We start from the raw sequence: 285,891 nt of genomic DNA, 5'->3' as shown, positions 1-285,891 counted from the left end.
CTGCCACTACCTGCTTGAAGTTGGGCGGCTCCAGGACCACCCCGAGCTGGCCGTGCTCCGTCCTCACCACCCAGGCTGGCCCCCTGGGTAGCAGCCGCCGTCTTGATTGCGCCTGGGTTTCCTCTGCGCTTTGCACTTCGGCGATGTGGGCTGTGAACCTCTCCACGGAAGACCCCAGTGCTACTCTGGAGCTGGGCCTCTTTTCCCAACCCTGTCCACCCTAGCCAACCATGGCTCAGCCCATTTGTTTGCTTTTGTTGTTAATGAGAGTGGAAAATTGGAAACCAACCAAATGCCCCCAAATAAGGGATGGTTATGGAAATGCAGAAATGGTGACCACTATGAAAGGGTATGCAGCCATGGCAATTCTTTTTACGAAGAGTCTTCTGCTTAGCATGGCATTGAGACCGCCATGTTGAACTGAGCACCTCTCATGGCGTTCAAGGTGTGTGGAAGTCCTGAGCCCTTATGGTTGTTCATAAGGCCTTTACCAACACTGTGTAGCTCGTGTGGGAGATCACAGTGCATAGGTCTTGTGAGTCCATGGACAGTCCCTCGATACACTCCCTGGTATGGGGGTCTCACTCTTGGCTTTTCCCATGAGGCACCAGGCCTCACTGTCTTCACTCTCCTCCCCTCTAGATGTCCTCAGGGAACCTCAAAAGCCCTTCCCTTCTGTCCTGAAGAGCAATCCAGTTCTTTCCCAGCTCCTCCCTCCCAGTTCATCCTGGGACCCCCCTGACTAGAGCCATACAGGTAACCAGAACCTTCCTCTTTTTTTTTTTTTAAAGACTCTTGTTAAAAAATGTTTATTATTTATTTTTGAGAGACAGAGCGTGAGTGGGGGAGGGGCAGAGAGAGGGAGGGAGACACAGAATGCGAAGCAGGCTCCAGGCTCTGAGCTGTCAGCACAGAACCCGCCAGGCTCTGAGCTGTCAGCACAGAACCCGCCAATGGTGAGATCATGACCTGAGCTGAAGTCAGATGCTTAACTGACTGAGCCACCCCGGGCACTCCCAGACCCTTCCTCTTAATAAGGTGGTTGAGCCCTGGTTTTTGCCACTGGATCACGTCCCTCCGCTTCCATACCACAACCACAAATGGCTTCCCAGATCTTAACTGTGCCTGGATCTCCTGGAAGGCCCCATCCTAGCATTTCTTGTTCAGCGGGGTGGGGGAGGAAGGAGGGAACCTGACAATCCACATCTCTAACAAGGTCTCAGGTGATTTCCAGATGATGGTGACGTCACTGGTCCGGGACCACACTCAGAAACACTAGACCGTTTCTTCTGAACATGCGGAAGATGCTCCCCGAGAGGAATTTTGGTGAACAGTGTTTCCTCCATCTTGTCATATATTATTATATCATTATTGGAGGTAGAAAACATTACATAAAACGGTTTATGCCTGGGGCGTCTGCTTCCTGGTTTCTCCAGCGAAGCAGAGAGGGGGATCCCAGCCCACCCATCGGCTTAACCAAAGATGGGGGCCTGTGGCTTGCAAAGATGATTTCCAGTAACTGATCAGGGCAACTCCCATGGTTTCTGGACCAGAGAGGGTGGCAGCCTTGGGAGCAACACTGGGGGCAGGGTTGAGCCAGCGGGGGCTGGAGACCCAGGGCCCCAGAAGCCAGGTGGAGGATCAGCCAATACCCTGGCAGCTGTAATTGGGTACCACTGTGCCAAGGGCATGTCAGAGATGGCCAAGGGCACAGTCGACCTAGCTGTTCCCGCTGCCAGGGCCCTTGCTCTCTGTTGGGTGAGGAGAGGGGACGCATGCAAATACGAAGACCTTAGGCTATGGTAGTGACTGGGGAGAAGCTTCAGAGGACCTGGTTCGAGTCCCAGCTCTAGTATCCACTGATGAGGCTTTGATCTTGAGCACATGAAGGCACCTTCCTGAGTGCTCTGGTGTCTCCTTGGTAGAACAAGGGGCCTGTACCAGATGTCCTCTGCTCCATGAGATTCCCTGGGCAAACGGGTCCTTAGGGCTGGCATTTCACTTCTCCATTAGACTCCTTTTCTTTTTTTTTTTTTTTTTTTAATTTTTTTTTTTCCAACGTTTTTATTTATTTTTGGGACAGAGAGAAACAGAGCATGAACGGGGGAGGGGCAGAGAGAGAGGGAGACACAGAATCGGAAACAGGCTCCGGGCTCTGAGCCATCAGCCCAGAGCCTGACGTGGGGCTCGAACTCCCGGACCGCGAGATCGCGACCCGGCTGAAGTCGGACGCTCAACCGACTGCGCCACCCAGGCGCCCCGATCGTTTTCTTTTTTGAAGTAGGGACAGAGGGCCAGCTCAGATGTTGCGAGTACTTGGACCAGCCAGGACACCTTGGTTTTTGCAGCCTCCTTGGTCACGAAGGGTGATCAGCCTGTGGGAGACCCAACACCCTGTCTTGGCCCCTGGGGTGCTCCTTTTACTCTGACAGGTGGAGGCAGGATGTTGGGGAGCACAGGCGTGGAGGGGGGTGGCATACCCAGAAGTTGGGGGCGCCCTGCCCAGCTGGGCCTCATTCGGCCCCAGCGGCTGCACGTCGTGGATCTGAAGACACAGGGATCAAAGCACCAACGGTTCTGGCTCGGCCTCTCTGGACGCAGCCATGACTGCTTAGCACGGCTGTGGGGGCGCCTGGGGGGCTCAGTCGGTTGAGCGTCTGACTTGGACTCAGGCCATGATCTCACAGTTCGTGAGTTCGAGCCCCGCTTCGGGCTCTCTGCTCTCCGCGTAGAGGCTGCTTTGGATCCCCTGCCCCGCTCATGCTATCTCTCTCAAAAATAAACACACACTGAAAAATAAAACAAAATGGGTGTGGATTGTGAAAGGAAGGGAGGCTCTTGACTGGGAGGGCATGGAGGGCAGTGTGGGTGTATGACTCCTGGAATCAGCCCGGGGACCTGGCTTTGCCTGCTCTGGTATAAGGGGCTTGGGGGCCATTCCTGTGGTTGCCCCACATTCTATAATCAGACTGGTCCCAGGACTTAGGTCTCATCTGCCAACAGGCCGGTTGTGCCAACCTCAGGCTGGTCCCCTTCTCTGGCCATATAGGGCCACCCCTGTGACGTTGGGGCAGCCCCAGACTCAGGATTTGTTTCCCTCTCTCCCCTGCTCCGTCTTCCTTCCCGGGGCCTTGGGATTCTCCGGGCCACAGCTAACTGAGCACTCCACACCCTATTGAAAAGTCACCACAATAATTACCAGATCATTAACAGGGGATTTTGAAAAGGCACTTCAAAGCATCTTTCCCCGGAATTGCTAAGACAGGTGTAAAAGTCTATCTGGGCAGAGAACAGTCAGTTTAAAAGGATGTTGGGGACCAAAGGGCAGGTGTTAATTAAACTGGGCTGAGCAGCCGCAAGGCTAGGTAACTTCGGATCTGAGCACGGTGACAACCAGGCTGTGGGGGCAGGGGGGAGGGGCCTGAAAGTTTTAGACAAAACACAAAACGTACAGACTTTTTCCTCCATCCCTACTTTACTAAGGAATTTGGCCTTAAATCTGAGGTCTTCTTTCGAATGCCTGGTGCCTGCTTTGGCAAGGTTCGTATACAATAAATATAAATAAACCTGCCTGTGATGCAGCCTTCGTTGTTAATTTTCCTAATTAAAATTAATGAAAATCAAACGCCTAAATGGCTGGGAATACGGTGCACAGATCAGTTCTCCTTATGGTAAAAACCCTATAGGGGCACCTGGGTGGCTCAGTCGGCTGAGCATCCGACTTGGGCTCAGGTCTTGATCTCTCGGGTTCGTGAGTTCAAGCCCCACATTGGGCTCTGTGCTGTCAGCATGGAGCCCACTGCAGATCCTCTGTCCCTTCCCTCCTTCTTAAAAAAATGTTTTTTTTTTAAACATTTTATTTTTGAGAAAGAGAGAGAGACAGACTGCAGGCAGGGGAGCAACAGAGAGAGAGGGAGACACAGAATCCGAAGCAGGCTCCGAGCTGTCTCGAACTCACGAACCGTGAGATCTTGACCTGAGCCCAAGTCAGACCCTAACCAACTGAACCACTCAGGCGCCCCTGTCCCCCTCTCTCTTTATCCCTCTCCCTCTCTCACTTGCATGCTCTCTCTCACTCTCTCAAAGAGAAATACACATTAAAAAAAAAAAAAAAAAAAAAAAACCAACCCTAAAGGAAGGAAGAGAACAAATGTTTGTGTCTCAAACGGGCGGGCTCTTAGAAATACCCACCTTAGCCACCCACTTTCCTGAAAGATTAACACGAGCTCCTGCCTCATGACAAGCCTGAAGATTGTTCGGGTGGATATAGAACCCTTCCTTCCCCGGGATCTTTGTTATCAGAGACCCTTGCCCACTTCCCACCGATCTGTAATCTGTACCGCAGTGGCCTCAAGGGCAGGACTTCATGGTCTGAGTCAGCGAGCTTTGTTTCTGGCTGCCCATCTGAATCCTACTCACGCTGACGTTGGAACTCGCCCAAGACATATGGAACCAGAATCTCTGGGGCTCCATATTTTCAAACGGCTCTCAAGGTAATTGTTGCACAACCTTTAAAGTCCCGGTGTTTGGGAACTTCAGGAGTCAAAAGTACTTTCCGTGGATTTTTTTTTTTCTTTTTTGTATAGTCAAAGCTACTTCCCAGCGCAGCCGCCTCAAACCGTTGCCTTTGGGTCTTCAGCAACACGAGCTCCTTGAGAGGGCTGGTTTGCGAGACGCTATTTCCTAGACACCAGACAGAAAAATGTAAGCCAAGCACGGGAACGTCTGGGCTCGTGGTGACCATCTTCGGCGCCACGCGAGAGCGTCTGTCTGGCACCTCGTAGGCTGGGGAAACAGGCGTGAGGCAGCCAGCGCTTCTGGGGGTTTCGTATCTGGAGTGTAGCAAATGCTACCTAGGACATCATGCTATCCGGGTGCGACTGGCTAAGGGGCAATTGTGTCCGTTTGTCCACAAGACCACTCGTGCTGTGTGGTCCTAAGTGTGCTGGTCGACCACACGCCCACCCCAGATTCTCTGTCTGACTCCTGGACCTTTGGCTACAACCACAGTGGGAAAGGGAGGTACTGGGTGGCCCTGGAAGGGATGAATGAATGAAAGGGTAGAGCTAGGGAGGAGAGTATCACCAGCTACATGAGAATCAACAGCTTGGAGACCTTCTATAACTCCCAGATCACCCTGGGCCCGCCACCCCTACCCCCCCAAATCCTTCAATGTGCTGTCATCAGTTTGTCATTTTGGATTTTATTAAAGTCACCTGGAAAAACCTGGTCTTTTATCTGAGGCAAGCTGACGTCTCTGACGCGTCTCTGGGCGTTCTGGGGGCACTCGATTTTCCTGCCTGCCAGTGGCCCTGATTCCTGTTGGATACCCAGGTCTCTGTTCTGTGCTATTGTTCTTCCTGTAGGATGTCACCCCGCCTCGTTTAGTCACCCGATCTCTTCTCACTCCAAAGTCCCGTCTTGGGCTCAAAGCTTGGATGTCGCTGACTCCCAGACCCAGTTCAGCAGAGGCCAGAGACATCGAAAGGTCGCCACTGCCTTCAGCTTGGTTGGGATCCTTTATACGCACGCTGCTTCCCGTGCTATAAAAGCAAAGCATGCATCCTTTTCCTGGCCCTTTGCCTCTCATCTAGCTTCTTCTCACCCCCCCCAGCGGCCTCTGATGCCCCATTTGCCGGGGGCACCGCTGCCGGCCTGGGAGGGAGAGTGGAGAGATCATCTGAGAGAGAGGGGACAATTCTCCTGCGAATCAACACGATCTGGCTTCAGCATCAAATTCAAATGGCCAGAGATTAGATTCTGCAGGCATAAGCCAATTACATGCAAATTTTGGCAAATCATATGCAAACAACACACGTTGATTCTGCCCGGATTGCATCCGCCTAGAGGCCTAGAGCCGGCAAGTAGGGCTTGTTGGTGAAGTGCCTTCAAGATGCGGGGCCACAGGAGCCGGAGAGGAGAATGGTGGATTCTTCGACCCCACCTGCCTGCCGGGAAATCTTATGTGTGTCATCTGCTCAACTAACACTTCTGGAGTGGCTGCTGTGTGCCTGGCATGGTGATGGAGACAGTGAGATCAACGAGGAAGAGTGCACCCCTACCCCCAGAACTTCTAGATAAGCCAGGACACAAATAAGGACGCTGAGGGGTTTTGCAATGGAAAGGCAAAGCTTTGGAAAGGCAATGATGGTGACGTAGACAGGATGCTTGGCGGGGACACAGAGCTGGCTGGCTTATCAGCCCGGGGGCATCAGAAAGCCTCCCGGAAGCAGTGATGCCCGAGCGGAGCTTTGATGGATGAATAGGAGATACTGAGGGAACCAGGGGATTGCACCGGGCCACCCACAGCAGTGGGCGGATGATGTGGCACCGGACGGGGTGGGGGTGGGGGGTGTCGCGCATGAGGTGGGGTTGGGGAGCGAAGGGAGGAGGCTGGTGAGATTCGGGAGCTGGATCATCAAGGGTGTCAGCACTGAGAAGGTGGAGGTCTAGCCCGAAAAGTGAGGGTTGAAGCAGGAGAAAAATGAGAAAAAGAGATGTTTCAAGAAGCTGTCAGACTGCAGTGTGGGGTGTGGACTGCAGCCAGACCAGATGGGGCACAGAGGCCGGGTGCGAGAGCTCAGACTGAGCCGTGGTTGGGAGACACAAGGAGATGGAAATAATCAGGTACATTATATAGGGGTCCAAAGTGGTAGGATTCTGTGACCAGTCCGTTGTGGAGGGTGGGGATAGGGGAGCGAGCCTGTATGATTAGCAGGTCCGGGGCTTGGGTGATGGACCCAGACCGTGGCGGAAGACAATTCTGTCTCAGACATGCCCTGTGTGAGGAGCTGTAGGGGACTCCAGAGACCACATCCAAGATGCAGGATGCCTCTCGCCATCTTGGGTCAGGCTTTCCAGAAGCAAGTGTTTCATCTGAGTGCAAGTCATTGCATCACAGAAGAGCTCCCAGGAGCAACTGTAGAGGCGCGGGGAAGGGTATGGGAGGGGACAAGGACTAACGGGACACCAGCCACACCCACGCGACAACTGCTTTGCCTCCACCAATCCCATGACCTATTTCCATTCCCAGTTTGCAGGTGAGAGAGCACAGATGCCGAGAGAGACACCTGGCCAGGGCCGCAGTGCTCATTTATTAGCCAAGGAACTCGGATTACCAGGCCCTTCTGACCCCAAACCCCCCTCCCTGGACATCCACAACCACTGCCCCAGGCCTTCTAAATTTTTTTTTTTTTTTCAACGTTTATTTTTTTTTGGGGGGACAGAGAGAGACAGAGCATGAACGGGGGAGGGGCAGAGAGAGAGGGAGACACAGAATCGGAAACAGGCTCCAGGCTCTGAGCCATCAGCCCAGAGCCTGACGCGGGGCTCGAACTCACGGACCGCGAGATCGTGACCTGGCTGAAGTCGGACGCTTAACCAACTGCGCCACCCAGGCGCCCCAACCCCAGGCCTTCTAAAGGAGGCGCCACCCCAGCAAATGCCACCACTGTCTTGGAAAATTTGCCGGGGCGAAGTCAGGGGGAGTATTTTAGGCTTGTTAGGGGGCCACCTAATTTCCTTTGGCAAGAAGGTGAAAAGAGCCTGAACCCAGACTGTGCAGGACAGACTGTCCTGGCCTCCAAGCTACCCCAGTCAGCGGGAGAGAGGGCTGGGTTCTGGCAGTTCCCGTTGCTAGTGGTTCCTGAAAGGGTAATTTTGCAAACAATGCTGAGAAGCTGATTGTGGCAATAAATTACCATGCTAAAAGGAATTATTTTTATCGCAGTGTTCCGGGGCCCTGAAGAATGCAGCAAACAAAGATAGGTTGAATAGAATATTCTGTTGGTGTGGGCCTAGAGTGGAGGCACAGATGTGGGAGTGTGTGCGTGTCTGTGCGTGTGTGCGTACGTGTGCGTGTTCACATTCCTGCCTGCTTCCTAGCTTGAAATGCGTTAGGCACATACCTGTTCAACTTGTAAACTTTTGACGAAAGCAAACGTACCCAGGGGCGCCCGGCTGGCTCAGTCGGTTAAGCGTCCAACTTCATGCTCAGGTCATGATCTCACGGCTTAAGAGTTCGAGCCCCGCGTCGGGCTCTGCGCTGACAGCTCGGAGCCTGCTTGGGATTCTCTTGCTCCCTCTCTCTCTCTGCCCCTCCCCCCTCCAAAATAAGTAAATAAAAATAAATTCAAAGGGAACATACTCAGAGCTGAGCAGGCCCATGCAAGGTGAAGACACGCAGGTGAAGACAAGAGAATGTGACCAGGTCCCCCAAGAGGGCCCTTCTGCCTCCTTCCCATCACTGCTCAGCTGGAGTAGCCTTCTCCAGACCTGTAACAGCATAGATCTGCTTTGCCTTGTTTTTGTGCCTGATAGAAAGGAATCCCACAGGTACATTCTGAAAGGAAGATGATAATCTTGAGTCCCGTAAAGCAAATGATAGGCTTACTGTTGGGGATGCTTGTAATTTTGGGAAATCTTCCAGTGAAGTCTTTTGTAATTGGATTAATTGTCCTTGGCCCTTAGCCTTGTGCATGCTAAGGTTTCTTAATGCTGTAGGGTCCTGGAAAATGGCCCATGTTACAGACAAAGCATTAGGAAGGAATCACTAACTAGGTTTTGATGAAACAGGACCATCTTGCCTTTCCTTTTGTCTTAGATTACAGGTTCTCAACCCTGGCTGCACATTGGGACCACCTGGAGAGCTTTAAAAAATATTGACGCTGGAGTCCCACCCCAGAGGTTCTGATGGTTCCGTTTAGATCATTTTGGCCTTTTCTGCCCTCAGAGTTGACCTGGAGGGTGCGACAGAAAAAATTATTCTGACACTTGTTGAAGATGGTAAGGCAGACTTTATTCAGAGGGAGCAGTGCCAGGGGCTCTGGCAGTCGGGGAGAGAGAGACTGGGCTCCACTCTGAATCCAACCAGGAGGAGTGGGGACTTACAGCCGAGGAGCAAGCTGGAGGGGGTCGGTGGGTGGAAAAATACTAAAAGTGTAGGGTAATTCCTTGCTACACTGGCCTAATATGATCCTTGCTGAAGGCAGGTCAGGACGATCAGCTAACCCCTTATCAGACCAGGAATTTGCTCAAGGATCAAGGGCGGTTAGGAGTTGAGGATGGGGGGAGTCTGGCTAAAAGGACTTGATTGCATTCTTGCTAAAATTGGGTCATGCAATGATGGACACAAGAAGTCCAAAGTCAAGGTCTTGTTAGGAAGCGGATTCACAGGAGCCTGACTAAAATTTGGTCAAGGGTTATGATCTTAGTCGTGGGTTATGGATCTGGGTAGAGAAGGTCCTGGCTGACTCCACGTAGGAAACACATGATGCATTTGCTACAAGATGTTGAGTTAAGCCCAGATCCAGGGCAGAGGTCACTTCTCTAATCTCCTCCGGAGACATCCCAGGCCCCTCTTGACCAATATTGTTGTGATGACAGGGGGTGGGGGTGAGGAGGGGAAGGAGGGCAAACAGGTGGCCTGGGGAAAGTTGCTTAGTATCTCTGACCCTCTTTTTGGATCTATAAAATGGGAGATAATATTAATAATACCAAACCCACCAGTTTCCTGGGAGCCGTAAACAACATAAGGCAGTTAAGCCATTTAGCATCGCAATGGGCACATGGCGATGGGTCAATGAAATGTCATCATTGTTAAAAATGAAAAACAAAAAGCGATCCAACCAAGTACATTTGATGAGCCAACTGGCTTTATTAAATGAGTCATGAACGGGGCAGCAGCCCATCTAGCAAGTAGAGGGGAGCTCCAGGAGAGGAAAAACTTTCGAAGGCAGAGAGAAACCATTAAAACAACAACAACACAGGATGCATTGTTTTGGCAACGTTGACCTCCTAAGGGAGTAGGGGTCTCTCAGAAGATTGCCTGCAAGAAATTCCAGGGTGTCTGGTAAAGGGTTGCATTCCTGAGGGCACGGAAATTGCAGTTAGGCTAGGTGGTAATTCTTGGTTTAGTGACACTGGGCTTTAACTTAAGTGGCTCCATCATGGCCCCACGGTTTTCTCTTTAACATCATCTTCAACACCATGATTGAAAGCTGCCACGGAAAGAGTATATGTGACTTTCACAAGTCAAAATGCGCCCATCTGAGCTTGGCCAGAGAAAAACAGTGACATCATCTAATATTCTATGGGCCAGCTGGGCCTCTCTTTTCTGGAAACTAGTCCGGGACCTTCAGAGGCCACAACCATGAAGATGAACCGCTGGGACCGATTGTCTAGAAGGTGCGACCACCCCCTGCAAGCGAGGGCTAGGCCGGCTTTAAAACATGGAGTGAGAGAAGAGACGCGTCTGATGGCTCATTCTGGCCTGCGTGAGGCTTGCAAACTGGAGGCAGAGAAATGTTTCTCAAGAAAAATTAGTAATTCCCTTCTGAGAACACTGGGAAAGGTAATGGATTCAAGCCAGAACCCAGAATTTTGTGAAATCTCAAGAAGAAGAAAAACTTTCCAACGGCTGAAAATTGAAATAGCCACAGCCTCCAAGGCTCTATATTCTTGGATTTCAATGAAATCAGGGCAAGGTGGACCCAAAGTGGAGACAGTTTAATAGGGAGCTCGAGGTCACCTACTCACATTCCATTCCAGTGATGCAAAGGGGACATTTAAATCCAACCAAAAGGCAGGCTTTGGGCCAATGTCCAATCTTAGCGGGGTGACGTCTCCAGAGGGTCTCCTCTGGGCCTGTCGTTGTTCATTCTCTAGCTTTTACGTTCTACAGAGCTTTAAAAGAATAGTTAATCCTTTCGTTTGCTATTTATAAGTACCCTGTTTGTGATATCCTGGGCAATATTATTTCCATTTATTAGATGTGTTGTAGAAGATACATTCATTTTTACCTTCTTTTTTATTTTATTTTATTTTTTTATTTTTAGAGAGAGAGAGAAGGTGAGCAGGGGAGAGGGGCAGAAGGAGAGAGAGAAAAAGAGAGAGAGGGAGAGAATCTTTTTTTTTTTTTTATATTTTAAAAAATCTTTATTTTTGACAGAGACAGAGCATGAATGGGGGAGGGTCAGAGAGAGAGGGAGACACAGAATCTGAAACAGGCTCCAGGCTCCGAGCTGTCAGCACAGAGCCTGACACAGGGCTCGAACTCACGGACCGCGAGATCATGACCTGAGATGAAGTTGGATGCTTAACCAACTGAGCCACCCAGGCGCCCCCTACCTTCTTCCTTTTTTTTTTTTTTTTAATGAAATTTATTGTCAAATTGGTTTCCATACAACACCCAGTGCTCATCCCGACAGGTGCCCTCCTCAATGCCCATCGCCCACTTTCCCCTCCCTCCCACCCCCATCAACCCTCAGTCTATTCTCAGTTTTTAAGAGTCTCTTATGGCTTGGCTCCCTCCCTCTCTAACTTTGTTTTTTTTTCCCCTTCCCCTCCCCCATGGGTTCCTGTTAAGTTTCTCAGGATCCACATAAAAGTGAAAACATATGGTATCTGTCTTTCTCTGTATGACTTATTTCACTTAGCACAACACTCTCCAGTTCCATCCACGTTGCTACATGAAGATACCGTCTTCCCTTTCAACAAAACTTTATTTTTTTCTTAGTATCTACCTCTGCCTCACGTGACTCTGAAGAAGATGATCCTGTCTCCAGCTTCCAGGATAGATCCTCATTTGATAACCTGCATCCTTCCCAATGAGTGCTTAGTTAAAGACACATGACCCCCTTTTGGCCATTGGGAAGCGAGAGGAAGTTTGCTGGGTGTCTCCAGGAAAGTTGTCTTTGCTCCTAAGAAAGTGTCAGGCAATGGCGAGTTACGGTCCCTGCCCTGTAGCAGACAGAGCCGTCCTGTCCTCGCCGAAACCAAGCATGAGCTCACCTGGACTCCTGCCTGTCTCTCTGGTTTCCGTCCCTCTGTCATCTTTGCTGAGAGATGCCGTACCGTTCTCCAGCTCCACTGAAATATTCTGGTTTCCAGCTGCTCTAACCCAGCTGGAATTGACCCGCCTTTGCCTTGGACATCACGGTGGCATCTACATGCTCTTATCTTACCCCCAAGGTGCCTCATTGCACAGTGATTTTACACATCTGTTGTAGCACGTGCTTTCGTCTGCAAGAGTTGTGACTTAAATAATGAAGGAATCTGTTGCCCTGCTTAATGAGACGCTTCATGGTTGGCAACTCCAGGGCCAGTCCAACCATTCCGTCCTGCATCAAGGACCCTGACCCTTTCTTCCCTTGTGTGTTCCTTACCATGCTTTGCATATTGGGCACGTTTCTTCCCATTGTCAAAAATGGCTGCCATCGCCCCAGACGCTGTGTCCTCGCACAGTGAGGTACAGAAACAGGAGAAGAAAGGGGACAGAAATCCTCACACCTTTCTCTCTCAGTGTTCAGAGAAGACAATCTCTTCTCACTCAAAGCTACCCAAGAATTTGCCTAAGGCCACAGAACTGGTGATATAGTGGGGCAGGGATTTAAATGTGATCCTAGACTGCCCAGTAGAAGTATAATACAAGCCACATATGCAGTTTTAATGTTTTAGTCGCTGCAGTTAAAAAGTAAAAAGCAGGTGAAATTAGTATATTTTATTTAACCCAATGTATCCAAAGATTATCTCAACATGCCATCAATCTACGAATTACTTTTTTTTTTTTTTAAAGATTTTGTATTTTTAAGCAGTCTCTGCATCGAACGTGGGGCTTGAACTTAAAACCCCGAGATCAAGAACCAGGCGCCCCTCAGTCTATGAATTACTAATGAGGTCTTTTACATTCTTTAATACTAAGTCTTTGAAAGCCAAGGTGACCTTTATACTTACAGCACGTCTCAATTCAATCACTATGATTTCCTTGGAAATACTTCATCTGCATTTATATTTCGTAAAATTTACATTGAAAAACTTAGATATAGATACCCAGGTTGTTCCAAATAGACCGAAAGTTTCCCAGTAGCAGAATCAAACAGCAGTTTTGACATTTATGATTAAATGGATCAAGTTCAGTAAAATTCAAAACCCAGTTCCTTAATCACACTAGCCACGATTCAAGCACATACGTATGGGCAGCACATTTCTAGAGCCTGTATACTTAAGCTCATGTTTATCAAATTCCCTGTGCCCTCGTACATGGCAATGTGTTAGTGGGTGTCCACTTATATTTAGGGGTGCGCAAGTTCTGTCACTAGAAGACTGGACACCTGCCTTGTAGTTGTTGCTCTGTTTCTAATTAGCTGTGTGACCTCAGGTGAGTCCCTGTACTTCTCTGGGCTTCTATTAGCTCCCTTGTTAATGAGGGACTGTGATCTTAAGCATCTCTTCAGCTCTCAAATGATGCGTTGTTTCTCTCTTCTAGCAGGGAAGGAATGGGGACGTTCTGAAAGCCGTGGGCACCGAGGCTTACACACATTCTCTGCAACGAAATATATGGAAATTGGTGTGGCCAGTCTCTGACATCTGAAATGCTGTGGGCAGGCAGGACTCACATAGCAGCTCCTCCTCTCATCCAGGACCGAGAGTCCGCTAATTGTGTCTTTCTCCAGAATGCCCGGGATAAAAAACACTGACGCATTGTCTGGGCTCCAAATTCCAGGAAATATTGCTAGTTTGTTCCTTTTTATCCACCACCCTTTAAGGAAGAAAAATCCTATACGTGGACAGAACCCCCTGCATCGGTTTGTGCCATGGCTCTGAGTCACTGGGGTTCCTGGACCAGGCTCTGTCCTTTTATATATGAAAGAAGGCGCTTCCAGACTCACCTCCTGTTAGCCTGTTTATACTGTGTGCTCCTGGCTTGTTATCAGCAAGAGGCTTGAAGTGTATCAGATGGCACGAAACCCCGATTATCTTTTAACCCCAGAGCTACAAAAGGATGGTCAGGGGATTCAGGTCAAACCAAAGAGCAGCTATTGAAGCCTGAGGCTCCGCGCTCCACATCATAATTGGATTTAACCCGGCCCTTGCCTTTCGAATGGGGGATGTGGAGCTGTCAGTGGGATAAAACTTTAGGGCTCCGTGGGAAGCGTCCCAGCTCTCAAAAACAATTCCCTTGGACTGGTGACTTTTTACTACTATTGGCTCATTTCTGGGGGGCCCGTAATGTGGGCGTGTTGGAAATAGCCTCCTCGCGCACAAATGAGGGAGCCTAGCCTCAAGTTTGGGTAATAAACTGAGTGGGAGAAGAGGGCAGGAGGGGCCGGCAGGAACCCAGAGGGCCCTAGAGGGAGATGCTACAGGGGGTCAGCCGTTTTACGTTAAGCTAATGCCACACGGGAGTTTATACGGACCGGGAAATACATAAAGATCCTGTCTCAGGTTATGCTCTGCTTACGGGAGACAGGAGTGCGGGGTTCAGTTCCCTCCTTGCCTTAATGGGATGGATATGGGAAGGGACGGCTCATTTTCTCGTTCATCTTTCATCCATGTTAATTGTGGCAGATCACTTTCAAAGATGGACAGCACCAGTTGCCGCTGAGGGGTTCTGAAATCTCAACGTGTGGGAAAGGGGGCGATCCCCACACCCACAAGCAATTCCCCCGCACCCGCGAGGAGTCCCACAGTTCAAGTCTGGTCTGACACTATGTAGGCAGAGATTCCACAGGTGAGGGTTTGGTCCTCCCAGGCTGCCTCCACTGCAGGTGCCGACAGAAAGTCCAGGTTGGAGTTTCCCATGGCCCCTTCCTCGCTCGACTTGGGTTAATTTGCTAGGGCAGCTCATAGAACTCAGGAGACCCGTCTGCTCACTAAATTACTGCCTTATTATAAAGGGCATTAAAGGATACGAATCAACAGGCAGATGAAGAGATAATCAGAGTGAGGTCCCAGACTAAGCGGTTTCTGCCCTTGTGGAGTTTGGGGCCCGGCAGGACGGCAAGTGCAATCTTTCCGGTTCGCCGGCCTGGAAGCTCCCTGAACCCTGTCCTTTGGGGGGTTTTATGGAGGCTTCACTGCATAGGCATGATTGATTAAGTTACTGGCCATTGATTCAGCCTCCAGCGTCTCTCCCCTCCCTGGAGGTCAGGGTGGGGGTGGGGGCTGAAAGTGTCAACCTTCTAATCCTGCGGTTGTTTCTCCTGGCAACCAGCCCCCATTCTTAGGTGCGGTCCTAAAGTCACCTCATTAATATAACAAAAGACACCTTTGTAGCTCTCAGCACTTAGGAAATTCCAAGAGTTTTTGGTCTCTGGGTCAGCAACAAGGACAAAGACCAAATCTATCTTTTTCTTTCTTTCTTTCTTTCTTTCTTTCTTTCTTTCTTTCTTTCTTTCTTTCTTTCTTTCTTTCTTTCTTTTTCTTTCTTTCTTTCTTTCTTTTTTTCTTTCTTTCTTTCTTTCTTTCTTTCTTTCTTTCTTTCTTCTTTCTTTCTTTCTTTCTTTCTCTTTCTTTCCTTTCCTTCCTTCTTTCTTTCTTTTTCTTTCTTTTAATGCTTATTTATTTTGAAAAGGAGAGAGTGAACAGGGGAGGGGCAGAAAGAGAGAGAGGGAGAGAGAATCCTAAGCAGACTCCGTGCTGTCATCGCAGAGCTCCAAGCAGGGCTCAATCTCATGAACTGTGAGAACAGGACCTGAGCCGAAATCACGAGTTTGGATGCTTAACGGACTGAGCCGCCCCGGCGCCCCCCACATGTATATTTCTTATTATAAATCACAATATCGCATCTGCGCGCCCCATACATACGTCCACCCTTTCCATCAAGCGCTAGGTTTATTTTCCCCTCCGCTTGACGCCGTGGAGAGGCTGGGACTTGCTTTGACCAAGGAAATGTAGCAGAAGTGACATTGTGTGGGCTCCGGGCCCCGTATTTAGGAGGCTGCGTCATGCTGTAAAGACGCTCCAGATAGATGACTGAATGAGAAGCCACATGGGGAAGGACAAGCATGCAGAGGAGCCCAAGGTACCAGACTCCTTCAGAGTGAAGCCTTCTGGGAACTTCCTGCCCCAACGAGCTACCATCTGGATGCGGGTGTGTGAGCGACCCCAGCTAGTGCAGAGCAGAAGAACAACAGATCGGCTTTGAACACTGCACATATTCACAGAACCCAGAGAATCATGAAAAGTCTACCCTCTTTGTGGTTGTAAGCCATGATGCTTTGGGGGAGTTTATCATCCAGCAGTACGTAACTGAACGTTTACTGTATGTTTTTGGCAGCTATATGTAAGGGGCTTCCCTTTTACCCCAATTTTCTAAAATAGATTTTTTTAAATAATTTTTTTAAGTTCATTTATTTCTTTTGAGAGAGAGAGAGAGAGCGGAGGAGGGGCAGAGAGAGAGGGAGACACGGAATCCAAAGCAGGGGCCAGGCTCCGAGCTGTCAGCACAGAGCCCGATGTGGGGCTTGAACCCACGAACTGCAAGATCATGACCTGAGCTGAAGTCAGATGCTTAACTGACTGAGCCACCCAGGCACCCCTAAAATAGATTTTTGATCATAAATAGGAGTTGAAATTTATTTATTAAGTGATTTGTTTCTTTCTTTATTGAAATGAGCATGTGATTCCTTTTCTCCTTTAGTCCAGTCGTCTTTCATTTGCTAGGAATTTTTTTTTGTAGTTTTTTGGCAGAGGTCTCTCACATCTTTCATTAAATTTATTCCTAAATATTTTATGTGTTTTTGATACTATTATAAATGGTGTCCTAAAATTATTTACCTTCCAGTTATTTGTGACAGCATATATAAGTACAATTTTTTTTAATGCCTATTTTTGAGAGAGAGAGAGAGAGAGAGAGAGAGGTGGGCGCATAAGCACAGGAGAGGCAGACAGAGGACCCGAGGTAGGGTCTGTGCTGACAAGCAGAGAGACTGATGTGGGGCTCAAACTCACATATTGTGAGATGACGATCAGAGCCAAAGTTGGATGTTTCAACCTACTGAGCCACCCAGCCGCCTCCAAATAAAATTGATTCTTATATATTGACCTTGCATTCTGTGGCTTTGCTAAACTCACTTATACATTTTAGTAATTTTTCAAAGATCCCTCAGGATTTTCTATATATGCAATCATATTATTTACACCTAGAGGTGGATTTACTTCTTCCTGTCCAGTGTTTATGCCTTTTGACTTTTCTTGCTTTATTGAAGTTGCTCTGACTTCTAAAACAGTGGTGAATAGAACTGGTAAAAGTTAATGTCCTTGCCTCGTTCTTGCTCCTAGGGGGGAAAGTATTTCTTTTTCATCACTAAATACCACGTAAACTTTAGGTTTTGCATGGATGCCCGTTATCAAGTTGAGCAAGTTGCCTTCTAGTCATCATTTGCTGAAAGTCTTTATTATGAGTGGGCATTGAATTTTGTCAAATAGTTTTTCTTCATTAATGAGCCGATCACGTATTTCCTCTCTTTTATTCTGTTAATGGGGTGAATTACAATGTGATTGGTAGCTTCTAAGATGGCCCCCGGAAGCCCCCTCCTCTTGGTACTCATGCCTTTGTGTAATTCCCTCTCCAAGACTGGGGCTTCTATCTTGGGTGACCTCTCTCACGTATCGCTCTGAGGAAAGCCAGCTGCCATATCGTGAGCTAACTGTGGAGATGTCCACACGGCATGGAACGGAGGGAGGCCTTAGGCCAATAACTGGAGAAGAACTGAGGGCTTGAGTCCAACAGCCCATAAGGAATGGAATCTTGCTAATAACCACATGGGTGATTTTGGAAGCAAATCCTTTCCCAGATCTTCAGATGAGACTACCATCGTGGCTAATCCCTTGACTGTAGCCTCGTCAGAGACCCGGTGCCAGAGAACCCGGTTAAAGAGCACCTGGATTCTGCACCCACAGACATAATGAGAAAATAAAGGTTCATTGCCAAATTTTGGGGGTGATCTCTTTATGCAGCAGTAGATAACTAATATATGCATTGATTACTTCTTATTTTTTTGATTTTTTTTTCAATGTTTATTTATTTTTGAGAGACAGAGTCAGAGCATGAGCAGGGGAGGGGCAGAGTGAGAGGGAGACACAGAATCCGAAGCAGGCGCCAGGCTCTGAGCTGTCAGCACAGAGCCCGACGCGGGGCTCGAACTCATGAGCCATGAGATCACGACCTGAGCCGAAGTCGGATGCCTAACCAACGGAGCCACCCAGGTGCCCCTGCATTGATTTCTTTTTGAATGTGAAATAAATCTTGCATTCCTGGGCTAAACTCCACATGGCCGTGATATCTTTTCCTTTTATATTTTGTTGGATTTCATTTAGCAATATTTTATTAAGGATTTTTGTGTCTAGGCTCATGAGGGATATTGGTCTGTATTTCTTTCATAATGTCTTTGGTCAGCTTTTGATATTAGAACCACGTTAGCCTCATGAAATGAAATCTCTCCTCCTCTATTTTTTGAAAGGCTTTATGTAAGGTTAATATTTCTTCCTTAAATGTTTGCTAGAATTCACCAGTAAGCCTGCAGTTTTCTCCTAATAAGGCATTTTTTGCCCCTTTAATTACAAGTTCAATGACCTTATAGATAGAGGACTCTACAGATTCCATTTTTTCTTAGGTTGTTTTTTCCCTTCTCCAGCTTTAAAGATCGAAAGCAAAAATATATGGGCTAGGGGCACCTGGGTGGCTCAGTCGGTTAACATCTGACTTCGGCTCAGGTCATGATCTCATGATTCGTGAGTTCAAGCCCCTCGTCGGGCTCTGTGCTGACAGCTCGGAGCCTGGCGCCTGCTTCGGATTCTGTGTCTCCCTCTCTCTCTGCTCCTCCCCCACTCGCCCTCTATCTCTCTCTCTCTCCCAAAAATAAATAAACATTAAAAAAATAAAAAATACAGGGGCCGATTATCAACAGAAAAGGAACCATGGCATCATAAGAATTCCTAAAGCTGCTGTGGCACCACGGGACTACACAATGTAAAAGTAGCATGTTGGGTGGAAATGCATTCGTAGAGAGGAATTCAGGAGACCAAGATGGCGGGAGAGGGTAGCCTGGAGGAGAGAGTTCTGTTGGAGCAGAAGAGTGAGAAAGTTGCAGGAGTTTTAGGGTACTAGAGAGTGGAGAGCAGAGACTTTGATGAGTTGTCAGGGCCTACGTTGAATTCTCTGGTATCTGTGAGAGAAACATCATGAAAATTAGACTTCGTGTCTGTACCAAGCTGAAGTTTGCTGGCCCTTTGGGACACCACCGTGAATGCTTGGGACATAGGGCAGGCGGGATGAATGCTTTGTGAGCATTACAAGTCCTTTGCTCTCTTTAACTTCCTGAACTTCGTTAGAATAACTTGTTCTCCTCTGAACTTCTTCTTTTTTTTTTTTTTTTAATTTTTTTTTTTCAACGTTTATTTATTTTTGGGACAGAGAGAGACAGAGCATGAACGGGCGAGGGGCAGAGAGAGAGGGAGACACAGAATCGGAAACAGGCTCCAGGCTCTGAGCCATCAGCCCAGAGCCCGACGCGGGGCTCGAACTCACGGACCGCGAGATCGTGACCTGGCTGAAGTCGGACGCTTAACCGACTGCGCCACCCAGGCGCCCCTGAACTTCTTTAAAATAACCTACATACTTTGCTCCCCTTGCTTCATAATATATTGCTCCAAAGCTTGGTGACACGCAAGAAGCACTTATTATTATGCTCACGGGGTCTCTGGGTCAGGAATTTGAACAGGATGTAGTAAGGGCAATGGCCTCTGCTCCATTGGTCTCAAAGTCTCAGTTCTCTCCAGCACCCCCTTTTCCTCTGCCCTCTGTGCCTTCCAGGCTCAGTCGGTTGAAAGTCTTTTAACTTCTTTTTTTTTTTTTTTTTAATTTTTTTTTTTCAACGTTTATTTATTTTTGGGACAGAGAGAGACAGAGCATGAACGGGGGAGGGGCAGAGAGAGAGGGAGACACAGAATCGGAAACAGGCTCCAGGCTCTGAGCCATCAGCCCAGAGCCTGACGCAGGGCTCGAACTCACAGACCGCGAGATCGTGACCTGGCTGACGTCGGACGCTTAACCGACTGCGCCACCCAGGCGCCCCTCTTTTAACTTCTTTAACACACTCTGCACTTCTCTTGCCGAGGTCCTTCCTCCACACACGTGCTTCCCAGCCCCGAATGTTCTTCTCATAGCTCCTTGGCTGATCAGTTCCCACTTTCTTTCGGGGGCTGCTTAGATGGGGTCCTCCCTGACCTTCTGCACCTGTTCTGTGTGCCCATCCTCTGGGCTCCCGTCGTTCTCTGTACTTCTCCATCAGAGAACACATCACGTGTAACTTCCTGAGTCTAATGTCTGACTCCCCAACCAGGGTGCCAGCTCCGTGAAGCCAGAGATGGCCTCTGTCTGTTCAAGTGCTGTCCCCAGCACCTGGCACAGGGCTCAGTTATTTGTTGAATGCTTAATAGACAAGGCAGGCATTGTTACCTCCATTTTACAGAGGTGAACATTGGGTGGAAGAGACCAAGAGCCAGCCCAAGTCACGGCCAGTTTCTTGACAAAGCTGAGTCTAAGCCACACCACATCACACCCAACCTCACGCATCCTAGAAACAGATCAACAAGCAGGTTTGTGGAGACCCGCCCGCAGCTTGGGGGCTTGGTACTCTGCCAGCTGTGTCCATTGTCTTTCCAGCCTGGATGTGCCAGGCAGCTGGGGCCAACGTAGGAGAAGCCCTGGTTATTAACTTACTTTTATTCATTTGCCCATGAACCACCCAGCAGGAGATTGTGCCATGAACTTGACCTGGTAAACGCAGCCAGAGAGATGCAAGTTCTATTCCCATGATTAAGGCTCCTTTACAACTAAGATATTGATTGTAATTAGGAAATAATGCATAGGGAGGGTGTTGGGAAAAGTGACAGGATGTAGAGACAATAGGCTTTTGTGAGAAGAGGAGAGGGTGGCAATTCTGTCTACTCACCGTTGCCAGCATTCTTTTTTTCCCCACAGAGAGCAGTGACAAATTGTTTTCTTTTTCTTTTTTTTCAGTTTGGACGAAAGTACCCACAAAGTACTTAAATCAGGGGTAAAACAAGCCTGACAGCCAGACAACTGGGTCACCCTGTCTCTTTAGCAGCTGCCACTCATGGGTGTTGAATCGATACCATTGAACCCCCGGACTTCCCAGACTGGACACGTCCAGATGCCCAGCTCTGAGACAGGGGATGCTGGGAGGGGGGGGCAGGGCTGGACCAGCCACGGCTGGACCTGTGAGACGGTAACCAAGCCATAGGGCACCCAGGGCCATGTGGCAGGATGGCAGGCAGAATTCAAAACGGCAGCCCCTCAAGGCAGAGTAAGAGCAAGGTCCTGAGGCAGAGAGCTCAGTGGGCCAGATAAATAGGAAGAAAAAAAGCACTGGGTTACTAGAGGTGAGAAATCCACATGGGCATGGGAATTTCTGAATTCCATAGCAACCAAACAACGAACGATCCTCGATACAGAAGCCAGATAGATCCGAGCCCACAGAGGAGCTTCCCATACACTTCCTTTTAAGGATGAAACCGTTTTAATACTTGGTAAATGACACACAGGAGCCCTTAACAAACGAAGCTGTACAAGTGGCCATTAAGCATACGAAACGGGTCTCAAGTTTTTGAGTCATCAGGGAAATGAAACTGAAACCACCCAGAGAAACCATTTCATGCCACCAGCTGGCTCACCTCAGAATGGTACCACCTGCTGGGGGGGGGGGGGGGGAAGGCAAAATGGTAGAACCACTTTGGAAAATGGTTTGACAGGTTCTTATAAAGGTAAACGTATCTACAACTACCCTGTGATCCAACGGTTCCATTCTCAGACATTTACCAATCCTCCCCCAAAAAGAAAACATGTCCACAAAACGATCTGCATATGAATGTTTGTAAACAATTTTATTTATAAAGCCCCAGTCTGAAAACAACTCAAATGTCCATCAACGTGAGACTCTATAGAGAAAGAAATTTGCCGTGTCATGAAATACATTCAGCAAGTTACAAGAGACAACTAATGGTGTATGCGATAGGGAGAATGAACCTCCCAGGCGTTACGCTAAGCAAAAGAATCCACGGTCGTCACTGTGTAATTCAAGGACAGTCCAAAACTAATCTGTGGGGGTGGAAATCGACATGTGGCTGGGGGTGGAGAAAGTTACTCAGGGGACATGAGGGAACTTGCCGGGCTGATGAAAATGTTCTGTACCTTGTTTTGGGTGCCGGTTCCAAGAGTCAACTGTCAAAATCTATCGAGCCGAACACCTAAGATCATTGCACCTTGCTGTGTGCCGATTACATCTCAGTTAAAACAAAGTCATCGGCAAATTGGAGTCTCCAGGTCGAGGATGACAGATACAGAGCCTACCTACTGCTACTTCTGCTTCTGCTCCCATGGCAGACATTATTAATCGATTTCAGCATTCTGTGCCTGGGGCGTCAGTGGCGCTTCAACATACGTCACAGCGCTGTGACGTGGCTGTGCGAGCGCCACCATCAGTCCACCCACCTGGTAGGAGCCAAAGCCAAGGGAACGATATTGCTGCTCCTGTGACCCTTGACTTGTTTCTCTGGTTTGGGGACGCCTGGGGACATGAAAAAAAATTTTTTTTAATAAAAATGTAAATCCCGTTACAGAGAAGGGTTACAGTAGTTCATATCCCACTTTCCTACTCCCACCGCTAGGGCCAAGGGATGTATTTCCTTCTCTTCTGTTGTCCCAGGTACAAATCTAACATACAAGTGTGGATCCTGTTTCTCACTCTTCCGCGCATTTTTCTCGGTTACTAACGGCTTTCATCGCTTCCTATTTTTTTAAATGGTGGCCTCGTTCTCTGAGGTGCTGCACTGTCATTTGCTGACCCTTTCCTGTGGTAGCAACCACCCCTCTTCCTTTTTCATTCGGACGTTTTTGGGGGTAGGTTTTGGGTTATGGGCTATAGCAAACCTTCACCGAGTGCCTGCTATGTGTATCTTTATAACCACTGTTTGGGACAGGCACTAACTATGCTTTACAGATAGGGAAACTGAGGCACAGGGACATCAGGGTCACACAAGGCTACATCACCAGTATGTGGCAGAGTTTGGACTGAACGAGGTACCTACTCTTTGAGAGTAGCAAGCAGGAAAGCCAATGCACTCCTCTCTGGAGAGCAGGGGGCCGCGGGGGGTGGGGGGTGGGTTTGTCTGGAGGAAGCTGCTTCTCTTGGCCTACTGTCACCAGCCAGAGCAGCCCGTGCCCCCCTATCTGCTCCCAGCTGGCCCTCCTCAGCACCCAGAGGATGGCTTGATTTGTTATCGGGATGCATTCTATGCGAATTCACTCCAATGATTCCTATGGGCCACTGGGTGGCTCGAGGTTAACTCAACAATCCAGAAGCTTCCATCAAAGAAGTAGATGCCAGGAACATCCTGCCCTCAACGTCTTCCAGTCCATGGTTCTCCTCTGCTCAAGTCTTAGGGACAGAACTGTGGATGCTGTAAAGTATTATTTAATTATTGGGAGAGATTCAGGCTTGTTTTTTTGTTTGTTTGTTTTTAACTAAGCCTGGGCATTGGTTGCTCATGGGTTCTCTTGTGGCCTCTTTCTTAGCAAAGAAAGCACTGTGAGTAGCCGGGTGGCTTATTCTGAGCCCTTCTCACCATATATGAAATGGGCTAATAATGCCCATCTCATGTGCCTGGCATGCGGGGAAATGACTTAGCCTATGCTAAGCCCTGAGCTGGTAACTGGCTGTTTCCTTGTTCTGCCCAGAGGAAAGGGCTGCTGCCCGACAAGCAGGCTCTTTTCTTTTCAGCAAAACTTCAACTTTTCCATCAAAATGCTTGCTGGGGCACCTGGGTGGCTCAGTCGGTTGAGCATCCGACTTTGGCTCGGGTCGTGATCTCACGGTGGTTTGTGGGCTCGAGCCCCGCGTCGGGCTCTGTGCTCAGAGCCTGGAGCCTGCTTCAGATTCTGTGTGTGTGTGTGTCTCTCTCTCTCTGCCCCTCTCCCTGCTTGCATGCGCACGCTCTCTCTCTCTCTCTAATATAAACAAACAGTAAAGAAAATGCTTGCTGATTACAGCTTCTAGATCACCTTTCCAGTTAGCAGTGGAAGATATTGGCCCACCAGACGCTTACAGTCAAACAATTTTCAGGGTATGGTGGAATTATTTAGGGGTATTTGCCCTACCTCTCCCCCTCCTCTAAAACCTGCCCCCAGCTCTCCTCCCGTGGGCTGGGCACCGTGGACTCAGGTGTCCACACTCTGCCCCTGTCCCCTCTGGCCAGGGCTGCTGGGCCACCAGGGTTACCCATATAACCAAACGCTGTGAAATCGAGTGGCTTAAAATGACGATTTCTTATCACTCGCTAGTCTGTGGGTTGAATTGGGCTCAGTTGAGCAGTTCCTACTTGGAGTCTCTCAAACCATTGCTGTCAGATGGTGACTGGGGTCTTCAAGATGGCTCATGCTCACGGCTGGTGGTTGGTTCAGGCTGCTGGCTGGGAGCTCGGCTGCGGCTGTCAATCTGCGTGCCCACACATGGCCTCTCCACGTGACTCGGGGGCTTCTTGTGGCCAGGTTCTGGGGGCAACTGTCTCCGAGGTAGACTTTCCAAGAGACTCAGTCATGGATGCTTCAAGGCTTCTTCCTCTGATCTAAGGGGATGTACACCGAGAGGCATGGCCATTGGTGGCAGGAGGGACATTTTGGGGAAACCAGCTACCTCATTTAAAGGTTCAATATTCCCCAACGACATTGTCATAAATGGTTCTCTGTGCCTGATCATGTACCACCTACTTATCTGTTTTCTCATTTCATCCTTATAACGATCTTTGGAACTCCCACTTTCGAGATGAAGAAAGCAGTCGCAGACAGGTTAAGTAACCTGGCCAGGGTCCCTTTAACTCCCCGGCCAGTTCTCGCTGCCTCGTGGTTTGTGACTAAGAACCGGAGAGCTACCTATTGAAACCCTGCCCGCGTCCCTAGCATGAGGCCGGGTCCCCGGAGGAGGCTACACGTGAAACCCAGGTCTCTGAGAGCTCACCGAAAGAAAGGATTGCTTTGGGTCCACCTCCCCGGCGTGATTCACAGGACTTGAGAAATGCAAACACCTTCTCACTGATGGTGCGCAAGACGGGCGAAATTCTCTCCTCCAGCAGCCAGCTTCGAGAAGGGAAGTGTGAGACCAGAGCACCCGGGAGCAGCTCCCCGGCGCCCCCCCCTCCTGCTGCCGAAGGCGGTCGGCGTCCACGCTTTGCTGGCAGGCAGCGTGTTTGAGACTGTGCGGTCACAGAGTGGGATCTCGACAGCGGAACAGGCCCGGAATTCATCTTTTCCACCATCAGCACGTAGATCGACTCCAGCCCATCTGAGCATGCAGCTGCCCACACCGAAACAGCATCAAACACCCCTAAACATCCCCTTCACGGGGGAGCTCGTGAGAACCAATTGCCATGACAAAAGTCCTTCCTCCCCCCCCCCCCCCCCCCAGGGTCTTCCTCTCCCAGGGCAGCGTGGAGGGAGTTTTCCCTGGCCTGCTGGTCATCCAGCCCTGCCTCGGTGGGGGAGGGAATCCTGCAGCCCGCCAGCTGCCTCTTTTAGTCACTCCCCTCACAGCTGCTGTTCCGCCCAGCACTTTACAGTTTATAAAGCCCCTTTCGCCTACTCCCCCCCCTCCCGTGACACTCTCCAGAGACCCTGGGGGGCGGGCATTATTTTTATTTTACGGGAAAGGAAAAGCAAGTGGGAAGAGGAAGGGTAAGTGGCTCGAGGAAATGTAATGAGTAAAGGTCAAAGCTAGGACCTGAATGATGGTCTTCAGACCCCCAGATGCCAGCCCTTTCTGCTCTCCTACGCATTTACTCTGGAGACGTTCCCTGCACTTTGAGCGCCCACGGTGGCCCCCCTGCCTCCCCTGCCCCCCCCCCCCCAGAACTGCATGGAGCCACCTGTTTTTGTCCTCCACCTGCCCCGGGGTCTGCTGGTCTTCGACAGCAGGAGCCACCCCAGCCAGGGCGCTCTGGCCCCCGGGGTTCCTGGCTCTGAGTTGCACAGCACACGCTGTAACCATGAAACTGAATTTTTTTTTCTGCCCACCTTAATATTAAAAAAAAAAAAAAAGTCCCAGCTAAATATAACGATGATGCCCTTTGGCACATCTCGCCTATGCTGCAGGTGACTCATAGACCTCACTCAAGGTACCCAGGGAGACGGTAGGTGCCATGTAGTTAAAAATACTCACTGGAAGGTGCTGAAAGGTGTCGCAGATGGACCTAATGAGCTCACCCGGCTTCTCCAGACTTGCGGGAGAGTGGTCTGAGCGAGGTTGACAGCGGGCGGGTTTACGCTGGATTTTCTCTGGGCCTTCGGCCTGGTTATCAAACCAGGTTACCAGTCTTCCCAAACACCCACAGAGCTGACCAGACAGAAACGTTGACAAGAGGTCAGGGCGGCAGCCTATTTCCAGCCACAAGTTCTGTTCTGCAGAGCCCCCTGCATCTGACAGCCACAGAGACATTGCCTTGGACAGGGGTTTACTGGAGGCCATGAGGGGGCAGGAGAATCAGGATGGGACAGGGAGGAAGCCGGGCAAACGTGAGGGTTCAGCTGAAGTCTTGTCTCAGTAGAACTTGGAGGCATGAATTTCTCCACCTTAAGGCCTTTGGCCTCTACACACGCATATTAGTCCCCGCTAGCTGTGGGCTGCCTCTGGGAGGGCAGAGCCTCCCAGGCTTTCCTGGGGGAGGTGGCTCCCCAGGTCGGAGATGACTCTCTGGAGAAGGGAACGGCTGTGAGCCATCAGGCGCCCCCCACTCACAGCGCTGGGGGACAGGTGCACTGGCCAGGTAAGGAGCAGCTCGGTGGGACACCGGCTGCCTCTAACCGAGGCACCATTTCTCATCTGTCTTGAAAATCAAATTTGATCAAAGCATTTGAAGTCAAGCCCTTGGCTCCTAGCAAAGCATTATTTTCTATCTGCCCCAAGGGCAGGGGGAAGCCAGTTAATGGCGTCAACTCGTTTCTCTTAATCTGGCTTTGCATCTGGCTTTGCGTCTGATTTTCCGTGCATGGGGCCATCCCTACGACAGGGGAAGAAGTAAAAGCATAAACGTAAGTGACTGCCCTACCCCCTTACCTGCTCAGCTGCCACTATCCACTCCCCGTCTCTCAGGGCTGGTGCCCAAGATGGCTCACTTGGTCCACACTGCAGGTTGACCTTGGCTGCCCCAGAGGTCTGCCCCGCAGCATGAGTCTTCCCCGTGACCAGGCTACACATCCACCCCTGGCCGTCGCCACTGGGAAGCCCCTCTTTGCACTGCAGCCCCCGCCGACCCCGTCCATGGCAGAGCTGACAGCAGTGACCACAACCCACCTTGTATTAGGGTCCCCGGTGGAAGTTTGGGAGTGGGGAGGGCACACTGCCAAGCACTGTGCTAAGTAGAACGTGTACAAGAACACTCCTTTCGCAGAGCACACGTGTATCAGCCGAAATGGGTTTGGTCTTCAGCAACGTTCTGAGCTTCAAGTAGCTTAAAGAGGAAGGGAGCGTTAGGGGCGCCTGGGTGGCTCAGTGGGTTAAGCGTCCCCCTTTGGCTCAGGTCATGATCTCGGGGCTCGTGAGTTCAATCCCCGGGTAGGGCTCTGGGCTGACAGCTCAGAGCCTGGAGGCTGCTTCAGATTCCGTGTCTCCCTCTTTCTCTGCCCCATGCCTGCTCTTTTCTCTCTCTCAAGCATAAATAAACATTAAAAAAAAGAATAAGGAAGAATCATTCTCTATAGAACGAGAAATCTAGAGGTCAGGCAGTCAGTTCAAACCGACGTCAGCCACTGCATCCGGTTCCGAAGCCATATTCCTTCCGGGTAATACCTCTTCCTCCTCTGAGTCCCCTGAGAGTGCCCTTCTGATCCTCCGTTACCCATGGGATAAGTGACAGAAACAGTAGCGGAATAGGTAAAGGGAAAAAAAAAAAAAAAGAAGTGAGACACATGCAGGGAAGGAAACGTGGGTGGCCGCTGCAGCCTTTGTTGTCGCCGACCACGTTCAGGCGCCTTCGTTGGTGTCTTTGCCGTCCTCCCTCTAGTGCCGATTCCACGTCGATGCCCTATCTCTTTAGCGGCATCTCAACCGGACAGAGTTCTTGACCCCAGCGAGTGAGGTGCCCCAAACCGCGACTTTTGAGGAAGCGGAGTCCTTGTGGTCTTCCTTGGGTGGGGGTGTCGAAGCCTTCCATTACCTTTTTTTGTTTTAAATACTGGGCCTGACTTCACCAGGTGTTCCCCTCCCTGTCATGTAGGCAGTATTGCTCCCAGGCCTGTTATTTATATAACAGCACCTGTCACTGCAGCCTACTGCCAACCCTCTTTATGCCTGTTCACCAAGTGGCACGAAGGCATTGACATGGACAGGTGGCAGCCGCGGTCCTCAATACAATGGCACCATTCTTTCGTCTTCCTTCTTGGGCGTAAGCCCTCAACGCCAACAGAGAGCAGTGGCAGAAATAATATATCCATCAGGACTCCAGCAGGAAACTGAGTTCAACTCCCTTAATTTAGAAAGGGAAGAGACTTTGGTGGGGAACCAGTTGTAGAAGGAAGGTAGGGTTAGGGGGCCTGATGCAGGATGTCGAGGTGCACAGAGACTAACACAGAGCAGAAAGCAGGTACCACCCCTTGGCTTGAAGGGGTGAGGGGAGGAAAGGGTATACCTGAGCCCAGGGAGCGTGGAGCGGAGGTGGGATCACCAGGCAACAGCCATATTGTGGGGAAAAGTAGCCCTGAGCAGATACAACACCAAAGCTTGGAGACAGTGGGGAAGAAGTACTCTGCTCTCTCTTTCCTCTGGCTTCCACTGAGCTGCTTGTGCTGTCCCTTGGCTGATCCAGAGACTATCTAGTGTGGGAGGCCCAGAGAGACAGTCTGAAGGGCTATAGCAGGGCAGGAAGTGGGAGGGTGGTCTGGGAAAATAAATACAGAACCAATACGTAGGAAATAAAAGCATTTGCAAGTGGGTGATTAGGTGTCGTAACAAGAGATGCCATCCGACTACCCACCTGGTTGCGTAGAGCCATGTGTTCTGCTTGTGCAACACCCAGCCCCGTATGCTGGTTTCTAGCGCAAAGCCTAGACTCAATCAATAGCTCAGCAGCCCAACCTTGCAAGGGGATTTCTCCAGCCAACACTGTCACTGAGTCTTTATTAAACGTTTTAACCTGTAAGACCAGCGAATGCCGTATTTTCCATCTTGCATCCTTATTTCTTTCACTCTAAAATAAATTCCTTGCTGGGATGCGGTGTGGTGTGGAACACCTCGTTGTGGGGGCATTCAGTAAGTCTACTGATGATGTCGCTGGAAGAAACATGGAAGGCAGATTCAAATCCAGAGTGGGCTTTTGTTACCTGAGGGCAAATCGTTGTCCCCTTCAAGATGAAAGGGGGCCAGCGCAAACAACCTACCACGGGGCACCTGGCTATTCTGGTCGAGTAGGTGCCATATCAGGTGCCCAGCAATGGTCTTTGCTGCTGGCAAGTAGGGAAACAGTAGTGGCAGTAGCCAGGTTAGCTTGGTGAGAAGGAGTCTCTGTTGTCGAGCTCACGTATGATCTGTGTCGGCACCAATACGGTCCCTTTGTCTGAGAGCCCAGTAGGGTGGCAGAGGTGATTGATAGCCATAGTCAGACTAGCCGTCTTGCTTTTGAAAACCTCCTCCCCAGAAGAGCCTTTTTCAACTATTCACATGAGACACAACATCACCACACACCTCACCCATTCTAAGAGGCCCATTCCAACACCTCCCCCCAACGAATTTGCTTGACACTGATCCTCTACTGTTGTCCCTTCTGAATTTCTGGCCAATTAGCCAAACCATTAGCCATAGACCAGGGATCGAGATGGATGCATTCCCCTGGCCGTCTTTCCTTCCAGGAAAAGTAGATAACTTGAAGTTCTTTCCTCTGGGCGTTTTTCGTTCTTATTGTCCTTCAAAAGCCACCACATCCACTGTGCCTGCTTTTACAGCTTGGTATAACAGATAATATCCAATTATTCATGGGAAGTTCAGACATAATGATACTTGGTGCCATTCAGTCACGCGTTCGGTCTCTACTAAAGCTCAGAAGCAAGACAAGTATTGTTTCTCAAAAGGCAAATGGTTGTCTGGGAAGACGACTTGGTTCTTCTCTTAAGCTCTTGGGCTTGCACTAGAATTATCCTATTGGTTGATGCTTTACGTGGCATCGCGGTCCACCACACCCAGGGTGACAAGGTTGGATCTCCTGGGCCATTAGCTCTAAGAGACACTGAGCTTCTTACACACAGCTGGCATTAGCTGGAGAGCTGATTCTTGCGCTGGGCCTCACTCAAAGCTGGTAGCCTTTCGGGTCACTTGGTTAATAAGTTGGAGAAACGCATCCCATCGTAGCATATTTCCTCCTAAACAAAATGAAGCCCAATGAATATTATGCCTTGTTCTTAGTGTTGGGTACAACTACTTGCCTTTCACCTCAAAGGAGCTGTCGCATCATTTCCCAGATTACCGTATCCCCAGAAACTTCACCCAGGTGTCAGGATCTAGTACTCTCATGAGATTTCTCTCTCACCTTCTGGCATGCATGTGTCAACAAAGCCTCTGGAACACTATCTACCTCCTGCTTTTTTAGATTCTAGAAGCATGATATTATTAGTGGAGCATATGATGTCTTGCAGGATGGCAAAACAAGCAAGATCCCTGTAGACTAAATTATGTTCCAGAGCGAGAAAGTTGACACAGCCCTGAGGCAAATGATGAAGGTAGACTGCTGTCCCTGCCAAGTGAAAACAAACCACTTCTGGTTTTTCTCTATTAGGATAGGGAACATTTTCCCCCCACTAGATGAACAGCTACAGTTCCAGAAACTATGTTTATTGGCTGATTAAAGATCTATGTTTGAACAGTAGTTACAGTTGGGGTCCTCTCCTAACTAAGCATATGATAACCTGTCTTTATCCAAGACCCATTTTTATTTTTTATTTATTTAAAAAAATTTTTTTTTCAACGTTTATTTATTTTTGGGACAGAGAGAGACAGAGCATGAACGGGGGAGGGGCAGAGAGAGAGAGGGAGACACAGAATCGGAAGCAGGCTCCAGGCTCTGAGCCATCAGCCCAGAGCCCGATGCGGGGCTCGAACTCCCGGACCGCAAGATCGTGACCTGGCTGAAGTCGGACGCTTAACCGACTGCGCCACCCAGGCGCCCCATCCAAGACCCATTTTTAAATCTGTAAATTCATTGTTAAGTTGGTGAGTTAAATGGGGGATACAATAGAATCAATACCCCTACATCTTCCACATATTTGAATTTTTTAATATTAATTTTTAATTCATATTAACTGATTTTGTTAATCCTCTCATAGATGTAGACTTGTTTTTTGGTTCATAATTTTGGAAGGCAGGAGAAGCTCTGGGACCTCCCTCATGGCCCTTCTTACTACAATTACCTTGCATCGAAGGTCGGAGAGTCAGTGTGGGGATTCTTCTTCTTGATAAATATGTGTATTCCAACTATATACTCAGGAACTGGGAAATTAACCATTATGTGCCAAGATAGAAGTGTGTAAGATATCAGCAGGCTGACTGGGACGGACTGGTTCTTTCTGGTTCTGAAAAACCATCGTGGAGTCCTGGGTCCCTCAGAGTAGGTGTCCAATTCTCCTCAAATGGTCTGATGATTTCCCTTTTCCCAGAACATAGTTATTCTGGGGAATGACCACAGGTCCCTCTGGGAAGTGGTGATTGCAAAGCACGTGGGGGACTTGAGGTTTGGATTTTGGCATGAAAGTAACCTCTTTAGGTGAGGTACTTTCTGGCAAGAGGGCATTAATGGAGCTTAGTACCTTTCTCACTAAACTGTCCAGTGCAACCGGAAGAAGACAGTAATAAGGTATAAAACATAATGTACATGCCTTTCTTTTATTTTTTAATGTTTATTTACATTTGAGAGAGAGAGAGAGAGTCAGAGTGTGAGCGGGGTAGAGAGAGAGAGAGACACACACACAGAAACTGAAGCAGGCTCCAGGCTCTGAGCTGTCAACAGAGAGCCTGACATGGGGCTCGAACCCACGAATCGTGAGATCATGACCTGAGCTGAAGTTGGTGCTTAACCGACTAAGCCACCAGGCGCCCCATATAATGCACATGCTTTTGATATTATCACATTATCAAGGGGCCCTGAGTCTTCTAAATAACTCAGACCTGGGAACTTCTCCGGTGGCTCAAGTTAAGCTCCAGTTGGCCAAGCTAAAAGTTTGGGGTTATAATGTCAAATAGGATCGTAGCTGCCAGCCTATTTGAATCCATAGACCCCACGATGGCTTGGCTACTCCAAAAATCTCTTTGGTCACACTACCCTGAGTGGTACCCCAGCCTCTCTGCTGACTGCTGTAACCCTGAAGCATCTTCTAGTAGCTGGTGCCAGCTCTGTATCCTTTCAACCCCCCTGACATTAGGGAGCCCATTTTAATGCAGTCTCTCCCACTAGCACATCCAATCTTACTCAGGTAAGAGCGACAGTGGCACCTTCCAAAGTCTCTGATTCTTTCCTTACGAATGTAATTCTCAATACCTTGGCAAGGAGAGTATCTTCAGGGTCCTTTCAAGGTGCATAATTAGGGAATAAGTAAGCAGATCTTGTAGAATTAATCCAGTCCAACATTTATAGCTCTTTCCTCTACATCAGAGCTTCACAACCTTGGGTATACATTTTAATCAGCTGAGGAGCTCTGAAAAAATACTGATGGCTGGGCCGGATCCACGGGGATTCCGATTTAATTGGTCTGGGCGGCAACCATGGCATCACTATTTTGAAAAGCACCTTGGGTGCTTCTAATGTGCAACCAGGCTTAGGAGTTGTCTGACATTATGCCATGGGATTTCTGGAACTCCGTCTTATGTTGGCTGTCAACGAATCCAGGATTAAGTCAATCGATTAATTACAAAGAGTGATTAGAACTGCAACCCATTGCTCAAGACAGCCCGTCAAACACAAAATCTCTGGTCAGAGCACTCCTATTGACAAATGCAGCCTATTCACATGATGGTCCTCCCTCCCTGGTCTTCTGAGTTAATTTCCACACACGCCTCCCTGCTTCTTTCTGGCATAAGTTAGCAACTTCTTGCAATTCTTTTAATGTGGATGACTTTTCTTCCCAGGTTTGACTTTGTGGTTGGCCTTCTGTGACTGTTGGGGTCTGATTCTCCTTATAGGTCTTAAGACAATCTTCGGGGGTGGCAGAGGGTGAAGGGGACTTGGAGAGATTTGGAGTTCCCCAACAGAGTAACTTCGGTGGGTGGGCATTCCAGGGCCTCAAAAGTAGGGCAGGGAGAGCGTCTCCATACGAGGAAGGAAGAGAACACTGTTCTAATAAGGGCAGGGTAGTAGGGTTTGGTGCTCCTCTTGTCAAGCTGTCCAGTGTAGCGAGAAGCAGACGGGTTATCCCCACTGGCCCCGAATTCCTCACACTTTTCATACCATTTAATGGCAGCACAGTCAGATCCCTGTGAACTTTGTCTTCAGTGTGTTCTTCAGGGCGACCCCAGGAAATGACTGAGGTCACCGTTTTTAAGACTCGTGGCTTGGACCGCCAGGTCTCATTCCTTCACGCTGGCTGGCTCTCCAGTGCCATTCCTGGGTCAGATAGTCAAAGTCACTTTCCTCCCCAAGGTTCTGTAGCTGGCAACAACTTCTGGTCCCAATGTCTAGATAAGTCAGGTGTCTGATGGTGAAAAGCTGACCCTGACTAAGTCGAAAAGGTGTTTATTAAAAACACATTACTGTAGCTCCCAACAGTGTCAGGAAGGCTAGAGAATCACGCTCAAGGTTAAACTTCCAGAATCACAATGCAGAATTGACCTGCTAAGGACATCACCGCCTCTGGCATTCAAGGAATCCCCACCCACCACCGAGGCAACTTCTTGGTGTACCCATGTACCCATGGCTCCCATGGTTACTGACCCTGAAAGCCAGATGCCCCCGCCACCATCCTGTGGATGGTTCTGGATGTAGCCTCCTTCTTCCTATGGCTCATTTCTGAAATCAAATCTCAGACGGATGAGTCCAAGAGTTGGCATAGAGGTTGTGTGCCTGTTCCTCAGCAGCAAAGGAGGCTGGGGAACTGAGATTTCTGAGTTTTACCCTCTATGGGCAGAATTCAGAAGGCTGGAATATGAGATTTATCTGAAAGCATTGGCTTATGTGATTGTGGGGGCTGGCAAGTCTGAAATCCTTGGGGCGGTCTAGCAGGCTGGAAACTTCCAGGCCTGTGCTGGTACAGCAGTCTTGACGTAGAAGTTTTTCCTCCTCAGCGAAACTTCAGTTTTGCTTTTAAGGACTTTCCGTTGACTAGGTGAGGATCACTCATTCTATCAAAGATAATCTCCTTTACTTAAGGTCAACTGATTCTAGATGTTAAGCACGTCTGTAAACTACCTCCACAGTGATGCCTCGATAAGCGTTCGATTGAATAACTGAGTACCAGAGCCTAGCCAAGGTGACACGTAAAACTAACTGTCACCGCTGGTTATTTCCCCAAATTAGCAGTGGAGTTCAAAAGATACTGGGAAAAAATTAAAAGAAGTAAGATATAATAAAATCATGCCCCCCCCACCCCAAATGTGCCGGGTAGCCCAAAGACATAGCAAGTGTTTAAAACATACCCCACACTCAGCACTACAGGGGAGATGGTGATGATGAGGATTTACCACCACGATAAGCATCTGTTGGGCTCCTAGCATCTCACTGTCTCCTTTAATGCTTACAATAATTCTGTAAAGTGGTTATGATCATCTCCATGTTATCAATAAGGAGTCCGAGGCTCTGTAAGATCAGTTCACGGTCACAGTCAGACAGATAGAGGGAGAGAGGAGTGAGGTCCTCTCTGCTGGATTCCAGGGTCCACTGCTGTCCGCCCTACAAGCTGCCTCTCTGACTGTCATATGGAGCCATGTGGGCAATTTAACCAATCCTCAGTATTTGTACTCAGGAGGGGGAAGAGGGAAATTGGTGAAAGCAGTGATTTTCCCACTTTAACGCACATGAGAGTCCCCTGGAGTGGCTATGAAAACACAGATTCCTGGACCCCCCCAGCAGAGATTGTGGTCTAGTGGGTCGGAAGTAAGACCTGAGATTCTGCATTTTTAACAAATTCCCAGATGCCGCTAATGCTGCTGGTCTGGGACCAAACTCCCGAGTAGCAGTGGGATAAAGAAATTCACACATAAGGCAAGCATCTCTCTCCTGTGAGAACTTTAACAGCAACATCTATAAATAGCAAACTGGTGTGGCGTCTCTCCTCTCTTGCCTAGAGCTGACAGTGAAATGATCAGAAGTCAATGGGGTACCAAGGAAGAGAAGAGGCAACAAAGGACAGCCTGCTAATCTCTTGTCAAAAAAGAGCGGGCTGTGAGAGAGAGAAAACTGGATTTCAGTTTTGTGAGCCCTTCCATAAGCCTGCAAACACTCTGGGTTCTTGCTCTGACAGACCCCTGGGAAGAGTTGACGTGGCGCCATTTTTCCCATGGAGGACATTCAAGGCTGAGATTCAGATCTTGGAGCAGAAGAGAGGAAGGGCTCAGCACAGGTGGGGCCTGCGGCCATCTCACTTGTACCAAATTCTGCCCAAGTACATGCTGGCCACAGGCAAGGAGACCCCCTTGCTCTCTCCCGGCAGCTTTCACTCGGTAGGGGATTTAAGACCTGGTCCCGAGAGGTACCAGAAGTGAATGAGAATTTCAGAAAATGAGAAATGAGTTCCAGTTCCATCCCTTAAGTTCTGAAACATCTCTGAGTCTCAGTTTTGTCACCTGCGAAATGGGGTGATAATACTGCCTTACAGAGAAAGGTTTCAGTGAGTAGCTATAAGATTTTACATTGCTTTGCTGCCTCATTTCCTTTTTTTTTAGTTTTTTTAATTGTTTATCTATTTTTGAGAGAGAGAGAGACAGACAGACAGAGTGCGAGCAGGCAAGGGGCAGAGAGAGAGAGGGAGACACAGAAGCCAAAGCAAGTTCCAGGCTCTGAGCTGTCAGCACAGAACCCGATGCGGGGCTAGAACTCAGGAACCGCGAGACCATGACCTGAGCTGAAGTCGAACACTTAACCTACTGAGCCACCCAGGCGCCCCTACCTCGTTTCCTTTTTTAAAAATTTTGTGTGACTGATAACGAAAATTGAGTACACGTTGTGGTCCTCCTTCCTCTGGGAAGAGGAAGAGGGATCACTTCCAGATCCCTTAAGGATTTGGAAAGCCGGGACTTGATCAAACACCTGGCTAAATACCAAACGAGGTAATGAAGAGGGTTTCCGGGTTCTCTGGAAAGCAAGGCTGGAGCAAAGATGAAATCATGGATGTTATTTGAGAAATGCCGAGGCCGGAGTGGAGAGAGCGACGAGGAAGGGGGCGGTGGGGAAGAAAAGAGAGAAAACAACATGGCGCAACTCATCACACCGGATACGACCTCGAGAGGCTGAGAAGGGACAGAGCAGATAACCTAGTAGGCGCGTTTGTTCAGCACATGGGACTTCTCCAAAGAATTGCAGGGAAGAGCTACCATTTGCAGTCACCCATGGAAGACAGGAAGGAGTGCAGGTTAGTCTGTTTGGCTCTCTCAATTACTTGTTCCCTTGGTCAGAGTTCACCTCACAGGGACTTGTTCCCCCTGCCCCCCACCCCTGCCGTTCTGCAGTTCATCATCTGGCCCCATGGTGGCCACCCCGGGGGACTCTGCAGTTCTAAGCCTGAAAGTGGAAGGTGACCCTGAATCAGTTAAGTGGCCGAGGGATGCAGGGCTCTCGTGGGCCAGACTTGGGTCACATGGCCAACCCAGGATGAGTCCCACTTAAGCCAATGGTTAATAAGTATACGGGATGAGATTCCATAGGAAATGTGGAGTGAGGATTCCAGAAGGAGGGCAATGGGATCAGGGCAACCTAAACAACAGGTTCATGTTTCAGTGGAGCTCAGAGCCATCCCCGGTGCTCTGACAAGGGTGGGTCACAACACACTGCGGGGAACCCAGACGTGCTGCACATAGATCCCGACCTGGAGAGTTCCAGTTCCGTCATGTGACCCCTACGATGTTTTACTCTCCTTGGTGATATATCTACCAAGCTATTCCTTCAGGATGCTTTCCATTCTCTATGTGCCCTGTTCCTGATCTTCTCATGTTAAAGGTGAGGTCCAGGACTCCCCTGCTCCCAAAGTTCCTGATCGTCGATTCCCGTCCACTTCTCCAGTTTATCCCAGAACCTTAGTCATAACGTAAAACGAACACCCTAAACCCTAGAACCGGAGTTCCCATCAAGACCAGGTTTGGTGTTGGGATGCCTGGGTGACACAGTTGGTTAAGTGTCTGACTCTGTATTTAGGCTCAGGTCATGATCTCATGGTTTGTGGGATCGAGTCCTGCGTTGGGCTCGCGCTGACAGCCCGGGGCCTGCTTGGGATTCTCTCTCTCCCTCTCTCTCTGCCCCTCCCTTGCTCACACTCCGTCTCTCTCAAAATAAGTAAACATTAAAAAAAGACTACATTTGGTGTCTAACTGGACTCTTTGCTGAGATCATCTAGAGACTACAAAATAATAATAATGCACCTGCCAAACCAGTGGAAGACAAGGAGCTTAAACTCATTAACTTCTCAAAATAGACAGTTTCAATGTGGTTAGACTTACTGTTGTTGGTCTGTGAGAACACTCAAGGACTCAGAGAGAAGTCTCTTTAGATCTGAAAATTACAGGTGTTGCAGTATAAACATGGCAGAAAGAACGCAAATCAGCATGTAGCACAATTGCATGCTTTTGCTCTAAATACATATAAGGCCTAAGCTGCCTACTAGATATTTTGCAACAAACTCTGAATAATCCACCCACCTCCCTCATTCAAGAACCTCAGATACGTGCCGCTGCAGCTCTTGAAACTCATGTTTCATTGTCCTGGGGAAGAATCCAGGCAGGTTTTCCTGAGCCACATAATTCAACGCAGCTTACTAAACATACAAGTTCCTATGATGTGAGAAGCCCTGTGTTTGGCGCTCTAGGAGACAAAAAGAAGTGAGTTCCTGCTGTCTCTGCTCTCTGCATGTACACTCTAGCTCATCCATTGTCGCCAGCATTCTCTGGAGCTTAAGATGGGTTTTAGAAGCAGACACACTTGAGTGAAAATCCTTGAACAGGTTAATCATTACGCACTAGTTTCTTGGTTTGTGCGACGGGATAGAAATATCCCATTGAGTTTTGAGATTATTGTGAAAATGGAATATGTGGAAGTTATTTAGTAGCACATGGGGCGTTCTTATTAGTCGTTGTGATTGTTACTGCCATAATCACCATCCCAGTCTCTGTGTAGTTCGAAGAACGATGAGGGGATAGGACTGGGGTTTATGAGGGTTTTTTTTTTTTGTGGAGGAGGTGGGAAACTGGTGCAGGAGTCTATCAGAGAGCTGCTGGGTTCACAGCATCTAATAAGCATTAGAGCAAAAAGTCCTTCTGAAGGTGTGGTGAGGAATCCATGAACTTCAATGATTGCCTCCAGTAGACATCTACTGTTTGCATCCTGTCTGCAAAGGCAGCAGGTTGTACAGGATAGATTATGGATTTGAAGATTAAAAAATGAAACAAACCAAAGAGACGCCTTGCATGGATCCATGACTAAAGCTGGCATATTGAACTTGATCAACTGAACTCTGAGTGCATGAGGTCCTAAAGAAACTAATGAGTAAGAGGTACATTTCCCACGTGGAATCTCTCTCTCCTCTTTTTTTCCTCTAAACCCTTCTTCACTTCATCCCCAAAGGCTTTCTTTCAAGCGTCCAGAGCCCCACCATACACCTCAAACAGTTCACTCCTCTCACTGAGCTCTAGAACGCCGACAGTAGGAGATCAGAATGCAGCCAGGTCCATGGAAGGTAGGGAAACGGGGGTGAGGATGACGTGCTTGTTTCACAAGTGTGTGGTTAGGACTGTATTCAGGGTGGTGTGGGCTGGTGTGTCAGTTACTTCCAGGCATGGCTCTTCTCCCTTGGTGCTGCCCCTGCATGCCAATGGGGAAAGGCTCCCTCCATCTCTTGTGTAAACGTGGGCACCTAGGGTTTGGCCAGGAGCTCACTGATGTTCTCTGGCCCCTTTGCTGAGGATGATGGTGGGGACTCTGATTCCATTCAACTTCCTACCCATGATAGCCACAGCTGATCCTCCCCCTGGGTTATCCAAGGAGCAAGCAACGTCACCAAGGCGAGCGTTGACCTTGTTCCCCCCAGAGGCAAGTCCCATCTCAATATGAGGAAAGTCTGTTCCCACCACAAGCATGATGACTGTACCCTGGCATAATTGTGACAAGGAGAATGTGACATTTTCCGTCCCTACAAGAGTTGCCAATGTGGCTGCAAATGGCCTCTCTCTCAGCCACCTGCGTGGGTGGTATTAGCTTGGGTCAGTGTCTCCTTGATTGCAGTTCGTGGTGACCCAGTGGCTGATGCACAGGCCATGCACAACATGCATGCTTGCTCCCTTCAACCCTCCTCTTATTTAGGAGGACATTGGCATTGATCCCATCCCACAGCTATTTTTCCCATAAGCTTTTCCTCCCTCCCCTCTTCTTCTATTTCTGGCCTCAGCTTTGTAGTTTGAGCTCTTCTTTGTGATATTTGTATATCCCGTATAATTATGAAGTGGATGGGCTCTTTGGTGATAGATTCTTGAGAAATTCCTACCAGAGAAGAACAAGAAATTTCAAGTCTCCTCTCATCTTGACAAAGAGCTGTGGTTCTGTTTACATCAGTAGAGTCAGAAAGTACTAAACAGCCCAGATTAATGCTCCAAAGAGCTTCTGTGTGGGTGGGAAAGGCAATTAAAAGCTAGGCATGTTCAAGTTTTTTAGAGGATGTCTAGGTGATAAAAATGCTGTCAACACATCCAAGGAGGATTCTGCCAGCTTTTGTCGGAACAAAATTCTCATGTCCACAAAGGAGACTCTCATCTTTTCATCAAGCCTTGTGTCAAACCGGAGAGGAGCATCAGTGGGGGTGGGGACACGGGGGCGAGAGCAGAGACAGCAGGTGGCTTTGTGTGTAGAGGACAGCCAGAGAGATGCTCAGGAGAATCAGGATTATGCTGCAGAGCTTTTGAAGACCGATCTCTGAATTTCTAGACGGAAAAAGAGATGAGTTGCTTTAGGATGTCTCTAAAGGCCCCCTTCAAAAAGTTTGAAGGATCCTCCAGCACTGTCTGGGTCTGCAGCTTGGAACTGCTTGTTGCCATTGCCCTCAATTTTTGTTGATCCTCTTTTAGGTACCAGGAATGTTGCCACGGGCTTCATGCATACCATCTCACGGTTCCCAAGAGTAAGCATCATTATCCCTAAGTTTTAGGTAAAAAGACTGGGTCTCACATAAGCGAAGAAGCATAACAAAAGTTATTCAGTTTCCAGAGGCAGGATTTAAATCTTAGGACTGAATACTACCTCTGAAGCCCACTGTGTTCCCACCCTACCACCTGTGGGTGTCTATTCTCTGAGAAAGCACTTTAGATTTAAAGATACAAGTAGATGAAAAGTAAAAGAATGGAAAAGGCTATAGCATGCAAATGGCAACCATAAGAGAGCTGGAGTGGTCCTACAAGTATCAGACTCAAACACACATGTTACTAGGGTTAAATATGGATATTTTACAATGATAAAAGGGTCAATCCATCAGGAAGACATAACAATTATCATTATATATGCACCTAACAACAGAGCCCTAAAATACTTGAAGGAAGAACCAACTAAATTGAAGGGAGAAATACAACACTCAACAGTAATGCTTACAAATTTCAATACTCCACTTTCTTTCTTTTCTTTTCTTTCTTTCTTTTTCAGGTAGGCTCCACACCCAACATGGGGCTCAAATCCATGATTCTGAGATCGAGAGTCACGTGTTCTACCAACTGAGCCAGCCAGGCGCCGCTCGATGCTCCACTTTCAATAATGGATGCAACAACTAGGCAGAAGACCAGCAAGGATAAAAAGACTTGAGCAGCATCAGAAACCACCAGATCTAACAGGCATCTCCAGAATGCTCCACTCAGGATGTACGTTGTTCTCAAGCACAAATGGAACATCCCCCAGGATAGACCACATGCTGATTTATAAAGCAAGTCTTGATCAATTTAATTTTTTTAATGTTTCTTTATTTTTTTTTTTTAAATTTTTTTTTTCAACGTTTATTTATTTTATTTTTGGGACAGAGAGAGACAGAGCATGAACGGGGGAGGGGCAGAGAGAGAGGGAGACACAGAATCGGAAACAGGCTCCAGGCTCTGAGCCATCAGCCCAGAGCCCGACGCGGGGCTCGAACTCCCGGACCGCGAGATCGTGACCTGGCTGAAGTCGGCCGCTTAACCGACTGCGCCACCCAGGCGCCCCTAATGTTTCTTTATTTTTGAGAGAGAGAGAGAGAGAGAGACAGACAAAGCGTGAGCAGGGGAGGGGCAGACGGAGGGGGAGACCCAGAATCCGAAGCAGGTTCCAGGCTCTGAGCTGTCAGCACAGAGCCCGATGCGGGGCTCAAACTCATGAACCATGAGATCATGACCTGAGCTGAAGTCAGATAGATGCTTAACCAACTGAGCCACCCAGGTGCCCCAAGTCTTGATCAATTTAAAAAAAGCATGAAACCATACAAAGTACATTCTCCAGCCACAATGCAGTCAAATTCAAAGTCAGTAAGAATGAAATCAACAGAAAGCAAGTTGAGAAGTTCCCAAACACAGGGAAATTAAACTTCCACATCGGTTTCCGAAGTAACCAATGGGGGAAAAAGAAGAACTCACAGGGGAAATGAGAAAATACTTTGAGTTGAATGAAAACAAAAACATGACATCCCCAGACTGATGAGATAAGCTAAAACAGTGCTCACAGGGATATTTACAGCTATAAATGCCCACATTAAAAAGAAGAAGAAGAAGAAGAAGAAATCGCAAATCAATAGCTTAACCTTCAATCTTAGGAAATTAGAAAAACTAAAGCAACCTGTATCAGAAGCAAGCCAAAGGAAGAAAACAAGGATTAGAACACAAATCAATACAATGGAAGGTAGAAAAACAAAACTCGCGTTTTATAAGTAATGAAGTATTTTAATGTTTATCAATTCTAGTTTTATTTTTCAACATTTATTTATTTTTGGGACAGAGAGAGACAGAGCATGAACGGGGGAGGGGCAGAGAGAGAGAGGGAGACACAGAATCGGAAACAGGCTCCAGGCTCCGAGCCATCAGCTCAGAGCCCGACGCAGGGCTCGAACTCGCGGACCGCGAGATTGTGACCTGGCTGAAGTCGGACGCTTAACCGACTGCGCCACCCAGGCGCCCCTAATTCTAGTTTTAGAAAGACAGTATGAGCCAGGGAGAGGGGCAGAACATGAGAGAGAGAATCTCAAGCAGGCTCTACGCTCAGTGTGGAGCCCGATGCGGGGCTCGATCCCACGACCCTGGGACCATGACGAGCCGAAATCAAGAGTCAGATGCTGTAAACCGACTGAGCCACCCAGGCGCCCTGTGATAAAACATTTTGAAAGAAAAAACTTCATATGCCAGTACTTTTAATAACACTTGTCTCCTGCTTTTTGAACAAGGGGCTTCACATTTTCACTTGTACTGCGACCTGCCCATGAAACAGGAATTGTTCTCAAATGCAAGTCATACCCTGAGCTTCAGCTACTGAAGACCCTTTACTGTTCCCTGCTTCTTCAGTGCCGTAGTGTAGCTTTTTTAAGGCTCCTCGCCATCCTTGCTAACCCTGTTTTCTGCCGTTCCTTGTATGTCCGAAACATAGATCTCCTGGTCATTGCCTGGACACCCCATGCTGCTTTTCCTGCCTCGGTGCCTTTGCACATACTGCCCTCTCTGGGTGGTATGTTTTTTCCTCCTGTTCTGCTTTCTGCCCCAACTTTAGCGTTTGTAAACCTCCCCTGCCCCCAGCTTTCACCTCCTCCCTGAAGCCCTAGTTAATCTAGGGTTCTTTTGTATTATTTCTGTACCTTGTTCGCACTCCCCATTGCATGGATCATGCTTTAACTGTCTGTCTATAGGTCTCCCTGATTGACCGCAGGCTCCTGTAGGGCAAGGACCTTTTCTTACTTGCTGCTGCACTCCGTGAATCAGAGAACAGGACTGAACTACAAGGAGAGCCCAGCTCTGCTCCACCTGAACGAGGGAAAGCATAAAAAGGAAGGGAGGTATGTTACAGCCATGAGCAGGGGGCTGGCTTTCAGTAGTAAATCTGACACTAACAACTGACCTTGGGCAATTCATTTAATATCCCTGAACCTCAGCTTCCTAATTTTTAAACTCAGGTGACAATACCGATCTCCAAAGCGATGTTGTTGTGATAACAAACACAGTGCAACAAATACAGCAACTCATGGATGCCCCGGCTGTGACTATTTATTATCACCAGCTCTTTTTTGGTGCATAAGTTTATTTATTTCGAGAGAGACAGAGACAGCGTGAGTGGGCGAAGGGGCAGACAGAGAGGGAGACAGAGAATCCCACGCAGGCTCCGCGCTGCCAGCACAGAGCCCGATATGGGGCTTGAACTCACCAAACCGGGAGATCGTGACCTGAGCCAAAACCGAGAGGCGGACGCTCCACCGACTGAGCCACCCAGGCGCCCCTATCATCAGGCTCTTTGGCTCAGTAGCATTTGAGGAAAGGAAGGAGATGTTCAAGTGAGAGGTGAAGTCTGGAAAGTTTGGATGCCCACGTGGTGTCACTCTAGCAAATGCAATTACTCTTTGCATTTGAGTCATGAAGACCAGGACAGAGAGCGGGCTGGTGGTGCCTCGTGAACCAGATACTTGGAAGCAATTACGCAGTCATCTAACATCCACAACGAGCCTGTAAGGTGCATGACCTATTGTAATTAGCCTAACCGTGTAAGCTGAGACACAGAGAGGGGAAGTAACTTGACACAGTAATAGTGGGGGAGAAGGGATTTGAACCCAGACTGCGTGGCTACAGAGTTTTGGCCTTTAACTATGCTATCTCTCGTTAAAATGTGTCGAGCGGTGCCAGAGGCTGCATTAATAAACGTTTTCCACGGAGGTATTGGCTCACTCAACACTTTTTCTGGCCTCCTTCTCAAGTAACTTCTTATACTATAAAGACTAGAAAGCTAGACGTTTTCCAGACCACTGAACAGCTAGTTTCCAGACGTGATGTAAGTCCCGTGCACCAGATGATCTCGCGTGAGGCTTTGATCTGCAACTGAGTCACTTGAGCAGAGAGAGGGGCAGGGTACAAGGCATCTGTTTTCCTGGCACGGGCTGGGCTAGAGGTGGCATGCTTCTTGAGTCAGCTGCTTCTGGATCCTGCAGCTTCCCGATGGGGCAAAGGAACAGCCCTCTTGGTAGACCAGTTCGTTCAGCGGCGTGGTCCTGGTAGTTGTTGAAGGAAGCCTGGCTCAGAGCCAATTTCCTCAGCCCTCGTAATAAATAGTTCTGTAGATTTTCCAGTCTCCTTAATAAATTCCTTAGTTAGAACAGATTCTGTTGCCTGCAGCCAAAAGTCCTCATTACTGTACTCGGACTTCCTCCCCATACGGTCAGTCGGTTGGTATCTTCACGGGCAAACCGAAGCTCGAAGAACTGAAAAGACTGGTCACAGACACGCAACTTGCAAGTGGTAAAGTGGGAACTCAGATTTAGTCCTGTCCCACTCCAAAGCCTGACATTCTACTACGGTGTTTTTCTTTTTCTTTCAATTTCTCTACCAGGCTCTGATGCAATCACCACCCATTACATCCGAGAGATCGTTATTACAGAGGCAACTGTGTTTCTCTCTTGCTCACTGTTATCCCGAAATGTGGTTCTGAATCTCTGACACCTCCACCTTCTTATGCCTGAGCTCCACTGTCACGGAGCTAGCCCCACGCTGGGAGTTTCACACCGTCCTCTGTCCTCTAATGACCCCAGAGGTGGGTAATGTAATCCTCATCTTCAGAAGCAGAAAAGAGACTCTTGAGAGCTGTTGATCGAATACCCTGGTTGGCCAGTTAAGGTCATGTCAGCTGTAGGAACAAACGATCCGAACAACGTAGTGCAGGCTCGAACATGTTAGGAACTAATTTCCATCCATCAGAAGTCTAAAGGAAATGGTCCTGATTGGCAGGTGGTTCTCCTCCAAGTGGTGAAGGAAGACGAGGAGGCTGGCACGCCCAAGGACGGGGACAGGAAAGTCAGCTGGAGGGGTGGGGACGGGGCAGAAAGGATGTACAGACCCTCACCGTCCCCAGCCGGGCAAAGTCTTTACTCAACAGGCGGTGGGTCGCACAGGCAAGTGATGTGTTTAAGCAGAGGAGGGACACAGAGACGGGGGTGGGGTGGGGGGCTCACAGCTGGCCTCTGGCTGCCGAGTGGGGAGCCAGCCGGAGGGGGAGCAGGGGAAGCAGGGCTCAGAGGCCACACTTCACACCCGCACCGCATCCCCCGGTGTCCGTGACCTCTCTCTGCCATTTGTTTTCCCCCAAGTTTTGAGGTCCTTGGGCAAACTCTTCTGACGTTTGCCAGTCAAGTTCTAGGGCTTGATCTTGAAACTGCACGTCCTTCTAACCACTGGTGAAAGATCTCATCGCGATGAAAAAAAAAAAAGTGACCTCCTTCCTTGCAGCTGTAGAAAAGCGGATGCTCTTTTCCATCTTATCACCGTCTTCGCGGGGCCGCCTGGGTGGCGCCCAACTCTTGATTTTGGCTCAGGTCATGATCTTGGCGTTGATGAGTTCGAGCCCCGCATCCGACTCTGTGTTGACGAAGCCTGCTTGGGGTTCTCTCTCTCTCTCACTTCGTCTGCATAAATAAGTTAAATAAACTTCAAAAAAAACAAACAAACCTTAAAAAGCGCTCTTCGCAAATGCTCTTTCTGACAAGGTCTTCTCTAAGCGGCCTGGGTTTTAGAGATGGAGTTGCAGCTTCAACCGTGACCTCCAACCTCTAACGCATCTCTGATTCTAACCGGTTGCCCCGGTAATAAGATTTAAAATGGCATCCTTCTCACCGCCAGCGTCGCGTAACGTATGGAATTGCCAGAACGCTATGTTGTACACCCGAAGCAAATATCTCACTGTAGGTCAACTCTAAAGAAAGCAGAGACAAAACAAGACAAAAGTAAAATGGCATCTTCGTTTTCTAAAAATAAGCACTTGTGGGGTGTCTTTCCAAAGCCCTGAGGCGAACCATTAATCATGCCCTCTTATCTCTTTGCAAGAAAAATATACTCCTGTGTAATTCTTTCTCAAACAGAGTTTGGTAGCTTGGGCTCACTTCCATTAACCCGGGAGCCTCGTAGGGACGTGCTGGCGTTAGGGTGGGGGCAGCGGGGGATGGGAGCGTTGGGATCTGGACAGAACTGAGGAAGATCCTGGAGGTTGCATTGAAAGGACTTGGGGAAGAGTTTGCACCGAGCATGGGCGGCGAGCAGGGAGTCACAAGGATGACTCCCAGCCTCTTTGCATGAGCAGCACGGAAGATGAAAAGGAAGCCGTGAAAAGGAGCCGGAAGGTAGGATGTCCCTTGGAAGTCTGTTTACTCCACAATTAGTGGCGTCAAGAGGGGTCCTTCGTGCAAAATCACCCTCCTCAGAGCCCCCAGAATGAACATGTAAAGCTCATTGACTGTATCTGGAAGAAATGGGGGTGACAGGGGTTCCAGGTGACTCAGAGGGTGGATTTTCCTCCAACAGACATCTCGGATGACGGGTGGGGACACGAAGGGGAGCAGAGCTCTTTTCTGGGGCCCCCCAAAGAGGCGGCAGTTTTTGCTCGAGCTCCGCTCAGCTGTGTCCTCTGGCTGCCGAGAGACTGGGGGAGGTGGGGGGAAGGCATATGTCACACGCCGTGGAGACTGTGACATTGTTCTGTGGGACTGCGACCGTGGATTGTTCTGCGGGAAGTGAGGACAGGGCCGAACGGCAGGGAGAAATATGCTGGGACTTGAATTCTGTGTGTCACTAAATATACAAATGGATATGAGTGGACCATAGGTAAAAATAGAGACCCTGACCCCAACATGCAGCCAGTACTAATCCAGGAAACGAACACACACCCCTGTGTAATCAGTATCTGCCAGCTTCCCTATGTGTGTCCCCCTTCCAATGGAGGACCGAGGACAGGAGGCCAAATACGCTCCCCTAACCAATCACCTGGGATGTCTCTGCTTCCGGTTAGCCCGCCTCCAGCTCCCCGGGGCCCACGGCCTCCACTCGGGACACACCTGGATCCTTCTCGTTCTCCCTACAAAGCTTCCCGTTCTGCCGCCTGCCCGTGGGTCTGTGCCAAAGGCAGGTGGTGGTGGCCGACCCCCTTGCTACAGAAAACTCTGCATAAATAGCCTCTGCTTGTCCTCATTTGGGTGGTTGTCCGTTACTTCCACCCCTGGCTCCTGCTGAGACCTCATCCAAGCCATCTCGCCGGGGACACGGGGAAGAGGAAGGCAGACTCGGAACTTGAGCTCTCCGTACGGCTCAGTGTCTGGGCAGGAGGCGATGCTTCACCGGGGCTGAGGCCGGTGACATCTGCGAGTTAGTCCAACATCTTCCCGATGCAGCACGGGAGTGGCGCTGAGTAGGAGAGGGCCGTCCGTTGGCAGCGATTCCTCGAGCAACAGCTGTTTAATGTTTACTTATTTTGTGTGTGTGAGAGAGAAAGAGAGATGCGAGTGGGGGAGGCGCAGAGAGAGAGGGAGACGCAGAATCCGAAGCAGGCTCCGGGCTCCGAGCTGTCAGTACAGAGCCCCAACGCGGGGCTCGAACCCACGAACCGTGAGATCATGACCTGAGCTGAAGTCTGAGGCTTAACCGACCACCCAGGTGTCCCGTGAAACAGCTGTTTAAACGTGCCTGTGCGCATGTGCTTGTGCGTGTTCGCATGTTTTCCCAAAATCATTGATCTTTACGGGAAGAAAGCCCACAGTGGCTAACGTCAGAGTTAGTAACACGTCAGAGTTTGGGGTTGTACAAGTGACCGGTATGGTGGGTTCTCCTTCCCAGAGAATATGTACGGAGTATGTGCACAGTTTTCTGGAACGGGGTCTGAATCCTGGCTTTATCACTCTCCCTCCTTGTGACCTTGGGCAAGTCACTCGGCCCCACTTTCAGGGTCGGAAAGTCCCTCCTGCGTTTGGTGCGTGGACATGTCCAAGCTATCCGATTGGTCTCAGCACCGTCCACACCCTCCCTACATCTGAATACCCTGGGGTATTTGTTAAGCATACAGATTTCCGGGCCCCACCCCAGACCTGATGAATCACAGTCTCAGACAGTGGGCGCGGTCTGCAGGTGACCTCTGTGCTGTTGAATTTGGGAACCTCAAGGTCACTGCATCTCCGGTACTGGGGAAGTTACAGTGACCATCAAGGCCCGGTATTCTTCCTCACGGAGGGCTGGTGTGCAGATACATCCAAGGTGAAGGAAATTGCCATAACCAGAGAAGCTGAGGAGCCAAGAGCTGTGGGAACAGAAAATGAATTCCAACCTGAGAAATCGGGGGGGGGGGGGGGGGGGGGGGAGCGGTTTGTAGGAAAGAAGTGCCTCGAGGGACAGATAGAATTTCTTTCTTTTTTTTTTCTTTTTAATGTTTATTCATTTGTTTTGAGAGAGCTAGAGAGCACGAGCAGGGGAGGGGCAGAGAGAGGGAGGAGAGAGAGAATCCCAGGCAGGCTTCGCCCTGTCAGTGGAGAGCCCGATGTGGGGCCCGAGCTCACGCCCCGTGAGATCATGACCAGAGCTGAAATCAAGAGTCGGACGCTCAGTCGACTGAGCCACCCAGGCGCCCCTGGAGAGGCAGAATTTCTTCATGCAGCCATGGCGAAAGGCATGGAGGTGACCAGCACGAGCAAAGACACTGCGTCCGTGGCTGCATAAAAAACCCACCCCAACGCTTAGGAGCTTCAAACACCAACGTTTATTATGGTGTCTGAATCCTCTGATCGGCCGGACGGTCGTAAGCATCAGGACCAGGCGTGGCCGATCTCGGCCGGGCTGGCTCATGGGTCTGCAGTCCACTGGCAGGTGCTCTGGGGAGTGGCTGGTCTAGGATGGCCTCATTCCTGGCCCTGGCATTGGCTGGCGGGGCTGGGGTGATGCGGGTGACAGAAACTTGCGCGTTGTCACCCCCGCCCCAGACTAGCCTGGGCTTTGGGCGGCACCGGGGCCCCGCGAGGGAGAGCGGAAGCTTGCCGGGACTCTCGACACCTAGTGGGAGCTTGCACACCGTCACTCCCGCTGCGTTCTATTGGCCAAAGCAAGTCCCGCCCCAGCCCAGATTGAAGAAGAAATTAATGACTCCGTGACTTGACGGGCCAGGCTGCAAAAGTTGAAAATCTACCACAGATCCCAAGGCAGGAAAATGCTACGGATTTTCCCAGAACACCAGAGAGCAGGTGTCTGTCGGGGGCAGCGAGAGACCCGAGGGGCCGTGATTGTGAGTGTCCAAAGCCTCCCTGTAACCAGGTCCCTCCCTTAACTGTTGAACACCCACAGTGGCCGGCTGCCAGCAGAGGCCTGCCAGAGGGGAGGGGCGGTGGGAGCGTTTCCCCCATTTGAGAGGGGAGGAGTCTTTTATCACCGATGTTTCTTGGAATAATTGGCACAGGGTGATTTTTAAAAACAGACCGACTTGCAGTCGGTCTTCGCGTTCTTTTAAAATTCTCTCTTTTTAAAACACGTTCACTTATTTTTGAGAAAGGGAGAGAGTGAGGGGGAGGAGGGGCAAAGAGAGGGGTTGGGGAACAGAGGATCCCAAGCAGGCTCTATGCTGACAGCAGAGAGCCCGATGTGGGGTTTGAACTCACGGACGGTGAGATCGTGACGTGAGTTGAAGTCGGACACTTAACCGACTGAGTCACCCAGTTGCCCTGTGGTTTTTTGTTTGTGTGTTTGTTTTTTAATTCTCTACAGATAATGCACTCCCTTGCTGCGTGCTCCCAGGGCAGACCTCTCCCCCTGTCCCTCCCTTGATGGACTGCTCCCATAGACCCAGCGTCCACAGGGCAGAGCCCCACCTGAGGAGCCGGTGGTGAGGGAGGGGAAGACCTTTGCCCTCCACTGGAGAGAGGCAGAGAATCCACATGGTCCACGGGTCACTTATTATAGAGGCACAGGCCCATCCTAAAGCCCAGTGAGATGCCACTTGCCTAAGGGATGCATAGTACTGTCCCTGTTTCACGGGTGAGCGACCAGAGGGCCGCAGAAGCCCAGAGATTTGCCCGAAGACACACAGCTGCGAAGGACACCGGAGACTTTGACTCTGGACGTAGTAGATCTGTAGAAGGAAGGGGGTTTCTGTGGAGCATTTCGGGGCAGGGCAGCCCCCACTGATCTGGATTTTTGGAGAAGAGCCGTGGTGCCAGGGAAACCTGGCCTCAAGGCAGAGTGTGTTTAGCCACCAGCTCTGGGGAGAGGAGCCCTGGGCCATAGGGCTTGCCGAATGCTCTGGGATAATCACTCCCATCATGGCCAAGCTATGGATACGCTGTCCTGAGTGGAGTCTCGGGGAAGAGATGGTCTCGGGCGCCCGCAGAAGAGGCTCCCTCACACCGTGGCTGAGGGCGTGAATGAAGGAGAAGTGGGAGCCGGACTTCATCGCGGGAGTCAAGTGACGCTGTGGACTGGTCCGTGGGTCTCCGGCTGATTCTGAATGCCCCGTGCTGTCTTGGACGGGCTGTGGCATCCTTGTGGCTTCTTGGTCATGCCTTGTCCGAAGCATCTGAGCTTCAGAAATCTTCAGCGAAGGACCCCCCGGCTGTGGGGGGGGTTGAACACTAGCTCTTCTGTTCTCAAGGAGGGAAAGTGTTCAAGACCTTCCCGAGAGCGGGGATTGCAAAACAACTCGTCTCAATGGTCGAAGAGGCTCTGTGGGCCCGGTGGATGAGCTAGAGGAGGATGAGGGCTTCCTGACCTCGAGGACACCAGAGGAGAGGAGCTGGGGAGGCAGTGAGAAATGAAGGGACCCCCCCCCCCCATCACCCCAACTAAGCCTGTCTTCACGGTGGGGAGGCGAAGCCGAAGGAAGGGGGAAATTTTATTATCGACAAACCTATGCAGAACAATGGCAACCAGATAAATGAGACGTTACTGTAATTTCAACATACGTAGACATGTTGTGCTTTGTGATTTTTATTTGGAGTTACTTATAGGGAGGAGGCATGGCAGGCACGCCCAGGGCATTAAAGGGATTTATCCAGTCCCCCCCCCCCCCCCCCCCCCCCCCCCCCCGCCTCCTGAGCCGCGTCCACCTCCTCCAGCTACGCAATCATTCACACCCAGCACCCGATTGAATCTCACGTTTGTAGTTGGGGTGGGGGGATGGTGTGTGTGCTGCGACTTCCCTCTGGATCGGAAGCCCAGCTGTCCCTCTCTGAGGGCATCTCAGTAACAAGAGGCCAAGTTGAGGCAGAACACACATCATGAGGGCCCACACATGCCATCCGTGCAGAGAACGCCCACCAGCAAAGGGCGGGAACCAGAGAGAGACCAACCTGATCGTGGAAGACCTTCTGCGTTCCTGATTGTCTTCCCTGCTCCGGGACCCAAGGGCCCAGGGGAAGTTACTTGATATCGTTATTCCTATTCTCCAGTGGCATCTTATGGACCTCAGGACTAGGACGATGCCCGGCACGTGGCATCCACTCAGGCGTCTTACGGTCAGGTGGGCACCTAAGCAGGTGGGTACTTTTTGTGATGCGCTCTGTGGAGGACAGACTGGGCCAGACCTTCAGCGGGAAGGGAGGCCAGGAGAATGTGGCAGCAAAACAAAGACCAAGATGTAATGATGGGGGGCGGAGGCGCCTTCCCCCCATGCCCTTCCTCCCGGAAACTTATAGCCCCATCTGCGCACGAGGAGACAACGTCCCACAATCCCAAGCCAAGGGACTTTCTTCAAGACTCCTGACTAGGGGCGCTTCGGTGGCTCCGTCGGTTAAGTGTCCGATTTCGGCTCAAGTCGTGATCTCACGGTTCGCGGGTTTGAGTTCCACATCGGGCTCTCTGCTGTCAACAAGGAGCCTGCTTGGGATTCTGGGTCCCCCTCTCTCTCTGCACCTCCCCCACTCATACTGTCTGTCTCCCTCGCTCTCTCTCTTGCTCTCAAAAAAGCCCCAAAACCGAAAAGACAATTACTGAATTGACCAAACTGTCGAGATCATCAAAAACAAGGAACTGTTTTTGAGGAACTGTCGTTTATCAGAGGAGCCTAAGACAACTGAATGTAATATGGCACCCGGGAGGGGGTCCTGAGACAGAAAAAGGACATTCAAGAAAAACTAATGAAAGCTGAATGAGGACTGAAGTTTACTGTACCCATGTTGGCTTCTTAGTGTTGACAAATGTACCACGGCAACATAAGATGTCAACGTAGGGGACCCGGGTGTGGCATGTTATGGGAGCTCTCATCTACCGTCTTTGAACTTCCCTATGAATCTAAAATGGTTCTAGAATGAGAAGGCTATTTAAGGGGTGCCTGGGTGGCTGAGGTGGCGAAGCATCCGATTTCAGCTCGGGTCACGATCTCACGGTTTGAGTTCGAGCCCCGCATTGCTGACAGCTCGGAGCCTGGAGGCTGCTTCGGATGTTGTGTCTCCCTCTCTCTTGGCTCCTCCCCCGCTTGCTCTCTGTCTCTCTCAAAAATAAATAAAAGATTAAAAATGTATAAAAAAGAAGGCTATTTGCAAGGGAGTGAGGAGAAGAGACATTGCTTCCCAGTGGGGCGCTCAGGGACAGCTTTGTGGACAAGGTGTCATCTGCGCTGTTGAAGGGCATGCAGGTTTCGGTGGGACTGGGTTTGCAGTGGGTGGGGGAGCCCCAGCAGGGACTCAAGAGAGGGGGGAGGGGACCTCGTTGTCACCAGAGCGCTGCTTGTCTCCCTGGGAGCTGTGGACAAATAGCACAATGATCTCAGCCAGTGTTGTTTGCTTTCGACTCCAGGATTCTCTGAATCGGGAGGCGATTCGGCAGCCCCAGGCCTAATGAGAGCACCTTCAGATTTCGTCTGCAGGGAGGGTGGTTCGGGGGGCTGTAATGCCCAGGAGCTCTGGGCCTGGGGCCAGGGCTGGGGGAGAGGGTCTCCGTCTCCCCGCTCTAGGGAAAAAAGAGTATGTTGGTCCCACACAAAAACCTGCACACAGATGTTTACAGCAGCTCTATTCATAACTGCTAAAAGTTGAAAGCCCCCGAGATATCCTTTGGGAGGTGAATGGATAAGTAAACTGTGGTCCGTCCAGACCGTGGAAGGTCAGTGCTAAAAGCTATCAAGCTATGAAAAGACACCGGGGAAACTTACATGCATTTTACTCAGTGAAAGAAGCTGATCTGAAAAGCCGACACACCGTATGAGTCCAACTACGTGACATTCAGGAAAACACAAAGCCGTGGAGACAGTAAGATCCGTGGTCGCCAGGAGTTGGGGGGAGGAGGGACAAGCGCAGGGGTTTTTAGGGCAGCGAGACTACTCTGGGTGATGCTGTGATGATGGACACGTGTCATCGTACATTTGTCCAAACCCGCAGTGAGCAGAACAGCAAGGGCGAGCCCTGATGTGATCCGTGGCCTGCGGGGGACTGCGACGTGTCACTCTTGGGTCATCGGTTACTGCAACAAGTGTCGCATTCTGGTGGGGGATGTTGATAAGGAGGCTGCGTGTGTACGGGGGGACGGGGGCAAGAGGGGAACCCCTGTACTTGCCTCTTGAGTTTACTGTGAACCCGGAGCTGCCCTGGAAACAGAGGGTGGCCTACAAGCCAACCTTCACAGAAAACGAAATCCGAGTCTGTTGAGGGGGGAGCAGGGGTCCGGACGAACCGTCTCCACTGCGGCCTCGGCCGCGGAGCCCCCCTTTGAAGACGCCCAGCCCCGGGCCGTCTGGGAGGCTCTGCCTTTACTGGAGTCGTTCCAGGGCCCGGGGGGAGCACAGCAGACGTTGGGCATTTACGGGACTGCTTCCTGGAGGAGGCTCCGCGTGAGTGGGCATTTCATCGACTTCACCCTGCGGCCTGAGCCCCACCCTGGCCCTCCCCACTTTCTCAAAGATCCTCCCTAACGGGAACATTTTGTTAACTGTCACGTCCACACACGCAGTGCTCCCTGTTTATGGAAGATTCTTATTCTTCTCATTCCATCCTGATTCCCAGATAATTGACCCGGAGGCAGAGACGAGAGCCCCAGACTACAGGACAGTCTGCCTTTTGAAAGGGGCCAGGCAATCGCTGAAGGACTGTGTGGCTGTTCCCCAGAGCGGACGACCGTGTGTCCTACGAGGAAGCCCGGTCCGGATTGTCCCCGGTGCAGATGGCAGCTGGCAGGACGGGACCCTAATTGGGAGAGGATCCTGCGACCTCCGCACCAATTAAATGTTTTCTCGGCAGCCGGGGACAGCTGCGTGAGGAACGCACTTGTAATCGCTCTGGGCAGCCGGTGAATGTTTTTCCGCCACCAGAAGTGGCCCTAGCGATCGTAGGAGGTATCGACTGTGCCTGCTGTACAGGCCTGGAAAATTGGACTCCGAAGCCAGAAGAGCGACATTAGCAACCTGGCTTTTTCAACAGAAGCTCTAACGAGGCAGAGCCGGGCCCTTGGGGAATAATTACTTCCAACCATCGGGAAAGTCGCCTGGGCCAGAAATAGGTGCTCGCAGACTCACAACTTTCAGAGGGGCAGAGAGTTTGGGGGTGAGGGTTTGGAACCTCTATCCCCAATCAGGCCCCTGGAACTGCATTCAAAATGTCTCTCGAGACTGTTTCCTGGGGATAGAGGTTTTTTTTTTTTTTAATTTTTAATATTTTTATTTAATTTTTTAAATGTTTTATGTATTTATTTTTGAGAGAGAGAGAGAGAGAGAGAGCAGGGGAAGGGCAGAGAGAGAGGCCCCCAAGCCTCTCCATGCAGGCTCCAGTCTGTCAACACACAGCCTGATGTGGAGCTCGATCCCATGACCTTGGGATCATAACCTAGGCTGAAATCAAGAGTCAGATGCTCAACCGACTGAGCCACCAAGGCGCCCCAGGGATAGAGCTTTCTATGTCTTTCTTTTTTATTAAATTTTTTTAAATGTTTATTTACTTTTGAGAGAGAGAGAGACAGCGTGAGGGAGGGAGGAGCAGAGAGAGAGAGAGAGAGAGGGAGACACAGAATCTGAAGCGGGCTCCAGGCTCTGAGCTGTCAGCACAGACCCGGATGCAGAACTCGAACTCACGATCCGTGAGACCATAACTTGAGCCGAAGCTGGATGCTTAACCAACTGAGCCACCCAGGCGCCCTAGAACTTTCTATTTCTTGATTGTGGTTGATGGTCACAGGATTATAGGCATCTGTCAAAACGGTCATAAAGCTGTCAACTTCAAAGGGTCAATTCTACGATATGTAAATTATTCCCAAATTGAAGCACACACAAAACACATCTGCCCCGTGTCCCTTGAGTCTGCTGCCGTCATCCAGACCTGGGTGGGCCTCTGCAGGGTCCGATGCTAACAGCATGTCCTGCCTACAAATCCCCAGGTTCCTTGTATGGCTCTTCAAAGGAGGGGAAATACCAGTACAGGATTTTTGAAAACTTGGACATCTCTAAAGCAGGGGCCTCCCATAGTGGTCACCCTCAGAACTCCCTGGGAGCTCTGACACCCCAGACCCAGGCCCCACCTGGCCAGCGGTGACAGAATCTCTAGGGTTGGGACCCAGCCTCAGGGCTTTTGAAGCCCTACCCTTGACCCCCCCATAACCCCTCCCCCCGACCCCATGATAGTTCTGTGGTAACAGATTAGAACTACAGCTCTCAAGTCATGAGGAATGGATCGTGTTTTCAATCTGTCACTATTACATCTTTGGAGATAGTGTCAGAAGACTGCTTGTGAGGTCCTGTGCTCTCCCACCCCACACGCACCCCACAGGTGCTTGGAGCCCTCAGATTTCCATCTTGCTGCTTACGGTGGGGCCTCCACAGTCTCCTCCCTCCACCAGCCAAGGCTCAACTGGGAACGTTGACCCCTGGGTTCCCGCTGCCTTCCCCACCACCTGCCGCCCCCACCTCTGCCCCTGGAGACAAACCGTTGCCCCAGAGGAAGGAGCCCGGATCCTGGAACTGAACTCTGGTTCCTGTCAATGGTGAGATTCCCCCAGAGCCTCTCCCCCGGGTCGGGGCAAACCACCCTCCCCGGATTTCAGGTTTCCCATCAGCAAGATGAGGGAAAGGGGTATGTAAGGACCCATTTGGGAAACTCAAGCGTTCAAAGCCTAGCTATTTTTTTTTTTTTTTGAGACAGCGTGAGGGGGGGAGGGGCAGAGAGAGGGAGACAGGATCTGAACAGGATTCTCCCCTGACAGCAGGGAGCCTGATGTGGGGCCTGAACTCACGAACTGTGAGATCATGACCTGAGCTGAAGTGGGAGGCTCAACCGACCGAGACACCCAGGCGCCCTTCAAAGCCCAGCTATTTCTCACCTACGGTTCCCTGGAGGGCAGGACCCCACGTCCTTTGTCTCTTGGTTCCCAGCAGGTGTCACTGCAGCGGACACCAAATTCATTATTTGCCAGATCCGTGATTGCTAAACCTTGTGTCTCACGGGGAAAAGGACCAAGCTATTTTCAGGCTGGCGGGTGCAGGTCTCTGAAACAGCTGCCGGCTCCTGTGGGGAGGCTTCTGACGTGACCCAGATTTCTAAGTGCGCCTGTCCTCGCAGACAGGCTGTCGCTGTGGCCATGCCCACCCGCCCGACCAGGAGGAGGACCCTGGGCTCTGCCCTTTCACGTGTTCTGTCCCTTTCCTGTGCAGCCCTGACCGGGCATGAGGCTGTCCCCTCTGGAGGGGAGAATGGCGGGGAGGGGGCCACTGTGGGGAGTGGTGTTGCGTTTTGAATTCTCCAGAATTTTTTTTAAAGGGTCCTTCATTGGGGCGCCTGGGTGGCGCAGTCGGTTAAGCGTCCGACTTCAGCCAGGTCACGATCTCGCGGTCCGTGAGTTCGAGCCCCGCGTCAGGCTCTGGGCTGATGGCTTGGAGCCTGGAGCCTGTTTCCGATTCTGTGTCTCCCTCTCTCTCTGCCCCTCCCCCGTTCATGCTCTGTCTCTCTCTGTCCCAAAAAAATAAATAAAAACGTAAAGGGTCCTTCGTTGAATGTTGGCCAAGTGGCCAGATTGCCAGAAAAGCGATGACCTGGGCAGCGGCCCTCAGCCCTCACTTCCCCACCCCCTCAGAGCCCTAGGGAGGCCGCGCATCCCACCCGAGGGCCCCAGTTTCCCATTCAGAGGGTGTGTGCTGTACTTGGCAGAGTAGGGGGAGGGAGGCTGGATGCCCAAAATCAAGGTGTCCCAAACTCCCTCTGATGGTCCCAGGGAAGAATCCTCCCTTGCCTCTTCATAGCTTCTGGTGAGACACCAGATCACTGTAATCGCTGTCCCTATCATCACAGGGACTTCTTCCTTTCTTCACATAAGCCTTTCAGAAGGACATTAGTCACTGGATTTAGGGCCCACCCTAATCCCGTATGACCTCATTTTAACTAATTGTATCCATAAAGACCCTATTTCCAAGTAAGGTCTAAGTTGACCTGAATTTTCGGGGGATGCTATATAAGCCAGTACGGTATCCCTGCGGCTGGCCCACTCCAGGGCCAGGAGCCCCCTCCCCTGCCACTCTGCCCTGTGCCGTCACCCCAATACCTGTCCTGGGGCCGCCATAGTCCTGAGAGGGCATTTGTGCAGAGCCTGCGTGGACTCCGTTGGGAGGGCTTTTCAGGCAAAGTCTGGGCAAGGTGAGCTCAGCCTGAATCCCCACCCAGGATGATACAGTTACAAATAGTTTTATTATTTGCCTCCTGGCAATAATTTTGATTATTCTGAAGATGCCTGCCTCTGAACTTTTATTTATCTGGCTACTAGCCTTCGCTAGGGTCAGGAGCCCCTCCCTCAGAGAAGTAATTGCTCAGTGGGGCTTATCACACAGCCATTTACTCTTAAACTCCATTCGAAACCTTCCTTGCTCTGTATCCCCCAATCCTCAAGTATTACATCAAAAACTCGGGGCGCCTGGGTGGCTCAGTCGGTTGAGTGTCCGACTTTGTCTCAGGTCATGATCTTGTGGTTGATGAGGTCGAGCCCCGCATCGGGCTCTGTGCTGACAGCTCGGAGCCTGGAGCCTGCTTTGGATTCTGTGTCTCCCTCTCTCTCTGCCCCTCCCTCGCTCATGCTCTGTCTCAAAAATAAACATTAAAAACAAAAACAAACAAAAAAAAAAACCTCAGCTCAATCTCAATCTGTTCCTCACAGTTGAAGACCTACCTTAAACCGGACCCCCCAGATCCCATGAACATGGCACCCTTGGCCTTGATGCTCTGGGACAGGGGCCTCCCTTGAAGCAGATAGCAGCAAGTTGAGCCTCGAGGGCTCTGAGGGCTCTGTAGGTGGTATTTTACCAGGAGTCTCAGTCTCCTATATTTTATATTTATATTTTATAAATATGTAAGTGCATGTTATTATGTATAAATACATATTTGCATATTTTACATTATATATTTGTATGCTTATATATATATATTTTAGAGGGATGTTTCTTTTTTTTAATTTTTTTTAACGTTTTATTTATTTTTGAGACAGGGAGAGACAGAGCATGAACAGGGGAGGGTCAGAGAGAGGGAGACACAGATTCTGAAACAGGCTCCAGGCTCTGAGCTGTCAGCACAGAGCCCGATGCGGGGCTCGAACTCACGGACCGCGAGATCATGACCTGAGCCGAAGTCGGCCGCTCAACCGACTGAGCCACTCAGGCGCCCCGGGATGTTTCCTTTTTTAAAAAATTCATTTATTTACTTTGAGAGAGAGTGTGTGAGCAGAGGGAGGGGCAGACAGAGAGGAGAGAGAGAATCTCAAGCAGGTGCCTCACTTTCTGTGCAGGGCCCGACACGGGGCTCGATCCCACGAACTGTGACATCATGACCTGAGCCAAAATCAAGAGTCAGACGCTTAACTGACTGAGCCACCCAGGCGCCCCCTGTATACTTCTATTTTATAAAGTCTGTAAAATGGGGTAACAATTCCCTACTTCACCCACCATATAGACTTGTGGGTTCCCCACTCACCCCCACTCCTGCACCAAAGAGGAAAACAGAAACCAGCAAAAATTCTCGCCAGCAGAACATACTCCAGGATTGAAGGGAACGGCTACCCACTTGGAAGATTCAGAGTCTTTTAACGGTGATATGTCTGCAAAAGAATCCTGTAAATTGTTGGCTGCTGTATACACTTCAGGGATAATTATTAACAGATATTTTTGTCCCTTTGCCCTTACCTGGAAGCTTTTGAACCAAATAACAAAATCTACTGAGGCGAAACTGGCCATTTGTTGAGAAATTCTGGGCTCTTGACCAAGAGAGTCTTACCTTTTATGATTTAGAAACCCCCACCTCCCTGGGGGCTCAGGATGGACCTGGGTGATGTTGGGTGCCAGGGAGCGGGGGACGGTGCTGGGCATCTGTTTGGTCCCCCTTCAGGCCATCTTCAGCATTTTACCTTGTCCCATTGGATGGGAGCCACAGGAGAAATTACTGCGCAAAGCCAAGAACCTACCGTTTCATAAGTGGTACCTACTGAAAGTTTAGTTATCAGAACTGACTTCAGATAGTTTGCTTTATTTTTCATACATTAAAAAAAATTATTTATTTTGAGAGAGAGCGAGAAAGAGAGAGAGCAAGAGTGGGGGAGGGGGAGAGAGAGAATCTCAAGCAGGCTCTGCACTGACAGTGCAGAGCCCGACACGGGGCTCCATGCCACGAACCTCGAGATCATGACCTGACCTGAAATCCAGAGTCCGATGCTTAACCGGCTGAGCCCTCCAGGCCCCCCAGATAGTTTTTGGATAGGTATTTCATGTAAAATGGAGAAGAATGTGCTATTTCGGAGTTGTGCAGAATTCCTCTTAGGTTTAGGAGCATGCCGTGATGGCTTCTGGGAGCACCCGATGGGATTCTCGGGGTGGCGCTCTTGCAGATCCCACAGTGGCCAACCCGGCAGCACGTCTGTGGTTTGGCCAAGGGAAAATCAAAACACAAACTCCTATATCACTTCCCCCAAGTGCTCCTACCACGTCTCGTAGACCTCGTTCTGAGTCAGCACCCAGTCAATTTGAGCATGGCATTCGGTCGCTATGCCTGTTTAGTTTTTGATGATGTAGAATGATTCCCCTAGTTTTTTGGTCTCTGAGTATATTGATTTTTGGAGACGACTGGTCCTAGAATGTTCCACCTTCTGGAATTTGTCAAACTGTTTCTTCGGGATGTCATTTTACTCGTTTCTCTCTCTTTTCTGCCAAGCGGGAGTTGGGGCTCAAGTCTTGATTAGATTCATTTTAGGCAAGAATACTTCACGCGTGTTTTTCAAATAATTTTTTTTTCGGATGATAAAACCGATTCGGCATCATTGTAGAGAAAAAACGTTTTTAAAGAAGTACAGGGGCACCTGGGTGGCTCAGTCGGTTAAGCGTCTTGACTCTTGGTTTCGGCTCAGGTCATGATCTCGCGGTTCGTGAGCTCGAGCCTCGCGTCGGGCTCCATGCTAACAGCACGGAGCCTGCTTGGGATTCTGCCTCCCTCTCTCTCTGCCCCTCCCCTGCTCGCTCTCTATCTCTCTCTCTCTCAAAAATAAATAAACATGTGGGGCGCCTGGGTGGCGCAGTCGGTTGAGCGTCCGACTTCAGCCAGGTCACGATCCCGCGGTCCGTGAGTTCGAGCCCCGCGTCGGGCTCTGGGCTGATGGCTCGGAGCCTGGAGCCTGTTTCCGATTCTGTGTCTCCCTCTCTCTCTGCCCCTCCCCCGTTCATGCTCTGTCTCTCTCTGTCTCAAAAATAAATAAACATTGAAAAAAAAATTAAGAAATAAATAAATAAATAAATAAATAAACATGAAAAAAATTAAAACAAAAAGAAATAGAGATAGCCCATAATGCTACCATCCCCCAAATAAATGTTTTGGTACATATCTTGCCATTCTTCTGTCCTCTGGATATACAGAAAGAGGGAACAAGAGTGAAAAGACGTAAGTATTATATTTAAAAACAAAATTAAGCTCACAGTCACTCTGTGTGGTGATGTGTGTACGTGTGGTGTACGTGTGTGTGGGTGTGTGTGTATGTGTGTGTGGGTGTATGTGGGGGGGTGTGGGGAGGGAGGTGGGTATGTGTGTGTGGGTGAAAGAGAGAGAGAGATTCATTATTTTATCAGTTTTCTTGTTGGGCATTTGGGGACTTTCCAACTTGCATCCTCTACGTATGGGATAAACATCCTCGTTCACAAATCCTCATGTGTCCTCCTCCGAAACGGAATTTACTAGACCAGTATTATCACAAGATTTTTGACACACATCGACAGGGTGCCGCAGTTGAATAGGTTTTACATCTGCTAGTCAGGTACGAGCCTGCCCATTTTGCCAAAGCAGCACCAAACCAGAATTTTCTTTTTTTTTTTTTTTAATTTTTTTTTTCAACATTTATTTATTTTTGGGACAGAGAGAGACAGAGCATGAACGGGGGAGGGGCAGAGAGAGAGGGAGACACGGAATCGGAAACAGGCTCCAGGCTCCGAGCCATCAGCCCAGAGCCTGACGCGGGGCTCGAACTCACGGACCGCGAGATAGTGACCTGGCTGAAGTCGGACGCTCAACCGACTGCGCCACCCAGGCGCCCCCAGAATTTTCTTTAAAAGATATTTTGAGAGGGGAAAACACAAGGGTAACTCATTTTAGGTTTCATACCTGATTATTTCAGGAAGCCGAGCATACGTCCTCGTGCTCATTAGCCCGTTGGGTTTCTCTTTAGTAGAATTTTACCCGTCACTTCTTGTCTGAAGGGTTTTAAAAAAATCTATCTTAAGAAGAATAAGCCTGTGTCATGTCTGTTGTTCTCATCTGGTTGTAAAATGAAAAGCCATCTCAGGGCTCACTCCCAGCCGCTCTCTCCGTGGGACGGAGCCCACGACCTGCTGGGCAGAGCAGGGTCTGTGGTGCGGACACAGAGCCTGACACAGTACCTGGCACCCAGGAGGCCCGCAGCAGAGGCTGGGTGCGTGCTGTCTTGGCAGATGTGCACCCCCCAGGTGATCCCTGTAAGCCCTCAGGACGCATCGCCTTCCTACGACCACAGGGGACCCTGTACGAAGCCACGAGGATGACGCTCAGCGCTCCTCCTGACCTTGCTTCCCCGCCTCCCACTTATCCTTCTCTCTCCATCTGCTCCTGGTGAGTCCAGACCTGTTTGGATTTGCCTTTCGATTTTTCCCTTGGCCGAACTACAGACGCGCTCCCCAGTTTGCTGCGGCCTGATCTGCAAAAGCCCCACCCCCAGAATCACCGTCAGTCCCGGATGCCTGGCTTAGAGGGTTGCATCTCTGAAAGCTGCTGAGGGTGGGAGCTGCGATGCGTGCAGAGGCAGAGGCAGGCCTCCGAAGAAGGCTCAGTCCAGGCTGATCTGGGGCATGAGGACACCCCGGGCAGACCAATAACTTGGTGTTCTATCAGGTTGATTTTAAGATTTTATTTTATTTTATTTTATTTTATTTTATTTTATTTTATTTTATTTTATTATTTCATTTCATTTTATTTTATGCTTATTTATTTATTTTGAGAGAGAGACAGAGAAAGTAAATGGGGGGTGGGGCAGAGAGAGAGAGAGAAAGAGAGAGAATCCCATGCAGGGCTGGATCTCATGAACTGTGAGATCATGACCTAAGCCAAAACCAAGAGTCGGACACTTACCGGCTGAGCCACCCAGGTGCCCCAAGCTTTTATTTTTAAGCAATCTCTACACGCAACATGGGGCTCAAACTCACAGCCCTGAGATCAACAGTCGCACGCTTTACCGACTGACCCAGTCAGGCTCCCCCAGGTGGATATTTTTAAAAAACTTCTTTAATGGGAAGGAAAGAGAAGGTAATTTTCTGTTTTAAAAAATAGCGTGCAGGGGCGCCTGGGTGGCGCAGTCGGTTAAGCGTCCAACTTCAGCCAGGTCACGATCTCGAGGTCCGTGAGTTCAAGCCCCGCGTCAGGCTCTGGGCTGATGGCTCAGAGCCTGGAGCCTGTTTCCGATTCTGTGTCTCCCTCTCTCTCTGCCCCTCCCCCGTTCATGCTCTGTCTCTCTCTGTCCCAAAAATAAATAAACGTTGGAAAAAAAAAAAAAAAAAAAGCGTGCAGAGAGAGCTCTTTTCCTCTATCTTCCCGGAGTAGCTTCTCTACACCTTGGTCCTGAGTTTTCTGTGTTGCGATCACCAGCGACTTGTCTCTCGCCTTCAGCGGGACTGTGAATACCGGGGAGGTGCGGGCTTGCCCCATTTGTCTGGGGTCCCCAGCACCTGCGGCCGTGTCTGCCCCATAGAAGGTACTGGAATGAATTGCTGACTCTCTTTCTATAAAAGGCTGTGGCAGACACATGGGCTCAAAGGGAGGGGCAAGAAACCCACACATTGCTGGTCTCGGGACCCTTTGGATACCGAGGCCCAGCCCTCGATGGCTCGGAGCCACTATGGCTGGGCTGTGGAGGGAGGCTCAGAGGGGTGTCCCTTGCCCCCCCCCCCCAGCTGTTCCTGGATTTTCCCGTCTCTGCATCCCAGCTCACATTCAGCTCACCTTGTCCTGGATTAACTTTAAAACGCAGCAGTTCGGCTTGGGAGAAGAGAGGCGGGCAAGCTGGAGGGGATCAGAATGAGGCCTAGGGGCTGGGAGGGTCACCGCCCTTCGTGAACCCGAACAGCAGAAGCAGGGATTTTGATTAGAAACAGAGCAGCCGGAGGCAGAAGGGGCTCCAGAGGCCACCTTGAACGATTTACTGTTACTGTTCTTTCCCACTCACCTGCATGCTTTAAATCACTTAAGCTCTCTTTAAACATTTTTAACAGAAAACAGCTCTGTTAGAAACCTGCTGTGGACAAAGTGAAAAAGAGGGAACACGGTCGTTTATTCTCCAGTTTTCTCCCTCCTGGTCCCAAAGTGGCAAGATGCTCTCTCTGAGCCATCCCCAGGACAGATGCAGCTTCTGGGAATAGGATTCGGGGACCAACACACACACACACACACACACACACACACACACACACACACACCCTTCCTGGTCCCAGGCTAAGAGACCATCCCTCTAGGGCCCCTACACCCTGCCCTCACCTTTGCAAATAGCATCTGTACTGAACTCTCCACCAAGGATCTTATTTGCTTTTGCTGCCTTTTATTGTCTGGAACCCTGACTGATACTGTTTTGTTTGGAACTTTTCCAAGTGCCGGTCACCATCTGGGAAAACCATGTCACCAACAGCAATGTCATCGGTGGCATTTGAGTTGCCCATTCAACTCCCCTTGCTCAGTCTGCATTTCAGAACAGCCGCATTCACTTCTGGGTCAATGGTGTTTTCTAGAATAATCACGCTCAAGCAGTTACGCGTTGAAATGAACGCCCTGTGTTTCTTCTTTTCCTTCTCCTTCCCTTCCTCCTCCTCCTCCTCCTCCTCCTCGTGCTTCTTTTGCAATTGGGGCATTGTGTTTATTAAAAAAAAAAAAAAATCATGTGTCTGGGTAGATTACTAAATTCAGGAGAGCCTCCTAAAATACCTGTTACAAATGGAAGTCACTGGGGCTGAAAGGCTGGGGAACCACTGCTGTAATCCTGTTCCCAGCGATTTCTGCTTGTTTCTCCCACGCCAGAAGCCTGGACTCACACCACTTTGCTGACCACAACCACAACAGGCACGTACAAATACAGCCAGTGCCGTTTGTCCGCGTCTTCTGTGAACTCTCTGCTTCACATACGCTTTCTCCTTTTAGCTTTGTCCTGCTTCTGAGTTGCTGCTTGATATATAATACCTGTCCTCACTTCCCTTTGCAGCTGTGATAAAAAAACCAACAGGACAATAAAAAGCACTAAACTCGTATAATGAAAAAACCACTATGGATATGATATTAACAGCCCCTCTTGGAACAGGGCGCGGCTGTCCTCGCTTCCGGGTTGTCACCGATGGGTTGGCCGCGAAGGAGAAGCCACTGGATTCTGGCATCACATGGACGAGCCTTTCCCACTCCCTCGTCCCACCCCTGTTCGTCAGAAGCAGTCCTGTCTCTCCAACGGCTCGTCTCCCCACGGCTGTCCCATCAGGACTCAACGCTTACTTTTGCATTCGTGTGTTATTTGCGTAATGTTCCCCCAGTTAAAGATACAGTTTGGTGAGTCTGAGTGAGTGTATACGATCGCGTAATCACCATCACGAGCCAGACCAGAACCACCCTTCACCCTAAGAAATCCCTGTGCCCCTGTGCACGAGCTCCCACCCCGCCACCAGCGTCGAGCCACTGCTGGGCTGCTCTCTGTCACAGTTTTGCCGTTTCTAGAATTTCACGTAAATGCTCTCACCTACAGTCTTCTGTGTTTGACTTTGGTTTCCCTTTCGCATGGTGGAGGGTGTTGTTGGTTTGTTTTTTAAGTTTATTTACTTATGTTGAGAGAGAGAGAGAGAAAGCATGAGTGGAGGGGGGCCAGAGAGAGGGGGGGAGAGAGAGAGAATCCCGAGCAGGCTCCCCACACTGTCAATGCAGAGCCGGATGCAGGGCTTGAACTCACAAACCGTGAAAGTGTGCCCTGAGCCGAAGTCAGCCGCGTAACCAACTGAGCCACCCAGGTGCCCTCCCCCCGCATAGTGTTTTTGAGATCCACCTGTGTTGTTCCATGTGTTGCTATCTTGTTCCTTTTCATTGCTGACCAGCATTCCATTATACGCACCCTCTACAGTTCATTCCTCCAGTCACCAGCTGATGAACACTTGGCTGCTTCCCGTTTGGGGTGGTCATGAATAAAGCTGTTGTACGCGTTCAGGCACACATCTCTGTGCGGACATGTATTTTTTATTTCCCAGGTAGATATCTAGGAGTGGGATGGCTGGGTCATAAGGTCAATTTATGTTTACCTTAAAAAGACGCAGCCATGGGGCGCCTGGGTGGCTCAGTCGGTTAAGCGGCCGACTTCGGCTCAGGTCACGATCTTGCGGTCCGTGGGTTCGAGCCCCGCGTCGGGCTCTGTGCTGACAGCTCAGAGCCTGGAGCCTGTTTCAGATTCTATGTCTCCCTCTTCCTCTGACCCTCCCCTGTTCATGCTCTCTCTCTCTCTCTGTCTCAAAAATAAATAAATGTTAAAAAAAAAAAAAAAAGACGCAGCCATACAGTTTCCCAGAGCGGCCATGCTGGTCTGCGTTCCCGCCAGCAACGTGCAGGGGTTCAAATTGCTCCACATCCTTGTCAGCACTTGGCGCTCTCAGTGTCTGCTGTTGTTGTGTGCTTTACCCATTCTAACAGCCAGGTTGCCGTGTGTGGTTGTGGTTCTGCTTTGCGTTTTCCTGATGACTAATGACGAGTATCTTGTCATGTGCTTATTGGCCATTTGCTTATATATCTTCACTGGTGAAAAGTCTGTCCAAATATTTTGCCTATTCTTGTATTGGATTGTGTGCTTTTTTTTTTTTTTTTATCATTGAGTTGTACAATGTTATTTTTAATAGGTCAATTTTCCCTATGGCCCAGTCTGTGGAACGAAAGTCTGATTTCTGTCTCAGTGGCTGTATCTCATTTGGACAGATTGAATAATAGTGGAATTCAGAACCTGTCTCCATCCAAGTCATGCTGACCATCACAAAGTTCCTTTCATCCATTGTGCATTTTATTTTATTTTATTTTTTTAACGTCTATTTAATTTTGAGAGAGAGGGAGAGGGAGACACAGAGCTCGAAGCAGGCTCCAGGCTCTGAGCTGTCAGCACAGAGCCTGATGCGGGGCTCAAACCCAGGAACCATGGGATCATTGCCCGAGGCAAAGTCGAGCCCTTAACTGACTGAGCCGCCCAGGCCCCCCCCAATCCTTTGTGCCTTTAAAAAAATTTTTTTTGAATGTTTTTATTTTGTTTTTGAGACACAGAGAGACAGAGCATGAACAGGGGAGGGTCAGAGAGAGGGAGACACAGAATCTGAAACGGGCTCCAGGCTCTGAGCTGTCAGCACAGAGCCCGACGCGGGGCTCGAACCCACGGACCGTGAGATCATGACCTGAGCCGAAGTCGGACGCTTAACCGACTGAGCCACCCAGGCGCCCCTCCTTTGTGCCTTTTAAAACTAAAAACGTGGGGCGCCTGGGTGGCGCAGTCGGTTAAGCGTCCGACTTCAGCCAGGTCACGATCTCACGGTCCGTGAGTTCGAGCCCCGCGTCGGGCTCTGGGCTGACGGCTCGGAGCCTGGAGCCTGTTTCCGATTCTGTGTCTCCCTCTCTCTCTGCCCCTCCCCTGTTCATGCTCTGTCTCTCTCTGTCCCAAAAATAAATAAACGTTGAAAAAAAAAAAAATTTAAAAAAAAAAAACTAAAAACGTGGGGCGCCTGGGTGGCGCAGTCGGTTAAGCGTCCGACTTCAGCCAGGTCACGATCTCGCGGTCCGTGAGTTCGAGCCCCGCGTCGGGCTCTGGGCTGATGGCTCGGAGCCTGGAGCCTGTTTCCGATTCTGTGTCTCCCTCTCTCTCTGCCCCTCCCCCGTTCATGCTCTGTCTCTCTCTGTCCCAAAAATAAATAAACGTTGAAAAAAAAAATTAAAAAAAAAAAATAAATAAAACTAAAAACGTATTTGGAATCTGAACCCTAAACATGGTTGACATGACTTTTACTTCTCTTTCTCAGGACTATAAACAGGCAACAGTACTCGTGTAAGTCAACACCCACACATAAGCTGACACTTGCCTTTTCTTTTTCTGTGTCAACTGAAGTTCGGTAATCACAAACAGGACTTGTAGAAATCTGCTCTAGAGATATATTCCTTAGCTTCTTGATTCTCTGATGGGCCATTGCTCTGAGTAAGAAAACCCTTACATCAGGAAATTTATACTTTGGCTCAAATCCCTGGAGTTTCTGATTTTTCATAAAATGCCAAACATGCCAGGGACCCTTACACACAGTTCATCCCCGCTTCTGTGTTTCACCCGATTCCCTACCACGACGGACACAGAATGAAACTAATAATTTAGATAATTTAATAATACTTACCATCTGTAGACTGCTCGCTGTGTGCCTGGCCCTAGGGACTTTGAATCCATTGTCTGACTTAATCCTCACATAAACCCTGAGAAATGGTGACTGTCATTATCCCCCCTTACAGATGTGGAAGCCAAGGGTTACAGCGGAGGGGTAATTAACCAGCCCAAGGCCTCCGCACCAGCAGGGGCACGGCCAGGTTCAAGCCTGTTCCATTCTGTTCCAGCCAGAACCCCGTGGCGCGTGCACAGAGGCCCATGTTGGCCACTTAGGTGGGCCCCCTTCTACGCCCTTCACTCTATTTGGAGAAGTTGGAGGCTCTGTTTCCTAGACTCCTCGGCTAGAGGTCTGAATGCAAACGAGGTTCTGCTAACGGGCTGCCCCCACGCACGCTTGGGGGGCTTTACAGGTCACATGGTGCTCCTGCAAAAGACGCTGAAGGCCTAACCTCCAGCACCCGGCGAACGTGCCATTATTGGGAAATAGGGTCTTTGCAGATGTAATCGGGTGAAGATGACGTCACTGGGGTGGGCCCCGATCCAACGTGACAGGTGTCCTTGCCAGAAGAGGAAAATGCCGTGTGAAGACAAAGACACACGGGGAGACTCCGTGAGACAACAGAGGCAGAGATTGGAGCCATGCAGCTGGGAGCCAAGAAACACCAAGGGTCCGCAGCCACCACGGGGAGCTAGGGAGAGGCGGAGAGCTTCAGAGGGAGCAGGGCCCCACCAACATCCTGATTTCAGACTTGAAGCCTCCATCACTGGGGGAGAATGAACGTCTGTTTTTAGGCCACTAGCTTGAGGCGCTTTGTTAGGGGAGCACAGGCAAACTGACACAGCGAGGTGGACACAGGGCAGAGGCCGCTGGCGGCTGACCCCGCGCTCACGGTGGCGGCATCTTCGTGGCTGCGGGCAGTCCCAGCAGTGTCCTGACTCCGGGTCTCATCCGTGAGGCTGGACTCGAAGCCTATGGTTCAGGGGCGGCCCCGGGTCCCCACTTCCCCAGCCCTTCTTCGCTTTGTAGGTGCTCAGTTTCCTGTCTGACATCCTCTTCTGCCCTATTTCCTGTACTGCCTTAAAAGAGGGGAAGGTTCTCATGAGGCGATCAGGGCAGGCTCTGCTAGACTGATGGAGGGGCGCAGGGCTTCCAGCCCGCCTTGGCCTCCTTCTTTTCTCCCCCTGACCTCCAGATCGGGCGTTTTCCGGTCCTCCATCAGCCCACATCTATTTTGCAGAGCCCACATCCTACGGGTCACCCCCGCAACCTGGGCCAGATTGTGACAACTCGTTGACTCTGAGAACTACATTTCCCTGCCCCCCCCCCCCCTTCCCTGTACGGTTCTGAGTTTGATTGGGGCCAGAACTGAGGCTCTGCCAGACCCGAAGGCAGATGTGAAAGCCACGGCTCAGAAGGAAGGTTGTCTATTAGAGGCGCGGAGCGGGGGCAGGGCCGCGGACGCTCGAGCGTGTCCACACCTTCCTTGCTCGAAATTCTCCCTCCTCCACCGGGGATCACTGCCAGATGCTTCACCGTGACCCCGTAGAGCGGTGAGCCACCGCACTCTGGTTAGCACTTAGGATGGCCAATCCCTTCTCTGAACGTGCCGTTTCCCTCGTCCCAGGACCAGGGGCGTCGTGTTTCGGGGCTCTCTGTTCCTGTCCTCTGGGGATTACGGTGCGATCGGGTAGATTTAGTTCCAAGTCTTCCTCTCTCTCCTGTTTGCTTCCCTGATTAACGTAACTTTGACGCTCATTCTATCTTGAGGTCGGGTGCTGGGTCAGGACAAGCAGGGATTTAAGGATCGTCGCTGGCAGTGGGATCCACTGGGGACTGTTAGGGGCTAACTGATGCCTATTGTACATTTCAAAACGCCAAACACCAAGGCGGATTGGAGGCTTGAGAAAACCCCCACCGAGAAATATCAAGCCTCTCATTCTGTCTTGATAGCTTCCCTTTTTCTTAGGGGATGAGGGTTGTTATGGGGGATGGACTGAATAGAGAACGGTTTGATTTTTATGTGATTATTTATAGGCGGGGCCATAGCTCGTGGGAACCCCTGTGAAAGTTTTCTTCCCTCAACTGTGCTGGAGTCATGTTCCCTTAACACCACGGACGCCACCAGCCAGGAGGAGGTGGTTTTCTATGATTCCCAGAGCCGGCTTGGTTTCGTCTTCTCGGCATTGCCCAAAGGCCCGCAGGGAGCCCACAGCTACTCAAGAAGCCGGGAACAGCCAGGGCAGATGACCCAGCGGCTGGGAATGGAAATGTTTTCTTGGTCATTTTTCCATCCGCTTATTTGGGCTTTAGAATGTGTACATCTTTTTTTTTTTTTAAGTTTTTAAATTTATTTAGAGAGAGTGTGTGTGTGTGTGTGTGTGTGTGTGTGTGTGTTTGGGGGAGGGGGAGGGAGAGAGGGGGAGAGAGAGAGAATCCCAAGCAGACTTGTCACTGTCAGCGCGGAACCCGACTCGGGGCTCCAACTCGTGGACCGTGAGATCATGACCTGACCCAAAGTCAGACGCTCAACCGACGGAGCCACCCAGGCGCCCCGCGAATTTGCACATTTTGGAGTGAAGTGCGTGGCAACGCTCCGGAACCAGTCACAACTCTTTGATGGGTACAAACTGCTTTTGCTTGTCAAAAGGATGCAGAACCTGGCTGGAAAAACCACTTGTCACACTTGAATGATCTGTCCCTAAGGACATTCCTGGACCCTAGGGATCCTTGTCACGTACCCCAGGTGACACTGCCTTTGCCCACAGACTGGAGAGTCCTAGGGAAACCCTCTCAGGAGCCATCCCAACCCTTCCGTCTCCACCTGAGGTCTCCGGGCCACACAGACCTTCCCTCACCTTTGGCTTCCGTGGCGCAGGGACGCAATCACATCTCTACAAGCCCCGGGAAGACTCAGGCTTGCTTCGCACACGCTGTTCTTGACTGCTGGCATTATCCTTGCAGACGGAGGCTGTAATTATACCAATCACTTTGCCGGATAGACCTGGAGTATCCCCGGTGATTAATGGAAGAGATTCACTCAAAACACAAGATGTCTCATTTTCTAGCTGGGTGTACAAGCACAATGCTGGGGAAATGTAGCCTGAGCTACACCAGATGAAATGTCTCCCCAGGTTCCTTTGAGTCCTGGGCAATTGGAAACAGCAGGGGTGTCTCCTTGTTTCCTTAGAATCCAAAATCATATGCAGGATGGGGGGTGGGGGGAGGTGTTAGAGGTCCCAGGTGATTTTAAAGCAAGTTTTTAGGGGCGCCTGGGTGGCGCAGTCGGTTAAGCGTCCGACTTCAGCCAGGTCACGATCTCGCGGTCCGTGAGTTCGAGCCCCGCGTCGGGCTCTGGGCTGATGGCTCAGAGCCTGGAGCCTGTTTCCGATTCTGTGTCTCCCTCTCTCTCTGCCTCTCCCCCGTTCATGCTCTGTCTCTCTCTGTCCCAAAAATAAATAAACATTGAAAAAAAAAATTTAAAAAAAAAAATAAATAAAGCAAGTTTTTAGAATATCTAATTTCAAAAGCGATTCTCTGTAAGGTCATTATAAAAAAAAGAGTTGAAAAAGGGGCGCCTGGGTGGCTCAGTTGGTTAAGCACCCACCTTTGGCTCAGGTCATGATCTCAGGGTTTGTGAGCTCAAGCCACGCATTGGGCTCTGTGCTGACAGTACGAGGCCTGCTTGGGATTCTCTCTCTCTCCCTCTCTCTCTGTTCCTCCCCCACTTGTGCTCTCTCTCTCTCTCTCTCTCCCTCAAAATAAATAAATAGGGGCGCCTGGGTGGCTCAGTCGGTTAAGCGTCCGACTTCAGCTCAGGTCACGATCTCGAGGTTTGTGAGTTCGAGCCCCGCGTTGGGCTCTGTGCTGACATCTCGGAGCCTGGAGCCTGTTTCAGATTCTGTGTCTCCCTCTCTCTGACCCTCCCCCACTTGTGCTCTGTCTCCCTCTCTCGCAAGAATAAGAGTAAATACACATTTAAAAGTAAGTAAATAAACTTTTAAAAAGTTGAACATTATAGGAAAAAAATGTGAAAGAAACCAAAAGGCATCCATAATCCCACCAGCCACAGGGAACCCTTCGTGGCATTTTAAAACATCTACTTCCATCCTTTTTCAGGGCATTCATATGATAATAGCTCTTATGAAATATTCTTTTTTTTTTTTTAACTTTTTTTTCTGCAGCATACCCAGATTATTAACTATCCCCAGTCAACACATATGGAGCACCAGCTCTGTACCGGGATGGTTTGGTCACTCTATTGGTATTATCTCATTTAATTCTCTCAAGTACCAGAAGGAAAGATAGTTTGATCTCTCCCATGTTACAGATGAGGAAATCGAGGCACAGAAGCATTAAAACACTCGCGACCCCGGGGCGCGCCTGGGTGGCTCGGTTGCTTAAACGTCTGACTTAGACTCAGGTCATGGTCTCATGGTCTCACGGTTGGTGGGTTTGAGCCCCGCGTCGGGCTCTGTGCCGACAGCTCGGAGCCTGGAGCCTGCTTCGGATTCTGTGTCTCCCTCTCTCTCTGCCCCTCCCCCACTCATGTTCTCTCTCTCTCTCTCTCTCTCTCTCTCTCTCTCTCTCAAAAATAAATAAATAAAAAACAAGAACAGCAACAACACTTGCTCCGGGTCACGCAGCCGAGGCAGGATGCAAACCCACTAGGGGCGCCCCCCACCAGCGAGCTGTCCACTTGTGGGAAGTGCCTGGCACGAGGCGCGCTGTGCAAACCCTTCCTGAGCACCTGTTACGTGTAAGGTGCTGTGGCTACGGCGTTAACAAACACAGGGTCCTGTCCTCAAGGACCAAAAGCGTGGCAGGGCCGGAGGGGACTCGGGGAAGGGCCTCCGGGGGGCCTCCGGCAGGCCACAGTGAGGGCAAGGACCCGCGGTTGGGGTGGCGCGGGTCCGCAGACCAGCTTGATCACTTGTAAGGGGGACGGGGCTTGCTCTGTGGATCCTGGTGAGGCCAACCCGGCCAGGGCAGTGCTCCCAGTCGGGTGGTGGGAGAGCCCTGGCCGCGGGAGGCGCCTTTGTTGCTGCAGTGCTGATAACAGGAGGGGACCTGTGAGAGAGTAGCCTCCGTGCAGGTGCCTTCTGCCGCTCAGCAGGGAGACGTTCGTGGTGGGAGGATAAGCCCAGGCAGGAAGCAGAGCCAGGACCAGCCCCAGGGGGCCGGGAGGACATCCCCGCCCACGGCCAGCTCTCACACTGCTGGGCTCTGGGAAGGCTGCGTTCGTCGCGGCGGGGAGGCTCAGGTCCGCCAATGCCACGCTGCCGGCCTTGGCCACTCATCCTCGGAGCTTACAACTGAGGGACACCGGGGGCAGGCTGGGCTGACACTCCTGCGTCCCTCCCTCCCTCGTCTGTCCTCCGGTGCCGAGGACAGGAAAGCGGAGGTGTGGAAGCACTTTGAACAGCCCGAAGCAGCCAGCCGTGAGGTCTAGAGGGGCGCTTTCGCTCACCAAAAAAGTAGGTTACCGTCATTAAAGCACATCTCTTGAAATGGAGCCTGTCCCCTCTGGATTGGTGACTGGACTGTGCCCCTCTGCTGTTAGAGACGGTGTCAGCGTCTGGGAAGCACGCCCTGGCAACCTTCCCCCCCCCCCCCCCCGTTATAATAGCCACGACCACGGCCCCAGACATTTCCTCCCGGAGGTGCTGGGCCCAGAGTTCCTGATGGGCTCTTTCAGCAAATGCACAGCATCAGGCAGTTTTGAGGATTTCCCTCTTGCTGAACAGATGAGGACATGACCTTTGGAGAGGCCAGGGCCATGCCCAGACGCAGCCACTGAGAGGCAGAGTCCAATTTTAAGCCCAGAGTCACGTAATCACACATGGCCCGCTCGGCCACGTGGTGACTGCGTCCCTTTGTGACACTTGGAGTTCCCATCGGCCTGGGAACCATACATTTGAATCCTCTAGGCTCATTTAGAGTAGTTTAAAAAAATCTTTTAAATGTTTATTTAATTTTGAGAGAGAGACAGAGACAGAGCATGAGCAGGGGAAGGGCAGAGAGAGAGGAAGACAGAATCCAAAAGGCTCTGAGCTGTCAGCACAGAGCCCGAGGTGGGGCTCGAACCCATGAGCTGTGGGATCATGACCTGAGCCAAAGTCGAAGGCTCAACCTCAACGGACTGAGCCATCCAGGAGCCCGTAGGGTCATTTGGTTCAGGCAAAGCCTTCCTGGGCGGGGGGGGGGGGGGGGGGGGGGGGGGGGAGCAGCCACCAGAGAGGGTCATGGGCTGTTCTGTCTTTATCGTCACCTACTCCAGGCGCCTGGGTTCTGTCCCCGCTCCATCCCCAACGGGCGCTCCAAGGACAGCTCCAGGAGTGGGGGGGAGGGTTGGGCAGCACCTGCCAGCACCCAGCGCTGCACCCTGAGCCTGAGGGAGGCGGGGAGGCTCAGGACACTGAGGCTGGAGGCAGAACTCCTGAGCCAGGTGTCCCGCTCCTGCTTCTCCAGCTGCCCCCACCCCCCCCCCCCCCCGCCACCTGCTATTCTGATGGGCATCATCTACACCCCACCCAGTCCTACCTCTTGCTTTTGCTCCTGACATCCTTCTTTCCAGGGACACACTACTCTCAGGTGCAAGGCCCAGCCCGTCTTCCTCCCTCCCGCACAAAACACCCCACTAGCCAGTGCTCCCTCCTCTCCACTCCTGGCTCACGTGTCTCACCGGTGAACATGGGGGGGGACCCTCCAGAGAGTACCCCTCCTGCTCTGCTGCCCACCCCTCTCCTGTTCCCGCTTGCCCTTTCGTGGTCACCTTTTCTTTTTGGTAAGGGACTGTTGCATCAAAGCTATCATATTGTCACAGGAGGCAGGAAACGATAAAGATATAACATTTGTGGAAGGACGCTTGTAGAATAATATTAGCATTAGGCCTATTTCAGCTTTTTTTTTTTTTTTTTTTTTTTTTTTTTGCTTATAAGACTATGCATAGCTTTTAAATTTTTTTTTTAATGTTTATTTTTGAGAGACAGAGAGAGACAGAGCATGAGCGGGGGAGGAGCGGAGAGAGAGAGGGAGACAAAGAATCCGAAGCAGGCTCCAGGCTCTGAGCTCTCAGCACAGAACCCAACATGGGGCTCGAACCCATAAGCCATGAGATCATGACCTGAGCCGAAGTCGGACGCCCACCTGACGGAGCCACCCAGGTGCCCCGACTATGCATAGTTTTAAATGCCCATTGAACGCCCGCATTGGCCGGTGGTCCTTACCACCACTGTCCCCACTTTCATTAAGAGCTCCAGCTCCTGCCACAGGGGTTTGTTCAGAGGACACACTGCCTTGTGGGGATCCGAACACAGGAACCCACCCCAGGCCCCCAAGAGTGGAGGTGCAGTGGTCGTGAGGGAAGGCCTCGCTGCAAAGGTGACCTTGGAGCAGCGGGCTGAAGGGGTGGATGGAACCAGTGGTGGGGCTCCAGGTAGAGGCATCAGCGAGAGCAAAGGCCCTGAGGGGGCCTGCCTGGCGCGGCAGAGGTGCCAGAGGGCAGCATAAGTGGCCCGTGCGAGTGGATGGGGGGAGAGTCAGAGCCGAGGTCAGGGGCGGCACTGATCACTGAGGCCTCGCGGAAGGCTTTGAAGGGCTCTGGGTTTTGCCCGGGTGGGCCGGAGAGCCTTCGGAGGGTATTGACCTGTTTTGGACTCACGATTGGAAGCATTTCTCTGGCTGCTGGGTAGAGCACAGACTTGGGGGACAGGACAAAAGCGGATGCAGGGAAACCGGTGTGGAGGTGGTGAGTGGTCTAGTGGCCGGATTCTAGGTACCTTCTGAAGGACGGGCTGGCGGGATTTCCTGACGTCTTGGATGTGGGATGCCAGTGGGAGAAGAGATCAATGATGCCACAGCTGATGCTATAGAGAAACAATTTCCAAAGTGCTCTTGTGCATAGTATTCGAGTCTCCGCTGGCCCCTGGGAGGTGGGCAGGACTTCTCTTTATAGATGGGGCCTCTTGAGGTCCGGAAGGAGAAGAAGCTGTCACTGATCACAGGACCGTTTCTCAGGCCCACGTCACTGCTGCTCATGAGGCATTTTATCTCATTTCTTGTTTTATGTTATGAGAAAGCCCCAGAAGGGGAGCTGTGAAGGGCAGGAGGGGGGCAGCTGGGCTGAGGTCTGAGGGGGGAGCTGCACCAAGGCCAGCATGACAGGAGTGAGGGCACCGGAGGCAGGGCAGGGGGGCTGTGGTCAGAGTCTGTCCCTGCGGCTCCCACCCTGCACTGTGAATGTCCTTCACCATCAACAGAACGACCATGTAATTCAGCCAGATGATGCCAGGCTGCATCGCCTACCCTGTCAGCTCCCCTCTGGCGCTGGACCGCAGACTAGACTATTCATTCTCCCACTCCAGCACTTTCTCGTGGTGGGCACGGCATGATTTGTCCTTGACACCAGAAGCCCCACTGGCTTCAGAACAACTGGGAACCCAGATCCTTTGAGGTAAACTCGGGAGGAAATGGTAGAAATGCGATACCTGATCGAGTGCTCACTCCTCTGAGCAGCTGTGAGCTCTAAAGAGGCATAAAACACCTTGTCACCCAGTTCATCAGGCAGGGTCCTGGCTGGAACAGAATCCAGCCCTTGTGGTGCCAGAGACTTCAGTGATGGGGCTATTATGGAGTTCGCGCAGGTGAAGGAAACATGAAGAACAGCCACAAAGGGGGGCTGTTGCTCCCTCTGGACCTGAAGGGGCGAGAAGGAAGAAAAGGTGTTCTGGAGCACGGAGAGAGCTGGAGCTGTAAAGGAAGGGCCACCCCATAGAAGCTGTGGTCATGGGGCCATGGGCTTGGCCAAGGCAAAAGCAGGGGCCATCAGAGAAGACCTTCTCTGCCTCTCCTCCCCCCAGTGGAGATCTCTACCAGTGCCTTGCATTGGCCAACCCAACCAGAATTTGGAAGGTGAGGGAAACTCTGGTGACATAGTCCTCAGGACCCGCCTCGTGGTACACAGGGCAGGGCAGAGAACAGACGAGGGGAGAGGCAAAGAGAATAACCAACACACCCAGAGATGCCTTAACCCTGGGGGAGATGTGCGTCGATTGTTCATTACTGCTCTCCATAGACCGGGGCTTAAGTTGCAGCTGGAGAAAATCAAGTTCTTGGGAAAGAACATCCTGGTAGGAATAGTGATGAGGTACTAAAAACCAGAGACTGAAATCCTGGCTCTTGAGGGTGTTCCAAAACAGACTGAAACAATCACTGACTTCAGATGTCAGAGATCTTCCAGAAGGCAGAGGGATAGACACAAGACCCTGGAAGTCATTCCTAGCTCTAGTGTTAATCTATTTTCCAAAATGGCGTAGGTAGCTTTCATATAATGGAAACAGAAGTCATTTGCAGGCTAACTATATACTAGCATCTAAACTCAGACTACTATTATGTAACTATTTTCAGGGCAGACACATCATGGTAATTGGAATGGTGTAGATGGTTCTTAAAGTCCTCATAAATTCTAAATAATTAGAATACTTTGGAACCGAAAGGAATTCATTGTAAACGATGACTAAACACGTTGCCGTCTTAATGTGAAATATTTTTTTGAGAATGACTGCTTTTTTACCTTTCTCTTTTCCTCCAACAAAAATCTAAGTTTCCGCGGGAGAGCAGCTGGCCTTTTTGAATTGAGCAGAACTTGCAACTAATTATAAAGCCAAAGATCAATGCCTATCAAAAATCAAGTCAGCCTGGGAATCTATTTATTTTCCTGAGCTGTGTAGGCGGCTTTTTCTGATAACCTACACACACTGTGGTGTCTGCATTTTGGAGACATTGTATGTCTGAAAAGCACCCTACAATCCACCTTGCTTCCCAACACCCAGGTGAAGTCGGTGGCATTTTCCTATCAGTCCTCTCTAGTTGCCCCGCGGGACAAAGGCTGGGCCACAAAGCCCTGGATTCATTACATCTATCCAGACGTGGGAGCCTAGACCTGCAGTGGGGCCTGAAGGCTTTGCTGGGTGGTGCCATCTTTACCCCCGTGTCTTCCCCTGTGACTCTGTGGCTGCCTCGTGGTGTCTTTTGCCCATTTTGTTTCCCTTTCTCCTCTGGTGGGGATTTTTTTTTAAGAGAGGACTTCAACTCAGAAGGGGTTGCATTCCGCTCCTTCTAAGGGAGGGGGTATTTGGGGCTGCTGGGCCAGCACCCTTCGTTTTGTAGAATCCAGGAAGCGGGTAAAGAAGAAAGAGTAACAATGAGGTTTGGATGAATAGATATTAAAAGCTAAGGCAGTCAGAGCGGCAGATTGATCTATATACGAGAGTCTGAGAGGAGAGGGAGGGAGGAAAGAAGAGAAGGTTGGGAAGGGAGATGGAGGAAAGACGAAGGAACAAGAACGAGACCCGATCCCAATGGTGTCTGTCTCAAAGAGGTCTGGGGATCTGAGAGGGAGGCATTGAAAGGTCTGGGGAAAGATCTGAAGGAATTTAGCAGGATGTTTTTCAATTATTTTCAACTGTTGGCTTGTCGTTTATTGGAATGCAACCCCACCCATGCCAGGGTCACGTGTGGCTCTTCTGGGTTTATTCGGGGTTGTTTCTTTTCTGTGGGTGGAGGTGGAAGTCGTCCAGCCTTGCAGACTCTTCTCCTCCCCACTTCCTCCAACACTTGGCTCTGTCAGCCTCCCGTGGCTGCCCTTCTCTCTCCCACTCCATTGACCCCTTCCCTTCTGCCCATAAACAAGCTCAGATCTCCGCGCTCGGAGACGGCTTCCTGCCCAGTCTTCTGCCCTACAACCTTCTTCCCTCTTCCTGGTTTCCTCTTCCTCCCACCCTAAATTAGGCTGCAGCGTCGGCTCTCAGGATCCCTTCCCACCACGGCCACGCGCATCAGGACCTTAAGAACGATGGCAGCGGGCCTCTGACCTGCTCCTCTCCCCCACACTTCTGCTTCCGGGGCAACGCCTCCTCTGCCCTGCCTAACCCCTCAGCCTTTCCGGTTCCGGTTGGTACCCGCTCGTGGCCGCTCCTTCTGCTGGGTCCTCCCCACACCCCCCCCAAACAGGTTACAGTCAAACCGCTGGGGCCCAGCCCGTGCCCCCCACTTCGTGCACAGCTGCTCCTAAACCTCGTTCGTGTCGCTCAGCCTCCGCCGTCAGCCTGTCCGCCTTTCTCAGTCCTCCTCTGGGTCCTCCTCAACCCTTTCCACCCCACTTGCTGCCATTCCCTTCTCCCCGGCCTCCTCGATTCCGCGTCTCTGCGGTCTCCAGCTGCGTTTCTCTCCCCGGAAGCCCCTCTTATAGTCTTTTCCCCCCGATTATAAATACATCCCGAGTCTCAGCAACCGTCTCTCCGTTCTCGCTCCACATTGCCACCCAGTAGGGTCCCCTTTCTAGGGCTCCCGTGAAGGTTAAATAAGGGTGTGGGGAACAGCCTTAGCACGCGGCTAGTCCTTAAAAACTGGTGTGATTCTTCTGAAGACGAGAAGGCAGTGTCCCCTGATGGTGGATTCGTGCCTCCCGCTGATGGGTGGCGCCTCCTTCGGTCACTCTCAGGCCCCTGGAAACTTCAAAGGAAAAAGCCATTGGGTAGTTGCCTACAGTCGACCGGCTGTGATTTCCACCCTTTTCCCTCCTTTCCTTTTATCATGCCTTTTCTTTTAGTTCCGACGGCAAGAAAGAGGACGCGAAAGGAATTCCAAGCGTATGAAAAGGCTTGTGCTGATGAATGAAACCAAAGCCTGTCATTCATGCGTTCAGTAATGTGAACAAGGTGGGGCGCCTGGGTGGCTCAGTCACCCCGGTGTCACACTCGTGATTTCAGGTCACGATCTCAGGGTTTGTGGGATGGGGGACGGAGCGCCGTTTCCCAGGGCTCTGTGCTGATGGCTCAGAGCCTCCTCGGGATTCTCTCCCTCCCTCTCTGCCCTTCCCCCACTTGTGCACTCGCACGTGTTGGCCCTCTGTCAAAAATACATAAATCAACTTAAAAAGAACATTAACAAGGGACACTCCTTGACTATTTCCTCTGTGCCAAACTGTGCTAAGAAGTTTAGATGATTATCTCATTCAATTACTATGAAATTACTATAAAATTACTCCGTGGGATAACCGCTAATATGGTCACTCTTCCGCAAGTAGGACTTTTCTTCAGGAAATATTTGTTGTTCCAGGGCCCCCGCGAAATGAGGAGGGACGGGAAAAAATTAATATATTGTCCTGGAATCAATAGGCAGAGGACTGTGGAGGCAGAGACAGATGCATAAACAGAAACATGCGGTAAAATATTAGGCCAAAAGCAACTGGTTAGGGTCCAAGTGGGCACAAAGGAGGGAATGGCCCCTTCTGGGTGTCATTCAGCTGGACAGAAGTCCTGGGGATTTCCAAAGGTTGGGAGAAAAATGGACCTAGGACCACCATCTCAACCAACACACGTTGTTGTTGTTGCTGTTGTTGTCACTAAACCAAGGCTCTCAGCTACCCTCCTTTCTCCCAGTCACCTCCCCTTGCAGGTTCCTCCCTGCACCCTCATTACCGCGTTATCCCCCCAGGCTCTTGGGTGTGCTCACTCCCACCTTAGAAAGAAAAGCCCAGGCCAGTTGTAAGTCATAAACCCTTTCTTCGCATCGCCAGCACATGCTCACACACGCTTACTTGAGAGAAGGCTATCACACTCAGTAACACCTTGACATCTTTCGGGGGGGGACACAAAAGGCTGACCTTTGTGTGGGGGCGAGTGCCCAGTGGCATAGAGCCAGGGACCTAGGTGCAGAGGCAGATCCCAATTTCACGGTACCTGAAATTTCTACAGCTTGCGGGAGGGGGATCCCCTTAAAGAAAAAGAATATAAAAATATCAAACTGTTGACAATTTTACCCAAGCACATGACCATGTGAACGCTGTGCTAGGGTCTCCCACGGGTGAGTGGCTCTGGAGTTTAAACTTCATCAGCTTCCTTATAAATCTCTGGGCAGATGTGGCCATGGGAAGACCAGAACCCACTTGAAAATCCGCGAGATCTTGGAGAGGGCGTGGGGTTCCACAGACCATGCAACGGGAGGGTCTGATCCGAATCTCAGGGGCTGGCCAGAGAGACTGACAGCTGGGTTATAATCTCGAGGGAGGAGAGGCCAGGGTGGCGGAGGTGCTAAAGGCAGCTGAGTCGATCCCGGAAAGGCCCGTCTGAGAACTCATGTTTATGGAGGGGTTGGGGAGGAGGGCCCCGGGCCTGCAGGGTGATATGAGCCGGCTCTTTAAAAGCTCTTAAAGCCTTAATTAGAAAATTACGATAGCGAGATCCCCTGCCCTCGCCTCCCACCCAGGGCACATGGTAAGATCTTTCCTCCACTCTGATTAGCCTCATTTTGGAGCTCGGAAAGAAGCTAATCAGAGGGCTGACATTGTACGAGCCACTTCAAGTGCGATTCAGAATTCAGCATGATGAAGGGAGTCGTCGGGTGCGTGATTATAAAGAAGTGCTCCAGAGTAATTAAGGCACTGAAGGTACAGGGCTCTCTGTTTAGGGGAGGGTGGACAGGGGCGGTCGGAGGGAATGCGCACAGCTCGGCACCACCCTGGACAGCTCCCACCTCTGCACACCAACCAACTTCCCGCATTCCCGCACCTCAGGCAGCTTCTCTTAAAATCCTTACAACAACCCTTTGAGTTAGGTGGGTTAGTTTCGCTCAGCTGCTGTAACCGATCACCACAAATTTTTTTTTTTTAATTTTTTTTTCAACATTTATTTATTTTTGGGACAGAGAGAGACAGAGCATGAATGGGGGAGGGGCAGAGAGAGAGGGAGACACAGAATCGGAAACAGGCTCCAGGCTCCGAGCCATCAGCCCAGAGCCTGACGCGGGGCTCGAACTCCCGGACCGCGAGATCGTGACCTGGCTGAAGTCGGACGCTCAACCGACTGCGCCACCCAGGCGCCCCCGATCACCACAAATTTAATAGCTTAAAACAACACCCATTTTCATTTCCTTGAAGTTTTGGATGTCAGAAGTTCGAAAGGGGTCTCGCTGGGCTAGAACCGGGGCGTCTGCCAGGCTGCGTTCTTTTCTGAAGGCTTTGCAGGGAATTAGTTTTCTTGCCGGTTCCGGCTTCCAGGGGCTGCCTTTGTCCCACGGCTGGTGGCCTCTTCCATCTTCAAAGCCACCGATGCCAGGCAAGTCCTTCTCATGGTGGCATTGACTTTCCTGCCTCCCTCTTCCACATTTAAGGGCCCTTGTGATTACATTGGACCCCTCTGGGTAATCCAGAATACTCTCTTTATTTTAAAGGCAGCTGATTACTTCCCCTTTGTAATATAATGTGACACATTCACAGATTCTAGGAATTAGGGGATTAGGATGTGAACACTTTGGGGGTCACTATTCTATCTACCATGGTCGGTATTATATTTTTTTAAATGTTTATTTATTTATTTTGAGAGAGAGAGAGCAAGAGCGAATGGGGAGAGGGGCAGAGAAGGAGAGAGAGAGAGAATCCCAAGCAGGCTCCACCCTGTCACTGCAGAACCAGATGCGGGACTCGATCCCACGAACCATGAGATCATGACCTAAGCCAAAATCAAGAGTTGGACATGTAACCAACTGAGCCACCCAGCTGTCCCCCATGGTAGGTAATATTATTATCTCCTATTTTCCAGGTGAGGGAAATGAGGCACAGAGAGGTTATCTGACCTGCCCAAAGCCACACAGCTCATGAGCAGTAGAGTTGGGATTTACCCAGGGCATCTGATGACAGACTCTCTATTCTTTTTTTTTTTTTTAACTTTAAAAAAAAATGTTTATTCATTTTTGAGGGAGAGAGGGGGAGAGAGAGACAGAGCACGAGTGGGGAGGGGCAGAGAGAGAGGGAGCCGCAGAATCTGAAGCAGCCTCCAGGCTCTGAGCCATTAGCACAGAGCCCCACGTGGGGCTTAAACTCTAAACCCGGAGATCATGACCCGAGTGGAAGTCGGAGGCTTAACCGACTGAGCCGCCCAGGCGCCCCATGGACCCTTTATTCTTCACCTTTAAACTGTACTCCTCATTTGTCCCTCGTTCTTTCATTCAGTACTTTAGGAAAGGCTAATGTGTTGACGGAAAGAGAAGGATTTAAGGTAAGATGAAGGGAGCAAAAGGCCTACAGAAGAAAAAAAGAATGAGGGGCGGGGCAGGGATGGCTGGTGGCACGCATGCGCAGGGAGAGGCGCGCTGTGTACCCCAGGGCAGAGCCTTCGAGGTGCCTGTCTCCCTGCGTTAGGTCACAAGGCACCTGGATTCAAATCCCAGCTCCGCACTGATAGCTGTGTGCCTTCCAGCCAGTGTCTTGGCTTCTGAGTTTCCGCATCTGCAAACTCATAGGAGCGGAACCCACCTTGTGGGTTTGGCGTGTTAACGAAAACCTACGTGAATCTCCCTGCGGTGCCTGGAGCCCCGACGGTGCCCCCTAAGGGCTGCGGTTACTCCCCCTCTCTCCTGGCCCCGTCTCCCCAAGGCGACCGAACTTTCTCACGTGGGAGTATTCACAGAGGAGGTGGCGGCTGAGATTTGTGGATCTGAGGAGGCAGATCTGAGGGCAGGGGTGGCTCCGGGGATCCGTTCACCAGGCTAGATGGGAAATCTATTCAACCCCCTTGGTTGCTTTTCAGGAGGCAGAACCTGGTGGCCAGCGATGGGTTACAGGCTGGAGGAAGCTGAAAGAAACAAGGAGCCCTGTTTCCTCTGTCTTGGGTAAGCCACATTCGATTTAATCAGGGGGAAATGGCTCTGTGGCCGAAACGAATCTTAAGAACACGAACATCATCCTGTCCTTTCTTTCATTTCCCTCCTCCCTTCCTCGCATTTTTGTTTTTAGAAGAGGTTTGCAAAAAAGGGACATGAAGAAGACGTGAAGTGCCCATGACAGTTAGAATCCCTTGATTGCAAGCAACGGAATCCAGAATCTGGCTAACTTAAATGGAAGTCACATTGGGTGGAATGATGTGGGGTGACACAGAATTGAAGACAAAGGTGAACTTCTGGGTCTCAGGAAGACAGGAGCAGGGCAGTTGTGGGGATCTGGACAGGAGAGAGACATGGAGGGTCTCTTCGGGGCAGTGATGCCCTAAGGGGGCCCTTCCCACCGACCCCGGGCTGGCACCGGGCCCACTCTTCGTCTTTCCAGTAAGCAGTGTTGCTGGCCTCTCCCAGGACACTTGTTGGCCCTTTATCCCTCCAGAGCATCTGCAGAGGGGCAAGAGGGAGCTCTCCAAAAGAACCGGGCAGTGGAGAAGGAAGGAAGGATGCCAGGAGGCCGACAGGTCGACCCACGAGGCACCTCCTACTGCGTCTGTCAATGTATCTTTCATCCCCAGCCCCTCCCCTCCAGAACATTCTTTCACGTCCTCATTCATTCCATTTATCCCACAAAGTACTCTTTTAGTGGCCCACTGCCACACACACACACACACACACACACACACACACGCAGAGGAACAAGAAAAGTGTCATGCCTCTTGGTGCATGGGGAGAGAAAAATGCTTTCTCTGTGTTTCGTGACGGGGCCAACCGAGTTTGGTCGATACAGGACCCGGAGCCTAGTGATCTCTTGCTGTGTCAGCATCAGTCTGAAGAATATGGACCAGCGTGTCCAGTGTGGCACGGCCTCGTGTGTTACAGTCAGCCACAGGCTCAGCAACCGGCTCAAGGTCACAGGGCAATTTAGGGACAGACTGGCTCACTACTGGCTCCTTCCATGAAACAGCCCAGGCTTTTGGGGGTCCGTTAAGAAGAACCCCTCTTATCTGTCAGGCACAGCATTGCCCCATCCTGGGTGAGGATTTTAGTGGCACCCCCTGAAAGGGCTGGAACCCAGCAATGGGGGGGCACATGATGGCTGTTCTTGGGTTGTGCTTCTGGGAGAGGTGGCGCCATGCTGGGAGTTCTGAGCAGACACAACTCTCTCAACAGTCGGTGCCCCTGGGGCTTCAAAAGGGAAAACAAAGAGAAAAAAGAGAGAGACTCCTTCGATCTCTGATCTTCCAGAACAAGGCAAACTTCTCATTTTGAAAGAATCAAAACCCCAATCTGTCTCACCGAGAGACCAAAGGAAGACACAAAGTTCAATAGATTATTTTTTTCTTCAAGTGTGGGATCCCACTTGAAAGCAAAAGGGTTTCTTTCTTTAACAGAGAGGGACCAGTGCAATGGGAGTGGCCCCAGCTTGGGGAATCCAGAAACGTGGTGTGTCCAAATGCATCCAGAACTGGAGGGAGGGTAGGCTGTTTCAGGGTGTGCTTGGCAGGTCATTTGAGCAGGGGGGGTGCCACACTGGAAGAGGAGTGCAGTTTCCAGAAGAACTGGGGGGGGGGGGTCTCCTGCTGTTTAGTGACTTCCAAATCACATCCTTTTGTTTCAAGGAAGGCAGAGCTGAGCGAGCAACTCTAAGCAAGGTTGGCCCTGCAGTGGCCCCTGGGCCTAAGCGTCCTACTCTCAAGTGAGAGGAATCTAAACCCACACACCTCATTTTGCCTTTATTATGTGTCATTTCTAGGCTGTCCCCACACCCAGGCTTTTCTTCATGAACAGGCCACTTGAGTCAAAAACACAACAAAACAGGGGGCGTCTGGGTGGCTCAGTCTGTTACGTGTCTGACTCTTCATTTTGGCTCAGGTCATGATCTCACAGTTCCTGAGTTTGAGCCCCACGCCGGGCTCTGCACTGAGAGCCTGGAGCCTGCTTGGGAATCTCTCTCTCCCCCCTCTCTGCCCCTTTCCCGTTCTCTCTCTCTCTCTCTCTCTCCCCCTCAAAAATGAATAAAACAAAACAAGACACAATAACGTGAGACCAACCACCAACATGAAGCAAAACCAGTAAGGTATTTTGCCGGGATAAAATATCTTAAGCCCAGATGCACATTGCTTTGGTAACACATAGAGCTCATTCTATCTTTCTGATACCTTTAGCCATCACCTGGTGGGAGGTTTTCAGAGTCATGCGCACACATCACCTCCTCTGAGAGGCTGGCCATCCTATTCCGAAGAAAACAGGGCTGAGCACCGAGAGAAGCGCCCCCACCCCGGCATGTATTAGGTGTTCCATAAATATTTGTTGACTAAATAAATGGCAAATGCGTTCGCGGGGGATGCACCCAGAGCCAGTCATTCCACAGCATTTCTCGGGTGTCCCCCCGAGGTGGGTACAGTAGGCACAGTGTGGGAAGAGCTAAAGGAAATAAGTACCTCATGTTGTTTCCCTGAAGGAAACTGCAGTTTCCCGAACTGTAGTTTTTGGGACGGAAAAAAATGTACTTGGAAGTTATAGGAGTTCGTGAACTTGTAGTAGAAACAGAGCAACAAGGGGACACGTCTGCAAGCGATTATATTCATCCGCCAGAAATGCTCTGAGTGCTCAGCCTCACCCCTGCCCTCCCAGAGCCCAGAGTCTGGAGGGGTGAGGGAGGGGGGAGGGGAATGCCCAGAGACAGAAGGCAATTTAGGTTTCAGACTTTATTTATTTATTTAATTTTTTAAAGTTTATTATTTTGGGGGGGAGAGAGAGAGCATGAGTGTGAGTGGGGGAGGGGCAGAGAGAGAGAGAGAGAGAGAGAGAGAGAGGGAGGGAGGGAGAGGATCCCAAGCGGCTCTGTGCTGTCAGCACGGAGCCCAGCGTGGGGCTCGAACTCACAAACTGTGAGATCATGACCTGAGCGGAAATCAAGAGTCGGATGCTTAACCAACTGAGCCACCCAGGAGCCCCTAGGTTTCAGACTTTAAAAGAAACTGATTTCATGTGGTTTAATTGCCTTAAAATCAAGGTAGAAATTTGACCTCTAGGACTCAAAAAAATAAATTTTAAGTTAACGAAATTTATTTTATGGAATCGACTTTTGAAGCTGAGGCAGAGAGGTTGGAGATCATCCAGCCCCCCCTACATCTACATTATTATCAGATGTAGAAACCGAGGCGCGGATTAGCCAATGAATAACTTTCCAGATAAGAAAGAGGCTCATATCCCTGGGTGGGGAAGTCTCAATCTCTATAAGGTCGTGTATGGTGGGAAAAGCATCCAACATGATAGCTACTTTGTGATGCCAACCTTAAAACTTCCAGTTATTTTGGGGCGCCTGGGTGGCTCATTCGGTTAAGCCTCCGACTTCGCTTCAGGTCATAATCGCACTGTTTGTGGGTTCTAGCCGTGCATTGGGTTCTGTGCTGACAGCTCAGAGCCTGGAGCCTGCTTCGGATTCTGTGTCTCCCTCTCTCTCTGCCCCTCCGCCATTCATGCTCTGCCTCCCTCTGTCTCAAAAATCAATAAACATTAAATAAATAAATAAATAAATAAATAAATAAATAAATAAATTTCGTACAGCATTGAAGCACAATGTGAGAGTGGATGTTTAGCGAAGTGAGAGTGCACACTTGACCCGGTTCTCTTCACAAGTAACATGACCACGAACGATACGGAAAGACCGAGAGACTGCACGGATCAGAAATTAAGGAGACGCTTGTGACTAAATGTGCTGTAATAGACGTCTCCCGGTTATGTAAGATGTTAACAACACAAGGACCCGGACGGCGGGCATACGAAAATTTTTTGTACTACCTTTGCGACTCTTACACAATTCTAAAACTATTTGAAAATAATTTTTTTTTTTTTTTAAACAGGAGAAAGCATGGTGTGGTGGACTGTGTTCCTAAAAACGGTTCCAACAACAGTTTGGTTCCATGTGCTGTTCTAAAAGTTTGCCGCTTCCTCAATGAGAGGTGGAGTCTGTGTCTTTCCTTTGAATGGGGAAGATTACTTAACTTCTCTGTGCCTCACTCAGTCGCCTCTGTAAGACAGGAGAAACACTAACGTTGTTTCAGTGTGAAATAACATGGGCCAGACACTCAGACAGTGCTTGGAAATGTTGGATGCCATTGTTGTTGCAGGGCACAAGTTAGGAACCCTGTTATCACACTGGGACACAAGGTCAGAGCTCAACTGGCAACCAGAGTAACTTGATATTGGATCTCTGGAATTCCTTCAACTCCTGCTTCTGGGGACAATCCTTCCTGGGGGGGTAGAGACGCTAAGTCTGGAGGTGGGTTGTGGTGGGGAGGGGGTAGAGAAGACAAGTGCAGATTCCAGGAGTGGACAGTAATGGGTCGTGCATTTGTTCAAGGAAGGAGGAACTCCTTTATGGGGGCGGTGTCAGGAGGGGGTGAGCTGGAGGGGGTGAGCTTGCACCTTGAAGGTCGGTTGAAGGTGCAGTTGTGCAGACGGGCAGGGACGGGTGGCAGAGGTGGAACCAGGGCGTCATCAGGCGTGTTCTCATGATCTGCCTGAAAACAGACGGGGGGATGTGCTGATGAGCTCCAGGAGAGATGGTCAGAAAAGGAAGTTGGGGCCAGACCTTGAATGACATGATCAGGACTTGGGACCAAGACTCTCCTTTGCTTAGAAGGACCAGGCAAAGAATTAGTCACCAGATCGTCTGGCCCCCACTCAGCTTCCTTGTCAATTCCCACCCCCATCTGGTCTCCATATTTCTGTTCTCTTTTCTCCCAACCAGCCCACCCATGGTCAGACCTAACTTCCCGAAACGTGGCTTCCACTTAAGGTGTTCCACGGAACAGAGTCTGTACTGACGACCGTGTAAGCCTTTAGTTGCCAAAGGTCGTATCTGCTGAGTAGAGAGGGAAAGAGCTTGCTTGAGAAAGGAGCTGACACAGAGCTGGCAATGAAAGGGTTGAGAGAAAGATCCAGCCCTCCCCAAAGATACCATTCCATCCCCTTGATGGAGCAGGCTCAAATCTCCCCTTCAACTTTTCAGTTCATAGAAGTCAATACATTCCTTAAAAAAAAAAGTCTTTAAAAAATATTTATTTATTTGGGGCGGGGGGGGGGGGGGTAGGAGAAGCAGAGAGAGAGGTGGGAGAGAGAAAATCCCAGGCAGGCGTGAAGCTGTCAGCACAGAGCCCGGCCCGGGGCTCGAACCCACAAACCGTGAGGTCATGACCTGAGCCAGGGCAAGAAGCTCAAGCGACCTAGCCACCCAGGCGCCCTGGAGGGTAACTCGTTTTAAATCCAGGCTCCTTCTAAGTCATCTGGCGCGGTGTCCCTGACCAATGATTGGCTCAGGAGCGGTCATGTGACCACGTTCCTCCAATGAGATGCGAGAGGGGAGGTCTCTGGGAGGAGCCTTTGGGAAAGAGGCTGCAGGAGAGGTAGGCCGTGTCTCTCTTGCCCCTGAGATGGCTTGGGCTGTGACACCTGAAATGGCTGCGTGGTCACAAGGTGCCACTACGCAGTGTGGCCAGCAGAGAAGAAACCTGGGCCTCTGACGACACCGAACGCGGACTGTCTCTTGCTTGAGGGTCACCCTCTTTTGCCTCTTGTTCCCTGAAGGAACAAATGACAAACGGGTTTGAGTTGGGGTTTTCAGCTACTTGCAACCTTGATCTTGCAGAGCCTGCAGGAGGCCAACCCACCGCCATCTTATTTTACTGAGGGAAGAAAGAAGGCCCAGAGGGACAGCCACGTGTTCAGGTTTCAAAGCTAAGTCATGGCAGTGTGACTCAGGAGACCGGCCATCACTTCTAACACAGCCCTCCTCCTGTCATACCGCAGCTTCTAGAATCTTCAGCCTTGTCCTGCCCCGGCCAGCCCAGAGCCTTCTCTGTAGTCAGATGTGTCTATGGAAGCTCACCTGGTTGGAATCCAACAGGCAACATTCCATCTAATTAAGCAACTGTAAGCGGGAAGGCTGTATCTCCGGAGCCTATCTGTGTTTTGTGATGAGTCTTTATAAACCCTTGCTGGCTGTTGTGACGGGTGCCGGGGAGGTTGCTGAGACCTCGGTAAACAGGGTCCTGCTGGGCCACAGTGGGGGCTGTGGCAGTGTCTGTTTATAGAATCCAAAGTCTGCATTTGGATAATTACCTCCATGTAATTGTCAGATTAATGTCACCTGGGCCAGAAGGTCTGTGTTTTGATACTTAAGGAAAGAAAAAACAAAACCCTTTGGAGATGCCCAACGGCTGTGAACTTGAAACAGCCTGACTCCTAAAAATTGGGGAACCGGCGGCTCGGTGAGGCCAGAGCACAGCCAGCAGGGTGCTGAACAAGCAGGCTTGTGAATGAGGCAGAGGGGAGGCCGACAGAGAACATGTTGATTTTCCTGCTTTCCCCACCCACCCCCACAGCCCCAAACACATGCACAAAAGTGTGCAAGTCCTCTGAGAAGCCGGCAGCAGTGGGCTTCTGATCTGGCCCCCTCTTGTCATAGGCAACCACTGTCGGGAAAAGTGCACGCTGGAAAATTCAGGAAGAAGAAAGCTGGGAAAAAGCTGCGTCTGAAAAGAAGCGATTTCCTTCTCGAACACCCGAGTCGTCGCTCTTGTTATCCAAGGACAGTAATTTTGCCGCACGGAGGTAAATATCCTTTCCTCGAAGGGCTCCCCAAAGAAACTAAGGCTGGCGAGAGAGGTGCTGACTGCCCCCTGCCCACCGCCCAGCCAGACAGAGTGATGCTGATCTGTGCGTGGGGGGCTCCCCCAGCAGGTGCTCCAGGGCGGCATTTCCGTCCAGGTGTCAAGGTTGTTTGGAGGGGGTCAGGTCCTCAGGCAGATGCTCTGTGGACAGGTTGGGGGGGGGGGCTGTGTATCTTTATGGCCGCTGAGAGGCTGTGAGGGGTGAGTGGTGAGTGTTTGTGGGGAGGAGACAGAGAGTGCGATCAGTCCTGTCCACAAGAGGGATCGTGTGTGTGTATGTGTGTGTGTGTGCATGGGCATGAGCACATGCGTTCTCGAACACAAGACTCTGCAGGGATTTATGGGTCCCTGATTTATGGGTCCCTGGTGCTGCGGGAGGGAGCACTAGACCAGGAGTCTAGAGTCATGCTCCTAGAAATATAATGTGAGCTAAACACCTAACTTATAATTTCCTCGTGGCCACTTTAGAAAAGAATGAAATTAATTTCAAGAATATATTTTATTTAACTCCGCCTGTCCCAAATATTATCATTTCAACATACGGTCAACGTAAAAATACATAAACAAGGGACGCCTGGGTGGCTCAGTCAGTTAAGTGTCCGACTTCGGCTCAGGTCATGATCTCACAGTTCGTGGGTTCAAGCCCTGCCTCGGGCTCCGTGCTGACAGCTCGGAGCCTGGAGCCAGCTTCAGATTCTGTGTCTCCCTCTCTCTCTCTGCCCGTCCCCACTCATGGTCTGTCTATCTCTCAAAAATAAATAAACGTTAACAAAAAATTTTTAAAAATGTGTATATATATGTGTGTGTATATACATATGTATACATGTGTATATATATATGTGTGTGTGTGTGTGTGTGTGTGTGTGTGTGTGTGTATAAATGCGATCCTTTACATTCTTCTTTCTTTTAACAAAGTCTTCGAAACCTGGTGTGTGTTTTATGCTCTCAGCGGCATCTCAGCTTGGGCCAGTCACACATCTAGTGTTCAATAGTCACATGTGGCTCGTGGTTACCATACTGACCGGTGTGGGTTTAGAGACTCGAACTTGATTCCCTGCTCGCTTTCGTTCCAGCTCTGTAGCCCCGAGAAAATTATCTGTGTGGAGCCTCAGTGTTGTCATTGGTATAATGATATTGACAATAGTCCATCTCATGGCAGTTGCTTGGTTAGTGTCTTGTGTGTTGCTGGGGACCCAAGGGGCCAAGTCAGTGCTGCTGGACTGGCTGGTACAGTGGGGTGTTGGAGCCGGCTCATTCTGGTTTCCAAGAGTGCCTTGTTAAATACTCAGGGATTTCATAACCGGGTGTTAAACCACTGGTTTCTCGAAATCAGCCAGGCTAGGAAAACGTTTATACCACGGAAATGGGCGAATGCTTCCACATCAGTCCCTGCCCCTCCAGGGTGGATTAAACGTGTGCACCCGCAGAACTTGGGTATATTTGCATGTGATTGAAGCGGTGAGTGTGGACCAGAGGCCGCTTCCCTGGCTCTTTTCCCCTTGCCGAGTCCTCATCGATCTCCACTGAGATGCCCCCGGCTGTGTGAGCCCTTCTCCCACCGCGAGAGGCAGCACCGAGCTGCAGCTGAGTCGGCGGAGTCTGGAGTGAACCCTGGGTCCACTCTTCGCTCATCTTGTAACTGTGGGCAGGGTATTTAGCCTTTCTGTGTGTGCCTAAGTTTCCTCATCTGTAAAAATAATACAAGCTGAATTTCATAATGCATGTGATTGCCGAATCCCTAGGTAGCACACCTGAAACGAATTTAATAGTATATGTCAACTACAATTAAAAAAGAAAAATAATAGCATCCGAGAAATAGGTTGCTCCTGTTGAGGGGTAAATACCATCCATGGAAAGTGAGAGAAAAGCCCCTGGTACGTAGTAAGTGCTCTATCACGGTGCCAATGAGTATCTGCGGGTTCTAACTATTGGTCACTTCCGGCATTCCGGAAGGGGCGGGGCTTATGGCAGATGGCAGCCTCTGGAGGAGGCGCTGGTGAGATGGTGGGGCCACTTTGGGCCTGGGGCGGTCTTTCCTTCCCTCCCATCCTCTCTCTCATCCTGCTGCAAGAATTGACCACCTACTGTGTGTGTGTTCAATGGCGAGGGGATGAGCCCACAAAGCTGAGCAAAGGCTGATCCCTGTCCCTGTCCTCTTGGAGCTTACAAAAGCTCTTCGGGGGCTTCGGTGATTTTTAACAGTGTAAGGGGGTCCCGAGAACAAGATGTTTGAAAATTGCCGCACTAGGGTATAATGGACAGGCCATTAACGTGGAGGCCAGAGGGCTTGACCCAGGTTCTAGCTCTGTGGCATATTATTGGGTTTCTAATCCGTGGCCTCTGCTTCTTTCTCTGTACAACCGGAGAGATAATGTGGATCACTGTCCCAGCCACCTCCAGGGCTATACAGTCTTTGTGATGCACATGGAATTTCATTCTTGCTCTTCTCACCAAAAGTGATGTATTTTCCATATTGATTAATCGTTCTTATATATATTTTTAATGTTCATTTATTTTTGAGAGAGAGAAAGAGAGAGAAAATGAGTGGGGAAGGGGCAGAGAGAGAGGGAGACATAGAATCTGAAGCAGGCTCCAGGCTCTCAGCTGTCAGCACAGAGCCTGATGCAGGGCTCGAACTCACGAACGGCGAGGTCATGACCTGAGCAAAAGTCGACCCTTAACCGACTGAGCCTCCCCCCCCCCCCCCCCGGGACGCCCCTATAGTTCTTATCTTTTTTTTTTTCTTAAGAAATCTTTTTTTTTTTTAATTTTTTTTTCAACGTTTTTTATTTATTTTTGGGACAGAGAGAGACAGAGCATGAACGGGGGAGGGGCAGAGAGAGAGAGGGAGACACAGAATCGGAAACTGGCTCCGGGCTCTGAGCCATCAGCCCAGAGCCCGACGCGGGGCTCGAACTCCCGGACCGCGAGATCGTGACCTGGCTGAAGTCGGACGCTCAACCGACTGCGCCACCCAGGCGCCCCAATTCTTATCATTTTTAATGGCTGCTTGTTAGTTCTCCAAGTAGATGAAAATAAGCACATTTTGAAGATAGCTAATTTCTATACATTGTGGTACTTGCAAAATAGTGACAAGCCAGTCCACCAAGGTGACCTGTGAAGTGTCACTTTATACCTTTGTGGCTTGGAAGAAGGGGCCATTCCTTAACTCAAGTGGGTAGTGGGGAGGGTGTTGCTCTCTTTACCAAACACTTCCACTCCTATTTCAAGTACTTTTGGAAAACATGGGTGATTGGAAGTCAGGTGGAAAAAAAAAAACCCTACTGATTTCAGGGTTCCTATTCAAAATCTATTCCTTTTCTTCCTCCCCAGTGGCAATATTTTTAGGATTGCTGGGGAACTCTGGATAAAGATGGGTTTAGGACTCCATTTGTCTCTTCACACTGATTCACTCAATTGAGCAACTGCTACATGTCAGGTATGGCAGAAGTCTTTTGGGATCCAGAGAAAAAAGGAACATCTTTGTTCTCAGGGCATCGAGGTGATGCAGGTGTATGAACAACCAAATATCATCAGTGCTGTGGTGGTAAGCGTGGGACATAGGAAGGAAAGTGGAGGTCTGACATTCACTCATTCACTGATTGTATTAGCTATCTATTGCTGGGTAACAAATTGCCCCAATAGTTGACTATCTAAAACAACAATGATTATTATTACAAAGTTTTGGTAGGTCAGGAAATCAGAAGCAGTTTGGCTAGGTGGTTTTGGCTTGAGGTCTCTCAGGATGTTGATGTCAGGATGTCAGCCAGAACTTAGTCACCTGAAGCCTTGACTGGAACTCAAGGATCTGTTTCCAAAATGGCCCTCCTCACATGGCTGTTGGCAAGAGGTGTCCGTTTCTCACTATTGAACCTGGACTGCTCCAGTGTCCATGACTTTGGCAGCTGGCTGCCCCAGAGCAAGTGATCCTAGAAAAGGAGGTTGAGGCCACAATATCTTTTATGATCGAACCCTAGAAATCATAGACCATCTCTTCCACCATATTATATTGGTACCAAAGCATAGGAGGGGACTACCTGAGGGGTAAATAACAGGAAGGGAGATCATTGGGAGCCGCCTTGGAGGCTAGCTGCCACATTGGTTCATTGAATCATGCAACTGCCATTTATTAAACACCTTCCAGGAGTGATACCGTGCTCAGGACTGGGGATACCAACATGGTTTCAATTATATTCAGGGACTGAGTCTGCTCAGTTTTGTATCTCTGGTGCCTGGAACACAGAACGTCTCATTAAAGGCTCATTTGTTCATCAGAAGGAAGCAAAACGTAGGAGTTGGACCTCCAGAGCCCATCTGTTTAGGTTCAAATCTAGGCTCTTCCTTCCAGCTCTGATTCTTTTCTGATAAATCTTGTTTAGCCAGAGGTTGGTTTCTGTTGCCTGCAGCTAAGAATCCTAACTGATACACTTGGTTTTTCTGCTAATCGCCTTTGACTACCTCAGAATCCAATCCAGAATCCCCATGTTGCATTTAGTTTTTGTTTCCTTAACCTCCTTTAATCTGGGAGAGGTTCTCAGTCTTGCCTTGTCTTTTATGACCTTGGCACTTCTGAAGAGTACTGGTCAAGCATTTTTGTAGAATGTCCCTCAATTTGCGTTTGTCTGAGGTTTTCTTGTGATTAGGTTGAGGTGATGCCTTTTGGACAAGAATACCAGAAGTGACATTGTGAATGCTATCAGGGATGCGTGATATCAACATGTCATTACTGGTAATGTTGACGTTGATCCCTTGGTTAAGGTGATGGGTGTCTGCTTGATTTCTATTTTCCCCTTTGTATTGAATAATTATCTTGAGTCTATGGAAATATCCATTTCTCATTCATTGGCCCACAGATTTTAGCAGCCATTGATGATACTTTCGGACAACAGTTATTGCTGTGCTGTTTGCCTCTTGGTTTCCTGTTTCTGTCATTCCTTCTACATTTATTAATTGAAATTCTGCTCTGAAGTAGAACTGTCCCTTCCTATTTATTTATTCAGATATTTACTTAATCAGTGTGGACTTGTGGATGTTTTCTTTTTTCCTATGGGTTATAATTCATTACTATGATTATTCGTTGCTCAAATTATCTCAGATTTGGCCATTGGGAACTCTTTGTTTTAAAAAAATTTTTTTAATGTTTATTTATTTTTGAGAGAGAGAGAGAGACAGAATGCAATTAGGGGAGGGACAGACAGAGAGGGAGACATAGAATCCAAAGCATATTCCAGGCTCTGAGCTGTCAGCACAGAGCCCAACACGGGGCTCAAACTCACAAACCGGGAGATTATGACCTGAGCCGAAATCAGATGCTCAACTGACTGAGCCACCCAGGTGCCCCAGGAATTATTTGTTTTTTAAAAGTTTATTTATTTATTTTGAGAGAGAGAGAGAGAAAGAGGGAGAGAGAGCATGAGCAGGGGAGGGGCAATGGAGAGGGAGAGACAGAATCCCAAATTGGCTCCTTGCTGACAGTACAGAGCCCAATGCAGGGCTTGATCTCACAAACCATGAGATCATGATCTGAGCTGAAATCAAGAGTTGGATGTTTAATTGACTGAGCCACCCAGACGCTCTGGCCATTGGGAGCTTTAAGTTGGTTCTTATATATATGGGATAATTTTTAAAAATCTCTATTTTTTATTATAAAAGTAATACATGCCCGGGTGGAGGGTACATGGGACCTTTCTGTACTATTTTTGCAACGTCCTATAAATCTATAATTATTTCAAAAAGAAAGTTAAAAATAGTAATATATGCTCATTGTAAAAAAAAAGTTCAGGAAGTACAGAAGAATATAAAAATCGTTATCTCATCCCTTAGACATAATCTCTGTCTGTATTCTATTTTTTTTTTCTCTCCAGACTTTTTCCTTATCATTTTAAATGGCATCATAACACAATTATGGCAACTCTGAGACCAACATGTTCGTTTTGTAATGGAGAAAATACAGGCCAGGAAGACAGGAATTAATAAAACAGTAACACTACCAGCCCTGACTTCTGTGTCTGCCACCTGCTCCCAGGCCCTCCTGGTGCTCTGCCTCATCTAATTCCTGCCCCTGGGTGGGGTAGGGTGAGCAATACTGATCAGACAGGGTATCAGAGGGTCTCGATCTATGAAGTCAGGGAGAAAAAGTTATCAATATTGGTTCGTAGAAACAGAAGGAGGTAAAGCCAATAAATTCAGGAGAATGCACACAGGTCAGGCCGACTCTGCAGAGAGAGGAGGGGGAGAGAGAGAGAGAGAGAGAGAGAGAGAGAGAAAGAGGTGGGGGAGAGACAGAGATTATTACAGGGAGAGAAAAAAAGGAGAAAAACAGAAAACGTCGAATTTTTACATTCTTGCTACTAGGAGACCAGGCAGCCAAGAACTCAGTGGGTGTTTAACCAAACAGACTTAAGGTTTAGGTCAAGGATGGACTTCCCACCTCCACTCCGGGTTGCCCTGACAACCTCCTCCTTCTGGTATTGACATTATTGCGAGAAAGAAGGAAAAAATAGGCAGATGAAGTCATTAGAGGCGGAACCAACTGTGATCTGGCTTGCTTCATCATGCGGGCAGGTCCAGGGGGAGCCCAGCAGAGGCACAGGGCTCTTGGGCTGGGGCTGCAGACAGGGGCATGGCAGTGGCGGACTTGAGCCTGTGGGCTGGACACTGAGGCTTCTCTGAAGTTCTGGTGAAGCTGGTCAGTGTAAATTAAATCCCGGTGGTTGTGTATCCTCATTGTCTCTCCTGCTCTCGGAGCTAGTCAAGGATGCTTAGAAGAAAACCTATGACCCCAACTTAGGAAATGGCCACCATTCCCTCTTCCAGATGGCCTCAGTTACCACATCAACCTGGACCTTAGAGCCCTCTCTTTGTTTCCAGCACCCAAGAAGGTTGGGACCATCAGAGGGATGGTCCTAACCAGTAGTTACTACTCTCTTCTCTTTCCAGAGAGGGAACCTGAGGCTGAGACAGTCAGTAACTTGCCGAAAATCACCAAGCTAAGAAGTGTTCAGGAATTCAAACCCAGATCTGATCAAGTCAAGGTACGTGCTTGGTAATTACCTCACCCTGTGGTGCAGAGCAGTGGTTCTCACACTGGAGCTTGTGGAAGGAATCCCTGATTCCTTGTGCTTGTTAAAGCACAGGGTGCTGGGTCCCCACCCCCGTTTCTGATTTGGTAGATGTGGGACATGGCTGGACAATTTGCATTTCTCATAAATTTCCAGATGGTGTTGATGCGCGTGATCTGGGGACCGCATTTTGAGACGTGCTTACATAAAGCAAACCATTTAGCCCTTGAACCTCAAATACAGTCTTTATAGAATAAAGAGGACTAGATTTGCAGTCTTTGGTTGTGTTCTCAGGTCTCTATGTGTTTCCAGAGGTGCTTTAGCCAGGGGGCAGAGATAAGAGGATTGAGGGAGTTTATTTTATATTTATTTATTTATTTATTTATTTATTTATTTATTTATTTATTTTATGTTTTATTTATTTTTGAAAGAGAGAGAGGGAGAGGGAGGGGAGAGAGAGAGAGAAAGAGACAGAGAGAGAGAGAGAGAATGAGTGGGGGAGCGGCAGAGAGAGAGGGAGACACAGAATCAGAAGCAAGCTCCAGGCTCGGAGCTGTCAGCACAGAGCCTGACCCGGGGCTCGAACTCATGAACAGCGAGATTGTGACCTGAGCTAAAGTCGGATGCTTAACCGACTGAGCCACCCAGGTGCACCAAGGGAGTTTAAATCATGGAGAGTTCGGGACCCCCATCCTTCCTTCAAGTAGCTCCCTCATACCTCTTCACATATTAGGGTTCTGTGTGAAATTTTATTAGAAAAGGGGTTCTTGTGATGAAACACAAAGAATTTATCAACTTCTGAACTAAAAAAGATGTCAAAATGCCATTTGTTCCTATTATCTATTGCTGTGGCTTAAAACAACAATTTTTTTAATATATGATTCTGTGGGTCAGGAATCTGGGCACACCTATTCCTCGGGGTGCCCACGAAGGTTACTCAGTGCCATACATCTGGTGTCCCGGCTGATCTGGAGGGCCCAAGATGGCGTCATTCACATGTCTGGAGCCTCATTGGGGGTGGCTGGAAGGCTGGGCTCAGTAGTCACTACAGACTGGAACGTCTATCTATCTGTGGCTGCTCTAGCATTGGGGTCTCAGGGGTGTTGGACTTCACAATGGCTTAGGGCCCAGAGCAAGTGTTCCAAGAGGCAGAAAGCAGAAAGCACCAGTCTCTTTAAGGCCCAGGCCTAGAAGCCACCATGGCATTATTTTGCCATCTTCTGTTTACCAACAAGGTCAACGGAGCTCCCCAGCCCCAGATTCCCAGGGGGGGGCCATCCACCCCACTTCCCCATGGGTGGAATGTTTTGTCGCTATCTTTGAAATGGACCTGACAAGCCTCATCCACACTTGAACGTTATTTGGCTGATGAGACCCTGGTCCTTGCGCCAGGTGTGGTAAAGGGATGTGAGTTGCAGGGATGAAGGTATTTTGCATGGGGAAAAAATGATAATTGGAGGGTGGAGTTTAACATGTCCTAGAACGCCTGCTTTCGAAGTCAGTCATCTTGCTGGAGGGAGAAGATGGGCTTCCAGCCTCATGGAGAAGCCCGTGGAGAGAGAAACCCGGTCCCCCATCTCCACCCCAACAGCCCAGCCGAGCTCCCAGCCCACAGCCAGCACTGACTCGCCGCTGTGTGAATGAGTCACCTAGGAAGCTTTGGTTCCTCCAGCCCCAGGCGAGCTCCTTAGCCGACACCATATGGAGTGACACGACACCAAATCGGGCACTGTGTTGGTTAATGTTATGTGTCAACTTGGTTGGGTCATGGTGCCCAGGTATTTGGTCAGACGTTATTCTGGATGTTTCTGTGAAACTGCTTTATGGTTGAAATCAACAATTAAATCAATGGACTTTCACTAAAGCAGATTCCCCTCCGTGATGTGGGTGGGTCTCATCCAATCAGTTGAAGGCCTTTATAGAACAAAGACTGACCTCCCTGAGTGAGAGCCAACAGACAGCCTTTGGACTCAAACTGCATCTCAGCTCCATGGAACACCAGTGTTTGATGAATATTAATAAGTCCTCCGCAATTAAAATAATGGTTCCATGGTCAATAAGTTTTGGGGAAACCCTTTGCCAAATGATGCTGTGAAGTCTCAGCATCGTAGAACTTGTCGTAATTTGGCATGGATCTTTCTCTGTATAGCACCTCTGTAGCCTGGGGGGAGGCTGATGTGGGCTTGTTGTGAGCTTTCTGACAGCAAATCTTTATTCTGTTTTGAAAGTGGGTCACGCTGGTCAGTTTCCCCTTCTTTCAGAGGGTCTCATTTATGGGAGAAAAAGGGGGTCTTCTCGGGTGAAGGGAAAGTGATGTGTTGCTTTGTTCTCTTCCATCAGAGTGGCACTGTGGGCCCATGAGGGAAGACTTCTCAGTGTGAGAGCTGCTGCCCCAGTTCAGCCCTCCCCCAGCTCCTTAGGCCTGCCCCTTCTGCAAAGGAGTTTGGACCACTCCGTTAGATATTCTAGAGCAGAACCAATGAATTATTTACTGTTGTCAAAGGATGCTAATGAGATGCTAATGAATACATTAGTGTAATTTGAAGGCAATTCCTGGAGACTTCTTTCCACTCAGGGCTACTGGCTCTGCCCCCTACTGGCCTTGGGAGGTAGGAGTTGGCAAAAGAGTCCAGGAACTGAAGACTTCCCAGGCAGCTAGCTGTTCCTGACCATGGAGGCCAGAGGACTTCAGAAATTGCTTTTCTTGTCCTGCATCTTCCTAGATGTAGTTTTGAGGATGTGAAGAATGGACATCCAGAAGATTGTTTTACAACCACACAAGCAGGACAGCACTCAAATCACTTCCTCCAGGATGTCTTCCCCGATCTATCTCTATTTCCTGTACTCTCCTTCCTCTCCAGGCTGAAGGATATGTCCATCCTCTATGTGTTCCACACTCCCTGTTCTTTTTTCTAAAGATTTTATTTTTAAGTAATCTCTATACCCAACATGGGGCTTGAACTCACAACTCCGAGATCAAGAATTGCACGCTCCATCGACTGAGCCAGCCAGGCACCCCCTTAGTCCCCATTCCTACTGCCATCACAGATTAAGGGGAAGGGGGAGGGTTCAATTGTCTGTCTCCACCATTACTCCTGAGCTCTTGAGAATGTGCATTTAGTGTCTTTAAAAAATTTTTTTTAATGTTTATTTTTGAGAGAGAGAGAGAGAGAGAGAGAGAGCATGAGCAGGGGAGGGACAGAGAGAAAGAGGGAGACACAGAATCTGAAGCAGGCTCCTGGCTCTGAGCTGTCAGCACAGAGCCCAACGTGGGCTCATACCCACGAACCATGAGCTCATGACCTGAGCTGAAGTTGGACACTTAACTGACAGAGCCACCCAGGCTCCCAGTGTCTTTTTCTCTCCTTATGTGCAGGACAGAAGATGGTGCTTGGTATGTACAAGCTGTTCAGGCATTGATGGGTTGAATTGAATTGTTCATGTGTGGTTAGTTCGATTCAGAAGGAAACTTGGTTATTTTGAGAGGGATTTGTCTTTGCCTTCGGATCTGCTAAGCAAATTTAACATGTAAGCAAGACTCAGGTGGAGAGCTGTTAACATTCTTTAAAAAATTTTTCCCAAGCACTTTGGCAACCTCCGTTTGATGAACAGCTGGCTAATTTCATGTAATTTAAATGTATTTATAAGTAAGTCCAATAGGACCAATTTCTATTTGGCAAAATCTATTAGCTTGTCTCTTACGGTATGGCCTTAGAAGCCATTTGTTTTCGTTTCATTTCACTTCTTTCCTCCCTCCCTCCCCTCTCCCTTCTTTCTTGCCTTGTGTCCTTCCTCCCTTCTCCCTCCCTTCCTTTCTTCTTCTTAAGGTATTATTATGCAAGCTTCCCACTCGTTCAGGTGGACGTTTGCTCCCAAATTTGACAGAATAAGCAAGTATTGGGAAGCGTATCAGTGGCCATGTTTCTTGTCTTTACTTCTGTATCACTCTGATGTTATAACTGACTGTGTTACACCAGAGATATCAGTTAGCTCTTGGTGCTCACAGGGCAGGCCATGGGCTGACAGCATCAGCATCTCCTGGGAGCCTGCTAGAAATGCAACATCTCAGGCCCACCCCAAACTTTCTGATCCCTGGGTGATCCATACGCACATACATGTTTGACAAGCAGAGGTTCAACTCACCCTGTCTCATACCTTCTGGATGATGTGGGGACTGAGCCAGGGGAAAAGTATTGAAAACATACTTCTTTGCGATTTGTCAGCACTAAGCAGCCTACAGCTTTACTGGATCTACACACTGGCCACGTTGCCTTGCCTGCCCCGCCCTGAGCTCCTGGGAGGGGCAGCCTCACATACAGTACTAAGGGCTGCCATTACATTGTGCCAACTGCTTTCCATGCACTCTCTCGTTCAGTCCTTACAACAGATCTGTGAGGAAGGTGCCACACACCTGTCCCCCTTGACAGATGAAAACGCTGGAGATTAGAGAGGTGAAATGGTTTGCTTTCGGCCACCCAGCTTGGTGCAGTACCAGGCCAGTAACAAGGATCCTGTAATTGAGAGCTCTTAGCATCCTCCTCCTCTTTCTGGGGCCAGGGTGGTCAAGATTTAAACAGCTACAGAACAGTCCAGTTGGCTGATAAACCACATCTTGGTGGTCATCCTGTCTTTTCAACCCTTTGTGCCCAAGAGAACGGCATTTCCTTACCTGAGGCTGAGGGCCAGGGATAATAAATATCTCATTGCCTGCCGCATCCCAAGACCACTCTCTCTTCCTCTTCTACATTCTTCTCCTTCTCATCCTTCTCCTCAGTCTTCTCCTCCTCTTTCTCCTTCTGGTCTTCTTCTGCTTCTCCTCTTCCTTCTGTGCCTCTTGTCAAGCACTTGAACATGGCTGAGCTTCTCTTTCTTTCCCCCTGCCCTCCTTTCACCCTGGGCTCCAGGTAGAGAATTCAGATGCTGCTGCTGCTGCTGGTGATGGTGATGGTGATGCTCATTGATGATGATCATGGTGATGGTGTGGTGATGGGTGGCTGATGGTGATGTTGATGCTGATGGTAATGGTGATGCTGATGGGTGATGGATGATGGTGCTGATGGTGATGCTTATGGTGGTGGTGATTTTGTTGTTGTTGTTTTGCCAAACGGGATTTTCAGTCCCTAATGTCCCTTCAGCATTCTTATCTTCCACCCTGGTAGGAGAGAGGTCGTTCAGTAGAAGAACATGAAACTCTGCCACAAAAGGCAGTCAGTCTTAGGGAGAGAAAGGGTGGTTTGTTGTGTAGATTTAGAAACTCTGTGGGTGGGTGGAGGGTCACGAAGGGTAAAAAAAAGTCTACATGGAATGAGGAGGGAGGAGAGAGGGTGCTAGAAAGGAGGGACTCTAGGTGCTTCTCAGACACATATTCTGCTTGGTCTGAAAGGTGACTAGTAGGAAAAGGATAGATATGTTTGCCACCTTCTCTACTTGGGGTGTGTTTGTCAGCAGCCATTGGGAAGCCACTTGAGATGAAGGACGTGTCAGCAAATCCTGCTAGCCACTACAGGACATTGAGGGGCAACTGCATTGTTGTTACCATTAATATCAGCCCACCAGTTCCCGGGCTCCCTGCGTGTGCGCGACACTTGTTAATTCTTTACGTACAAGATCTCTACACCCCGTAAATTGGGCAGAGTGGGAAACCGAGGCCTATGCTGTCTCTTATTTGTCTGCTGTGTAACTTGGGCTGTAAAACACTAAGCTGGACCTTAGGGAGTAACACACAACTTGTGTTCTCTGTGTATAAAACTATACTGCTGATCAACGATCAGAGGAGTATGATTGTTGGCTCAGTTAATTTATTGTCTACTTAGTAGGAAAAGACATAGGCACATAAATTCAAGGGCTAGTTAATTGTACAAGAATGCAAGAGATGCCAAAAGATGGTATGACTAAAGGCCAGATTGAAGCCAGAGGTGTAGGTGCTATAAGAGCTTATTAACATTTATTGATTAAAATTGCAGAAACCACCAAAAGATGGGCAAGATACATTTCATGCATTTGCAAATAAATCCATGTCCCCTATAGCCCACTCTTAGACCAGCAATAACAAATTCGAGTATATTCCAGGCAAATTAAATTCAGTACAGATCTTCCTGGACTTACTATGGGGTTATGTCTCAAGAAACCCATCACATGTTGAAAATGTTGTAAGTCGACAAATGCATTTATTTATTTTTTTAAATATTTTTCAATGTTTATTTTTTTTTAATTTTTTTTTTCAACGTTTATTTATTTTTTGGGACAGAGAGAAACAGAGCATGAACGGGGGAGGGGCAGAGAGAGAGGGAGACACAGAATCGGAAACAGGCTCCAGGCTCTGAGCCATCAGCCCAGAGCCCGACGCGGGGCTCGAACTCCCAGACCGCGAGATCGTGACCTGGCTGAAGTCGGACGCTTACCCGACTGCGTCACCCAGGAGCCCCTAATTTTTTTTAATGTTTATTTTTGACACAGAGAGAGACAGAGCATGAATGGGGGAGGGGCAGAGAGAGAGGGAGACACAGAATCGGAAGCAGGCTCCAGGCTCTGAGCCATCAGCCCAGAGCCTGACGCGGGGCTCGAACTCACGAACCGTGAGATTGTGACCTGAGCTGAAGTCGGACGCTCAACCGACTGAGCCACCCAGGCGCCCCGAATGTTTATTTATTTTTGAGAGAGCGCACAAAAGCACAAGTAGGGGAGGGGCAGGGAGAGAGAGACACACAGAATGTGAAGCAGGCTCCAGGCTCTACACGGGGCTCCAACCCAGGATCCGTGAGATCATGACCTGAGCCGAAGTCGGACGCTTGACCAACTGAGCCACCCGGGCACCCCAAGTCAGAAATGCACGTAGTACACCTAACCCACTGAACACCACAGCTTAGGCTGGCCGAATTTAAACATGCTCAGAACACTTACATGAGCCTACAGTCTACTTGATTATATAGTGCTGAATAGCTCATGTGATTTATTGAATACTGTCCCGAAAGTGAAAAACGGGAAGGTTGTAGGGGTGCAGGATGGTTGTCAGTGTGGTGGTTGTTCACCCTCATGACCTCGGGGCTGACTGGGAGCTGTGGTCACTGCACCTGCCCAGCAGCCTGTGAGAGGACCAGACTGCATAGCACTAGCCCGGGAAAATATCAACATTCAAAATTCAAAGTACACTTTCTACTGAATGCATATCGCTTTCTCACCATTGTCAAGTCAAAAAATCATAAGTAGAACCATCGTATGTCAGGGACCATCTGTACTGTTTTATACATTCAGTATTTCTTCAAATAGGATTATCTTTTTCTAGAAGCAATCACAAGGCCTAAGAAGATTTGCAGCAACGGAAAGGATTCTTTGTCTCCCCTGTAATGAACAGATTAAAGACTTAATCCCAAGGTCCGCTTCTGTGTCCAAGTATAATTGTGGCGTGAGTCACTCCAAATGGGTTTTCTCATGAACACACAAGCACTATTATAAATGGCACTTTTTTGATGGGGGGAAACCCCAAATTTAAAAAGTCAACAAAAGAGGTCACTTTCAGCAGACTATGTACCCTGGAAGGGATGACCAAAATGGGTGCTGTTTAATAGCAAGCACCTAGGAAAATGTTGATTTTACTCCAGGCCCCTCAAGGTCAAGACTGCTTTATGGCAACCTTCAGAAAGACATCTGATCTTAGTTTCCTAGTTTCCTATTTTCTCAGTTTCTTAGTTCCTGACCTCTCTGGTGCTGGTTCTGGAAAGATTATCATGAGTTCTCTGGCCCCTCAATGCTACGTTTGACTTTCATTCAGCTCAGCAAGAACTGTTAAAGAATTATCCATGACACTTGTTAAAATGATGAGGGGGACTTTGGTGAGAGATGTGGGGACCGCTGCAATGGGGTTTTGCAATACAGATGGGGGACTAGGCTCAGCTGTGACTATGACAAGGAAAAGTGGGAATTTAGAGCCAAGGACGAGGGTGTGAGGGGTCAGTGGATGAGCTGAGATATAATCAAGGAAGCCGGCTGGCCTCAGCAGGGCCAGGAAACTAAAACATTTACCCAACGCCCCATGTGCCAGGCACCAAGGGAGGCATTTTACGTGGGTTGTTGTACTTAATAGTGACACCATCTGGGCAAAGCCAATGCCATTATTGTTGAAGGCGGGCAAAGCAAGGGTAGGGGATCTGTCCAAGGTCGCACAGCCAGCGAGTGACTACACTACGATTCTACCCCGGATCTGCCTCCCTCCTGAGCTTATTCCTTTGGCAAGGTGTCACTGAGGGTGTGCGCAAGCTTCAGTTCCGGTCCTGGGGTGCCTGGGTGCCTCAGTCGGATAAGCTCCTGACGTCGGTTCAGGTCGTGATCTCACAGTTCACGAGTTCGAGCCCCGCCTTGGGCTCTGTGCTGACAGCTCGGAGCCTGGAGCCTGCTTCGGATTCTGTGTCTCCCTCTCTGCTCCTCCTCCACTCCTACTCTGTCTCTCTCTCTCCAATAAATAAAACAAAAACAATTTTTATTTTTTTTAAAGGTTCAGTTCCGGTCCTCAAGGAGCTTGCTCTCTGGTGGCAATATCACCGATGCACACGCATTCCATGCCATTTCCTCCTCGCCTGAAGGGGGCCCGTAATAGACAGGAGATCTATTTCTTTCCTGTACTATCTTGGCACTTAGCAGTGTGCATAGACCAACTCCTTACAGTCAATAAAAGTAACAAATGCCATTTGTTGATTGCATACTCTGTCTGGAACTTGGCAAAGCACTTTACATAATAATCTCATTAAAAGATTTTTCATCCTCCGAGCAACCTAACAGGTGGGCACAATAATCCTCATTTTACAGACTGAGCAGCTGAGGCTCAGGGGGGCTGAGGAGCTCGCCCACAATCCTTCATCTTGAAAGCAGCGCAGAGCTGAGGTTCAAAGCCGGGCTGTGTCCGCCCCTGGCACGTGCTCTTGACCACTCACTATGACGTCACAAAGGCCGGGCCGCTCCCATTTGCTCTCCATCTACAGTGGACTCATGTCGTTCACGGTCATTTTGTTCTAAGAAGTCACCTGAGCACTGTATGGGCCAAGACTGAAGTTTTGCTCCTAAGGAAAATACAGGGTTAGGTTCCTGAAAGCCTCTGGTCCTCGAGTTTTTGTCAGCTGATCAATTTCTCGTGTGTGGGTTTCTGCTTAGTGACACCTTGTTTCATATATGTTGTTGATTCATTGACGCTGAACTCACGGCCCACAGCCCTGTAATTCGGGCCCGAAGGAAAGTTGCCTCACACACATACTTTGTCCATGAGACACACATCCCAGCTTTATTGTGCTCGGGGACACTAGCCAGCACTTTAGCACTTACTGTCCAGAGCCATTGGAGACAGTGAACTCACCAGCGAAGAGCACAAAAATGCAAAAATCATGGCACGTAACATCCTGGGAAAAGGGCCCTCTTTATAGGACAAGAGCTGAAGCAGGGAGGTAGATTGTCACCTTGTTCCCGCCTCAGCTGGGAACGTGCATGGGATTGGGAGGGGGCACTCAAATTTTTCACACCTCTGAGTATGTCTGTGAATAACACAAAAGCACCGTGAGTACTGATTTTGGGGGTTACACATAGATTTTAGGGAGGAGATAGATTCACAAATATGGAACCTGTGAATAATGAGGATTGACTATACTTGCCGATTTTGTTATTTTTTTCAAGTTTATTTTTGAGAGAGAGAGAGAGCTAGAGCAGGGAAGGGAAGAGAGAGAGAGAGAGAGAGAGAGAGAGAGAGAGAGAGAGAATCCCAAGCAGGCTCCACACTGCCAGCACAGAGCCCCATGTGGGGCTCGAACTCACGAACCATGAGATAATGACCTGAGCTGAAGTTGGACGTTCAACCGACTGAGCCACCCAGGCGCCCCTATACTTGCCAATTAAAAAAAAAAATTCTTAATGTTTTTATTTATTTTCGAGACAGAGAGAGACGGAGCATGAGCAGGGGAGGGGCAGAGAGAAGGAGACACAGAATCTGAAGCGGGATCCAGGCTCTGAGTTGTCAGCACAGAACCCGACGTGGGGCTGGAACTCACGGGAGTGTGAGATCATGACCTGAGCTGAAGTCGGATGCTCAACCGAATGAGCCACCCAGGCACCCCATGTACTTGCCAATTTTAAAAGATTGCATTTAAGGAGTGCCTGAGTGGCTCAGTCGGTTGAGTGTCTCACTCTTGATTTGGGCTCAGGTCATGATCTCATGATTTGTGTGATTGAGCCCCAGGTCAGGCTCTGCACTGACGGTGTGGAGCCTCCTTGGGATTCTCTCTCTCCCTCTCTCTCTGCCCCTCCTATGCTTGCATGCTCACCCTCTCTCTCTCTCTCTTTCAAAATAAGTAAATATATTTTTTAAAAAATTTAAAAAAGATTGCATTGAAAAGACATGTACTGAATACCCACTGTGTGCTGTCCACAGTGGCAGATAGATAAATAGGACATGGTAAAGAGACTATTGCAACGGTCCAGGTGAAAGGGGAGGGGAGCCTCCGCTGGGGGTTGTGCCGGGCAAAAGTGGAGGGCTGGGGAAATCTACCTGAGGGCAAAGGTAACAAAACCTGGAGACCGATTCCATGTGGAGGGAAGGAGAATGGACCATGTCCTTGTCAGTTGGGTGGTGGGTATAGCAGGATACTTTCTGTTACAAGTAGAAAACCCCAGTTGAATTGGCATGAACAACGAAGGGCCTCCCAGGCTCCTGTACATGGGAAGTTGAAAGGTGAGCGAGCCTCGGGCAGGGCTGGACCCGGCAGATCCTTCTGTGGCAACAGGACCCGTTACCTCTCCTGCCTCCAGTCTTAGCGGGCTCTCCTTGTGTGCTTCTGGAACGGTTGAGGCAACTCCTAAGGTTTTCATTCCCACACAGCAAGAAAGAGAATCCAGGTTCTAGTGTTCCCAGCAGAAGGCTTCTGTGCTGCCCTCTGAGAACTCTGGCTTAGGTCAAGTGCGTGCCTGAACTGTCTCCATGGTCAGGGGACGGAATGAACAGATTGGATTAAGCCAGACCTCAGACCTGAGGGATGAGAGGTCAAGCCCACAAGACTAAATGGCTCAGAATTGGGGCAAGGGATGGTTTTCTTGAGGGACGCCCAGGAGCCACGATCAGCAAAGAGGGAGGAACAGATGCCGCGGGGAAGTGTAGGTGAGAAGCCTATCTATCTACACCGTAAGTGATTTAATTATCAGGGCTGGAGCATTTTTTTTTTCTTTACCAAAAAACGATCCCTATAGTAGCAAGAATCTTGGGGTTTGCTTTAATCTCCATAATGGATGACTGAAAGCCATTCCCAGAAGACCTGAATCAATGTCTGCCACGTGACAGCTCAGGGAAGAATTTACACGGCTGTCCCAGCGATTTATTTTTGGAAAGGTCACAAAAGCGTGGAAATAAATGTCAAGCCGGAATTATTTATGACTCCTGCACTTCTAGGTCATTTCTAGTAAATTTGCCTTACCTCGTGAGGTAAGATAGAGGAATAGTCTTGTTTTTACACCAAGGGGAAGAAATGGTCAGAGAAATGGAGACTCCCCTTCCTGGAAATTCCTGACACGCAAGCTTTTGTATTAGACAAAGAGAAGGCAGAACAAGGTGGGGGGGCGGGGGCAAGGAAATGAACAGAGGGTACAGAAGGGAGGCTGCGCTGATGGAGCTCAAATCTCTTTATTTAACAAAAGATCTTGATTTTTTTCTGCGTACGAAGTCATAGAAGCTGAACTACGAACCTCCCTCTGGCTGCTGTAACTGATCACCACAAACTTGGTGGCTTGAACATCAGTTTCACTGGGTCAAAGTCAAGTTGTCAGCAGGGAAGCACTCCCTCTGGAGGTTCTGGGAGAGGATCTGTTTTCTTTTTCTTTTTCGTTCTGGTAAAATATTCATAAAACGTACCATTGGAAGCATTTTTAAGTGTCCGGATCAGTGGCATTCAGTTAATTCATGTTGTTACGTAACTATTTACCACCATCCATCCTTCTGGGACTTTTTCATCTTCCCAAACTGAAACTTTGTACCCATTAAATAGAAACTCTGCATTTCCCTACCCTCAGCAGCTGGCAACCACTACTTTCTGTCTCTATGAATTTTGCTACTCTAGGTACCTCATACGGTATCATATCATATATGGAATCATGTAACACTTGTCCTTCTGTGATTTATTTCTTATGTGTCCTTAAGTGGCTTGCTTCATTTAGCGTAATGTCTTCAAAGTTCAAACATATTGTAGCAGGTGTCAGAATCTGCTTCCTTTTCCAGGCTGAATAATATTCCACTGTATGTATATATCATATTTTATCTCGTCCATTTGTCACTCAAAAACACTTGGGTTGCTCCCACCTTTTGGCTACTGTGACTAATGCCTCTATGACCATGGATGTACAATGATCTCTTTAAGACCCTGCTTTCAATTCTTTGGGGGTATCTGCCCAGAAACACAGTTGCTGAATCCTATGGGAGAATCTATATTCTATGTTTCAGTGCTCACATCTCCTCTTCTGTCACAAACTTCCCTCTGCCTCTCTCTTATAAGCACACCTGTGATGGCATTTAGGGCTCCCCAGGATAATCCACGATAATCTTTTCATCTCAAGACTCTTAATTTAATCACATCTGCAAAGTCTCTTTTGCCATATAAGGTGACATTCCTAGGTTCCGGGGATTAGGACCTAGATATCTTTGGGAGTCATTATTCAGCCTCCCACACAAGCAAATAGAAAATGCAAAAGGAACACAGAAATCTATCATAAGAAGGAAGGCCCATAGAACCGCCCTGTCCCTACAGATCATCACAGGAAATAGTTTACGACATATTTTTCTAGATTTCTTTCCATGCGTATACTAACAAATGTATTTCTTTTATTTCCTTTCCTCTTTAAAAAATAAAAAGTGGGGTAACTTTCTACACAGCCCAGCAAGTTGTCTCTTTCATTTAATAATGTATCTTTGCAGCAAGCTCTTTAAGAGCTAAAGGGATTTACTTTCATGCTACTGTCTTCTTTGATGTAAAAATAGCAACTTTCCAGTAAAGCAAATGACTTTTAGAAAAATTCTATTTGAAATAATCTCCTAGAAATGTCAATGTTAACTTTAATTCATAAGAGGAAAGAGAGATTTTGAACCAACATAAGGGTGGAGGCTACTTAGAATTTAGCATTTTGGGTAAATTAGAGAAAGGACACTCTGGTTATATATGGATACAACATGACATACCTGAAGGCTAAATTGCTTTAAGTGTGGCATGTTAATGTGAGAGTCAAGGCTTCCATGGTATCAGTTTAAATTAAGCATCTACTATCAGGGGTAGAGAGATCAGGAGATTTGGATTGGAATCCTGGCTCTGTCGTCAACTGGCTGTGTGGCTTTAGGCAGGCAAGCTGTATCCAATCCCTGGGCCTCAGTGTCCTAATCTTTGGACTGGAAGCTGTCCAAACTCCTAATGACCTTCCATTCTGCAACGTGGGAAGGGCACTATTCTGGCAGGCTAGAGATCCAGGGGTGAATAGCAAACCTTCTACTAACTTGCTTATGACCTTGAGCTAGACTGTCAGTTCTGCAGGGTCTCAGTGGATTCATCTGTAAAATGAGCAGGCTGGTCTAGAAAGTTCTCCAGATCCTTTCTAACTCTCACATTCTAAGGCAGTGAGTCTCAAACTTCAGTGTGCCTAAAAATCCCCTGGGGGATCTTGTTAAAATGCAGATTTTGGTGCCGCAGATTTGGGTGCAACCTGAGATTTGACATTTCTGGCAAGTTCTAAGGCGAGGCTGATGCTAGTCTGGAGACCACACTTTGAATAGCAAAGTATTTGGATTTTGAACTGTCAGGAAATGTTGTTAAAGACTTGGAAATGGGCAGAAGAGATTCCTGTGAATCCCTTGGCTGGAGTGCTGGTCTGGGGGGTATATATAGGAGTATGTACCTTTGCTGGTCCTCTGTTGCTCTGTAAGAGTAGAAGTTAAAATGTAGAATTACTATCCATTATGGATAGTAATGGGCTGAATCTTGTTTGAAAGAGGTGCACTTGATTTCAGCCCTGTAGAAAAAGATGGTTCTCAAAACATTACTTTTTTTTTTGTCCTGTGGGATAACCACCAGTTTTGCGCGATTACCAAACTCATTTCAGTATTCCTGATTGCCCACATCTATACGGTTTTCAAAAATCTCCTTTATGTGGGTTTTACCCTTTTAAAAATCATATTTTAACACCACTGGTCCTTTACAATTCATTCATGGATTCATCTTTGTAGCAAGAAACACTTGCGGGTGGGGGGTGGGGGAGAGGTTGGGTTGGGGGTACAGAAAACTCTTCCAAGGAAAGTGGTTGGTCAGGAATCTTGCCTTCCTGACTCCCAGCTCACCTATGCCCTAATCACGGTCAGATAATTCCCTTCCCAGGGCTATAAAGTCACGGAATATGGTGGGGAAAGCTCTTTAACCACCATTTAAGGATCAAGAGGTCAAACGACCTACCCAAGCCCAGCGGGCAATTTTAGCTAAGCTGGGATTCAAACCCTGGCATCAGAACTCTCCCAGTGCTCTTTACACCACCTGCCATCCAGTTTATTCTGGGGCCACTAAGCTGATGTCCCTCACTCCTCTGCAGCAACTGGAGTAATCTGAGCCCCCGGTATCTGGTTTTGGTGACGCCAGAGACGGGGTGCACTACTGAGCCGGAGGGCGGGGCTTGGAGTCAGGAGGCGGTGCCCGGGAACGGGGGGGCGGAGCCCGAGGCCGCCGGCGCCGACGCCTCCGCCCCACGGGCTGCCGGGAGTTCGGCCCCGGCCCCGCTCCGCTTCCCCCGGCTCCGCCCCCGCCTGTCTGTGTCTGCGCCGGCCGCTACCGATAAAGTTGTTGTTCTGCCAACATGGCGGCGCCCATGGTGACTGGCCGGCCCGTGTTCGCTTAAAGGTGGGAATTGAGGCGTGAGGAGCCGCAGGCCAGAGCCTGTGAGCAGGTAAAGTCCAGACCCGGGCTCAGCGGGACGAGACACTTCGGGCGAGGAGGTCTCTGCCCTCGGATCTGGAGGTTCCGACTTGCTAGGGGCAGGAAGGGAAGGTGCGGGCTGGGTTAGGTGGTTCTGGAGCCGTGCAATTTCTGATCTGGGTAAGTCTCCGAGATCCCGGCCTTCAGACTCTTTGAGCCATGGACCCTGATGATAGCTCTGGACTCTATCCCATTCCCAGATGAATACACGTGTACACGTAGATTTGTACTCAAGTTCCCTTGCTACTGCTCCCCTGCCCCGATTCATCTCTGGATCTTTGCTTCCTGGCCTGGGGATTTGGACTCAGCTAAAAGCCATCCGGTACATCTCCGTGGCCCAGAGGTTATTGTCCCTGCATGTTGAGGCTCGGAGGTTTTCAGAGATCTTGTGGGTCTACCTCCTTATCTTAGAAGATGAGATTCCCGACAGGAGATAATTTGCCCGAGGCCCCACAGGGAATGGGTCCTTGCAGAAGCCACAATCGGTATTTTTGGTCACAAAATTTGTTTTCTTTAAGATGCACTTTCCCTGGTCTATTCTTGCACATTTTAGGGTGGGGGGGGTGCACACAAATGCCCTCCTGCCCTTCTTCCATGTGTTCTGCTGTTCTTTGCTTGTACTGCTCTTCGCTTAGGTTTCCCTGTCCATATGTGATTGTCGTTTTGGGTCCAGTTCTTAGGCTTTTTCTCTGACCATCTGTTGGTGCCTCCATCACTCTCAGAAAACAACCGTAAATGCCCCAAGTGAGGATGAGGTCAGGACCGACTCTAAAGAGGCGCAGAGGAGTGGGGATTGTTATTTTGGAAGGGTGTGGAAGAAAAGACAGGATTCCAAGCATCGAGGCAAGGAACTGGATGAAACAGAGCTAAGGAAGAAAAGGCCAGGTTGGTTGAAAATACAAGGCGTGAGCCACACCTTTCACATTGATGGAAGGAGCATAGTCCTCTAATGAAATGGCCGCACCTTGTCAGGAAGAGGCAGTGCCCTCTTTAGGACTTTGGTGGTGGAGCGGCTGAGAGCAGGGCCTGCTGAGCTCCGGGAAGTTCTGTAGTATATTGTCAAGGCAAATTGAACCAACGTTTTAGAATTTCTTTTTTTTTTTTTTAATTTTTTTTTTCAACGTTTTTAATTTTATTTTTGGGACAGAGAGAGACAGAGCATGAACGGGGGAGGGGCAGAGAGAGAGGGAGACACAGAACCGGAAACAGGCTCCAGGCTCTGAGCCATCAGCCCAGAGCCCGACGCGGGGCTCGAACTCCCGGACCGCGAGATCGTGACCTGGCTGAAGTCGGACGCCCAACCGACTGTGCCACCCAGGCGCCCCAACGTTTTAGAATTTCTAAAAGAAAGGAAGTGAGTTTTATTCAAGGCCAAGTTAGGACAGCTGCTGGCACACACAATCTTCACAAAGAGAGTGCTCCTGTGAAGGAACATTTGGTGTAGGGTTATATAAGCTCTAGCAAGGAACATTTGGTATTGGGTTATATACTTTTTTCCTTTTTTTTTTACATAAAAAGTTACAAATCCTTAGACAAAGGACATGTTAGAAAGTTGCAGAACTTATCTTATGCCTCTAGTAAATGCAGGGCTGTATAACTTTAATCTTATGGGAACCAGGGAAGTTCTCCTTATGTTTGGAATGCTCCTTTTTGGTTATTTCTTAAATAAAGCAGATGTGCGATGTGTGCTCAGGCAGAAATCGAGCCCATACTTTGAGGTTTCGCGGAATCACTTTGACCTTGGTATATGTTAGAGTATAGCTTTCCCCGGGAGCCCAGGAGCAGGGCCCACAGACATTAAAAGTAGAAAATTTCCTTTATTTTATCCGTATCATAGCCCTGAGTATACTGTATGCTATGTCCCCCTGAGTCTAGGGGATTCCCCTAACTTTGGGCGTGAACTTTTCTTAAAGAGTCTTAGTGCGTTATTACCGCGCGTGCTCCCCAGAGAGGTGGAACCCATTTAAATTTTCAGCAACAGTGTATAGAAATGCCCATTTTTCATTTAGCAGGTTTTTGCCAGTCTGTTAAGCAAAAATATTTTCTTGCTGTTTTCATTTGCATTTTTTTAAATTTTTTTTTTTCAACGTTTTTTATTTATTTTTGGGACAGAGAGAGACAGAGCATGAACGGGGGATGGGCAGAGAGAGAGGGAGACACAGAATCGGAAACAGGCTCCAGGCTCCGAGCCATCAGCCCAGAGCCTGACGCGGGGCTCGAACTCACGGACCGCGAGATCGTGACCTGGCTGAAGTCGGACGCTTAACCGACTGCGCCACCCAGGCGCCCCTTCATTTGCATTTTATGATTAGTTCTAAAGTTGAGCTTTCTCATATGTTTATTAGACATTTACATCTCTTTCTGTTTTTCCTTTGCCCATTTTTTTAAATTAGGTTTTGAATTTTCTCTTTTCATACGTAAACTCTTCATAGAGTAGGATAATCATTCGTTACTTTGCCGTTTTGGCAAAGATTTTGCGTCAGCTCATTGCTTGATTTCTCCTTTTGTTCGCAGTGTTTTTGAGTACTGACATTGCACATGTTTAGAGTCAGATTTATTAACGTTTTTGTGAGTTCTTCCATTGCGTTCGTCCTCAGGACAGAACATCCTGCACCTTGTAAAGATGTGTTAGATACTCATCTATATTTTTGTCTTGTTTTATGATACTTAAAAAAGTTCTTTAATCTTTATGGGATTTACACTGGTTTGTGGTTTTGAGATGGGGCTCCAAGTTCTAATCGACTTGTGCTTTTTTCCTTATGAACTTTAAGTTCTTTAAATGCCCAGATCAGTTTCAGGATTCTCTAGTCTATACCATTGATTTATGTATAGAAGAGGTTGTCAGTGAGCCATGTGTTATGTAAACATATTTAAATTTTTTTTATGTTTATTTATTCTTGAGAGAGAGAGAAAGAGAGTGTGAAGGGGCAGAGAGCGAGGGAGACACAGAATCTGAAGCAGGCTCCAGGCTCTGAGGTGTCAGCACAGAGCCTGACGTGGGGCTCGAACTCACGAACCATGAGATAACGACCTGAGCTGAAGTCGAATGCTTAACTGACTGAGCCACCCAGGCGCCCCTGTAAACATATTTAGAAAGCTTATTCTCATTGGGTAGACAGGGAGTGTTGTATGTGTTGTTTATGATTGGTGTATGATGAGTAAGTTACAGAGACAGGATTAGAATTTTCGGTGAAAGAATGACCTCCCTTCGTATGGCTCATATGGGCGATCTGTCTTCTCTCTTTGGGATTTCATTTCTCACGGTGGCTAACAAGCATTGAAACCAAAAACTTGTGAGACTGCGGTTCCGGTTAATTTGTATTTTTGTAGTGTTTATTTATTTATTTTGGGAGTGGGAGGGGCAGGGAGAGGGAGAGAGAGAATCCTGAGCAGGCTCTGTGCTGTGATCATGGAGCTGGACACGGGGCTCGATCCCATGAAAACCGTGAGATCATGACCTGAGTCAAAATCAAGAGTCAGACCCTTAACCGACTGAGCCACCCAGCCGCTCCAGATTCATTTGTATTTTTATAGTTTTGTTGTTTCCCCTTGTTTCTGTTGGGGAGAATAGTCCAGAACCCTTTCGTTATGAGTTGTTAGGGAATGCCGTCCAGGAGAGAAATGGCAGGCGTCTATCTATGCCTTCTGCTGATTGGGAAGTCTTTGGCTTGTTAAAGATATGGAAATGATACCTTAGCAAGGGAGCCATAAAATCCATGACTCCTGTGGATACTTCTAATTATGTAGAAACCCAACCCCTAAAAATAAATGCAGTTACCCTAACTGTACAAAGCGTCTCTGTATTAGGTTGGTCATATGGAGTTGCTGATACTCAACCATGTTCATACAGTTCATCCTAATATCTCTAGTCACATCTACATATTTTAGAATAGCCAAGCCCAGTGGATAGGTTTTGTTTTGTTTTTGTTGTCTTTCTGCTTCGACCCCCGAGGAAGCAAGAGGTATTAAATACAGTGAGACTTGGTCTGTCAAGAACTTTGTCAGACATCTTGTAAAATGCCAACACTGGGATGCCATTTTACGGGAATGTGAAGCCCACTTGTATAAGCCTATGATAGACTCTCTTGGCAACATTCGTGACCCAGTACCTGTGTGAAAACAGGCCAGACGCTCGTAACTGTGGAAAAAATGTTGAGAGAATCAAAGAATTAACACCAGCTTCAAGTGTCAGGTTCTTCCTTTATTTCTCTCTTGGTTTTACATTTGTGTCTTCACTCTGGCACTTTTTTTGCATGGTTATGTAAGAAGGCAGGCAGGTGAGGCTGTTGAGTCATAAATCTTAAATATTTGACGAACTGTCACCTCAACCTCTTAGACAGGGATAAAACGTGAAAATGCTTCCATGAAGTCATTTTTGGAATTCACCTCCTTGGCGGAGACCAATGAAGCATTCCGGCTGAATTTTGAATTGCAGCCAGATGTCCTGGTGGACCCCAACCTGTGGGTTGTATTCCAGAAACACCATAGCACTCACGGCTATTATCCATGTACATTTACTTGTTTTTCTCTTATCTGCTGTTCTTTACTAGTATGTAAGTGCCATGGAAGAAGAGAGTTGGGTTTTGTTCACCGTTGTATCCCCCGTGCCTAGAACAGTCTGTGGACCTAGTGGCACTCGATAAATATTTAGTAAATGAATGAAGAACTAACTGAATAAGCGCTCTTACAAATAATAGTTATTTCTTGGCTCAGCTTACGGGTGTATATAACTTACAATACATATGAAAAATGTTAATAATAGCTGCGAGTCTCTGGACTCTGGAGCTAGAAGGTGGGTGTTCAGATCCCTTCTGACATTTGAGCCTAAGCCCAAGCCAAGATGTGCTCGGAGCTCTTCTGAAGCCTGGGTGATGGGACGGGAAGCCTGCTGGACAGACCCTGGGCTGGGCCTAAAGGAAAGGAGGGTGGGTGCTCCTCGGCCTCCCGTGCACCCTGTGAGGCTGTGGCAGGAGCTGGCCCAGGAGGTAGTCTCCATTCGTTCCTGTGGGAGTTTTGTATGTTTGGGGTTGGGAATGTTGACCATGTTATATTTTCCATTTAAAAGTTTGTGTTTAGCTCAGTCGACGTTCTTTTCTTTTCTTTTTTTAACATTTAATTTTTTTTGAGGGAGACAGCGTGAGTGGGAGAGGGACAGAGAGAAAGAGGGACAGAGGATCCGAAGCGGGCTCTATGCTGATAGCAGCGAGCCCAGTGTGGGGCTCGAACCCACGAACCGTGAGATCATGACCTAAGCCAAAGTCAGACGCTCAACTGACTGAGCCACCCAGGCAGCCCAACTCAGTTGGAGTTCTGATGTGACATTTTCAGGGAAGGAAACCGTCCAGAGCCTAAGTTGAAAGCATGTGAATGTGCAGGGAATGCTGGGCTGTGCTGAACGGGAGAGGGTTCTGGGCAGTTCCTAAAAGAGCTTTCTGCCCTCTTTCTCAGGGCCTTCCCACCTTCTGGAGAATGGCTTCTGCTTGGCGGAGACTGGGTTTCTATGTCTGTTTCCTGAGAAGCAAGCTAAATGGTGGGCCAGATATCATCAGCAGAGGAAGGAGAGTAATCCCGGGATGTGCCAGAGGTATTTACAGTGCCACGGGGACGTGGACAAAAGAGTACACGTTGCAGACGAGGAAGGATGTCGAGAATTGGTGGCATACACGAATAAAAGAAGAAACCTCCAAGATATCAGAAGCTGATGTGAGTATTCTGAGGGATTTTGAGGGGGTAGGGAAGAGGAGCCAAGAACTTGGATTCTGAAGTCAGATCGCCTGAGTTCAAATAAGGTATTAAGTGTGTGACCTTGAACCAACTGAATCTGTGCCTCAGGTTTCTTCTCAACGGGGGACAGTGCGCATAGTAGTGTCCTCCTGCTTCCTAGGATGGTTGTGAGGGCTGAGTGAGATCGGACGAGGATAGTGCTTAGAGGGTGTTCTGTGTGGTGCTTACACACAAGGTGCATGCAGGCAGCACCACACTGGGCATTCTGGAGCAGCATTTGGGGGGGGGGGGACTCATCGAGAGTGAGGCCCTGGCAGGTGTTAGGTTCTTCACAGTCCATTGCGGGCCAGCGCACCTGGTGATCCAGCAGGGTCAGATGTGAGGTTCCAGGAGTACCCCTGGACCCCTCGCTTGTAGAACTTATTTAAAACATTTATTATTATTGTTGTTTTTTTAAATATGAGAAGCATTCTTTTAAAAAAATTTTTTTTAAATGTTTATGTGTTTTGAGAGAGAGGGAGAGAGAGAGAAACAGAGAGACAGAACACAAGCAGTGGAGGGGCAGAGAGAGAGGGAGACACAGAATCCGAAGCAGGCTCCAGGCTCCGAGCTGTCGGCACAGAGCCTGATGTGGTGTTCGAACTCACCGACCGTGCAATCATGACCTGAGCCCAAGTTGGATGCTTAACCGACTGAGCCCCCCAGGCGCCCCTCACCTGTGGAAGTTTAATCTGCATATTCTGGGAAGCACCTTCCTCTCCCCTGGCATGATGTTGGCCTCCAGCCATCATGGGTTGGGAGGTACCAGCCCTTCCCTGGTGTGATCTGGGGGGCTGGGACCCAGGCTTGCAGTGACAGATGGATGAGGTAGTGAATCCTTGGCTTCCGCCCAGGACGTATCAGCTCAGCACCGTACTTGAGTAATTGTGTCCAGTGTTTGGTTGTAGCCGGTTTCCAGGGGGCGTCGTGTTGGAGGCTGGCTCCTTGTCTAGGAGTCCAGCCTCTCGGGGACTCCTCTTGGACGTGGTAACCCTCACCTCTTGCTGCTGGTCAAAATAACAAATGGGAGATGTCATTTGTTACGTGAAATGGTGAGTCTGATCAGAGCCAAGTGCCGTAAGGTCGTTTACTCTTAAATTGTGACCATCCCTTTGTAATAGTTACCGAATGATACAAACCTTCTGCATCTAGTTAAAGAGATGGGGCCAAAGGCAAGCAGGTGAGTAAATACAACTGCGCCAAAGTGCTCTTGACTAGACTTGGCTGTTTCCCATCTCCTGATCCTCACTCTTTTTAGACTCATTCCTTCCGTGAGCGTGATCACTATGAAACATGCCGGGGGTAGTTATTTGTGTTAAAGCGAAGGACGGTTTCGGGCATTGGTTAGAGAGAGGTGCGGTGGATAACAAGTGGAACGATAAAAAAGAAGGTTTGAGTATAACGCGTGATTGTACCGTGAACGCCCGACTTCCGCCTCGTCAGGACGCGAAGAACCTTCACATCAACGCGACCAGACTCACGTGCCTAAGTGTATTTTGGAAACGAACTAGGGAGCGGTTCGCTTCTGAACGAGGAGAGTAAAATTCGCTTTTCTTTTTGGTTTAGATTATCCTTTAGTGGCTTCCACACATTTTTTTTTTTTTTAATTTTTTTTTTTTAACATTTTTTATTTATTTTTGAGACAGAGCGAGACAGAGCATGAACGGGGGAGGGGCAGAGAGAGAGGGAGACACAGAATCGGAAACAGGCTCCAGGCTCCGAGCCATCAGCCCAGAGCCCGACGTGGGGCTCGAACTCACGGACCGTGAGATCGTGACCTGGCTGAAGTCGGCCGCTTAACCGACTGAGCCACCCAGGCGCCCCGCTTCCACACATTTTAGAGTTGGAGCTTACTGATTTTGTGGCGCCTCCTTCTTCTTAAGTACTGTGTGGTTTAAAAAAAAAAAAAAAAATCAGATGGATCACTTGAAACTGTGTATCCATAATTGCAGAAGTAGCTGAAGGGATCTCGTGGGTGATCGCCTGGTGGCACCCTTTCAGGGTTTGGATGGGGAGTGGGCGGGCGGACAAGGTGCTGTATGATGGATCTGGAACCCGGGCCCTGGAACCTGGGCAGTGTTGCGGGCTCGGCCTCGAGACCTCCGCGTGCTCGCGGCCTTGTCACGTAACCTCTTCGATGCTCAGATTCTTCGCATGGTTTATCTCACAGAATTGTTTTGAAAATCAAATGAGCAGATGTGGCCGAACACATTTTACACGCGGCAATGTTACATAAATAAAAGGCACAAGAAGATAAAGATGTGTGGCGTCTTTGTCGGGAACAAAGAACACAACCGGATGTTGGTGGATTTAAGTTTATTTATTTACTTTGAGAGAGACAGAGACAGAGTGAGGGAGGGAGGGGCAGAGAGTGAGGGGGGGAGAGAGAGACTCTCAAGCAGGCTCTGCACTGCCAGTGCAGAGCCCGATGTGGGGCTCGAATTCACGAAACCGTGAGATCATGACCTGAGCTGAAAGCAAGAGTCAGGCACCTGACCGACTGAGCCACTAGGCGCCCCTGGATGTCAGTGGACTTTGAAGCTTAATTGTCCTCACTCTGGTCTTAGATATATTTGAGGGACACCTGGGTGGCTCAGTCGGTTAAACACCCGACTCTTGGTTTCGGTTCAGGTCATGATCTCACAGTTTGTGGGTTTGAGCCCCGTGTCAGGCCCGGGTGCTGACAACTTGGAGCTTGCTTGAGATTCTCTCTCTCCCTCTCTCTCTCTCTGCCCCTCCCCTGCACACGTGAGCACGCGCGCACTCTCTCTCTCTCTCTCTGTATCTCTCAAAAATAAATAAACTTTTAAAAAAAGATCAAAAAAGATATGTTTGAAATACCCCCAGGTGAGTGTCTAGGAGACGAATGTCTTGCCATTATCGTCGGGATCTTCAGTATTAAAAGAAGTTCCACTTAATAAGGATTTTATGTCAGGCACTGTCTTTCCATTCATTACCTCATTTAATCCTGAAACAACCCTGGGGATTTTTTGGAGGGTAAGAAAACAGGCTCAGAGGGAGGTTTGGTAATTTATTGAGATACATGCCTGGGACCTTCTGTTGCCTCACCTTTGATGCACAGAGTGCGAACTGAGCCCAGAGAGGCAGAGGAATTTGCCCAAGGTCTCACAGCTAGTAGAGAGGCCAGGGCCAGAACGAGGGCTCCTGGGTCCTTCTGTCCGCCCCCTCTGGGCTCAGCAACAGCTCTGGAACTTAATCTATAAAGAGGCAGAAGTTCTCTTTCTCCTGACGTCAGAAGCTGACAAAAATAATAGGTCCCACTTATAAAAACCATCCTCTTCCCATTGCTTGCGATCTTAATTTCTTTTAAAGGCTTACATTCTTACACTTTTATATAATTACGAAAATTTCCCTTTCAATCATATTCCTGCTTAGTTATACCGTACACTCCCATAATTCCTTCTTGCCATCCCCAGAGGATAGAGAGCTCGTTTCATTATCACGGAGGAAAATGACTTAATTCACACAGAACAGTGAAAGGCAGGGTCACTAAATAAGCTGGATACCTTTTCTGCAATAGACAAAAATAGTCATAAATATGAAAGACTTTTGCTAGCACTGCTTTTCTATATACCTTCCATAAGCTCAGTTTTGGGGTTTGGCTTCGTTGGTATGTAATGCATCGCTCAATTCTGCTATAAATTAAGTCTTTGTGGGACAGACCTCCAGAAAGGAGACACTCAGGAAGAAGCTGTATGTGGAAAATGTTTGGGGCAAGATTGAGGGTTAAATAAACATAATATAAAAATAAATAAATATCACTGAAATGAAGACAAGGTGGTTATAATAAAAGAAAAATAGGCTTAATGTAAAAACTTAAAAGGAAAAATGAGAAATGGTTTATATCAAGGATTTTATTGATTTTTCAGATCCTCAAGAACTCTGTAATAGCTGTTTTCCCACGTCCCTAAATATTCCCAAAGAAAAGGCAATAAACCTAATCCATTGTGAGAAGCAGTGTGATTTGAATGGAGTGGACAGTTTGCTTACTTCTGTTTCTGCACCCAGTGACGGAGTAAGGCCTGGCACCTCCTTTGAGGGACTGGTTTACACTGAGAGGATTACCTGTCGCTTTCCTTCTTCTTCTTTTTTTTTTTTTTTTTAATGTATTTATTTTTGAGAGAGAGAGAGGGAGACAGAGCGCAAGCAGGGGAGGAGGAGAGAGAGAGGGAGACACAGAATCCGAAGCAGGCTCCAGGCTCTGAGCTGCCAGCACAGAGCCCAACGCGGGGCTTGAACTCACGAGCTACAAGATCATGATCTGAGCTGAAGTAGACGCCCCACCTCCTGAGCCACCCAGGCACCGCATGTGACTTTCCTTCTTAAAGACGGTCCAAACCGCAGGGCCCGTCTCCTGAGGTTTTCCTGAGGGTTACGGATCTGCGGTTTCCAGTTAAAGTCTGATCAGTGTGCAGCTTTCTGGAAATCAATTTCTGGAAAGCAGATTTATGGAAATCAATTGTGTTTGCCACTTGAGCATTCCATGATTTTCTGGTTTGGGTGTTATCCAGACTCCTATGGATTCTCTCTTCCCTTTTCTTCCATCAGGCTGCTTGACTTACCACTCACTGGTAGTTTTTGGAGGATGGGCCTTACAGAGAAAATTCTAGTGTATTTTGCCACACGTGAGAGGCCCTGTCAAAGGTTGGTTGAGCTTCTTTGCCAAAGGAACTTTATTTTTTTTTTTTTATTTATTTTTTGTTTTTGTTTTTAATGTTTTATTTATTTTTGACAGAGAGAGAGAGAGAGAGACAGAGCATGAGCGGGGGAGGGTCAGAGAGAGAGGGAGACACAGAATCCGAAGCAGGCTCCAGGCTCTGAGCCATCAGCACAGAGCCCGATGCGGGGCTCGAACTCACAGACTGTGAGATCATGACCTGAGCCGAAGTCGGACGCTCAACCGACTGAGCCACACAGGCGCCCCAACCGAAGGAACTTTAAAGCAATGGGTCAAGTGAGATTTGGAAATACCCTGATTTCTTGTTTCCTCTGCTCCCCCGATTATAGCTGGAGGTGTCCATGATCAGCCATGCAAATACGTAGCAACAAATATACCACGACCACCTCTGTATACAAAGGAATGGTCACAAATATTCTGGTTTGCGTTTGTTTTCATTACTTTTGGAGAAGCAAAGCCTTGAAGAACTCTAGCAGGGCTGGAGGAAGGGAGGAAGGACAGAAGGAGAAAAACAGAAGGTAGAGAGAAATAAAAGAGTGGTAATATCAGAAGGTCCCCGCCCTCAGAGACCAAACAGAAGCAGGTACCTCTTCTGCCTTTCTTCTGAGAGCCCTGCCAGGAGGGGGTGGATGTAGGCTGGGTAGGGGGAATGCTCCCGTCGCCTGGACAGGATTCGTGTAGCTGGGAAAAAATGCCCTTTAAAGTATTCTGTGGAGGCCAGATATTAAGCTCCTGCTGGGAGTGGAGGCGGGGGGTGGGGCGGATAGAATGAGGGGAGGGGGGTTTAGGGAGAGGGAGATGACTGAAACCCAGCCCGTGCCCTTGAAACACGGACCCCTAACTAGGAACCGGTTAAGTGACTGGTGTTCACTCCGTTCAGTTGCACGTAGGCTCTTTCTGTTTCTCGCGATGAAGCCGTGTCTTCAGCAGCTAGAAGGTTCTCTCACCCTGGCGTGAGGCTGGCTGTAGCTCGACCCTGGGAAGACAGAAACTGCCTTGCCTTGTTGTCTATGGTTTTCTCATCACTTTCTCACTTCAACTTTGTCTGTTGAAAGATGAGTTCACAGTACAGCAGAGAAACCCAGGACCCAAACTGGTGCCTCAGGAGTCCTGCTCTAACTGCTAACTCTGAGTCTGAATGCAACGACAGGGAATTTAGGAAGGGCTCCATTTTTTTTTTTTTTTGAGATGTCACATCTGTGTGATTCAACTACCGTGTCCTTGAATTACACGGAAATGTGTCTTAGAGCTTCATTTGGAAAAACATAAGTTCTTTAAGACCTAGACAGAAACTGTCTTAAAAGAGAAGCTTTTAAAAGAGAGGGAAAAAAGGATTGAAAATATATATGGGTAATTAGCACTTTGGGGTTGTTTGGCATTATTTTGGACATTGTTTAGCTTAAACTTGGGCTTTGGGGGTGCCTGGGTGGCTCAGTCGGTTGAGCGTCCGACTTCAGCCCGGGTCACAATCTCGCGGTCTGTGAGTTTGAGCCCCGAGTCGGGCTCTGGGCTGATGGCTCAGAGCCTGGAGCCTGCTTCTGATTCTGTGTCTCCCTCTCTCTCTGCCCCTCCCCCGTTCATGCTCTGTCTCTCTCTGTCTCAAGAATAAATAAACGTTAAAAAAAAAAAAGAATTATTAAACTTGGGCTTTGGATTTTGTTTTTTGACGTGTTTGTCAGTTTATGGGAATATTAAAAAATTTTTTTTAATGTTTATTTTTGAGAGAGAGAGAGAGAGAGTGCGGGCACGTGCACGAGCTGGGGAGGGGCACAGAGAGAGGGAGACACACAACCCGAAGCAGGCTCCAGGCTCTGAGCTGTCAGCACAGAGCCCGATGCAGGGCTGGAACTCACAAACCGCCAGATCATGACCCGAGCCGAAGTCGGACACTTAACTGACTGGGCCACCCAGGTGCCCCAGTTTTTGTTTTTGTTTTTGTTTTTTTTTTAAGGAAACTTTAAAAAATGTTAAATTATTTACCTTGAGTACAGTGCCAAAATACTGTGTGCACGCAGGGTCTCAGTAAATGCTTAAGATATACTCACTGTCATTCTTTGTCATTCTTTCCCAGGAATCAAAGCCCAAGTTTTACGTGCTTTCCATGTTCCCTTACCCTTCCGGAAAGTTGCACATGGGCCACGTGCGCGTATACACCATCAGCGACACCATTGCACGGTTCCAGAAGATGAGAGGGATGCAGGTAAGGAAAGATGCCTGCTGCAAGGCAGCCCTCCCCTGTCCGCCCCACCGAGGACGGCAAGAACGTTGTCAGTGTGTTCAAGGCAAACGAAGAAAACCGATTTTGGTTAAGATTACAAGAGCTTCGAAGATAACCACAGAAGCTTAGCGTTTCCTTTTCTGCGTCAGAAGACATGATGAAGCATCTGGGTTAATGGGGCCGGTGGGGGGGGGGGTTGGGGGCAGCCACGTGTCTGGTGTTGTGCAGGGATGAGGATGGAGGGGGGTGGGTGTGGGGCTAAATGTAGCTGCAAATGTTGGTAACACGGGACATCTTCTCAGAAGTTCACCGTCCGTGAGAGTGAAACACATAATAGATAGTCACCGTGTAGGGGGCTGAATCCTCTAGAACAAATATGGATCAAATGCTGTGGGGAGGAAGTGGGGCCACAAGAGATTTTCCTCTTTCTATTTGATATTTGCTGTTCCCTTTGATATTCTTTAATGAGCATGGTTATCTTACAAGGGAAAACTTAAAATTTTTGCAAGGAAAAGCTATCTGGGGAGTAGTGCCTCTGGGACAGTTGGGAAAGGCTCCATTAAAGAGGAAACGTCTGGCATGGGTTTTGAAGGACAAGGTTAAACTTACCGGAAGAGGAAGAGAAAGGCCCTTCCTTGGCTGCTGCGAGTCAGTCCCTTTTACCCCATTGCCCGTTACCCCCAAAGCTTACTCTTTACTCTTTAGCAACGTGTCATCTGTAGAACGAGGTGGGGATGATCGCGATACCTTCTTTTAACCACTTACAGAGCGGCAGGGTTAAAGAGGGGTCGACAACATGGACCACTGAGCCAGATGGCCAGGATTCGAATGCCAGCTCTTAACGCTTGCCAGCTGTGTGCCCTTTGACTAGCTACTCAGCCTCTCTAAGACCTAGTTTTCTCTCATCTGTAAAATGAGAATAAAACAGTACCTGCCCATTGGCCCGTTACAAGGATTCAAAGAGGATAGCTGTGAAGCACTTAGCACATGCCTGGCACATAGTACGTAACCCATAAATATTGGCGATCGCGAGCGGTTGGCTGGACCCTGTTCACAACATCTCCTGAGAGCCCACTGTGCCCATCTCTGCCCAACTCTGTGTTTACTGGTCACCTCAGTAGCTTGAAATCCAGCCACGGTGGGAGTATTCATACCCTGGAAATCAGCAAGTGCTCCAAATCTGGGCTTGTTCCTCCAGAGAGGCAGTTGTTAAACATTCACTGGCACTCCCAGTGGCTGCTGCTGTGATTAACCTGCTGGGGCCCATACCTGCCACCTCCCAGTTCTTTGTCACGATTTCAGAGAGGTACGCGCGTCAGTTGTCACAATTGGTTTGAAAATTGATGCTGAACTGACTTTGGCAAGAGGTATTCCTAAAAAGGAAGTCAAGTTATGACGGCTCTTTGTCAATTGAAGAGTTCATAACTTTATAGTGTCAGATGCAGAGATCAGTGTTCCACTTTAATAGTCAAAAGTATTCGTCTTCCTGGTTTCTGTCGGGTGTTATTTTCCCCAGACGTTGCTTTCCATCATCGCTGCTGTGTTTATTAGAAAGGGATGGTGCAGAGTGAGCTGGCTGTTTGCCTAAAGTATCATTCTCGCTGAATGATTCTTGCTTGGTTCTTTAACTAGATTTATCTGACGGATTTTTTACACGCCAACTTTTTTTGAACAATTAGCGAGTGCATGTAAATTGCCGAAGGTGTAAGCTTTTATGGCAAAATTGTACATTCATGATAGGGTACAGGTGGTTGAGGGGGTGTAGGTGGGATTCTGATTCCCTTGGATGGGATGAGATGTTCCAGAGGAAGCCCAAGGCAGAGCTCCAGGCCCAGAGCTCCTCAGACCCAAGAGACAAAACAGAGACCCCTATAGTAACTGGAGGCCAAGTCAGGCTGGATCCAGGAGCTGGACAACCTGCATTTGAACTGCATTCCGCCACCTTCTTGCTGAGTGACCTTGCACAAGTCATTTCATGGCTCTGAATCCTACTTTCCTCATTTTTAAAATTAAAAAAAAAATTTTTTTTTTTAATGTTTATTTATTTTTGAGACAGAGAGAGACAGAGCATGAACAGGGAGGGGCAGAGAGAGAGGGAGACACAGAATCTGAAACAGGCTCCAGGCTCTGAGCTGTCAGCACAGAGCCCGACGCGGGACTCGAACTCACGGACCGTGAGATGGTGACCTGAGCTGAGGTCGGATGCTTAACCGACTGAGCCACCCAGGCGCCCCCTTTCCTCATTTTTAAAGTAGGGATAACAGCAATCCTTGCCTCATGGGGTTGTTGTGTGGGTTAGATGAGATGGTACATGCGTGTGGCATGACAATAATCCCTTCATAAGTGTTAGCTGTGATTATTATTTTATTTTATTAAAAAAATTTTTGGGGGGGCGTCTGGGTGGCTCAGTCGGTTAAGCATCTGGCTTCAGTTCAGGTCACGATCTCACAGTCCGTGAGTTCGAGCCCTGCGTCAGGCTCTGTGCTGACGGCTCAGAGCCTGGAGCCTGCTTCGGATTCTGCGTCTCCCTCTCTCTCTCTGCCCCTCCCTTGCTCATGCTCTGTCTCTCTCTGTCTCAAAAATAAATAAGAACATTAAAAAAATTTTTAAAAAAAAATTAAAAGAAAATTTTGTTTTTGTTTATTTTTGAGAGTGAGACAGAGTGTGAGCGGGGGAGGAGCAGAGAGAGAGGGAGACACAGAATTGGAAGGAGGCTCCAAGCTATGAGCTGTCAGCTGAGATGTGAGATCATGACCTGAGCCAAAGTCAGACCCTTAACTGACTGAGCCACCCAGGCATCCCATGTGGTTATTATTTACACTGATTTGATTTACTCTGGGAGGTCAGTCACTGCCATGTAATAAGTGAACCCTACTCTCTTTGGCCTGGAGCACACTGCACCCAGTTACATCTTCAGAAGCAGCTTAACTGCAAAACATTGCTTGCAGCTTGTATTACCCATCCTATGATTTGATGGCTGCCTCATACCACTTTTTTATTTTAAACTTAAAGTCTTTTCTTTTTATGTTTATTTTTACTTTTGAGAGACAGAGAGAGAGAGAGAGAGAAAGTGGGGACAGAGGATCCCAAGCAGGCTCTGCACCGACAGCAGAGAGCCCGACACAGGGCTCGATCTCATGAACTGTGAGATCAAGACCCGACCCAAAGTGGACACTTAACCGACAGAACCACCCAGATCGCCCCTAAAACCACCCTTTGCTATTTGGTTTACGGTGCATCTAGGGCTCGCTTTGTTTCTGACTTTCAGTTGTTCTGTTTAAGATGATGAGCTTTTTGGGGCATCGTCCAGGTTCTGCTGAAATTAACTCCTTGTTAATTTTCATAAGCCATATTTAAGTCAGATCATCCTGTCTAGCACTCCAAACTTGGTGAAAACGTGTCCAGCCGGTTTTTAAGCGATATGGCAAAAGAGAAACAAATCTCGCTGTAATTGTCGACAGCATGAAAACCTGTTGAGCTTCCTGTTGTTTTAAAATCCATTCCCAGTGTCAGGACTAGTTCCAGAGATGGAGCAGGGGAGGATTCAGGTCAAGTTCAATGGTCCTCACTCTAGGGAGGGAAGGAATATCTAATCAGGAATAACAACAGGGTCTGACATATGTATTCATTCATTTATTCACTATATAGTCATTGAGTGCCAGCTTTATTCTTTTTTTTTTTTATTCTTTTTTTTAATGTTTATTTATTTTTGAGAAAGAGAGAGACACACACAGAGCATGAGCAGGGGAGGGGCGGGGAGAGAGGGAGACACAGAACCCGAAGCAGGCTCCGGGCTCCGAGCTGTCAGCACAGAGCCCGACGCGGGGCTCGAACCCATGAACCGTGAGATCATGACCTGAGCCGAAGTCAGATGCTTAACTGACTGAGCCACCCAGGTGCCCTGCCAGCTTTATTCTAAACCCTGGGATTTCTATCGTATTAAATAGACCTATCAGAGTCTTAGGTTCAGCATCAGTCAGTGGGCCTAAGGAAAGCCCAGGAAGCTCTGCCTTTTTCTGGAACTTGTTAACATGTTGATTATTTTGCTTTGTTCTTGAGTGGAAGTATGTGAAATAATTCTAAGGTACACGAAGAACAGTGTGGGAAGTAAAAGGCGGAGGGACCCGTGCAGCAGTTCTGCTCTCTACAAGGCCACCAGTGACCTCCACAGAAATGCCTCTGTCCTCAACTTTCTCCACCTCAGCCACATGCAATGCAGTAGAGCATTTCTCCTTCTGTAACACACTCTACTTCCGGCGCAAGACCCCACATTCCAGACTCTCCTCCTGCATTTTGACTTCCCCCTCCCAGTGTATTCCACAAATTTTCCTGCTCCACTCCGTCTTTTGCATACTCGTTATCAGGTTGAGAAAGTTCCCCTTTACTCCTAGTGTGCTGAGAATTTTTATCGTAACTGGGTGTCGGTTTTTGTGAAATGCCTTTTCTGCGTATATTGAGATGGAATATAGTTTTTCTCTTTTATTCTGTTAATGTGATATGTCGATTGATTTTTTTTAAATCTTAAACCAGCCTTGTGTTCCTTGTGTTCCTGTGTTCGTTTGGTCATAATGTTATTATTTTTTTTAATGCATGTATTGCTGTATATAATTGGTTAATCTCCCTATGTTCATGAGAGTACTGCTCTGTAATTTTCTTCTTCTTAAAAATGTTTTAATGTTTATTTATTTTTGAGAGAGAGAGAGAGTGAGAGACTGTGAGCGCCACACAAGTGGGGGAGGGGCAGAGAGAGAAAGGTAGGGGGGACACAGAATCCGAAACAGGCTCTAGGCTCTGAGCTATCAGCACAGAGCCTGACGCACGGCTCAAACCCAAGGACCGTGAGATCATGACCTGAACTGACGTCTGGCTGTCAACCAACCGAACCGCCCAGACGCCTCTGTAATTTTCTTCTCTAATGTCTTCATCTGGTTTTGCTATCAGGGTTATGCTGGCTCGTAAAACAAACTGGATGTTCCCTTCTTCCTGTTTTCTGAAAGCGTGTGTATTATAGGTATTCTTTCTTTCTTACTTTCTTACTGTTTAATACTGTTTAATAGTTCGACGCGGGGCTTGAACTCATGAACCACGAGATCATGACCTGCGCAGAAGTTGGAAGTTTAACCAACTGAGTCCGCCAGGCGCCCCGCCTCACTCCATCTTTCTACATGACTTTCCCAACTGTTGAGGCCAGCAATGAATGCCGTTTTAGCCTGTGCTAATTTGTCATATGGGAAACGGCATCTAATTTTGTTTTTAATTTACATTTTCCAGAGTACTGTCCTAGTGAGGCGGGGATATTTTCATATGTTTGTTGTATTTAATTTTCTTCTTCTCCGAGTGGCTTGCTCGCGTTATTTGCCCAGTTCCTCTTGGGTTGTTGGTCTTTTTCCTGTTCCTCTGTAGAATGCTTTATACAGTCTGCATTATTGATTCTTTGTTGGTTAAACGCAGTGCAGATGTCTTCTCCCAGTCTGTGGTTTGTCCTTGATTTTGTGAGCCTGGCCAGACCACAAGTTGTAATTTGGGGGTGAGAATGGGTGAGAATGATGATTTGGAAAGTTCAAAATAGCTTTTTCTTTGGTTTCCTCTTATAGTAGCAAGTAAGTCGTGCATAGAGGGAAGAAATGAGACAGGAGGTGAGACAGGTGGGTCGGTGTGACCCCCCCATGCTCTCCCTCATTCATGGAGACGGGCCTAAAAGCCATGGCCATCACCTTTCTCTTGGGGAAAGCTAACGCCACAAAGAGCTAACCAGGCACGGACACTCCCAGGTTAGACGCGGACTTTGTAAATGCAGAGACGGGTGGTTTGGAGGTGAGGAATCGATCTGGAATGAGGGCTTTAGTCAATGCGGTGATGACACCCGCCCGTCCCACCTCACAGATTTGTGGCAGGGTTCCTGTGAGGTGATCGTGAGAAAAACGGTCGCGCAGTTTCCTCGTGTAACCCAGTTAATGGTAGCGAGAATAAGTTAGTCCTGACGTTTGGATGTTTTAGCAGGGGCTTCTTGAAGCCAGAGATCAGTTCTTCTCTTTCAAAAATCAGAAAAGACTGCCCTGCCAATTGGCTTCTTCTTAAACTCATATAACGTCTGATGACACATTTAAAGCTTAGCACAGACGGCGATCTTGTCGTGTTTTCATATGTTGTATGCACAGAGGATTGGGAAAGAAAACGACCCAGCTCCCACCCCGGCTGGTCTCCTGGCACCCTCTGGGACAGAGGCAGAGTGATGAAGGCGTCAGGATGCCCGGTCTCCCCCACAGGCCTGGGCTTGGACTCCTGTGTCTCGGGCCAGAGGCCTCCGGGTGCTGCCCGCGTCGGGTTTCCTGCTTGGGCCTCTTTGCTGTTTGCTGTAGAGGAGGAGGAGGAAAATGGAGTCTCTGGGCCTGACAGCTGCCTGATCCTAATGTGATGACCCGCAGATGCGAGGAGGCGAGGGGAGTGGTGAGCAAGGGCACAATTACACGTGTGTCATTGGTTTTCCGTCTGCCGGCCGGGCCGCGGGTGTTCACGAAGCGCCCCGAGGGGCATCGCGTGGCCTTCAGTTTTCAAATTTTCGAATCTCTGTAGCTTCTAAAGAAGTAGAGAGCGGATTTCCAGGGCTTGTCCCCTCCCGTGTAATTTGAAGGGAAGAATGATCGCTGGTCCAGTATCTTGATTAGAAAGTGGCCGATTCATCCGCCTTCCCGGGGCAGGTCTGCCCTGGGCCTCAGTACCGGTACCGTCGTTTGGATTTTTTTTACTCTGGAGCATTCACTTGGTTTTGCTCCACAGGTGTGTAAAAATGGGGGGTTATTAACACCTGCTGAACAACATTAAATGGTATGTGTCTTCATTTCTTGGAAATAAAGTGTTGAATCTAGTCCAGGGAAACTATGACACTCTGAAAATAGCAATTTTTTGAGCAGCGGTAACCATGGTTGCTCTCAGTTAGAAGCTCGGTTGGTTTCAAATATGAAGTTTTGTTTCATGATGAAAAGGCCAGAAAGCTGGTCCTTCCTAGGGGATTGGCCGGCCCTTTTGTAGTAACAACTGTGCTAATTCTCTTGCCGTCCGGAAGGCAGGCGGCCAGCTGCCCCAGCTTCCTTCTGTTCCACCTTAAAAAGTTTCCTTACCTCGGTTGGATCTTACTTCCTGTGTCAGAGGAAGAACCGTTCCTTTGCCTGTTCTTGGTTTTTTTTTTCCTTCTTAAAAAATGTATTTTTAACTTGTACATACAATTCCATATTTCCACCCCCTTGAAAAAGAAGAAATACAGGGACGCCTGGGTGGCTCAGTCGGTTGAGTGTCCGACTTCAGCTCAGGTCATGATCTCACAGCTCGTGGGTTTGAGTCCCATGTTGGGCTCTGTGCTGGCAGCTTAGAGCCCAGAGCCTGCTTTGGATTCTGTGTCTCCCTCTCTCTCTCTGTCCCTCCCCGACTCACACTCTGTCTCTATCTCTGTCTCTCTCTCTCTGTCTCAAAAATAAATAAACATTAAAAAGAGAAGAAATCTAGCATAGATGAGGTTGTGGGCCCCTTTGACCACCCGCTCCTGACCAGGCCCTTCTGGGCCGTGATCTCTGGCATGTTCCAGGCTAAGTCCCTTGAGAGCCTTATGTTGTCGCATGTAACTGTGCCCTCCCCTGTATGCCTTTCTGCTAGTCCTCTTGCCATCCATCCGGCCTGCCAACCCTGAGACGCCCACGGCTCTGTTCAGAGGGAGGCGGAAGGCCCTGTCACGGTGAGCCATGGGCATGTGGCCCCGTCCACACCAGAGGCTGGCCTAGCCCCGGCTCCCAGGCCCTGCCTTCTGGCCAGCTCTGGTCTGAGTTGCCAGGTCTCTGACCCCTGTGTTTTCTCCTCTTCAGTAGCTGTCCCTGACTCCCCTTTGATACCCCAAGTCATGGTAGGTTTGTGGCCTTGTTGGAGTTCCTGGGCGGCCCGTGGCCAGTTCGCTGTCAGCTCCAGCCCCTGCTTTGCTTTTCGTAGCACGATGACCCCTGCAGACCACGTCCCCCAAGCCCTGGTGTCAGCTGGCCTCCAGCTGGTTGGGGACGAAAAGAAACTGGCAAGACTGGCACGCAGGAGGAAAGGAGAAGCCGGAGAATTTCTAGTGTCTTCTTCACCGATCTGGTTCCATCTGGGCAGACCCACCTGTTTCGGTTTCTATACCTGATCTCAGCCTTTCGGCTGTCACCTCCCCTTTCCACCTTTGTTCCTTTGGTCTGGAGGTGGTGGTGGTGTCCTGCCCTTCCAAGTTTTGGGGATGTTGTGCTGTGCCTCTTGGCGTCAATTAAAAGTGAGAAGAGTTTAGAGTGTTTGTTAGGAGAACGGCAGGAAATGATGTTTTTTTTCACACACTGGAAGTTTATTTTCTAGATTTCCAAGTTAGAGCTGCTAGGGCTTTGTCTCTATTCTTTTTTTTTTGCAGAAAGCACTCCGTCCAGGGGCGCCTGGGAGGCTTCAGTCGGTTAAACATCCGACTTCGGCTCAAGTCATGATCTCTCGGCTTGTGGGTTTGAGCCCCGTGCCGGGTTCTGTGCTGACAGCTCAGAGCCCGGAGCCTGCTTCGGATTTTGTGTCTCTCTGTCTCTCTCTCTCTGACCCTCCCCGGCTCACACTCTGTCTCAAAAATAAATAAACATTAGAAACAAAATTAAGAAAAAAGAAAAGAAAGCACTCCTATCCAAGAAGAATTAACTCCCAGGGAACCGAGAGAGCCCAGGTGACCCTAACATATAAATCCAGATGTTGGCTTTGTTTTTTAGGCCAAATTGCCTAGTTGGCATGGGTGAGCTGTAGGTATAGTTACTTATTGGAACTGTGGGAGGATTAAACCAAGTTATGGGGCGCCTGGGTTGCTCAGTCAGTGAAGCATCCGGCTTTTGATTTTGGCTTAGGTCATGATCTCACGGTTTGAGTTGGAGCCCTGCATTGGGCTCTGTGCTGACAGCTCTCATTGGAATTCTCTCTCTCCCTCTCTCTCTCTCTGCCCCGTCTGCTCGCACTCTATCTCAAAAATAAATAAACATTTACAAAAATTTTTTAAAAAATAAAGAAACCAAGTTACGGTGATAGAAAGGAATAGGAATTTCAGAACCAAAAAGGAGAGTTTAGAGTTCTCCCGGTGAACATTGTAGATAGTCTCGGCCATAGGAAACCACAGGCGAGAAAGCGGGCATCCCGTACCTGGAATGGAGGTATTTGATGTGGTGTCCAAGAGACCAAGAGGTGAACGAGGCTGGCATAGAAATCACCTGACACGTGTCCTTTACATAGATGGGCTGTAACAATTTGACCAGCACATAGAATCTGCTGCCTGGAAGGAGGGGACAGGCTCTGTTATCTCATGATCTTGTTCGAGGTCTCCCCTCGGTTCCCTCTTGACGGTAGTGAATCCTCTCTAGCACAAGAGTGAGCTCTGCACTTGGCCCCTGGGTCTCTGGAAACCCAGGTACCGGAGCGATGGGACCCTTTCCTCTTCCATAGAGAGTTGGCTCACGGAACCTTTATTCCAGTGATTGGCCCGTGGCGGAAGCAACTGTTCTGACTTCAAGATGCGGAAAGGCCCTCCCGCGGGCCGTATTCTAGGGCAGGCGTTTGCTTTTTGTCAGGCTTTGGTAAGAATGAAATATTAAGAAGCTTTAAGATTTTCTAACTTTATTTTCATAGACAGCTTGGGTAACATGTGGGCTAAGACTCTTTTCATGCTAATTTCATCTGAAAACAAAAATAGAAAAATATTACGTAAATCCAGACTGGTTTTTGTGACTGTCTCTGTATTGACTTTATTTAAAAATACGGACAGCATCTAACAGAATGTTAATAGGCAGGAGCATTGAACCAGTGCCATTTTGGCAGTTCCAACAAAGAAACCAAGTGGTAATTAAGTTTTCCCCTTTCTCGTGGAACAGTTACACAACAGTTCCATTTTTCTGCCAGTGAAGCAGCCTCGGGAGAATTGAAGCACAGCTGGAAGGTGCACTCCTGTGTCGTCCGTGGAAGCATTGCAGAACTTTCTAGTAATCCAGCATAAAGCCCCAAAATGAGACTTCTTCCTCCCTTCCTCCCTTCCTCCCTTCCTTCCTTCCTTCCTTCCTTCCTTCCTTCCTTCCTTCCTTCCTTTTCCTTCCTTCCTTCTTTCCTTCCTTCCTTCTTTCCTTCCTTCCCCTCTCTCCCTCTCTCTGTCTCTCTCTTCTTTCTTTTTAAAAATTAAAGGAAAAGAGAGGAAAGGCTGTGATGCTTAACAGTTGTTACAAGGGAATGTTGAATGTTTTCCATATATGGATTAAGCAGTGCTAAAGAGAAAGCTATATCCTCGCGAGTGTTTGTTTTACTTAGGATTCTTGGCCACCATGGACTGCAACCCAGGTCAGACCGGCTTAGCCAAAAACGGGGGGTGGGAGGGGGTGGGTGTGTTTTTACAGATCCTGATGTGTCTCACAGAATCAAAGGGAAGTGTTGCAGGAAGAGGCCCATGGGGATGGGGACCAGGTCCTTGAAGGCTGCCTGTGTCCCCAGTCTCAGTGTGCACGCCAGCTGTGCTTTCTCAGACATCTCCTCCAGGCGGAAGGTGGGCTCACCAGGAGCCCTGGGCTCGTATCCTTGTTCCTCCTGGCCAAGGAGAAAGGAGTCAAGAGTGTGCTGTTGCCCTCCCCGTCTGTGTTGCCCCCACGCCCTACAGACCACAGACAAGCCCCGAGAAGGGTTCAGACACGGGTAACCGGAGGGACGGATTTTGCGACTGGCAGCCCCCAGCAGGACTGTGTGAAGTTAGAGGAGGAGCAGTTTCCAGAAGGGGAGGCCGCTGTGGGGGAGGATGAGGCATTTTGGGCCTGCCACATTTAGCAAGAGGAAGGGAGACCTCGGGTCTGGAAGATCAACGAGATTGGGTTGTGTCTGGCCGGGTTCCTAAAACTTCAAAGAACAGATACTCCTGGGGGAATGTCAGGATGTTTTCAAAAGCCATACACACGTGCTTACACGCACACACACACATACTTACATATTTTGTACGTGATATGTTAAACGAAAAAAAAACGCAGGTCATAAAATAGCGTATATCAGGTTCTATTTCCGAAAAACATAACCCATCTGGCTCCCATATACGTGTACACATATTTCTATATCTATGTTTGAGTGAGAACGACGTGGGAAGATTCAGAGGCTGGTGGTGGTCTCAGGTAAGTCAAAGAGTTGGGAATGGGGGTCGGGGCCACAGGAACAGAGGGTCAGCTTTGCTTTTGATGTATCACGCGTTGTATCGTTGCATTTGTTAAAAAAAAATTTTTTTTTTTTTTTTTTTTTTTTGCATTTATTTATTTTTGAGACACGGAGAGAGCACAAGGGGCGGAGAGAGAAGGAGACAGAATCCAAAGCAGGCTCCAGGCTCCGAGCTGTCAGCACAGAGCCCGACGCGGGGCTCGAACTCACAAACCGTGAGATCATGACCCGAGCCGAAGTAGGACGCTTAACCGACTGAGCCCCCCGGGCGCCCTGATTGTTTCATTTGTCAAAACAAGCTCGTATTACGGTTGTACTTTGGGAAACATCCCGTTAAGGAGGAAGAAAGGACCCGGTTCAGACTGAGCTCAGGAGGGGTGTGGACGGAGGCACCGAAGGTGGCGGTGGGGTCACCTCAGGCCAGAAATCCAGGGCTTCCCAGCGGGATGCTGCAAGACCAGCCTCTCCCAGAGCGATAGGAAGCTGAGGTGCCCGCAGGGCTATGTGTTCCCCGAGCCTGAATCTCTTCCAGAAAGCACACGCGAGTGGGTCAGACTCACCACCCCCCCCAGGGTGGCCAGGTCCACGAGGCGATGTGACCCTGCCGGGCGCAGCCAGAGGCAGGACCCCGGGTGGCTGCCTCCTCGTGGGCTACCCAGCGACTCCCCCGGCTTCGGCCCGCGTGGCAGGAACGATTGGGCTACTTTCAAGCGAAGCACCTGATACGAGCCATTGATTTTGCAGGAATGAATTTTCCTTTTATGGAAAAGCAGGCCAAATAGATGACTGGCCCTCTGAACCTCACGGTCTGTTCCGTTTGGTTAAGAACTTCTAGTGCCCGACACCAGCGTGCTGCGGACGGTTGTCACAAGCAGCCCACGCTCAGGAAGGCACAGGGCTGAGGACGTGGGTGAGGTCAAGGCGTCTCCCCGCCTGCTATCACAGCCATCCAGATAAATGTGGCCAAAGAGACGGGCTGAGGTCTTGACGGGGGAGCCAGTGGTGGGCAGTGTTGTGGGTGCTGAAGACCAGGTGGCAGGTGGCCGATGGCCAGCACTGCCATGTATGGGGTGCCCGTACTGGGCACCGTGCTGGGTGTGCCCCTGACACGGCACGTCACGTCCACGATGAGAGGTGGCTGCTCTCAGTCACGAGTGGAGTAAGTAAGGTGCCTCGGGTCCCACTGCCAGTGAACGGCAGGCTTGGGTTTGGGGCTGGCCCCCGCCGGCCACACAGTCTCCTGAAGAGCGAGCCTCTCCAGGCATTTCCCACTCACTAGCCAGAGGGGTTTGAGCGGCTCTGATTTGGGTTAGGTGCATGGTCTTTGTCTTTAGATGGGATGATTCCAGCAGACTCCTCAAATCCATTTAAAAAGTGATGTGCCCAGCAGAATGGGGACTCTAAGACAAGTGGCTCTACTCCCTGGAAGGGGCATGCCTGTTTTCTTCCTGCTTCCTGTTAAGTGGGGCTAGGGGGAGAACAGATCTGGCGGCTGGGAGGGGAGACGAGTCCAGTCTGGGACACTTCAAGTCATGGGTGCCTAAGGACCCGAGGCGGAGATGGTCATGGACGATACTCATGTGCACTTCAGAGAGTTCTCGTGCCAGACAGAAAGATGGAAGAAAGCTCCAGGTGCATGGTGGGAAAGAAATAAGAGCTAAAACAAACAAACAAACAAACAAACAAAAAACCCATACGTAAATAATATGATCCCGATCTCTAAAAATTGGATATAAATTTGCCAAATTTAACTGGTTATGTATGGCCGTATGGGAGAGTTACAAGTGAGTTTTGTTTTCTCCTGAATATTTTTCTCTGCGTACCCAGTTATTTGCGGTGAAAATGCATTACTCCAAATACCAGAGGGATACTTTTTTTTAACAAAAGAAAACCAGACCTGTTTCTCTCGTGGAAAATGTCCTGTTTTGATGCTCACGCGTGATGAGGTAGTGGCAGTAAATGCCTCCGAGTATTGGTCACTGTCCCGAGGAAATGTGTGTGAACAGAAGCTCAGGTCGTCTGTATGATTACAAGCGAGACTGTCCCTTGGTACCACAGTACGTGTGTCAGGCCCTGGTTCCTGTTCACAGCATGTAAGTCAGGTTGACGGAACTTGGTGTGGAAGCTGCGAGCTGAGCTACGTAACGGGTTGTCCATTTGCCGAAATGGATGCTTTACTGGCCCATCCTGGCCTAAGGTAGTTAATCACTCCTGGTGTGATCTAGGGAGGCTGCTCACTCTCGCTGGGCCACAGTTACTTGAACTGTCGAAGTAAAGGGGGGCGGCGGTGGAGGACCTATCTCAGAAACCTTTTTGAGCTCTAAGATTTTAGGCCTCCCCGTTCTTCAGAGGATGGGAACATCTCACAGGAAGTGATTCAAAGTGGCTGCTGCGACTGAGGAACTGAATTTTTCATTTTAATTAGTTTACGTTTAAATTTATACAACGGCACGTGGCTAGTGGCTACCATACCGGACAGCACAGCCCCTTAAGTGGAAGATACTAATATGAGGGGGGGCATTTTAAAGGCCTGTACATTTTTATATGTACATACTTCTGAAATCACAAGAAACTCCAATTTCGGGAAGGCAGCTTGGTTTCAGTAGAGACAATACAGACCAGAAGAAGAAGGAAGTAAAGATTAGTCACGAAAAATAGTCCACTCAGAGAAAATTGCTCTTGGCACCACAGTGTATAACCTTCTTTTTTTAAGTTTTTTTTTTTTTTTTTTTTTTCAACGTTTATTTATTTTTGGGACAGAGAGAGACAGAGCATGAACGGGCGAGGGGCAGAGAGAGAGGGAGACACAGAATCGGAAACAGGCTCCAGGCTCTGAGCCATCAGCCCAGAGCCCGATGCGGGGCTCGAACTCACGGACCGTGAGATCGTGACCTGGCTGAAGTCGGACGCTTAACCGACTGCGCCACCCAGGCGCCCCAGTGTATAACCTTCTAAATCCTCTCCTCTGCATGCCTCGTAGTAGCCAACTGGCTTTCAAAAGCGTCGTTTGGAATCATCCAGAAAGGGATATGTTAGTAGGAGAGAACGCCTATTTATTGCCCAGAAGACAATGCTGATAGAGGTTTTATTTATTTATTTATTTTTATTTATTTATTTATTTATTTATTTATTTATTTATTTATTTATTTTTTGATAGAGGTTTTAGCAATCTGCCATGACCGCTGTTTCTCTTCTGGGTGCTAGGTCATCAACCCCATGGGATGGGATGCGTTTGGACTGCCTGCCGAAAATGCAGCAATCGAGCGGAATCTACATCCAGAAAGTTGGACGCAAAGGTATGTATTTATAGGCGTGTTCAAACACACACAGAAACCTTAAACGTGTGTACTAATCTGGGTGCGAGAAACAGAGAGCCAAGCAAACAAAACATTGCAGTCTGCCAGGCGCTAAACAGCGTCACGTATATTGGCGTTTGGCTTTTAGCCTGCTGTAGTCTTTGCTGAGAAATGACAAAGAAGGTTTTGGGTATTCATTGATGTGTTCCGCCTGATGCTTTGTTGTTTGCAAAGTTATTCTTCCCCTGAGGATTTGCATTTGGAAGGCAAAAGAAGGAGAGGGTTGCGTTTGTTCAATGACTACGATGCTTCTCATCTTCTTGACCGTAGTGTGAGCTGTATCTGAGTCCCACATTGTAATTTTCTCTGAAAATTCTGTTAATTTTTGCCTTCGCCATGCTAGAGCAAGAGGAACTTAGGCATTCAATGTAGAAATATATGGCCAATATATTTTGGGTATGGCTTTCTCCAAGGGGGGGACACACTCCCAATTCCACCTGTGCCTCAGGCTTCCACATATATGCGTACCAGCAGTGCCCATCCCTCGTACCAGAACCCAGTGGAATGTTCTGGGCTCACTCCATCAGCCTCTTTCACAAAGATCGGCGGCCCTTCCATACCCCATGCCTCTAGAGATGTAGAAGGGCAGTTCCAGGGCCTGTGTCCACTGTCTTTCACCTCCCTTCACTTTATCTTGCCCAACGCTACCTTGTAAAAGCGTCCACTATACCTTTTTTTTTTTCTCTTTTTTCTCCTAACCCCCAGTTCCCATTTTTTCCGTTATGGTTAATTCCAGATTAAATGGGAATGGTGAAAGAAGGAAGAAAAGGTAATCAAATAGAGTGGATCAAATATGGCAACAAATTGACGTAAACTAGACCAATGATCGTTGAGTTATGATCCATGGGCCACATTTGGCCCTGCCTGATTTTATAAATAAAGCTTTATCGGAACACAGCCATACCCATTTGCTTACATATTGCCCGTGGCTGCTTTCATGATACAGGGGCAGAGTTGAGTAGTTGTGACAGACCATATGGCTCACAGAGCTGAAAACATTTCCCATCTGCCCCTTTACAGAAGAAGTTTACCAACCCCTCCACTAGAAAATAGCAGTTAAGAAGATGGGGGTGCCTGGGTGGCTCAGTTGGTTAAGCATCTGACTCTTGATCTTGGCTCAGGTCATGATCTCTCAGTTCATGGGATTAAGCCCCACGTTGGGCTCTGTGCTGACAGCACAGGGCCTGCTTGGGATTCTCTCTCCCTCTCTCTCTGCCCCTCCCCCATGCATATTCTCTCCCTCTCTCTCTCTCTCTCTCTCTCTCCCTCTCTCCCTCTCCTTCTCTCTCTCGATAACTAAACTTGAAACAAAGAAAAGAAGATGGGCCCTGAATCAGGCCACCTCAGTGCAAATCCTATCTTTCCTTCTTGTTAGCCAATCATCTTGAGGAAATTACTTAGCGTCTTTGTGCCTCAGTTTCTCTCTCTCTAAAAGAGCAATAGCCATAGCCCCTACCTCATCGGAATGGGTGAAGATTAAGCGCTCTCTTAGTCAGTCGGCTGCTTTAACAAAAATACCATGGTCTGGGTGGCTTATACACAGCAGACGTTTATTTCTTGTAGTTGTGGAGGCTGGGAAGTCCAAGACCAAGGTGCCCGCAGATTTGGTGTCTGTGAGGACCCCCCTCCTGGTTCATAGATGGCTATCTTCTCTCTGTGTCCCCACACGACAGAAGGGGCAAAGAAGCTCTCTGGGGTCTCTTTCGTAAGGCACTGAGCCCACTCAGGGGGGCTCTGCCCACAAGACCCAATCACCGGCCAAAGGCCTCATCTCTAAATACCATCACCTTGGAGGTTAGGTTTCAACCTATGAACTTCGGGGGGACACCAACGTTGTCCATAGCAAGCACTTTCTGCAAAATGTCTAGAACAAAATAAAATAAGCTATTGCTGGCTAAGCAGAGATCACCTAGAGAAAAGAAAGACATATTACCTTATTTCCTATTATACGAAAGTTGATTAGTTCACTTCTTTCCTTCTATCCCAATTATTCGACAGTTTTTGATTTTAGCTTTTGACTGATAAGCACTAAACCAGGTTTCTTTTGGATTCCCACAATTTGTACACTAGGGGGTTTTGTCTTCAGTCGATTTTAAACTAATTTAAAGATTTTTTCTAATGTTTATTTATTTGGGGGGGGATGCAAAGAGAGAGGGGGACAGAGGATCCAAAGCGAGCTCTGCGCTGAGAGCAGAGAGGCCGACGCGGGGCTCGAACTCACAGACCGTGAAATCGTGACCTGAGTCGAAGTCGGATGCTTGACCGACTGAGCCACCCAGGTGCCCCCTGGAAACCTTTCGAATAACCTAGACTTCTGCTGCTTCCTTTCACATTCCCAAAGTGCAGTTTGTTTGTGGCTTTCCCCCTTCTGAAAACCTAACCCTCTTCCCTTTGTTTCACAGCAATATTAAACACATGAGGAAGCAGCTTGATCGGCTGGGCCTGTGCTTCAGCTGGGATAGGGTAAGTCCACCCTTTCTCCTGGGGGGGTTTTGTTTTAACGGAGGTCGTGGTTGCACAGGGGACGATGCACGCTTACTTCATGTTCCTCCTCTTTGGGTTGGGAGAGGGCAAGGGAGGGAGGGAAGATTAGCACCCCACAAGTAAAAAATAGTATTCCCAGAGGATAATCTGCCTGCAAACAAGTAATTTTCTGTGGGATTAAACTAAGAGAGTTAACTTCTTATTTGAGGCCACAGCCGGCTGGAATTTATGTGTGTCAAAAGCTTTACTCAAGGATTTCTCCTCTTCTCTGCAATAATTGAAAAAGACTATTGGAATCTATGTAAACATGATGAACTATCAACCCACTGGGGTTTTTTGAGGTGATTAGGTGTTAAGTTGATTAACCATTTATTTACCTTTGTTCCAAGTTTGAAATTGAGTCTCATAAGAAGCCATAACAATCTGTCACCAACAGCATTTTGGTGTAAAATACTTTCAAACTGTATATGAAACCGATGGAGAATTCTAGATGTGGGAGGAGTTCATGAAGACCACCTGGATGTTAGGAACACCAGCTCTTAGTTAGGAACACCCAGGTCACTGGGAACTGAGGCCTTCAACCCTTTGGCCAAACGCCCACCCCTTAGACACGGATGGTCTATTAGGTAAGAGAGATTCCTGCCTGCCCCTTCACTAGGGACCCTTCCAGTGTCACCGTCCCTCTTAGCATCTATTTGCTCCACAAAATGACTGAGGTTTGCATTTGCTGAGCCTGTCAAGTTCAAGTTCACACCCTCCTCTTCATGAGAAGTGCCTGGAACAAACCTGAACGCGATCTTTCCCTTCTCCTTCAACAATTTCTTAAATAATTGAGATTCAGTGAGTACAGTGAAAAAAAGCAAAAGTCGAACGCATTTGAACAGTCCTTTTTAAATTTTTTATTTAATTTTTAATTTTTGTTAGCTTTAGATAAGGTGATGAGCCAAATCAAGTTCTAATGAGTCCTGCCCAGAGCTCTCCAGAGATGAGATTCTAGATTCCTTGAGGGCAGAGATGTTAATCCTCTAGTCCTGCACAGGGACATCAGCCATAAAAGTTCAGGATAGTGGATTGTTTTCCTGATTATCGTAGAAGATTAGAAAATACAGAAAAGTAAAAAAAAGAAAAAAAGGAAAAAAGAAAATACAGAAAAGTCTAAAGAAGGACATAGAGTCAGTGCGGCTGATTTAACATCCTGGTATGGTTCCTGCATCTTTTATTCTAGAATTATAAACATCTATGTCGTTTACTTTTGCAAAGTGGAATTCATGATGCATATTTTTATTTTGCCTTTTTTTTTAACCTACTATTCATGAACATCTTCCCATTTTATGAAATATTCTTCGAAAAAGTGACTTTTTATAAGTGGTATGGTTTCCCGTCTTACAGCTATATAACTTATGCAACCTGTCCCTTATTATCATAACATTTAGATAGATTTTAATGTTTTTCTATCATAAATATGGGTTCTCAATCCCTTTTGTCACATCTGAAGTCCAGAAAGCTCTAAAAACTGAAAAGTTTTTAACTCATTTGATTGCAAAACGTGACCCGAACTGGTGTTTATCTCACTTAGAATGAATATCCCTATGTTTTCCTGTAGAAATAGCAATATAGTTGATTACCAGGTACTCTCCTAGACCTTTTTTTTTTTTTTTGATATCCCAAAAAGCCTTAATTCTGAGACATGTTTGACTGTGAGCATTTCAGATAAGGGATTTTGAACCAGTCGTTCAGTGTTACAGATAAATACACCCCACCACTACCACTGTCTGATGGGCACCTACCATGGGCCAGGCACCCATAATTATCTCTTTGGGTTCCTGAAAAGCTCTAAAATGCAGATACTTTTTTTTTTTTTTTTTTAATTTTTTTTTTTCAACATTTATTTATTTTTGGGACAGAGAGAGACAGAGCATGAACGGGGGAGGGGCAGAGAGAGAGGGAGGCACAGAATCGGAAACAGGCTCCAGGCTCTGAGCCATCAGCCCAGAGCCTGACGCGGGGCTCGAACTCACGGACCGCGAGATCGTGACCTGGCTGAAGTCGGACGCTCAACCGACTGCGCCACCCAGGCGCCCCTAAAATGCAGATACTTTTATTGACATCGTTTTGTTCTGGCCACTCAAGTGGCAGGGCTTGGCCAGTCCACTGACCCAATTTGACTGTTGTGTTCACCCCCTACTCCTGGGGCAGAAATCTTGGTAGACACATTTTATTATTTCTTTAATGTGAATTCTCAAAAAAAAAAAAAAAAAAAAAAGAAAAGCATGGATAAGTTTTAAGACATATAGGTATTTAAACGGAAGCTTAAAAGGTATAATTTGGCTTGTGGTATTTGAAGGTTTGAAGACCATACAAATTTATACTCTCAAGTTACTACATAGATGTTTTCATCTGTATTTCTTTCATTATTAATGATAGGGAGTTATGGTTTTTTGGGTTGTTTTTTTTTTCCATGTGTTTAATGGATGTTTGAATTTGTGTGTGTGTGTGTGTGTGTGTGTGTGTGTGTGTGAATGATATGATCGTGTCTTTTGCCCACACAGGTAAGGAGTGTTTGTTCTTTTCGTAATGATTCTTATTTTGTTACAGATATTTTTCCTCATTTGCCATTTGCCTTGCATTTTGTTTATAGTGAGATCATTATTAGCATACAGATATGTCCTTGGAAAGAACTTCTTTGAGATAGATGAATACATTAATATTTTCTTCTTAGTCATTTATGGTTTAAGTTTTACATTGAACTCAGCTGTAATTATGTTAGTATAGGATATAAGATAAGGAATGAATATTTTTTTCTAAATAACCAACAATTGCTTCTATTTTATTTCTAAACAGTCCTTTTCTCATTAATTTAAAAGGCTACCTTTAGGGGCTCCTGGGTGGCTCAGTTGGTGAAGCATCCGACTTCGGCTCAGGTCGGGATCTCACAGTTTGTGGGTTTAAGCCCTGTGTCAGGCTCTGTGCTGACAGCTCCGAGGCCAGAGCCTGCTTCAGAGTCTGTGTCTCCCTCTCTCTGCCCCTCCCCTGCTCATACTCTGTCTCTCTGTCTCTCTCTCAAAAATAAATAAAAAAAAAAAAATTAAAAGACATTAAAAAAATAAAAAGCTACCTTTAGGGGCACCTGGGCGACTCAGTAGGTTGAGCCTCCGACTCTTGATTTCAGCTCAGGTCATGATCCCAGGGTTGTGGGATCGAGCCCTGCCTCAGGCTCTGTCCTGAGCTTAGAGCCTGCTTGAGACTCCCTCTTTCCCTCTCCTCGGCTCGTATTGTCTTTCCCTCTCTCAAACAAAGGCTACCGTTATTATAACTTAGTTCTTTATTTTTTATTATTTTTTTTAACGTTTATTTCTTTTTGAGGGAAAGAGACAACACGAGCAAGAGAGGGCCAGAGAGAGAGGGAGACAGAATCGAAATCAGAGCCTGATGCGGGGCTTGAACTCATGAGTGGTGGGATCATGACCTGAACTGGAGTCGGATGCCCAACCGACTAAGCCACCCAGAAAGCCCTCCTATAACTTAGTTCTTTTATACTGTCATAATACTTAAGTCTGTTTCTGTTCTTTTGACTCATTTATGATATTTATTACTCAACTGTTTTTAAGTACAGTTGCTTTACGATTGGTTTTAATACTTGGTGGCAGAGGTTTCCTCTTATTGTCTGATGTAACAGTGCAATCTATACTGTCTTGTGTTTGTTTCTTTGATATGTTTTTTCCTTTTGTATTTTTTTTTTTTTTTTTTACTTTTAGCCCTTATTTGTTGAATTCTTTTGGTACATCCCTTGTAGATGCCGTTCAAACATAGTTTTAAGTGTCTTTTTTTTTTTTCAACGTTTATTTATTTTTGGGACAGAGAGAGACAGAGCATGAACGGGCGAGGGGCAGAGAGAGAGGGAGACACAGAATCGGAAACAGGCTCCAGGCTCCGAGCCACCAGCCCAGAGCCCGACGCGGGGCTCGAACTCGCGGACCGCGAGATCGTGACCTGGCTGAAGCCGGACGCTTAACCGACTGCGCCACCCAGGCGCCCCCTTTTTTTTTTTTTTTTATGGTGTCCTACAGTCTGGATTTTGTTTCCTTTTTTTCCTCTAGAGATTTTTAAAAAATACGAATTCTTTTTTTTTTTTTTTTATTCTGCCAGAAGGTAGCTTTAAGTTTTTATTATTTTATTTTTTAGAGAGAGTGAATGTGTGGGCACACTAGCAGAGGAGGGGGAGAGGGAGAGGGAGAGTGAGAGAGAGAATCTTAAGCAGACTCCATGCTCATTGCAGAGCCCAATGTTGGGCTTGATCCTAGGACCCTGGGATCATAGCCTGAGCCCAAATCAAGGGTCAGACGCCATTTTTTTCTTTTTTTTAAGTTTTTAATGTTTACTTTTGAGAGAGAGTTCGAGCAGGGGAGGGGGCAGAGAGAGAGGGAGACAGAGGGTCTGAAGCTTGGCCCCGTGCTGACAGCAGAGAACCCAACCCAGAGCTTGCTGTCACAAACCGTGAGATCGTGACCTGAGCCGAAATCAAGAGTCAGGTGCTTAACAGACTGAGCTACCCAGAGGCCCCTAAGTTGTTTTTGTTTTTGTTTTTTTTATGTTTAGTATCAACATAAAAAATAAAACGCTAAGGAACTTAGCAGGCAGTGACACTTCCTACTTTCTAAAACCTATTTTTCAGAGGGTTTTTTTTTTTTGATATGAGATTTTAGGCCTAATTTATTCTTATATATTTTGTGATCATATATTATTATTATTATTACTTTTTTTAGTTTATTTAGTTTGAGAGAGAGAGAGTAGGACAAGGGCAGAGATAGAGGGAGAGAGAGAGAATCCCAAGCAGGCTCTGCACTCTCAGCACAGAGCCTGATGTGGGGCTCGAACTCACGAACCTCAAGAACATGACCTGAGCCCAAGTCAGACGCTTCACTGACCGAGCCACCCCGGCACCCTGATCGTGGATTATTTCTTAAACTTTATGTTTGATATTTGCTTCTAATTTCAAGATCACATTTGTAATCATTATTCAAATTGAATTATTCAAATTTAACGGGTTTTAGTCCCTATCAGTAGCCCTTTCAGAGCATGTCTGCCCATTTGTAAAATTTGGATTTGGAAATTGTGGAAAATTCTGACTGGTGCTTTTTCTGACCTCATACATTGTCTTCATAACTTGAGAATGACTTTCCTTTTCTTTCATCTGGGAACAGCAATTTATTGGGGTATGGAATTTTTTTTTTCTTTCAAATTTCTGTAGTAGACCTTGATGCCGGATGTACTATCTTTTTTTTTTTTTTTTTAAATGATTATACACTTACAGGAAGTTCCCATGATAGTACAAAGAGAGCCTACGTACCGTTCACCCAGCTTCCCCCTGTGATAACATTTGGTAGGACTACGATATAATATCAAAACCAGGGAACTGAAACTGGCATGAAACTTGTAACCAGAGTACGAATCGTACTCAGATTTCGCCAGGTTTCCTTGCAGTCTCTGGGGTGGGTGCAGTAGGAGCCGTTCTGTGCCGCTTGGTCCCGCGTGGAACTGATGTCACCGCGACCACCTGACCCGCCGGCCTTTGGCGGGGAAGCCCGAGACCAGCCCACACGGTGTGTTGGTACTTGTCGTCATCGTGGTGCCCTCATTTGATGCCTGTTGGATTCCTCCCGTCTCTGCCCCTGCTGTTTCCAGTTTTCACCAGAGTGTACCGCAGTTTTAGTCTTTTCACTTGAATTTGGTCCGGTGCTTAGTGAGCCCTTTCGATCCGCAGCCGGGGGTCTTTCCCTGCGGCGGTCTTGTGGCCTCCGGTTCCCGAGAAGCCCGGCCGTCGCCGAGTGCTCTGCTCAGCGTCCTCTCTCGGTCGCCTTGTTTCCCTCATTTCCCTGGTCTCTTTGTCCTTCTCTGCCTTTTGGAAGAACTTCTCGTGTTTGCTTTCCGCATCGCTGATTTCGGTCTCTATCGAACCGGTGCTGCTTTGTGTGGTTTCTAATGCACATACCGATTTTGCTGTTGTGTTTTCGGATTCAGTCTTATTTTGTCTTATCTCCTTCCGTCCCCCATTCCCTTTCTGACGCCTCTTCTTCCTTGAGTTATTTTCTTCTTCTTTTGCCATCTTATCTCCACAGACCACGTATGTTCAGAAATTTTGAGAATATAAGGAAGTGCTCTTAAAAAATTATGATGTGTGCTTCCTGTGCTGAATCTTTTTAACAAGTAGGAATGCTGTGTTTTCCTTGTCTGTTTCAGAGTCTCTTCATAGACACCTCACGGATTTTCTCCTGTATTTCCTGAGTGACCTGGACTGATACATCAAGTTAGGGATCCATCAGCCTGAGGGGAGGGGGAGCGGAAGCTCTTTCCTAGTCCCTGCATCATCCATTTCTTTCCGGGCCTGGGGAGTCCACCCTTCCTGGTGCATCTTTCCCTTCGGTCTGATCTTTACCACACTTGGGAGGAGTAAAACACATCCCAGATACCCCTGACCCTGACTTCTTTTAAAAAAAAAATTTTTTTTTTTTTAATGTTTGTTTATTTTTGACAGAGAGAGAGACACACACACAGAGCATGAGCAGGGGAGGGGCAGAGAGAGAGAGAGGGAGACACAGAATCCGAAGCAGGTTCCAGGCTCTGAGCTGTCAGCACAGAGCCTGACATGGGGCTCGAACTCACAGATTGCGAGATCATGACCTGAGCCGAAGTCGGACGCTCAACCGACTGAGCCACCCAGGCGCCCCAGGACCTTGCCCTTTCAAGTAAGACATGGCAGAGCCCTGCTTCTCAAGAACCCGGTCGGTTCTGAAGGATGGAGGGCGCTGTGCTGTTTGGCTTCTGGTACCTTTCTTCAGTTTGGTTCCTTCTGCCAAAAGTCCTTAACATTTTTGGCACAAGTCCGTGGCACCTTCTGTTGTCTCCAGTACTGATGCAGTCATCTTGTCCCCCATCTTTATATTCTGTTGGTCATTTTAATGGGAGTAATGGAAACACATTTAGATGCCTGTGTTCTTGATGCCCTCTTGCCCAGAAGCCCACCAGTGCTTTTTTTTTTTTTTTAAATGTATTTATTTTGAGAGAGAGAGAGAGCACGAGAGAGCACTTGAGCAGGGGAGGGGCAGAGAGAGAGGGAGACAGAGACTCCCAGGGGCTTGATCTCAGGAACCCCGACTTGAGCCCAACTCAAGAGTTGGATGCTTAACCGACTGAGCCACCCAGGCGCCCCCACTGGTTTTTGATTAAATGTTACAATCTGTTTGGTTATATGGAGCAAAGTCAGGAAGGAGAGGAAGCGTGTATTTAATTGACTAGGCAAACCCGTGGCCTTTACGAGTAACATTCCCAAAGTTTCATAAAAACTGGATAATTCAGCAGATTACCAGGACATTTAACGGGACAAGTAAACAGGATATTTTAAAGATAAGCTTGCTGGGAAATGTCGCCTTCCACCGCCAGGTGGAGAAAGCCAACTTGAACTAGGGGCATGGTCTCCCTGGTGAGATGTCCTGGAGGAATGATCCTGAGCTGCATCCTCAGGATTCTTACATAAGATGCTTAATTCTCAGGATTAAAAAAAAAAACAAAAAACAAAACATACGTTTCTGGAATCAAGGCATGTCTGGTGAGCCAGAATGAGAACCAGGCTTTGCTGTTAATGTAGCACTGGGTTTCGCTTTTTTAGACGTTATTCCCGAAACAGCTTGGATCATCTTGAGAAAAAGGAAACTAAGAAACCAAAAGCCGAATTTGAATGGCTGAACAGCTACTTAGGGGAAGACTAGAGAGGAAATAAATTCCAAACTGTGCAATGAAAGGCAGGGATGTGCTTCTTTGTGGGGTGTGCTTTGTGGCCTGACTGGCAGCCATCTTGTGGAGAAGGTGTGGGCTGCATTCTCCTCTCGGGGGTTCAGGGGATGGCCTCGGTGGTCATGAACTGGTCCTAGGGGACGGCCCCGTGAGTTCCTTGTGACAAATAACCCAGTTAGAGGCGAGTGTGTCTCTGACTTCTGTGCCCTCCCTTCTCATGAGTGCCCTAAGGCCCCAGCTGGTTCTAGAGCGGTCCTTGGCCATACATCTTGATTGCAGTAGACCTTGGGGCCCGAGTTTGATCTGGAATCACCTGGATAATTGTTTTAGGGGCAGTCCCTAGGATTTGCTTTCAAACTCAAGACAAGTATAAGAAGGAAAAAGTTCAAGCCAGATGGGAATCAAAGTAATTCCAAAGTCAGGGATCTGCCAGAGGAGGGCTTTATTATTTGACTGTGGTGCTTGCTGAGCAATCCCCAAACACACTCCAACGTGAAATCAAAGCCAAACAAGACAAAACAGAAACGTATTCTAGGACTTGGCATAAATGGTGTTTGGATTAACTTTTCTTATTCTCCTTTACTGGAGTAATCAAGAGTTGATTCTTGCTGAGTTTCTTTACTGTGGAGATCTAGGAATTGTTTTTGTTTTTAAATGTTTTATTAATTTTTGAGAGAGAGAGACAGAGACAGTGCACAAACGGGAGTGAGAGAGAGGGAGACAGAATCTGAATCAGGCTCCAGGCTGTCAGCACAGAGCCCGACGCAGGCTCAAACCCACAAATCGTGAGATCATGACCTGAGCTGAAGTCGGTCGCTTAACCAACTGAGCCACCGAGGCGCCCCTAGGAGGTTTTATTTACATTCATCTTCATTGGATTTTAAATTCCTTTGTCTGATTTCCTTCTTGTATTTCTGGGTTCAGTCTTCTGTAAATGTTTGTGCCCAGTAATAAGACTGACAGCTGTGGCCATCAGTCCCAGCCAGGCCAGGCCAACTCGGAAATTACTGCCCCCTAAGAAAGCCATCCATTGAGGGACACCTGGGTGGCTCAGTTGGTTAAGTGTCCTACTCACGGTTTCGGCTCAGGTCATGATCTCACAGTTCGTGGGTTCGAGCCCACATCGGGCTCTCTAGCTGGCGGCAGGGAGCCTGCTTGGGATTCTCTCTCTCTCTCTCTCTCTGCCCCTCCCCCACTCACACTGTCTCTGTCTCTCTCAAAAATAAACTTAAAAAAACAAAAAAGTCATCCATTGAAACAAATGCAAATGTGCTTCCCCAGCTTCCGGAAGGCAGGCTGAGTCTCCCGGCTGGTACAGGAGGCACCAACGAATTGCCCTCTATCAGAATTTTTACCAGGACAGGCTTTTGGTGCCTTCAAGCTTTTGCATGTTTTATCTGTCAGCGCTGCACAGCCTACATAAAGTAGGGGGGCTGCTGGGGTTTCCATGGCATTTCCACCCTGCGCACTGGTCTCTCCGTCTTTCTCCACTTTCACTGTCCTTTTTCCACTCCCTTGTTGGCTCTCACCTCTTCCCTTGACTTCCCTGCTTTCCCTTCCAATGCTCTCCTCCTCTCTTCTCTCTTTCCTCTTTCTCTCTCTCTCTCTTTTTTTTTTTTATATATTTTTTATTATGGAAAAATTCCAGCTTGCGCTCAGAGTGGCATAGAGAACCCCGAGGCGTTCATCACTCAGCTTCAACAGTAGCTGTTTTGTGACCAGTCTTATTTCATCCTTACCCTCCGCTCTGAATTACTTTGCAGCCAGCAAGAGGTCAGATAACTTTGTCTGTAAAGAATTCAGTATCTAGGGGCGCTTGGGCGGCTCAGTCAGTTGAGTGTCTGACTTCCACTGAGGTCATGATCTCACAGTTCGTGAGTTCGAGCCCCGCGTCGGGCTCTGCGCTGACAGCTCAGAGCCTGGAGCCCGCTTCGGATTCTGTGCCTCTCTCTCTCTCTCTCTCTCTCTCTCTCTGCCCCTCCCCCGCTCATGCTCTGTCTCTCAAAAATGAATAAACATTAAAAAAAAAAAAGAATTCAGAATTCAGTATCTATTGCTAGAAGATGAAGGGGCTCGCTCTTTCCTCCTTTCTTCCCTCCTTTCTTTCTTTCTTTCTTTCTTTCTTTCTTTCTTTCTTTCTTTCTTTCTTTCTTTCTTTCTTTCTTTCTTCACATTTCTGTTGTCACGCCTGAAACAATGAAGGACAACCCCCTCACGTCATGAGTTTCCAGCCATTTGGCCCGTTGCCCTGGTTGTCTTGTAAATTCTTGTTTCCACCGGCGTTCGTCTGCCTGCACTCTTGCTGGTGCTTGTTCGGCTGTGTTTCTGCCCCACCCCCACGTGGTTATCGCGGCACCCTCTTTTCTGTGCAAAACACACCAGCCCTTTGGCCCATCCCTGCAGGAGTGTCCTTCCAAAGGCAGCGTGATTTGTATGATCACAAAGTGAAAATTATGTCTACTTGCGGGCCCTTGACCATGGCATTTTGTTTACGTAGAGGACCCGGACATCTGATAGGGAGGAGTAAACTCCAGGAAATAATGAGCAGAAAGATAGATTTTTAACGTTTTTTTTTTTTTTTTTTTTTAAATTTTAGAAGAATTGAAAGAATAGCTTAAAACAAAAAGAACTTGGGGGCAAGTGAGCGTCTTGAAACCCTGGTTGGGAAGATTCCCGTTGCGAGAGCCGGAGCCTGGAGCCGTGGTTGCCTTGACAACGTGTCGCAGGCTCGCAAAGTGACTCTCCCAGTCTTTCCAGTCCTTCCAGAGGTGAAGCCACTTGTCTGGCAGAGGGGGAAAATTCACCTTTTTCCAGGGGTTTTCCTCCGGGTGGGAGGGCAAAGGGGCTGGCTGTTTCTGCTTTAGCTTTTGAGGGTTGGCATTTCCCCTTACAGTGCCTACTGTTTACAGGGACGTTGGTGCTGGGGCCTGAGGGTTAGTGCTCAGGACTGCGGTCACCTCGACGTGGGGAACCACATCTGTGTGTGACAGCGGGGCACACGAGCCTCTGACCTCCTGCAGGGCCACACTAGTCCGGCACTTACAAGTCCATGTTCCTTGTGCGTCTTTGGACTCTCCAGCCCTGACTATAGATGGAGGTCTCCTGGGCCCCTCTGTCAATTTAGTTATTCAAGGAAGTCGCTTGTTTTATCGAGTCCCCACGGGTGGTCATGAGCCCAGGCAGGCCATCCCTGTCAGGGACGCACACTCTGGCCAATGGCAGTGGAATTGCCCACTGGTTTCAGAGGCCTGGATCTTGGTGACGGGTCTTGCCGTTCACATGTGGTGGGCATGATCTCTTGCCCCTCTGAGCCCCACCTTCTCTCCAAAGGAATGTTTCTTAAGGTTATTGAAGGGATGACCCTTCGATCACTCTCTAAATGCCTTAGAAAATAAGAGTGCAAAACCTTTCTCTCCACAGGGGCGCCTGGGTAACTCAGTCGGTTAAGCATCCAGCTCTTGGTTTCAGCCCAGGTCATGATCTCGACAGTTCGTGAGATCCGAGCCGAGCCCCAAGCCCCTTGTTGGGCTATGCCCTCGCAGGGCAGAGCCCGCTTGGGGTTCACTCTCTCTCGCTCTCTCTGCCCCTCCTCTGCTCACGCAGGCAAGCTCTGTCTCTCTCTCAAAATAAATAAGTAAACAAACAAAAAAACCCCACAAAAAACCTTTCTCTCCACATCTGAATCAGGCCTCCCGATCAGTCTTGCACACCAGCCAGGTACAACCTTGGATACAATGAGTGCCTGTAGTTGTATGGACACACTGGACTTTTAAGCGTGTTGGGAAGCAATATCTAGAAGATCTTAAAGGTGAAATTGTTACTCCATGAAATAACAAGGATTATTTATATGTGTACTTATCCAGTGGTTATTAAACTCTGTGAGCCTCCGAATCACCAAGAGAGCTTGTTAAGCCCAGATTTCTGGGCCCCACTGCCAGGGTTTCTTATGTAGTAGATCTGTGATTTTGTTTTTCTGTTCAGAAAAAAGGATCTTAGGAATGACCGTGCTCCCAAACCTTATTAGTTAAGAATCAAAATACAGGCCTACCTTCAATTATTTCTGGCATAAAGTAGAGCGTAAGTGAATAATAAAAACAAACTATGGGAAAGCTGGCAATGTTTCTGCAAATACAGGAAGTATTTTTACACCTTCTTTAATCGTGCGATATTATACATGTATAGACTAGAGCATAAAACATGTTTGTAGAGTGACCACCTAGGTTACAGACTAAAAGTCTGCCAACACCCAGTTCTCTGTGTGCCCTTTTCTTTTTAAAAAAATTGTTTTTAAGTGTTTTATTCATTTTCTGAGAGAGAGAGAGAGAGAGAGAGAGAGAGCTGGGGGAGGGGCAGCGAGAGAGAGAGAGAGAGAGAGAGAGAGGAAGACACAGAGTCTGAAGCAGGCTCCACGTTGTCAGCACAGAGCTCCATGTGGGGCTTGAATTCATGAGCTGTGAGATCATGACCTGAGCCGTAGTCAGACGTTTAATTGACTGAGCCACCCAGGCGCCCCTGTGTGCCCTTTTCTGTTCACACCTTTGTCTCTCCTGCTGCAGGAACCACTGTTCTGACATCTGTGACTGTCACTGCCTGGTTTGCAATGTAGTTTTACCACCTACACAGGTGTTTTAAATAGTTATGTAAATGAACTCATGTAGTAGGGGTTCTTTTTTTTTTTTAATTTATTTTTTATTTTTATTTTTTAAGTTTCTTTAGAGAGAGAGAGAGACAGAGACAGTGTGTGAGCAAGGGAGGGGCAGAGAGAGAGGGAGAGAGAGAATCCCAAGCAGGCTCCGTGCTGCCAGTGCAGAGCCCGACACGGGGCTCGATCCCGTGAACCACGAGATCGTGACCTGAGGTGAAATCAAGAGCCGGGTGCCCAACTGACTGAGCCACGCAGGTGCCCCCATTGCTATTTTTATCCCAGACAGTTCCCCTGTATTGGTTTTCTATTGCTACCATGAAAACGACCACAAACTTAGCATCTTAAAACAACACGAATGTATTATCTCACAGTTTCAGTGAGGCCAGCAGTGAGGAGTCTGCAGACCTGTGTTCCGTGTCAGGTGTGAGGAGGAATCTGCTTCCTACCTCATTCGGGGTGTTGACTGAATCCACTTCCTTGGTGGTCGTAGGACCAGGTATTCATGCGTTTGCTGGTGATCAGCCGGGGACCAGGGTTTTCTTCTTTGAGGTTGCCCACACTCCTCCTGTTCCCTCCATGTGGCTCCCCCCGCAACGTGATTGGGTCCCTCTCATGCTTCCAGTCCCTCTGACTTCCCTTTTTGCTGTGTCTCTGACTCCAGCCAAAGAAAGATCTCTGCCTTTTACCAGCCCATGTGATTCCATCGGGCTCACCTGCATGATTTAGGATACTCTTCCTATTTCAACTGCACCTGCAGAATTCTTTCAGCTACTAAGCTAACATGTTCACATGTTCAAGGGGTTAGGGAGTGGACATTCTACTGACCACATTACAAGTCTCAGTAGATTTTAAAACATAGATATCATGCGAGGTATTTTCTCCGGCCACGAGAGGAAATTAAACAACACATTCTTGAACAAGCAGTGAGTCAAAGAAACCACAGAGACATTAGAAAATACTTCAAAACAAATGAACAAGGGAACACAACCTACCGATACTTCTGGGATGCACCAAAAGCAGCGCCCAGGGGGACATTTATAGCTACACGTGCTTACATTGAAACATGAAAAAGATGGAGTGTGGGTGGCGCAGTCGGTTAAGCGTCCGACTTCAGCCAGGTCACGATCTCGCGGTCCGTGAGTTCGAGCCCCGCGTCGGGCTCTGGGCTGATGGCTCGGAGCCTGGAGCCCGTTTCCGATTCTGTGTCTCCCTCTCTCTCTGCCCCTCCCCCGCTCATGCTCTGTCTCTCTCTGTCCCCAAAATAAACGTTGAAAAAAAAAAGAAACAAAAAAAAAGAAACATCAAAAAGATGGCAGATCAGCAGTCGAACTTACAACTGAAGGAAGTAGACAAAGGAGAACAAACTAAATCCAAAGCTAGCGCAAGGAGGGAAATAATACAGTTCAGAGCGGAGATCAATGAAATAGAGAATAGAAAAACAGGAGAGAAAACAAAACCAGAAGTTGGGTCTTCCAAAAGGTTGACAAAATTGACAAACCTTTGGTAAGAATTGGTTAAGAAAGAAAAAGAAAGACTCTGATTACTAAAATTGGATAATGCAGATGAAATGGATGAAGTCCTAGAAACAAAACCTATCAAAACTGAACACACACAAAAAGTAGGAAATCTCAACAGACCTCTGACTCTGGAGGAGATTGAATCAGTCATCAAAAGTCTCCAAACTAAGAAAAGTCTGGATGGCTTCATTGCTGAATTCTGCCAGTGTGAGAGCAGAAGGGTCCAAGCCACAGGAGTTTCTGTCCTGATAGAACTGGAATGGGCCAGTCTTTTGGCATGTTTACCATCGCAGAAGCTCATGGGACCTCCTTGTTCAAGAGTTTTTGTGGAGCTTAATCTCCAGCTCCCCCCATCCCTTCTCCTTTCCAGAGGTTGGTTGTGTGGCTGAAAGTCCTAGCCCTCTATCTTCCCCATCCTGAGGCTATCTAGGGTCCCCTCCCCCTCCCAGTCACCTCATTAGCATAAGCTCCCTTATGCTACAAATGACAAAACAAAACAACTATCAGGAAATTCTAAGGATTTTTGGAGCTTTGTCCCAACAATGGGGACAGATATTTTACAAATATATTTCTTTTTTTTTTTTTCAAAAAAAAATTTTTTTTCTTAACGTTTATTTATTTTTGAGACAGAGAGACACAGAGCATGAACGGGGGAGGGTCAGAGAGAGAGGAAGACACAGAATCTGAAACAGGCCCCAGGCTCTGAGCAGTCAGCACAGAGCCCGACGCGGGGCTCGAAGTCACGGACGGCGAGATCGTGACCTGAGCCGAAGTCAGACGCTTAACTGACTGAGCCACCCAGGCGCCCCACAAATATATTTATTATATCACAGATTTCAGTTCTAGAGGTTTGTTTTAGGGCCCAGAATATGATCTGTCTTAGCATCTGTTTTGATAATAATGTGGATTTGGCTATTGTTGGATAAAGTGTTCTGCAAATATCAATTAGGTTCTGTTGGATGATAATGAGTTCTTCCAGTTCCTGTTGAATTCTATCACTTGTTTTGAGAGGAGCATTGAAGTCTTCACCTATAATTGTGGATTTTTCCATTCTCCTCTCAGTTTTGGCAGTTCTTGCTTCACATATTTTACAGTTCTGCCGTTTGGTGCATATACATTTAGGATTGCTATGTCTTCTTGGTGATTTGCCCTTTTATCATTGTGTGATGCCTGTCTCTGTCACTGGTAATTTTCTTTGCTCTGAATTCCACTTTACATTTTACTTTGAGGTATGGGAAATATACTGAAAATATAGTAACTCTTCTCTCTCTCTCTCTCTTTTTAGAGAGAAAGAGTGTGTGAGTGAGGGAAGGGCAGAGACAGAGAATCTTAAGCAGGCTCCATGGTCAGCACAGAGCCCAGTGTGGGGCTTGATCCCATGACCCTGGGATCATGACCTTGAGCCCAAATCAAGAGTCAGACACTCAACTGACTGAGCCACCCATTTGCCCCTCGCCACTCTTCGTAGTCTATTTTATCTTACATTAATAAAGCCTTTCTTCCTTTCTTTTGATTAAGTTTTACATGGTATATCTTTTTCAGTCCTTTGATTTTCATTGTACTTTTTAACAGAATACAGTTGTTTCGTTTTTAAAAACCAGTTCTGCCAAACTCTTTTAATTGGTATATTTGCGCCATTTATACTTGATGTAATTATTGGTATGTTGTGACTCAATTCTGACAGTTTATTTTCTGGTTTCTTCTATTTTTTTGTTTCTCTGTTTTCTTTTTCTGCCTTTCTATGAATAACTTGAGTGTTTTTTAGATTTCCACTTAGATTTATCTATAGTTTTTTGTTTGTCTTTAGTGTAGCATGTATAGCTTTTTTAGTTGTTGCTTTAGGTGTTATATAACATGTATAATGTATCACATTTCATTGGTATGATCATTTTACCAGTTTGAATGAAATGTAGAAACCTTACTTTCCTTTACTCTTCCCCATTTGTAATATATTAAGAAAACTCAAGAGAAAGTCTATTGTATTTACCCATCTTTTTGCTTTTTTCTTTGTTCTTCATTCCTGATGTTTCAAGATTCCCTTTTTTATCATTTTCTTTCTACACAAAGAACTTCCTTCAACCATTCTTTAAGTGTAGTTTCGCTCATGACAAATTCTCTTAATTTTTCTTAATGTGAGCATGTCTTGATTTCCCGTTCGTTCTTCAAGGATAATTTCACTGGATATCCAATTCTAGGTTGACAGTTCTTTCAGCACTTGAAAAATGTGCCATTTCTTTTTGGCCTCTATGGTTTCAGATGAGAAATCTGCTGTCTTGTGTATTGTTTTCTCCATATAGGTAATGCAGTATTTCTGTCAGGCTGCTTTCAAGGTTTTCTTCCTTATCTTTAGTTCTCAGACATTTTATTATAATCTGTTTCGGAGTGGATTTCTTTGAATTTGTCTTGTTTGGAGTTTCATTCAGTTTCTTGAATATGGAGGTTTAAGTTGTTTTGCTAAATTTGAGAAGATCTCAACCATTATTTCCTAAAATACTTTTTCAGTTCCATTTTCTTTCTTCTCTATTTGTGAGATGCCAATGACTTGAATATTAGATCTTTTGTTATCCTCCCACATGTCCCTCAGGCCCTGTTCATTCTGAGGGCTCGGGGAAGGGAGGCTCTGTTTATTTTTCTCCAGTGTGTTATTTCTCTTTTGTTCAGATTAGATAAGTTCTGTCTTCAAGTTCATTGATTCTTTCCTATGTCCCCTCCATTCTGATGGTGAACCTATCCTTTGAGCTTTTTATTTCAGTTCTTTTATTTTCTAGTCCTAAAATTTCCATTTGGTAAATTATTTTTTTAATGTAATTTATTTTTTTAAATTTACATTCAAGTTAGTTACCATATAGTGCAACAATGATTTCAGGAGTAGATTCCTTAATACCCCTTACCCATTTAGCCCATCCTCCCATAACCCCTCCAGCAACCCTCTGTTTGTTCTCCATATTTAAGAGTCTCTTATGTTTTGTCCCTCTCCCTGTTTTTATATTATTTTTGCTTCCCTTCCCTTATGTTCATATGTTCTGTGTCTTAAAGTCCTCATATGAGTGAAGTCATTTGATATTTGTCTTTCTCTGACTAATTTCACTTAGCATAATACCCTCTAGTTCCATCCACGTAGTTGAAATTGGCAAGATTTCATTCTTTTTGATTGCCGAGTAATACTCCGCTGTGTGTGTGTGTGTGTGTGTGTGTGTGTGTGTGTGTGTGTATAAATATACCACATCTTCTTTACCCATTCATCCATCGATGGATATTTGGGCTCTTTCCATATTTTGGCCATTGTCAATAGCACTGCTATAAACATTGGGGTGCACGTGTCCCTTCGAAACAGCATACCTCTATCCCTTGGGTAAATACCTAGTAGTGCAATTGCTGGGTTGTAGGGTAGTTCTATTTTTCGTCTTTTGAGGAACCTCCATACTGTTTTCCAGAGTGGCTGCACCAGTTTGCATTCCCACCAGCAGTGCAAAAGAGATCCTCTTTCTCCGCATCCTCGCCAACATCTATTGTTGCCTGAGTTGCTAATGTTAGCCATTCTGACAGGCGTGAGGTGGTATCTCATTGTGGTTTTGATTTGTGTTTCCCTGGTGATGAGTGATGTTGTGCATTTTTCCATGTGTCTGTTTGCCATCTGGATGTCTTCTTTGGAGAAGTGTCTGTTCATGTCTGTGCTGACAGCAGAGAGCCTGATGTGGGGCTTGAAACCATGGACTGTGAGATCATGACCTGAGCCAAAGTCAGACGCTTAACCAACTGAGCCACCCAGGTGCCCCTGAAGAATTCCTTTAAGAGCCTGGATCTTATTTACCTTGTATATTAACAGGGATATTCTCTGGTACTGCTCCCGTGGGGAAAGGTGGGGCACTGCCTCTCTACTTCTAGGTAGATGTGGAAGTCTAGGATCTCCAGGTGGCCCTCACTGACACCCTGGGGAAGGAGGACCTCCTCGTTCCAGCTAGGCAGGGTTAGGAGTATGGACTCCCCACTAGACCCCTGCTGATACCGCTCTGACTGGGAAAGGAGACATTGTTACTGTCCCATATGGACTCCATTGGCATCATGGAGGGGTGGCCTTGACACCACTGAGCGGGGATGGACTTCCTGACTCGCCAGGAGTCTTCCTGACTCCTCTGACACTCTGCCCTCAGGGAGAGGGAGGGATACTTCATTACTGCTGATTGGGGTAGAAGTCCAGACACCCTCTGTGGTCTCCACTGTCACCGCCAAGGAGGAACGTTCGTTAATGTCCAGTAGGGGTAGAAGTCTCGGCTCTCTACTAACTTCCTCTGACACCACCCTGCCACAGAGTTTGGGGTGCCTTGCTGTAGCCCCCCAACATTGTAAGTCCAGGCTCCCCACTAAGCCTCTGCTGGTGCAGGTGGGGCTGCCATTTTTTTCTGTGGTGTTGGCTAGAGTAGGGCAGTTGTTGTCTACATTTTCTTTCTTGCTGGGTGGTCTCTTCCTGGTATTCCAGCTAGGGAGAGCAGGCTTTTGTTTTTCCTCTGTTTCTTTTTTTAATTTTTAATTTTTTAAACTTTTGCTTGGCACTCCCCGACAGCTCTGGGTTACTGGTTTAGTCAGCTGCAATTCTGGGACTTACGAGGCATGAAGACAATCCACGGAGCTCCCCGCCGCGTCATTCCTCGGGTGCTAAGGTCTTTAACTGCTCTGCCTTCTCTTTTTCGGTTTTCAGAGTCTTATGTTTGTTTTATATATGTAACGACCAGGGTGTTGTACCTCGTGAAAAGAAGAGGGAAAAGTACATCCGTGCCATCTTCCTACAAGAGGTGGTGTATAGAGTGTTAAAAATCTCCCCACCTCCTGTGAGACTCTGATCTGTGCTTCCCTGTCCCTTACCCTTCCCTTAAAAATCATCGGACTAAAAGGTATTCAGGATAATTTGCTGCACTATTTTTTTCTAAGTTTATGGCTTTATTTCTTGGTCTGTGTCACATGTGACAGGGGTCAAGCTGTGACAGGCTTCTAACAAATAGCCTTCCTATTATTCAGGAAGCCTGGAGAAGCCACGTCTCAAGATACCTTTCAGATGAACTCTGTCCTGTGAATCCTGAAATTTTCAAAACCGTTGCAGATAAAATTAATGTTCTTTCGTCCCGGGGAAAATGGAACAGTTGTTGGGAGCTGGTTTGGCCCGGATGGTTGAAATTCTGGCAGCTGACCAAGCAGACGGATAACAAATTGCAATTCAAACCCATTAGTCTCATCTGCAGTTTAATGGAGGGCTTTCTGTTCCCAACTGGCTAGTTAGAAAAGCTGTCTGGATTGTTAGACCGCCACCACGGAACCCTTGTCGGCTGGCAAAGAACAGTTACCCAGAAGTTAAGCAAATTGTTGCTTCTTGTCCGCCCGACTATGGGTAGTTGTCAGCACCTTGAGTGGTTTGTGTCAGGAGACAGCATTCAGGTTCCCCATGAAAATGATAGTGCTCAGAAAATAATGGTCAAGAAAAGCTAGAAGAGGAGCTCACTGAGCGAGCTGATTTCGGTTCGGAAAGACAGTGCGAGTTGTCTTTAAAACCGCAAAGACCATGATTTTGCTTCCGTTAATACTTGTTCGCTAAATTGGCTTCAAGAGCACGAAGAACGTGAGCCTTCCAGATTACGTGAGACTTTAGCCGCAGCCCTAGATTTGAAAAGCACGACCTTTCCAAGTAAAACGCGTGTTCTAGAAAAGCACAGGGCCCACCTAGCATTTGCCATCTCCAGTTCTCACGTAGTGCTCATTTCCAGTGTAAAGTGAGCCCTGCGATGAAGGAGCATAATTACCTGAAAAATGAGCTCTTAGGCAAATGGTAGGTTCGTGATTAATTAATTATCCTGATATTAACACCTGTTCCCTCAACCCTGCACCAGAGAGGAGAACAGGGAAGGCAAGGGAGGCCAGAGGTGGAGGCTGGGCAAAGGTGGAATTGAACAGATGGTCGAAGGAAGAGGAACGAGAGGGAGTGGCCAGCGGGCGTCTTGGGGAATAACAGTCTGGCAAGGAGGAAGGGGCGGCCCTGCAGCCGAGGAGGGGGAGCCACCGGCCAGGCCTGTACACGACCCCCGGCCTTTCCCTGGTGATGGGAAACGGGCGAAGGAATGGAAATCAAGCAGAACCTGCTGGCAGGGACGATGCGCGGGGAGTGAGGGTGGGTGGCGGACTGCCTCCCTTATCCCCCCACGCAAATGGGAATGAGCGGGGATGATGTATGAGAGACACTTTGTGTTAAGGGAGGACAGGCCATGAGGAGGCCCGCTGTAGGTGGCCCCAGTCTTCTGAGCGACGGAGGAGAGGGCTTCGTGCCGCCAACCCAGTGCGGGTGGGTAGCCGGTGCCCGGTAAACGTCTGTGGAATAATTCAGCGAGTGAACGAACAAATGGGACCTCCGTGGGGGGGAAGATCCATCCCTTCTGTTCTCTGTCCCACCATTTTCTCTCTGTCGCTCTGGCCGATTACTGAGTCCCTTAGGACAAGGGCTGGGTCGGAGACCCTTAGCGAATGGTTTTTCACGGGTGGATCAAATGAGAAAAAAACATAGAATTCAGAGCCAGCCTTATATAGCAGGGAGCTGAGAAACCAATCTCAATGGAATTTTTGTTTTTAAATCGTCATTTGTTTGACATTGTGGATGTTGCTAATGGAAATAAACATGGTGTGTGTGTTTGTTTTGCCTTGGAAGTTGGAAGGTTCTGCATGCAGGTATCTTATTAGAGCACTTCGTGTGGTGGGAATTGGGGCATTTCTCATGTGAACCCATACTTAGCAAAATTTAGTATGAATAAACCAGACTGCTTCTAAGAATAAATATGCTACTCTTTTAGAAAGCCTATTATGTTTAAGAAAATTAGCAAGGGCTCTGTCTCAAGGCTTTCTTTCTTTCTTTTTTTTTTTTTTTAATATAGTGACACTTGACCACCTGAATTTTGTTATATTTGTTGCTTTAATGAAGATTTTTTTTTAAGTTTATTTATTTATTTTGAGAGTGTGAGAGAGTGCACGCATGTGTGCGTGGGTGGGAGAGGGGCACAGAGAGAGAGAGAGAGAATAGCTCAAGCAGGCCCCGAGCTGTCAGCGCACAGCCCAACACGGGGCTCTAACTCACGAACTGTGAGATCCTGACCTGAGCGGAGATCAAGAGTCAGATGCTTAACCACTTAACTGGTTGAGTCACCCAGGGGCCCTGCTGTAATGAAGGTTTACAGAGTACCTGCTGGGCACCCATCCTGAGCCAGACAGTACTGGCAAGGCAAGCTGACCCTTTTCAGATAACCTTGATCCTCACAACAGTTTCCAGATGAGGAAAGTGAGACCCAGGGGGACGAGCCATTTGTCCAGGGTCACCAGCGAGTCCACAGCAGACCCATGGACAGAGTCCGGGGCTCAGACTGTGGGCTTCAGCCTGCCAACCCCATGTTCCTGCTGGATAGCACCCTCCATCTGCCGTCAGGAGCTGACAGCCTGTCTGGGAAAGTGAACAAAACTCGAGGACCAAACTCATAGGGGCAAAAAGTCGGTTAGGTCCTAAAAGAGGGACGGATATATACTTGGCATTTCAGAGTCAGGTAGAATACAGGGCACTAAGCCTCCCTGGTGTTCCCCGTGGCCTGGGAAGCCCACCGATTGTCCCCCCACACTGTGGGGAGGGGGACTCAGTGATTCTTGGATGCGCTCGGGGACCCACGTTCTCATCTTTGTGCTGGGCGTCTGGCTGGTGTGTCACCTGTGTTTTCTGATTTAGTCCTCACGTCCATCCCAGGATTTGGTCCGGTTATTGACCCCTTCTACCAATGTATTAGTTAGCTATTGCCGCATAACAAACCGTCCCCAAATATAGCAACTTAACACAGTAAGTATTAGTTACTTCACAGTTCCTGAGGGATAGGAATCCAGGTGTGGCTTAACTGGGTCCTCTGGCACAGGTTTCCTTGTAAGGCTGTCACCAAAGTGGAGGTCTCCTCAAGAACTGTAAAATTGTAGGCTAGGGGCGCCTGGGTGGCTCAGTCGGTTGAGTGTTGTCTGACTCCGGCTCAGGTCATGATTTTGCAGTTCGTCGGTTCAAGCCCCGTGTTGGGCTCTGTGCTGACAGCTCAGAGCCTGGAGCCTTCTTCGGATTTTGTATTTCCCTCGCTGTCTGCCCCTCCCCCATTCGTGCTCTGTCTCTCTCTCAAAAATAAATAAAGATTAAAAAACATTTTTTTAAACCTGTAGGCTAATTCTAAGTAATACACAGTCACTGTATGAAATCAGTGAAATTAAGAAAAAATTATTTTAATCTTTATTTATTTTTGAGAGAGGGAGAGAAACAGAGCACAAGCAGGGGAGGGGCAGAGAGAGAGGGAGACACAGAATCTGAAGCAGGCTCCAGGCTCTGAGCTGTCAGCACAGAGCCCGATGTGGGGCTTGAACTCACAAGCTGGGAGATCATGACCTGAGCCGAAGTTGGATGCTTAACTGACTGAGCCACCCAGGTGCCCCTGAAATTGGTGAAGTTTAGAAAACTGTTTATAGTTTTGAGAACATCGCCCATGGTCAGTGTCATCCTGAGACAACCCCATGTCTGTTTATGTTGGCGTTTTTTTCCCCTGGTATTCTTTTTATTTTTTTCATTATATAATTGGAGCCATAAAATACACTCAATTTTGTATCAAGTAGCATATTCTCATGTCATTAAACGTTACATCGAGTTTATGTAAGGATATAATATTTAAGCCATTTCATTTGTTCTAGCTTTAGTGCACCTTGTACAGATATTCAGATAGAAAGACATCTTATGTAAACATTTATAACACAAGTTTAAATATATGTGGCACATGTTTGGTTCATATAGCTCTCCCTGCTTTGAAAACACTCGTCATGAATGTCTTGTTAAAAAAGTCAAGGTGACATTGAGGGGTGCCTGGGTGGCTCAGTTGGTTGAGTGTCCGACTTCGGCTCGGTTGTGATCTCATGGTTCGTGAGTTCGAACCCCATATCGGGCTCTGTCCCGACAGCTTAGAGCCTGGAGCCTCCTTCAGATTCTGTCTCCCTCTCTCTCTCTGCCTGTTCCCCATTCGCGCTCTGTCTCCCTCTCTCTCAGTAATAAATACACATGAAATAAAAAGTCAAGGTGACATTGAGAGGAAGAAAGCATTTGAAGCAGTGCAGGTACTGAGTCATGTAGACCCGTGTTGGCACCGTCATTTAGCCTCCTTGTAGCCACGCCACCTTAAACGGGTTACTGTGGGTCTCCATTCTCTGGTCTGTAAGATGATTATTGTACTCACTCAACAGCCACTTACTAAATATCCACTGCCCCAGGTAGTGTTCTAGGCACTTGGAATACATCAGTGGGAGGGAAAAAGACAACACTCTTTGTTTCACAGAGGAACCTTGAAACCAGTGGCCTGGGGGTCAGGGGAGGAGGGGAGACAAAATGGGTGATACACATAATAAATAAGTAATGAAGTATGATAGAAGGTCTTAAGTGGGGGCGCCAGGGTGGCTCAATCAGTTAATCATCCGACTCAGTTCAGGTCGTGATCTCCCAGTTCACGGGATCAAGCCCCACATCGGACTCTGTGCTGACGGTGTGGAGCCTGCTTGGGATTCTCTGTCTCCACCCCCCTCTGCCCCTCCCCCTGCTTGTGCACTTGCTCTCTCTCTCTCTCAAAATAAATAAATAAACATTAAAAAAAAAAAAAAAAAAGGCCATAAGCGCTATGAAAAGAAAAAAGGTAGAATAGGGTAAGGGCAGGCAGGAGGACCAGGAGCGAACTGCAGTTTGAAATAGGGGGCTCAGGCCCCTGCTGCAATAACCAGAGAGACTGACTCCTGGCATCGTAATAAGAACCAAGCGACGGGCTCCTGAACAGCCCAGACCGAGTCCGGTACTCCGTCAGGGCCAGGGAAATGCTTGCCCGCTGTTGTTACTCCTGAAAGGACAGTCACCCTGATTCCTTCATGTGATTCCCTCATTCCGCTCCCTTTTACCCAGACCTCCTGGGAGCGCGTGTTCGAGTCCGTCCAGGCACAGCCAGGCAGGCCAGGCCGTACTTTTCAAGGTGCCGTTTCACTCCCTGATGTCCCTCTGAGTCGAGAGGCCTGGGTTTCAGTTTCCCTTCTGCACGCCCCCCACCAAGTTGGGCAGTCCCCCCGCCGCCGCCCCCCTGCCCTGGCCGAGTGTGTAACATAGCGTGCACAGCGCCCACCTCAGAGAGCTGCTGTGGGGAGTGAGATGAGAGGAGGAGGTAAGACCAGTGTGGGGAGCACAGAGCTGTGCACAGACGTGTCCTGTCACGTGCTAAGTAAGACCCCACCCCCCCAGCCGGGGCTGTGCTGTGCCATCTGAATCCGCTTTCTCTGCCCCGCTCCTGCCTGAGGTCCCTGTTAGAAGCATCTAAGCGAGGACTTGGGCACCTTCCTTGTCACTCTCTTCCCCTTGTTGGCTTGGCACAGCCTTTCTTCCTAGAAGCGTTTCTCCTCCGGGCAGAGAAGTGAGCTGTCAGAAAGTCCGACATGTTTTTAACATTTCTCTTTTTTTTTTTATTTTTATTTTTTAACGTTTATTTATTATTGAGAGACAGAGAGAGACAGAGCATGAGCATGGGAGAGGCAGAGAGAGAGGGAGACACAGAATCCGAAGCAGGCTCCAGTCTCTGAGCTGTCAGCACAGAGCTGGACGCGGGGCTTGAACTCACGAACCGCAAGATCATGACCTGAGCTGAAGTCAGACGCTTAACCAGCTAAGCCACCGAAGCACCCTGAGTCCGACATGTTTTTGAGCAGCCGACCATTGAGCGCAGCTAGTTACCCAATCTGGTTGCCGTGCCTGTTGTCACAAAGGCGGGTTTCAGGTGGTCATTTCTTATTGTGTCCCGACTGTGTCTGTCTTGGGAAGGCAGAGAGGGCAAGGACTAACTGAGAACAGAGGGTATCTGCTGTGGGCAGGATGGGCATCCAGGCAGGCGGGTGGAGAGATCCCTCTTAGAAAAGGACACTGGAGACCTTGCTAGAAATCGCCTATCCAGGGGCACCTGGGTGTCTCAGCAGTCAGTTAAGCATCCGACTTCAGCTCAGGTCATGATCTCATAGTTTGTGGGCTCAAGCCCCACGTCGGGCTCTGTGCCGACAGCTTGGGGCCTGCTTGGGATTCTTTGTCTCCCTCTCTCACTCTGCCCCTCCTGTGCTCGCACTCTTTCTCTCTCTCTCAAAAATAAATAATAAACATTAAAAAAAAAAAAAAAAGAAATCTCCTATTGACTCGATTGTGCCCTTGGCTCCCATCGACGCTTGACTAAATTCTGTGAAGACAGGAAGGCAGGACTGGATCCTGTCTCTCATGCAGCATTTTGGAGGGAGATGTGTTGGGGGTGGGGGGAACCTCTTTGCGGGGATTCTCAACTCCGGCTGCACGTGAAGTTTCCGGGGCAGGGGTGGGACCCAGGCACCAGGAGCTGCTACTGCTCCTTCCCACGGTGCCGCCAAGTTCAAGAACCAGTGCTAAGTTTAGTGGACTTAATACAGGGGTGGCTGTTAATGTCCCACTCGGGCAGATTTCCCCCCTCTTCCTTTTGCCAGCACGGCAGGTGCACGGAACTGTGGACTGGAGCCTTGAACCAGCACCAGTGAGGAACATCTAATAGAGCCTGGATTTTTTTTTTTTTGTCTTAAGCTGCACAATATGAATCCTGAGGCTGGTTCCTCTGGCCTTTGAGCTATGCTATACTTTCAGAACCCCTTCCCTCTAGAACTGGAGAAACAGAGGGAATAAAAAAGACGAGGTCATTACCATACATTTCCCTTGGCTCCGTTGCAATAAGGACCAGAGGACAAAAATGCCTGGTAGGAAAGATCAGTCTTTCAAAAGGGCCATGGGCCCCTCTGTCCTCCATTTCCAGCCTTCATTGTTTTGAAGGCAGGAGGCCCACAGACTGGGGAGAGGTGGCAAATGCCTTGTCGCTGGAAAGCGTGACGCGTGGTGGTTGCTTGCCTTTCTTACCAGCGTACGTGGCCTCCAAACGATGGACGAACATGCCGCCTTAGGTTTTTGTTTCATTTGTTGGATCCTGATAGCTACCCTGAATAAGTTGAGGTTGCAAGGCAGACAATGCATGATGGCTTTGCGTGATGTCAGCTGTTCTGTGATCTGGGACCGATGTCTGTCAGGGACGCCAAGGGACCAAGGAACAGAGACCCAAGTAAACCCTGCTGGAGCAGAGGGGCATTGGGGAGGTGACCTATCTGGCTCTCCCTGCCTGGGGTGGATGTGCCCTAGAGGTGACGAACAGCCACGTGTGGAGTACTCCATCTGGTCATGTGTTGGCCCTTCCCCTCTTAAAGGCCACCTCTTTTTAGTCACAAGGCCGATATTCGGGAAGGGATAGCGATGGTGAGTGACAGTGACTTAGTCCTCCAGTCTCTCTTTCGCCTTGTCCCAGCGGCCCCCGCCTCTGAGCGTGTGATAGCCAGGCCAGTCTCACTGCTCCACGACATGCCCTGGGCCAAGCCAAGGGAAGTGGCATCAGCCACCTCACCCACGTGGCCAGCACGCGCTCCGCAAACATTACTGCGTTTGTCCTCTCGGGTGGGATCCGTTACCCCAGTGTTCTCGACGGGGACACCTGGCTAGAGTCACAAAGTTAATGTCGATATGAGGACTCGAACCCGTCGGTTGGCTTCCAAGTGGTACGTCTTTCCCGTAGATCAGGCTCTCTCAGACTCTACTTGTAGTGAGCAGCGTGAGCCTGAGGAGACCTTCCGTGAGGTACATGGAAGGTGACTGACTGCCCGGATTCTTCCTTTACAGACCAAAAGCTGGTGTATGTCATGAACAGACGGGAAAGTAGGTCCAGTCTTCTTAGGCTTCGTCATGGCTAAATCACTGTGTAACAGGAGCTCCTGGCAAGGCCGATTTTGCTATTAACTCGTGCGCCTTGTGAGGTATGGGAGGCAGGCCTCAAAGGATGATGTTTGCTTTTTTTATTTTTTATTTTTTTTAATGTTTACTTATTTATTTATTTTTATTTTCGAGAGAGAGAGAGAAAAAGAGAGACCGAGTGCGAGCAGGGGAGGGGCAGAGAGAGAGGGAGACACAGAATCCAAAGCAGGCTCCAGGCTCCGAGCTGTCAGCACAGAGCCCGACACGGGCCTTGAACTCAGGAACCGTGAGACCGTGACCTGAGCTGAAGTCGGACACTTAACCGACAGGCGCCCCAAAGGATGATGTTCGGAGCCTCACCTGTGTTCTGAGGGAGCACACCTCCTGCATTGGGCTCTCTGTTTTGCTGTGAATGTGCAAAATACTTTAATGCTAAAAACCCGGTATCGTAAAATGGAAAATTGCAGCATGGAGGAATGAGTCCAGTTGAGATCCTAGATTCATAAATTTAGTCTCCTGACAGCTAGATTGTGCTTTCCGGAGTTCAGGGGGATATAAAAGTCAACACCTTTATGTAGATCTACGTGGAGTACGGTTGAATTGCAGCTGTTTTTGGAGCTATAACTTTGAATTACTTGGTTTTGTTATAAAAACGAGTTTACAGCAACATGGGTGTTGGCTTGTTTGGAAAACAGGGCAGAGGAAAGCAGGGGAACGAAAAGCGGTTTGGAACACGGTGAACATCCTTCGCTTGACCTCTCCGGTGGTCTCACGGGGGGGGGGGGGGGGGAGTTTTTTACCAGGTTGGCACCGCCCCCCCAGCTTGCGGGCATCTATGGTTGACAGGCCCATGGACACAGGGCTCCCCCTTGGGGTCACTGGCAACGCTGGGCCTGGAGGGGGGCGAGATTCCAACAGACGTTTATTTAAACTCTTATCTATTCAGCAACTGTCTCGTGGGAGGGGGTAAACTGATGTTGTATCAAGAAAAACTGTCTGCGTCTCCAATTTCAAAAGAGGAAATTTATTACATGAAGTCATTACGTGAGATTTGCCAAGTCAGAAAACTACTTGGAGGCATACCACGTGATTTCAAATTGAGATCGCAGAATCAATCACTCGTTTCCCGGTGAGTAGCACTTTGCATACAAAGCGGGGTTGCAGACTTGATAGGTCTCTCTGCCTGTTGGTCTTGGAGTTGGTAGAAGGGTGGGGAGTTGGGTCCCACCGCATAATTCCCGTGTACCTGCGAGACGTACTTCACAGAGATGCGTTCCCACCAGCTGGAGAGGGCAAGCCAAGTTAATTTACTTGTGTTTCCACTTTTAGGGCTCTTTCTGGAATGCCCAGTAGAGAGTTGCTTTTGTTCACTGTCTCTTCATCTGCCGGCACAGGGTTTCTCCCCTTGGTACCGGTGACCTTCTGGGCTAAATAAGTGTTTGTTCTGGGGACCGTCTTGTGCATTGTAGGGTCCTGCCACCACACTACAGTAGTGCCAGAGATGTTTCCAGGCATTATCAGATGTCCCTGAAGAGAGGATGGTCTGTGTTGACAACTCTTTTCTTAGGAAAAGGAAGGAAGCAAGGGCTGTTAACAACTGCAATTCAGCCGTACTCCACATAGATCTACATAAAGGTGTCGACTTTTATATCCCCTTGAACTCCAACCCCCCCAGAAGACCTTTGTCTGCAGGAGTGGGATTTAAGTAAATAGTTCCCCAAACATGAAATTTCTAGCCGGTTGGCCAAAGTCAAAGTTTTTAAAGCGGTTTAATTCCATCAAGATGTCTTTGATGATTTTCGCTGAGATGAGGCATCAGACACCCAGAAATAGTTACTGGGACTGGGGGGGGGGGGGGGACGGGGTCTTTTAAATTAGCAAATCAAGAAAGGTTCCAGAAGGGTTCTGTGACTTTTTTAGGAAATGCATTTCTCTTCTTTTTTTTTTTTTTCCTTCTTATATTTAGTTTTGAGAGAGAGACAGAGCACGAGTGAGGGAGGGGCAGAGAGAGAGAGGGAGACACAGAATCCCAAGCAGGCTCCAGGCTCTGAGCTGTGAACACAGAGCCCGACGTGGGCCTCGAACTCATGAACCTCGAGATCTTGACCTGAGCCGAAGTCGAGCCGGCTTCACCGGCTGAGCCACCCCGGCGCCCCTCAGGAAATGTGTTTCTGAGCCGGGTTCAGCATGTTTGTGGTTCTCATGGGCCTGGCTCCTGGGGAAGCCTGGTGAGTGCTTGTTCTGGTGTCTCTTCACGAGCAGAGTGCATGCTATTGAAGGTGCCGGCTGGGCCCTGTGGGCAGCAGATGGGAGTAAACGGTCAGGAGGGCATATCCTGTCCTCAGGATCTCCTCTGGGCAGGCGACGCGGGGGGACAGTGGGAACGAGGTGAACACGTGTTGAAATCCAACTGTCGGGAGTGGATTATGGTCCTTGGAGCAGTGGTTTTCAAGCTGTACTCTTAGCAGCTGACGTTACTTGTTTTTCAAACAATATGCGCAGAAACCCAATATAAATAAAATGGATCAGAGCCAAGTTTGAGGCCAAGGGCGCAAGAAGGGGGCCCAGGGTCCCTTATCCCTCGCCTCACCTCACCTCACCTCACCTTCCCTCATTTCTGAGAACACGCCTTGCGTTACTCGTCTGACTGAAAGGCTAGTGCTTGGTTGGATAGTGATCTTTTTTTTTTCCCCCCCGACTGGATCTATTATCTTTTTTTCTAGTAAAAGTAATTTTCAAAACCATAAACCAAGATGAAGATAATAATGATGTTCCATTGCTGTTTAATTTTTCTCTCAACATGGAGGCAGATTCAGGGGCTGAGAACATAACACACGTACATACACATGTATATGTATATATATTCATTTGAAGTATTTTGATATTCTATTATGAAAAACTTAAATATATAGAAAAATAGAGGGGCGTCTGGGTAGTTTAGGCAGTTGAGTGTCCGACTTCGGCTCAGGTCATGATCTCACGGTTCATGAGTTTGATCCCCACATCCGGCTCACTGCTGTCAGCCCAGAGCCGGGTTCGGATCTTCTGTCCCCCTCTTTCAGCCCCTCCCTTGCTTCCACTCTCCCCTAATTAATTAATTAATTAATAGAGAAAAGAGAACTCTGTTTCCCTCAGTGTAACAGTTGTCATTATCTTGGTCACATTTGCTTTATGTCTTTCCTTAAACTAATGGATAAGAATTTTAAAAGACGTTCACAATAACAAGGTCTGGGAATATTTTTACCCAGTTCCCCCACCCCCCACCCGCCCCCTGCCCCAGTTCATCTTGTGGACCATTGTGATTTGAATTTAATTTGTGAAACCTACATGAGGGATCCAAATTTGATTCAGCACGCAAGCGTTCTTGGCGTCTGTGTAGTTTATTTTTCATTCAACAGTGCTTTGGGGGTGCCTCAACCTGAGCAAAATGAAACGTACTAGAACATTGCTCCTGCCCTGGGTTTTGTTAGAAAATGGGAGTTCTTAGGTGGCTTTTCTAGAAAACTGAGGAAAATGGGTTGTGTGTGCCACGCCTGCAAGGTCTGGGGTGGGCAGGTGGCGGGGTGGACAAAAGATAATAAAATACCAGATGAATTTGGAGGCTTGGGGGAACAAGCCCTCCCATAGTGTGCCGGTCCCATTCTGGAGTTGGCAGAGCGCTTTGTGCATGATGTCCCTGCAGACCTGGTGTCCTAGGGCCTCGGGACTGTATTGTGTGGGTCACAGCCTTGGCATGGCATGGGGCCAGCCCACCAGGGGACAGCTCTAGTGTGAGCAAAGCCATTACACCAGTGGGTTATTCACTACCTGCCTTGCAATTGGGAGTGGAAGAGTGATCAGAGTTGAATTCCTTGTTTTCTCAGAGTTTACTGTGCTATTTTAGCACATAAAAGGACCCGGGAATCTTACATGAGAAAAAATAGCCCATTGGGGGTCCCAGGAGATTAGCTGACACCTTGCCAGGTTCCTGTCACACTGGCCCTCCCATCCTGAGTTTTCAAGTCTCTCTTCATTCATTCATTCATTCATTCAAAGAAAGATGGAGTTATATGCACTTTTGATAGAAGTATGCCTTGTATCAGTAGTCCATCCCAAATGGAACGATTTGGCCCTACCCTGCATTCATTTCTATGTTAGCTATTTTCTTGAAGTTCAAGAGCACTAGAAAAGAAACAATGTGGTATAGTGTAAGGGTTTTACGCTTACTTGAATTTTTCAACGTAGAGCTTGGTTAATCAGTAACTTATTTTTAAAGATTCTGTAGCAAATGTGTTCTCAGGGCAGAAAACAGATTTTTGGAACCTTGGATTTAGGCTTGGAAATACAAGCCAGGTGATTTCTCACTAAGTTTAATTTCTAATAATGATTTTAATGGGTCTTCCTAAACCAGGCAACAGCCTGAGTCACGGAATATAAATGAGTCTGAAGGAGCTTCCAGGTCCCAGTTATACGTAGAAACACAAGATTTGTTTTCAAATGAGCGTCCTACTGAAGCAGGCAGATATTCGTCTTGAATTCTGTGATTGCTTTTAAAATGAACTATGTTCACGAATTAGCATCACGATTCCCAAAATACGTGCTGACAAAAATGGTGATACCCAATTTCGTACAATGTAACTCATCTGTTACTTGCATGGATAGGGGGGAGAGGTGTGCAGAAAACTTTCAGTTTCTTTTCATTAAACTGACCCTGGGAAAGGTAGGGGTGGCGTTTCAGCAACTCCTTTCTTTCCAGAATGAATTGCTTCTTCCCTCACTTTATGAATTGGTAGAAAATATGTAAGTTGGTGAATATTTTTGCGGTGTGATCGCTTTTCAAAATTGAATCGCGAGGCCAACGCATCTGTTGATACTGATGTGAGGGGGAATGTTTACAATGGCCTGTGACTGATTTTTCCTCCTCTTTGGCAGGAAATAACTACATGTTTGCCAGATTACTACAAGTGGACTCAGTACCTCTTTATTAAACTCTATGAGGCTGGACTGGCCTATCAAAAGGAGGTAAGTTAAAGATAGCTGCATTTTATTTTATTTTATTTTATTTTATTTTATTTTATTTTATTTTATTTTAATTAATTTTAATTTATTATTTATTTATTGTGAAAAAGAGAGCATAAGTGAGTAAGGAGGGGCAGAGAGAGAGAATCCCAGGAGGGACAGAGAGAGAGAGAGAAAGAGAGAGAAACAGGGCTTGTGTTTTACCCAAAGTGGGGCTTGTGCTCTACCCGACGTGGGACTCGAATTCACGAATTATGAGATCGTGATCTGAGCCGAAGTCAGTGCTTAACAACTGAGCCACCCAGGCATCCAAAGTTACCCGCATTAAAGAATTTTTTTATCTCCTCAGTCTTACTAGAGCACATCGTTGTTAATTAACATACAGACCCTGTTTGCACAGGAGCAATGAAAATGAGCACTGCCTCAAGTTCATGGAATCATTTTTAGCAGACCCAGAGAGTAACTACTGCCTGGCTTAGCATGGTGCCTCCGGAACGGGGCTGGGGCTTCTTAATTCTACCACAGAGTATCTGGTGCCGATAATGATATCATGCAGGGAGCATAGGAAGAGCGGAAGTTTCTCTACTCTTAGCTCAGCTAGGAGTGCCGGCTGGGCGACCTCACTCCAGGAATTGTGGTTTGTCATCTGCTAAAAGGGGTGATAGCATCTCCCTCACATGGCCTTGGGAAGATCAGAGGTGCTGTTGATTTTTTTAAATTTTTAAAATTTTTAAAAAAATTTTTTAACGTTTATTTATTTTTGAGACAGAGAGAGACAGAGCATGAACGGGGGAGGGGCAGAGAGAGAGGGAGACACAGAATCAGAAGCAGGCTCCAGGCTCTGAGCCATCAGCCCAGAGCCCGACGCTGGGCTCGAACTCACGGACCGCGAGATCGTGACCTGAGCCGAAGTCGGACGCCTAACCCGCTGAGCCACCCAGGCGCCCCCAGAGGTTCTGTTTAAAGAACAGCTATCATAGTGCCTGCACATCGTGGTCTCCCAAGAAATGGAGGGGCTTTTACTGCAGGGGCTCAGTAATGGTCAATAAGCCTCAGATGGTGAGAGAGAGGGAAACACTGCCATAGTGTGGCCGGGTGCTGTACTCTCCAGTATAGTAGTTGCTAGCAGCGTGTGGTTGTTGATACTTAAAGTAATTCAGATGGAATAATATTAATAACGGTCCTCAGTCACCAGCCACGTTCATGCGTTCATGCTAGTATTGGACAGCACAGACACGGAACATTTCCATCGAAACAGAATGACCTACCAGCTGCACCGGTCTAGCCAATTCAGGAGTAACAAGTAGAAAATCCATTGTCCCTTTACGCTTGAGTCCTTCTCCTCTGACCAGAGGGATTTCATGACATAGAATCACATTTGCTTTTCTGCGGTCACATCACACAGCTGGGTCTTGCGGTGAACAGAACTTACGTAAGTGTTCTGTTTGAAGTTGAACAGTTTTTAGGGTCGGTAGGGAGACCAACGCAGAAGCCTCGTGGTGAAGTTCAGAATAAAACCAAAATGCCGTACACCTCGACATCCACATCGTATGGCTGACCAAAATCAGGAGGTGAAACTGGGGAAGAGAAGTAGAAGCCAGCGTGAGGTGGTCCCTTTATGGTTCATAACAAGGAGGCATAGATCAGGAACTAGAGCTGTACGTCTATTTTCTTATAGTTAGAAAGGTAGCTATGAAAGGTCAAGGTAGCAAAGACCCAAGAATGAGAAGAGGCGTTGGGGGTGGGAGGAGGGCTGAATGACCATGCGGAGTATCTTGTTTCATGGGTCAATAGAACCGTCTAAAGATAATCTGTCAAAACTGAAGTGTAGTTTTATTAAAGTTACGATGGTAAACACCAGAAGAACTAACTGCGTGGAAGCTGCTCAAAGCGGGGGAATATTTTAATACCCGTTTAAGATCATTACGAATGTTCTTTTTTGATACTCCGCCCAAACTCAACAAGCATCGGTTTCTTAAAGGTGAGTTGCGGTGTTAAATCTGAAACATCAGTGAACTTTTGTACTCTTCCATTATGATGCATCCGTCTGTCCTGCATGCTGGGTGGATTTTATTTTTTTACCCACACATACTCTTGTAACATCACACATTGGTCACTTGGAAAACACCGGTAGGTGTAGTGAGTGACGTAGATCTTCCAAATGTTGACATATTTCACCCGCAGGAATATCATCAGAAGAGTTTTTAAGTGGTAGGAAGCTGTGAAGTTCATGGTGGCCGGATACAAGTTTCCTAAAATTCTGATTTTCACTTCATAGTTCAGATTGTATCATTGGCAGCAGAAACCATCCGTGGTTTTCCTTGGAGCAACAGGCTTGCTTTGTTTAATTTTGAGAAAACGTTTGTCAGACTCCTACGTGTCAATAACCATAGTTTATCGTTAGTCATTCTTTCACATGGAAACACAAGTTATTGAAAAAACTGGCTACTCCTTCCGGTTCACCACCCAGACAGTTGTGGCTGTGCTTTTTCCCCGAGACAACTGTCACTTTGTGTGGCCGCACTTCTTATGCCTGCGTCCCATTGCGTCGCAGAAAATACCAAGAGGACGTGTGTTCAAGTGTTAAAATGTAAGAATGTGAATACAGGGGGGCACCTGGGTGGCTCAGGCGGTTGGGCGTCCGACCTCGGCTCAGGTCATGATCTCACAGTTCATGAGTTCGAGCCCCGCGTCGGGCTCTGTGCTGACAGCTCAGAGCCGGGAGTCTGCTTCGGATTCTGCGTCTCCCTCTCTCTCTGCTGCTCCCCTGCTCATGCTCTGTCTCCATTTCAAAAATAAACATTTAAAAATTAAAAACAAAAAGAATGTGAATACGTTTTATGGCTTTGTCAAGCACAGTATTAGTGAAACCGACTTTCCCCCCTTTCTGCTGAGTGCACAGTAGGGAAGGATCCAGTGACTGCTGGCAGAGTCTGGTGCCACCACCTTGATTCATGCTGAGGGCCGAAGGTCTCAGCCACCATCACGCTTGCACCATTGTTGCAGATGTGAACACAAGGAGAAAGGCAAACAGGGTCTTATTATTGTAACGAAAAGAGTTTTGATCTGCAGATCCCTGGCAAAGGGCCACAGGGACCCCCAGAGGTCACACTTGGAGAACCATTGTACAAAGTAGGCAGCCCCTACCCCAGCTCCCATCTTTAAGTTAAGAATATTAAAATGTTGATTATTTTAAAATACTATGTTGTTGAATAGATTGTACTTTTTCGGAGAAAGTGTTGAGTCCCCATTAACATTTGGGATGCATTGACTGAGAATTTTGTGCTACTGGGCCATCCTGATGTTCAACCACTGTGGACTCTCCTGGGTCAATTTAATTTCTTTTAAAGTAAAGACTTAAGAAAAGTTGTTAATGTTTATTTATTTTAGAAAGATAGTGGTTTTGTTGCTGGTTGTGGACTGAAAGGCTTTTGGTGTATTGATTTTTTTTGTGTCCACTAAATTGTCATGATCTTAAGAAAAAATCATAAGTAGAATACAAAAAACGCACACTTGCTGTATTGTTTGAAGATCAGTGTTAGCCCCAATCCAGGGTATTATTCCATGGGTCTCCTTTTATTGGAAAGCTATTTTCAAATTGGCTTTAACACCTAAAACATCTTGGTGTCCGTTGGCGTTCCATTCCTAGGGTTTATTTCAAAATACAAGCTTTTGAAATTAACATCAGAAAGCTAATTGACTTTAGAAAACCTGCACATAGCATACTCTGTAAAGCATATTTAGCCAAAAACAACCCGCATATTAATACCTTTCCTCTAATGGCATTGTTGTAACTTTTTTTGAAATAGGAAATAGCCTTAACCCTTAAAGACAGTTCTGCTTAGAAGCTGCACAAATGAACTTAGATTTAGGGAAAGCGTTTCAGCAGAGCATTACTAAACATAACTGGAGTGTTGCAGTCTTTTGTTCTTGACTCACCCCATCCATCAAAATGCTCATTTCCTTTGCAAAAGGAATCTCTTCTTGCTCTTGCCAAACAAAAATATTTCCAGCCAAAAATATGAATATAAAGACCTCCGCTTGGCAGAACGTGAGTTTCACCTCTCTGGTTTAAAAAAAAAAAAAAAAATGTGGTGGATGCAGTTAGCGGGGAGGGTGCTGTATTATGCTTGGGCATTCTGGGGAATTATGGAGGCCACCTAATCTGTGGGTTTGTCTTTGGCCTCCTCCGTGATTTCGGAGGCGGCTGGTGACAGTGCTGATGGCACCCACCTGCGCTGGGTTTGCCGTGTGGCCTCGTGGTGGGGGAGCTACTGAAGGAAACACTGTACCAACAGGCAGCCTGTCCCGCTCTGCCCCCTCGTGGCTTTGGAAGGTGGTGACGGTAAATAACCGGTAGCCTTAGAAACCGTCCTCTCCGGACTCTGTCCAAGCCCAGGCCCCTCCTGGATGGAATGGAGCGAGATGGATTTTGAGAGTTCAACCTTTTCATGCGATCTAGGTGGCGTTCCTTAATTACACATCGTTTTGTCAGGAAAAAAGCTAATGGACCTTAGAAAATCAATACCCTAAAACATCCTTCTGGAGCCTGAAGCTGCCTGAGAGCACACTCAGGAAAGGTTTTTGGGTAGTATGAAAGCAGAGCCCGAGGAGAAAGAAGCAAGGGAAATGGTGGAGAGTAGCCAAGCGCCCGAGGAGTGATGTGTGGGTCAGGAGACGGAAGGGTGCTAATGGAGGATGTGATCTAGAAGGGACTGGCACCCTGTGTGAAGGGTAAGACCCAGGAGGGGCAAAGGGAAGGAGCATCCTAGTAAAGGGAAGGAGGAGATTAGAAAGCAGGAGGTTTGGAACAGGAGGCACATTGGGGCGGCAGGTATCACGCAGCTGCCGTGCCATAGAGAGGAGAAGTGATACATGAGAATTCGAGGAGAAATTGCCCCAAGAATCTCCAACGGAGCCCGTAGTTGCCCACACCTCTGAGAACCCAGGGGCCAAGAAGGGGAGGTGGGAGGAGGCAAAAATGATGGGACACCCACCGTTATTGCCCAGAATCGATCCTTGTGAACATGGCCGATTGATGTTTATGATTGGGTCACGGTATGCATTTTAAAGAAATTGTCTTTAAGTTTGTTTATTTTGAGAGAGACAGAGACAGCACAGGTTGGGGAGGAACAGAGAGAGAGAGAGAGAGAGAGAGAGAGAGAGAGAGAATCCCAAGCAGGCTCCACACTGCCAACGCAGAGCCCGACGCGGGGCTCAAACTCATGAAACCGCCAGATCGTGACCTGAGCCACCCAGGTGCCCCACGTTGTGCATTTCTACAAGACATTCTGAAAGCTTCCCACAGATCACTCAAACAAACAAACGAACAAAAAAATAGGAATTCTGGTACTTAACCCTTGATCAACTGGGGAAATTCTCTGATCTGGAACGGCTCCTTCTGTGACATTGCGAGATAATTTAAGTGAGGGAAGCAGCGAGCAAGATCTGTTAGAGTTCAGCATGTTTGCAGATGTGTTAAGGATTTCATGTATTGATTTAATTACTTATTGATTTAAGGTTGATTTCAAAGTACAAGTACAGGCTGTATTTTACAAATAAGGCCAGGTAACTATAAAGGAACACAGAGTTGACTTTTAGGGGATGATAGCAAGCAGAAGGGCCAACCGGAAAAGGGAAGGAAATGACTGTAGTCAAGGAGGTTGTCCAGAAACAATAGTAATTGTGCTTGCTTGTTTGTGAGCAGACTGTGCTTGCTTACAAACCCGGATGTCCATCAAGTAAATGTTCAAGATGTGAAAATCAGGAATGCCGGATAAGAGAAGATCCTGGTTTCAAGGGAAGCTGTAGGATAGAGACAGTTTATAAGAGTGGAGACCCAAGGGGCATCCGGGTGGCTCAGTCAGCTAAGCGTCTTAACTTCGGCCCAGGTCACGATCTCACGGTTCACGATTCCGAGCCCCGCGTCGGGCTCTGTGCTGACAGCACGGAGCCTGGGGCCCACTTGGAGTTCTGTGTCTCTCCCCTCTCTCTCTCTGCCCATCCCCCGCCCCTGCACACACTCTCTCTCTCTCTCCTTCTCTCTCTCAAAAATAAATAAACACTAGGGCCCCTGGGTGGCTCAGTGGTTGACGCCTCCGACCTCAGCTCAGGCCGTGATCTCGCGGTTTGTGGGTTCGATCCCCGCATCAGGCTCTGTGCTGACAGCTCAGAGTCTGGAGCCTGCTTTGGATTCTGTGTCTCCTTCTCTGTTCCTCCCCTGCTTGCACTCTGTCTCTCTCTCAAAAATAAATAAAGATTTTTAAAAATAAAAAAAAAAATAAACAAAAAAAGAACGGAGACCCGATAAAAGGGATTTGGGAAGTAGTTCCTGGTGGCTTCACGAGGCTGCACGTTCTGCACATCCAGGACCCCGGGGGCCCTGCATGTGGCCCACCCCTGGGTCGACCACCTGTGGAAAGGCCGAGCCTGAGCCCTGCAGGTCTGTGGGTGGGCTGGCTTGTGGTCCTGGGAAGAAATGCGAATGGGTTCTCCCAGCCGATGCCTCTTCGATTTCAGATCTTATTTCCTTTGGTGCTTCTGCTCTCCCCCCAAGACTTTCACTGGGGGGAAATTGGTTTTGTGTTTTGCCTGTATTTGTCTTTCATTCAACGCCGGGGTTTTACGATAATGTGTAAGCCTCTTAGGAGCATATCTCCCTCGTTGCCTTTTGTAACCTAGAGCCTGAGAGATGCCAGGCCATGTGGGAAATGTTGATAAGAAAATAAAGTCCTGTTTGTTTTTGCAGTCTGTGGTACTGTTTGCTTCTCCTGTCTCCTTAGAGGTTTGCTGGGGGCCGGAGGCAGAAGTGCTGCATGAAGGGCTTTTTTTCTTTTTTCTGTTTTTTAAGTAAAAAAAAAAAAAAAAAAATTAAGTTTATTTATTTTGAGAGAGAGAGAGAGTGAGAGGGAGCAGGGGAGGGGCAGAGAGAGAGGGAGAGAGAGAGAATCCCCAGCAGGCTCTGCACTGTCAGCACAGAGCCCGATGCGGGGCTTGAACTCATGAACCATGAGATCATGACCTGAACAGAAACCTAGAGTCAGATGCTTAACTGACTGAGCCACCCAGGTGCCCCGGGCTTTTTTCCTTTGTTCTCTATACAGTTTTAGCTGTGCCTCTTTTGCGGGTTGGGGGCGGTTCATGAAAGACTTGTCTATGTTCCTAAACAATACTTGGTCTTTTTTTGTTTGTTTGTTTTTTTGTCTTTTATTTTAAGTGGTACCCTTCTCTCTAGCCCCTAATACAGGAAATAATAGCTATAATACTCATCCTTACTTTATCAGCCTAAAATTTTTAGGCCTAAGGCACTTTTGTCCTCTATTTTGTCTTTCTATATTTATGGATTCAAGATTTTTCCGGACCCTGAAATGAGAGGGACAAATCATTCCGTACAGATCTTTCCCATCCCGCCTCCACGCTTTGCAGGCTTATTAAGTTTTTCAACTGGACGCCCTGCGTTTCAGTTGTCAAAGCACAGCCCATAGATGGGTTAGTCTGTCCTCCACTCCTAATTTTTAGACATATCTCTGGATCAGTCACGGTCGTGGTGGGAAATAGGGAATACACCGGAAAGCAGTTATTGAAGAAGATGTAATAAAAAGACTGTTTTCGTGTAGAGTTTAGGGAAACCAGCAAGGGGTGATCAAACACCTGACATTCGCACCAGAGGGAAGCCTTTGCCACCCTAGGCTGAGGGGGCCGATACTAGGACTGGAAGAACAGTAGCAGAGGCCTCTGTGATAGAGGGTGTGGCCTTTGGTACCATTAGAGGAGGCCTGGCTGCGAAGTCCCCCGGGGGCACCTCCCACTGGTTGAGCACAGCTGGAGGGCAAGGGTCCAAGTTAATGCCGCCGCAGAGGTCAACTTTCTGGGGTGCAGACCACGGTGGAAAGAGGATTTGGAGGGGGAAACGGACAATGCTCAGCATCATCTCGTCTTAGAATTGCTTAGTAAAATTTTATTTCTCTCAGAAATTTTTGAGGGGCCCCCCCGGGTGGCCCAGTCGGTTAAGCGGCCGACTTCGGCTCAGGTCATGATCTCACGGTTCCTGAGTTCGAGCCCTGCGTCCAGCTCTGTGCTGACAGCTCAGAGCCTGGAGCCTGCTTTGGATTCTCTGTCTCCTTCTCTCTCTGCCCTTCCCCCACTCATTTTCTCTCTCTCTCTCTCTCTCTCTCTCTCTCTCTCTCTCTCTCAAAGATAAATAAACATTAAAAAAATTAAAAATAAAAAGTTTTTTGAAAACAATGTGTATCAAGTCAGGGTATTTCAGTGCCCAGACACATCTCCCCATATTCATTACCTTCTTTGTATTATGATTTACCTTAATGTCATAAAGGAGTGAACTTTGACGGCAGAGGGATTTATTGTAAATGACGATAGGAACTAATTAGAAGTCTGGAGAGAAGCCTCATAGTGGCTAAGACTGTAGGTTCAGAGTGAGCCAGTCTCGTGTATGGGCATAGATCTTGGAATATTGTTACCTTTCGGGGGCAGATACTGACTTAGGAGAAGGCACCACGGAATTTTCTGGGATGCTGGGAATGTTCTTTATCTTGATAATGAGTGATGATAACAATTTGTTGAGTTGTACACTTCAGATTTGTCCACACTGCTCTCTGTATGTTCTACTTGAACGTAAACAGGAGTTTTTAAAAGTTGCAAAAAAGTTTTACAGTTTTGAGAGACCTGAGTTCCTGCCCTTTCTCTGTCACTGACTGCGTGACCTCAGGCAAGTTATTTAATCTCTCTGTTCCTCAATTTCCTCCTCTGCAATCTGGGGGGAATAATATTCTTACCTCCACTGGCTGGTCTATGAACTCACAAGTGTAGATAGTGTGCTGCATGAGGGGCAGGTTTTCTACTAACACCACAAAGGTCTCTCGCCCAGTGAGTGGCATTTGATAGTAATTCTTGCTGCAAGTAAAAATAATAAAGATAATATTCTTACCTCCAAATGTGGTTGTGCAGGATTGGAAGAGCCAACCTTAGTTTGGCCCTTAAGCACAGCATCTAGCATATGGCAATCAGTCAGTAAATGTTAGCTATTTCTATTCAAATAAATATATTTGTTTCCCCTAAAACAACCTGATTCTACGAAGTTCCAGGTACCATGTTTTTTTTCTTTTCCTGTGTTTATTAAAATTTCCAATCACATAGGTTCATCTTTTGGCACAAGAAGATACCAAACTTGATTAGACAGATACTCACAGGCTTCCTCCCAAACCTGTTTGGTTTTTTTTTTTTTTTTTTTAAAGATATATTTTGGGGGGCACCCGGGTGGCTCAGTCGGTTAAGCGTCTGACTTTGGCTCAGGTCATGATCTCACGGTTCGTGGGTTCGAGCCCCACGTTAGGTCCTGTGCTGACAGCTCAGAGCCTGGAGCCTGCTCCGCATTCTGTGTCTCCCTCTCTCTCTCTCTGCCCCTCCCCCACTCACAGTCTCTTTCTCTCTCAAAAATAAACATTAAAAAATAATAAAATAATAAAAAGGATACTGGTTTTAAATTTCAATTTTAGTTAACATACAGTGCAGTATTGGTTTCAGGAGTAGAATTCCGTGATTCATCACTTACATACGACACCCAGTGCCCATCACAAGTATCCTCTTTAATACCCATCACCCATCTAGCCCGTCTCCCACCCACCTTCTTCCATCAACCCTCATCATCAACCCTGTTCTCTGTTGTTAAGAGTCTCTTGTGGTTTGTTTCCCTCTTTCCTCTTCCTTTTCCCTTCCCATATATTCATCTGTTTTGTTTCTTAAATTCTGCACGAGTGAAATCATACGGTATTTGTATTTCTGTGACTGACTTATTTCACTTAGCATAATACATTCTAGCTTCATCTACATCATTGCAGGTGGCAGAATTTCATTCTTTTTTGATAGCTGGATAATATTCCATTATATACCACATTTTTATATACCCCATCTTCTTGATCCATTCATCAGTTGATGGACATTTGGGCTCTCTCCATAGTTTGGCTGTTGTTGACAATGCTGCTATAAATATTGGGGTGCATGTACCATTTTGTATCCTTATTTTTGTATCCTTTGGGTAAACACCTAATAGTGCAACTGCTGGGTCATAGGCTAGTTCTATTTTCAGTTTCTTGAGGAACCTCCATACTGTTCTCCAGAGTGGCTGCGCCAGTTTGCATTCCCACCAATAGTGCAGGAGGGTTCCCTTTTCTCCTCATCCTCACCAACACCTGTTGTTTCCTGTGTTGTTAATTTTGGCTATTCTGATAAATGTGAGGTGGCATCTCACTGTGGTTTCGATTTGTATTTCCCTGATGGTGAGTGATGTTGAGCATCTTTTCATGTGTCTGTTGGCCATCTGGATGTCTTCTTTGGCAAAGTGTCTATTCATGTCTTCTGCCCATTTCTTAAACTGGGTTATTTGTTTTTTGTGTGTTGAGTTTGATAAGTTCTTCATAGATTTTGGATACTCACCCTGTGTCATGTCGTTCGCAAATATCTTCTCCCATCCCGTAGGCGGCCTTTTAGTTTTGTTGATTGTTTCCTTTGCTGTGCAGAAGTTTTTTTATCTTAATGAAGTCCCAATAGTTCATGTTTGCTTTTGTTTCCATTGCCTTCCGCAACGTGTCTAGTAAGAAGTTGCTGTGGCTGAGGTCAAAGAGGTTTTTGCCTGCTTTTTCCTCTAGGATTTTGATGGTTTCCTGTCTCACATTTAAGTCTGTCATCCATTTTGAGTTTATTTTTGCGTATGGTGTAAGAAAGTGGCCCAGTTTCATTCTTCTGTATGTCGCTGTCCAGTTTTTCCAACACCATTTGTTGAAGAGACTGTCTTTTTTTCCATTGGATAGTCTTTTCTGCTTTGTCAGAGATTAGTTGGCCATATAGTTGTGGGTCCATTTCTGGGTTTTCTCTTCTGTCCCATTGATCTGTGTGTCTGGTTTTATGCCAGTACCATACTGTCTTTATGACTGCAACTTTGTAGTATAGCTTGGAATCCGGAATCATGATGCCTCCAGTTTTGTTTTTCTTTTTCAGGATTGCTTTGGCTATTCAGGGTCTTTTGTGGTTCCATACAAATTTTAGGATTGTTTGTTCTAGCTCTGTGAAAAAGTCTGGTGGTATTTTGATAGGGATTGCATTAAATATGTAGATTGCTTTGGGTAGTAATAATTTTTTTTATTTTTTTTTATTTTTTAAAAATTTTTTTTTTTTCAACATTTATTTATTTTTGGGACAGAGAGAGACAGAGCATGAACGGGGGAGGGGCAGAGACAGAGGGAGACACAGAATCGGAAACAGGCTCCAGGCTCTGAGCCATCAGCCCAGAGCCTGACGCGGGGCTCGAACTCCCGGACCGCGAGATCGTGACCTGGCTGAAGTCGGACGCTTAACCGACTGCGCCACCCAGGCGCCCCGGGTAGTAATAATTTTAACAATGCTTGTTCTTCTAATCCATGAGCATGGAATGCTTTTCCATTTCTTTGTATCCTCTTTAATTTCTTTCATAAGGGTTTTCAGAGTACATATCTTTCATAGTTTTCAGAGTTCATAGTTTTCAGAGTACGTATCTTTTACTTCTTTGGTTAGGTTTATTCCTAGGTATCTTACCGTTTTTGGTGCAATTGCAAATGGGATTGATTCCTTGATTTCTTTTTCTGCTGCTTCGTTATTGGTATATAGAAATGCAACCGATTTCTGCACATTGATTTTATATCCTGCAACTTTGCTGAATTCGTGTATTAGTTCTAGCAGTGTTTTGGTGGAGTCCTCTGGGTTTTCTACACAGAGTATCATGTTGTCTGCAAATAGTGAGAGTTTGACTTCTTCTTTTCCGATTTGGATGCCTTTTATTTCTTTTTGTTGTCTGATTGCTGAGGTTAAGATTTTCAGTACTATGTTAAATAGTAATGGTGAGAGTGGACATCCTTAGTCCCGGTCCTAACTGTAGGGGAAAGGCTCTCAGTTTTTCCCCATTGAGGATGATATTAGCTATGGGTCTTTCTTATATGGCCTTTATCATGTTGAGGTGTGTTCCATCTATCCCTACTTTGTTGAGGTTTTAATCGAGAATGGATGTTGTATGGGGCACCTGGGTGGCTCAGTTGGTTAAGCATCTGACTTTGGCTCAGGTTATGATCTCATAGTTCGTGGGTTCAAGCCCCACGTCGGACTCTGTGCTGACAACTCAGAGCCTAGAGCCCGCTTTGGATTCTGTGTCTCCCTCTCTCTCTGCCCCACCCTCCCGCTCATGCTCTATCTCTGTCTCTCAAAAATAAGTAAACATTAAAAACATTAAAAAAAGAAAGAATGGATGCTGTATTTTGTCAAATGCTCTTTCTGCATCTATTGATGGGATCGTATGGTTCTTGTCTTTTGTTTTATTAATGTGGTGTATCATGTTGATTGATTTGTGAATATTGAATAAGCCCTACAGCCCAGGAATAAATCCCACTTGATCATGGTGAATGATTCTTTTAATGTACTGTTGAATTCGATTTGGTAGTATTTTATTGAGAATTTTTACAACCGTATTCCTCAGGGATATTGACCTGTAATTCTCCTTTTTTGTGGGGTCTTTGGTTTTGGAATCAAGGCTTTGTAGAATGAGTTTGGTAGTTTTCCTTCTATTTGAGAAAAATAGGTATTAACTCTTCTTTAAATGTCTGGTAGAATTCCCCTGGGAAGCCATCTGGCCCAGGTCTCTTGTTTGTTGGGAGATTTGTGATTACTGATTCAGTTTCTTTGATGGTTATGGGTCTGTTCAAATTTTTTATTTCTTCCTGTTTCACTTATGGTAGTTTGTGACTTTCTAGTAATTTGTCTGTTTCTTCCAGATTGCCCAGTTTGTTGGCATATAATTTTTCATAGTATTCTCTTACAGTTGTTTGTATTTCTGTGGTGTTGGTTGTGATGTCTCCTCTTTCATTCATGATTTTATCTATTTGGGTCCTTTCTCTTTTCGAGAAGTCTGACTAGAGGTTCATCAATTTGTTAATTCAAAGAACCAGCTCTTAGTTTCATTGATCTGTTCTACTGTTTTTTGTTGTTGTTGTTGTTGTTGTTGTTTTTGTTGTTGTTGTTGTTTCAGTATCATTTGTTTCTGCTCTAATCTCTATTATTTCCCTTCTTCTGGCTTTAGGCTTTATTTGCTTTATTTGTTCCTTTTCTAGCTCCTTTAGGTATAAGGTTAGGTATTTGGGACCTTTCTTACTTCTTGAGATGTACCTGAATTGCAATATACTTCCCTCTTAGGACTGCCTTTGCTGCATCCCAAAGGGTTTGGACTGTCGTGTTTTCATTTTCATTTGCTTCCATGTATTTTTTTATTTCTTCTTTAATTTCTTGGTTAACCCATTTATTCTTTAGTAGGATGTTCTTTAACTTCCATGTATTTGAGAACTTTTCAAATTTTTTCTTGTGGTTGACTTCAAGTTTCAGAGCAATATGATCTGAAAACATGCATGGTATAATCTTGATCTTTTTTGTACCTGTTGAGGGTTAATTTGTGACCCAGTATGTGGTCTGTTCTGGAGAATGTTCCATGTGTGCTCAAAAAGAATGTGTTTTCACGGGGTGCCTGGGTGGCTCAGTCAGTTGAGTGCCCAACTCTTGATTTTGGCTCAGGTCATGATCTTACCATCTATGGGATCAAGCCCTGCATTGAGCTCTGTGGCTAACAGTGCGGAGCCTGCTTGGGATTCTCTTCCTCTCTCTCTTTCTGCCCCTCCCCCCTCAAAATAAATAAATAAGCATTTAGAAAAAAAGAATGTTTATTCTGCTGCTTCAGGATGAAATGCTCTGAATATATCTAAGTCCATTTGGTTCAGTGTGTCATTCAAAGCCATTGTTTCCTTATTGATTTTCTGCTTAGATGATCTGTCCATGCTGTAAGTGGGATGTTAAATCCCTCTGCTATTATTATCAATTCTTTATGTTTGTTATTTTTTTTAATGTTTATTTTTGAGAGAGAGAGAGAGAGAGCAGGGGAGGGGCAGAGAGAGAGAGGGAAACGGAAGATGTAAGCAGGCTCTGTGCTGTCAGCGCAGAGCCCGATGTGGGGCTCTGTGCCTCTGAGAGAGGCTCTCACCACGCTTTTGCCAGCTTGCGTGAGGAAAGCGGCCGCAGGACCGCGCAGCAGTTCAGTTTACGTCAAAACAGCAGAAAGTCAGAACCCCTGCGTACTACCCTAAACAGCCTCAGTTCCCCACTCCTGTGCATACAAGCAGCGTGGCATGTTGGTGCCACCCATCCCTCCTGTGACCAGGGGACCCTCAGACCCTGCTGTCACTCCTAGCATTCCTCCCGCTTTGCCACCCGAGCGCCTTTAAGCCAGGCACTTCCCCCACTGTAACGGACTTCTGAAAGTTAAAATTTTGGGTTCTGCTGCTTAAAATACTTTGCGGTAGCCTCCATAACCAGGCTTCCTCCCTGCTGCCACACTTGTAGCTTTGTCTCCCCCAGATCAACTCTCCATACGCCGTACCTTCCACAAGGTGGTCGCTTTTTTACCTGCAGACTGGCAGTTTTTGTTCTCTCACACCTCTGATTGATTCTCGGGTGGTCAGAACGATTCGCTAACCATCTAGCTGCATCCGAGGGACGAGACACGCTTAGGCTCTCCCTACTCTTCTGCCGTCTCAACTCCCAGGCTCCGGAGCCTGTTCCAAGATGAAAGCATAGAGGTTGCTAGGGGTTTCCTTGGCGAGCAGCACTCCAAGGAGATGCCCTCAAGCCTCAGAGCAGAGATACAGAGATACCGCGCTTACGGATCTTCTCACATGTAAGAAGCTGAAAATGACCCTCTTCAGGATGCTCACCAGATTTCACCATTTTGTTTTATGGGTTACAACAGGCCTTGGTCAACTGGGACCCAGTGGATCAAACGGTGCTTGCCAACGAGCAGGTGGATGAGCATGGCTGTTCGTGGCGTTCTGGAGCAAAGGTGGAACAGAAGTACCTCAGGCAGTGGTTTCTTAAGACAACTGCTTATGCGAAGGTGAGTGTCAGCCTGCAGGTGCCCCAGTTAGTGCCGCACGTGTTGGGAGGCAATGCCAAGGTCTTCTGGGTATTTCAGAGACTCGCTGTTGAGGATGAACTCTGGCAAGGGCTCTTAGAGCCACAGGTGTGGCACATGAGACTCAGGACCGCTCATTTAGAGGGTAATGGATTTGAGTGTTTTAGGGGTACTTCCAGAATGGCCCCTGGAGGTCATCGTTGGCTGTTATTTGCTGACCTTTCAACACTCAATCATTGTGTTGCCATACAGGCCAAAAAACATATGACTTTATTTGCAATTGTAAAGCGAGAAAGGAAAAAAAAAGGCATCTTCATTGGTATAGTACTAGTAAAACCTCCAGATAGAATGACATTTCAGAGGGTCCAGAGAAGACAGTCTAAAAGGCATGAAGAGATGGTCTCCAGGAAGCAAAGCCAGAGTGAAAATTAACTAAGCCAGGAGCCAAAGCTCCGATTTTAACTCCTGTGTCCCTGATTAACAGTATAAACTGGTGTGAGTCGGGAGGCTCCGTTTTCTCATCATTAGAAGGAGACGGTGGGACCAAGTGGTCTCTAAAGTGCCTTTTGGCTTTTCATGCGGTCGGGGATTCAAGGCAAAGCCAGCCATTGAAAGGGGGAGACTGCTTATTAAATCACCACTAGCCTGAGCAGAAGAACCCGTTCTGGGTATGCCAGAACCACTCCGTGCAAGATCCCCTCCAAGGTTACCGAGTTTCAGGATATGGGATTGAGGGATCGCTCCCGGAAACTCCAGAGACAAGTGACTAGAGCATATCAGAGATGTTTCCCGTGGCAGTTAGATCATCTCCATATTTTTCAGCTTAAGACTGGACGTAAACAGGATTTAAAAAGTTAAAGACATCACGAGACGGATAGTTCTTTCCATCCGTAGCAGCCCGTGAGGTGCTCTGTCGGAGACAGGATAGTGGGCTGAAATGGACTTTGGGTCAGATCCAATACTGTACTTCCTTTTTTTTTTTTTTTTAAGTTTATTTGTTTTGAGGAGGGGAGGGGCAGACAGAGAGAGGGAGAGAGAGAATCCCAAGCGGGCTCCGTGCTGTCAGCACAGAGCCCGACGCGGAGCTCAGTCCCACGAACCGAGATCGTGACCTGAGCTGAAATCAAGCGTCGGGTGCTTAACCGACTGAACCATCCAGGCACTCCCCCCCCCCCCATACTGTACTTCTTATATGCAAAGAAAGCACAAAGTTAAAAATAACCCCCGATCGCTGCAAAACTTGGCTGAATTAGAACTTCAGCACACCAACTCACAATACCAGTGCCATATGGATATGTGACCTCCAGTTTTCTCACTCAGAAGACATGTCTCAAATGAAGCAGTTTTCCCATTATAATTAATCCGGAAGGTAGCAGAGAATAGCATATGGATTTGGAAAACTACCCATTAGAACTTGTTAACACAGTGCCTTGCTCCTTTTAAGCACACAGGAATATTGAGAGACAGAAAAACAAAGCTGAGGACCTTGCTTTGTATAACATCCCAGGCCGTGGGAGCCCCTGTCTACTCCACTGTGTTACTGGGAGGGAAGCCAGGTCACCCCAAGCTGACTCTGTACTAGGCATTGTGGGAAGGCCATCTAATTAGCTCTTTTTTTTTTTTTTTTTTTTTTGACCATTGCCTCCAGTTGAAAATGTTATAATCTCACTGAGGGACATTATTCTTGAACTCATCAGCTGTGAGTTTTCAACTGTTCAGCGGAAACTGTTAGTTACCATGGTGATTCACCTGGTTCTCGCTGAACTCCTGCACAGGTTTATTGAAAAAGCTGTCTTTGGAGGTCAGCACTTCGTTTTCCCTGAAAATCGGGAGACCAGGGTGTGGCGTGAGAGTGGTGCGGGGGAGCAGAAATCTGTGTTCACCGCAGGGCCTCTGCTGAGGGCTGCATGTGCACAAAGCAGGACTCTATAAGGCCTAATAGAAAATGGTTATAACAAGATTGAGAGGAGACCAGAGACACGAGCAGACTGCACGGTGCTCAGAGATCTTGGGGTTATGGCCCAGCCAGCAGTATGGAGTTGAGAGCCCCAAAAGGCCATATGTGAGAAGTAGGGATGACCCCCTAGAACCAAAGACAAAATCAGAATAGACTCAACTTAATAAAAAATAGAAGTGAGCCTGACAGTTTCAAAAGGAACTCTCAGAACAAAACTCAACACCTTTAGAGGAGACCATATGATCTCGACTCCCTACGTGGTTGGTTTTTTACTTGTGTGTCCAACATATAATAATAATTAAAAAAAAAAAAAGTACTAGCCCTGCAAAGAATCAGGAAACTGTGGCTCACAATCAAGAAAGAAAAAGGGGAGGGGAGAGGGGACAGCCCAGTAGAAATAGATTCAGAGATGACCCAGATGTTGGAATTATGAGAGAAAGCCAGGGACATCTGTTACATAAATGGTCTGGGACTTAAAGGAAAAGGTGGTCATAATGAGGGAACAGATGGTGACTCTCAGAAGAGAAATGGAAACTATTAAAAAAAAAAAAAAAAAGAACTGGAAATCTAGAACAGAAAAGCATAATTATCTGGAACAGAAAGTCACTGTTTGGGCTCCAGAGGGATGAGTAAGGGTTAAAGCAAAGCCATGAAGCTGGAGGGGAGCTCTTTCAAAGGGAACATCATGCGTGGTGGCCCCAAAGTAGAAATGTATCTGATGACGTTGAGAAGCTGGAAGAACGACAGTATTACTGGAACAGAGAGCCAGGAGGAAAGACTAACTAGGGCTGGAGAAGCTGGAGAGGGGAGGGTTAGGGGCCAGATCAGGCGTGTCCTTTTAGGTCTTAAGGAGTTTGGACTTTATCATGGAGGCCATGGGAAACCGTGGAAGGACTCTAAGAAAGGGAATGACACGGTCAAATTTGTGGTTTTTATAAATTCACTGTGGAAAGGGCAGTGTGGATGCAGGCAGGCCTGCTAAGAGGCTGTGACAATAGTCCAGGTGTGTATGACTTAGGCTATGGGCGGGAGTAGTGGGGGGAGATGGGTAGGTTAGAAAAATACTCAGATGGTGAAATTTGCAGCACTTCATTACCTATTGGATGACAGTGTGTGGGAGATGGTGTCATTAGGAAGGACCCTGACCTGGACACAAAGCAGATGACTGAGCTACTGACTGCGGTAGGGAGTCTGGAAGAGACGTAGTCCTGACCCTTTGAGTCGGAGTGGCCCTGAGACTGTTGAGTGGAGACGTACAAGTAATAATAGGTGCTCGGATAAGTGGGTTTGAAACTTCAAAGATGGGGCGCCTGGGTGGCGCAGTCGGTTAAGCGTCCGACTTCAGCCAGGTCACGATCTCGCACTCCGTGAGTTCGAGCCCCGCGTCGGGCTCTGGGCTGATGGCTCAGAGCCTGGAGCCTGTTTCCGATTCTGTGTCTCCCTCTCTCTCTGCCCCTCCCCTGTTCATGCTCTGTCTCTCTCTGTCCCAAAAATAAATAAAAACGTTGAAAAAAAAAAGAAACTTCAAAGATGAGGGGCATCTGGGTGGCTCAGTCAGTTAAGCATCCGACTCTTGATTTTGGCTCAGGTCATGACCTCACGGTTCGTGGGTTCGAGTCCTGCATCAGTGTCTGCACTAACAGTGTGCTCTCTCTCTCAAAAATAAACTTAAAAAAAAAAAAAAAAAGAAAGAAAGAAACTTTAAGGATCAAGTGATAAGACATCTACCTTAAAACCTGGTATGATAGAAATAGCGTTGAATCAGTAAAGAGATCATGCTATATAGATTAAGGATGAGGTCTCAGATCAACTGGTAATGCTTTTAGCTGCAAGTAACTGAAAACCTGAGCTATGGGTGTCTTAAACAGATGGGAGTTGATTTTTCCCATATAAAAAGGCCCAAGGTGCTGGGACTGAACCAGGATAGGGCTCTGAGTTGGCATCTTGGGGGTTCTCTCAGCCTTTTCCTTCCTGCCTTATCACCTCTTGGTGGCAAGATGGCTGCTGCAGCTCCAGATATCACATTTCCATGCAAGACAGAGAGAAGCAGAAGGGGGGCAGTGTGACTGTTTCTGTTACCTGGAAAGCAAGAACTTTCCCACAACTCCCCCAACAAAATCCCACTGAGGTTCTTTTAGCCCCAGTTATGTCATGTGGCTACTCCCCAGCTTCAACGGAAGCTAAGGAAAGCAGCTTCTTTTTAGCTTCTTTGGTCAAGCTGCCTGACGGAAGGGGATGGCCAGCGGGTGCTGGGATGGTCAGTGAGCTGTGCCTGACACTGTCTTCTTTAGAATTTTGTATGTGTGACTGGTTTTGCTGTGCTGGGGGCTGCCTCTGTGCCGAACGGCTGGCGGTCTGCATGGGAGCGTGGCTGTGAAGGGGCCCTCCTCTCATTCATGTAACTTCCGGATTGGAAAACGATGCCTGATGCGCAAATCACTGGGAACCCCGAAATGCCGAGGTCCTTTATTAAGGCTGTTCTGTGATGTTGTTGGAGTTTTCTCCCCTCCTCCCCTTGCCCCTACCCGGTCTTGCTAGGACTGTTTGCTTCGTGAAATGTTGAGAAAACCGGCAGAGGGAGTATCCAAGGCACATGAATTAGTCTGGGCAGAGCTGTGTGGGCGGCATCTCGTGGGCAGCACCGCGAGGGGAGAGCAGGGGGAGGGGGGAGGATTGCAGGCCTCCGCGCAGAACGCAAAAGGGATTCGGGGTCTGATGGAGCGATCGCCTCAGTTCCTGCCAGCAGGGGGACAATTGGGAGGCGAGACAAATCGAGAGCCGGCTTCCCGCTGGAACTTGTCTAACAGATTTGTGGTTTTGATTTCTGCGGCTGCCTCCCGTAGCCCCCAGACGCTGCCTCCCGCAGGCCCGCGGCCGCTGGGGCACTGTTTTCATAGGTTCCTCTTTGGACATAATCATGCCCTGATGGTGCTTAGTCAACCACCACATCACACTGGTGGGTATATTTCCCACATTTCCAGGCGATACCTGGCAGCTGCTAGAATATGAAGCAAGTCTGTGTGCCCCCTCCCGTTTCCTACCTGCTTTTGCCCCCGATCTGATCGGTGCTCAGGCTTTTACCCTCCCCATCTTACTTATCCCTCACATTGTTCCTTTAAGCGTCGGTGTGCCTGTTATCCCCATTTTACTGACGTAGAAACTGAGGCTCTCACTGGTAATAAGTAATGGCCCTGGGATTCAAACTCGGGTGCTTGGGCTCTTAACCGGCAGTCTGTCCCACTTCTCAGGGAGCGTGAATTCATTTGTTCTTTCCCCCGATGTTACTGAGCGCCTGGCCAGACCTGGGCTAGGTGCTAGCGGGGGGCGTGGAGGCCAGTGTGGGAGACAGTCTGAGACTGAGCCGGCACGGCTCCCTGGGATCACTGTGCTGACGCAGGAGAGCACATCGGGGCCAGGAGGAGGAGCCCCACGTTGGCCCTGTGTGGTGAGGGAGAGTGGGAAGTGCAAAATGTCTGTTGGGGAACGTTTGATCGCTTTCCCGACGGGCAGGAAACTTCACGTCTCACAAGTATTTCCAAGTAGAATTTCTGCTGGCGAGAGGCGGCTGAGCAACCATGAGCCTTCACGAAATCAGGGGAAGTGGGAGGGACTGGCCCCACCTCCCTGCCCCCTTGTGCCCCTCCTCTCCCGATTTCACCTGTGAGCTTGCGGGTAAAGGTGGAGGTGCCTTTGCCAGAACGCACTGTTTGCGTTTGAGCGTGCAGAGAGTAAAAATATGGGGTCGGAGAGGCAAGGGGGTGAAGGAAGGGGGGGTGGGGTTTACAACAGGAACTTTGCGGGGAGCAGACCCGAGCAGAAAGACCGCCCCAGAGAGGAGCCGAGGTGCAAAGCTCCAGTCTCCAGCACGTGCCCCTGGGTGCTTAAGGGTCCCCTGCCCTCTGGAATGGGGACCCCTGGGCACCCTTGTTCCAGTCCTGAGGCCTTGAGATGCTTGTGAAAGCACTTGGCTGTCTTCCGGAAACCGGGCCTGGTGCCTGGCTTTCTGCCCTCAGATCCGCCGTCAGCCCCAGAGAAGAGGCTGGCTCACAGGTGACGCCAGAAGATGCCTCTCCGTGACACCAGCCAAGTCACCCCCGTGCTGCTCTGCCCCGGGAGCTCTGCAAAGGGGCTGGTCGGTGGGGTTTGGCATCTGGGCCGCACCCCGCTCCCTGCCCCCGAGAGGGACCCTCAGCACCAGGGCCGCCTCCTGTATGTGCGGCCTGGGCCTTCACGGCACGGGTGTAGACGCAGATTAGAGGCCGGCTGCAGAGGCGAAGTTTCCGGGAACCAGGAGGAACAAGTGAGAAAGATCTAATGAGCCGTCAGCTTCTCTGCAAGGCCGTTGGGATAAAAAGCTGAGAGGACACCAGCCGGGGCCACACTCAACGATGATGCTGGGGTTTATATACCGCCAGGGTTTTCTCTGAAGAGCCCCGTGGCTTTCAAGCTATTATTGGGTCATCCCACCGTGCTCCTCTGTGGTCAGCCAGGCCTGAGCGTGGCCTTATGCGCCCACCTCAAAAAAATGTTTTATCAGCTGCTAAGTGGTGGGTAGCAGTGTCTGAGCCGTGCAGGCTCTGGGCCCCGGAGCCTGGACAGCAGCACCCAGGACACCCTGAGCGCCAGCTTCCTGCTGGAGTCCTCCCCCAGACCCCGGCTGTCTCTTCTGGAAACCGCAGGCTCGGCTCTCGTCCCCAGGATCTGGCTTTGACACCCTGTCTCACAAAACCAATTCGTTGTTAAATCTGCTCCTTCTTACGTAACATCTCTTACTTCTCTCTGTTCTCTGTATTCCACGCCTCTCCAGGATCTTTCCTCTCCTAAGCTGTAAGGTGAACTCAAGTCCCCACCTTCCATGCTGTCCCGTCCGCACTCCGATCGTCGGCCTTCTTACAGGGAAAGCCACCCCCTGCGTCCCTCAGAAGTACTTCTGGGGATGGTGGTGGGCAGGGCTTGGGGCAGGCGGGGGAACAGAGGCAAAAGGAAGGCAGACGACTAGAGGCTGACAGTTCCCCAGCGGTCCCCGGGCAAGCCTCATGCTGTCTGGAGTGGATCAGGAGACTTGTGTCCCCACCACAGCCACAGCCAGGGGTGACAGGGAGACTTCCGGGGGGTGGGGTGGCTGGTTGGTTCTGTGCAGGCCTTGGAGGGAACTTGGGCTTGGGAGGGTTCACCAGAGTCGGTGCAGCGCAGGGCCCTGGCTCAGATTCGCGAAGCCACGGTGTTTCTGGATCGTGCCGGGGTGACACTGGCAATTAGACTTCCTCCTGAACCCAGGGCCTTCGTGTTCACCCCGAGAAGGGCCCCCGCCAGCGGCCGGTCACATCTGTATGTGCTCTCCATTAGCCCAGTACCCCGTGAGCTCCCATTTTCCCTGGCCCTGGGGCCTCGCGCCCACCCTGTGTCCCTCCCGTCTGGGACTTGAGGACACCCCTGCCTGCACAGCGTCTCCGAAGCACTTGTGAAGCAGACACACAGGCTTCCGGTTGGCACGCACGGTCGGCAAGCCAGAAGCTTCTGTGTTTGCGTTGTTTTTTGGGTTTTGTTTCTAAGATAGAAGGAATGACTGCAAAGGGATGAACGAGAGAAATAATACCGTTGACCCTCGGACAAGGTGGCTCGAGGGTCAGCGCCCCTCCCCCCTCCCCCATGCAGTTGAAAATTCACAGGTGACTTTGGAGTCCCTAAAAACTTTACTAATAGTCTACTGTTGACCGGAGGCCTAACAGATAACATAGTCAGTTGATGAACACATATTTTGTATGTTGTCTGTGTTATATACAGTAGTCTTACAATAAAGTAAGCCAGAGAAGAGAAAATGTTAAGGAAGAAAGGAAAATCACAGGGAAGAGAAAATACGTTTTATGGTGCTGTGCTGTATGGACCAGTGCAGTTCAAACCCGTGTTCAGGGGTCAGCTGTAATATACTTCTTAGATTATATTGACAATGAAAGAAATTGTAAATCTGATTTGGAAACAATGAAGGCAGAACTGAACATGATGTATTGCCCTCAAACCCTGAGTGGGCTTTCTGTGCTCCTGGCCAGGTGCTTTTGGGGGGGGGTAAAGACCTCCTTCCTCCTTGAAGTGTTAGCCCGGACCCCGTGGGACTAAAGAGATTTCTTAGCACCTCGTTGTGTGGGTGGGTGGGGGGGGTCCCTGGGTGTGCCAGGGAGGGCTGGGGAGTTCACTGATCAACTCAAGGAGACATTTGGATTTTAAAGCTAGAAGAAACTTGAGCAAACAGTGCACAGGTCCCCCACATTTAGCCCACGTTCTCCCTTGCTTTTTTTTTTTTTTTTTTTTTTTTTAATTTTTTTTTTCAACGTTTATTTATTTTTGGGATAGAGAGAGACAGAGCATGAACGGGGGAGGGGCAGAGAGAGAGGGAGACACAGAATCGGAAACAGGCTCCAGGCTCTGAGCCATCAGCCCAGAGCCCGACGCGGGGCTCGAACTCACGGACCGCGAGATCGTGACCTGGCTGAAGTCGGACGCTTAACCGACTGCGCCACCCAGGCGCCCCCTCCCTTGCTTTTTAAATCCCTGCCCTAATCTGAAAGACAAAAATGCCAACAAAAAACCCTCATGCTTTTGAAATTACAAAATCAATATGATACCTAGAGACAAATGAAAGGGATCAGGCGTTGCTTTCTCAAGCATTGTACATCCCGTCCTCCTCCCGCTCCCCCAGGGGACTCGTGGCCAGCTCGAGGTGTCCTGGAAAATCACAGGCCCGGCCCATTCCTCATTTTATAACTGAGGCCCCCAAGCCCAAGAAAGCCAGGGCCCAACTTGAGCCTCCTGTGACCCGGGTCTGCCAGCTCTTAAGCAAGGCGTTTCCAAGCACCCCGTACAGAAGGAGGGCATGTGTTGCGGGAAAGCCGGCCATGAGCACAGTAGGAACTGTAATGAGGACAGGGAGAGGGCACAGATGGCCGGGCGACGGAAAGCGCCGTGGTCGGCGGTTTTCTGGTTTGTTCTTGCCGGCATTGGCTTGCTGGCCTCTGAGCTGAAGCTGTGTCTTTTTTGTCACCATCTCTGTCTGCCCCAACGTCCTGTCCGTCCCCTGGACCTTCTGAGCCCAGCTGCTGGGAGAACAGGGACACTGATCCGTGACTGCTGCGCTCTGAAGGAAGCAGGCGTTGGCAGCCACATCTGTGGTCATACGGTATTGTTGTGTTAGTCAAAAGAAGGGTCCCTCTTAATAGAAGGAGGCGGTTTTCCACAATATCCTTCCATTTCTCTCTGTATCTTGTTTACTATTCCAGGGTGGCTAATTTTGAGTGTCAGCTTGGCTCGAAATGAAGATTTAATCCTGTCGACAGCTGTAAGAAGTTGCGAACTCTGATAAATTGCAAACTCTCCTAGTTCAAAAAGAGTTTACTAATGGCATGATCTTAACTGTGTGAAACGTATACAGGAGCCCCCACACCCGCACTACGTTTTTTCAGCCGTCACGGCATTGGCAGTACGTTTTATGTTCTGCTAACAAAGAAAAATGGTGTCAGAGGCACCACTGGTTGTAAGATATGTCCCCACTGCAGAGTTTGTGGGGGAAAATGAACTTCTTTGAATTAGTGGAAGATAGGGTATAAGTGGATTGGAAAGATATGGAATAAAATATTAATAGTGACCCTCCCTGGGTGTTTATATTGATTGTGGGAAACTGATATTTTTCTTCATCCGTCTCCATATTTTCCATAATGACTGTTATCATTTTGGTAGTCAGAAAACAGAACAGCCTGATAGCAGGGTTATGTCAGCATTTATTTACATATCTTCTGTAGACCTGAGTGCCTTGGAAGGGATGGTCTTATCTTCCTGCAAGTTTTTAATTTATAGGCAGGCTTCCAACTTGAAGGTAATTAAATGGAATATTCCCTGGGACCGCTGTCCCCATTTTTCCCCCCTTATTAGACCAGTTAAAAGCTTTCAGTCTTGCTCCCAAGACTCTGCCTTCCCGGAACAAAACTGCCTTTTCAGGCAAGGGTATCCCAGGGCCGCAGATTGGGCCGAGTACGCTGCGATGTCTCCCTGCTTGCTCCCCCTCCCGTGGGGTACAAGGCAGCCTCTCTTTTGGCCCCTCAACCCAGGGGCAGTGAGGTCACCTGAGTGGCTCTGGGAATCAGAAGCAGCCTCGTCCAGACAGGTGACTGTCATTGGGGGAGTTTGTCCTCCATCGTCTGCATTCTTAGGGGCGTGTTGGTGACATTTCAGAACCCTTGGTTACCAACCCTTGAAATTTCGTGTGATTAGAACTGCTTCGCTGTCAGAAAAGGGCATTGCTTGGGCCTGAAAGGGGGGGGGTGGGAGACGGCTAGGTGTGGCCTGAGTTAATGTGAGGATACCTAGATAAGAAGAGACTAGCCAAATTGGTGGCCGCCACACCAGCCGATTTCCTTCCCCACGTCCTTTCCCACGTGGCCGTCTCTGGTGATTGTACCCGGAAGGCGTTTCCTTCTTTCCAGCCACTTGGAGGCTGTTTGATAGCACTTGGGGTGTCCCTCTTTCACTTGGCTCTGAGATGCACACGCGTGGGCTGCTTGGGGCCTCTTTTCCTTCGACCCCTGCGGTCCCAGGTATGCACACCTTGTTGGCAAGTCACATACCATCAGCAGGATATCTTGCTCAGAAATGATCGTTTCCCTTCTGGGTTAGCAACACCTTCGCTGGAATTAAGATTCCTGGATAGCAACACTGTTTTACCACGACAAATGGATCTTGCTAGAAATACAGATCACATTTCAGAAGAGAGGTTATAAAGTACAGCTATCAGAGGGAGGTGAACAAGGTAAATATTATGCCAAATGAGCTTTTTATGTATTTATTTTTTAAATGTTGATTTATTTGAGAGAAAGAGTGTGAGCAGGGGACGGGGAGAGGGACGCCCACGTGGCTTGATCCCACAAAAGGTGAGACCATGACCTAAGCTAAAATCAAGAGTCAAACGTAACCAATTGAGCCCCCAAGGCGCCCCCAAATGAACTTTCAATGTAGAAATCCTCGTGTGCGACCTCATGCCAGAGTCAAAGCAGGAGAGGGGGGCTAGGCTGTGGGACCGTTTATTCTTCTAGAATATTCTAGAGGGGACATCTAGATTTTTTATGAACACCCTACTGCCTTCAGAATCTATTTTCCTTTATTACAACTCATATATGCTGTGTCTTTGGAGGGACTACTTTGAAATGATTTCAGAAAAAGAATAAGGAAATCTTGGCAACAAGATTAAGTTTTAGAAAAAAATAAATACAAATTATAATTCAAACATAATTGCTATTCAGGTCACACTGATTTAGAAGTAGGCTGTGTTAAGACTATTAAAAAGTGTCTGTTTTAATTAAATCTTATTATTAAATCTTTCTCTTTCTTTCTCCCTCAAATCTGTGTCCAGCTCTCAGGGCTCTGGTTTCTGAACTCCCTCTTAGTAGCTAATAAATGCACTTTATTTCTCATTCTGCCTAAAAAAAATTTTTTTTACAAAGGTTTTATAAAACGTATCATGTTTTTATTAAAAAAATTTTTTTTTATTATTACATGTATTTGTTTTGAGAGAAAGAGAGAGACAGAGCATGAGCAGGGGAGGAGCAGAGAGAGAGGGAGACACAGAATCCGAAGCAGGCTCCAGGCTCCGAGCTGTCAGCACAGATTCTGACGCGGGGCTCAAACTCAGGAACTGAAATCATGACCTGAGCCGAAGTCAGAGGCTCAACTGACTGAGCCACCCAGGCGCCCCTAGTGTATCATGTTTTTAAAACAGTTTCTTCTGGAATTCTTATTTCTGGTCCTGTCGTACCTTGTGCTTAATGCTTTGGCTCGTGTACTGTCCTCTCTTGGGAAGTGTGGGTTTATTCCCAGCATTATTTCTGCTGCTTTGCAGAAGGAGTCCGATCAGACATGTCATGTTTAATTCTCTTATCATCCCCAGCCCTTTCAGTTTAAGCTTTGTCTTTCTTATTTCCGATGGTGCTTTGTATCCTCGAAGCTTTTTTGATTGGATGTGCAGGTCAGCCCATCTCTTGTTGGTTCACGTTCTTAAACTCTGGATCCTATTCAGATTCATTAAGGCACAGTCGTGTTTCAGCTTCTCAAATCATCTTCATTCCGATGGTGTACCTACGGGGCAACGGTGGCTGTACATTCAGACCATCCTGGTGGAAATGATCATAAGGGCCCTTTGCAAATAACAGTGCTTATATGTTATGCTATGTAATAACCACAGGGAAATGTTACCATTTGACTTCAGGTGAGTATTAGTACAGTCATTGTTGATAAAAACTGAATGAGAAGCTCCTTCATGTGGTTAATTCCTAGGTTTTGCAGCTGGAAGAAGCTGCCTTTTGTTTAATGAAATAAAGATACCTGAGGTGTGCCTGGGTAGCTCAGTAGGTTAAGCGGCCGACTTCAGCTCAGGTCATGATCTCACGGTTTGTGGGTTCAAGCCCCGCGTCGGGCTCTGTGCTGACAGCTCGGAGCCTGGAGCCTGCTTTGGATTCTGTGTCTCTCTCTCTCTCTCTCTGCCCCTGCCCCGTGCGTGCTCTTTCTCTCAAAAATAAAAATAAACATTAAAAAAAATAAAAATAAAATAAAGATACCTGAAAACAGTATAGGGGCCCAGAACGATATCTGGATAATTCATTATTTTGGGTCTGCCATTGACTTAGTTGAATGAGCCATTTTTTTTTCATTTATTAATGGGAGTTGAATAAATTAATGGTTGCCAAACTGTGCCAAAGCCTTGGTATTGATGGAGAGGGCTCGGAGGAGAAAGCAGGGCATCTCCTGGAATGGTTCAGCATTCGGCTCTTACATATATATCAGGTTTCCTCTGATTTCATTGGAAAGATGATATTGGGGCACCTGGGTGGCTCAGTCAGTTAAGCATCTGACTTTTGGTTTGAACTCAGGTCATGATCTCACAGTTTGTGGGTTCGAGCCCTGTGTCAGGCTCCACACTGGCAGTGCAGAGGCTGCATGGGCTTCTCTCCCTGCCCCTCCCTCCCTCACTCCGTCTCTCTCTCAAAATAAATGAACTTAAAAAAAAGTGATTTCACAGCACTTTTAAGAAGAGTCTCAAAACCTGCTAGTTCCCTAGGTTTGGGATTCTGTGAACCTGTAAGATTTCTACAAATTGGGGTTGGCCAAGGTGGGGAAGGGAGGCACTGCCAGCTGTTTGCCAGATGTAAGGACAGGACACGAGATAAGATGAAGTCCAGCTACTGCCACCGTAATTGCCCCCAAAAGAAGGAAGGGTACATGAACTCAACAAAAGACCCCAGAGAAACAAAAATAGCCCTTTGGATTGAACAGCTGCATAGTATAAAACACTCCCCACATTGTCCCTGATCTGGTGGAGATGGGGGCGGGGGGCAGGATGAAGGAGAGGTCCTTGGGGGTCGTTGGGCTGCGTTCTCTAAATCCCCGTTCATCAAAAATCAGTGACGTGTAACACGCTTGTTTTCCAACAGGAACCAAACGGGGTTTGCTGGGTTGTTCTCAAGATGTTGATTTCATTTGGTTTATTTTTAAAATTTCTTCTGGTTTTTAAAAATATTCATAGACTTGGTAAGGTTTTAAGCAGGCGCCCCCCCCATAATTAGCATATCAAAACCTTCATATTTCATTCTATTCAAACCTTTTGTCTTCACTGAGATTCGAATATTTCAAGCAAAGCACCTCTTCCAAAAGTATCTCAGCCTTGACAATTCAATCTAGAAGAAAAACAGGATGAAAGGACTTACATCCTAGTGACTCAGTAATGCAGAGGAAGGCTGAGTGTCACGTGCAGTCACCACTGGAACCTGTCAACTCAGAATTTTCCGTGGCAGGAAGGAATGGAATGGGATACGGAGACGATCTTCAAATCATGTAATGTAGGTCTTACCACATGGAAAGACACCAGCTCCCATGAGACCACATGCGCGTTTGCTTGGAAGTTAAATGGAATTTATTGATTATTGGAGAGGAAAAGCCGTGGGTCGTTTTCAGAGTTTATCATGCACTGGTTACGTGCTTGCAGGCATTTAAGAACCCCCTAAATTGTTCCATAAATTAGAAAGCTTTCTAGAACATGCAGTTTCACCAGAAGATTGATTACTAGTTTATTAATATATTGTTTTATGATATGTGATTACTATATTCAAGATTTTATACTTTTGTTACGGTGATGTGTCAAGACAGTACAGTATCCGCTGGTAGAGATAACTATGGAGATGTTGAAACTTTTTAAATCCACTGGTATTAGTTAGGAAACACAGTTGCAAACAACCTAAAGTTACTCGGGTTAATTTCAGCCACAAAGGAATTGATCAGAAGAGGATCAGGTTACTCACCTTTGGGTGGGAAGGCTGGAGACCCCGGCTTTGGCAGGAATCAGGGAGAAAAAGGGCAGGGCTGAGATTGTGCCCAGGAAAAGGTCTGACCCCTATCAGTCCCAGAATCTCCGGCCTCTCCCTTCTAGTGCCCCTGTGCCTCTGGGTCCCCCCACAGTGTTCCGAGACTGTGATAGGTTGCAGTCAATGTTTAGCTTGCACAGAGGGGGAGAGTGGGACTGGAAAAGCTTCCACAGTTGGTGGCACTCACCATCTCGGATTGTCCCCAAGAAAGAAGAGCCTGTGGGTGCTGGGCAGCTAATGCAATAGAAATTCACCGTGCCACTGGGGAGAACAGTTGAGGAAGAGGCTTCGTAGTTAAATGAGGGCCGAGTAATGTACTAAGGACCAGAATTTTTGTCCTGGCTGCAGTTAGCTAAGTGAGGATGGGCAGATTGCTAAGCCTCTGGAGGCCTCTGTGTCCTCATCTGTACAGAGAGGGAATTTTAGTGACATCCTCGGCCCTATGACCCTATAACCAGAGACTTCTTTCCAGCAGTAAAATTTAAAAAATAAATGAGATAATAAAAGCAGGCAGAGTCGTAATAGGCATCTCTTCAAAGTTAGAGGATGGTAAGTGGACACTATGTGAAACCCGGACACGGGAGAGCTGCATTTAAGTGCGTTGATGGCCAGGTGGTCATTCCACAGCAGGTGTGGGAAGGGACGGACTTGCGGGGTGACCCAGGGAAGATCCTGGGGACTTGTATCCTCATCTGCGAGGTGGAGATACTACCACTGGACCTGCGCTGTTGTGAAGAGGGAATTCGGCATCGATCGTAGAAATGCCCGGCCCGTGGGAGGCTACTTGGAGGTTACTCCCCCCTGCCTGGTGGCCGGGGCCCTGGCCCTGCAGTGCTGCTCGCCCGCCTCTCCCTCCAGTGGAGGGAGTGACGTGGGAATTTAATGAGCACCTGTCCAGCACAAGGCACAGTCCTGGGCTCTGGGCCCGGCCACGCGGGGGTTGTACAGAAAGCCCAGGGAGTCTGAAGTTGAGTCACGGGGCTTACAGGCCGGCGTTCCCCTGTGCCCTGCCCTCCGGGAGCCTCCTGGGGGTTACAGCTGCCACTTCTGCAGTGGCAGACTTAGTAACTTGTTTTGCTGTTGCGTTTCCATTGCAACACGAAACGCAGATCACCATATAAAACAAGTATATAGCTTATCCATTTATTTTAAAGCAGCCTCCTTTGGAGGTCAAGATGCTGAATTTTGCCAGCACCCCAAAGACCTCCCCATACGCCCCTTCCCAATAATAAATGTCCTTCTCTGCCTCCCAAGTAGCCACTGCCCTGACTTTTAGGATAGGCAGGCACTTCCTCGCCGTTTTCCCTAGTTGTGTCATCCACGTGTGCCTCCCTGTACTCTGTGCTTTATTCTTACCCTCCCTTTAAAAAAAAATGTGTTTAAATAAAAAACATTGTTTTCAGTTTATTTATTTATTTTGAGAGAGACAGAGACAGCACGAGGGGGAGATGGGCGAAGAGAGAGGGAGAAAGAGAATCCCAAGCAGGCTCTGTGCTGACAGCACAGAGCCTGATGTGGGGCTCCATCCCATGAGCCATGAGATCATGACTTGAGCCGAAACCAAGAGTCAGATGCTTAATGACTGAGCCACCCAGATGCCCCTCTCCCTTTTCTTTTCTTTTTTTTTTTTTGATGCCTTTTTTTTTTTTTTTTTAATTTTTAAGTGTGTATTCATTTTTGAGAGACAGTGGGGGAGGGGCAGAGCGGGAGGGAGACCCAGAATCCGAAGTAGGCTCCAGGCTCCGAGCTGTCATCACAGAGCCCCATGCGGGGCTTGAACTCACAGACCATGAGCCAAAGTCAGACCTGACGTGAGCCAAAGTCAGAAGCTTAACTGACTGAGCCACTCGGATGCCCCTGATGATGCCTTTTAAGTGTATTAATCTACAGGTTTGCCTCTTTATCCCTTTCTCTTTCTTATAATTTACCAGTTGAATAGCCAGGCTGTGTGGCCCATAGAGTTTCCTGGGTTTTGCTGATAGGACACTCATGGGGCAGTGTGACATGTTCCTGTGTCCTCTGGAGCCCCTGGCTCCTTTTATTACACCAAACACAATGTCTTCCATAGAGGAAGGAGCTCGGTGACCATTTTGTAATTGAAGTTGATGGGTACGTGGAATCTTTGGTACATGATTCATTCATAGTTGAGATACCACATTCCATTTCCTAATTTCCAGAGCCGCTGGTTACTTTGAAACAACTGACTTCTAGGAAAGCCTCATTTTTTTTTTTTCTTTAAAAAAATTTTTTTAAGTTTATTTATCTTTGAGGGAGAGAAAGAATGAGCGTGAGCAGGGGAGGGGCAAGGGGGGGAGAGAGAGAGAGAGAGAGAGAGAGAGAGAGAGAGAGAGAGAGAGAGAGAATCCCAAGCAGGCTCAGCACGGAGCCCGGGGCAGGGCTCGAACTCACGAGCCATGAGATCATGACCTGAGCTGAAATCAAGAGTCGGACGCTTAACCGACTTGGCCACCCAGGCGCCCCAGAGAACCTTGCTTTTAGATGGAGTATACACTGCAGTTCTAACCCACTTACTCGTTTCTCTCTCTCATGCATCTTTAGGACTGTGGATCCAAGACCGAATCCTGGAATTCACCTTACTCTCTGGGTTATTCTAAAACTAGTCGTTCCGTGTCTCAAGTCTGTGCTGGCAGTAACAGAAACTCTTACGGGTTTCTAATACTTGCTTTTGAGCTTTCTCAAACCATGTGCACATACGTAGCTGTGCAAATTCGTGTTCCGTGTATGTCGGTCAGGAAAGGGAGAGGTGGGGAAACCGTTGTTTATCTGAAAGCGTCAGGAAACAGGCCCTTTCCATCGGGTCAGTATTCCAGCCAGCGGAGCGTTCATCTGTGCCCGTGATGTGCATGGTTAATCAGTTCCCGAAGCATCCTTATCCAACTGGATACATGCACACTACACGTGGCCTATGGTTGAACTTTGCTTTGATGAGTCAAGATCTTATACTTCCTCAAGCCATCACCATCAGTGATTTTTAGACACCCCAGAAGTCACATTTAAAGATGAATCTGGTATCAGGGGTACCTGGGTGGCTCAGTCGGTGAAGCATCCGACTTCGGCTCGGGTCATGACCTGCCTCATGGTCCGTGAGTGCGAGCCCCGCATCGGGCTCTGTGCTGACAGCTCCGGGCCTGGAGCCTGCTTCGGATTCTGTGTCTCCCTCTCTCTCTCTCTCCCCCTCCCCCACTCACACTCTGTCCCTCTCTCACTCTGTCTCTCAAAAATAAACATTAAAAAAATTTTTTTAAAGATACATCTTATATCAAATTTTTTTTTTTTTTTTTTTTTGCGGTCTTTTGTAACTTTCTCTTCGATTAGAACGCTTGCTGCGTTACAGTCATGGGATTGAGGCCTCTTGAGATCCCTAAGAGAGGAAAAGGAAGGGACACCAATGAAGTTGAAAGGCCGCCAAAGGGCCCCTTGAAGAGCCAGGCTCATGGTGCCACGCCCCCGGGAGGATAAGGCCACGTGTGCACTATCGGCCGCATGGCCACTGGGACGGGTCTCCTGAAAGCAGAGAGCCTTGGCTATTCCAGATTGTTAGAGACGGGCTTCCTCTTTACTCTCGGGGGGAGGGGGAACAGAGGAAAGGGGGCTGGTCTCTATATTACCTTGACAGGAGGCCCATATCTCAGTTATGCATATTTTTCATGGATTCAAAGGGTCCACTACCCACCAGGAGCTGTGGGTGCTGCGTACCCGGTGGTGAACCCAAACGAGCCCGGTCCTTGCTCTCTGGGAGCTTACAATCCAGAGGACGGGCCCGACCGTCAAGGAATAAGCAAGCAGACCAAAGAAGAGATGGGTGATGAGGGAAGTGGAATAAGGAGAAATGAAGGGGTGCTTTAGACGGGGCGGCTGGGCCAGGCCGGAGCATTGCCCATGCCCAGGCCGTAGGGCAGGCTGGGTGGTTTTTGAGAAACTGAAAGCATGTCCCTTTTTTTTTTTTTTAAGTTTATTTATTTATTTTGAGAGAGATAGAGTGGGGAAGGGGCAGAGACAGAGAGGGAGAGAGAGAGAATCATAAGCAGGCTCCACGCTGTCCGTGCAGAGCCTGATGCAGGGGTCAGACTCACGAAACTGTGAGACCACGAACCTGAGCCCAAACCGAGAGTCGGATGCTCACGCGACTGAGCCACCCAGGTGCCCCTGAAAGCACATCCCTTTAGTTGAAGCATAATGAACAGTCGGAGCCAGAGTTCTGCCACCTTCTCAAATGTTCACTCTTTATGCGTAACTTGATGCGGAACTATTAAGTATTTTAGATTTCCCCTGGAAACCTCCCCCCGGCTATGATCACAAGAAGTTGGAATGTATGTATGCCATTTGAACATGGTTGATTTGCTCCTGATTCTACTTAAAACGAGCAGCTCTAGGTGCCCTTGATCGTGTCCCGGGATATTGGGCACGCGTTCCTAGTACAAGAGAGTGTCATCAGCATCCTGTAGTGTCCCAAGCACAGATCACCGGGAACTCTCAAGTTCTAAAACTTACCTTATTACACTTTTTCTGTATCTTCTTTATCAGCTATTTGGTTTTCACGGATCTCCTTTCCACATTACCAGGTGGGCGTTAAAATACGCACAGTTTCTGCTTGATTACATTTCATTATTAAAAGGTATTTTTTTCATCTTTCACGAGGAACAGTCCAGAAACGGGAGAAGCCTAGGAGCGGTCGTTGGAAACGACCTCCAAACACCAGCAGGGTGGTTGGGTCTCGGCGTTGAGGATCGTGCTGAGTGTCCCATCATCACTAGGTTCATTGGTGGCAGAAAGGAAGGGGGCCTGCCTCTATTAAGCCTTTGTGTGCTTGTCGTGTTTGCAGGACAGCTTGAACTCACCGAGGCTTTCCGGTGCTCTCCCCCTTCCGTGTGGCACGCACATGTCTGACTTCGGTTTTCATGTCAGTGTAGCCCTCTATTCCTCTTTCCCCTTATTGTCACTCGAGACTGATGGCCCTGCCGCAGGAAGGCTCACCATGTCACTGAGCAGCCGGTAAGCCCTGTTCCAGAACAGCACTCGCTGTTCCTTGCGCCCTGCTGTGGGCACACACCCTGTCGCCCCATACGCGGTAGGATTTGCTCGTCCCCAGCTTTCGTTCCTTCACCTGCTCCATTTTCCATTACCTGTCTGCTTTCAGATTCCTCTTCACTCTCCCTGTCTGTCCTTTTTGGAGCCTTGCTTTCCTCACTCACTCCTGTGACTTTCCTTCTCCTTCTCAGGGGGTTCATCCACCCACCTCTTCTCGTATCTGTCCCTGTTTCTCACTCCGCTCTTTCTCGTCCTTTCCTTCCCGCAATTTTTCTGCTTCCTCGCCTCATCTCCAGGACCCATGTCTCCCCTTCCGTGATGCTAATTGCACCTGGCGTTGAACTTTGATCAGTTACCCGACTACCAGCAGCAGGCTGTGTGCGTGCATTGTTTAGACTTCACGGTAGACTCTGGCACGTTCTGCTTTGCATGTGCACAGGCCCCCAGCGCCTAGATGGGCTCCCGGTGTAGAGGGGTGGGTGGCTAATACATTGTGGTGGAGTAGGGAAACAAACAAAAGCGTGGCTGGCCAGCTTGATGGGGTCCGTTATATACAGTTTCTGGCTCTGGAGAAATGTCTGGATCTTGAAGCTTCCAGACTCTATCACATAGATGACACGGGATGGGTAGCCAGATGACGGGTATAGGAAATGCCCTGTGTTGTTTATCGCATGACTGAGTGCGAATCTCTGTGCTGGAGGGGAAAGAATGTTAGTAAGCGTGGGTTGTAGTTCTGGCTCGTCTGCTCCTACAGCCTCTCGTCAGAAAGTATAAGCTCTCTGAGCGTAAGTTCGTTGATTTGAAAGTGAGCTACCCTACCCCCGAGTATGTGGGAAGAGATGTGTAGAGGCACCGTATGAATTACAAAACACTGGACAAGTAAAGCATTGTTGTGTTGCCTTTATTAATGGTAATACAATTAAGAATTTAAACTTGGACTCTTTGCGGCGCTTGTGTGTTTCAGTCAATTAGACGTCTGTTGATTTCAGCTCAGGTCATGTTTTCACAGTTTGTGAGTTCGAGCCCTGTGCCAGGCTCTGCACTGATGGTGTGGAGCCTGCTTGGGATTCTCTCTGCCTCTCTCTCTCTCTCTCTCTGTCTCTCTTCCTCTCAAAAATAAATACACATTTAAGAATAAAATAAAGGGGCGCCTAGGTGGCTCAGTCGGTTAAGCGGCCGACTTCGGCTCAGGTCATGATCTCGTGGTCTGTGAGTTCTAGCCCCACATCGGGCTCTGTGCTGGCAGCTAGGAGCCTGGAGCCTGCTTCGGATTCTGTGTCTCCCTCTCTCTGACCCTCCCCGTTCATGCTCTGTCTCTCCCTATCTCAAAAATAAATAAACGTTAAGAAAAAAAAAATTAAAAAAAAAATAAATAAAATAAAGTTAGACTCTTCACAATGTAAGTATGTGATTTGCTTTTAAACCCATCTGTTGAAGGAATGTGTCTCATCATCAAACGCTGAGGGACAGCATGTAGTTGAAGCCATAGAGAGTAACTTATAGAAAAGCCTCCCTTTTATAGGCATTTAGGAGTAAAAGTAGACAAAACAAATAACAGTGAAAATAGATACACACTTCTTTAAAAAAATTTTTTTTAATGTTTATTTTTGAGAGAGAGACAGAGTGTGAGCTGGGGGGGAGGGGGGCAGCAGAGAGAGAGGGAGATACAGAATCCAAAGCAGGCTCCAGTCTCCGTGCTGGCAGCACAGAGCCTGACGTGGGGCTCAAACCCACGAACCATGAGATCATGACCTGAGCCAAAGTTGGATGATTAACTGACTGAGCAACCTAGGCGCCCCTATTTATTTATTTTTAATGTTTAGTTTCGAGAGAGAGAGAGAGAGAGAGAGAGAGACAGAGTGCCAGCAGGGGAGAGGCAGAGAGAGAGGGAGACACAGAATCCGAAGCAGGCTCCAGGCTCTGAGCTGTCAGCACAGAACCCACTGCAGGGCTCGAACCCATGAACCATGAGATCATGACCTGAGCCAAAGTTGGATGATTGACTGAGCCACCCAGGCGCCCCTATTTATTTATTTTTAATGTTTAGATTTGAGAGAGAGAGAGAGAGAGAGAGAGAGAGAGCGCCAGCAGGGGAGAGGCAGAGAGAGAGGGAGACACAGAATCTGAAGCAGGCTCCAGGCTCCCAGCTGTCAGCACAGAGCCCGACGCGGGGTTCGAACTCACGGACTGCGAGATCATGACCTGAGCCGAAGTCGGACGCTCAGCCGACTGAGCCACCCAGATGCCCCTAGATACACACTTCTAATAGCAAATACTTACACAAATCAGTGTGATGGTTTCCTTTATGCTGATACTTTTAATGCAGAGATGTAATATATAGTGTTCTATTTCTGATACAGGTGAGTTGTAGAATGCCCATCCCCATGAGCTGCTTATCTTAGAGTTTCAAAATTCACAAACTTGAACTTGTTTTGCGTACTTCCCAGACGGTGGGAGAGAAAAACGCACTCACTACATTCATCAAAGATGTTAATTAAGGTCTTTCTTCCTTAATTTCCTTCCTTCCTTGAAACCTTGGTCCCCTCCGAATAGAGAAAGCAGTCAAACCCATCTCACTGAATTGAGTCATGCTGAGTGCGTCTGTTTCCGACCCTTGCCGAGCTCCTCGAGCTCCTCGGATTGGCAGGTGGGCAAGAAGGGCCCTGCATCCGGGGCCTCTGTTGGTGTCGCGCTTTTCCTGCCTCAGCCAGACCCCCCCCATCGTGTGCTGTCTCTGAAGTAATCCTTCCTTCCTCCTGTCGCCCCTACAGGCCATGCAGGACGCGCTGGCAGACCTTCCAGAATGGTATGGAATAAAAGGCATGCAGGCCCACTGGATCGGGGACTGTGTGGGCTGCCATCTGGACTTCACATTGAAGGTGATCAGGCAATAGTGTCCCCATCCATTAAAGCTCCCAGATGCCCTTCTGCGGTCTCAGAAGCCGCTGAGCCCATCAGCGGCTCGGGACAGCGCCACGGCCCCGTCGCGTGGAGAAACACTGCCGGGCGCACGCGGAATCCCAGGCTTCGTGGTGGCCGCATTTTTAAAGCGCAAAGAAACAGAAACGGACTCTGATCACATGCTTCTACTTAACCCATTGTGTGCCAAAAATTCTCACTTTAGGATGCGACCAGTAACACGTTTCTTGAGGGATTAAGTTTACATTCTGGTTTTGGTGCAAAGTCTTTGAGATCTGTGCTCTCACACTTTGAGTAATACTGGCCACTTCCCAGGTGCCCCGTGGCCTCATACTGCTAGTGGCCACCCTCCTGGACAGCGCAGATATACAGAGCTTTCTGCGGGTCCACGAGCTCCCGGGAATGACATGTGCCATGTCGTGTGGGCATTTTCCCGAGCAGCGGGCCCAGGGCTCCAAGGGGTTCATGTCACAAAGCAGGTTAAAAGCCGACAGAGCCAAGGTTACCGCCATCTCGGAACTGGGCACCCTTGACGCTGGTAAGGACTGGGGCTTACCCAGGGTTCCAGAGAGCTGGCCTGTGCGGAAATGCTGCTCAAAGGTCACTACTCAGGGCCCACCTACTCTGGAAGGTGCCCCTCAAACCTCTTCCTCGTGGTCCCTACAGACTAGATAGTTGTCATGTTGTCGTGTCTCACCTGGTGGGTTCTGTGTTTGTTTTTTAATTCTTCTGATGTCTCTTTCCTGCTCAAGGCTTTTGTGCTCTTTCCTTTAGCTCCAAACTCATCCCTCACCTTAGGCCAGATCTGGAGGAGGGGACAGCAGCCAAGACGCAAAATTGACCTGCCTTTCTAGAGTCTTCCTACCGGCAGCCATAGTGGTGTCCCCGGGGTGGAGCTCACGCAGCCCTGTGCCATCTCCCCCATGGAAGTGGTCCCCCTCACCCCAATGGCAGACATGAGAAGCCCCCCGTAAGAGAGCCGGGACTTTGAAAAATCCTGAAACGACCAAATCCTCTTAGCACTCTTCAGAGAAGGTGGTCAGATTTCTGAATTTCAGTCCAGCTGCGACTTTTGTTCCAGCTCTCAGGGCCATCTCATTTGAGGGTCCCGTGCATTCGACTGGGTCTGGCCCCCGTGTCGAAGGCCTTTGCTCCTCAGCCAGGGTGAAGGCCGTGGGCCTCTGAGCCGTTCGGCCGCTTACATGGGATGTCTTCCGTATTCTCTCCCTTTCCCAGCATTTTTTTTATGAAAATGTTTCTGTCTCCATTCCTGGACCCACCTAAAAATGAGATGGCTCAGGAGAGGGGACAGGCCTGGCTCCATAGGTGACACCTGACTGGCACTCAGGCCATAGTGTCGACTTGCATGTCATTGGCGTGCAGTGAGCGCATTTGAAGGATCGTGTAAAGGGGGGAGCATCTGTCCCCTCTAGGTCATATAATTTGCATTCAGTTGATGCCTAATGTATGCCTCTTCCTTAAAAGGCATTTAAGCAGCCCTGGGAACACTCAGTCATGAGCTCAGCTGTCCTTTCCTTCCTTCTTCAAAATGGTATTAGCCTCAGTGACTGTTTTTTTGAGTAGAAAAGTAGATGCCTCGGGGCGCCTGGCTGGCTCAGTCGGTTAAGCAGGTGACTTCGCCTCACGTCATGATCTCAACGGTCCATGGGTTCGAGCCCCGCGTCGGGCTCTGTGCTGACAGCTCAGGGCCTGAAGCCGCTTCAGATTCTGTGTGTGTGTCACTCTCTCTGCCCCTCCCCTACTTGTGCTTTCCCTGTCTCTCTCAAAAATAAGCAAACATTAAATAAATAAATAAAATAATTAATTAATTAAAAAAAAAAAAAAAACAAAAACCCAACTAATCAGATCATAAAATGGGCATAAGACTTAAATAGATTAGGAAAAAAAAAAAAAGATGCCTTTAATTTTTTTCCTTTACCTTAAGCCCTGGAGGAAAGTATAGCCCCTTTGTCAGGACAGAAACAACATAGTGTTGATAGTTATTTTTGATTCGTGAGCAAAGGAGCCAGGGAACCGGGGGGGGGGGGGGGGGCTCTTTCCTAGCATGCTTTGACCACCTGCGCTCGGGGGCCGCCAAGCATGCCTGGCAGGGGGCACCAGGGAGGGCTTCTCCAAGAGGAACTCGATCCTCCCCTCTCCTGCCCGTCTCTGCCCCTGCCAGGGGCCATCACAGGGCCCCACGTGCCTGGGACTGCAGCCAAAAATTGGCCCCAGTGCTCGGGAGGGACAGGAGGGGAGGGAGAAGGGGATGTGGCCGGGGAGCACGGCAGCCCGGAAGGAGCACTGAGGAATGGAATGACTCTGTTTTCACTTGCCAGGTGGACGGGCGCGTCACGGGAGAAAAGCTGACGGCCTACACGGCGACCCCCGAGGCCATTTACGGCACCTCCCACGTCGCCATCTCTCCCAGCCACAGACTCCTGCACGGGCACAGCTCTCTGAAGGAAACCTTTCGGAAGGCACTCGTCCCTGGCCAAGGTGAGCTGGCAAGTTCAGGCCACCGCCGGGATTACACCTTAGGGACAGCGCTTCCCAGGTTCACGGTCCTTTCACATACGTCATCCTGTGTAATTTGTCCTTCACCTGGGCCTGACTTGGTACTATTTTATTTTATTTTAATGTAAAAAAATTTTTAATTTTTTTAGGTTTATTTATTTTGAGAGAGAGAAGGGTAGGGGCAGAGAGCCGGAGGAGAGAGAATCCCCCGTGGCAGGCTCCACACCATTAGCAGAGAACCCAATGTGGGGCTTGAACCCGTGAACCACAAAACCATAACTTGAGCTGAAATCAAGTTTGGATGCTTCATTGGGCCACCCAGGTGTCCCTAAAAAATTTTTTTTTAATGTTTATTTATTTTTGAGAGAGAGGGGGTACACGTGAGCAAGGGAGGGGCGGGAAGGGCGAGGGGAGGCAGACTGGGAGGGTCTCAAACAGGCTCCATACTCCACGCGTAGCCCGATGCAGGGCTCGATCCCACCACCCTGGGATCATGACCTGAGCTGAAACTAAGAGTCGGACACTCAACCAACTGAGCCACCCGGGCCGCCCCTGCTTCTTGAGTTTCTGACCAAAAGCTCAATTCTCTTTAAATATAATCTAGATTTAAAACCCTTTTCTGATAGGAATCGAATCTCCCGCTTAATGTATAATTCCATCCTCAAATACAACTCTCCTGATGACGGCGACAGGGAGGAAGCCAGTGTGAATCAGAGGAACCATTTTCAACAAGTTCATTTTAATATTTTATAGAATTCCCACCGTAATCTGGGCAGATGAGCAGAGCGGTCCTCAGTACACGCCTTCAGTCCGTGGGACAGGCTGACCTGGAATCGGCCCAGAAGGTGCTATCGGTCAGTGTGGATTTGGGGAGTTCCTGTGCGTTAGTCCGGATTCTGTGGTTGCACGCAACAGAATCCATCCCTGGCCAACCCAGAGGACAGAGGGAACAAGCTGGAGGCTGTGGGAAGCTTGCTGACTGGCAGGAACGAGTCAGGAAGAAGACTTGGCCCAGGGCAGCCGAGGGGTTTTGGCAGCTGGAGCTGACAGTGCCAAGCGTCACTGACTGAGTGAATCTGCTCCCACCTCGCCCTCAGTGCTGGGGCACTTGGTCCAAGATTTCTGTTGCGGGGAAAGGTGTCTGAGTGGTGTAAGTGAGGCCCTTGGCCTTTTTCTCGGGCAAGGGAAGGGCAGACACATTCCTTGTTAGACCACCAAGACTATAACCAGTGAGGAGGGGTAGCTCCCCCTCAACAAACTCGGAGGCTCTTACCAGAGGAAGGCGGTACGGGCCCTGGGCAGGCGAAAGGAAGTCCCCCATCTGTTAGAAGTAGGTCTCCAGGGGCGCCTGGGTGGCGCAGTCGGTTAAGCGTCCGACTTCAGCTCAGGTCACGATCTCACGGTCCGTGAGTTCGAGCCCCGCGTCGGGCTCTGGGCTGATGGCTCAGAGCCTGGAGCCTGTTTCCGATTCTGTGTCTCCCTCTCTCTCTGCCCCTCCCCCGTTCATGCTCTGTCTCTCTCTGTCCCAAAAATAAATAAAAAACGTTGAAAAAAAACAAGAGAAGTAGGTCTCTGGAGAAATGTAAATATTTCTGTAAAGATCTCATCCTTGTTCTCTTTTCATAGACTAAATTTCAACCCAGAGCACACAGTCTGAATTATCAGGGTCTGAATTATATGACTACAGAAACGATAGTCATGGTGACGTCAAGTTTCTGTTTGTTCGTTTGTGTGTTTGTTTTCATTGCTATTCTTAAAATAACCAGAATGAAAAATTTCCAGGCTGGAAAGGTAGACAATGTCATCCCAACCTCCCTTCACTTGAGATATAATTGCTGGGGCACCTGGCTCGCTCAGTCAGTAGAGCACACAACTCTTAATCTCAGGGCCATGAGTTGAAGCTCCATGCTGGGCATGGGGCCTACTTAAAAAACAAAAATGAATAGAGACTTAACTGGTTACTTCCAGTATAAGGCCAGGGTCAAATCAGTGAGCACTCAGGAAGAGCCTGCTCCGCGCTAAGCACTCAGGGACGCGCAGAGGACCGCAGGTCCGCCTTCTTCCGCGGGGTCACGACAGGAGGGCCAGATGCACGTGCGATTCACTCTGGCACAAGACGGATCTCATCTGCTGTCATCTCTTGTTACATCAAAATGGAAAACAAGACTTGTGTTAAAATTTCGGTCCAGTGTCGCTCTCTCTGGTTTACTTTCTACCCACTCACAAGAGACACTGGGTTCTTTTCAACTGTTCGTTTAAAGGGAAAACTCCGAGTTTTTAACTCTCAGGAACAATTTGAGATTCTTTGTGGGCTGTGATGGTTGAATGATATCTAAAATCAAAAGACAAAAAAAAGGTAAATATCTAGTTCTTGGATTTTGTTTTCTTATGGTTAATCTAGTGACACGAATGAAAATGAGGTCATATTAACAGGGGCTTCATGAGATCATATATTATAAAAGAAGGAGGGGTGCCTGGGTGGCTCAGTCCACTAAGTGTCTGACTCTTGGTATCGGCTCAGGTCATGATCTCAGAGTCATGAGATCGAGTCCTGGGTTGGGCACTGAGCATGGACCCCCCCTTAAGATTCTGTCTCCCTCTCTCTCTCTCTCTCTCTCTCTCTGTCTCCCTTTGTTCCTATCCCTGCTCATGCGTGCATGCTCTCTAAAATAAAAATTTTTGAAAAAATGTATATATAGGAGATGGCGTTCCTGACACGAGAGGCACTGCATCAATTCCAGACATTTTAATGTGTAAGAAATTAAGAACTTATTTTAGCAGGTGCAAAGAGTGATGTTTTCGTGATCATTGTTTCATGATCGTCGTCGTATTTTAACCACAAATGGTTCACTAGCTTCCTTCTCACCTCACTTCCTTCAGAGAAGGAATCTCTGAATATAATCTCTGAAATAATTCCAAATGGAACATTCCGCTCAGCGCTCAATGTTCCAGTTCTAATTTCCAGCGTGGTAATAGCCTCTTTGCAGATATCAACGTATTCAAAGTCTCCAGGTTATTTTGCGTGTCAAGTCTCTGGATTTTGACGCGTGGCGTTCACTAGTGATGTCAGGCCAGCGCGGTGCCTTGGGTATGAGGGTTTTTCCAAAACTCACACTTAAAGTCACCACACGAATATGGCTCTGTGCCTTCTTTGGCCTCTGAGGTTACGTTCTAAACCCAAACGTCACATCGCTTTTGTCATTTGCCATTGCCGGCCGGCTCAAATCAGGCGAGCGGCTTGTTTTTTCCATCCAGCGTCCGTCCGGTTTTGAGGGTGACTAGTGACCACTGAAAGTCAGGGCAGCACTCAGTTGGACGCACTGGATCCCCTGCAGGAGTTGATGTTTTCCTACACGAGTCCCTGCAGCTGCTAAGGGGGTCTCTGTCTGTCAGCTCCTGCATTGGCACAGGATGGCCAAGGTTCTGGTCCCAGAGCCGTCCTGTGACTCAAGGAAGGACACTCGACCGTTGTGAGTGTGGCTTTCCCAGCGGAGCGGGCAGGGCGGTTGCGGAGGCCCTGCGGGTACAGAAGGAGCCCCGAGGGGCTCGGAGGAGGAGGGCGACACACGTGGATGGGGTGATGCTTGGGTGACAGAGGAGTGGCATGCCATGAGTTCAGGTAAGAGACGGTGAGGACAGGAGAAGAGCGGTGGCCAGAACGGAGGGGCCGGAGCAGCTCCCAGAAGTGTCTGGAGGGCAGCGAGGGCAGAGGCTTGGGGACGCCGTCCTGATTCCTGGCCGGGCCGACTGGGTTGCTGATGTCATTGACGAAAAGTACCGTGTTCCACTCAGCCTCCTATAATTTGGCATAGATTCCTTTAAGAGAGCAAAAAGTCAGGTGCTTCCCTCCAGAGTTCTTGAAATTGAGTTTATTTTCATCATTGACGTTGCCGCCTCCCCTCAGCTGACCGCCTCTGACTTAAGTCGTGTTATGTAAGCTCTGACTTGATGGAAGCCACAAACCATAAAAAGCATCAATAGGGAAACATCACCAGAGTTCTAGAAGCTGTTCTGTCTTTTCCTGGCGTCTTTTCTTACATTTCTAATATTAAAATATTCAAACCCTGAGGCTTTGGAACCAAACATTTCAGTGCTGAGTCACCAGTGGTCTACGTGATGCGTGTTTTTGCCCAAAGGGTAAATGAGGTCTCCCCAAAGGGTTCCTCAGAACGCTGTTGTTGTCAACAGCATCTGAGAGCAAGAGCCCCACCTCCCCGGGAGCCCCGGAGCATTCAATACTTGCTGTCGTCGTCCCCTCTTTCTGCTTAGTATCTGTGTGGGGACGGAACCTTTGCTCTACACTGTGACTGCCTAAGAGAGCAGAGCAGATGGCGTGTTTCACACTTACGTGACCACACAGCCCTGTTTTCCGCAGAGTATCCCTGCACGGAGCCCGCTTTGCTGAACACCGAAGGGAATCCATCTGCCTGTTTTTTTGCCAGAGGGCACGAAAGACCTGCTGGCTTTAGCGGCGGGCCCCGGGGAGCAGTGGGCACCTTTTCTGCCCAGGACATTTCCTTTGCACTGATGTGTTTGGGAGTTAGGGAGCCACTGCAGGAAATGCTTCGGTGACTTGGGGTTTCTGCGTGGCTTCCTTGTCTTCCTGCTTTGCGTTGCCAGCGCCTGATCAAGGAGAAGGACGGAGAGCTCTAGACCTGGTCGAGAGCTTCAGATTTTATTTGATTTTGTTGTTTCTAAGAAATAGGTTTGGACCAGGGACAGCATGCAAGTTGCTGGTCTGTAATCATTACAGGTCTGCCAGTTCTTAAGTTCACAGACTGATTTGTTTTTCCTCGTTGAGATATAATTCACATACCATGAAATTCACCCTGAATTTCATTTTTTTCGTGTTTATTTTTGAGACAGAGCGTGAGCGGGGCAGGGGCAGAGAGAGAGAGGGAGACACAGGACCAAGCAGGCTCCAGGCCCTGAGCTGTCAGCACAGAGCCCGATGTGGGGCTCGAACTCACACACCATGAGATCATGACCTGAGCCGAAGTCGGACGCTTAACCAACTGAGCCACCCAGGCGCCCCTCCTTCCTTTTTTCATTGTTTCACCCTTCAAGTGCACAATCCCGTGGTTGTTGGTCTATCCACAGAATTGTACAACCGTCCGTCAGTGTTAGAACATTTTCATCACCCCAGAGAGATCCTACAGCTCGTAGCAGCTGCCCCCAATCCTACAGTTTCCCCCAGCCCTGGGCAGCCACTAGTCTACTCACTTCATAGATTTGCCGATTCCGGACATTTTGTATAAATGGAATCGTGCGGTCTTTGTCCTTTTGTGACTGGTTTCTTTTCACTTAGTGTAATGTTTTCAAGCTCATCCATGTTGTAGCCTGTGTCCGTACGCCATTCCTTTTTCATTTCAGGATAATGTTATGCATTGTACTCATCCGTTCATCGGTTGATGGACATGTCGGTTTCACTTTCTAGCTGCTATGAATGATGCCGCTGTGCACATAAGTACAGATTTCTGCGTAGACGTATGTTTTCATTTCCTCATATATGTATCCAGGAGTAGAATTACTGGGTCATATGGTAGTTCTGTGTTTCACTAGTCGAGGAAGTGTCAGACTTTCCCGCAACAGCTGCACTGTTTTACGCTCCGACCAGCAGCGTATGAGGGCTCCGATTGCCCCATGGCTTTGCCAGCACTTGTTACTGTCCTTCTTTTTGAGTATGATCATCCTAGTGGGTACGAGTGGTATCTTACTGTGGTTTTGATTTGCATCTACCCAGTGGCTGACGGTGCTGAGCATCTTTGCATGTGTTTATTGGCCATTTGTGTACCCTCTTTTTTAATGTTTTTTTTTTTTTTTTTTTTGAGAGAGAGAGAGAGAGAGTGTGTGTGTGCATGCACACACGCACGCGGGCACGCAAGTTGGGGAGGGGCAGAGAGAGAGAGAGAGAGAGAGAGAGAGAGAGAATCCCAAGCAGGCTCCATGCTCAGCTTGGAGCCTGATAACGGGCTGGAACCCATGACCCTGGGATCAAGACCTGAGCCAAAATCAAGAGTCAGATGTTCAACCAGCCGAGCCACCCGGGCGCCCCCATTTGTGTATCTTCTTTGGAGAAATGTCTATTCAGATCCTCTGCCCGTTTTTTAATTGAGTTGTCTTTCTGTCGTTGAATTTTAACAGTTCTTTACATGTTTCAGGTACAAGTCTCTTATCAGATATATGATTTACAAAGATGCTCTCCAGTTCTGGGGGTTGTCTTTTCACTTCCTATCTTCCATGTAGGTCTTTAGTCCGTTTTTGAGCTAATTTGTGTATATGGCAAAAGTAAGGATCCACCTTCATTCTTTTGCATGTGGTCACGTTTTTGTAATATATGTATTTTTAACATTTATTCATTTTTGAGAGACAGAGAGCAAGCAGGGGTGGAGCAGAGAGAGAGGGAGACACAGAATCCAAAGCGGGCTACAGGCTCTGAGCTGTCAGCACAGGGCCCGACGCAGGGCTCGAACTCACAAACTGTGAGATCATGACCTGAGCCAAAATCAAGAGTCGGATGCTTCACCGGCTAAGCCACCCCGGTGCCCCTCCATCTTTCTTTTTAAAAATTAATTAGTGTTTTGTAAGATCCAATTAATATATGTATATCACATGAAAGTCAAAGTCAAAGAGTGTTAGCAACAGCAGGAGCTTCCTTCCCCGGCCCCGTGGAATCCTTTTAGATGTGTTACTTAGGCTAGGAGTTTGGTGGCTATGACAGAGTCCAGACAACACGGTGACTTAAAAAGACATAAGTTTGTTTCTTGCCCGCATGAATCTCAGAGCGAGTATAACAAGTCTGCTTTATGAGTCAGTCACGGCCAAGGCTCTTTCGGCCGTCCCACTGTGCCCTTCAAGGCTCTTGGCCTTCCCTGTGTGCTCTGAGACGTTCAGCACATCGTCTGCATTGCGTTAAGTAACCAGCGGAGAATGAAGGGCGTGCTCCTTCCCTCTGAGAGCATGACCTAGAAGTCGCTTCTGCACGTACCCCGTGGCCACACCGGCGGAAGGGAGGCGGAGCAGTGCTGTCGTGAGCTGTGCAGCCGAGCGTCCAGCTAAGTGTTTTGTTGCTGAGTCGGAGGGAGAGGCAGGTCCGGGGTCAGCCTGTGCCCCACGTGTTTCTCTGGTACAGCCCTCCCTGTGTCTGGGTAATGGGCCTCCCCTGCTTCCCCTCAGCTCACCAGTTCTCGACATTACCTTGCGACTTTTACTGTCACACCTCGTCTCCCGTCCTCCTCCTCACGTTTTCTCGTGACCGCAGACTTCACGTGTGTGCACGTCTTCTTTGAGGAGGGGCAGTACGGAATCGGAAACCCGGGTCTCCCCTTTGGGAAATGGCAGCACTTAGGCGGCTCGGGCAGCAGGTGCCTCCCAGCTGTGGTACCATGGGTGCTGAACCTCTGCCCTGGAGACCCGTTTGGGTTGCGTGTCACTCTGTCCCCACCCTAGCCCACCCTTTGCTTCCTCACCCCCCCCCCCACCTCCTGCCGCCAAGGTGAAAGGTGAGAAGAGCCGATTTAGGTGCCTACAGAGCCTATCTTTCCCTCTTTGAAATGAATAAATCTAGGGGCGCCCGGGCGGCTCAGTCAGTGAAGCGTCCAGCTCTTCATTTCGGCCCAGGTCATGACCTCACGGTATGTGAGTTCGAGCCCTGCATCGGGCTGTCTGCTGTCAGCACAGAGCCCACTTCAGATCCGCTGTCCACGCCCCCCCCCCCAGCCCCTCCCCAGCTCGCACACATACACGCACTCTCTCTCCCTAAGATACAATAAACATCAAAAAATAAATAAATAAATCTTACTTCCTGGGCATATTCTAACTTTGGGGTTTGTAAAACATATTTCAGATAAATTATAGAAAGTCTTAAAACGCGGCAAATACAGGTAGTAAGAGTTCACAAATTATAACTGCGGTCAGTTGCTCATGTTGCTGTAAGCGCAAGTGAGCTCGCTAATTGTTTACCACTCCTCATCCCTTCTTCCTTTGGGACTGCGTTTGCGTCTTCATGCTTCCATTCCCGCACATCGTCAGTGAAGATTCATCTATTAATGGCTTGTCTCCCTGCTGTGGTAGTTGTAACAAGCTTCATTTAAGATGGCACACTGTTTGGATAATTCCAAATTAAGCGTTTTGTTACGACCACACAAATACCATTCACAACTGAGCCAAGGACACTATGGTTACTTTTTCCTTTTGGTAGTACTTTCTGTTTTGCCTGAAGTTAATGATGTCTTCTTTTTTTTTTTTTTTCATCTGCTTTGTGTTCTTTGAATTTCTAAGTCTTCCCACACCCTCCTAGAGGCTCTTTGAAACTCCTCTCAATACAAATTTTCTACACATTCCAACCTGTCAGATCAAATGTATTGATCCCTCTTTTCCCCCCGGAAGATGCTTCTTGGGCCCTCTATCCTGCTCAGGCCTGACCTGGTCACTCTCTAGGCCTCTGCTGCCCATCTGCTGCCTAGGGCTTCCCTCTCTCTTTGTTCTGAGAGTCTCCTGACCCTCTTTCCTTTGTTGGATCCTCTGTTTCCTAGATCCCGTTTCTGTGTCTTTCTTAATTTACCCCTTCGTTTTGCTGGAACACATCCTCTGCTGTCTCCTGAGAAAGAGTAAGTGGGAAGAACTGTTCTGTCTTTATATGTCCGGATCTCTCCTGCTCTCTGCTTAGTTATTCTCTACTCTCTTATCCACCTCCGTTTTCAGGTGTAAGGATTTGGAATTCCAGACATCTCCTAGTCATCGTAGATGTTTGTGTTGCTTGTTCTTCTGTATATTTGAGGTATTTTTTTTTTAATGTTTATTTATTTTTGAGAGAGAGAGAGCACATGAGCAGTGGAGGAGCAGAGAGAGAGGGAAAGAGGGGCTCAAACCCACAAACCGCAAGATCATGACCTGAGCCAAAAATCAAGAGTTGGCCACTTAACCGACTGAGCCACCCAGGGGCCCCCTGAGGTACTTTTCAAAAGGAAAAAAGAGTGGCGGGAACGTCTTTTACCATCTGGAAAGTAAACACGCCATTTCACTTCTTTGGTTGTGAGCATAGATGAACATTTTTGTGCATTTGCTTCACCTTTTGACTTTCTACTGGTGTGAATTATCCATTGATAACTTCGGAGAACAGATTTTTTTTATTTTTTTTTTTTTTAAATTTTTTTTTTTCAACGTTTTTATTTATTTTTGGGACAGAGAGAGACAGAGCATGAACGGGGGAGGGGCAGAGAGAGAGGGAGACACAGAATCGGAAACAGGCTCCAGGCTCCGAACCATCAGCCCAGAGCCTGACGCGGGGCTCGAACTCACGGACCGCGAGATCGTGACCTGGCTGAAGTCGGACGCTTAACCGACTGCGCCACCCAGGCGCCCCGAACAGATTTTTTTTTAAACCGTTAGCACAAGATACAGAAGTCCCAGTGCTTATTTTTCTCACTTATCTCCTCTGAGACTCAGATGGTGTGAGTACCCCAGCTGTCACTTGCTCTCATTTTCAGACTGCCTCACGCCCGTGACGGCCGTGAACATGCTCACCCAGCAGGAGGCCCCTGTCGTTATCTTGGCCAAAGCTGACTTTGAGGGCTCTCTGGATTCCAAAATAGGTGAGTAGCTATTAAAATATAATCAGGATAATATACTTAGCAGGCTTCCGATCAAAACCCCAGGCTGTCGCGGTCAACTGCAATTGCTCCCTGCTGACTCCATGGTCTGTTTTGCCTCTGGAAAAAAATGATATGCCCGTCATTTAAACACCCCTTATTTAATAACTACATCTTGAAAATATACCCAGGAGTCCACACCTTGCTAGTTGCTATTGAGAGTAATAAAAAGTATCCGGCCAGTAGAGCTAGTTTGTGAGACGCATACGTATGGTACGGGGAATAATACAACTCAGATGAAATCTGATTTCGGAGCTCCTAGAACCAACAGCAACTGTGGAGATGGGGGTTCTGAGCACACATGATGGATTGGGCTGGGTTTTGGCAGAGGTCTGTGGGGGAGGTGAACTTGAGCCCTCCAGGGAAGGGACCGTGACACAGCAGTAGGGTTGGAGGTGCATTTAGAACTGTGCGTTGGATGTCCCCTGTGGCCTCGCTCATGCCTCGCTCATCCTCAGGTGTCGTCACCTAGCGGGGCTCGGGGGTGAACCACAGGCTGAAAACTAATGACAGCGCGTGCAAAATCCGCCCTTTGGATGGGCCCGAGCGCCCCTCTTCTCCAGTATTCTGGCTGCAGATCCCAGCCACTCTCAAAGTGCCAAGAATCTGCAGAGAAAGTTCCTTCCACTCTCAGTTTCGTGGCACCCAGAAGAAATAGCATTTCTTATCAACATCACGTTTTCCCTCCCAATTCCCAGATCGGTTTTTGGCAAAGAGATTTGAAGAACCAGCCAAACAGAAAATGGATATTAAGGCATTCAGGCCATTCCCTTCTGACCATTGGAACCTGGAAAATGTGTTGCTTGAGGGAAATAATTCCTTCTATTTATTCTTACATATTTTGTAATTAGTAAGATTCATTAATACAATCAGCCAAGATAAACAATAAAAGGACCTCTTGTTGATGTGGCTTTTTGCTTTTACAGGGGGTGAGGGGAGGGGTGTATTTTGAGTCAAATTACTGGCACAGTATTGAAAATTCTGAAAGAAAAAAAAGTCTGATTTTTTTTTTTTTTTTTTTAGGATGTGCCTGGAAATAATTTTTCCTGTTGTCTTGAATTCCCACAGTGACATTATTAACATTTTCTAAGTTACTGCTTCTTGCCTTCCAAGAAGAGCAATAGAAATAAAAAAGAGATAAAGTGGTGTTTTTGCCATTTCACCTGCACTTTACAAAGTAGTTCATGTCCGGGGCACCTGGGTGGCTCAGTCGGTTAAGCGCCCGGCTTAGGCTCAGGTCATGATCTCACAGCTCATGAGTTCAAACCCCGCGTCAGGCTGTGTGCTGACAGCTCAGAGCCCGGAGCCTGTTTCAGATTCCGTGTCTCCCTCTCTCTCTGCCTCTCCCCTGTTCTCACTCTGTCTCTCTCTCTCTCAAAAATAAAGATTAAAAATAAAATAGTTCACATCCTGCTGAGCCCCACATAACCCACACTGTGGTCCAGGGCATTCTTTATGTGGTCACATGAATTTTTTGGCCACAGTGTCTCCTTTCGAACATTTCTCCTCATTACCCCAAACCATACGCTTTGGGAGGGTAACAAATGGACACTTTCCAGTAATATTTATTGCTTGCCATTTGTCCTCACCCTTCCTTCAAGTCCACTCTGAACATTTGTCTGCCTCGTTAGGTGCTTTTTGTCAGGAATCTCAGCCGGAACACCACAGAACTTTCCATCACACCACGGAGCGTTCCGTCTCGCCAGGGAGCTTTAGGACACGTCTCCCAAACATTAAATCACCCTCGTAGGGCGGTGATCCAAGGAGGTCGCCCGTGGAAATGTGACCGAAAGCACTGTATGTGTTGCCCTTAGTTTTCTCTCCCAGTGGCCACGTGATGCATCATGTCTGCAGGGACGTTAGCAGGTGTCATGGCTGACCCTCCAGCAGGAGCTCTCAACCAGGGGCGATTTGGCCACCAGAGGACGTTTGGCAATTCTGCCGTCATTTTCTGTCACACTCGGGGAATGCTACTGGCTGAGACCAGGGACGCTCCCCAACATCCTACAGTCCTCGGCACAGCCTCACAGCTAAGTCCAGGAGGCCAGCAATGCCAGGATTGAGAACCCACGGGCAAGCTTGTGTGTATGAATAGCTGAAGCCGACAGTAGGCCTTGGCCCTCTGCATGAGTGATTTACTTATGCTCAACTCCGTCTCCAGGGCATATGTGGGTTGAAGAATAAATTTCTGTTGGGAATGAAGGTACCTTTGCCTTTGGGAACAGAGCCCAGCGTGCAGAAACACAGTTGTCAGCTTTCCACTTCCGGACCGAGTGGATTTTTCCAGGGTGCCCGGAAATGCCAGGGTGCCCTGCGTCTCGCGAGAATGCCACGGTCCTTGGTCACTGAGGGAATTCAGACAAGAGGCTTCTCCAGATGCTTGTGCTTCCCTGTCTCGGTGACACAAAGCACCCCGAGTCGTGTGTTTCAGAATTACAACTCTTTTTGAAGCACAGAATGAAGACTTTAAGAAATAGGGGGGTGGGTTTCTCCTTTTTCCCGAGGAATGCGCCGTGGTTTTGTAACTTCTGTAGCTAAAAGAGGGTCTCCCTCGGGAAGCTAAAGCCGAGGGTGTTAGTGCTGTCGATATCTCTGTGACTTGAGCATTTGCAAAGAAGGTGTTCTATGCTTCTCCCCTTCTGAATAGGAATTCCCAGCACCAGCCCAGAGGACGCCAGCTTAGCCCAAACCCTGGGCCTCCCCTACTCCGAAGTCATCGAGACTTTGCCGGATGGCACAGAGAGACTCTGCAGCTCTGCTGAGGTGGGTTCCCCATGGCGCGGGCCTGACAGCTTCTCAGATCATGACCTTGGCCTGGATCTGATGAGCTGTTTTCCTTCAGGTGCAGATTACAACCTGCCATTTCACTCATCCCTACACCTAATGGTCTTGCACCCTCGTTTCTTAATCTTTGAAAACAAAACAACCTTCTTTTCTTCAAGATCTAGAAATTTGTCACCTCTAAATCAAGCCTAATCCTAGGTTCGTGGTTATCGTAGTCATTCTATTCTGGGAATCTCCTGCTGGAAAAAAAAAAATCTCCCCTTCCGGGAAGACTGATTCCCTGGGAGAGTGACTGAAATTGGCTGTTCTCCCCAGATTATTGACTTGTTTCTACCTCAAGTTGAACTCGCCTGTGGAAATGAACACTGAAGTTAAATCGCGTTTATTCATTTGGCCCAGGTTATCTCTTGGCAGGTGGTAGGTCTGGCAGGATTTGACCTCAGCCTTGCAGTTGCCCCAGGCCAGGGAGTATGATGGAGGAGGTAGGGTGAGGGCTAAGTGGGAAACAGCAGAGCTGGTGCCTCTCGAACTTGAGCGCACCCCAGAGTCGACGGGCGCCTCGTTCGGACCCAGAGTGCCTGGCAGCTTCTGACTCAGCGGTCCCAGGTAGAACCCAAGAATTTGCACTTCTAGTAAGTTTCAGGTGCTTCTGTTGCTACTACTGATCCAGGATCCATATTTTGAGGATCCCTGGCCCAGAACCTTGCTATTCAAAGTGTGGTCCCCGGACCGGCCGCACAGGCATCACTTGCTAGATGTGGAGCCTCTCAGAGCCCCCTGAGTCTAATAAGATCCCCCATGAGATCTGTGTGCTTATTGAGGTTTGACTCTTCTGGTTTAGAGCGCTGTTTCTTAAACTTGGCCGCCCTTCAGAAATACCTGGAAAGTGTTTTAAACTACTGATGCTTGAGTCCCACCCCAGAAATTCTGATTTGAGGGTTATGGGGTGTGAGGCATGGATTGAACATCAAGCGTGTTCAGAGCTCCCCACGTGATTCTCTTGTGCAGCTGAGTCTGGGAACTGCCAGTGTCACCTAGTGAGTGCCTCCCTGGCCGTGTCTCTGAATCGCCCAGGAGATGCTTACTGGCCCCAGGCTGGGTGATCCTGATTCAGTTAGACCTGGAATTCTGGGATTTTCAGGTTTGGGAGTCCCTGGCTATGGGCTATTTGTAGATATGTATACAGATAGACATATACAAAGAATAAGAGTGTGGCCAACTTTTTTTCCTTATGCGAGTGACATTTTCTGACTTCGTGTTTGTGCCTTCACTTCGTAAACGGTATCCCCAGATGTGAGTCATGCTCCTCAGATACGGAACCTTAAACCTTCTCTTCGACCGTGTTGGGGCAGGCTCCCTGGAGGAGGTGCAGAGCCAAAACCAAGGTGCCTGTAGCAGAGCCCTCGATGTCTCGGCAGGGCAAGGAAGGAGGCACTCGTGGCCAAAATTAGGCTTCTGAAGTGCCCAGAGAGATACTCCCTCTTTAGTATGGGACTGACATGAATGAATGCTCCCTGGCTTGTTCGGATAGGTTCAGGTGGTCCACTGAACCCTCTCCAGGCTCTAGACTGAATATCTAGGACAACAAATGCTTTTTGGCAGGTGGACGGAGAACAGGTGGTGAGAGGCTCCTGTCATCCGTGAGCCTCTGGGATGTAAAGACAGTGATACGTGGAGGAGGTAGACTTCCAAGAGAGCTTGTGATCGTTTGCCCCGTCATCGTGTGATGGCGGGGGTGTGGAGCGTGGAGTGCGGGCCTTGCCGCGGTCGCGAGCACTGCGTGTTCTTCGGGAGACCCTGCACACCCCAAGGACGGGGCTGCTGTTGATCAACAGCTGCGCGTATTTCTGCATATGCCTCATGCTCGTAAGCTCCTTGCAGGCGGGGGGCAGAGCATAATTATCTTCGTGCCCCCAGGGCCTGGCAGGAGCCTGGCACATAGTAGGTATGCAGGCCGTCTTCAGTGAACCAATTCCGGGGTACCCCAAGCCCCCCGTTGGCATTCCATGCCGGTTCCATTCTTACCATTAGTTTGGTTCTGGTCCCATTGATGGAAAAGAGAAATTCTATTTTCAACTTAGAAAAAATTTGTTTTAATGTTTAATTTTGAGAGAGGGAGAGATAGAACGTGAGTGGGGGGTGGGGGGGGTGGGCAGAAAGAGAGAGAGAGACAGACAGACAGACAGAATCCCAAGCAGGCTCCAGGCTCCGAGCCATCAGCACAGAGCCCGACGTGGGGCTCGAACCCACGAACTGGGAGATCCTGAGCCGAGCCGAAGTCGGATGCTTAACCGACTGCGCCCCCCGGGCGCCCCTCTCTTTTCTACTTGTGTTTCACTCCGCTGTCTCTAAATCGAGAGCATTTAAACAGAGAAGAAGTGGTTCTGGTCCTTCCAGCTGTGGCTCCAATTCGTTCCCCTGCTTTGCCTGAAATGCCTTCGGCTTCAGGATATTGAACCTTTTCTCTTCCAGATTATGTTTCCCCCAACAGGGGACTGGTCATTAGAAATGCATATCATGCAGTTCTTGGTTGGCAGCTCAAAGCATTTGATGTCTGCAGTATCTCAGGGCTCAGGTGATGAGGAGGGCCGCGGAACTGGAGCCGGTTTCCCCGTTAGACACAGTGGACACAGGGCGTGGGGCTGACGGTGCTTTTAGGGGGTCCTCGACAAGGTTTGCACTTCTTTTAAAACCAGAGGGGAAAAAGCGAACTTTTAGGATTTCAAAATTTCATTCGTTTTCATTCCACACACTCCTAAAATACAATTTTAACAAATGTTTTTCAAGTTTGTTTATTTTGAGAGACAGAGCACAAGCAGGGGAGGGGCCGAGAGAAAGAGAGACAGACTCCCAAGCAGGCTGCACACCATCAGTGCAGAGCCCAGCGCGGGGCTTGAACTCACGAACCGTGAGATCGTGACCTGAGCCGAGATCAAGAGTCAGACACCTAACCCGATGTGCCACCCAGGTGCCCCATAAAATACAGTCTTTGGTATTATCCTAGGGAGGAAGGGGCCACAAAGATAGAGGCACCCGGGGCTCGTGAAGACACAACATGGCCCTGCACAGACCACACACGAAAATCGCAGTCTGGTGGCATGGGGGTGGTGACACCTTGTCCCTGGGGAGGGAAGACTAGGATTTCTCTCTTTCCCCTTGCAGTTCACAGGCATGAACCGGCAGGATGCGTTTCTAGCCTTGACCCAGAAAGCCCGGAGGAAGAGAGTCGGTGGAGACGTGACGAGTGACAAACTGAAGGACTGGCTGGTCTCGCGACAGCGGTACTGGGGCACGCCCATCCCCATGGTCCACTGCCCGGCCTGTGGCCCCGTGCCGGTGCCTCTGCAGGATTTGCCCGTGACCTTGCCCCACATCACAGCTTTTACCGGCAAGGGAGGCTCCCCCTTGGCCACGGCTTCGGACTGGGTGAACTGCGCCTGCCCGAGGTAAGGGGTCCCCAGCACCCTGCTGGAGTCTCAGACTCTCTGCTCCCTTGACCTGGCACTTCGACCAGACTGGAAAGAATATGCTAGGTCTTTCGGGACGTTGGAGAGAAGGGGCTGGAATCTGAGGCCTGGCCACCGGGATGAGCACCCTCTCCTCTCCTCTCTGAGCCAGAAGCAGCAACGGGTGTCCATTCACATCCTTGCCAGAAACACCTGGTCCCATTGATGGAAAGCCGCACGTGTTCAGCATAGCTTTGTAAAAGGCCACTTCCACCCATTTCATATTCCAGAGAGCTTCTTGGAAGCAGAGAAAATGGTGTCTCCTCTCTGCCTTGGTTTTCCCACCTAGAGGCTTGGTAACAATGGAGATTTTCTCATAAGTAGCAGCGTGGTAGCTACGAGGGTGTGTATGCTGAGGGGTTTCGCTCTTTAATATACTGAAACACCTGCTCGTTTTGGAAGTAGGATTGTTGCACCGTCCGTTCCCCGGCGTATCTCAGATGTGATTCTTGTGATACCAGACCGGCTGATTAAACAACTAAGTATCGAGTACCGGCTGTGTATCTTCCTGCTTCCTTCTGTGGAGAAGCCATTTTTTTCTGGGCCTTACAGATCGCGATGAGGGTGTCAAAATGTAGTCCTCTGCCAGTACAGAGCTGAATTACGAGGTTGGTAATCAGGGAACCATAGTGCAGTTGCAAGGCCCAAGCTGGGGAGTCGGACAGTAACGGGTCCAAGGCCTGGCCCTGCCTCCTAACTAGCCATGCGGCCTTGGGAAAGTCACTTAACTTCTCTGAGCTTCGGTTTTCTTATCAGAAACTAAACCCCCTCGAAGGGCCGCTCGGGAGACTAGAATTGAGACATGTAATCCTGCACAGTGACCCTTACCAGTCAGTGAATGGACGTGTTACCACTGTCCTCCTGGGTCCTCACCCAGCTGGTTTTAAGATAAGGCTTGTGGGCAGGAACATAGGGAGCTCTGGGTCTTTTGGGGATAGAAACGTGGGCTCCAGGAGAAGCCAGCACACCCTCCGTATTGATAAGCGGTGACAAAAGGGTCTCTCTGCCGGAGACACTGGTGGCCTTCAGCGCACCAGCTGCAGCAGCCCAGGGCCCTTGCGGTGGGGAGAAGGTTTCCTCCCCTGGCTGTGGATTCCTGGAGGTCAGAGCGCAGGTCTTTGGTATTGGTCCGGGCTCCCTGGACGATTCTAGTGAGCATCTAGGGCTGACAGTCACGGAACCAGCGTGTCCAGTGGTAAGGACCGCAGGTGCCCGAGCCCAACAGGTGTGGAGTCCTTACTCTTGAGCTCCAAGACCTTGGGCTGATTGCTTAACCTGTCTGGACTTCGGTTACTCGGTTACTGCAGAATGGGGACATGAGTAGTACCTACCTCATAATCCCCAGGGTTCCCGGGATTAAATGAGAGAATGCCTGGGAAGCATTGGGCTCATTGCCTGCCACACACCCCCACCCTCGTTAGTACCGTTGGCGCTCCTAATGACAATACCATTGTCACTGCACCTGTCTCTCCCACTTCCCAAGTAGCCTGGCCACATCACCAGCTTTTCGTGTCGGTCGTAAAATATGTTGGTGTCCTCAAGTCCAACGTGACCACTAAAAAGAAAATCAACCTGGCAAGTTGTAGGCGGACATTCCTCCTTTGATCAGTTGAGCCCTGAATTTTCTTCCTGACTTGTACACCTGCACTAATAGTGTGGGAGAATAAGGAATTTTTGTGTTGTAATTATTTCCCCAAATAGTGTCTACGTTCTGGTTGATTGCTTTCCAACTAAAAAGATCTGGCTTTAATTTAGAGATGTGCTGTTGAGCTCGGCGGCTTCTAGTAGCCCCGGGCGGTAGGAAACAGGATTCCCTCGGGCTCCCTCCCCTAAACATCTGCCCCCAGGGCCCACCGCTGTCCCCAGAGGGAGGCCCCTGTGAGTCCCAGAGCCCCGCCAGATCTGGGGCTTCTGTCTCTCTGCTCAGCTTCTATTTAATCAGCAGGAGCTTGGGGGGTGGGGGGGCGGTGGTGGTGATGGCTGTCTCCTTCAGTACTATCTGTAAAGGCAGTATGAACTGCTTCACAGATGCAAGCTCTAAATGCAAGCCTTCTTTTATTTTTAAATTAAAAGCAGACTCATGCCCTTGCATGCAAAATGAGCAGAAGATTCATCAGATCCTCTTGAGGTTCCTCACGTCCCTCCTCAAAATCTCCAAGAACCCCCAAGGACTCCGACTGCCAAAAGGGCGGCTATTTTAGAAGGGTGGTTGGTCCTACATCTGTGTCTCAAAAGGCAGAGCCTGGAGTCAGAACTGTGTTCTCCAGCAGTCCTTCTCCCTGCCACAAAGGGCCCCTGTTCGCAGCTGGTGATAAATGGCGCGACCCATCACTGCTGATCCAAGCCTGGAGGAGTCTTCGGGGGGTGGGGGCAGGGAGGCTGAGCCCTTCCTAGGCTAGGCCGGACTAAGGGCGCCCTCTCTCGGGTTCCTGCAAGTTGTAGGATTTTTGCACCCGGTTTGTGTGGTTCCGTGGGCCCATCACACTGGGCACGTGCTTCGGAACTGGTTCAGCCGTTGGGCCCTTGTGGAACCTTAGTCGTCCCCAGGCATCCCCATCTCGAGGATTGCTTTTTCTTTTCAGCCCTTCACACTCCAAGGATCTCACTTCATTTGCTTTCTTGAATGGTAGGGCTATCTTTACCCTTCTGTATCCCATCCTTCAGCAGGGGGTGTGTTGGAGGGGAGCTTCTGATTTGTGGCGTTTGCCAGTTTCTATAGTGTACGTACTTCTGCAAGGGCTAGGTTCGGGCTACTGTCTCGACATGACTTGTCAGCGAGCCGGGAAGACGTGTGAACAGTTGATTCTCACAAGCCGGTATGAGAGGTGGCCCCAGCACGCCACTGCCTTTGGACCTCCAAGGTGACCTCTCTTCCCAAGGTTTTGAATTCTGCACCCCTGGCCCTAGTAGAGATAGGGAAAACCCAAGTTTATTCTTTAGCACATCTACATTTGGTTTTCAACTTCTCTTTATAAGTCGATTTCCTTCACAAGTATCATAAACTAGGCATTGGCTGAAGGCAATCTTGACACGCCTAAAATAGAAGTTAACGTGCAAAAGAGACCCTCCGGGCTTATCCTCTTAGGTTGTTAGATTTTCTACCAGGTAAAATTCAGACAGGTGGCGAATAACGCTTTTACTTGGTGAAGGTTTAAATTTTTATTTGTAAATTTCTTCAAAACATCATGTACCGAACAATACAAAAGCAGAGTATCCTCTGAATTACCAATCCATGATGAAGCATTGTTCTTGGGACATTCTAAATTGGTATTCAGTTGTCATCGCTTTCCCAAAAGCTGGTGGAAAAACTGCATTAAAATTTAAAAATTTTAAAAGAAACTGATGAACTTCCTTTATTTTTTAGGTGCAAGGGAGCCGCCAAGAGAGAGACAGACACAATGGATACCTTTGTTGATTCTGCTTGGTACTACTTTAGATATACCGACCCGCAGAATGCTCACAGGTAAAGCCTTGCTGAATCCTTTGAGCATGTGTCAGTTTGGGTCCTCCAAGAAGCAGACACCAAGATAGAGTCATAGGTGCAAGAGATTTACTGAGGGCAGCGCCTGAAAGGTTGGGGGGAAAGGGGAGCAGGAGCCGGTGGGGAGAGCCCTTATAGACCACAGTGCGGGTCCCATGCCCGAGAGGGGAGCGGGAGGAAGGAAGGAGGGTTGCGTCGGAAGAGTCTCAGACCACAGTGCAGCTCTGAGAAAGTCTTAGCCAGGCCGCCAGGAAGCCCCGAGCAAAGGTTATCCATTAGAAAGTCCCAAGTCCGTCAGTGAGAAATAAGCCCACTGACCCAATCAAAGGAGGCACTGGGAGACTTGGAGCACCGTGAAGCGAGGCTTTAATCAACATTCAGCATTCTTGCAAAAGCAGGTGTCTGATAGAAAGGCACGCTAGGGGGCGGTCACAGCAGACAATTTATCTCCTAGCCTGCAAGTCCCTCCCCTGTTCCTCATTGGCTGAGCACTACAGAGGCAAGTCCCTCCCCTGGTTCCTCATTGGCTGAGTACTACAGAAGTTACCCCCCTTACTGGGGGTGGGGCGTATGCCCATGTAAGGCAAAAAGTTCTGATTGGAACAAACGTACTTTCTCTGAAGTGACACAGAGACTTTTAGTCCCTTCTTTGTTCTTTGGAGCATGCTCATTGCAAAGCCCGCAAAAATAAGCCTGAGAAACAGAGAAGGGAGAAAAACCTGGAAGTGAAGTGTCCAAGAGTTTGGACTCCATTATGGGGTGGGGGTGGGGGGCTGATATATACTTGCAGTAGGTTGTAAACCTACTGTTAGCTAGACAGCACAGCTTTTATTTGGTATTGAATCCTCTCCCTTACTTCTTGCATCCCCTCCCTCTGGGAGAGCAGGGGCTGTAGGGATACTGAATGGTCCCAAAGGCACAACACCTGGAAGCCACTAGTCAACTGCTCACCTTGACGCCGGCTCTCATAAGCGAGTGTGTCAGATTATTAAATTAGATTCGTCGCAGCCAAGCAAGCCCCAAGTACAAGAAAAATTAAAAAACAGACGAAGGAAGAAAATTCTGTCACAATACCCTTCTTGGCCCTGTGGTGAACTGCGTTGTAGGGTTATTAAGATGTAATGTTTTACTTAACCGGAAGTAATGATGGGAGGGAAGGAAGTAGGGAGTGTGAGAGAGCTAGGGAGCATTGCCTCTGGTCACATACACTCGGTAATTTCTAAAATCGATGAATCAATAAAGGGTGGAATTGCCGGAAGAAACGGCTACAAGAATTCCAAGTGGCTGCGGGGGAGGCGGGGTGGTGCTCACGAAGGCAGGGGGCCGGAGACCAGTGTTGAAATCGCAGACCTCTCGGTACTGCCTGAGTTTTCAGCCCTGTGCGTGTTTCTTAGGCAAAGAGAAATAAATGAATAAGGGAAAGAGCCGTAGGGAGAGAGGGTAAAGAGAATGAGCGAAAGAAGGCTGTCGCAGAGCACTTAAGATCGCACCCACCATGCATCAAAGACCTCGGCAGCCTGCTGTCATCCTCAAGAGAACCATTGCTCTCCAGCCCCGTAGTCTCGTAGTCTGCATATCAGAACGCACCCTCCCCCCACTCCTTTTCCTTCATCATTGCAAAAGAATGGGTGCTCTGGCCCTCCCCGTGCCGGAGTCCCGCCCTGCGAGATGGCCAGTCTGTAATTTGAGTTCAGGCCATCCAGGAATGAGCGGACCCTGAGTAAACCATAGCCGGCAAAGCCACGATGCCCGGGGACTGCCGCGGCTGGGAAGAGGGCCCCTTTTCTGGCTCTTCCTTCTAGAAGGAGCTGTTGGCACGATCCGTCCGGTAGCAGCTGCTCAGAATGCCAGGGCCGTCAGGCTCTACCTGTCAGAATGCTTCGAGGAACACCTTCTTACAGAGGATGAAAGCTCTATATCAGCGCGGACCCTTGACTGGCGACAGATGCCTCTGGGGCCTTCCTTCACAGCCCCCCGATCTGGGAACACCCTTTAGCACATCATAAAAATGCAGCTGCTAGTTTTAGCACAGCTTGAGTGCTTACCGCCTGGCTTCCGGGGTAAATCCTGGGGCAATGGCTACTTTCCATGTCTTAATGCACCCCACACTCGTGTTCCCGAGGAGTCTCACCCTCGACCTCCCTTTCTCTTCTGGCACATGGATCGGCAGCTGGATTTTTCTGAGGAACCGTTACTCACAAAGAACAAAAATTGTTTGAGTTTTACCAGAATTCTGGCACGGTGACTGGAGAAAACCCGGCTGCATGAAGGTGCGAATGCGGGCGGTTGGCCAGGTTTACCTGCTGAGCGGCTGGCTCTGTCTTGCGGCCTGAGCCGAGTCCGTGCTGGGGGAAAAAATTGCTTTGAGGTGTAGGGAAGAGAATTCACCCATATTTGAAACCACGGAGTACAGATCCTCCGAAGGCAGAGGTTTACTTCATTGGATGAGCTCAAGGAAGCACATTATCTTGGGGTTAAAGGTCCTCAGCCAGGGGTGCCTGGGTGGCTCCGGTCAGTTAAGCGTCCGACCTCAGCTCAGGTCATGATCTCGTGGTTCGTGGGTCCGAGCCCTGTGTCTCGCTCTGTGCTGACAGCTCAGAGCCTGGAGCCTGCTTCGGATCCTGCGTCTCCCTTGCTCTCTGCCCCTTGCACTCTGTGTGTGTCTCTCTCTCGAAGATAAATAAACATTCAAAAAAGGTAAAGGTCCTCAGCCAGCTCTGCTCCCCTCCCCACGACACACGCACACGCACACCGGCACACACCTCTGCATACTCACAGACCCCCCTTCAGGGTCCCAGCCAGAAAATAGAGGGAAGTAGTATTTTCTTTACTCCCCAGGAGTATGAGGAGGCCTTTCGTGTAGGATCTTTGTCACTGATAGCATCTGTTAGGTGAGAGAGAGATGTTGGCCCGATTTTGTGATGGTTACCCTAACTATGCTTGCACGCAGGAGACCGTATACAGGCTCTCGCTGACTATCTGTGTTTTAACGCTGCTTTTAAAAGTAAGATAGAATTCCTATTTTAAAATGTACATGTAGTGTCTACCTGTTAATCTCCTCGTAAATGCCATACTGCCCCCTGTTGGTAAGAACTCACACATCCCAATTGCCTCATCGGAATAAAAACTAAAACATAAATCCACATATTCAAATATGCATTTTACAGAAATACCTCTTTCCCGGAAATACCTTTTTTTGCTGCTATGTTTTCCTCTTGTCTCCATTTTATATGGAAATCGGCATTTGTTAAATTGTCAGCAGCAACTTCTGAAACAGTTTTTATAAATTTCTGAATTTAACACGGACCTGACTTTCCTTTAGTAGATAAGTTTTTCTCTTACAATATTTTTGAAAAGAAAACAAGTGTTTCTCTGACATAATCTGTTTCAGAGCGTATGCAGATTACAGTGGGTCTGTCTGATTTATGTAATTGTGGCAAAGTGGGTTTTTAAAAAACGACCGTTTCTCTTTCTTCCAGCCCTTTTAACGCCGCCTTGGCAGATTACTGGATGCCTGTGGATTTGTACATCGGAGGGAAGGAACACGCTGTCATGCACTTGTTCTACGCGAGATTCTTCAGTCATTTTTGCCATGATCAAAACATGGTGAAGCACAGGTGAGCATGTATCCCCCTTTACAAAAGAACTTGGTTCCGTGAACGACAACCGAAAGCAGGTGCCAGTTCTTCCGGGGACCAAGGTAAATGGAGGTCGTGGCAGACTTCCGGTTTTCAAGTGTACTTCGGAGGTCACTGTCAGCCTTCGCCACGTGAAGTGCGATTTCTGTTGCTTCGTTTCACTTCTAGCCTGTGAGATTGCAGGTTCGCACAGAATCTTGCCCTCAGCTCTTGTCTGTTTAGCGGAGTTAAGTAACTGAGCCGTTTACTTGTGAGGCAGAGACAAGTGGCTCATAATGTTGCATGGCTTTTTACAGTGTCTCGTTTCAGGTGGTGTTTATCATCTGGCCACACTCGATGTAAGCTCTTTTTCTAAGCCTGACTGAATCCTGCCTGGATAGATGACTCTGGGAAAAGCAGATAATGGATTAAAGCTGGGGAATCCCATTGTAAATCCATTGATAAATTTTCTTCCTATTGGCCTATAACCTATTCCCCATTATGGTCAGCAAGGTATATGTGCGCCTTTCCCCCCATGAAATACATCATATATATATATATATATATATATATATATATATATATGTATATGTATATACATCATGTATATATATGTATATGTATATGTATATACGTATACATATGTATATACAATATTGCATGTACATATGATATATGTATGTATATATTGTATAATGTCTTATACAATTCAAAGAATAAAGTGAACATCGCTGCACCCTCCTTCTCAGTTTGAGAAAGAGTACTCCAGTCCCTTAGAACACCCAGGGTCCCCTACCCAGTCTTACTCTGTCCCTACTCACCGCCCCTCCCCTGGCCAACCCCTATCCTGCATTATTCCCTTTCTTCTCTTTATAAATTTATCACCTCTGTATGTAGTTTTGAAACAGTGTGTGTTTTTTGGTTTTCTTGTGTGTGAGCTTTATATGTGTAGAATCATATTTCGTGTATTCCCTCTCGCTTTCCTCGCTCAGCATTTTTGGGGGCTCACCCACACTGGTGCACAGAGTTACGTTGCGTTTCTGTTTCCCCGCTGTGTGGTATTCGCTCACGTGGCGTGGAATTCCCAGCGCAGAACACAGTTTATGTGTCCATCCGCCACTCGTGGCTGGTGGAGTGTTTTGTGCAACGATGAGCCAAGCCAGACGGTGAGTGTTCCGGTACGTATTTGCTGACATACAGTGTCAGCACGTGTCTGGCGTGTGTCCCTAAGAGCCAAGCTCCTGAACTGCGGGGTATGCACGTGCCCGACCTCACTCAGGAACACCCTGCTTGTTTTCAGACTGCTCACGTAAACCTGTGCTCATGCGAGCAGAGATGAGGTCCCCATTACCGCGCGGCTGTGATGGATCCGTTTGTGGGTCACGGTTGAAATGAGAGACGTTGCGCACTCAGTGAAGCTTAGCAGTTATTAACGTGTCTAGGGGACCGGTGTGTTTTCCCTTCCGGTAAATCCCTGTGTCCTTTATGCGTTGCTGGGTTGTCTTCTATTGACTGTAGGAACTTTGAAAATATTCTGGATGCTAATCCTTTTCCAGCTATATGTATTGCAAGTATTTTTTCCCGGGTCTCAATTTCTCTAATTTTTATGGTGTCTTTTGACGAGTAGAAACTCTGAAGTTAATGCAGGAAATTTTAATGACTTTTTTCCTTTAGGGCTGTTTGTTGCTTTTAGTGTCTCAGTGCCCTCAGTGGACCCGTCCACGCATTGCCTTGCTGATCTTTAGTTGCCTCTCCATCAATGTCATGTTTCTGCGTATATATACAAGGGCCTGTTTATAGGATCTTTATTCTGTCTGTTGGTTCGTTTGCTTTTTGCTGTGCTCGTTATTTATTGGCTTTATTTTAATTTTACAGGTCTTACTGTCTGGTAAGGGTAGTCCTTCTACTTTGTTCTTTTTCTTTAGGAATAGCTTGGCTGCGATCAAATCTTTTGCCCTTCCATATGAATTTTAGATTCACCCTGTCACATTCCACAAAAATATCTATTGGGAGTTTAATGCAATTGCACTGAGTCTGGATACTTACTGAGAGCTTTTCTCACTCTTCCTTTTTTTTCTTTTAAATTTTTTAAATGTTTATTTTTGAGCGAGAGAGAGAGAGAGAGAGAGAGAGACAGAGCATGAGCAGGGGAGGGACAGAGAAAGAGGGAGACACAGAATCTGAGGCAGGCTCCAGGCTCTGAGCTGTCAGCCCAGAGCCCGACGCGGGGCTCGAACTCACGAACCGTGAGATCGTGACTTGAGCCGAAGTCGGACGCTCAACCGACTGAGCCACCCAAGTGCCCCCTCACTCTTCCTTTTTATGTCTCTGACCTTAACATCTGAAATCATTTCCCCTTTATCTGAAATATATATTTTAGAATATCTTTCATGCTCTTTAGTGAAGGTCCATCTATTAGCTTTTATTTGATATTTCAACCTCATTTCTTAGTTTACCAGCTAAGTGACACCTTTAAAACAATTCTTTTTTTATAACTTGTCTGGCTTTTTCACTTATTTATCAGCAGGACAATAATTTAGGTTATTTTGTCTGCCATACCATCAGGAGCATAATTCCTGGGTTTTTTTTCAATTACGGTTGTACTTTGTTTTTTGTATCTTTAATTCAGCATCTGTTACACTATTTGTTTTTAATGTTTATTTATTTGTTTTGAGAGAGAGAGCACACTCATGCATGGGAGGGGTAGGGACAGAGGGAATCCTATGCGGGCTCCACGCTTACTCAGTGCAGAGTCCGACCTGGGGCTCAAACTCACAACCCGTGAGATCACAGCCTGAGCTGAAATCAAGAGCCAGACGCCTAACTGACTAAGCCACCCAGGCACCCCCTAGACTATTTTTTAATTGCAGAGAAAAAAAGGGAAAAAAAGATCTGATGATCTCTTCGTCCAGATAACCCATGTTAACAACTTAAAAATACAAAATAATAAAGTAATGCATGTCTAAGGTTAAGAGTTTTTTTCTTAACTGCACAGAAACTGAACATTGAAGTCTCACTCCCTGCAGGCCACCCTCCCCCCCCCCCCCCCAACCTGTTAATGGCTTCTTTTGGTCTCTTCCAGAAAAACATTCTGCATTACCTCCATGTTTCTGTTGATAGACTTATTTTTAAAACGTGACATATATTACACACATGCCTTTTTGCTTTTTTGATTTAATAATATAGGGGCGCCTGGGTGGCGCAGTCGGTTAAGCGTCCGACTTCAGCCAGGTCACGATCTCGCGGTCCGTGAGTTCGAGCCCCGCGTCAGGCTCTGGGCTGATGGCTCGGAGCCTGGAGCCTGTTTCCGATTCTGTGTCTCCCTCTCTCTCTGCCCCTCGCCCGTTCATGCTCTGTCTCTCTCTGTCCCAAAAATAAAAAAATAAAAAAAAAAAAAACGTTTGGATAAAAAACACAGCTCAAATATATAAGAACACAGCTTGGGGCGCCTGGGTGGCTCAGTCGGTTAAGCGGCCGACTTCGGCTCAGGTCATGATCTCACCGTCCATGAGTTCGAGCCCCGCGTCAGGCTCTGGGCTGATGGCTCAGAGCCTGGAGCCTGTTTCGGATTCTGTGTCTCCCTCTCTCTCTGCCCCTCCCCCGTTCATGCTCTGTCTCTCTCTGTCCCAAAAATAAATAAATGTTGAAAAAAAAAAAATTTTTAATAATATATCCTAGTGATCCTTCTACATCAGCATGTGCCGACCCCCCATCCTTTGTAATTTACGCACAGTACCCCATCATAATGGATCTCCCGTGATTTATGTAAGCAATCACCTATTTTTCCAATTGCTGTTACAAAAAAAAAAGAGGTGACTCTCACTGTCTGTGTTCTCAGCTGGTATTTGGGTTTATATCTGTAAGTCCAAGTCCCGACATGAAACTGCTGGGTCAAAGGATATGTTTTTAAAATTTTGATATATAAAAAATATATTACTTTAAAAAATCTCAGGGGCTCCTGGGTGGCTCAGTTAAGCGTCCAACTTTGACTCACGTCATGATCTCGTGGTTCGTGAGTTCAAGCCCCGCGTCCAGCTCTGTCCTGCTTCAGATTTTGTGTCTCCCCCTCTCTCCGCCCCTCCCCCGCTCATGCTCTGTCTCTCTCTCAAAAATAAATAAACACGAAAAGAAATTTTTTTAATCAAAAAATAAATAAAGAAAAAAGAGAAAGGAAAGAAATGTCTGAATAGACTCTAAGGGGAAAAAAAGACCAACTTATTTAAAATCTGTTAATAGAACTTTGTGCGTCGCCGCAAACCTTCTGTAGAGCGTGGCGATCGCCTTGTACAAATATCTGACCTACATCATATATCTTCTATCTTGCTAGTCAAGAGCATGGCTATATATAGATGTATGTGTGCGTGTGTATTTGAATGTATAAAGGATATTTGACTTAAGCATATCTGTTTGTAGAGTGCCTGGGTGGGTCAGTCGGTTGAGTGTCCAACTTCGGTTCAGGTCGTGATCTCGTGGTTCATGGGTTCGAGCCCCGCAGTGGGCTCTGGGCTGACAGCTCCGAGCCTGCAGCCTGCTTCGTATTCTGTGTGTGTCTCTGTCTGTGCCCCTCCCCTGCTCATGCTCTGTCTCTCTCTCTCAAAAACAAGTAAACATGAAAAATAAATAAATATCTCTAATAACGCAGACTACAGTCTAGTTTCTGCAAAATGAAGCATTATGAAAGCCCCCTCCCATCACCCCGCCTCAGACCTGCTCCCTCTCTCTGTGCACACACACACAGATTAAGAGTCTTTGGTACAGAAAACACATTTAGTTTATACATCAAATTAAATGCTGAAAATAATTTTCTTCTCATTAGTCCCAGAGCCCTTCATGTGTCAAAATAAACTGATTGCATCAGAAGGACAGTGAATACATTAACAGCATTAAGCCTCAGTCGGAATGTTTGTGCCTTGAGACTTTTCCCATTCTGCCTTGAATTTCTTCTCTGTGGAAACTTCTTTACGTCATCAGATAAAACTTCCCCGTGAGGATGGGAATTGTGTCCTGTTGCTGTGACAGTATCGTAGAGACTGTACATTCTCAGTGGATATTTGTTTAAATTGAGTTTAAGCCCTTGATATAAACAGATAAAAGTTTATGCTTTTCGGGGCTCCTGGCTGGCTCACTCGGTCGAGCGTGCGACTCTTGATCTCTGGGTCATGAGTTCAAGCCCCATGTTGGGCGTGGAGCCTACTTAAAAGAAAAAAATGAAACGAAAGAAGTTTATGTTTCCACAAGGAAGTGTCCTCCTTGGGCTAGAGAGAAAACACACCATGAGAAACGTTTCCTTCTGATGCAGGTCTAGAAACAAAGACCATAAATGATTTCTGGCCCCAAGGCCCATTTGTGCTTCTGAAGTTATTTGCAGGAGCAGTGAACAAACCAATAAATGAGTCAATGGCTAACTATTTTAAACTATAAGACAAGGCCTGGCTATTTTTATGACTCCCGTACAGTGGTTTGAGAACTATATTCGAGGAGAAAAAATGTTTGCGACGTTCAGATGTAATTGTCAAGTCCCGTTTGGGGTAGGACTTCGTGTCTGTTGAAATGAATTTCTAACCCACAGAGCCTCCAGACACCCCTGGAACTTGCTTTTCCATCAGACTTAAGGGACAGCTGTCCGGTGTACTTCGAAATATATCTGTGCAGTATTTTGTGTGCGTTTTTAAAAGTTCTTTACGAGATAGTAAGATTCTATTCCGTGCCCTCCCCCCCTCAAAAAAAGGAGACATTTATTTTAAGTACTCAAAATCTGACCTTGAAGAAGTTGCAGGAATTCCCCTTATCTCCGTGTCTCAACACAGTTGTTAGGGTCACTCTCCTGTGAAATCACATCGGGGCCAGGACGGCCTCTGAACATGGCCTTTTCATCAGGGGTGTCTCCACAAACCAGTCAGCCTCAAACAAAATGAGAGTCACCCGCCTTCTATGGTAAAATTCAGGATTCTCCAGTCAGAATGTTTGAAGACCTTCAAACAACTTTTTCAAGCTGGCCTAGGAGGAAAAACAGACCTGTCAACCACATGTGTATTTATGTCTCTTTATTTATTAGCTGTTTTTGCTGACACGTATCTAAATCAGAACTTTATTTTTTCATTCTTTCTTTTTAAAAAAATTTACTTATTGTTTATTTACATCCAAGTGAGTTAGCAGATAGTGCAACACTGATTTCAGGAGGAGATTCCTTAGTGCCCCTTCCCCATTTAGCCCATCCCCCCTCCCACACTCCCTCCAGGAACACTCTGTTTGTTCTCCATATTTAAGAGTCTCTTCTGTTTTGACCCCTCCCTGTTTTTATATTCTTTTTGCTTCCCTCCCCTTACAGTCATCTGTTTAGTATCTTAAATTCCTCATATGAGTGAAGTCATATGATATTTGTCTTTCTCTAATTTCACTTAGCATAATACCCTCCAGTTCCATCCACGTAGTTGCAAATGGCAAGATTTCATTCTTTTTGATCGCCGAGTAATACTCCATTGTATATGTATCCCACATCTTCTTTATCCATTCATCCATCGATGGACATGTGAGCTCTTTCCATATTTTGGCTATTGTTGATGGTGCTGTTATAAACATGGGGGTACATGTGTCCCTTCGAAACAGCACACCTGTATCCCGTGGATAAATGCCTAGTAGTGCCATTGCTAGGTCATAGGGAAGTTCTATTTTTAATTTTTTGATGAACCTCCATGCTGTTTTCCAGAGTGGGTGCACCAGTTTGTATTCCCACCAGCAGTGCAAAAGAGATCCCCTTTCTCCGCATCCTCACCAACATCTGTTGTTGCCCGAGTTGTTAATATTAGCTATTCTGACACGTGTGAGGTGGTGTCTCACTATGGTTTTGATTTGAATTTCCCTGATGATGGGTGTTGTGGAGCATTTTTTCATGTGTCAGTTGGACATCTGGATGTCTTCTTTGGAGAAGTGTCTATTCATACCTTTTGCCCATTTCTTCACTGGATTATTTGTTTTTTTGCATGTTGGGTTTGATAAGTTCTTTATAGATTTTGGATACTAACCCTTTATCTGTCATCTGCAAATATCTTCTCCCATTCCATCAGTTGGCTTTTAGTTTTGCTGATTGTTTCCTTTGCTGTGCAGAAGCTTTTTATCTTGATGAGGTCCCAATAGTTCATGTTTGCTTTTGTTTCCCTTGCCTCTGGAGACGTTTTGAGTAAGAAGTTGCTGCGGCCAAGGTCAAAGAGGTTTTTGCCTGCTTTCTCCTCGAGGATTTTAATGGCTTCCTGTCTTACATTGAGGTCTTTCATCCATTTTGAGTTTATTTTTGTGTCTGGTGTAAGAAAGTGGTCCAGGTTCATTCTTGTGCATGTCGCTGTCCAGTTTTCCCAGCACCACTTGCTGAAGAGACTGTCTTTATTCCATTGGCTATTCTTTCCTGCTTTGTCAGAGATGAGTTGGCCATACGTTTGTGGGTCCATTTCTATGTTCTCTATTCTGTTCCATTGATCTGAGTGTCTGTTTCTGTGTCGCTACCAAATACTGTCTTGATTACAGCTTTGTAATACTTCTTGAAGTCCAGAATTGTGATGCCTCCAGCTTTGGTTTTCTTTTTCAGGATTGCTTTGGCTATTCGGGGCCTTTTCTGGTTCCATACACATTGTAGGATTGTTTATTCTAGCTCTGTGAAGAATGCTGGTGTTTTTTTGACAGGGATTGCTACGTCTATTTCTGTATTACTCTTGGTTAGCATTTGGTTAGCCCTGTCCTTCCGGGAGGGATTTGAGGCTATAGCCACTCCCCGTTGTATTCATTTCTCAACCCCCTGGCCACCATCTAAGATAGTTATCTCTAGGAGCACCTGGCTGGCTCCATCGGTGGAGCGTGTGACTCTTGATCTTAGGGTCGCAAGTTTGAGCCCCATGGTGGGTGTAAAGATTACTTTAAAAAAAATTTGGGGCGCCTGGGTGGCGCAGTCGGTTAAGCGTCCGGCTTCAGCCAGGTCACGATCTCGCGGTCCGTGAGTTCGAGCCCCGCGTCGGGCTCTGGGCTGATGGCTCGGAGCCTGGAGCCTGTTTCCGATTCTGTGTCTCCCTCTCTCTCTGCCCCTCCCCCCGTTCATGCTCTGTCTCTCTCTGTCCCAAAAATAAATAAAAACATTGAAAAAAAAATTAAAAAAAAAAATAAATAAAAATAAACAAACAAGCAAATGAATGTAGTAGTGATAGCCTGGGAGCCCGAGGCCTCTGTCCCATGTCCATGGGGGCCACTACCTCGCGTGCGGACAAGTAACCTGTTTGGTTCTCAGGGGCCTCACGTGCGAGGAATTCTGTCGACTCTAAGCACTGGATTCGCTCTGTAATTCTGGCTAAGTTTCATCAACTTACCACAAAGTCTTATGTAGTTCTAATACTCTTTCCTGCTTTCTAAGTGAGTCCTGGCCCTCTTTCACACTTGCACATTTAGGTCTGTACTCTGAGCTTTTCATGGATCTCTTTACCCTCCACCAGAAGCTGGCCTCCGGGCTGGGTGTGCCCCCACATGGGACAGCACGTGTGCTGTTGTGCATCAGAAATACTGGGGCGCCTGGGTGGCTCAGTCAGTTAAATGGCCGACTTCGGCTCAGGTCATGATCTCACAGCTCATGAGTTCGAGCCCCGCGTCGGGCTCTGTGCTGACAGCTTGGAGCCTGGAGCCTGCTTCAGATTCTGTGTCTCCCTCTCTCCCTGCCCCTCCTCTACTCATGCTCTGTCTCTCTCTGTCTCAAAAATAAATAAACATTAAAAAAAGAAAAAAAGAAAGAAAGAAATAGCAGGTTACTGATCAAGCCAGAATTAATGTCCCCGGGAGATTTGCCAAAGAAGATACGCAAATGATGAAGAGGCCTACCCTAAAATGCTTCCCTCGCTGGTAGTCAAAGAAATACAGTGAAACAGAAGTGAGGTACCATTTTCCGTATAGCGGAGAGCCTGGGATGAACAGCGTCCCCTGTGCTGCAGGAAGGCCGTTTGGAACAACCTTTACGAAAAGCAGTTTCATGATATACGACGAGAGCCTTAGAAACATTCACACTTTTGGACACACTAATTGTACTTCTAGAAACCTAGCCCAAGGGAATAATCAGAAATGCAAACTTATGCACCCAACTGTACACGTGTTATTTCAAGTAGCTACACGTTTAGATATGCCCTATCGCCCCCACATTCTGAGAAAGAGTGAATAAAGTCTAGCCCCTGTACAACTCTTTAAAGTTATATTACATGGAATGTTTAGTAACACGGAGAAATGCATCTGAAGTACCTAGAACTGGAAAAAAAAAAAAAAAAGCATGATACAGAATCATAGATGCAATTTGGCTATATCTCTGTATTTAAATGTACACACGCATATATACACATACGCAGAGCAAGAGAAAAGACTAGAAAAAACTATGCCAACATGTTAACACTAGTTTTCTCTGGAAGATGAACTTACTGGTGATTTTCTTACTTTTTAAGGCACTCCTGCTTTTTTTCCAGAGTTTTTACAGTGATCGTACAACCTTATAATAGGAAAAAAGAATTAAAAAAAAAAAAAAAAGCAGTCATTTACAGCGTAGATTCAGAAGCAGGGAAGTACCCGGGAGGAAGTACCCAGGGGAGGGCTTTGGCTGTGGCTGGACGTCCCCGGGACGGAAGCCGCAGGGGCGCGCTGCAGAGAGGGATGTACCCAGCTCCTCCGTGAACTGCAGGAAGGAAGCCTGTCTCTCCCTCTGTAAGGGACAGTGGTGAGGGACGGCGGTAGGCCCAGGAATCCTGTCAGGTTTTGTTGCTCTTAACTGCAACTCTGGGGAGACACAACGTTCCCCGAAGTGACATTCTCCCTGTGGTTTGTTGTCAACCAAGAACAGTGGCCTGCTGATCACTGAGAACGCCACAGGCTCCAGTCCCCCAAGCTTTTTTTTTTTTTTAATTTTTTTTAACGTTTATTTATTTTTGAGACAGAGAGAGACAGAGCATGAACGGGGGAGGGGCAGAGAGAGAGAGAGAGAGACACAGAATCCAAAACAGGCTCCAGGCTCTGAGCTGTCAGCACAGAGCCCGACGCGGGGCTCGAACTCACGGACCGTGAGATCATGAGCTGAGCTGAAGTCGGACGCTTAACCGACTGAGCCACCCAGGCGCCCCAAGTCCCCCAAGCTTTTATGTGTCTCTCTGATCACACCAGAAATGAGCCTTGGGGGAAAAGGAAGAGAAGAGAAACTTACCTTGGGTCTCACCATATCAGTAAGGGCTCCTTCCATGCTGCTAGCTGGTTGCTAAGAAATAGAAATGTAGTATTTTTTTAATGTTTATTTTTGAGAGAGAGAGAAGGAAAGACAGAGAGTACAGGCAGGGGAGGGGCAGAGCGAGCGGGACAGAGGATCTGAAGCGGACTCCATGCTGATAGCAGAGGGCCGGATGCGGGGGGAGATCATGTGTGACCTGAGCCCAAATCAGACGCTTCACCGACCAAGCCACCCAGGCGCCCCTAGAAATGGTAGTATTTTAAGAATGAGCTATTGCTTAATGCTCAGACCCTGGCTAATTATGTGATTCTGACCGCCCCTCAGCACAGGGCAAGGAAGAGGAAGTTTGCAAAATCAGTCTGAAAAGTTGTTAGAGATTGTTTTCAGAAATCCAGGGCTTTCTGTTTTCTTCTTTCCAGATCTATACAGGGGCCGGCTGACCAGGCCAGGGAGTGGGCAGCGGGCTGTCCAGGGCCTCCTGAGTAGGTGAAATGTCATCTGCGGTGGCTAGTTGGGGCTCTGACGAATCCTGGGATTCTGTTAGCCACATCCCAGTTAATACATTCCTTTGCATACAGTCATTTTTTTTTTTTTATATATATAAGGGCACTTAAAATAGCCTATCAATCCATGTTCTGGAATTCCTTATTTATCCTAATAATTACTGACCCTCCCCACTCTGCCCTTCCACCTGCCCCCCCCTTCCCACCTTGGTGGCACAAAGGTGGCTTTCCATGACCAGCCGTCAAGGAAGTACCGAAGAGAACATCACTTCCCATGATTCTGCTCGCACATAGCTGTGCTGCAGCAAATGCAGGGTGGTATTTTTTTTAATTCTTTTTTTTATTATATTATTTATTTAGAGAGAGAGAGAAAGAGAATGCAAGCAGGGGAGAGGGGGCAGGGGGGAGACAGAGAATCTTAAGCAGGCTCCACGCTTAGCACGGAGCCTGACATGGGGCTCAATCCACGACCCTGGGGTCATGATCTGAGCCAAAATCAAGAGTCGGATGCTCAACCGACTGAGCCACCCAGGCGCCCCTCTAGGGGTGGTATTAAAGGCACAGCAGGAGAGCGGGGACAGAGCAAAGAGCACGGCGTTGCCTCCATGGCAGTGAAACCAGCCGGGCCCCCGCAGGCAGAGACCCTGCGTGACGCCCACCTTTGATGCTTCTACGCCAAAGGGGTTTGGGGGTGGTTTCAGATCTTTCACTTCCTTATAAAGCCCTCGGCTGTACACGGTCACTGTGATGCATGAGTAACTCAGTTGCTTCTGCAAGTTTGTCCCCGGTGCCATTTGTCGAGTGAATGAATGAGCACGTAGGGAATACGTTACACTGGCTGTGAATCTGAGTAATGAGCTTGGCGATGGTGTGAATGCTGCTCCAGGGGGACCGGGTTCCGAGCTCAGCGGGGCCCTTGACGTCCTTGTCCCTCATTCCCATGCACCTCGCGCCTCCATATCACACTAGAGCGTCCTCCTTATGGCGTTGATGGTTATTTCTGAGCATGTCTTGGCCCACCGTTTTACTGTAAGCCTTCTAACCGCAGAGTGCTCTGTACCCGTTTGTGGCTCAAATACACGTTGAATGAATACACAAGTGTGGTTCCTCATTCCGAGCTACACTACTTGTGGGTGGATGTGACCGGCTTCAGCCACGAGAATGAGAACCGGATTCCCAAGGTCCTGTGGATCATTCCCTGGAGCCCTGAAGAGTGGGGGATGGGGGGGACCACTGGGGAATTGAGCAGGGAAGTGCCCCTTCCACCGTGAAATCCAGTGTTAACGCTCTTGGGCTCTTGGGACCCTTTCCCCCCCCCCCCCCCCGACTCGTCCCCTTGCTCCCACCCACCTTCCTGCGAGCTTAAGTGGATGGAGTCTGAAACCGCTCACTGCGCCTCTCCCTGCAGAAAAGTCGCGGCCCCACCTGGGAGCCATAATGTCCCGTGCCTGCCCTTTATCGGCCTTTCTCCCTCCACCTCGTGTCCCCTCTCCACGTTGTCCCCGCCTCTGCTGCTGGCAGCTTTATTTCTCCTCTCGTGGAAACGGCGTTCATTTAGCTCAAACCAGTGAACGATATCAAGCACCCACCATGAACTCAGCACCGGAAGGAGGCTCGCGGGAGGAGGGCAGAGGAGCAGCCTCCTTGAATACATAATAAAATTTAGTATATGCCGGGCCCAGCTGCCAGGACCACACCGGACACACCGCCAACGGCCAGCTCTGGGGACAGCCTCCAATGTGTACAGGCCCCTGGGATCCCTCGCCCTCACCTGGAAAGGGTTAGAAGTGGTTTTGAAACAGGCAGAACTAATCGATGGTGTCAGCGGCCAGGCTGGTGGTGACCGCGGTGGGGAGGTGGGGCCTTTGGGAGGTTGGTGACGCTCTGTGGCCATCACAGGTGTGCTTATGTTGTGAAAATTCATCAGGTTTTACTCCCAGGAACCGTGTACTTTTCGATATGTGCACGGCACTTGATTTCGAAGTTTACTTAAAAAAACAAGAAGAAGAAGAATTGGAACCCACGGGGCCCCGAAGAGCTTCTGGAAGTAGGGCCACGTGCTGGCAGGTGCAGTGCCGTCCGTTCCCAGAAGGTGGCAGCATCGAGCCACCTGATAACCTGCAGAGGCCAGAGCAGGATTCCTGGGTTCTCAACCCCCCCCCCCCCCCCCCCCCCCCCCGCTCCGGCCCCCTCTGGAGGCTAAAAGCTCTGTGGATTTTCACCATACTGCTCAGCTTTGTCTTTGGGATCCAGATTATTCCCTCCCTCCTTCCACCCTGATTTTTAATTTCCCCTAAGAGCTACCAAAGCCGTTGCACTCAGAGTGGGAAAGGAAAGGAAAAATCTCAAAAACTCGTGCAGACAGTAACAGAAATTCATCCCACTGGCACCAGGCACAGAGGAGAGAAAGCAACGGTCTGTTTGTTTTTGTTTTGTTTCTGTTTCCTGTGAGGCTGCAGCATGAAAAATTAATCTGAGGAAGGTTCCAGCCTAAGAGGTGACCCGGTGCACCCTGAGTGCAGGCGCAGATCGGCCCCGTTGACCCCACCGATGCTCCCGGAAGCTTGGCGGGGGCAGCCCTTCCTTGGGGAATACTGGCTCCGTGTGCCTGGTGCTTTCGAATGTGTTTGTGTCCAGTCTGTTTCTTGACCTGCCCGATAAAAAGTGGCCATATGACTTGATTTTGTTTTAAAACTGTTGCCGCAGAGCGAATGGGATGGGGTTAAAATCCTGGAATCGGATGGAAGGCAAAGATGCCTTCAAGAGCCAGCAACAGCAGCCACCCGCGTCTTCCACCTGCGTCCCACCGTCCTTTTGTCTGAATGTGCATATTTATGCGTTCATTCACCCGTCCACGTTTTCACCACGTCTCCTTTTGTTGTTGTTGTTGTTGTTGTTGTTTTCAGCTTGCCTGTTGGGCACAGCACTCAGTGCCGGGGACAGAGGGAAGACCAAGGGAGCAAAAGTCCTTACCGTGATGGGCACAGGGCCGGATGTGGACTGGTCTTTACGTTGTAATCACGGCACAGCCCGGACACGCTTCTCACGTGGTGTGTCCCAGACGCCGCGGGATACAAACGAGGGCCTGGGGACATGTGCAGGGGACAGAAGCGGCCACCCAGAAAACGGAATGCCTGAGTTCAGAGGTGCAGGGCGAGTCCCGGTTTCCCCGGGAACGCAGGCTGAGACAGCATTCCTGCCAGGGGGCACCTGATCCTGGGGAGCGTGACCTGTTCTGGGGACAGCCAAGTGTGCGCGTGACCTCTGCGAGGAACAAGCAAGTGGGTTTAAAGTGTCAGAGACACCAGGCAGGTAAACAGGGCTGATGGCAGAGGAAACCCCGCGCTCAGTCTGTGGGGTGCGGTTCTCTGAGCTTCCTGAGGAGAATGCAGACGTGGGTCCTTGGGCATCAGAACCCCAGCCTGCTCTGGATAAAGCCTGCGTAGCCCGAGGACACAGGTCCCTGTGGCGTTTGTGCAGGTGTTCCGGGAAGCCGCAGACACTACTGCTCTCCCTTCAAGGCGCTTAGTTATTCAAATGCGGTGTAAGATCCAAGGGCATTTGATTGTTAAATAATTTGTCCTGTTTTTCTGTACAAAAGACTCCTGTTTCCTAGGAGTCTTGATGGGACGTGAACTGTGGCACCAAAGGATGCCCTTCTGCCAATGTGACTTTGCCGGTGGAATGTCATGAGCGTGGTGGGAGGAAGGCAGCCTTCTGAGTCGAATGGGTCTATTATGAAGATGGGTTTTAGAGGCTGGACAATGATATGATGACTTCTGTGCACATGTGGGGTTTGTTCCAAATTCACATGGGAGCATGCCGGATGGCCCCTGTGACACTCAATAACAACACTGAATAATTTGCACAATTGTGTAACATTCGACTTGAATGTTATGCATAGTGGGTCTTTTCCACCGTGGAAAAAACCTCAGGGAGCCTGGGTGGCTCGGTTGGTTGAGCGTCCGGCTGTTGATTCCGGGTCCGATCTCACCACTGTGCAATCGAGGCCCGCGTTGGGCAAAAAAAAAGGATAAGAAAATCCCTCACCACCACCCCCACCCTCGCGTATGCCTGCGTGTATACACAATATACACTCCTAAGATTTTAAAATATGAAGGCTGAGAATCCCTTTTTCCGAACCGGCCCTCATCTCTTTTCCGGTCGGTCTATCCCATTCTACCCCCTGAGTCCCCTGGCACGTTTCCCCTAAACCGCACCTGTCCGCACAGCCGTTGGACAAGCGCCACACAGATACAAACCAGGGGCCCGCCCAGCAGCCTTACTCAGTATCACGGGTCACCGAAATCCCACGGCCTTGTGTGAGAAACAAGGGTCCTGTTAACTTGACCGAGCCAGCTCCTGCCTACGACGCCAGAACAACACTTGTAGTCTGCTGGGCCTCTGAGGTCGTGTGGTTGTTTTGAACTTCTAAATAGCAGCCGCCTCGCGTCAGTGACCTTGAAGCAGCAACGGGTTTGTCTGTTGAAAGGTGCGTCGTGCTGCCGGCGATGCTTGGGAAGAACGTGGCTCCCGCCAAACGTTCCTACCTCTCAACAGACACGAAACGCGCACGCGTTACCAGCACATGTCTCCGCAAATCATTCTTGGAGTTTGGAATAGCTCTCGCTCTCGTGCTTTACAACGGAATCAGGTGGATTCTTCAGAATAAACCGTTTCAAATCGGAAATCACGTCATTTCCCCGTCATTTCAGTATAAGGGTCAGCCTCTCCTTGTCCCCTTCCGAGAAAAAGTTTATATTGCAGGATTCATCCAGTGAAAGTGACTGAAACCATTTTTTAGAAAACAGGCACTATAAACAAATTATAACCCATGGGCACCGCAGACTACTAGAGAGCTGTTTAAAACCGAGATAGGTCTGGGGGCGCCTGCGTGGCCCAGTCCGTTGAGTGCCTGACTTCGGCCCAAGTCACGATCTCACGGTTTGGGAGTTCGAGCCCTGCATTGGGCTTGCTGCTGTTATCACAGAGCCTGCTTCGGATCCTCTGTCCCTCTCTCTCTCTCTGCCCCTCCCCTGCTCGCTCACACATGCCTCTTTCTCTCTCTCTCTCTCTCTCTCTCTCTCTCTCAAAAATAAACATTAAAAAAACTGAGCCTTGGGGCGCCTGGGTGGCGCAGTCGGTTAAGCGTCCGACTTCAGCCAGGTCACGATCTCGCGGTCCGTGAGTTCGAGCCCCGCGTCAGGCTCTGGGCTGATGGCTCGGAGCCTGGAGCCTGTTTCCGATTCTGTGTCTCCCTCTCTCTCTGCCCCTCCCCCGTTCATGCTCTGTCTCTCTCTGTCCCAAAAATAAATAAACGTTGAAAAAAAACTGAGCCTCTTTCCATAATTTGACTATTGATGAAAGCTCTGCTGTAAACATTGGGGTACGTGTGCCCTAATGAATCCGCACTCCTGCATCCTTTGAATAAATTCCTAGTAGCGCTACTGCTGGGTCGTAGCAGGTTCTATCTTTAATTTGTTGAGGAACCTCCAGACTGTTTTCCAGGGCGTTGATGGGGGTAGGGGGCGGTGAGATAGGTGATGGGCATCGAGGAGGGCACTTGTTGGGATGAGCGCTGGGTGTTGTATGTAAGCGATGAATCATGGGAATCTACCCCCCAAAACCTAGAGCACGCTGTATATACACTGTATGTTAGCCAACTTGACAATAAATTATATAAATAATAATAATAATAAAACAAAAAAAAGTGAAAACAATTACAAAAGGAAAAAAAAACTGAGATAGGTCTATATGGACTGTTGTGGAAAATCCATTCATATAGTTAAATGAAATACCAGAGTCATATATGTGAATTATGATCTATTTAAATCTGCCAAAGTTATACAAAACTATATATATGTATATACACACATAGGCATTCAGAAAAGTTTCCAGACGTTTCCAGGTGTATTTACCATGCTATTAATAACAACCACCTCCTCAGAGGGGGGTAGGCCTAAAAAGAGGAGGTTCATGTTTGAGTTTGAACAGAAAGTCTATATGCGTGGTTAATCTGTAGGAGTCAGTGTTTGTTTTTTTTTTAAGAATGCAAGCGGTCACTGTGTACAAGGTTGATGGAAAAGCAGCCTGCTTGAGCAGAGCCCCGACTTAAACCTTCCTGTGTCCTCTCGAGCCCCTCCTGACGCTGGACTCGGCCTGTAGCTGACATTAGTGTGGTTCTTTAAAATTTCCAAGTATCGGGGTACCTGGGTGGCTCAGTCAGTTAAGTGTCGGTCTTCGGCTCAGGTCATGATCTCACGGTTCGTGAATTCGAGCTCCATATCAGGCCCCTCTGCTGTCAGCACGGAGCCTGCTTTGGATCTTCTGTTCTTGTCTCTCTCTGCCCCTCCCCTGCTTGCATACTCTCTCTGTCTCTCTCAGAATAAATAAATAAACTTAAAAAAAAAAAAAAAAAAAAAGCCGGGGGAGGGGGTGGGGCCCCTGGGTGGCTCCGTCGGCTGAGCGTCTGACTTCAGCTCAGGTCATGATCTCACAGCTCATGGGTTCGAGCCTCGTGTCGGGCTGCGTGCTGACAGCCAGAGCCTTTTGGACTCTGTCTTCCTCTCTCTCTGCCCCTCCCCTGCTTGTGCTCTCTCTTTCTCTTTCTCTCTCTCAAATACAAATATACATTAAAAAATTTTTTTAAAAAGAACTGCCGCAAATTTTAAAATAAAATAAAATTTACAAGTATTTTCATGCAATCATTTACTGTAATCTTACCAACAAGCCTTTGACAGATTTTTAGTGTTTCCACTTTTCAGATAAGCAAACTGATGTTAAGAACAAGTAAGGGACTTGCCTTGGCTCATAGAATTCATTGAGGAGGAAAGAGACTCAAATCCAGGCCTTCCGAATCTGAAGCCTAGTGTTCTTTCCACTTCGACAAGTGGAAAGTAGCTAACACCTGCCGATCTGACTTCATGTTCTCAGTCACTTCTTTATAAGGAGCTGTTTGCTCCAGTTGGATTTCCAAGTGGCATTGGCCAGACTACCTGCTTTTATGAAGAGCAGTTGTCTCTATCCATCAGCCGGAAAGGCTTCTATTGCTGTCTTCTGGATGCTTCAAATCCCTACCAATCGATTTCTTTTCCCTTTATCTTTTCTCAGAGAGCCTTTTCATAAGCTGCTGGCCCAAGGCCTTATCAAGGGGCAGACATTCCGCCTGTCATCTGGACAATATCTACAGAGAGAGGAAGTAGATCTCACAGGTGAGAATGGCCCATCGGTCCCTTCTAGGTACTCGGGGAGAACGAGGCCAGGCCTGAGAGCCATTGACAAAGCAGGTGCTCCCTCGGGCCTCGGTGGGGTGGGAAATCCTGGAGAGGGCCCCGTGGGTCTCAGGTCTCCAGGCCTGCTGTGCCTGGTGGCCAGTGCCCTCTGAAGGCTGGGGCTGGGATGGCCACCTGCTCCTCAGCCCCAGCCCCATCCACAGTCCGTTCGCTTCTGGAAGCGTTTTCATTTGTACACAACAGAGTCAGCCCGGGCATCACCTCATGCCCTTGCTTGTGTTTGACAGCCCGTCTCAGGGACAGAGTCCCCAGGTCCAAGAGACACTCTTCCAAGCCTGGGACACTCCCAGCGTTTCTCTCTAGGTCGTCTCTAGGCACGTGTCGGAACCCTGGAGCAGCCCCACCCAGCACTTCCCTGTGGAGCACCTCTCCCCGATCGCTGGACCTCCCTCTTCTTCCAGTGCTCCCGAGGCTTTCCGCTGCCATCCGTGTTTTCACTCTTCCTCAGGGGTAGTTCCTCTTGCCAGATCTTTAGGTGGCACGGTGAGGATGTTGTATGCACCCAGCATACCCTTGAAATCAATGACATGTTAGGAAATGGGGGGGTGGGGGAGACAGAGAGGCCACTGTGAGAAAACCCCAGAATTCTGGCCATTACGTTTAGAAAACCCAGTGCACAATGGATGAGATCATGTAAACCCAACAACCCCCTAATGGTAGGCAGCCTTCCAAACCAAACACTAGAGAGGTTTAGGTGGAACCCATCAATGGAATTACCTAATTATGCAGTAATTTATCAGGGTTTGGAATGGTCCGTGGGACAGAAAAAAAGCTTGAAAAGAAATTGACAGTATTTCTCCAACAGGGACCAGAGGAGAAAGAAGCCAAATCCAGGGGGCATATAAATTTCAGTTGTTAATGAAGTGCTCTGTGTTACGGGCGGGGCTGCCATTGTACAGCTGTGCAGTCCGTGCACTGCTCAAAGGCACCCAGCCTCTTGCCAAACCATATACCTCAGGGCCACATTTGCCAAGAGAGGGCACCTTTTTCTAACTTCTCAGCTGTTCTGCCTGGATAGATGCCTCTTTCGTAAGTTGCACAGTAGTGCTGGAAAGAGTAGCTAAGCCCGGAGGCGGCGTGCAGGGTAAAGGGAGCAGTGGTTCCCTGAGCCTCACTGCAGCCTGGATACAGCAACTTCAGTCTCCCTCTGCTCTGATGTCATGGGGCCAGGCAGTGTTGTGAGCTCCTTTTCCCTTCCCACGTGGACTTGCCCCCTCGAAAAAACACTTGGGTCAGCGAGGCCAGCCTTCCCTCTCCTTAATGGACGTGCTTCTGCGGAGTTAGCTTTTGGGTACACACATCGGCCCCTTGGGACTTTGGTTGCGGTCAGAGTCTGGGAGTGCTTGTCTAGAAGGAACAGAAACATGCCCAAAGGCAGGTGGACACAGGACGTAGGGATATCACCCGAAGCCAGCTGTAGGGGCTCCAGCCGGGCCTCGCCGCGTGCAGGCAGTCCCCAGGCGCCACCCAGATGCTGGGCCTAGAACTTTCTCTTCTCTCCTTCCCTGCCCCTGTTTGCTCTTCCTCCTCCTCTCTGTTCTTCTGCCCTGTTCTCCCTCCTCCTCTGGCTGGGCTTCTGTTCCCCCTGACTTCAGGTTACAAGGTGACCTCGGGGACCCGTGATGCCACGTCCTGCCCCATCTCCATAGGACGTTATGGTTCCAGCGCCCAACAACATTGAAACGGGAGCTTCTGTCTCTTAGTTGCGGTTCCTGGGAGAGCCCTTAGCCTTCCCAGATGTCCTTCCTTGTCCCAGCCCCCGGGGCTCGGCCACACGCTCACCTCATCCAAACCTAGCCATATAAGGCCTTGTCTGGCCCGGTGGTGTGTGGGTGGGGAGGAGACACTCCTGGACACCAGGCCGCGGGCGGGCACCACAGGGCACACCGCATTCAACAAGAGCCCAGTGAGGTGAGCCCGCGGTCCCGATGGTGCGAGAGCATGTTTTCGGTGACTGACGTGACCTTTCGGGGCGCTTTGCTGCTCTTGAGACCCTGACCGGTCAGCTGCCAGCTTCCAGGGGAGATCCCGAATCCCTGAAGGAGACAGCAGAATGTGCAGGCCTCTGTTTCCCTTCCCTTCCCTTCCCTTCCCTCCCCTCCCCTCCCCTCCCCTCCCCTCCCCTCCCCTCCCCTTCCCTTCCCCTTCCCCTTCCCTCCCTTCCCCTTCCCTCCCTTCCCCTCCCCTCCCCTCCCCTCCCCTTCCCTCCCCTCCCCTCCACTTCCCCTTCCCCTTCCCCTTCCCCTTCCCCTCCCCTCCCCTCCCCTCCCCTTCCCTTCCCCTCCCCTCCCTTCCCCCTCCCCTCCCCTCCCCTTCCCCTTCCCCTTCCCTTCCCCTTCCCTCCCTTCCCCTCCCCTCCCCTTCCCCTCCCTTCCCCTCCCCCTCCCCTCCACTTCCCCTTCCCCTTCCCTTCCCCTTCCCCTTCTCCTTCCCCTTCCCTCCCCCTCCCCTCCCCTCCCCTCCCCTTCCCCTCCGCTCCCCTCCCCTCCACTTCCCCTTCCCCTTCCCCTTCCCCTTCCCCTCCCCTCCCCTCCCCTTCCCTTCCCCTCCCCTCCCTTCCCCCTCCCCTCCCCTCCCCTCCCCTTCCCCTTCCCCTTCCCCTTCCCCTTCCCTTTCCCCTCCCCTCCCCTCCCCTCCCCTTCCCCTTCCCCTTCCATCCCCTCCCCCTTCCCCTCCCCTCCCCTCCCCTCCCCTTCCCCTTCCCCTTCTTCCTTCCCTTCCCCCTTCCCTTCCCTTCCCTTCCCTTCCCTTCCCTTCCCTTCCCTTCCCCTCCCCTCCCCTTCCCCTTCCCTTCCCTTACCTTCCCTTTTTCTACGATGTGTCTGTGTGTGTCGCAGAAGGAGAGAAAGAGGAGAAAGAGGCGTGTCGAGTGAATGAGTGGGATTCTTCAAGAGGACGCTTTTAAAAATTTTTTTTTTTCAACGTTTATTTATTTTTGGGACAGAGAGAGACACAGCATGAACGGGGGAGGGGCAGAGAGAGAGGGAGACACAGAATCGGAAACAGGCTCCAGGCTCTGAGCCATCAGCCCAGAGCCTGATGCGGGGCTCGAACTCACGGACCGCGAGATCGTGACCTGGCTGAAGTCGGACGCTTAACCGACTGCGCCACCCAGGCGCCCAAGAGGACGCTTTTAATGGCTCTTAGTGGACGTGCTGTTGCGGAACCCGTTCCGAGCCACACGTGCCGTCCCCGTGTGTGATTTTGGTGTCCAGGGTCTGTTCCTGTTCACGCAAACACGAAGGAGACGGTGGAGGTGACGTGGGAGAAGATGAGCAAGTCCAAACACAACGGGGTGGACCCCCAGGAGGTCGTAGGGTGTTACGGCATCGACACCATCCGGCTGTACATCCTCTTCGCCGCCCCTCCCGAGAAGGATATCTTGTGGGATGTGAAGTGTAAGTCCCCTCCCCCTTCCCGGCCCGCCGCCCGTGTCCTTGTCCTCGGTCGCCCAAGGAGTTTCGAGGAAGGAAACGTCTTGGCCGAAGACAGCAGCGAGGGTTCTAGGAATCCGCCCCGTGAAGCGAGGAGCGGTCTGTCCGACATCCTGTACCGTCCCCACAGTCCCCGGAGGTGACGGGCCTCACAGTCACTGGAGGAGCTCGCAGCAAGTGCGGCTTCCCAGTCCTCGCCCCAGACCCGCTGGCGGCGTCAGTGGTGGTGGGGGGGAGGGGGGGGTTGCCCAGGAACCCGCCTCTGCCAATCTGTGGCGTTCTGACTCAGGTTCCTCCAGGACCCCTCCTGAGAACGCTTCCTGGGAGCCATGCTGGCTTCCAGGCAACCCCGAGGCCCTCTGTGGGCCTCGGAGGCCAGTCCCCTCTCGATCCGCCCTGAAAGGTTTGTTCTGGCGGATGAGTCCAGAAAACCCTGCCCGGGGCCTGCTCCTGGGGTTACCTGGGACTTTCTCCACCGCCCACAGCCGCCGCCCCGTCCCCCTCAGGGGAGATTTGTCTCTCCAGAGCTATTTAGATCTGAAAGGGCATGAGGTAGAATCTTCTAGGGTATCTGGCTATCCCAGAATCAACGGTCCAGTGGTCACTCAGTTTTCTTCCTGTGGTCTGCCCCACGCGCTCTGGAAAGGAGAAATCAGAGGCGCTGGATCACTGTCTTTTTAAAATACATAGATATTTTTTTGGTGGGGGGAGAGAGAGAGAGAACGAGAGAACGAGTGGGGGAGGGGCAGAGAGAGAGGGAGACACAGAATCCAAAGCAGGCTCCAGCCTCAGGGCTGTCAGCACAGAGCCCAATGCGGGGCTCAAACCCATGAACCTCAAGATCATGACCTGAGCCGAAGTCAGACGCTTAACCGACTGAGCCACCCAGGCGCCCCCATCACCGCCTTGCTCGGCGAGCTGTTTCCAGTGATATGTGTGGTCTGGAGCAGTAGTCACAGGTGCCGGTCCCGGAACTGGGTGCGTTGGAATCACCGGGGACCTACGAAGCGCAGGTGCCGAGGCTTAGGTTCTGTGGGGACACCTTTGTGACCGCAGGCCTTCTGAAGCGGGGCAGCTGGGCCCCGAGGCACAGCCTGGCCCAGGTTTCTGAGCTTGTCGTGGGCCGGGGGCCGTCGGTGGCCACTCTGAGGGGCCCTGCCGACCGGTGCTCTGAACGCCTGGCGCTCTGGGATGTGGTGGAATCAGTGCCGGTCTGAGTTCCCGGACTCCGCAAGCCAGGGTGGCCCCTGCAACCTGCCCTCGGGTCACTCCGTCGGGGCGCCGCAAAGTGTGTGTTCAACGCACAAGTGCGACTCTGGGCTGGGGCACAACTAGATGGGTCACTCGTGCATGTGTCTTTCCCGTTCTCGCTTCCCGGCTCGAAACAGCTGACGCCCTCCCCGGGGTGCTAAGATGGCAACAGCGTCTGTGGGCCTTGGTGACCCGCTTCATCGAGGCCAGGGCTTCTGGGACACTTCCCCGGCCCCAAGTGCTGAGTAACGAGGAGAGAGCCGAGGGCAGGAAGCTCTGGGAGCACAAGAACTCGGTCATCTCTGAGGTGAGGAACTTTCCGGGGATGCTGGTTCATTCTGGGCAGGAGCGCTGATGATGCACTACACGCGAGGCAAACGGAAACAGAGGTTCAAGGTTGAAGGGGCCCGAAGAGACCGTTCTTCGGCCTCCTCACTCCACAGATGGAGGCAGAGCTGAGGCCCAGAGACCGGGCTCCTCCAGGCTAGACGCCCGGCAGAGGGGGGACTTGGGCGCCCAGGCACTTTGTCACACGGCATCTGTGGGAGCTCTTGTGGCTTCACTTTTGCACACACGTGATTTGTTCGTGTTACCTTCTTAGAGAATAATATTTTATTGTCCAAGCCACCGTTATTTTATTTTTCCTTTTCTAAAGATTTTATTTTTAAGAAATCTCCACACCCAGCATGGGGCTTGAACTCCCGACCCCGGGATCAAGAGCTGCGTGCTTTACTGACCGAGCCAGCCAGGAGCCCCTGAGTTCATTTTAAAAGATGCTTCACTGATAACAAATCCCTTTAAATGTTTTATCTAGAAGTTTGCTACAACACTGTGGCATTTGCCTTTTTAAGAACTTTGTGGAAAGAAATGTCACATGTCTTTGAAAGAAGGCATTTAGGAGATCCAAAGGCATTTTTTAGTGGGTACGAGACACCCCAAATACTCCTTAGGCTGAAGTTTTTCTTTTCTTTTCTTTTCTTTTCTTTTCTTTTCTTTTCTTTTCTTTTCTTTTCTTTCCTTTTTTCTTTTCCTTTCCTTTTTTTCTTTTCTTTTCTTTCTTTTCTTTTCTTTTCTCTTCTCCCCTTGCTTCCTTCCTTCCTTTCCCTTCCTCCCTCCCTCTTCTTTTTTTCTTTCTTTCTTTCTCTCTCTCTCTCCCTTTCTTTTCTCTCTTTATCTCTTTCTTTCTCCCTTTCTAGAATTGCTGATTTGAACTTATAAAGTCAGCCAAGGTCACTTTTCCGGACTCTGGTAACTGATGACATTGAAGGCACAGGGTTTTCATGAGGCTCTGGGTCCAGCAGGGTCTCATTCGGTGACACTTCTTCAACTTTTTTCCCGTCCCCTCTTCTCCAGTGCAGAGAAACAGAGCTCATGGAATTGAATTCCATGATGTGAGTGGTGCCTGAATGATTGTTTTCATACCACATATTTCCTCTCTGGATCTGGCACGTTCTTCGGTTCTGTCAGATCATAGAACTGGGTCACCTAAACAAGTTGGAAACTCTTAACATCCTTAGATGTGTTGTTTTTCTATATTCTTGGCCAGGGTCAAAATTGAAAAACGCACAAACAGGAAGAAGCTGACAAGTCCTATTAGTGTTTTTATGTTGAGTCCACATTTGAAAATGCAAAACTCACCTTCTCCTGTCTCCTAATAACCTTTCTTGTGAATGAAAGTCACGGAGCCACAGAGGAGCGACATCCTTCACCCCATCTCCGGTCTGCTGTTGTTTTGAGGCCTCCTCATCAGCGGGTCCTGCCTCCTGCTCGGCTCGTTAGCAGCGTTTAAAGTCCCCACTGCGAGGACCAGCACGGCCCAGATGTGGGGGAGCGGGACGTGCTGAGTAGTGGAAACGGCATTGACCCCGATTTAAAAAATCTTTGTGCCGATGAAACATTATCGTGATTATTCGAGACAGTGAATCCATTTGTAAATACCTTTGCAAGCTTCATGCAGGTCACATTTTTGGGGTCGTCCGTCTGTTTTGTCGTTGTCGTGTTGTGCTGGTTTTTGGTGGAAAGCTTAAAGAGATGTTGAAGAAAGTGTATAATTGAACTTTTACCGATAGGTGACCGCCCATTTCACAGAGGACTTCTCACTGAACTCGGCAATCTCTCAGCTGATGGGATTCAGCAATGCCCTCCTGGTAAGTGGCCCTCTTGTCCTCATCTGATAGCACAGGAGGGCAGGTGGCTTCCCGCCACATGCTGAGGTGGCCTGCAGGGTGCCGGGTTGCGGACAGAGAGCAGCACCGTGGTATCACCCCCTCGGTGCGGCTCTCTTATCTTAAAGAAGCATTTTTTTTCCCCATAGTCACAACCTAGTTTTAGAGCTGGAAGGTTCTTTTTTTTTTTTTTTAATTTTTTTTTTTTAACGTTTATTTATTTTTGAGACAGAGAGAGACAGAGCATGAACAGGGGAGGTGCAGAGAGAGAGGGAGACACAGAATCTGAAACAGGCTCCAGGCTCTGAGCTGTCAGCACAGAGCCCGACGCGGGGCTCGAACTCACAGACCACGAGATCATGACCTGAGCCGAAGTCGGACTCTCAACCGACCAAGCCACCCAGGCGCCCCTAGAGCTGGAAGGTTCTTAAAGATGGGCCCAAAATAACTTTAAAAAAAGGGAGGGGGACACCTGGGTGGCCCAGTCGGTTAAGCGGCTGACTTCGGCTCACGTCATGATCTCATGGTTTGTGGGTTCAAACCCTCCTGCATCAGGCTCTGGGCTGATGGTGCAGAGCCAGCTTGGGATCCTCTCTCTTCCTTTCTCTCTCTGCCCCTTCCCCCACTTGCGTGCTCTTTCTCTCTCTCTCTCTCTCTCTCTCTCTCTCTCAAAATAAATAAACTTAAAAAAAAAAATTTTCTCGCCCAACGACTCCCTTCCCTTCTGGCCCCCCCCCCCCCCCCACCATGGTTTGCCTGTGAGGACCTGACGACCAGGGAGGTTAGATGATGTGTCTGGTCGTTTAGTGACAAATCCATGACTGCATAAAACTTACCATTTTTAGTGTGTTAAAACGTGCCACGTTCAAAGGTAGATAAAAACTGGGGAAAACATTTTATAACAAAAATATCGGACATAAGGCTTAAGATTCTCAATATATAAAGAGCTCTTCACATACGAATATGAAATACCTAACCTAAAAGCGGTCAAAGGATGTGAAAGGAGGTAATTCACAGAAGGTAAGATAGAAATAACCCGTAAACTTGGCAGAAAAAAGTATTTGCCTCACTAATTATCGTGAAATGCAAATTAAAAACGCGGTGCTATTTTTTTTTTTTTTTTTTTTTTTTTTTGCCTATCAAATTTGCGGAGACTTTTTAAAGGCTGGTTTTTTAAGTGGTCACTCCTTCTTTTTTTTTTTTTTTTTCAACATTTATTTATTTTTGGGACAGAGAGAGACAGAGCATGAACAGGGGAGGGGCAGAGAGAGGGAGACATAGAATCGGAAACAGGGTCCAGACTCTGAGCCATCAGCCCAGAGCCCGATGCGGGGCTCGAACTCACAGACCGCAAGATCGTGACCTGGCTGAAGCCGGACGCTTAACCGACTGCGCCACCCAGGCGCCCCCTGCGGAGACTTTTTAACATAAAAGTCTGTGCTATTACAAAGGCACTGAGACCGTGTTACATATCAGCAGTGGCCATGGTTGATGTAACTTCTCCAGGAAGCGCTTTGACTTTGAGGTCAGTAGTCCTGCAGTTGTTTATGTCCTTTGATTCAGGGGTGCCCACTGGCCAGTGACTCGCAGTCACGGAGACATAGAACCCCAGCTGTCCTCAGAAGGGAAAATCCGGAAATGACTCCAGTCGTATCAATGAGAAGGAAATACACCACCGCCATTCACACTGTGCTTTCCAGGAATACTTAGTTTCAGAAACTGTTCGCGATACAATAGCAAGGAAGAACACACGATACAACAGTGTCTATGTGATAAAAACTCCAGTCAAGCCAAAGGGTATATGGGCAGATGTGGAAAGTCCCGTATTTTTGCATTTTTGGAGACCGGGATAAAATACATCAGTTTTCTTCTGGGTTGGACAACGCATGAGTGATTTCGCGTTTCCGAAATTTTCTTTGCCGAGTGTGTGTGATTTTTTTAATTGGGAAAAAATGGCAAATATTATAGAAAAAAGAAATTAAAAATGAAATGTCTACTCGCTGACCGTTCCATCTACAGCCCTTCTGGTTGACTCTCTCTGTACCCTCACCCGTGGAATTAGATTCCAATCTCTTAGGTTGTTTTGCAAAGATCATAGAGGCATTTTTTTTTTTTTAATGTATAGGAGCGCCTGGGTGGTTTATTCGGTTGAGCATCCAACTCTCGATTTCAGCTCAGGTCATGATCTCGCGGTTTGTGGGATCGAGCACCGCATCGGGCTCTGTGCTGACAGCATGGAGCCTGCTTAGGATTCTCTCTCTCCCTCTCTGCCCCTCCCCGGCACAAACCCCCCCTCCCCCATATAAATATATAAACATTTTTTTTTTTTAATTTTTTTTTCAACATTTATTTATTTTTGGGACAGAGAGAGACAGAGCATGAACGGGGGAGGGGCAGAGAGAGAGGGAGACACAGAATCGGAAACAGGCTCCAGGCTCCGAGCCATCAGCCCAGAGCCCGACGCGGGGCTCGAACTCACGGACCGCGAGATCGTGACCTGGCTGAAGTCGGACGCTTAACCGACTGCGCCACCCAGGCGCCCCTAAACATTTTTTTTAAATGTACAGTATTTTGTGAGGGGCTTCTGGGTAGCTCAGTCAGTTAAGCATCCAACTTAGGCTCAGGTCATGCTCTCTCGTCTCGTGGGTTCAGGCCCCACATCGGGCTCTGTGCTGACAGCTCAGAGCCTGGAGCCTGTTTCGGATTCTGTGTCTCCCTCTCTCTCTCTGTCCCTCCCCCATTCGTGCTCTCTCTCTCTCTCCAAAATAAACTTAAATTTTTTTTTTAAATATATAGTATTTTTGGCCTCTCTCTACCTAGCAAAATATCTATCATGGGGGCTTCCTACTTTTAATTTTAGCAAACATCATAAAATTAAACCAAAATTGTTTTTGTCACAATTGTTTTGTGAACATAGACTGGAGTGCCACCATCTCGCCAGGCTGGTTTTTATCGGGACTCGCCCAGCGTGCCTCGACAACCGCCAGCCTCTGGGAAACTCAGTGATGTCCTTCCCACAGCCACGTCGGGATGGCCCCTCTCCTTCCCCGCCGTCCTTGGACCACACTCGCCAGTTCACACCCTGCTTTGCTCACCACCGTTCCTCCCCTGCACCCTGTGACACCCTTAATTCCTCTGTCACTTGTCTCCCCAGTTGATAGTAAACCCCTTGAGGGCAGAGACTGTACCTTTCTGGACGTTTTATCCCCAAAGTCCAGCATAGGGTAGGTACCCCGTAAATTAGATGGGCGCGTGGCTGCGTCACCTGGCTAGCTGCACTGCAGGAAGAAACTGGGTGTTTATAGTAACTGGCAAAGCTGTTTAATAGAAGGAGGACCCCTGAGACCCCCGAGGGGGCAGAGGGACCCCTGTGCTAGACATTTGCACGTTGCGAAACCCGTGAGCAAGCCCGTGTGCGTGTCTCATGGGCTCCGAAGCACCCGGGAAATCCAGCAGAGCAGCTAGGAGTTGCACTCTGATTTCAGACAAAGCTGGATGCTCGTGGGAGCTGCGTTGCTTGGTTAACCACCTACCTGGGGGCAGGTTACTCTCCCTCTGTGACCCTTAGCTGCTTCATCCACCCGGTGGGGGAAAGAACACTGCCCCCCAGCGGTAGCTGTAGGAATCAAATGAGTCAGCCTCAGACTGAGGGTGTAGTACGTGCTCAGTTAAGAGTGGTGTCTTTGCTGTTGCTGCTGCTGCCCTCCTTGTCATACTAGGGTTAGATGGGGGACATTCTTCGTCCAGAGCAAACGGATGGCCAGGAGGGTTGCTGCTTGCCTGCCTGTGTCTCTGGACTTCAGATACATGGATGGCCTTCCTTCCCCAGGCTTATTCTGTGTGCCTCGGTGTTCTCACATTGTTCTTTTCTCTTCCCCAGCAAGCCTCGCAGAGAGTCGTTCTCCACAGCCCCGAGTTCGAGGACGCTGTGTGTGCCCTGACCGTGATGGCTGCCCCGATGGCCCCTCACATCACCTCGGAGCTCTGGGCAGGTAGGTGGGCGTGTCCTCGCCTGACCCATTACTGCTAACCAGGACGTGCTCCAGCCTCTTCTTGAACACGACCCGGGGCTCAGATGTCCTCAGGCGTGGGGTCCGACATTTGGCATCCGTACCTGGGACCCCTCTGTCTTGTAGTGGGAGTGGTGGGACTTCTGCGTGGTCACCCCCGCCAAAGGGGAGGACACTTCTCCGCTTCAGCACTCTGTGCCCAGACGAATGGGAATACTGGCGTCACCACAGGACACTCTCTCACAACTCAGTATCCCGCTCTCCCTATACCATGACCCCATGTTATCTTTTTAAGGTGGAAACTCGGGTTTAGTCCCACTTCATGGATGGAGAGCAGGGCACCTGGAATTATGGTTGCGGATCTAAACCTTAGTCGCTTAGACGGGGATTCAGTCTCTCCAGCGGCCCATTATTGCTGAACTGGGCACCGAGGCGTGTCCCCCTGCCCGAGGCTCAGGTGAATCAGCTGCAGAAGCCTCTGCCCCTCCCGCCCCCCTTGGAGGTCCTAGTTCTGGAGCCTTGGGGAGTGACTGGAGGGCCTGTTTTTAACCACCTGCTCGGTGATTCTGATGTGCGGGCAAGCGGGGGGGACTGTGGCCCTCTGCTGTTAAGACCTGGCCCTCACATGAAAGCTTAAGGTAGGACCTCATGCACTTTTCCTCTCGTAAGGTAGCCCCATGAGAACGTTTTTCAGGGCCCATTGGTCATTCTCAAAGGCTGTCGCTAGAAACACTTATGTCCTCTCCTTTTAAGAAATAATTTAGGGGCGCTTGGGTGGCTCAGTCGGTTAAGCGGCCGACTTCGGCTCAGGTCATGATCTCGCGGTCCGTGAGTTCGAGCCCCGCGTCGGGCTCTGTGCTGACAGCTCAGAGCCTGGAGCCTGTTTCCGATTCTGTGTCTCCCTCCCTCTGACCTTCCCCCGTTCATGCTCTGTCTCCCTGTCTCAAAAAAAAAAAAAAAAAAAGTTAAAAAAGAGATAATTTAAACATTCTTCACACTAAGCTGCCTTCAGCAGTTAATTCTTTCTTTTCCTTGTACTCATCTCTATTTTTTGTTAATTTTGATACGGGATTACCTCTTCAGGTGGTATATGAGGCTCATCGTGGGTTCCCATTTTCGATTTTTGGACACTTAGACCACTTATAATTATACAATATCGTTTTAAAAGTTGAACAGCTATGTTTGTGTCCACATGCAAAATCATTTCCTTACAACACATATCTAGACATAATGCTTGCTCCGAAGGGACGTAAAATACCCCTTGAGAGAGCGCAAGCGGGAGGGGGGCAGGGGATCGGAAGCGGGCCCTGTGCTGACAGCCGCGAGCCCGACCTGGGGCTCGAACCCATAAACCGTGAGATGGTGACCTGAGCCGGAGCCGGATGCTCCACCGACTGAGCCACCCGGGCGCCCCAAACTACTAAGGCTTTCGAGACGCATTTTCAGATCCGCTTCCAAAAATTCTCTGGAGCGCTGGCGAAGCTGCTCGGACGAGAGCATCCGTCACGATTCCCGGTGTTTTGCAAGGACTTTGCAGTGCCTCTGTGGTGAACTCATCCCGCATGCTGGAACAGCCCCGCCTGGGCCCACTCCGTCCCCCGGAAATCCTGAGTGACACCCTCGCTGAGCCTTGGCTGCCGCGAGGGTGAGCGTCGGGGCCGCACGCCTTCTGTGGCCAGTGTGGGTGGTTAAGTCTTAGAGGGGCTCGGGCCCCCGGGCCTCGGCCTCAGTGTCAGAGGCCTAGTGTGGCCTGCGGGGACGGACTCAAGACGGAGTATGTGGCACAGGTCGGCCACCCTCTACATGGGCTTCCTCCGATGAGGTTTCCCCCGGTTAGCAAAAAATTCACTTCCGAGTATTTCCAGTTTGAAAACGAGACACATCTGTCAACATTTTGATTTTTTTTTTTTTTAACCCGTAAACGTTTTTCATGACTGCATTAATTGTCCACAGGCATGACTTTGGTAACTGTTCCAGTCACGTGTCTAACACTCGTTCCCATCATCCACTGTGGACAATTCTGTGCGTAAATCTGTGTTCCCGCTTCAGAGGATGCCCTTGAAGCGGGAAGGTTAGGAATGTTTTTAAGACTCTTGATGTATGTCGCCAGATTATTTTCCTGAAAAGTTATCCCCGCTTCCACTCCACGCCTGTTTTTCAAGCGTATGTTCTGTTTCACTGATTTAATTATTGGATTTTTCCATACGGTTTTAACATCTGGTGGGCTAGCCTCCCTTCATTCCTTTTTCATAATTTTTTTAGCTCCTCTCACCTGTTTTTTCTTCTCAGTAGAACTCTGGTATAATTTTTTTAATGTTTACTCATTAAACATTTTAAATTCATTAAACTCTTTATTTGAGTTTATTCATTAAACTCTTAATGTTTATTCATTAAACTCTTTATTTGAGAAAGAGAGAGACAGAGCACTAGTGGGGTAGGGGCAGAGAGAGGGCGGGAGGCGGGGCGGCGGGGAGGACAGAGGATCTGAAGTGAGCTATGCGCTGACAGCAGAGAGCCTGATGTAGGGGATGTGGGGCTTGAACTCACCAACCATGAGATCATCACCTGAGCTGAAGTCAGGTGTTTAACCAACTGAGCCACCCAGGTGCCCAGTCCCATGCATTTCTTAAGATTATTCTCAAGTGGGTTTTTGTTGTCGTTGTTCTTGTATTTTATCTACGCTCTTGTGACTGGAATATTTTTTCTTTTACAATTTTTGACTGGTAATGGCTGGCATGTAATTTTTTAAAATTTATTTGCATACTTATTCTCTGACCCAGATTCCCTTCCAATTTCTCATACGTTGTGTAAGGGCTAAAATCCTCTTAGATTTTTTAGGATGCTGTGATCAGCAAATAAGGATAAGCATTGTCTTCCTTTCTAATGGTTAGAAAGGTCTCCGTGTGTGTGTACGTACTGCTTAGAAAACCCTACAGGTCGTTCAAGAATGCTGGTGCCAGACAGCCCTGTCTCACTTCTTTTTAAAAAAATTTTTTTTTTCAACGTTTATTTATTTTTGGGACAGAGAGAGACAGAGCATGAACGGGGGAGGGGCAGAGAGAGAGGGAGACACAGAATCAGAAACAGGCTCCAGGCTCTGAGCCATCAGCCCAGAGCCTGACGCGGGGCTCGAACTCCCAGACCGCGAGATCGTGACCTGGCTGAAGTCGGACGCTTAACCGACTGAGCCACCCAGGCGCCCCTAAGCCCTGTCTCACTTCTAGAAGGAAAGGGAACTAATGCGGGGTGCCTGGGTGGCTCAATCAGCTAAACATCTGACTTCGACTCAGGTCATGATCTCATGGTCTGTGAGTTCAAGCCCCGCATCGGGTTCTGTGCCGACAGCTCAGAGCCTGGAGCCTGCTTGTGATGCTGTGTCTCCCTCTCCCTCTCTGCCCCTAACCCACTCGCATTCTGTCTCTGTCTCTCAAAAATAAATAAACATTAAAAAAATTTTTTTTTTTTTAAGCAAGGAAACTCACGCTTCCCTGTTGGGCTTGATGTTGGCTGTGGGTTGAGGATAGATATTCCCTATAATGTTAAGGAAACAGCTTTCCGTCCTTGTTTTCCAGAACTGATATTAGGAGTGGGAGCTGTGTTTTACTTAACATCCATTCTTCCAGTGTTAAGGTGTTTGTATCATTTGCTTTTAACTTCCCCCTCTGCCCCGTTGATATGACTTAGGTCCAGTTAATCGATTGCCTAATATTAAGCTCTCCTGGGATGGATTTCTCTTGACCGTGGTGTCATGGACTTTTAATGTACCGTTAAATTCTACCTGCTACAGTTTTATTTAGAAATGGGCCGTTTTTCTCCTGAGGAAGACCAGCCTTTCTCAGTAGGCGTGGTCAGGTTTAGAAATGAGGGTTTCACCGACTTCACCCGATGAATTGTGTTGGTTTCCTTCTGTGTTTTGCCTTGTCTTAGACTATAAAGGATGAGTCGTTTGCCCGTTCTTTGCGGAATAGACAGAGTGCCCCAAAGGGAGTTTGGTACAGGCCCTGCTATGCTGTTGCCGTATTATGCAGCCTTTTCTTATCTCCTGGGGAAGGAAACCTGGCTCTTTCATTTAGCATTGGCGACCACATTACGTTTTTTAAATGGCGTGCTGTTCACTCTTTCCTAGTCTTCCTTTGCTCTAAAGCAAACCAATCTAACTTGCAATAAACTCCCTCTTATCCTGGAATATACATGTCTCTTTCTTTTATCTTCTTTGTCCCGCATTCTCGGTTTTCCTCCCTCATCTCATTTCTCCCACAAAAGAGTAAAGTCAGTGGGATTTGCTGAAACCCCCTCCTTGGCTGCCCCTTCAGTTGCATTGCCGGGGGGAGGGGGCAGACCGGATCTACTCTCCCCAGGGCCCCCTCCCTACCCAGCAGGTCTTAGGATACGAGTTTGCACCGTGGGCGTGGCCCTGCCAGTCTGTCCTTCAGCTTTGCGACAGGATCGTCAACAGACATATGCTAAAGTATTAGGATAGAAAGGCCTGTTCTAGACCTTGCTCCATGATTCTCCCTACACAGTACACGTGGCTTTTGTGAGCTGTGTTATAAGTACGTATAGCTTGATTCTTAGTTTTGCTACAGTGTTTCATTCAGTCGGTTTATAGAGCATGTATTATGTGCCACCCTCCGTTCTGGGGCATCTGTGGGAGAGCTGGCGAGGGCCTTCTAGTTAAGGTCTTCCCTCAAGCTTTACAAATTCATGGCAACTAATTTTGTTTTTGTTTTTGTTTTTGTTTTTAATGTTTGTTAATTTATTTCGAGAGAGAGAGTGTGTGTGTGCACACAAGAGCAGGAGAAAGAGAGAGAGAGAGACTCCCAACTGGGCCCTGTGCTGTCAGCACAGAGCTCCGCGCGGGGCTCAAACCCACGAACCGTGAGATCATGACCGGAGCTGAAATCAAGAGTCAGACTCAACCGACTAAGCCACCCAGGTGCCCCCTAATTTTGTTTTTTTTTTTTTAATTCAAAGAAGTAATGGGAAGCCTTTGTCTCCGGGCTGTCCCCGTGTGTGTGTGTGGCCCCCTCTGAATGAGCAGCTGGGGCCATAACATAGTCAAGTGAGGAGTCCCCGCACCTGGTGTGGCAGTCTGGTCATTGACTCACAGGCGCGGGTCAGGTGCCCTCAGGAGAGAATGGAGATGTGACCCCTCCCCGGCCCTCCCAGAACTAAAGAGGGCCAGCGTCTCCAGGTGTGGGAAGTCCTTTGCAGACAGAAGCCCTGTGTCGCGAGGAGCTTCATTATTGTCATCTCACACCGCTGGTCATTCTTGAGCCAAGGCTTTGCACGGTTTTCACACGCACGTGTCTGTTCTAGAAAACTCAGCTTTCACGTTGGCTTCAGGTTTCATTCCCGCATCTTTGGAAGGTAACTCAGAATGGCTATAAAAGGGAATGCGGCGAGGGGCGGGATGGTCAGAAATGGCCATTTCCCAGAGTTCCCTAGAGAAGCAGATTTTCACAGGACAGGCTCTCTCCCAGAGAGCAGCAGAATTGAGACCGGTCCCCTAGGGGAGGTCCGGAGCCCTGTGGGCTAAATGGCCGCCATCGCTGTGGATAAAAAGGAAACATTTCAGAGGAGCTTGAATAGTCCCCTACCAGTCCCTTCAAGAGCCAGTGAAGACCTTCAGTAGGAAACAGAACCAATGTCTTGGCAGTGGGCGAAAGCTGTAACAGGATGAGGAAATCTTTTTTCCTTCCTGAAGTTTTGGATCTAAGAAGCTCAAGACACCACGTCTGAATTTACACAGTTCTCTTTTGTGCACCATAATAGGGTATTGTCCTAATCCAGACAAGGGGTGGTGGCTGCTCGCTTAGGGCAATTTTGTGTATTTGGAGTCACTGATACTGTTTCCAGACGAAGGACACAAGGTTTCCTTTGGTGGTGGACAGTAAAAAGGCAGAAAGTCACCCACCAGGGAGCTTCTTGGTGGTACTGCGGTTGGAGATCTAATTTCATCATCCTGAAAAATGACTTTTCTAACCGGCAACAGCGTGGATGGATCCCAAGGGGATTATGCTGGGTGAAAAAAGTCAGTCTCAAAAGGTTATATACTCTGAGTCCATTTATACATAACGTTCTCAAAGTAACTAATTTATAGAGAGAGAAAACACAGTAGTGGTTGCCAGGGGGTTAGGGGCTGGGCAGAGGGGGTGGTGGCCATGAAAAGGAGAACACAAGGGGGCACCTGGGTGGCTCAGTCGGTTGAGGTCAGGTCGTGATCTCACGGTTCATGAGTTCAAGCCCCACATGGGCTCTTTGCTGACAGTGCAGAGCCTGCTTGGGATTCTCTCTCTCTCTCTCTCTCTCTCTCTCTCTCTCTTTCTCTCTCGGCCCCTCCTCCACTCATGCTCTCTCTCAAAATAAATCAATAAGCTTCAAAAAAAAAGAATTTAATCTGACACTAGAACTCCATGCATGTAGTCCGTGAAATGCGTATCTGTTTCTATGCAGATGTTGGCATTCTGTATCGACACTTACGGGCGGGCGTACCTGTTCTTTTGTTTACCAGCCACATTGTGTCCCACCCTACGAAGGCTCTGTAAGTCATTTGGGTGGTTTTTCTTTTGCTATTTTTTTGTGCTGCTTTGGGGTTAGCCTCTTGTCCAAACTACGAGTTATTTAAAATGTGGCGGTGACTTCGGCCAGGTCACGATCTCACAGTCCATGAGTTCGAGCCCCGCGTCGGGCTCTGGGCTGATGGCTCAGAGCCTGGAGCCTGTTTCCGATTCTGTGTCTCCCTCTCTCTCTGCCCCTCCCCCGTTCATGCTCTGTCTCTCTCTGTCCCAAAAATAAATAAACGTTGAAAAAAAAAATTTTTTTTAAATGTGGCGGTAAGCTCTCTGTTCTTCTGGCCATTTTTAGGGTTGCACAGGGAGGTTTCTGTCTGGACTCCTGCCTCAGGCTTTACCTTGTGGGGGCTTCGGGTCTTTCATCAGCACCTTAATTGTGAGGTCACAGCAAGGTGACCCTGTGCCCCCCGCTTAGGCGTTCCGAAGTAACTCGCAGCCCTCAAAGCCCCAGGCTGCCGCCATGGATCCATTTTTCCTCTTAAAAGTGGCTGTAAAAAAGTGTAGTGTAGCATTTTGCCACACGTATGTGTTTTGTTCCTCAATTTCAACAAAATTACAAACGTACAAATCGTGTGTGTGTGTGTGTGTGTGTGTGTGTGTGTGTGTGTGTGTTTGTGTCCATTGTAAAGGAGAGTAAGTTCTCACTGATGGTCTGAGGGCATTTTACATACGAATACGCATGTGCGTGTCAGCGTCGTTATTTCAAAAGAAAGTCAGCAGGACCCCTTCTGTGGGCAAAAGCCAAAATCTAGCGGCATCACATCCTGTCCATTTCCTTGGAATCGCCAGGGCTGGATGAGGCTCGGGGGGGATCAGAGGCCATGGAGTCCCCAAGCCCACCCTTACGTGTGTGTGAGAGCGCGGGGCCGGGGTGGCAGCCAGCCTGGTGACGGCCAGCAAGAGAGGCCGCCGGCCACAGACACCGTGACCGCCCTAGCACTTGCTCCCGGCGTGGCGACCTTGCCAGTGCTCCGCGCATGAGAGGAGGCTCGGTTCAGCTGTTTCGGTCACTTGCCTGGAAGGTCAGTGACGACAGCTCTCCCAGAGGAGGGGTCGGAAGGGGGTGGGCCGTAGGCAACAGCCGGCCCCCGCATGGTAGCCTTGTGCTCCACGGCCTTGACACTTCCCAAAGTGTTCAGACTTTGTCCAGGTGCTAACCCAGAGGCCAGCTCTCGGACCCGGGCTGTGTGATGTAAAGAAACCATTGTTTTTGCTATGCGAATGTTGGGTAGTTTTACCTCCCTAAAGAGTAGAGAGGCAAAAACAGGGCCTAGAACCCACCGGGAGTTTCTGTTCCTCCCCGCTGAGCAGGATGGCCACACCCCTGTCTATAGGGAAACCCTGGCAGGGACCCAGGCTGCTATAAATAAGCATCCTGATCGCTCCAGGAAGGCTGGGCTTCCTCATTTTTTTTTTATTGTGGAATTTGTAACAGCTTCTGCCCAGAACATTTGTGTCCGAGGCCCTTTCATCTCCCAGGCATCCTGTACAATTACCATGTGGAGGGTCTGGAATCCGTCCCGCTGCAGCTGGGTCACAGGACAAGGCAGACTGGGCCAGCCTGCTAAAATAAAGACGTGATTATCTCCCTCCTGTGACCTCTGTCTTGTATTTAGATAGGAGTCATAATAGCACCCCTTCTGAGGAACAAGCAGGAAGCTCCTTTCGGCTTCGGCCAAAACGCACATCTGTCAGGAATGGAGTAGGTCCATTGGCAAGTGCTGGAACCCCGGGGCACAGGGGCCAGCTGGGCCCCAGGAATACATCTTTGATGCTGCTCGATTCTCAGACTCTGGCAGGCGTTCACTTCCCTCAGACCGACTGGCAGCATGGGGTTACAGCAAGAGTGCCAGAGAGTGAAACATACAATAAGCAACACATAAGTGCGCGATACCAGCACAAGAATCACGACAGAGGTGCCCGGAGTAGAATGGGTCAGCGCCGCTCCAGAGTGAGCCGTGGACCCGGGGCCGGTCTGGGAACAACCCACGAGGAGATAAGCAGCCTGAGCTTACAAGGTGGATCACCTCTGCCTCTACGCACACACCGGGGGGTAGGCCGACCAGTTTCTTTCAGGAGCGCGACCCTCTCGAGGAAGCCGCACGTTGGTCCACGCTCTGGCCGAGCTCTACCAAATCCCGGACGGCCACTTTGAGAGCTACTTGTAAGAGCTTTGGAGAATCCAGAAATCATCCCGACTACAGGGTATTGTAAAAGAAAAATCACAAACCGATAGGGAAGGGGAAGTTGACTCTGCCAACCAGGTTTGGAAACTTGACCGTGTAATGTTCTTTCACGTCACCCACAAAAGAAGGCACAGCTGATTCAACGGGGAACACAGAGAAACCCTACAAAGAAACCAGAAGAGGGGCACCTGGGTGGTTCAGCCAGTTGAGCGTCTGACTCTTGGTTTCGGCTCGGGTCACGGTCTCACAATTTCCCGAGTTTGAGCCCCGCGCCCGGCCCTGTGCTGCAGTGCTGTGACTGCTTGGGATCCTCTCTCTCTCTCTGCCCCTCCCCCACTTGTGCTGTCTGTGTCTCTCTCAAATAAGTAATAAATTTTAAAAGGTAAAAAAATAAAAAGACAAAAAAAAATTAGAAAAAAACAGAAGAAAAATTTTGAACTGATCTCACAGTGTGGGAAACCTTGATTTCAAAATACCCTTTCAAATTACTGAAGTATTCAATGTTTTTGGTAGAGAATCTGTTAACACATTAAAAGAAAAAGGGCCCCTGGGGAGCTCAGTCGGTTAAGCATCCGACTTCGGCTCAGGTCATGATCCCGTGGTTCCTGAGTTCGAGCCCCGCGTCGGGCTCTGTGCTGACATTTCGGAGCCTGGAGCCTGCTTCGGTTTCTGTGTCTCCCTCTCTCTCTCTGCCTCTCCCCCACTCACGCTCTGTCTCTGTCTCCCAAAAAATAAACAAATGTTAAGGAAAAATTTTTCAAGAAAGAAAGATCACCTGTGCTCCCACCTCCAAGATACAGTCACTGCTGGTATTGTGTTCCATTCCCTGTGACCTTTTGTCCGTTCGTATAAACATTTACTAAAACTAGAGTCGTGTTATGTGTGCTATTGTATACCATCCTTTCCCATGAAATTAATCACTATTTTATTTATTCTTTAAATGTTTATTTACTTTTGAGAGCGAGAGAGAAGGAGCACACACATGTGCAGGGGAGGGGCAGAGACAGAGGGAGGGCAGAAGATCTTAAGGGGGCTCTGAGCTGTCAGCACAGAGCCCGACGCGGGCCTCAAATTCACAAGCCGTGAGACCATGACCTGAGCTGAAGTCGGACGCTTAATGGACTGAGCCACCCAGGCTCTCTAATTAATTATGATTTTATTTTTTTTATTAAAAAAAATTTTTTTTAACGTTTATTTATTTTTGAGACAGAGAAAGACAGAGCATGAACGGGGGAGGGTCAGAGAGAGGGAGACTCAGAATCCGAAAGAGGCCCCAGGCTCCAAACTGTCAGCACAGAGACCAACGCGGGGCTCGAACTCACGGACCGCAAGATCATGACCTGAGCCGAAGTCGGCCGCTTAACCAACTGAGCCACCCAGGCGCCCCTCTAATTAAGTATGATTTTAAAGTAGTGAAACAAAAGGAATACAGAACTCCATATACAGCATGATCCTGACGGTAGTGGGTTGTTTTGGTGGGGTTGGTTTATATATATCCTAGCCATTAAATACATTACTATCTTCCCAAACAAGAAGCTTAAAAAATGCTGTCCAGATGAACATGATTTTCTTCTTTATAGTCTGACCTTTTCTGCCAGGAGCAGGCATTACTTCAGGGAAAATAAAACGTTGTCGGTCCCAACACAGGGTTCCTGGCACTCTGGTGTTGGTGGGATTCATTCCCTCTGTGTCAGAGCTGGCTTCAGACCATTCGCTGAGGCATGGGCTCCTCCCTCAAACGCATCTTCTGGGCTCAAGGCTAATGACGAGGAGGAGGTGTGCAAGGGCCACCCCCGGAAAAGCCAATCACAGCATGAGGAATGCCGCCACGTTCCCTGCCATCCCCCGTCCAGGGCCCACCTCCAGGAGGACGAGGAGGCAGTCAGGGTGCAGCCGCACTGGTAGTGCCCAGGGATCTGCTTTCTGATGCGTGTCTTTCCTGCACGTTTGGGGGCCTCTCTTGTGCTCATGAGATCGGCAGCGACTTTGCAGGCCAAGCCTTTCCTGCTCAGAAGCCCCCGGCTGAAGTCCCCGGGCAGCCCTGCAGGTGTGGAGCCCGCCTGTGCCTGCTTTGGGGCCACAGCACGACACGCTCAGGGACGCAGACTTGTGGGCTTTGATTCCTCACCGCCTCCTCAGGTTCCACCCACCTGAGCCAAGGCCAGCTCTTTCCAGTTCAGCCCTTGGCAGGAGCCCCTCTCGAGAAGAGGTCGAGTGTGAAGGCTGAGATCCCTCTGAGAAGGTCAAGAAGGAACGCCGTGCTGTTCTCAGTGTGTTGGCTCCAGTGATGATGAGTAAAAGGACCCGGCGGGAGGGCCTCGCGGACCACAAGTAATCACAGGCAGGAAAGGAAGCGAGCACAGCTCGTTATTTTGGGATCCGCTCTCAGGAGCACAAAGGCATTCCTTCATCAACAGAACCGCAGAGACCAGATCAGCGGCCTTATTGTTCCCAAAATGCACACTTTAGAACCACGTGTCCACCCATCTTTACAGCTCTGGGTGCTGTTGAAAATAGTTGGGGGGGGCTACCCATAAACCCAGGCCAGAGTAAGTGGGGGGGCACCTGCCAGGCTGTGAAAAAGCCTTAGTGCGGCCTCAGGCAGCTCCACGCCGGGCTGTGCCGGGGCGAAAGCGACTCCCCCTGCCCCCCCGTGAGCCCTGCGTGTTCAGTGACCCTCTGTGCCTTGGCATTGCAGGCCTGCAACAGGTGCCCGGGAAGCTGTGTGCCCACTATGCCTGGGACGCCGGCGTGCTGCTTCAGGCGTGGCCGACCGTGGACCCGCAGTTCCTTCAGCAGCCCGACGTCGTGGAGATGGCCGTCCTGGTGAGTCTCTCCCGCAGCCCCAGAGTCTGGGAGTCTCCCAGCCCCGCGCGAGACCCACAGCCACTGTCTGGGCCTTTCCAGCCTACCCCGCCCTCAGCCTGACCGTCCCACCCGTCTTTGCTTTGCACACTTCAGTTTTGAGGTCACCGCATACCAAAAGCTTGTGAGCATAAAATAAATACTCAGGGCCCTCCAGGGATTAGAAAGTGGAAAATAGAACCCTGTCCTGCGTTACAGGTTCTGATCGTCTTGTTCTCCAGCCGTGTTCCAGTCTCCTCTTCCGTCTGTTTCGTTCAGCTGCTCTTGGTTCATTTAGGGAGGAGGGTGAGAGTGAGGAGGTGGGCAGAACAGGAGCACCTCACTGAAAAATCTCTTTCAGAAAGGCTACATCAAGTTTCTTTTGCAGGGGGGACGCCTCGGTGACTCAGTCAGTGGAGCTTCCAACTCGTGATCTCAGGGTCGCGGATTTGAGCCCCGCATTGGGCTCCGTGCTGGGCATAGACCCTACTTAAAAAAAAAAAAAAAAAAAGGAATTTTTTTTTTGGTAAATTGCATCATTGTAGGTACATAAAAGACATTTTTTATTTCAACCTTTTATAGAGCAGGTAACTCTAATAGTTTATCTTTTGTATGATTGTTACATATGTAAGCTGATGTGGCTGAACTGGGGGACCTCTTAGCACACACGTCTCTGAACCACGTATGGGGCCAGGTCATTCACATCCAAAATCGAAGTAAACTCTTCTCACTCAGTGAAGTAGGCGTTTCCATTCTCAGTGTTTGCAGTGGAGAAATCAGAGAAGTTGGTCGCCTTGACCGGGTTTATTGATTCATCAGTAGTTCTCACGTTACCATCAGGCACAGTGCTAGGCTCTGGGGATACAAATCAAACAGGACACACAGGGTCCCTAATACCTACAGAGCTGTAAGCCGAGTGGGAGAGACAGGAAAGAGAAAAAGGAAAGAAAAATATTACTGCAAATTGTGAAAAAGGCCATGAAGACATCACCCAGGGGCTGAGGGAGAGCACAGCCTCCCAGGGTCCTGGTCTGCCAGGCAGGTGCAAACCCTGCCCTTCTGTGTCTGTGCAAACCCTGGGCCCAGCAGGTGGGTGGATGTGTGGAGAAACGGCTTCATGCAGGAGGCTCAGCCCCTCGGAAGCCACTCTGTCTCCACACCACCTCCCCTGGTGCTTGGTTCCGCACTGACCCTGCTTTGCCTCCCCCACGGAGAGGAGGACATGGGCCTGGCCTGGAGGGCTTCTTCCAAAAGTCTCAAAGTCAAAAACAGCTCTGTGGCACAGAGAAGCCGTTTCTTACTTTAAGTAATGTCTGTAAGAAAGATCTCAGGGCGCCTGGGTGGCTCAGTCAGTTAAGCGTCCAACTTTGGCTCAGGTCATGATCTCGCGGTCCGTGAGCTCGAGCCCCGCGTCGGACTCTGTGCTGACAGCTCAGAGCCTGGAGCCTGTTTCAGATTCTTTGTCTCCCCCTCTCTCTGTCCCTCCCCCACTTATGCTCTCTTTCTCTCTCGAAAATAAATAAACATTAAAAAAAATTTTTTTTTAAATAAGAAAGATCTCGTGGGCCCCTGAGAACACGTCCTCCGCACACTGAGAAATGCCAGCTTGAGGAACTGGAGGTTTAGCCTATGCAGTATCATTCCACTTTGATCACTGCAGAAAAGAAATTTCGTTTTGGTAATTGGCGAAATGGTTTCAGATTGTCGTTGAAATGAAAACTCAGAGTTTAAAATGTTTGCAAATGGGACTCCCTGCGGGTCTACCCAACTTGAGCACCTCGGGCTCGGGGCACCGGGCCGTGTGACAGACCTCCTGTGGAGGCCTGCGTTCTGTGTCCATGCGATCTTGACTGGCGCCCTGGCCGGGAATGGGAGCTGAGCACCATGCAGTGTAATTCAGCGTGATTCGGTCCGGCTCGAGTTCTCGGTGCCCACGGCAGGCAGGGCCGTGCCCAACACTAGGGATACTGAGCCCAGGGGCACCGCCTTCTCTCCATGCAGTGTGGCGCCCACGAGGGACGGTCTAGGGGGCACACAAATGCCACACACACAAACACACACACACACACACACACACACACACACACACAAACACACAGGGAGTTTCTGGAGACTCAAGGTTAACACGTGGAGCTTGGGAGCGAGACTCTCCTGCCCGTAAGTCTCCGTCTTACAAGATACTTCCATAAGCCTCGGTTTCCTCAATGGCGAAATGGGGGCCACACAGTGGCTGCTCTGTCCAGTTGTTGAAAGAATTAGATCGGATGACGCCAGGAGACGCTTAGCTTGCTTCTGGACACACTAGTGACAAAACCCACTAACAAGCAGTGAGCACCGACTACGGGCCAGGCACTGCCCGAAGAACTTTCGAGATCCTGACTCATTTACCCCCACACAGCTGCCCTGGAGCGGGTCCTGTTTTACCCATGTCACATAAATGACTAAATGACAGGCTCCTGCCGGTCCTGCTTGCTAGGTGCTCGTGTCGGGATCACCGCTTCGCTCAGTCAGGACATTGACGGAAGGGGACGTGGGACCTTGGCCGTAAAGAGGAGCAGCATTTCCCTAGTGCAGAAGAGGATGCTTGGTCGGCAGAAGCAAAGGGGGGAGTGCCCTCAGGGACATTGGGACGGTGAGCCACGGAGGGGGGCTAGAGCACAGGCATAAGCAGGGCATCAGGGCTGGGGGCTGGCAGGGGGCTGACCAGGGGGAGAGAGGATCCATGAAGTCATCCCGTCTCCACTTGTGGGGTGGGGCCTCGGGCAGGTGGCTTCACCTCTTGTGCCTCGGCTTTCCCATCCGTACAATGGGCACGCAGTGGTCCTGCATGTACCTTATGAGGCTGCAGGAGGATAAGCAGGTTTGCTCGGGTGGATTGCGTAACCCAGCGCCTGGCACAGAGCGAGAGCTCAGTCGGTGGGGACTTTCCTTGTTTTTCGCTGTTGCGGGGCTGCCTCCGTGTCGGTGAGCGGCCGCGGGTGGGGTGAGGGCAGTGCTCATGGTTTCCAACTTTTCAGTTGGAAAAGTCCAAGAGAACAATGCCGAGGCCCCGGCCCGAGGCTGTGGGTGATGGGGGTGGGGGGGGGGGCAGTGGCAAAGATGGAGGGGCAGAAGCTTATGAAGCCACCAGAGACCAAAAGATTCTTCTAAAGTCAAAGAGAGCTTCTTCCCCTTTGGGCCCTTGAAGGCCAAGTCCGGGGGCATCTGTTGTCCATTTAACTGGTGCCTCATGCCAGGAGGTGGAGCATGATAGAGACCCACCCACCGCGAAAGGACTGCCCTGGGTAAGGCGACTCAGGGGAGTCCCAGGGCTCCAGAAGCCATGAGAGGGTGCCTGGGGCCGTGTGGGAAGGTCTGCTGGGTTCCCCGGCCACATCCTGAGGTCACAGGACCCCCTTCCCCAGCCCAGCTGGGGACAAGAATGATTCAGCTCCCTGGACAGGCCTCACCAGAGGGGCCAGCCCCCCGGTCCCCAGGGAAGCCCTGGGTCTGGAAGTAGGGTCATTGTGCCGAGCACATCCCACACCGGCCCCTTCCATCGTGGCCGGGAGTAAGGAGGCGTAAGGCTTAGTGAGCTGGTCCCTTCGGACAGGTGATCTTCCTCAACAATCCGGAAGATTCCATCCTTAAAGAAGAGAAAACTGAAGGTCCCACGGCTTGTGAGTCCAGGCCTGAGAATCAAGCCTGAGTCTGTCTGCGCAAAAGCACTCGCTCTCTCGCTTGCCCCGGGCCCCTCTTCCCTGGGTAAGATCCGGAAGCAGAAGCTGGAGCTGTGTGACTCATTACCAAGTTCTGAGAAGGCCGTGTCCGGGGCCCCCAGGACTTCACGGGGGGCACGGCTTTGGTGTGACAGGGTGGGAGGTCTCGGTCAAAGCAAGCACAGGGCGGTGGAAGAAGGTAGCTCCCGATGGCTTAGAAACGAGAAGGCGGGTGGTGGGGGGCACAGTCCTTTGAGCAGCAGCCCTAGCTCTGCCGTTTTAGGACACCAAAACCCTGCGTCCAGGAGACTCATGCTTTTTCATTTTACTTTTATTTTTTAAGTTTATTTGTTTTGAGAGAGAGAGAGAGAGAGAGAGAATTCCAAGCAGGTGCCACACTGTCGGCACGGAGCCTGATGTAGAGCTCCAGCTCTTCAAAACACGAGATCACGACCGAAGCTGAAATCCAGAGGCCGACGCTTAACCCGGCTGAGCCACCCCCAACCCCGAGACTCACACTTTTTAGTTCTTTTTTAATGTTTATTTATTTTTGAGATGGTGAGAGACAGAGCATGAGTGGGGGAGGGACAGAGAGAGAGAGAGGGAGACACGGAATCCGAAGCAGGTTCCAGGCTCCGAGCTGTCAGCACAGAGCCCGACGGGGGGCTCGATCCCACCGACCGCGAGATCATGACCTGAGCCGAAGTCGGACGCTCAACCGACTGAGCCACCCAGGCGCCCCTAGATTCACACTTTTTTTAAAGAGCCACGTTTTTTTAATTAATTATTTGTTCGTTTATTTATTTTTAAGTTTATTTATTTTGAGAGAGACAGAGACACTGCGAGTGGCGGGGGAAGGGCGGCGAGAGAATCCCAAGCGGGCTCCGTGCTGCGTGCAGGGCCCAATGCTGGCCTCGAACTCACAAACCTCGAGATTATGACCTGAGCCAAAACCAAGAGTTGGACGCTCAACCGACTGAGCCACTGGATGGAACCAATCCCAGGCACCCCCCCAAAAAGAACCATATTTTAGAACATTTCAGGACGTACTATTTTACCATATTTGGCTCCCGCGCAGTGATACAGGGTGATGCAACCAAGAAAAATGCCACCAAGTTCTACATAAATCTGAAAAAAATGAGGCGGGTGATTAGGGACACCTAATAGGCTTTGGTCGAAACTTCAGAGACTTATTCCTGGTAACTTTTCATAATACAGTGACTGCATTTTCCCGGTAAAAAAAAAAACAGGAGCATCAGTGAAAGAAGCGTTGCGTGTTCTTACGGGAGCAGTGGGCTTGGGGATTTGAAGCATGGCTGTTGAGAAGCCACCAGGGCCGTGAGAGCACTTTCCCCCGTGCCCACATCAGTTCATACTTGCTGTGAAGTTTGTCCGTATTGAAAAATCCTCAGTGAATACCCACCGACGTCTGCAACTGTACCGGCCCCTTCTCAGCAAGGAGAGTTAAAGTGATGCGGGCCCAGGTTCCCGGTCGCCCCCTTTTCACAGGAGCCAGGCCCATGACAGGGAGGTTGCCTGCCTTCCGCACGAGTTGGCCCACCCGCGGCCTGGGTAGAATCCTGGGTGACACAGCCCTTCCCCTCCCCCGGGGAGCAGCTGAGGGTGTGTGACCTAACTTCCAGCGCGGCTGGGACGGGGCCACGCTCGGGAAGCACAGGTGCACTGGCCGCAGGTGCCGGGGGCCCCCAGCCTCTCCCTGCCCGTCTGGGTGTGTTGGGAGGCTGGGCACGGACGCCACCCCTCCGCGGGGAAGGCGCCTGCCACTCTCAGGACTTTGCCTCATCGCTTGTCTCGGCTTCTCTCCCTCCGCAGATCAACAACAAAGCCTGCGGCAAAATCCCCGTGCCCCAGCGAGTCTCGCGGGACCAGGACAAAGTCCACGAACTCGTCCTGCAAAGCGAGCTGGGCGTCAGGCTCTTGCAGGGGCGAAGCGTCAAGAAAGCGTTCCTCTCCCCCAGAACGGCCCTCATCAACTTCCTGGTGCAGGACTGACGGCAGGGAGGGGGAAGGAGTGGGGGTGGGGGGGCGCTGGCCCAGGGTGGGGAAACGACGGATGTCTTGAACGCTCACCCTCGTCCTCTGACGGACGGATATGGGTGGCGAGCCTCTGTGGCGGGGCCTGGTGCGGGGGTGGGGACGGGTGTGGGCAGAGCAGAAGGACTCCCGAAGGCGGAGGGGTGGGGCAGCCCCTGCAGGTGGAGGAAGCCTTCTGACCCCGCGCGAAGCCACCAGAGGTACGGCCGGGTGTTTGCAGGAAGGCGAGAAGAGAAGTGAGAATGCACGTGTGCCTCTCGAGCAGCCTGGGAGCTTCTGACCCCCAGAAACTGCACAGCCTTCGGCACACCCCGGGAGCGGGAGGGCGAACTGAGGACCCACGCACGGCATTTGGGTCGTGTCCAAATGCCCAGAATGTGGCGTGGACGCTGCGGTCTTCAGAAGCCGCTAGGAACCAGAAGGCAAGCGGGGCGGGTCCCTCTACAGGTGTCCCCGCCTCCTGGGGTGAAGCACCACCTCCTACCCTCTCTCGGGGTGTGACATTTGCTGCGCAGTGAGGCAGGACCACGCCGGGCGGGACCTCAGATGGAAGCAATCGCAGGGCCGACCGCAGCCCCGCGCGGTGTCTGCTCTTGTGGGCCCCAGATGCCGCCGCCACCGCCGTCGATGTGGCCCCCGGAGCCCATCGTGAGAAGCGCGAGCTCGCCGGGGAGGAGTGGCCCAGAGCCACCGGGTGTTGCCTTCTTGTTCAGGCCGCCACCGTCTGGAAGCCGGGGAGGCGGCTGGGGACGGACCCCTATCGTTGGTGTCATTAGGATAACCGGGTCCTATGTGATGTCAGCAATTGGGTGCTCTGAGCAGAAGCGGCCAAAGCCACTGATTAACATTTAATGGGGAAGTGGAGGAGAATCTCGCCATTTTGTGATGCTGAAAATCTGTATTTGTTTTCTGATGCCATTTTTCTGAGGTAACCTCAGATGAGGTAGCCTGCAGTTGAACAGCTAACAGATGACTTTTTTTTTAACGTAATAAAATGTTTGTCATGTGCGACTTTGGGACATATGTGTGATCTTGGAATAGCCACCACATTCCAGTTCTAGGAGTTAATCAGGAACAGACTGAGGTATTCTATCATCGTCGGAAGCCTTGGCCGTATGCCTGACTCCACATGGAAAGTTCTAAAGTGAGGTACGTGTAGGACTTACAGACATAGGAGACAACACTGATTCAGAGATACGAGTAACAGCCGTTAAGTTACTGTTCTTGAATGTGGCTCAACTGAATATGTTTCTGGTCCCCGTTAAATCAGAAATTCTGATTTAAGTGGTCTAAGGTGCACTTGGGCATCAGGGAATTTTAGAAGCTGCACGGGTGATTCTTTTTTATTTATTTTTTCAGTGTTTATTTATTTTTGAGACAGAGAGAGCAGGGGAGGGACAGAAAGAGAGGGAGACACAGAATCAGGCTCCAGGCTCTGAGATATCAGCAGAGAGCCCGACGCGGGGCTCAAACTCATGAAGCACGAGATCATGACCTGAACCGAAGTCGGAGGCTTAACCGACTGAGCCACGCAGGTGCTTCTGCACGGGTGATTCTAATGGACAGCAAAGCCTGAGAACCACTGGATTAAGTCGGTGGATTTGAACCTAATATTTAACTAGTTCCTCCTCTCCCTATCTTCAGCTTCGCTGGGATGAGTTTGGTGTAGGACCAAAACATCTGGAGGAGGACAGCTGGGAAAGAAGGGGAAGCAGGGGCCAGAACTCTCCAGCAGGTACTTGAGATGTTCCCGGAGCTGACTTGGGTAGACACAGCCCCATTCCACAGACTAGCACTTGTGGGTTAAATACAAGCGAGTCGATGAAGATATTTATTTGATCCAGGGAGGGAGGAAGGCGTGAGTGGTTTTGCTTGGTTGTCCTGTTTGGCCCCAAAGTGAGCTGAGTGGCCTTGAACAACAAGATACAGGTAGTGGGGGAAAGTCCTTTATCTGCACATAATCTGGCCAGAGCAATGGGCCATTAAAGCCTCAGGGCTGCTGCACTAACCACTGTGGCTTTGGAGAACTTTTTCTCCAAGAGGATAAATCTTTTGAAAACAAGAGCTCCGTTGGTACTCCTTGAGATGGTTGGTATAGAGGAAGAAAGGAACGAAAGGCTAATCCCTGGGGGTAGGGAGGAGGGGTGGGGAAGCCTCTCAGGGCTCTCTTCACTGCCTCAATGCAGGGACAGGTAGTGGCTGACTGTCCGAGGGCACGGTGTGGGGTCCACGGGGCTGGAGGCAGAAGTTGTTGCCAAGCCAGTGGGAGATCCAGGCTCACGGGGCGATGGCAGGGTTTTATCTGTCAGGGGGCGGAGTGAAGAGAGTTTGTCCACAAGGAAAGTGGTGCCGGGAAGCCCCACGACAGGTGCCACTACGGTAGGCACCTAGGTTTGCCAAGGAAAACGAAATTGATCTCGGAGACCCTAAAGCAACAGATGAGCCGAGAAACGACTTAGACACGCTTCGTCCCAACCTAAGTACACCCCCCCCCACCGCCCCGGGAGCTGGTTAAGGAAAATTGGGTGCAGCCGGAGACAAAGCATGGTTTATAAAAGGACGTAAGAGGGGCGCCTGGGTGGCGCAGTCGGTTAAGCGTCCGACTTCAGCCAGGTCACGATCTCGCGGTCCGTGAGTTCGAGCCCCGCGTCGGGCTCTGGGCCGATGGCTCGGAGCCTGGAACCTGTTTCCGATGCTGTGTCTCCCTCTCTCTCTGCCCCTCCCCCGTTCATGCTCTGTTTCTCTCTGTCCCAAAAATAAATAAAAAACGTTGAAAAAAAAAAATTAAAAAAAAAAAAAAAAAAAGGACGTAAGGCCAAGGATGTTTCTAAAAAACATGTATGATGAAATTTTTCTCACGAATAAATCAGTATACTTACGCGGTGCGATCCTGACCGTGATGTTTTTAAATTCCCACCCTTACAAAGACCGAAGGAAATTTGCCCCCAAATCACTGGTTGAAGAGTCCTACACGTAATTTTTTTCCTTCTGTTTCCTTTTTTTTTTTTT

General features: G+C 48.7%; 1 protein-coding gene and 1 long non-coding RNA gene across 17 annotated transcripts; one reads left to right on the top strand and one right to left on the bottom strand.

The window, feature by feature from the left end:
- Positions 1-89,839: 89,839 nt before the first annotated feature.
- On the top strand, positions 89,840-283,893 carry LARS2 (leucyl-tRNA synthetase 2, mitochondrial). 16 transcript variants are annotated; one of them, XM_086698442.1, is made up of 25 exons: positions 89,840-90,153; positions 97,152-97,246; positions 117,685-117,939; positions 124,770-124,898; positions 139,329-139,420; positions 141,883-141,943; positions 173,688-173,777; positions 188,605-188,748; positions 210,939-211,046; positions 213,426-213,585; positions 223,092-223,196; positions 225,901-226,016; positions 229,200-229,483; positions 232,908-233,006; positions 236,504-236,641; positions 254,483-254,583; positions 257,880-258,062; positions 259,487-259,656; positions 261,419-261,496; positions 264,432-264,587; positions 265,395-265,506; positions 271,981-272,068; positions 276,984-277,111; positions 279,606-279,761; positions 282,661-283,893. In XM_086698442.1, exons 3-25 carry the CDS (start codon positions 117,706-117,708, stop codon positions 283,059-283,061), a joined length of 3,333 nt encoding a protein of 1,110 aa, XP_086554568.1. In that variant the 5' UTR covers positions 89,840-90,153; positions 97,152-97,246; positions 117,685-117,705; the 3' UTR covers positions 283,062-283,893. The 16 variants fall into 16 exon arrangements, 11 of the variants coding, with proteins under 11 accessions (XP_086554568.1, XP_086554567.1, XP_086554569.1 ...); XM_086698441.1 differs by lacking the exons at positions 89,840-90,153; positions 97,152-97,246 and adding an exon at positions 112,052-112,207; XR_015248419.1 differs by lacking the exons at positions 89,840-90,153; positions 97,152-97,246; positions 271,981-272,068 and adding an exon at positions 112,052-112,207 and having other exon boundaries at positions 282,661-282,775.
- Positions 281,376-283,454, bottom strand: LOC147583634 (uncharacterized). The gene is made up of 3 exons (XR_015248425.1): positions 283,367-283,454; positions 281,878-281,955; positions 281,376-281,769 (listed from the first exon to the last, which is right to left on the bottom strand). It is a non-coding gene; the product is annotated as an uncharacterized LOC147583634 (long non-coding RNA).
- Positions 283,894-285,891: the final 1,998 nt, after the last annotated feature.

This window comes from Puma concolor, chromosome A2 (genome assembly GCF_028749965.1).
Source record: "Puma concolor isolate L17-30 chromosome A2, mPumCon1.1.hap2, whole genome shotgun sequence".
NCBI classification, from domain to species: Eukaryota; Metazoa; Chordata; class Mammalia; order Carnivora; family Felidae; genus Puma; species Puma concolor.
The sequence above is the reverse complement of the archived record's forward strand: the minus strand, read 5'-3'. Positions and strand labels throughout refer to the sequence as shown.

Coding starts and splice junctions, on each gene's coding strand:
- LARS2 (XM_086698442.1), top strand. CDS start 117,706: ATGGCTTCTGCTTGGCGGAGACTGGGTTTCTATGTCTGTTTCCTGAGA. Junction 223,197..225,900: donor CTCTCTGGATTCCAAAATAG/GTGAGTAGCTAT, acceptor CCTTCTGAATAG/GAATTCCCAGCACCAGCCCA. Junction 254,584..257,879: donor AGAGGAAGTAGATCTCACAG/GTGAGAATGGCC, acceptor TTTGGTGTCCAG/GGTCTGTTCCTGTTCACGCA.